Source organism: Pantherophis guttatus, chromosome 3, assembly GCF_059756535.1.
Source record: "Pantherophis guttatus breed Tessera chromosome 3, ASM5975653v1, whole genome shotgun sequence".
Lineage (NCBI taxonomy): Eukaryota > Metazoa > Chordata > Lepidosauria > Squamata > Colubridae > Pantherophis > Pantherophis guttatus.
In genome coordinates this window covers 162,650,516-162,938,873 of record NC_142065.1, presented here as the reverse complement: position 1 = coordinate 162,938,873, position 288,358 = coordinate 162,650,516, and the positions used below count along the sequence as shown (strand labels likewise).

General features: G+C 37.0%; 2 protein-coding genes, 1 long non-coding RNA gene and 1 pseudogene across 7 annotated transcripts; 2 read left to right on the top strand and 2 right to left on the bottom strand.

Annotated features, from left to right (window-relative positions):
• The first annotated feature begins 28,458 nt into the window (after window positions 1–28,458).
• On the top strand, window positions 28,459–31,444 carry LOC148114883 (uncharacterized). Its single transcript, XR_015733594.1, has 2 exons — window positions 28,459–28,879; window positions 30,212–31,444. It is a non-coding gene; the product is annotated as an uncharacterized LOC148114883 (long non-coding RNA).
• On the bottom strand, window positions 29,575–29,651 carry LOC117672928 (U2 spliceosomal RNA; annotated as a pseudogene).
• A 19,287-nt stretch (window positions 31,445–50,731) lies between the features above and the next one.
• NAPG (NSF attachment protein gamma) lies at window positions 50,732–64,742 on the top strand. Its single transcript, XM_034429449.3, has 12 exons — window positions 50,732–51,315; window positions 52,916–52,983; window positions 54,339–54,423; window positions 55,405–55,422; window positions 56,009–56,039; window positions 56,936–57,045; window positions 57,150–57,216; window positions 58,753–58,823; window positions 59,501–59,579; window positions 60,893–60,972; window positions 61,530–61,659; window positions 62,945–64,742. Exons 1-12 carry the CDS (start codon window positions 51,260–51,262, stop codon window positions 63,092–63,094), a joined length of 945 nt encoding a protein of 314 aa, XP_034285340.1. The 5' UTR covers window positions 50,732–51,259; the 3' UTR covers window positions 63,095–64,742.
• Window positions 64,743–71,611: 6,869 nt separating this feature from the next.
• PIEZO2 (piezo type mechanosensitive ion channel component 2) lies at window positions 71,612–277,264 on the bottom strand. Of its 5 annotated transcripts, XR_015733592.1 has the most exons (55): window positions 276,532–277,264; window positions 226,548–226,643; window positions 195,704–195,829; window positions 176,394–176,436; window positions 162,082–162,244; window positions 155,409–155,616; window positions 154,529–154,742; window positions 149,233–149,401; window positions 147,597–147,725; window positions 146,759–146,797; window positions 144,517–144,655; window positions 143,819–143,973; window positions 142,600–142,836; window positions 138,682–138,805; window positions 137,902–138,206; window positions 137,342–137,490; window positions 135,171–135,344; window positions 124,159–124,400; window positions 122,498–122,658; window positions 121,551–121,727; window positions 120,528–120,644; window positions 119,133–119,333; window positions 118,378–118,582; window positions 118,138–118,239; window positions 116,434–116,599; window positions 114,809–115,052; window positions 113,750–113,846; window positions 112,804–112,963; window positions 112,374–112,463; window positions 111,138–111,265; window positions 110,178–110,249; window positions 106,143–106,246; window positions 104,946–105,044; window positions 103,494–103,593; window positions 102,390–102,452; window positions 101,552–101,718; window positions 100,947–101,101; window positions 99,472–99,642; window positions 98,148–98,543; window positions 97,220–97,478; window positions 94,403–94,585; window positions 93,318–93,567; window positions 91,486–91,618; window positions 89,925–90,072; window positions 89,601–89,815; window positions 89,190–89,348; window positions 87,160–87,307; window positions 85,235–85,278; window positions 85,090–85,145; window positions 84,850–84,939; window positions 83,888–84,060; window positions 79,246–79,371; window positions 76,730–76,809; window positions 74,750–74,930; window positions 73,085–73,187 (listed from the first exon to the last, which is right to left on the bottom strand). XR_015733592.1 is itself a non-coding variant. In XM_034429440.3 (54 exons), the coding sequence occupies exons 1-54, from the start codon at window positions 276,593–276,595 to the stop codon at window positions 72,935–72,937; spliced, it is 8,538 nt and encodes a 2,845-aa protein (XP_034285331.2). In that variant the 5' UTR covers window positions 276,596–277,264; the 3' UTR covers window positions 71,612–72,934. The 5 variants fall into 5 exon arrangements, 4 of the variants coding, with proteins under 4 accessions (XP_034285331.2, XP_034285332.2, XP_034285335.2 ...); XM_034429440.3 differs by having other exon boundaries at window positions 71,612–73,187; window positions 85,090–85,278; XM_034429441.3 differs by having other exon boundaries at window positions 71,612–73,187; window positions 85,090–85,278; window positions 147,597–147,722.
• Between the last annotated feature and the right edge of the window lie 11,094 nt (window positions 277,265–288,358).

Genomic DNA, 288,358 nt, shown 5'->3' with positions numbered 1-288,358 from the left:
TGGGTAAGACTAGTGCCGCCACGTGTTTATTGGACCCGTGTCCCTCCTGGTTGGTGCTGGCCTCCCGGGAGGTTACACGAGGCTGGCTCCAGGGGATTATAAGTGCTTTTTTGAGTGAGGGTGCCTTTCCTGCCGCCTTGAAAGAGGCGGTAGTGAGGCCCCTCCTCAAGAAGCTTTCCCTGGACCCGGCTGAATTAGCCAACTATCGTCCAGTCTCCAACCTTTTGTGGCGAAGGTTGTTGAGAGCGTGGTGGCACGACAACTTCCCCGGCACCTGGATGAAGCTATCTATCTGGACCCGTACCAGTCGGGCTTCAGGCAGGGGTACAGCACAGAAACGGCATTGGTCGCGTTGGTGGATGATCTCTGGAGGGCTCGGGACAGGGGTTGCTCCTCTGTCCTAGTCCTATTAGACCTCTCAGCGGCTTTTGATACCATCGACCATGGTATCATGCTGCAGCGGTTGAGGGGGTTAGGAATAGGGGGCACCGTTTTGCGGTGGTTCTCCTCCTTCCTCTCCGACCGCTCGCAGTTTGTGTTGGCAGGAGGACAGAGGTCGACCTCGAGGCATCTCGCATGGGGAGTGCCGCAAGGGTCGGTCCTCTCGCCTCTCCTGTTCAACATTTATGTGAAGCCGCTGGGTGAGATCATCCGTGGTTTTGGGGTGAAGTGTCATCTGTACGCTGATGATACGCAGCTGTACATCTCCACTCCAGACCACCCCAACGATGCCCTTGATGTGATGTCCCGCTGCCTGGAGGCCGTGCGGGCCTGGATGGGGAGGAACAGGCTCAGACTCAACCCCTCCAAGATCGAGTGGCTGTGGCTTCCGGCGCCCCGATATAGTCAGCAGGTGCCATCGCTGACTATTGGGGGTGAATCTTTGCCCCCCACAGAGAGGGCTCGCAATCTGGGTGTCCTCCTGGATGCACGGCTGTCTTTAGAAGAGCACATGACGGCCGTGGCCAGGGGGGCCTTTTATCAGGTTCGCCTGATTCGCCAGTTGCAGCCCTTTCTGGATCGGGACGCCTTGCGCACGGTCACTCATGCCCTTGTCACCTCCCGGTTGGACTACTGTAATGCTCTCTACATGGGGCTCCCCTTGAAGAGCATTCGGAGGCTCCAACTGGTCCAGAATGCGGCCGCGCGGGTGGTTATGGGTGCAACTCGTTGCGCCCACGTGACACTCCTCCTGCGCGAGCTGCACTGGCTCCCAGTGGTCTTCCGGGTGCGATTCAAGGTGTTGGTTACCACCTTTAAAGCGCTCCATGGCATAGGACCCGGGTACCTTCGAGACCGACTTCTGCCACCAATAGCCTCCCACCGACCAGTCCACTCCCACAGAGAGGGTCTCCTCAGGGTGCCATCGGCCAAGTTATGTCGGCTGGCGACACCCAGGGGGAGGGCCTTCTCTGTGGGAGCCCCAGCCCTGTGGAATGAACTGCCCCCGGAAATACGTAAGATCTCCGACCTCCGGGTGTTTCGCTGTGCTCTGAAGACCCTGTTGTTCCGCTAGGCCGGGCTATTAACATAACGTTTTAAATTGGGGTATTTTTAAATTCCTGGGATTTTAATTGGAGCCTAATTATTTAATGATTTTAAATTTTAACTGTTGTTTCTGTTTTTGTGTTTTTAAATAGGCTGTACACCGCCCTGAGTCCTTCGGGAGAAGGGCGGTATAGAAATAGAAATAATAAATAAATAATAAATAAAATAAATACTAATGCATAATCAGAATTAGGAAACGTAGAGGCATCAGAAATGACGGTTTTGAGAGCTGTGTTTACCTGGGGAATCTAAGCACATACTAGAAAGCCAGAATAAATTGTGATTTTATGCAAGCCGTAAAGTATGTAATGATCTACCGCAGTAGTTGTAAAATAACAGAAGTACATTGAGGACAATTAACCAATGGAACAATTAACCAGATTTGTCTTCAGAAATCATGGGTGCTCCATCACTGGATGTTTTTATGAGGAGATTGGATGGTTACTTGTCTAAAGTAGGATAGGTTCTCCTGCTTGAGCAGGGGGCTGGACTAGAAAACCTCCAAAGTCCCTTCCAGCTCATTCTATTCTATTTACTATTACTACAAGCATTATTTGGCATTAATCTGGAAACCTGTTAACTTATTAATGGATTTAGTAACTAATAGGGAATGCTGCTAATCATAAGCACACCAATGAATGTTGACAAAGGGTTCTTAGTCAATCAGGTATTTGTGGCATGTTCTTTTTAGTTGTTTTTAAGGCATATCCAACTAATTTGGACTGGAAGCTGCCCAGCGTTACTTATATGAAGGTTGTCTATATCAATGTATGGCAGTCACCAAACAATGTCGACTGGCGGCCCCCAGGGGGAGAGCCTTCTCTGTGGGGGCACCTACTATCTGGAATGAGCTCCCCCCGGAGATATGGAGGATCCCAGATCTGTGCACCTTCCGTCGCGCTCTCAAGACATTTTTATTCCATCAATCCGGCCTGGCCTAAATCTTTCCCCTTTAAAATGTAGATTTTAATTTGTTTTTAAAATTATTGGGTGTTTTAAATTTGTCTCAGCCATATTGTTTAATTTGGTTTTATTCTGTTTTTAAATTTTGTATTTATGTGTTTTATTCTGTGGCTGTTCACCGCCCTGAGTCCTTCGGGAATAGGGCGGTATATAAATCCAATAAATCCAATAAATGAAATGAAATGAAATGTAATAAATAAATAATGTGTTATTTCTAATGTGCACTGTGGTAAGTGGAATCTGATTATGTCATCAGTATAATAGACGCATTGCTGCAGTTTTACAATTTGACTGAAAAATTAGTCCCTTTGATTTTAATAGCAGGGTTTCAGCTGACCCTGAAACATTTACACCATTATTTAAATAATAATAAGGTAACACAGTTAAATATGTCAACTATCTTATACATGGATTCAGTCTCTTATCCCAAGTTCTGTTTTGTTGGCGATTGGATGATCTCTCTGGATCTATGAGCGGTTTTGATCACTAGAGCAAAGGACAAGACACATATGAAGAGAAATGGCTTCACATGCTGTCTATCTATCTGATTTTCATTTGATCCATTGTTATTAATTGAATTTCTGTATTTAAGGGACAAAAGAGAACTGCCTGTTTCTCTCTTGCACCCATGTATTACTCTTGCCAAGATGTAGTTTTAGGAGGTGAAGCTTTCCTCTCTTCACCAATTTCTTCACCAGCTGTCTTTTACTTCAAACACAATGTATGTCTCTTAGCATTTCTCAATACTTGGGCTAAGCAATCAAAGCAGAGCCCTTATAATGACAGCATTAAGGATTAAAAAAAATTTTTTTTTGATTAAGCTGTAATATCTTAAAAATACAGCCAGTTTACGTCACAGATAGGAAGAAGTGCTGTTAGAAGTATGCCTGCTGCCTATGAAACCTTTCTGGTCCCTGAAGTTAAGTGCTTAGTGTATACTGAATTGCAGCCGTGAAATAGAGGCTTCCATGGCAAATGGTTGTAGCTCAGGAGCAGGTTTTAAAACCCGTTGTTACCGGTTCACTTGTGGGCGCGTGCGTGCTCGTGCATGCGCAGAAGCGGTTGGGTGGGTGGGCAGAGCCTTCTGCCACTGCCGCTACCGGTTCACCTGATCCGGGGTGAAACGGTAGCAACCCACCACTTTTGTAGCTGCTACAGATCAGTGATGGAGATACACAAACGGGGTTTTTTCTGTGCTTCCTGTTCTACTTGTCATAAGGACCATTGTACCATCTACCCAGTGAAAAGCTTGACATTTTTCCTCTTCATTTACCAGCAGGAATCTGTCTACATTCAGCCACACCTAAATAATGTAAGGATGGAAGACCAGAGGAAATGACTGACTTCACAACTGTGCAGAGTAGAGAGCTGTATCATACACAGAATAACTATATGTTTCTTTATGATCTGTATTTTAGATTCTAAAAAAGCTAAAAATAGCCATTTTGTTATGAAGGTTTTTTTTCTTTTAAAGAAAGCAAAATAAAACAAGTTTAGACTGGAATTGATATCTATAGGCAAGTGAGTGTCTGTAGTGGGAATTACCAATAACACAGTATGATAGTGTTTACTGGCCCTTGAGAACATATGGTAAGATTAAGCAAAGTGGTCCTTGATTCAAGACTCGTACTTTTAGCATGCAAACTCCTCTGTGCAGCCTTGAAAATATATCTCAGAGTCTGCCCTTCCCAAGGTAGGCTCTGGTTGTCCTAACCAAGGCTTTCAATTATCTGCAGATGCAATGTGCCTAATTTTTCGGAGTATAAGTCGCTCCGGACTATAAGACGCACCTACCTTTTTTGGGGAGGAAAACAAGAAAAAAAAATCTGCCTCTGCCTCCCAGCAATTTGCATCCTTGCAGCAAACAGCAAACAGCCTGCTTTAGTTTCATTTTCATTTTCAGCACAACCTGATTAGCACAAGACAAAAAAATCTGCCTCCCAGCAATTTGCCTCCTTGCAGCAAACAGTGGAGGCCCATGTGGCAATAGGCAATTGCAATCCCTGCAGCCTGAAACAGCTGAGGGTCAGGAGGCCGATCCAACCGACAATCAGCTGCTTGTGCTAATCAGGCTGTGCTGAAGCTGAAACAGGCTGTTTGCTGCAAGGTTGTAAATTGCTGGGAGGCAGAGGCCAAGGGGTGGGGACCGGTGGGTGGGTGTGGCTACATTCGGTGTATAAGCCCAAATTTTCACCCTCTTTTGGGGGGGGGGTACAGTAGGTGGAGAAGTACTGATGCTTCACTGCCCTTAGCGACACAAGGTAGGCCTTAATAGCAGCTCTACCCATGTTTGTTGAGAGCTCTTCTGTCAGTGATACCTTTGATGTCTCTTAATCAGTCTCTTCTTCCTCAAATCTTCCATAAACCACACAGAGAGATGGGATCCACGATAAGAGAGAGGCTGCCTGTTGTGAGCTGATCCAAGGTCTCAGTCATTATCTTCATGTGGACCATGCAGCAAATCCTCAGGAATATCCCCCAGCTCCCTTTGAAATCTCATGCACAAATACACATAAACACACCTTTAAACTGGTATTTGTAGAGTTTTGTTCATTTTATTGAACACAGTCTTAATACGTAGCATGAGAGATCCATTGCCGCTACCTCCTCTATCATGTTTTATCTTTCCTTCCTTATCTTTTCTTCCCTGAAAAGCCCTCAGCAACACTTTGATATTAATCTGTGGCCTTGTTCATGTAATTTGAACGGAATATTTTGAACATAATTTCCTTATGAAATTCCTATCCTTATGACTTTTTTTAATAAACTTGGCAGGTTGTCTAGGTAATAGGAAAGTGCCATTTCTCAAAAGGCTATTCTATGTGATTTCAAAACTTTTCTATATTGCATAGCATGAGAACAAACGCCTTTAAAAACCTGTTGATCAACTTCTGGTATTTAATTTCATCCAATGTGTAATAAGTTCTTCATTTTTTCTTTAATTAGCAATCTAGCAATTATAATCCTTGGCATGATTACCTTCGCCTGAACATCTGCCAAATAAATACTTTCAAAATTATCAGCTTTAATTTCAAAGTCCAAATTTAATGATTTAAGCCAATCAAATTATTTAAGAAAATTTAATAGCATAAATTCAACAGTAGCTTCCCACACAGGAGATTTCTAGCAGCCATCTTGAATGAAGACATTTCTTTATTAGAAGCAACCACATGAAATGTTCACTTTATTTTATTTTTGTTTATAAGAAAAAAGTCTGTAGAAATTCTCAGTCATCCAGGTCATGGTTGTCCCAAAGGTGCTTTTTCAGGAGGCAACTGGACTTTCTAGTTTTTTTCTTTTGAAGACATTTAACTTCTCATCCAAGAAGCTTCTTCAGCTCTGACAGGATAGTGGGGAATGGAAGGATTTATATTCCTTGCAGACAGCTGGTCATTTGCATCTTTTTAGAGAGTCATTGAATCACTTGGAGGTTTATTTGTGTCCTCAGGTTCACCTGAGTAGTGCTCCTGATTCCTGTGGTCTGCAATTTTTTTCTCTGGAAATTCATTCCTACTCCCACACCATTCAAAGGGTGCTCATCCCAAATTGTATAGCTAAAAGTCTGTAGAGATCCATGCCCTGAATGACTGAGAATCTCTACAAGGCTTTAGCTATACAATCCTTCCATTCTCCACTATCCTGTCAGAGCTGAAGAAACTTCTTGAATGAGAAGTGACATGTCTTCAAAAGAAAAAACAAGGAAGTCCAGTTGCCTCCTGAAAAAGCACCTTTGGGTTTAGAAGAAAAGATATCACATTTTTCTTCCAAAGGATTCTAAGTGGCTGTCCAGTTGTGGCTGTCCAGCTGTGTGTTAATATAGCAATTGATCAAATGTATCACTTCCTTTCTCTTTTGCCCTCTTCCTTCCATTTCTAAGCTCAGTGTTTCCTTTCACCATATGACGCTGCTTGATTTCACCTCAAGCAACTGTATTTTTGGGAATGCTTGTTTTTTAATGTAATTTTTTTTATTGGACAATTTTTTACAGAATTATTTCTGTCAAATACAACCAAAGATATTTTAATGGATATGTTGTACATTAGTCCATTAGTCCATGTTTGGACAGTAGTCCATGTTTGCGGAGGCTAAATCAAACCACTGACTGCCAAACTGCGCCATTTCCATCCTTGAAGTGTTTAACACTGAACACTATTCTGAAAATAGAACTCCCCAGAATTACATGAATGCTTGTTCAATAAATGAATAGTGTATAGTTACTCCTCGAGATACAAACACAATTGAGCCCAAAATTTCTAAGTGTTGCTAAGTGAGACAGTTGGATTCTGCCCCATTTTAGGACATTTCTTGCCACAGTTGATAAGTGAATCACAGCTGTTAAATCAGTAACAAGGTTGTTAAGTGAATCTCACTTCCCCATTGACTTTGCTTGTCAGAAGGTCAGAAAGGATGATCATGTGACCACAGGATACTGCGTCATAAATATGAATCAGTTGCCAAGTGGCTAAATTTTGATCATGTGACCATGGAGATGCTGCAATGGTCGTAAGTGTGAAAAACGATCGTGTCACTTTTTTCAAGGTTGTTGTAACTCTGAACAGTCACAAATTGTTGTAATTTGAGGACTACCTGTATTTGGTGGTAGTCCTCTTGCTCTCTTTCTCAGTTTTTTGATAGCTAACACTTCATCTGCTTTAAACTCAGTTTCTAAAACAAAAAAATCAGAATTTTTCTTGAAATCTGAATCATGGTTTGTATTATCTGGCACCTTTATATACTTAGCATAAACAGAAATGAATAGTTGGCTACAGAAGGGTAGTTTTTTAGGTGGAACAAAGTAGGAATGATTTAAAGTATATAAAGTAAATAAAGATATATGATCTAAACTGTTTAACATCAGGGAGAGAGAAAATGAAGTTTAGCCATATAGAGCTGTAATACCTATTAAAATTACATCAGATTTAGCAGCATAAATGACCAACGTTAAAATCCAGCAAGGACTAGCATTTTCTCCTTGGCATTGATTCAGAGGTTCCACATGGAGTGTTATGAATGCAAAACACAGAAGAAAGATGGTGTTTGATTATGGTGTGTTTGTTCAATGCTGGCTCTTAAAAGCTGACCTTCTCTTCAACTTATTATGTTTAAACATTTTTAACAGGACTAGCATTCTATTTGTAACTTTTAACTTATGGAGAATTTTGTAAGCCTTAAAAGAAGTAATGCACCCAGCTGTTCAAAATTGTATGTAAATAGTTGTCAGTTGAAGTACATCTCTTATTGCCTTTAGGCTCTTGGTCTTTGAGTAGTCAGTTGGATGATAACATTGTTTCATTTAAAGCATAATTGCTTTAAAATATTTTTTGCCCATATTATCCTGCACATTTTGAGGTATTTAAGGTTTCTATATTATTCTTAAACAAAGCAGTGCCAAAATATCTATGAAGGACTTCTTCCACATAGCTCTACAATTATTTTTACTGCCAGTAGCATTTTATACATTCTGGAATAGTCACCCAATGTAACCGAAGATATGGGCATCTATGAGAAACACAAAATGGGAAATAAATGATGAAATATGCATTGTGATGTGCATGCAATTTTGTGACACAGGTACAAAAGAGTACAGTTCGCATTCTAATTCAGGTTGACATTTTGGCATTACCATAATTAGTTATGGATAGAGGATATCCAGTTGAAGAATGCAATATATAATATTGGTCAAAATCTCCTTGGGAGCTGTTTTTATGCATTGTTCTTGGCAAAGGAACCTCAACCTATCTAATTTTTTCCAAACTGTTTTAGAATTTTTAGTATTTGTATTTAAAAATACTTCGCATTGTGATAGATTTAGTTAGCTATATACCAACTTTTATGTTTCCTCATATTAAATTGTTTTTACCAATTTCTATATATTCATTTTAGATTTATGTGTGGGTAGGTATGCATGTGTGTATACACATATACTATACATACGTGCCAGGGGTGGGTTCTAAATTTTTTTACTACCGGTTCTGTGGGCATGGCTTATTTTGTGGGTGTGGCTTGGAGGTCATGTGACTAGGTGGGCGTGGCTAGCTGGTCAGAGTCATTTCTGGAAGGTCCTCGCACTTACGACCAGTCCTCGCACTTACGACCCGACTCATTTGTTTGCTTTTAACACTGATCAGCTGTAGGATGGCCCTTTGAAGCCCCGCGGCAAGAGTTTAAACAGTTTTTTTCCCTCTAGTCATCAGCTGGGACTCAGGAGGCAGCAATAGATTGGGGGTGGGACCAAATAAAAGGTAAGAATAACGTGGGTGGGTGGGGGAGTGGGAGGGCGGGGAGGGAGAACCGGTTCGGTGACGTCATATCGTCACCGCTACCGGCTTGGCCGAACCGGACCGAACCGGGAGGAACCCACCACTGATACGTGCTGTAAAAATTTTTTTTAACCTTACGTATTTTATATTTTTTAGCTTTTAAAATTGTTTATATCCCACCATTAAGCTGATCTATGACTGTAATAAAGGTTTGATTGATGGTAGGTTGTAAGATATAATACATTTTGATTTCAGCAAAGATTTGACAAAATATTATTTGGCATAATATTGAACTGGATTTGTGGCTGGCTTGAAAATGATACTTAAACTCAAAAGGAATTGTGCTAAGAGCTTGGTATATCCTTGGTATATCCTTTATACAGTAACTGAGTAAGCAAACAAATTGACAGATCTTTTTATAAATATGTTGAGTATGATTCAAGAGCTGTGGTGGCACAGTGGTTGTAATGTAGTATTGCAAGCTAAGTCTGTCCACTGTGAGGAGTTCGATCCTGACCGGCTCAATGTTGACTCTGCCTTCCAACCTTCCAAGGTTGTAAAATGAGGACCCAGATTGTTGGAGACAATATGCTGACCCTGTAAATTACTTAGAGAGTGCTGTAAAGTACTACGAAATGGTATATAAGTCTAAGTGCTATTATTATTCACAGATAACCCTTCTGCATATAAGTCATTTGTGATCTTCTCCTTTCAGGCATTGCTGCATAGAAAAAAATGAAACCAAATCTGAAAATTAGTTATGTTAGTGGAAAATCCAGTGTATAAATTGCACAACAAATTGCCAAACAAAAGCACAAAAATAATTTAGATTAGAAGTTATCTGCTATATACTTCTGTACATTTAATCTTTGCTTATGGTCCAGAGTTCTACTGTATACAATATGTTCCTCAATGCAGATTTTTTACTGAAATGGGAAAATACAAAAACTATCTTACAATATAATCAATACTTAGATGTAATACCTGAGATCTGAAAATAGGTTTTGTTTTCACACAGGTTCTGATTTCAAGTATTTTAAATTATGTGTTAGCTATCTCTGCAAATGTTCTAAAATAAAAATGAGAATCTCAAGAATTTATCTCTGACAGCTTTCTAATTTGTTTTCTAAGCATGTTTCACCATCCACATATACATATCATAATGCTTGTTTGGCAGGCATACACTTGAAAAATAAACTGCATCTTTGCAAAATACAGCATTCTCCTCCCTCAGAAGGGAAATAAATACAAAATATAACTTGCATCAATAGAATTAATAACAGCCTCCCACACGATCTGGTGAATCTTTTTTTAGTTTCCAAAATTAACAATGGTTTCTTCTAGTGTGAAGTGTTAATGTGAGGAATGTCTATGGTGCCTTCTCAGAGGAAACTCAAAAGATATTCATAAGAAATGCTGACTTCATTGGGTCTCATTTGACATCCCTTTCATTGAAAAAAATATTTATGATACAGGTCTCCATTTATAATATAGGTGAGCATTGTATATTGGACAAATGTGTGTATTCAACAAATTGATTAATAGCTTTAGCATTATTTCCAGCTGTGGTCAAGATGGAATTCCTCTTTGCCTATGAATTAATCAACATGGTAGTCTTACATTCATCAGAAGAACATAGACTTGAAATTGCAGAAGACAAATATTAGTTTTCATGACTTTTTAAAATAAGAAAGGGATGCTTTTGCTCTCCACCTATTAAATATGGATGGACAGAAAAAAAGTAGGAAATGTGGTGCAGAGAATAGAATAGATGGGAAGATTATTGTTTGAAGGTGCTATGGCTAATATTTATTTTTTTGAACCTCCTTAACTGACTAAAGGTGCCAATTGCTAATTGTACTTGCTTTTTTCATGGTAAGGAAATTGATTGCTAAACTGCTTTCAATATGACAGAGAAATGTGATTATATTTTCATCTTCAATTTGATATAGTCATACAAATAGCTTCTATAACAACTAGTTACATAAGCACAATATGGTATGTTTCCAGTTGGTAATTTATAAATGAAACCCATATCTCTTTGATTTTTTTATTGTTTTGGAGTAATCTGAATGCTATTATACACATGCTATTAATGTGAAATGGTTTAGTTGATTAGTTTGCCCTAGCTACAATGTATCATGAAAGATCCCATCTTCTTGCAAAAAGTTGTCCAGCATTTTTTAGTTGCTGAGTTGATTTTGTGTTTACTATTTCCTCTTTCCAAGGTTAGCACTTAGATCTTTTGATACAGCTACAGTGCAAAATTATTTTTACTATTATTGATATTTAAATCAAATATACAAAGGACACTATTTAGCATCTTGATGATTTCATATACATACATACATACACACACACACACACACAATCTTGGTTTGAGGTGTGTCATTCATATGTTGATAATGTCCAATTATCTCTCACGATTCTGAGTTGGATTGGGAATGGGGAGGACACTGAGGAATGTCTGTTAGGGTCTGGGTAGGAAGAAACAACCTAGTGCTAATTCCCTACAAAATGAAAGTGATGGTCATCCTGAAATAACCCTGCACTTTGCCAGGGATAACTTTTTATGGGTAAGTGCTTCCTGAAGGAGCTGGTTTGTAACTTGTGGGTCTTCTTAGAATCACCGCTATTGCTAGAGGACATCTCACTAGCATCAAAATTTATTATAGTGTATAATCTTCCTCAAAGTCATAATCATAGCTGAATGCAATAGAACTGTAAATTGGATCTGAACAAATTCTCAAGTCTAATAATCTGATGGTTAATGGTTAAAAAGGTGAAAATAATTTGTGGTCTGAGAAACGAGCTGACTTGACATCACACTTTTGGTCTAGTTTTCTGGGAAAGGAAGTTGAATTTGGATAGAGCTGTTGGATAGAATCCATATAGCACTTTTCATATATGACTTTTGGAAATATCATCAGTGTTCCATGGATTATACTCAAGGAAAAAAAGAATTGTAGATTAAATCATAAGGGTCCGGGAAATATGGTATGTGTATATACCATTATCAGATACTGAATAATCTTATGATAGGAATGTTACTCCATTAAATGGCATTATAATATATGAGTGGGTAGATTATTCTTCAAAGTTTGGATAAAATGACTTTTGGGATTGTATCCAGTTCCGTGGCCTGTCTTTAATAGGCATTTACGTATAAGCTATTTAGATATTCACTTATAGTCCATCTAATGCCTAGTGCTGAAAGTAAATGCTGATTTTTTTTTCTCTAGCTATATCAACAGCAGAAGGATTACTGATGTTGCAGAGGCTGAGATAATGTTTGCTAGCCTTATCTCAAAAGTTCAACCTATATAATGCAAAATCCAATGTAGGTACATCTCAACCTTGTGATCTGAACATAATAGATGGAAGTGTTCAGAAGTTATGAATGAGTGTGTATGAGTGTGTATGAATATGTGTATGAATATGTATAAATGTCAAATACAACGAATACACATACACACTTTCTTTGGTTTCCTTTTATTAAAGTGGAATATGATTGATTACAATGGAAATTTATGTCCTATAATGCAAAACAAACAAACAATATTTTGAAATGCTCTTTTTACCATGCATAACTTTTTTCACCCTAGCTTTTGTCAGCTTAATTAAAATGGCTATAAACACTTTTTAAAAAATTCCCTGTTTTCTTCTGGTCTTGGACAACTTAAGCATGTCTTCTCCCCAACTGCTTGCCTTTATTGGTGTGTCTTGTCTAAGTTTGATCTATCTTTTTCATTTTCTCACTTTTGGGGAAAAAATTATCAGCCAAGTGGGGTAAAAATAAAGGCATTAGTAAAATAACAAACATGAAACTGCAAAAAGCTGTGTGTGTGTCGTTGTGTGTATCCACCCCCCCCCCCGCTTGCTCTGCCACTGTTGTTTTCCTACCAGCCATAAAAAAAGAAAAGGCCTTGGGAATGTGTCATATTTGAAGCAGCTCTCCATGTACTTTATCACCTGTCTTCCCCAGAGGGGAGAGATCAAAGAGCAACTGCCACAATCTGTATCCTTCCCTCAATTCTCCAGGGAATAAGCTACAAAATAGAGAAAGAGGCTATAATTTGCCAGCAACAACTCAAGCAAAGTTAGATACCAGAACGAGTTAATAAAAAAAAATTAAAAATAGCTGTAAAAAGATTAGTAGAGATCTTAACTGAGAGAGAATACAAATGAGAAGAGTAGTAAGCATCAAAGAAGACAGTTCAAAGGCATGAAAAGTCTGTGACTGAATTGGGGAAAAAAATGGCAGAAGGAAGTTGTGATTAACTATGCCTTTGTATTAGCCAAGCATTTGTAAAGTAGATAGGCTTAAAGTTAAGCATAATCATGGTACCAGAATCCAGAAACAATGAGACAGAAAGAGGGAGGGAAGAGAAAATAGCTTTAAGCTATCAGTTTGGTGAAGCTTGATAAAAAATTTTGGACTAAAGATATAGCTAGCACAACAAAAATACCCATACTTCCCATTGGCCAACACTGGGCAGGAAACATGAGTCACTGAACTAAATACAGTTACTAGAAGATGCATTGAAAATAATGTGCAACGCCCTGTAATTCAGCTGGGAACTCTTTTTTTAAAAACAACATGAATGTCTCTTCCTTTTATTTTGTAGTTTGCCAAAGTTTTGCTTTCCTTACTGGAGAAAATGCACCCTCTGTCTGGTAGGATGGGGGAGTCCTTCCTTTCATTTTGTCAGGATGGTGCCACAGATCTCAAGAACTAATCTTCACACAACAACTGTGATGACAAATGCCAAGAAACACCCCACTTGAAACAGATGGTAATAAAGATTTCTGAAATAAAGCAACATTAAGAGCTCAAGCTATAGACATCAACCATTAATTTTGTGACGTATAGTTTCTTAGATATAGATCCGTAAAATCTGGGTATTACTAATGTTGCCAATGCATAAACAAAGTCAACCCTTCTTGAGCTGCAGGTCATCCTTTATTTTTTTAAAAAAGCAATTGCATATATGGCTTGAATGGAGATTAGGAACTGAATTATTCTTACAAACGTCATTTCTTTTGGGTTTTTAAGCTACGTTGAAGGGACCATTCACCTCAGGCTAGAAGAATCACTCTAGGTATAGAATACCAAGTTTAGAGATTGAGCAAGGTAGGAGATTTATGAGTTGCAAAGGATGAATACAGTATGGGATTGGCATGAAGATAGAACTATTTGAGCTGCTGCCATGCTTCATTGTAAAGCATAGATCATTATTTGAAGCAGAGCAAATGCTTTACATGTAGAAAGTCTCAGATTTAAATGTGGCATCTAGCTAAAATGTGAATAACTCCATTTCAGATTCTCAAGATCAGTTGCCAGTCAATGGTCAGATTCAGTGGCCATAAAAATGCTTAAGTAGATTAATGGAGAAAAAACCCAAAAGATAATTAACCCAATCAACTAAATCCTAAAAAGAAAGAATAGTGAATCAACATGGCTCTTACTATTGTTATTGTGCTGCAGTTCAGATCCCATCTTCCAAACACTGATATTAGAGTAGCCAAAACACATATTGTTACCTGCATAAGTAATAGAGCAAGGGCTGGCATGAAGCCTTGAAAATATTCTTCTGGTTTAAGAGCTAATATTAAACATTTCTTGGAAGAACATTATATTCTCCAAATTGGTGCAGTCAATATAAAGATATTTCCCATGCTAAAGTAGGTTGCTTTTATTTCTTATTGAAAACATCTCCATTCTGTTCTGTGTTCTGTTATGATTTCAGACCACAATATTTAAATAATGCCTTAATTCAGACTATATATGAATATAAACATTGTTAGATATTGCTCATTGTATAATAGATGTGGGCTTTTAGCAACTTTTAAATTCAATATGCATAATGGGAAAGCAATGATCAGCCATAGTTTTTAAAGAATACACACTAAAAACTAAATGCGCGGACAATCCACTGTATATATAAAATTTTACATTTGAAATATGTCTCTGTCCTACTTTAGAAATAGCCTCTGCATAGGAATATTTAAGTTTGAGAAGGAGATGGGAGAAATAATTTAAAGTTAAATAATTTCATTATACATTTAGGCTGTAGCCTTTGGTACTTATGAAAATAAGTTTAATTCAAAAACTAAAATTTACTTCTGAGAAAATACATTTACTCAGACAGGAAAACTACACCTACCAGTAAGCCAGTCAACAGGTGTAAGCACTGATCTTGGGCCAAAACAAGGGGAAAGTTTATTAAATTAATCTATTTAAATTTTGATGAACAGTTAATATATAGCAAAGAAGGACAAGAGAGAAATGGGTAATAAATATTGTGAAATACATAATAACTTTTTAAACGTTAGCCTATCAGAATAACTCTAGATGTACTGTTATTACATTTAGCAACTGAAGAAGTAGAGTGAGAGGATCAAGAATTGTTTTTCCATTTTGTGTAGAGAAAACAATCTTGAAGGATCCTGTAATTTATGTATTTCCTATGTCTCTTCTAGGAATTATGAAGCTGAACAATAAAAACCAATTGTAACTAGCTAATCTGAACTCCTGCGTACTCAGCTTTCCAAGACTAAATGGAAGATTTGCATCCAAGATTTCTAAAAAAAGAAACTTTTGCTTCTGTGTAAACTCTGCTTTGGATTGCTACATTAATGGCTTTAGAACACTTTTTCTCAACCTCAATAGCTTGATGTGTGAAGTCCACACATCTTAAAGCTCTGTTGTTGAGAAATATTGCTTTAGAGCACAGGTGTCAAACTCGTGGCATCACGTTACTGTCACGTGAGGTATCACAGTGTTTTTTCACTGAGCTGGGGTGGGCATGGCCTGCATGGGACGCATCTGGCCCTCAGGCCACCATTTTGACACTCCTGTTAGAGTGTAAACCAAGTACTATTCACTCCAAATGAAGTGTTTCTTCTTCACGACATTCATTGATCTTTGATTTTTCTTTGTACTTTTGGCTTTTGGGGGTATCTACAGGAAGGTTTCAAAAAATCAAGATGGCATCTTTTTTGACACCTCCCTCTCCTCAAACATCCCTGGGCCTTTGCTCTACCCATTGCTCTACTATTGGTATAAGAGATTCATTCCCAATGAAACTCAGCACTCCAGAGCTTTATAAGGACAAAACTTAATTGCATTTGGAAATGTCTATGGATTAGGATTATTCCCATATTTAAATGAACATGAACCATCATTTGCATGGATTTTTGAATCATGCTTTTTGACTTTAATAGAAGCTGGATCGTGTTAATTAATCCAATCTTCTCAGATTTTAGTCACAATGGCAAATGTAACAAGTATTTCAGTACCTAGAGTCTGTTTATGAGAATATATGAGAATTAAAGTCTGTGGGATCAAGCATTTTATATATCAGACTGGCAACCTCCCCCCCCCTTTTTTAAAAAAAGTATGGTACTATGTAAGTGTGCAATATTCAACATATGCAATCAAGAAACAAGAAAGACCTGGGTGGGGAGATGAGGGAAATAATTCAGTATAGAACTAAATCTCCACCCCAGATTTCTGGCAGAAGAACAAGGGTGCTGTTATATTAGATGTGTTGGTTGGGAGAACAAATACCTTTTAGAGGATTAACATTAGGAAAAAGTCAGGATTAAAGTAGAATTAGCACAGTTGTGTAACTGAAACTCTGCCGCTCACCAGTTCAAAGGCAATAAACCTCTGGCCCACCACCGCTGCCAAATGACAAGAAGGTAGAATTCTTTATAATCATGAAAACATGGAGGGAGGGGAAGCGTTTCAGAGAAATGTTTGAGTATTTTATGACAACCTCTGAAAACCTCAGATGCAACACAACACAGACACCTATTAATTTATTCCTTTGCCTGGTCTGAGAGGGTGGACCTCCTGTCTAATCCTGCCCTTCAGGATTCTTAATTTTCAGGACTGCTCAACCCAGCCAGGCCTGTTTAACAATTCCTTTTCTGAATGAGACTCTTTGAAGAGGCCTCCTTTCTGTTCAGTGACATGAAAGAGATACTGAAGCTGATTATCAAAGGCATGCGCTCTAAACCACCAAGCGTCTAATGCCCCAGGGAAGTAATATTATCTCTGCCTTCAGATTTTACATCTCTCCCCCCCCAACAAAGACATCGGTGATTAACTTGAAAATCTTCTCCTCCATGCCTCCCTCATGATCAGTTTTTTTTTTCTTTTGCTCTCTCCTGTTCTCCGTCCTTTTTATTCATTTCTATTTGAGATATTAATCTGAAAGGAAATAAATTAATAGCTTAAGCTTGTAGGTCATGCTATGGGAGTATGTTGTTTTGAATTAGATACAACAGCAATTTCAAATGAGTTGTTCCAGAGCAATCTCCCCATCTACTTTTGACTCTTACGGCCTGCGACAGATTGCCCCTGAGTTGAATGGCAGTCTTAAGAGAAAAGACTTGCCTACTCAGGATTTTTTTGGGAATATCAGAAATATTAATATTTCTGTCAGTTTATGGGAAGGTTTGAGAGGTGAGTTATACTTTATAAATAGTCTGAGGTTGGCATGTTCAAGAGAGCAGCTGAGGGTGAGGTACTATAGTGCCCAGCCCTTTATGTTGAGTTGCACAAAGAATGGATAATAAAAATTCAACACAATAATAGAGTTGGAAGGGTCCTCAGCGATCTTCTAGTCCAACTGCCTACTCGAGCAGGAGATGTATACCATTTCAGACAAGTGGTTGTCCAATCTCTTCTTAAAAACCTCCAGTAATGGAGCACCCAATTCATGTTCTTTATAGGGAGAAGGGGATCCGTCTTGATTACTTTTTAAAGTCAATGTATTTCTTTTAATGGTGAAAGCATGCAAAAGGTACAGTTTGAAAAGGACATTCACTTTCCATGTGCAGAAGGGTGAAAACTCCAAGAGGTATCACACAAGCATGTTGTTGTTATTTCTCTCCTTATGGCCTATATGATTATTTAGCTGACATTCCCATCTTTTACCCACCAAGCCTCCGTTCTTCCGCCCCTCCCCAAAAAAAGAATATGCATTATTCACTTATTAAGATCATATAAAAGTTCAGATTAATGTTGGAATCTTGAATGCAGAATCATTCTGAAGCATTGATATAAATTGTAGTCCTTTGATATATATCAAATACGGTCTCTTTTTTATTGGTTAAAGTCAAGTCTAGGCCAGATGAAACATATCTGGTCACTGGTACCAAAAGAAACATATCTGGTCACTGGTTTTATTGTTATACTGAAAGTAGAGATTTAGCCAGGATGCTTAAACCATTCTGGGGAACAGAAAACTTTGAACTTCATTTATTTTTATTTCTTTGTAGGAATCCGGCACCCATTTATTATTGAGTACATAATTGTTATGGGAACTGAAGTATAATCTAATCTACAATTGAAATCCATGTACTGCACACCCCGACCAAAATGGTTTTGTCCCAAGGAGACAAATAAAAAACAACATGAGGACAATAATAAACGTTCTCGAATACTACGAGCAAAACATCAATAATCAGGTAGCGCTAATCTTTCTCGACGCGCAAAAGGCGTTCGACAATTTGAACTGGAAATTCCTTATAGCACAACTGCAGATTATGAATTTCGGCGACAAATTCCTGAAAATGATTAAGAAAATATATTCTTCCCAGACAGCAAGAATTATAATTAATGGAGATATGACCGAAAAAATAAGCATCCAAAAGGGGGTAAGACAAGGATGCCCGATATCGCCTCTACTGTTTATAATCTCACTGGAAGTCCTTCTAAAGGAAGTAAGAAAGGAAGAAGAAATAAAAGGACTGAAGATAAGGAATGAGGAGTATAAACTACAGGCTTTCGCGGATGATGTGGTCTTCATAGTGGAACAACCGGAAGTAGCGGGAGTCAAATTATTAGAGAAGATAGAGGAGTATGGCAAAGTGGCGGGACTTAAGATCAATAAACAAAAAACCAAAGTCTTGACCAAAAATATGACAATGACACAAGAGGAAAAATTAGAAGAAGAATTAGGAATGCAAATTGCGAAGAAAGTAAAATATTTGGGAATTTGGCTTACTACAAAAGCAACAACTATTAGAGAGGACAATTACATTAAATTGATGAAGCAAATTAGAAAAGACTTGGAAAGATGGAATAAGGTACAACTATCATTTCTTGGCAGAATAGCGTCTGTAAAGATGAACATATTACCAAGACTCCTATATCTCTTCCAAGTGATACCAATTGGTCCGGGAAAAGATTTCTTTAAGGATCTCAATAAGACAATAATGAAATACATCTGGCAAGGAAAGAAAGCTAGAATTAAAATAAGATGCTTACAGGACACAAAGGAGAAGGGAGGCCTAGGTCTACCAGACTGGGAGCTATATTACAAGGCGGCGGCGTTGAATTGGATCAGAGAATGGATAGATCTATCAAATAGGAGAACGCTATACTTGGAGGGATTTGATCTGAGTCGAGGTTGGCATGCCTTTCTGTGGGAAGGCACAGACAAGCAACATCCGTACTTCCAGAGACATGTAATAAGAGGTGCACTATATAAAACATGGCAAGATATCAGAAGGCAACACTATAGTAAAATCCCACGATGGTTGTCACCTATGGAGGTGCTAATTTATCCAAACACTATAGAAATAGGAAAGATGCGGAAATATCAAGAATTGTTGAGTAGTGAGGGAGACCTACTTACGAGACAAGAACTGGAAAGACGAGGCATTATGATTGATTGGTGGCCATACCTTCAAATTGAGTCAAAATATACAGCAGACCGGAGACATTATGATTTTCAAAGCCAACCAAGTGAACTAGATAAAATTTTAAAAGGCACAGATGAGAAAATAATATCTAAAATTTATGGATATTTAATAAGGTATAAATTAGAGGAGGAAACAGTGAAAGAAAACATGGTAAGCTGGGCAAGAAATATAGGTCACAATATAGAGTTGGATAGATGGGACAAGCTATGGGCAGAAAATTATAAGATGACACTGTCGATTCCATACAAAGAAAATTTATACAAGATATTTTATAGATGGCACCTTCCTCCGGCACGTTTGGCTAAAATGTTTCCAAACACATCACCAATCTGTTGGAAGTGCAAGACACAAATGGGGACATATTACCATCTCTGGTGGTCTTGCAGGAAGGCACAACGCTACTGGCAAGAGATTAAGAGAATAATCGAAGAAACAACGAGGCAAAGTGTAGAAATGAAACCAGAACTCTTTCTATTTGGAATGACTACACCACAGTGTACCAAGGAGATAAAATATCTTACCATCCACATATTGACAGCGGCACGTATAGTGTACGCTCAGAATTGGAAATCCGAGATAATACCAACAGAAGAAAAAATAATAACAAAAATAAATGAATGCGCAGAGATGGATAGGCTCACAAAAGAGCTCCAAGATAAAGAGAACACTGACTTTTATTTAGTTTGGCAAAAATGGTACACATGGTTAGAAAGAAGGATAGGGCCAACAACATAGGACATTAGGAGAACATAACTCAAGAATTGCAGAAATAGATACATGAGATGAGCCGTAGGATTGTATAAATAAATGGTTAATATGTTTGTAGAAAGATACTGCTGAACTTCAATGAATATATCAAGGTATAAGCAAGTGAATTTGTAAATAGTATGATTAAGGAAAATTGGTTAAATGGACATTAATCACCGATGCGAAGGTTTTCTAGAAGTTAGTCGATTGACTCTTTGTTAATGTATAAGTGTTTACATGTATTTGTGTTTTATGTTTGTTTATGTTAATAAAACTTAAAAAAAAAAAAAGAAATCCATGTACTGTTCGTACTATCTTTTAGATCAATAAAAATATACTCTAAATCTAAAAGATCAATTATAAATTTCAAAGATCAATAAATTTCAGCAATTTATCTGTTGAAATAAATAATTTATTTCTATTGACTTTAAAGTTTATCAGAAAAAATGGACATCCAAGAGTCATATATACAGAAAGTTGCAAAACAAACTCAGTTAACTTGTTTTTCTCACAAATTGTCACCTCTTTCAGATCTTTCTAATATGCTATATTTGTACCACAATTGCAATTTTCCATCTTCATTTGCAAATTTGATTTGAACTGATGATCTGTTTATGTGCTTATATTCATCTCTCTCTCTCTCTCTCTCTCTCTCTCTCTCTCTCTCTCTCTCTCTCTCTCACACACACACACACACACACACACACACACACACACACAAACACACACACAGAGAGAGTCACACACACACACACACACACACACACACACACAGAGAGAGAGAGAGAGAGAAAGAGAGAGAGAGAGAGAGAGAGGGAGGGAGAGAGCTTTCAGATTTAACATTTATCCACATTTTACCTAAACTACAGTAAATTTTGTAGGCATAAGTATAAAGCTAATACCTGATCTAGCAGTTTTGCTCCAATGGCTTTTTAAAATAAATAGGCTTTTGTTCTTCTGGAGATAATAAGCCATCATTTATTTGTGATTAGTTATATCCTGCCTGAAGCCATGCATTTCTTGTAAAAGCAATATAATGGAAGATATTATGAATAACAGAAGTCTTATAGCTATCTTGGTACATAGGCATTCTCAGCATGCCACAAAATATCCAAGGATTTAAATGAAATACATGGCTAGCTTACATTCTCTACCCTATACCCTATAAAAAGATAACAAGGCAAAGTTCTCCCAAAAGAAAGCAACATTTCCTTTGTAGAATGTACGTAATCCATTTATTGGATGAATGTGTGTCTACACAGTGGAAAGCATGTATAAAAGGAAAAGGATCACTAAACTAGATATATTTGGGGAAACTGTACCAAAAATGGGCAGAAAGCCCATATGCATTCCCATGGGGAATGCAAATTGGTGCAAATTGGTATAGAAACAAGATGGAACTTGCTGATATTTGGAAAAGTAATACAAGCAATTATAACAAGCAGATTAGCCCAGTTTTACATCTGACTTCCTCACATATATTTAAAAGTCTCAATAGTGGCCACACCTGCTTATCCACTTCGAACTGCAAACTCTGCAAAGTTCAGATCTCTCAGTGCTGTGTGCACAACATAGGCTCCTTTGATGAAGCCGTGGAGAATGGCAAAAGGTATTCCCATTCTTTGCTTGGTTTAGTAGCTGAAGATGCCTATTCATTTATCTATAATAAAAATAGTACAGTGAGAGTATAGCTGCACAACATCCATAAGCTGCTTCTGTCTTATGCTCTTGTCAGCTTGGCTGTGAATTAGCCTAAGAAAATCCTGTCAAGGCACTTTGACAACAGCTCACAAAGCAGTTCAGACTTCAAGCTACCATATCAGTGGTGGGTTGCCCCTGGTTCGGACCGGTTCTATAGAACCGGTAGTAAAACTGGCGGGAGGCTCTGCCCACTGACTCAGACGTCATCAGAAGCGATCTGCGCAGGTGCAGAAAAGTGTGTGCGCGAGAGCGAAGCGAGTGGGCACGATGCAAACTGGTAGTAAAGGTAAGTAGAACCCACCCCTGTTCCATATCCTCTAGTAGCCATCTCTCCTGCTGCTTTATCTTCTCAACTTTACATTCCAGTTTTTCTGTGAGTCTTTTTTTTGGGGGGAAGGGTACCTTCAAGTCTGTCTTGTCTATTGGCAACTGCCAGGACAAGTCCCTACAATTCTCTTGGCAAGTTTCAGGACTGGTTTGCAGGGAAACCTTCAGTGAAGAAAGGGTGAATTGAAGCCCCATGGATAGGCTGAAAATGGCAGCTGTATGCTAAATCTGGACTGCTGAAATCCCACCAAAAAAAGGGAAAGATCTTGAAATCACCCATTTATACACCAGACAGCTGTTTTTCTTTTTTCTTTTGGAGCAGATGGAAGAAACTATTAACAAACATAACATACTTTTGCAGTCACTTGCAAACTGCTGATACTCATGGGACTCCACCAAACTCATAACTGTCAATATAGCCTTTAAGGACTCAAGTTAGAGGAGTCCCTTGCTTCTTAATCACTTTGGATTTTAGTTTTTTTCCAGCTGCTTTTTAAAGGTTGATAACCTTCAGAACCCCAAGTGTGATTGTATTCACTGGGTGAGCTTTTCTTCAATCCTTTAAGAAAAAAGTTTGAATTGAATGTCTGCTGGTTTCTAGGATGGTGCCTCAATCACTACACCAAGAGAGAGGCAGGAAGTAGTAGTTGTTAAGAGAGAGGTAGGAAGAAGGGGGGGAGAAGGAGAGGGAGAGAGAGAGAGAGAGAGAGAGAGAGAGAGAGAGAGAGAGAGAGAGATTAAGTTAGATGTAGATGTACAAATTTAAAGCATTGAAATGAACATTCATACATGCAGACATTACAGGGATTGTTCTAGAAAAAAGTAAAGATCAGGTAGCAAAAAAAATGTGGTACTTGAAAGTCTAAAAAGAAAATGAAACTTGAGGATACATTGGTGATAGACGGGGTTAATAGATGGTGACATCATCTGTTCCTCACAAATGGTTACTCTCCTGTACTGATAATGTACAATTTGGATGTATGAACAAGTGGATCCCTTTAAAAGTTTTGAAATACCCTTGTTTTTGTTTCTTCTATGCAAAATAGCATTTTTCCCCTCCATCATTTATTGTCCGTTATGTGAGTGATCCAGTTAATGAGAGTCAGTGTAGAACCGAAAACAGTGAAATAATGGGGATTTTATTTATACTTATTTGTTTTATTGCTTTTATGATTTTATGTCTTGAATTAAAAATATTAATTCATCTAATCATTTTAAAAGGGAACCACATGTCAGATACAGTTCTTTCTATAAATGTGTTCTACATATGTGTTCCTCTTGTTTTTTCCCCATTAAAAAGATGGTTTGATATAATGGTTTAAAAATGTTTGAACTATATGAGTAAACAATTGCACATGTGATTAAACAATTTACAAATCATCTAACAGAGGTTTCAAATGTGTGGCTCCATATCCCCTTCTCAACTTTAATCTACAGATGTTGTGGACAAAACACTCTTTTAAACTCAATGGCTCAATTCTTTACATTGTTTTCATGCAAATTATCTTGGCAAATATCTTTGTAAGCTATTGTTAAAAGTCTGCCCTATAAATATGCTTTTTAGTTGGTTTATTGGATTTATTTGGAATGGAAAAAAAAGATTATTTCTCCATTCATACTGTTTTTACACTGAGAAGTGCATTTTTCTTTGCTTTATTTAAATCATAAGTTAACCAAGTTCCTTTCCTTTTGACCACAGTCTTCAACCATGCTTTAACCATTATCAAAGACATTCTGGTAGTCTTAAACTACCAGCATTTCTTTGATAAGAAATGACAGACACTAGAAATGGTGGGCTAAAGATAACTATGGCAGACTGAAGAGTTGGCCAATAGAGCAGCTCTTCAATGATTCCTCTCCAGAGGAGAGGACTTGAGATTGCCCACAAGTGCTCCAGACAGCTGCTCCTTGTGAGGAGACTACAAAACAGCATCTCCAGTGGGTTTAGAGCTCTGGGAGAAGAGGGAATGACATCTTGCTCAAACAGCAGATGGTGCTTTGAAAGAATACTAGGTTCGCATGCTTTCTTTTCTAATCACTTTCAGAAATTGCTTTTTAACAGCCGTTCAGCTATTAGGAACCTAAAGGGAAGTCATGTCCATTACTAATAAATGTTCCTTAAATCCAGAAGTACGTTATTCATCAGGATGCAAATGGTAAGCCAAAAATGCAAATTTCATCATTTACAATAATTTACATAATTTGTGAAATGCCATTTTACTAATAATAAACATTGGCACAAATAAAATAAATGTAAAATAATAATGTGGATTTAAGTGCAATTTGGCTGCAATCTATTATTTTGAGAGATTGTCTAAATTGATACTTTGTCCACTGCACTCATGAGCCATAAAATCAAGGTTTCATTGTAGTTTTGTTTACATCTGGGAAGTTTACTAGTTTCAAAGTTCTCCTGAACTACCATGATAAGCTTTTCCTGGGCACAGTAATTCCTGGTACAGCTGAGCATCTTGCATATGTCTGAAAAGAAGTTTACGGTAATTAGTTTTCTTCTGATTCATCATGTTTTTTTCCAGTAATAGGACATAAAAAATGGAGTAGCTGTTCACTTCCTGGAATACACCTATCAATCATATTTTCCTGTTAACATGTAAACACTGAGTATCACCCAATTGTTATGTGTTGCTGTTAGTGACAAGGGGCCCTCTCTTCCTGTAGAATGTCTCTACCTCATCAGATATCCTGGCTACTCAAATGTACCAATCAGGTGGAAAAATTCTGCTAATGCTGTAGTAGCTGCCTTTGAAGTCCAAGCACTGATTTCTTTTCCTGGCAACTGTAATGGTCAACTTTGCAAATTTACTACATTTATCTCGCTCGCTTTCGCTCTCCCCACCTCTTTCTCTCTCACACACAAACACACACACCACCTGAGCATTTCCGTACAAACTACTAATCCAGCCTGTGAGTATACATTGGAGACTCAAGCAATGTGTGATAAAGGTCACAGCTATCTATCATTTTCTCCTCTCCATACTTTTACATACTTGTTTCAGATTTTGGAAGTTGCACCCTTCCACCTCTGAGCTAAGAGAATTCAGCTATCAGGAAAAGTTGTTTTTTTGCTTATGTTGGGAGAACCTGGCTACTTTGTTTGTGATTGCCCTGCTAAGACACCAACACTTCTGAAACAACATACTTCTATGCCATAACAATAGCAATAGTATTTAAACTTATATACTGCTTCCTAGTTCTTTACAACCCTCTCTCAGCGGTTTACAGTGTCAGCATATTGCCCCCAACAATCTGAGTCCTCATTTTACCAACCTTGGAAGGATGGAAGGCTGATTCAACCTTGAGCCAGTGAAGATTGAATTTCTGGCAGTGGGCAGAGTTAGCCTGCAATACTGCATTCTAACCACTGCGCCACTATGGCACCTATTTAGAAGAGGAGAGCATTTTGCAAGCAAACTCCCTAAACTTTCCAGATATTACCTTCCTGAACTTCAGAGATTAGAGAGCACAGACATCAAGCAAAACCTAGACACAGAGAGCACTTAAACAAACCTGTTGCCCTACAGGATCAGAAATATGACTGTAGTCCCTAAAAGATTACATCACACCATCACAATCATCAGGTGTCTTATATTTTCCAGTAGACTTGGAAATGATTGGCCTCAGATTATAATTCAACATACTATTGGCATCAGGATAACATAATATACTGGTAATCTCAAAAAACAAAAACAAAATCCCACCCAATCCCCCAGCTATATATAGCATGATTCCTATATTCTGCAATAGGCAGATCTGTTCATGTATGTTTTGTGCAAGAAATCTACTTATCAAGCAGTGTCAAGCCTGTGAATTTTCTGCTGTTAGCTCTAATTAAAGAACTCTAAAGGCTCAGCTGAGTTTCCAGAGGATCATGATTTTTTGCAATGCTTAGGGTGAAGTTTGACAATGGCCTAGCATCTATGAATTGTTATTAGGAGCATTGGAGTAAGGTGCCACTGGCAGAAAGAACTGAACAAATCCTTGATATTCAACTCCAAAAAGAAATCCAAACTTAAATAATTCTACCATGCAGTCTGAGAGACTGTTATTGCAAAGTGTCCAGTAGCTTTAACCAGCTTTAACTGGTGCATGATCTAGGTATTTAAACCCATATTTTGCACAAGAAGAGTCCTCCACTCCTCTGCTCATAACAGAATACCTTATGCCACCAGACTTGAAATTCTGGATTTAGAAAATTTAGAACTACGCCGCCTTTGGTATGACCTAAGCATAGCTCATAAAATCATCTGCTACCTCCTACCTGTCAATGACTACTTCAGCTTCAACCACAACAATACACGAGCACACAATGGATACAAACTTAAAGTGAACCACTCCAAACTCGATTGCAGAAAATATGACTTCAGTAATAGAGTTGTTAATGCCTGGAATGCACTACCAGACTCTGTGGTCTTATCCCCAAATCCCCAAAATTTTAACCTAAAACTGTTTACCCCATTCCTAAGAGGTCTGTAAGGGGCGTGCATAAGAGCATCAGTGTGCTACCGTCCCTGTCCTAATGTTCCCTTTAATTGTATTCATTTTATGTATTCAATTCATGCTTATACTTATATATATTATCTAATATGTACTTGACAAAATAAATAAATTAAATTAAAAATAAATAAATAAATAAAATAAGTATTGTTTTTAATCTTAATCTTAAACCTTACGTGGCATAGATTCACTATCTTAAATGCTCCTCTTAGGCACAAAGTGTTTTGAATAACAACATTTTAAGAGAAATTCTTTTAAAGATGCCTGAATTTCTTGCAGCGTGTGGGAGAGGGTCTTCTCCAATATATGGGATGCACTCTCTAAGGAGATGCATTTAGTCCCAACTCTCTACTTTCAGGAAGGGAGTTAAGACCTTCCTCTTCAGAAAGACTTTCAAGTCGCCCGAAATAATCATGTTAATTATTTCCTTTCAGTTCTTTCTGGTTTCTATATTATTGTTTGAACTTTTTTAATTGAAAAGAGAAAATGTCCTTCCAGCAGAACTCAACTTTTGTGATGACTTCACAAATATACCAATGTAATTTTTGTGGCAGCAACACAGATGTAATTTGCATTTGCTTTCTTCTGGATTTTTTTCCTCACTTCCCAGCCAGCTTTCATCTCTTATATTCCCTGCTAATCCCTGTCCTACCAAAGTACTCAAGGCCAACCCTGTTTAATTTTTGTGCCACGTACATCTCAGTGCTGAGACATTTTAAAATTAGCATTAATAAACACAGTCAGGCAAGAATAGGGAGGTTTGAATTCAGTAAAATCTAATGTGACTTCAAAGGATACAGTGACAATATTTTCTTGGAAAAAGTAAAGGACAAACTTGAAAAGGGGGAAAATCTGAAAAAAAATCACAATGGTAAAAACATTCAATTGTTCGTATTTATAACTTCATTTTACAAAGGAAATTCAGGAGCAAAACCAAGAAAAGTTGTTCCAAAATGTATACTGTAATAAAAATAGTTAAAATCAAATAGTCTATATAAATTTATTTTTAAAAGACAATTTGGTTTTTTCACATGAATATGAAAAACTCTGCATTAAGTGGTACCATTTGTATGGTAATAGTTCAATAACCAAAATAAAAGACAAAAGCGATTTTGGGAAAAATCAGTCTAAAGGACAGCTTTTTGAAATAAAGAACTCTCCTTTGTAATGAAGGACATATGTTCACTGTACCAAAGAGGCAAACTGAGAGATGAGATAAGTTCTTCCTCTTCTAAACTGTCTTTAATGGGATGTGATGGCCCACAACCCATGCTGGGTTCATGCTCAGTGAAGCCCAATAACACACACACATACACACACACACACCAAAGAACAATTATTCGGCACAGAAGAAAAGACACAAGGGGATTTCTCGTAAAACTTGTGTGATCCCTCACATCCCCGCTTCTTTCTTTATGGGAACAAGGGGGTTTAAATAATGTTGTTGTGCCAGTAACAAATGAGTGATTTATGCTCCCCTTAACAATTTTGACATTTGCCACACATGCACTCTCTTTAAGAAAAGCATTCAAATCCCATTTCCCTCCCATCGTTTCCCTTTCCCCCCCACATCTTAGTTTTGTTTCCTTGTTTGTATTCGCCTTATCCCATGATACAATGGGGTTACATCTAGACAAGCATAATATATTTTTGGAAACCGACTTATTCAGCACTTGAATAGCCATCCAAAATCTGAGCAAAGTGGACTAAATAGTAGGAGTAGGATCTTAAGGCCTTTTTCCATCAGATGAATTATTAGAAAGATCTTTTGGCTTGGAGAATACAGAAGAGAACGAATCTTCGCAGATACACACTTCTGCCTTAAGCTTCGTTTAAACATCTGTCATTTGGAGACAGTTGCATAGTTGAGTTGCATTTATATGTCTGCAAATGTTAACATTCTGGCTAGGAGGTGCTCAAACAACAACGCGCCTTGTCTTCTGCCAAACAGGAAGTCGGACCAACCAATCAGCATGCAAAATGTGCATCTCCACAAAATGCACAGTTGAGATTCGAAAGATTCAAAAGGTGATTGGATTGACTAGTCTGCATCCATCTGCAACTTATGCTTATTCATCAACTCCTTCCCAACCTAGGTATGCATCAACGCCTATGCGCAGTTATGGGCAAGTCTAAATCAAGCTTTAGCCATTATGATCTGGCCAGGCTGTTTGGGATCCTGTGCTTTATGTGTCTGCCATTTTGTCTTAGACTGCTCTATCAGGAGCATAAATACTTTTACTGTTTTCTCAGGTTTTTCAATGGCGAAAGAAACTGACAAAGAGTATTCTCGGTTTTGGGAAGTCTTAAATGTGAGAGTTTGTGACTTGCAAGTTATTGCTGACTTTAACAATGGTAATCATTTCACTCTTGAGACATAAATGAGAACTGACAGAAAGGAAAACTCTGGCTGATCTTTTAATTTTTATAATTCCCAGATGGTTTTGCAATCTCATCTGTGGATGCATAATCACTCGTCTGGCTCTTACTTCAGTATTGTTTCATTGTTTACTCCGCTTTGTTTACACTGCTCAAAATCATTGCACCGAGCAGAACATCGACTCCTGTTGTGATGAAAGTTGAAAAGAGCAGAGTGGGTGGGGAGGGGGCTATAGTTTACTTGTTTGTAATGTCAAGATGATTCAGGATGAAAGATCATTTCAAACACTCAGGCTGACTGGGTGTTATTGCTTTTAATCAGTCTTTCTAAAGTATAACTGGGAGAAGATAGAAGCTGGACAGAGCATATTATCACAGTTCTTTCATTTATTTTTAAAGAATACTATGTACTTTTTAGTGAGCTTTTGAAATATTAGTAAAAGGAAATAGATACTACACTTGATCTTAGCCAAAAGGCCGAGAAGCCAAATAGGATGCACAATAATCCATGCCTTTAACCATAGGGGAAATCCTTCACTCAAAATAAGCTTTGCTTCATCTGTCCTACATTTTGTCTGGCCAAATGGAATTAAAGTGTTCCATTCTTTTTTGTTTCCTACTCACTACGATATTAGGCTTTATTTTATTTCCAGTTGGAAAAAGTCATTTTCAATATCCACTGAAATTGGTAAAACTAAAGCGTCTTTCTGTAGATCTTGTGAACCCAAAATTGATTGAGTTTATATTGTCTTAACTGCTAATATAGAACTGCAAGAATTTATAAGCAGCATTATAGACAAGGCAAATATATTCAGTGCTAAATGGTGAGAAAAGATGATGTAGGTTCAGAAGTATCTTTTATATATTTATTCTATACCCCATTGATCCTCTTAAAATATTTTTTTTTGCCCTTAAAGTTATTTTCGGTCACCATATAATAAACACTGTAATTATTATACTGCTGTTAATTGTGGTGAGTCTGCTACTTCTGGTTCTAGATTTTTGTCAGACATCAGGTCAGGAATGATGATAACTCTGTTTTCTTTCAGAAACCTGTCTCTGCATTCAGGAACCAGCTAACAATCATACTCAATATGTTACTTTATCACAGAGAAAAAAGAAATCATGATCACATATATGAAGAAACTGGTGTGTAGCAGAATTCAGAAATCATGCTCTCATATATCAGCCTGAGGGTTAAAATCTTTTCCCCTGTCTTTTTCCATTCCCTGTATCCATTCTTTTCCCAGCCTGGAAAAATTTCAGGATTGGAATGCACCTGCTCCATATTTACAGGATAGCTCTCTCTGGTTTAAGCAGCCTTGCCAACTTTAGTCATTGCTTTTTCTGATCTGATGAAAATACATCTTGATTCCTCTTTCTACTCCCTTCTTTGTTTTCTAAAACTTTTCTTTGTGGTTGTAATGGGCATTTTTGTTTGTGAGAAGATAAAATATGCCTAGCAGGTTGGAACATGTAGCTTCTTGGCATTTTTAAAAAAATATAATGACATAATTATTGCACAAATATATATATGATAGGAATACTAAGAGTACATTCCTAATAATCTAGCATGAATAAATGTAAAATCTATAAATATTCTAGGCAGGTTTTATCATCTGAGATGAAGCAAGGAATTATCTCTAGCTCTAAGAAAAATAGCAAAAGTACTTTTAATTAGTTGTCTAATTAACTCAGCTTTGAAAAATATTGGCTAATACTTATGAAAATATGGATTTTTAAAAAAGAATAATAAATTATGTCTTTAAAATTACTTTAATTTTTATTGCATTAAATTATCTAGTTGCAGACATATGAATACAACAAGATTCAAGACAAGATTTTGGAAGAATGTCTTTTTTTAATTTAAATACTGACCTATATTTTTCTGTAGCTGTGATTTTAATACACTCTTTTGCTTTTTCCCAATAGCATACTTCCCTGCTAAACCTATGGTTATTTACTAAAACTAATCTAGCAGTAATTCAATCTACCAATCTACTAATTTATCTATGAATCAATAAACCAAATTAAATTTGCTCATATTCTTATTCTTCTCTCTGTTCTTTTTGCAGAATGCATATTACTTCTGTGGATCCCTAATAGAAGTTTAGTTTATAGCTCAATGCTTAGATGAAACTGAGTGTGATCATTGTGGTTACTTATAGGAAAGTGTGTTTAGGACTGAAGCCTTGTATAATGTAGTGCTTTTATGTACATAGATTAACACCATCTGTTGTTTGGAGATAAAAGGGAATTAATATTAAATCTTTTAAGCCTGCCATTCTTTAAAGTAGTAGTTCTTTCCCATAAACAAAATCCTGCTCCCAGAGGCCCATGTTAAGATCTGAAGAAAGATTTCAACAGCAAAATAGCCATTTCGAAAGTATGCCCTGTCGTATTATAAGGTATTCATTCTAATTTAGCCCTCATTAGCAGCATTGATAGGCATTAGGGGCCCTGAGAGGATATTTGCAAGGTCCAAATTGGCCCTCTGTTCTTTTTATTAGTGACTTGGATGAAGAAAAGCGAATGCTTATCAAGTCTGCAGATGACGCAAGCAAAACAGCTAGGAGACAGAAATAAAATTCCAAATTCTGGGAGTTGAACTACATGTTTAAAAGTTTAAAAAACACAGCTGCAGGGCTATCTGAAATGAATCGAAGCAAAGAGAACATAATAATGTCTTTGTTGCCAAGCAGTGGTCATCAGGGGACTTGCAGACCATATATGGTAGCTCTAAATCACCTGGAGGTGATACTTCTCTACACTGGTCTGGATATATTCAAGCACACAGGCTGGACAGCCCTCAGTTAGTGATCCTTTCAATTGGAATCCTAAACAGAACTGGGGGGTGGGGTTCACTCAAGGACAGCAGTTTATTTTACCTGGAAAAAATAACCACCCAAGCTGTTACACTATTTTCAAATGCAAGAAAATATTTATGGTCTTTATTTTACATCACTAAAGTGAAACAGTTCAGTGGAAAAATTTATCCAAACATTACCAAAAGTTAGGGGCCCTGCCTTTTTAGATTTTAGAAGTAAGATTACATTATTGATTATAATTCGCATGTAGAATTACTTCCCTACAGAAAGCTTAGATACCAAGGAAGTTGTTGTCCTGATTTTTTCTTCCAAATTTATGCTGTTCTAAATTACTCATAATCATGCAATTTAGGAAAGTTGTACTAAAGCTCTCCATTGAAGCTCTCCACTCTGGTCACAGAATCTAAGACAGGGGTGTCAAACACAAGGCCTGGGGGCCAGATTTGGCCCATGGGGTGCTTAGATCTGGCCCGCGGAGCCACCAGGAAACAGTGAGAGACCAGTCTGCAGTGCCTCTGCCAGCGAAAACAGGCTTCTGAGCTCCATTTCCAGCTGTGGCGGCCTCCTGCAACCCTCTGCCAGCGAAAACGGAGCTTGGGATGGTCGTTGGCAGAGTGCTTGAGCTGCCACAGTCACCCCCGACATGAGTGACATAGAGCAGGCAATGCCCACTCTGGCCATACCCACCCCAGCCCCCCTGAGGTCAAACACAACCCTGATGCGGCCCTCAATGAAATCGAGTTTGACACCCCTGATCTAATATGCTAAAATCACACCTAAGGCAGAAATCTTTTATTTAATTGTATAACTCATAAAGATAGATGTAAGCTTCCTTGGCAATTAGCTATGATTGAAGTAAGGGTGATATTGTGGGGAAATAGTAAAGCATCTTTATGCTGCAGGACATAAAGATGAGCCCTAATCGTTTTTTAATGGTTCCTCCCAGTTTGTCCTCATTTATTCAAAGCATTGTTTTCTCACACATCATTAAAATGTTTCCAGATTTCTGTAAAAATCGATGAATTCTGTAAAACCTGCTAGAATGTCAGTTTCATCTCAGCAGCCTTGTATGGATTTTGGTATGTAAGATTATAGGAAGATACCACTAATTCTGAAAGCCTAAAATGGGATCTAAAGCCTATAATGAAGCCTAAAAAAACCTCATAGATAGCAGCACAGTGTTCTTCGTTTTTGCTTACTAAAGGAGAATGTTCTGTTGGTGTAAAGGGAAGTTTCATGCATATTATATTTTCCCTACTTTGACAAGCATTGACTTTCTAGAACTGCAAAACTGGAAGAATGCAAAGAATTGGTACATTCAGACTCCCATAATAAGCCTTTTGTGCTCTCTCTTTTGATTAATAGTTAGATAAAACTGACTTTGTTCCATACAAATATTGCTTGCTGAGAATAAGCCTTTTGACATTGTCCTAGGCTGATTTTATCACACCAGCGTGTCTTCATATAAATTTGGCAATTCTGAAAATTAAGAAGTATTGCCATGAATAGCATTCACCAGAGACATGATGTACTTTGCTGTATTCTCCCATTGGAAGAGATTTATTTTAATTCATCAAATGGGTTTTCAGAATCTTGACCGGTTTCACTTTTATTTACATTGACTGAGCAGTCTTTTTTCTCTACCCGAGATGTTGGGATTGTGAAACAAAGTTTGACAATGGCACAGGATTCTGAGCATGACTGAGCCCGATCGTGTCTTTCAAGAAAGTGAAATTCTGCCCTCAAGTGGAACCTTTGAAAAAGAAGAACTTTCTCTGAGCCTTGTGCCAATTTAGTTTTCTTATTGACTACCTCTTGAGATACAAAGCCCAGGCAGCATAGAATGAATAAAGGGAAATGCAATGTGCTGAGCAGCTGAAACAAAAGGAAGGAAAGTGATGACTTGTTGTTCAGTCCACAGTCCAAGTGAAGATTAATTTCAAATAATTATTTCTGTCCCCATCTGAAAACCTGCATTTGATTTTTTCCCCTCTGTTCTGATATTTTTTCAAGTGTCTTTCAGTTTTTCTAATTTAGTTGTGGTTCTAATTTAGAACTTTAATATTGCAATATTTAACTGAATCTGTATTTGATTAATTGAATTAACAGAATTTAACATAATTTAAATTGAAGTGAAAAAAAGTTTGATTCCCCCCCCTACCCCTTCTCAAATTGTCTTTCCTCAATAAAAACATCCACACCCTTGTCTACACCTCCAAAATATTGCTAGTTGTATGTCCCAAATTAAGGTAATTATCAATGTTGGCTAAGATTCTATAAACCCTAGCTTCAGTTCTGGAACATGGGAATAACAGTAATGACATATATGACTGTTGTATCAAAATAATGTATGATAAGCCTACTGATACCAAATGCTATAGAAAAGCTAGGTATGATATTTTATTTTAAAATTTTATTTTAGAAAGTTTTAAGGTTGATCAATTCTGTAACTCTGGGAGACATAAGGTAAAAAAAAAAATACAATTAAAGCAAGCAATAGAGTAGACCAAACACACTAAGAAAAGCAACCATTTAAATATAAACACAAAAGACTTGCCATTTAATCTAAGTCAAGACCTTGGGGGAAAATCAGGTTTTTAGAGCTATTTTGAATGTGTGTGTGTGTGTGTGTGTGTGTGTGTGTGTGTGTGTGTGTAGGGTGAGCTAGATATAACAAGGGGGGAGGGAGAACAGTTACAGAGAACAGATGCTGCAACAAAGGAGGCCAAAAACTCACAGCTACTCAATGTTGGCAGGGATGAGTTTAAGGTTGTTCCTCCCATTTTATAGCCTCCAAATGCTGGAATAAGATTTTGACAGTGTTGCTTGGTTGGCCTGGGATTTGAAATGTATTTCAATGTTTTGTAGCTATATATATCCTTAACTATGAAAATCGAGTAAGTGTCATTCAGTTCTGGAGATTGGATTAGGATTTGGGAGATACAAGCCTATTTTGGCTATGGAATGTACTAGTCCAGTTTATCCCAAAATGTTGGTCTGAGAAAAATTGAAGAAAAGTGGTAGTATGAATGCTGTATTTAGCTCCTAGAGGAAAAATAGCAAACAAACAAGTAACCAATCCTCTCATTTCTATTCCTGGAATATAATATCATGGCACCTGACTTATTACCCAGTGATATACTAAGCAGGTATATACAAAAGTATGAAGGCTATTGCTTAACACATCGTAAGCCGCCCTGAGTCTCCGGAGAAGGGCGGTATATAAATCGAACCAACCAACCAACCAACAACCAACCAACCAATAAATAAATAAATAAATAAATAAATAAATAAATAAATTCCATGCCATGTGTTCTTCCAACCATTATTTCTTTCTGTTTTTTCCTAATCCTTTTCCTCTTCAGTGATATATTGCATCCGATTTATCACAACAATTAACTTGCTAGTAGAAAACGGTTTGCTGTATGAACTTTTCTTACTTCTAAAAGTTTAGTTGTGATCTCTAATGGAGATTCTAAATCAGATTTGATGCACCTGTTCAGTTGGATAATATAATATCGTGGTAGGAGGAAATTCTTTTCTGAAGCTAACCAGAGCTAGCTTTGTGCCCTAAAGCAAAAGGATCATTAGCTGTTATCTTTTTCATTCAGCCTGATGTAGTTATAGATACTATTCCTGTTCCCTCTTACAGGATCCTATTTTTAAACTTACAGAGTTGTTTGCCTTTCCAATATCCTGTAGCAGGATATTAGCTTGATGTTATTGTCTCTTTGAGCCCTCATAAATTTGCCAAGCAGCCTGAAAAAAATCAGAGTGAACACAAGAGAGACTCCCTTCTTTACTGATGCCTTAATCACACTTTCATTTTGCAATGGCAAAAGAGGATATTGATTTTATCATTTAAAAAATCTGACCCTTTTTAAAAATTTACTTTTAGAGAAACAATCTGGTTTTGCAACTGTGTCAATAAAAAGGCATCAGTGCAAATGCTACTAATAATTGTAGTGGATATGTGGCAATATGTTTTGCATCAAAGTTGCAGCAAAATTATTTTGCATGGCTGTTATGTACATGTATACCTGGAAGAATTGCCTTGTCAACCTAAGACACTGAGCTTGTCAATTGAAAGGTCTGCAGTTCAGCAGTTCGAATCCCTAGTGCCAGGTAACAGGTGAGCTCCTGTTATTTGTCCCAGCTTCTGCCAACCTAGCAGTTCGAAAGCATGTAAAAAAAGCAAATAGAAAAATAGGGACCATCTTTGGTGGGAAGGTAATAGCATTCCGTGCGCCTTTAGCATTGAGTCATGCCAGCCACATGACCACGGAGACATCTTTGAACAGCGCTGGCTCTTCAGCTTTGAAACGGAGATGATCACCGGCCCCTAGAGTTGGGAACGACTAGCACATATGTGCGAGGGAACCTTTACCTTTACCTTTATTATTATATTGTACACACACACACACAACCTACAGTCATAAAGAATTTTCATCATTATTCCAAAATTATATTTCTGGTCAATAAAATTAGAACTTAAATAATTCTTATGGCATCGTTGCTTCCAACATATCTGTTTCTAAGTAGAGTTCAGCATTTTATTCAGGTACTGCAAATTCAAAGAAATGAAGACATTTTGCTTAATCTGTATGTGTTATGCTCTCAGCTGCCAACTTGTTCAAAGGGTGTCATTTGTAAAAGAAAAAAAATTGAGCTTAACTCTTTGGGTGAAATCTAAGCCAAGCTCAGCCAAATAAGTGGTTTTAGAGATGCCAACACTACTTACTGTCAATTCCCTCTGTATCATTTGGGAGTCTGGGATCATTAACCAAGCCACCACTGATGTCACAATCTATGTTGGTTGGGAATCAGATTCACAGGGATTGTTTGGTATAGTGTTTTAAATATATTGCTTCACATGACAATATTTTTTAAAGATATGAATATCTTTAAAGGATGCAAACTGAAGTATGCTGTGGTAAAACAGGTAAACAAAAGAAGACAGGAGGCTTACCTTGGTTCCACATCTGTGGAGAGATAATTTACTTGGGAAGGAATTCATTACAAATGTTTGATGTGTTGTAATATTTTATTTTGTTTGCAAATAAATACTATCTGAACGTAAATTGATGCATAGCTGCAACACTACCAGATCCTCAAATTCACTGCTTCAGGTCACTGCCTGGTTTTTTCAATATTGGCAACTTGAAGAAGTGTGGACTTCAGTTCCAAGAGCCAGCATGGGGAATTCTGGGAATTGAAGTCCATATATCTTTAAATTGCCACGGTTGAGAAATACTGCCCTAGAGTGTGGTAATCAGATTCCCAGAACACATGTTAAAATGGAAAGCACCAAATTCAAATGTCTTCTTGAGCCAGTCCACACCAGGTCACAAAACAATTATTTTTTGAACCCTTGGGTTCACTCTGAAATTCTTAACTTTTCCCCTGTTTTGTAATATGCAGAATTGTGATAATTACTCAAAATAGATACTTGTCTCCCAAATGATATATTTAACAGGAGGGTACTGATATGAAACTTAAATAGATTACTCCTGGAGAGTTCATGGAATTGGAATATCTGACCTCTTCCTAAAATTAGAAAGGATTGAGTGCCAGGTATGTATGTTCAAGGACATTCCACTTCACCTTTTCTACTGACCTTCTACTATCTTACAGGACAAGTCTTCCCATCATTTGGGTCCTTTAATAATTTCCATTCAGTGTTGGGCAATCTTTTTTGTTACTTTTTCCCTTATGCTTTTGGGGGCCAGTAAATCATTATAATGATACCTAAGACTATTAGAAACAAGAGAGGAGAGAAGAGAGGGAGAGAAAAAGAGATGCCATATTTTCCTGTCCCGGAAAACACATGCACAATGTAAGTGATTGTAGCAGATAGAAAAACAAGTTGTCCAGACTTGAAGTACTAAAGAAAATGAGTTCTGGGAGCCTAAACCTCTGCAACATTCCTTGCCAAGTATATCTAGTCATTGCTTACCTCCCACGCCTTATGTTCTGATTACCTGATAGAAAACTGCCTTTTGCCTAAACTCCTTTTTCCTGGCATTTGTCCAGTAAGGAAATGCCTCCTCTGCCAGATAATCAGACATTCCCAGACTTCATTTTAATCACGGACCAGTCACAGCAGTGGAGATAATATAAAATATAGCACGAACCATATAGATAAAACACTCTGCTATTGTATCAGCAGCACAGGAAAACTGATGCTTATAAGAGTTATTTTATTAGTTCCCCCACTGCACTTAGATGTTTGCAATTTTTTAAAACATATTTTTACTATATAAAAAATTGTGACCAGCACCTAACATGTGCCTATGGTGAGGTACCTAAAAAATATTACATAATGTCATAGCTTCTACGGTACCTATCTATCTACATAGGTAGATAAATTTATGTTCTTTATATCTATTGCGGCTAATTCTGCTGCCTGCTGGCTGCCTGCAATTTGGCAGTTCGAATCTCACCAGGCTCAAGGTTGACTCAGCTTTCCATCCTTCCGAGGTGGGTAAAATGAGGACCTAGATTGTTGGAGACAATAAGCTGACTCTGTAAACTGTTTAGAGAGGGCTGTAAAGCACTGTGAAGCAGTATGTAAGTCTAAGTGCTATTGCTATTGCTATCATTATTCATCATCCTCCTCCTCCACAAAGGGGATTGAATATATTTTCCAATAAAAAAACATATAAAATCCTTGCAGGTGTTATCATGCACATTGCTAGTGCAGTGTGTTCTGAAGAGATGTATGGGTGAAGTTCAATAAAAAATATTTCAGGTTGAATTCTCATTACAGCTTTCAAAGTGTGTTCCATTCTATTGTGGTGTAGGATTTTTTTTTTTTTACGAAGTTCACAATTAAAAGGAACAAATGTAGGAAATGGAAAATGGGCACAATCATTAGAGAACCATATTGACAAGAACCTATAACTGCAAAAAATAAAAGTTATGAAGACCAACTTTCAAATGGAACTTTGAAAGGGACTTTTCTGGTTATGTCAGTAGAAAGAAAAAGAAAGAGAGAGACTTTTGCTTGAAGAAAGTGTCAGAATGGCAGTAGAAGATGGGCAAAGATAAAGCTCTGCAACACCTACATTGGTCCAGACTTCTTCGAAAAGAGAACTAGAACATAGTTGGAGAGTTGAACTAGAACAAGGAGGAAGTTGCATCCTGAGGTAAGAAAGAGAGTTAGGGAGAATCCAGCTACTGTGAATTGATTTGGCACTCCAGGATCAACTCAGTTGCAGCCAAGAGCCTCAGAGAAGCATATAGATGTAATCTCAGAACCTTTTCTTGTGATCTTTGAAAAATAATGGAGGAAGGGAAGAGGACTGGAGAAATGCAAATGTTATCCCTATCTTCAAAATGGATGGATGAGTGTCCGAAATGCTGTAGTAGTTGATTCCTCAGCTGGCCAGCAGATTAAATTAATGATCTGCAAGGATACTTCCCATCCTTCCATTCCTTGATTTTATGACCTTTGGGAGAACCTGCAGAGATTATCTAAACTCCATATAAAGACAACAGGGAAGAAGAGTTGAAGGAAAACAACTGCTTAAACATTATTGATGAGAAAGATACAGTTTGCATGATGCAAGACACATTGTTAGGGATCTTTTCTTTGCTCTTCGTAGACCCAATAACTAGGCTAGGGAGGCATAGAATAACTTATATCTACAATTATTCTGTTGTAGAATAAAGAAGTTATGTAACAGAAGCAAGTGCTATGTATAGGATCAGTGGTGGGATTCAAATAATTTAACAACCGGTTCTCTGCCCTAATGATTTCTTCCAACAAACAGTTCACCAAACTGCTCAAAAAGTTAACAACCGGTTCTCCCGAAGTGGTGCGAACTGGCTGAATCCCACCACTGTGTAGGATACATTTCCAGGATTGAAGAAAAACTTTTTCCTCCCATGCTTGACAAGTCTTTTACCACCCCTGTGTGTATTGTTGACATATCACACCAGAGGAGAGGCTTGGGCTCAGAACTCATAATGAAAGAAAATACCATTCAGAAAATTTTCACTCGTAGAATTTTAGCACCTGGCGAAAACAATTATGGTAAGTCATATGTCAGGAGATATGGGTGGGGAAAGGACTAACAGATAGTATCAGAAATATATCCCGTGTGTTGCTTTTCTTAAATATAACGGAACAAAGGCATTTTCATCTGTGTGTGCAAATGAAAGCCTGTGTCCTTTAATTTGAAGCATAAATATAAGCATTTTTTCTAACCACCAAATGAAAAGCAAATGTATACTCTTTAGGGTTTTTGGGCTTTTTTGGCCATGTGGGCTGATCTTTATATATAAATCGTTGCCCGTGGCGTATAATCAAGCATATACAATGCTGAGAAACTTTCATTAATACCAGAAGGAAATAAATTAGCATAGGGGGCATTTTCAGTGATGACATCCTTTTTCTGTTCTGCTTTCACACAACTCATTCAGAAAATCTGCAACTCTCCTTCTCTTTCCCTTCCATTGATGAAACTGAAATTTATTAACACTAATTATTCCGAGTTGTTGAAAATATAGTAACTTGCAGTTAAAGAAAAGAAAAATCACAAACCGACAAGTAATATGCTATAAGACAAGTTCTTATTAACACATATTCATGAACAATCTGTGTAATAATTCAGTTATAGAACTTGTTTTCGTTATTTTTATTAGTTACTGTATTTGATCTCCAAATGCCTAAAGAAATTCTATTACAACTATGCATGTCTTCTTATATCCAAGAGCAATGTCCAAGCATTTTGTTTATAGGAATGTTCTTCTAGAACAGGGGTGTCAAACTCGCGGCCCGTGGGCCAGATGTATTGTGTGCTGGCCACCGGCACCCCCATTTTAGCGAAGGGGGAAAAAAATTCACAATATGTCACGTGACGATAACCCGTTCTAGAACTTTTGTTTTAGAAAATTACCAAAACATGAAGGCTATGAAGGGACAATTCTCTTTTTCATGTATGTTTTATGCATTTAATTATCCCTAGAGAACTTACAACTGAAATAAACATAATTGGAACTTTGGCGACAGTAGTGAAGGAAAGCAGAGGGAAAATAGTAGACTTTTTCTACACAAATGTATTTTGTCTGTTTCTGCTTCTTATCAAAATATTCACAATATCCATACACTTTTTAAAAACAGGCTTCCTGTTTCTTTCTAATTCTGTGGTTCCTACCCTACAAATTATAGAGTATTCTCTTATGCATTCAATCATATATAATGCTCTACAGCAGGGCTATCAAACTCATGGCCCGCGGGTTGGATGCGTCATGTGCTGGCCACGCCCACACCCAGTTTAGTGAAGGGGGAAAAAGTCACAATACATCACGTGATGATGCGAGTTTGACACCCCTGCTCTACAGCGTCCTCAATAGACTGCTATCCAGCCTCTGTTTAAACACTTAAGCAAAGGAAAATCCACTACTTTTTGAGGCAGTATATTCCAATGGTGAATAGTTCTTGCCTTTAGGAAACTGTTCCCGAGTTGAAATCTGCCCTCCTATAATATAAATACATTGTTTCTTATTCTATCTCCTGGAACATTTTTGAATAATCCTGACCCACCACAGACATACTTTATCATGAGGAAGGCTGTTGCTTTAATTGCTTTGATCTTTGTTGTCCTAGCAATATTCTTATCCTTCATGATCTTGCTTAATTTTACCATTGCCTTTCTTCCTAGAATTAATCACCTTATTTCTCCAATTTTTTGCCTATTCTTCACTATACTTGAGTGAGCCCAAGAAGAATAAACTATCTACTATCTTACTTTTTGTGCAATTGACCTTACTAGTTGACCTAGTAATTGACTTTTACTCTAAAGTTATTAAACATGCAAATGTTTACTTCCACTTCCTAATATTTAATCAAGATTTTCCATTTTTTTCTTTCACAATGAGCTTTGATAAGAATTTCTTACTTTGTCTAACAAAATGGTATAATTGGCATATCTCAAACTGTTAGCGTTTGAATTTCTTGATTGAATCCAGCTGCTGTCATATGTTCATACTTTTTGCTCTTGCCATTAAACAGATACAGGTAGTCCTTGACTTATGACAGGTTGTTTAGTGATTATTCAAAATTATGATGGAGCCCTTTAAAAGGGACCTACCAACTGGTTTTAAAGTTCCAATCTCAGCCACACACTCACCCCTTGCAGTCAAGTGACTGCATTTTGCATACTCGGCAACTGACCTGCATTTATGGCTGTCATACCCTTTAATTTTAATATATTCCACATTTTGGCATGATCTGTGCAATTAAAGACCTTGCTATGTTTAATAAAGTAAAATTAAATATTTGCTTATTCTAATGTGCTCTTATTGTCCATTTTTTGTTAAGATATTTGTTCTTGTCTCCCTTGGCTTATTATGAAACCTATTTGTCATGTGTGAATCTACTCTTTTTTGTAAGATATTAAATACTTTGTATGGAAAATCAGTGTAACGGATCAATAATTTACACATACTCTTGCATCTTCCTTTTCATATTTAACAGCTGGTCTATTTCTTACTCCATTCCTTTATTAGGTTTCATCCTCCAAATTTTATTGCATTACACCAACATACACACATATACTTATAACTTTTTCTGATTTAAAATGGTCTATAATAGTCTAACCAATATTCAATTAATTTTTTGTTTTCTTCTTTGACAATTTCAAGTTTTCTTTTGTTCATGTTTCTCACATTTCAATTGTATATCCTTATAAAACAAGAGACTCTCCTTTAACACTGGCACGAACTAGTACCATCAATAGCCAATATTAACCCAACCAGATGACTTCTGAAAATTCAAGTCTCTATGTTCCTTTAGTTGTGGTTTCGGGATGCCTTCTGTTGGATAAGTTGGCTTCTCTTATGTTTGCACAGCCCCACATGCTCTAATTCCTATGGTGGGTCATTCTTATGTCATCACTTCCCTTTTGAATTTTACCTGCAAAGGGGATCCTACCAGTAACTCCTATTACCATTGTTGTTACTATCAAGGTTAGTACAATTTCAGATCAATTACATTTACTAGAATTCTCTGCAAAACAGAATGAAAGATGATATTTTCATATTCTCCTCTTAAAAAATTAACTGTAGCTTCAATTATCTTACTTTGTTACATTCTTAACAGCATATGCCATTTTGACTGCTTTATTAGTAATTGTTCGATTGATCTGTTACAGACATTATCGGATTTCTTTTCACATCCAGCTCCAAATAACATTGATATTAATAGTTGATATCATGTTGCACATCTCTAGGGGATTAGACTGTTTGGAGAAAGAAAGAAAAACCCCTTCTGATCCAAATATTGTTTATACAGGATTGTGTAATTCTGAGCAGAATTAATGGGCTTTGTCCTGTTCTTTTGGCTCAAACAACACAAAATCTTAATGAAAGGAAATAGACACAGTTGTTTTAAGCATTTCTAAAGGATTCTGCAGGAAAGTGTGGAGGGTTCTGTATAAAAGCTACATGTATCATCGAGATGTTCTGATATTCCTTTTATTTGCCTGCTGTATGCAAAGTGGGAAATTATGCCCAGGGCCAAAGGTCTTCCATATCACGGCAACAGCAATCCAAAAGTTTTAAATATCTTGGCAGCAAAACTCACTGTACCTTCAATGCACTTGATTTTCTTAAACAAGCTGCATATAGTAAGAAAAACCCAAAAGCAAGCAGATAAGATTATTAAGCTCTGTTTACAGAGGGCTGTAATATTACAGAGATGTAATAATAATAATAGGCAGGGTTTTTTTGTTTTTGTTTTTTATTTGATTTATATGCCGCCCTTCTCCGAAGACTCAGGGTGGCTTACAATGCGTTAAACAATGCCTTCATACTTTTGTATATTTATACAAAGTCAGCTTATTGCCCCCACAGACTGGGTCCTCATTTTACCTACCTTAGAAAGGATGGAAGGCTGAGTCAACCTTGAGCCTGGGGAGATTCGAACTTGCAGTAATTGCACACAGCTATGTTAATAACAGTGCTTTAGTCTGCTGCGCTACCAGAGCTCCAGAGCTTTTAATAAGAGCACTATAGTATAATGACCAATAAGCAAGATATCATTCAGTGCTCCCTGTTGCAGATTTTCTGGCGTTATGACTCTTTAAGAAAGTCTCTATGCCAGGGGTGCGCATTGAGAACTGAGCTGTGCAAGTGATGGGTGAGTGTGCGAAATCGTCCCCTCTCCCCCCACCCCTCCAGTGTTGCTGGTCCACAGAGCTGGAAAGGTTGGGGACCACTGCTCTTTCCTACCCTTTTTTTTTTGCTGGAAATATAGACCAGAATATTTGATGCCACTTACAACTGAAGTCATAAAAATAGCCCTGTTGGAACAGGCCACACACAGACATCATTCCAACATTACCTCATTTTATCTAGCTTTGCTCAGAGCTGTTTTTTTGCAATTGCAAGGTTGTGTAGGCAGCAGTCTGATGTGGTTGGTTCCAGAATATTTCTTTACAGATGACGAAAAAAGGACTTGCAGACCTATGTTTTGAGACATATGAATTTTTTTTTGAGATATGAGTCGCTCTGGAATGTCATCTTGACAGGGTCCAGAAAACAAGCTTTTTTTGTCACCCATTTTCTGGAACATTTTTCCTCCAGAGATCAGGCTGGCCCCAACCCTCATTTCATTTCATTTCATTCTATGTTCAGGCCGAGTCCTGAATGTGTGAGAGGTCTGTCTCCTGTTTATATTAATGACAGTTGTGGTTTTCTTGGGTCTGTTTTAATTTTATATACATTTTTACTTTTTTAACACTGTTTGCCACCCAGAGCAATTTGTTGAGATGGATGGGTTATATCAATTGTGTCATGGTTCCGAGTAATGCTCCCAACTAGTTTAAGACTGTGAGACTGTTGCTTTGTCAAAGATCCTGTTTGTTGGGTACATCATATCAGCACGTTCAAATGTAAAGCCAACTCAGAATAATTCCCACACTTTGGCATAATTAAATGATAGATACTGGCCACCCCCCTTGTGTCACAGATCATATTAGTCAACCAAGCAGGTGATGGGCGTCTTAGTTCTCCCTCCTGCCATTGCTAGGGCAAGTTGGGTTAGCCTTGGTTCTCATGAGTCTTATTGTTATGTCTGGCAGTCTGGAGGAAAACATTCTACATTCCATAAGTCCCCCTCCATAAGTGAGGCAACTAAGAAATGAAGCAGAGAAAATTATGGCTTCAGCTAGAGTCATTTCAAGAATTGACAGACGGCTCCCCTTACATCAAAAAGAGCATTTATAAAATATGAATCACAGACAGAGGTTAGACCCTCTTTCAGCTGCCTCTCACCCCATCCCAACATTCTGGATTTTTGAGGGTTATCATGGAATTTCTTTATTAACTAGTCTGCTCTCACATTAGTGCTCTTAACCCAGGTGGCTTCTGACAAAGAGTACCCCTTCCATTGCACTAAGTGGACTTCCAGCGGCTCCACAGGATGTTGCGGACGCTCCTTTGTGGAGCGCTAGCCCCGCAACTTTGTTAGCTGCTAGAACAGCAAAAAAACAGCTGTCTAGCGGCGAAGAACCTCCCCCCCCCGGGGAAAAGAGGGGGAAGAGAGCAGCCAGGTGCAGGGTAGAGCTCCCTAAGAGCCCTAGAATTAATTCTGGGGCTCGAAAGATGAGAGCTCCCCAGGAGCCTGGGAAAGCTCCAAAGCCGGGACGCCTCACCAAAAGGCAGAGCAAAACGCCGTGACCGCCCCTGCTATGAAATTGAAACAAATTGAGAACTGAAGCAGGCAGAAGAGAGACAGGAGGCTACATAATTGCAAGTATTTATACGTCAATTCCATTGAACATTGTTTCTTTCCGAGCCTACAAGAGCGGGGCTGAAGCGGAAAGGGGGGGAAGACTGTGCTGGCTTGTTAACACAAAGAGACGAAAGTGAAAGTTAAGAAGAAAGTTTTTACTGACTCGTTAACTTATTAGCACCTTTCAGCTACCAGCCCCGCTCAAAAAAATTTTTAATAAAGAATTTCTTTATTAACTAGTATGCTTTCACATTAGTGCTCTTAACCCAGGTGGCCTCTGACAAAGGGTACCCCTTCCATTGCACTAAGTATTATAACTTCCCTTTGTAAAGCCTAGAATCCAGGATCCACTTTATTTCATAGTGGATTTCCCTTCCACCACTATGGGCTTTGGTGCCACTTGGGCTATCGGTCTCATCTCAAAACCGACTACCGGCTTTAACAGACTACTGTAGAAAACTGGATGTATTCTCCCCAACAGGCACGGAAGCTTCAGCTCCACAGTTACCAGATTGATGATCTTTACAATGGGGAATGGTCCCAAGAACTTAGGACTCAGTTTTTTGCATAGCGGCTTTAGCTTTAGTACTTTGTGGAGAGATAGACTTTCTCTCCCAACTGGAAGGCTCTCTGAAGGGCCCATTTCTTATCGGCCTGCTCTTTGTAAGCTTCTGTTGCATTAATTAGTGCTCGCTTTACATTCCTCCATGCAGTCTGTAAGGAGTAAACCCAATCTGTCAAACTAACAGAAGAGGGAGGTTCCTGGGGGTATTCTGGCATGGGAATGAAGTCTACTCCATTGACCACTTTGAAGGGGGTGAGCCCTGTGCTACTGTGCACTGCATTGTTGTACGCCACTTCAGCAAAAGGCAGTAGGTCTGTGCAAGTAGCTGCTGATAGTGGGCAGATGGTAATCTGGAACAGGTGATAAAATGAGCCTGTTTGGAAAACAGGGCAATCACTGTCCAAATCACTGTATTCCCACTGCTCTCTGGCAGTTCCATTATGAAGTCCATTGTAATCTTTTCCCAGGGCCGAGTAGTCTCAGCTACTCACTGCAGCAACCTGGACGTTTCCCCAGTCTCCTGTGAATGTTGCACAGCTCCTTACATAGCTTTCATTGTTCTTTTTCATCCCTGGCCACTAAAACTGCCTCCCGGCCACGTGCAAGGTTTTCGGGAACCCAAAGTGGCCAACCTGCTTGGCATCATGGCTCTGTTGTAGGACCTGCATCCTCAGACTGTTAGGGACATAGTTTAGTCCAGTGCTGGCTAACTTTTTTGCTGTCATGTGCCAAAAGCAGGGGGAGCGCAGGGGGGTCACACACACGCGTGCCCACACCCATAATTCAATGAGCCCCACTCTCACACATGGTACCCCCCATGCTCGCCTCCCCACTTTTGGCACGTGATGGCATGGTGGGCCCATTTTTCACCCTCCCCAAGCTCCAGAGGCTTTCTTGGAGCCTGGGGAGGGCAAAAATGGCCTTCTCCACACCCCGGAGGCCCTAGGAGGCTTTCTAGGAACCTGGGGAAGGTGAAAGCGGCTTTCCTTGGCGCACCCATGCATGCTGGAGCTGAGCTAGGGCAACGCCTGCGTGCCCACAGATATAGCTCCGCATGCCACCTGTGGCACGCCTGCCATAGGTTCACCATCATGGGTTTAGTCCCCTTCCAAGCCTGATGGTCAAGAGCTGCAAGTGTTCCTTGAGCCAGGGGTCTTTGTAACTCAGTTTTGAGCTTCTGGGTAAGCTTTCCCCCCAGTTTTGGTAAGTTGTCACGGGGTTCACTGTCGTGTGGTCACCTGGGTCACTTTTGGAGGGAGGGGGATAATTGCATTAACCACCTCTTCCTGACTACTCTTGTACTGGGGCATTTGTGAGAGGGCATCGGCCAGGAAGTTCTTTTCCTCTGGGAGCTACTTTAGGGTGAAGTTGAATTGGTTAAAGTATTGTGCCTACCTGACTTGCTTCGGAGAGAGCTTGCGGGGAGTCCTAAGCACCTCCAATTTTTTATGGTCAATGTATACTTTGAGTGTTTCTTTACTCCCTTCCAGGAGGTAGTGCCCACCAAACCTCAAAACCTCCTTCTTCCATACGGCCCAGCATCTTTCCATGTCAGTAAGTTTAAAATAAAATTTAAAATAACCTGGGTTTTAGAATTTTGGGATGAACATGAAAACAACAAATAAGAAGTCAGTGGTCCTCTTCCACAGCATAACGATAGGGAGAAGTAACCAAATTCTACTGAAACAGTAGAGACAAAAGATTATTTTCACCAATTTATGGTGAAAAGCTAAGTAATATTTTATGGAAGAAGAATCATGCTAGAATAAAACTTGGAAGATAGTTCACAATCATACATTTTCAACATGGGATAATACAGGTTCAAATATCTGTTGTTCCAGCAATCAAGTGCCTTGGCGTTCAGCAAGATCCAAACAGCCAGCCCCTCTCAAGTTTACCTGGTGTTTAACAAAATTCTGATCTGGAGGAAGCTGTTTCATCCAATCAGTCTGGTCCTGCAACCTGGCTTTCTTCCACCAGTCAGTCTTATTTTTCTCCACTTAGGAGTAGTTGAGACAGAGAGGCAGTGCATCACAAAATAGAGCTGCTGAACTGAAAGATGCCTGGACTGGATGTTTGGTTTCAACCTTAAATTTTCTGACATACAGCTCTAAGTCCCAACAGCTTAGCCTGGCTCCTTCTTCTGGCAGTCCCTTCCTTTATCTCAGCACATGTTGAGCAAAACCACAGCTTTCACTACTGAACAAGGCAAAGGCACTTCTCTCCAGCAGTCGAAGAGGTTGTATCCGTCCAAGGCACTTCTCTCCAGCAGCCGAAGACGTTGGCTACACAGCTACCAAGTCCTGTAGCCAGTGAAAAGGAATAGTTCTGCAGTGGGCTAGTTGGAGCCCTGTAGATCACTGCCTCTTTTAGTGTTTTCCTCCATGTGAGTCAGATTATTTGCATAGTGGTGGGCTCATCCTGTTTCCCTTCAGATTCTTGTTCTCCTGTGGAATTTGCCCAAAATAGAGGGAAATGTTGGTCAGAAAAAAATAGCAACCATAAGACCTAATGAATGTCATTGCATAAAAATATTCAAATATGATCCAGGTTTGCCATACATAATATGGATTTAGAGATCAAAGGACTGTACATGTAAGCAGCATCATATTTGAATCTTATCCAGTCAATTTTGCATGTTTCTCTTTGGAGTACATTTTTCTATTTTAACTGAAATGTTCCACATCACAACAGATAATGCTCTTAGCACGTAGTGTAACTGCGTAATGATTTTCATTTTTTTCACACACATATCAAACCTATACTTCTCCAGCAGTGTGTTTCACTTTTTCAGTCTTTCAAAGATGTTCTTGTTGACCTTTTTAATATTAGCTTTCCCCAATTAATTTCTATTTCTAAACTACATCTAGTGCTTAAAAGACAAAAGGCAGCCCCTCACTTCACAATCTTGCTGTTCAGGCTTCATCCACAAATGGACATTTTTATTGCCCTTCCAAGATCTTTTTCTTAAAATCCAACTTTTCCCCCACGCCTTGGGTTGAGTGCTGAGAATTCCTTTGTAGGAATGCCATATGGTTGAGTAGATGCTGGTTTTATTGTTTCCAGATGTTTTCTATTTTGCCTTATTGTTGTTAATTTGTTTTTATTATTGTATACCATTCAAGAGTCTCTATGGAGCAAGGTAGCCTTACAAATGTATTAAATGAATTGTACCTCTTCGCCATAGGTGCTGTTGTGGCCTGTCAGCAGCCTGTGCGGATTGTAGCTGATTCTGACAGCAAGGAGACTGGTGTGGTGCTGTGCTAGCAGCCTATGCAGCTGGCACTTGAGTCAGACAATTAGAAGGCTGGAGAAGATGTGGTGCCAGAGACAGGGATTCAGCCAGGGCCTTCAGAACCTCCAGAAGCTCCTTTAAGTGAAGAGGACGAAGAGGAGTCTCTTCTCGATGCACAGGCGTGCAGAGCTGCCAAAAGGCAGGAGTGGCTCCTCAGGAGGAGGTCTCCTCGAGAGTAAGGCTTGGGGCTAATTGGCCACTCCCTTAGCCTATTTAAGGAGGAACACCGACTGAAGCAATTTGTAGGGAACAACTTTAGTTCGCGTCTGGATTCTCTGCAAATTGTTTCTGGGCTTTCTGCCAACCTTAGTAAGATTGTGATTACTTTATCTTTAGTTTCTTATAGGCTGTTAAGAAAGTTTATTAACAGCCTTTGTTTTGAAACAGACTGAGTTATTTTAGTAAATTAAGTTTTGTACAAATTTTGTGTGTGCTGTGTTCTTTGGGGTCCGTAGCTGGGGCAGAACAGGTGCTTCTGTATGGGGGGGTGTGGGGTATCAGTGGCATGAAAAGGATGTATATAATCAGGTGACCAAATATAACTCAGCCCCTAGGGCAGAGTTCAAATGCCCAGTCATGCTCATCATTTGACACCATTGACCCCTCTGTGGATGCTCTTGGCCCCACAAATGTTTTCTGGCTTTCTGTAGTGCCAAGGAGGGCTTCACTTGTTGCACTTTGTTTCATTTCTACTCTGACTGGATACAGGTAGTCCTCAATTTACAACCACAGATGAGCCCAGAATTTATGTTGCTAAGTGACAAATTGGTTACGTGAGTTTTGTCCCATTTTACGACTTTTCTCGCCACATTAGTGAATCATTGCAGTTGTTAAGCTAATTGACCCACTTGTTAAGTGAATCTGGCTTCCCCATTGACTTTGTTAGGTCGCAAAAAGTGATCACATGAGCAGCGGTCATAAATATGAACCAGTTGCCAAGCATCCGATCATGGGAATGCCGCAAAGGTTGTAACTGTGAAAAGTCACTTTTTTCAGCGCCGTTAACGGAACGGTCACAAAAATTGAGGACTACCCACACTGTGCCCAGTGGCAAAAATACTCCCCTCTCTTCACTGATCTCTACAGTTCACTGACAGTTTTTGGAGTGGCTGTGGAAGATGGGGAATTCTGGGAGCTGCAGGACACACTTCTGGGAGGGGGGGCACCCACGTTAGGTGGGGCTGCAACATGCTGAAATATGTTCGGCTAGATTGTGTTGGTTTAATTCAATAAACCATATTTCAGTTCACCTTGAGTTTCCGTGCAAGAGCATGAAAGGATTTTGGATAGGATGGCTGGCTTCATTCGAATCTTAAAGCCCCTGGAATTCTAAGATTTTGAGGGTTCCAGTTCTTTCCGTGCAAAAAGAATGTAAACGCCCTTTTATCCGAGGAAGACAATATTACGATTTTTATGAGCCGCGAGATTGTTTACGCTGCCCATCCGTTGCCCTCTTCCTCTTCCTTCTCCGGGGAATTCCGCTTAAACGGATCGCTTCCAAGGAATTAAGCTACGGATCCGACAGCCTAAAAGGAAAGAAAACTCGTCTCGCTTGCGCAGGCGCACCTTTGAAGCCCGACTCCGCCTTTTGCATTGTTTGGACGGAGCGGCTTTCCTTATTCCGCTGACGTCGACTCTTTGAATCGCCGCGATTCCGGCTTGGGTGATATGGCTGCCCAGAAGATCAACGAAGGTTTGGAGCACATCGCCAAAGCGGAGAAATAGTGAGCGGAGCTGCAGGAACGGGCGGGCCGGCGGGAGGCAGAGCGGAAAGGCGGGGCCCCTCCCTCCCCACCGCGGCTGGGCAGGGCGATGAGTGGGCTCTTCCGCCTCTTTTTTTGGCCACCACCATGGCCAAAGGGGGCTCCCAAAGAGGGTCAAGGGGCGGCTGGTTTGGAGAAAAGACCCCGCTGGGTCAAAATCTGCAGCCTGGGAAGGAGTAGGGTGGTATCACGAGATGGGTTTGTGGATCCAGTGGATCCTCCTGTTTAAAGATGCACCAAGGAGTGGAGGTTCATCTTCAGGCTCCAGCTGTGCAGGCTGGAATTGGGCGTTTTGTGTCAAGGTCCCCTTTTCCCCTTGAGAAAAGAAGCTTCTGGTTTGGAGAAGCTCTGATCTTACTTATGTACAGGTGGTCCTCGACTTAAGACCACAACTGAGCCCAACATTTATGTTGTTCCAGTGAGACATTTGTTAAAGTGAGTTTTGCCCCGTTTTTTACGACATGTCTTGCCATGTGATATATATAGGATCTCCTGCTTGAGCAAGGGGGGCTGGACTAGAAGACCTCCAAGGTCCCTCTCAGCTCTGCTCTGATTCAAAAAAAAAATGTGTCACAGCGAATCACTGCGTTTGTTGAATTAGTAACACCGTTGTTAAGTGAATCTGGCTTTTCCATTGACTTTGCTTGTCAAGTCACAAAAGGTGATCACATGAAAAACCCACACCCCCCAACCATTATAATTATGAACCAGTTGTTAAGCATCTGAATGTAAATTACATGACCATGGGGATGCTGCAACGGTCATAATTGTGAAAAATGGACATGGGTCACTTTAGTGCCGTTGTAACTTCAAACGGTCACTAAGTGAACTGTTGTAAATCGAGCACTCCCTGTAGTACAAAACCCTATAGGTTTTACATTGATTAAGCAGACTGCTCAATGGTCTTACTGTTTTTCATGGACTGATTGTCTCTTGAGTTGGAAGCTCTGTAAATGATTGATTTTGATTATGTTCCTTCCTATTGGGGTTGATTTTTAGGGACTACATAAATGGCTTTTAGCCATGGTGGTCTGTCTCTAGCCTGATCCTTCAGGTCTTCCAACATCTTGCTGCTGGTCATCCTCTTCTTTTTTCTTTCTCTTTTTGCAACATCAGAGCCTTCTCCAGAGAGCTCCGTCTTTGCATAATGTGTCAGAAATCTTCTATAATTGAGTATCATTTATGTCATATTACAGCTGCCTATCCCTCTTTTTCTTCAAAGACATCTGCTGCCTGAAACAGTTATTATTAGCGCTTCATCTGGTCCTGGCCTTCCTTGGCTGAGATCCTTAAATTATGACAGACAGAGAAAGGGGTTGAAATGGGAAGCCATATCTGAGCACAGTGATAAAATATGGCCTCCAAAACATAGCATGAGACTTGACTATATATATTTTCTGTAGCTTGTCCATCAAAAAGGTGAACCTGATATTGGGACCAGGTTTCTGCTATAATGAACTGAAATTAATGGTATGAAAGATGGCATGAAAGCTGTGTCCATCCCTTCCCCTGTGTCCAGCCATTAACAATATTATTAATGGCTTCACATTTTGTTTTTCAGCTTGAAAACTGGATTATTAAAATGGAAACCAGACTATGACAGTGCAGCTACAGAATATTCCAAGGCAGGTATGTCTTGTAAAATAAGGGGGTTGTTTTTAAATCTTAATTTCTTCTGCAGAATAATGGTTAATTAAGCTCTAAGAATAGGACTTGATGTCCAGAAAAACTTCACATTTCAAAAGCAAATCTGACATTGAATTTAATTAAATTTGGAAATAACTTTTCAAATTATAACATGAAATATCAATTTTCTTGATATAAAACTGTAACTCCCAATCTCATTTTATTATACTGTACTGATGATTGTTTTTGATATATATCTCTGTGTGTGTGTGTGTGTGTGTGTGTATGTATGTATGTTAAATCTTAGAAATTATTTTTCCTTTTTCTTTTCTAAAAATGTTTAATAAAAAAAGTAAAAATTAAATGTATTTCATAGTCATTGTGGTGTATGCAATAAAAACAATTTCCCTAAACCCATTTTTATGAATATAATTTATTGATGAACCCTAATTCAAGTATTTACTGTATCATACTTATTCCACACATGGGCTATTGATAAAAATAGTATGCTTTGGTTTACTAACAAATTGTATTAATTTTATCCTGCACCGTTGGATGGCATTTACGAGTAGTCCATGTATTTTTTTTTAAATAATAGCAGTTGCTGCCCTTTTGAGACTTTACAAAGTTTTATCTACCTGTGTTATAATCTAGTAACTAAAGATCTGAATGTTATCTTGTCTCTTGCTTGCATCAAGTATATGTCTGTTGTATTTTGGATAACCCATTTCTCTTTTTAATCTGGAATTAAGTCCTATTGTATTCAATAGCACGTACTGGGATTATATCAAGTAGACTACATATATTTTGATTTTAAGCTTATAGGAAGTTTGTGAAAAGAGATAGGAGGCAACTACTGGATTGGTTAGCTTCCCTAAGAACCTATAGATCAGGAATCACCAATTCATTTGGAACAATGGACACATTTGAAAGCTCAAAAAATGCCTTTTAGTAATAGATATAGCTATTAACAATACATATCAAAAAAACCTCTTTAGACAATTATCTTTTTTAGAGCAAGTAGGCAAACTTTAATTTAACTATTTATTTACAGCACAGGGCTATAGGAATCTGTAATTTTCATTTTCTATGAATGTTTAAGGGATAGAAGAATACTTTCCTAAATAAAGATAATGCTTAAAGTTAAGGCTTTACTTTGAATATCTAAAAATGTATTCAGTTGGGGCAGCAACAGGAAAAGCACCCACACAAATGCCACATCGCCCCCCCCCCCCCAAAAAAAATCTTTGACTAAAATGCTGGATAAGAACAATTTTAAAACAATAAATTATGTCTTTTAAAAATTGCTAAAGTTATTTCCCAAAAGCAATAATGTTCTTTTTTATTATTTTTTGCAGCTGTTGCTTTTAAAAATGCCAAACAATTTGAACAAGCAAAAGAAGCTTATTATAAAGAAGCTCTATGCCATGAAAATAATAAAGCGTATCTTTTCATTATTTGCTGTTTCTACCTTAATTGGAGATCATGTTGGGTTTATATGAATTTATGCCTATTCCAAATATATAATTGTATTTTGTCATATTTAAGGGTGTTTTAACAGAAAACCAATAGAAGACTATTCCCTGCAATAGGAAAAAGTTATTGTACCTAGGTATATCCAGATCCAATTTTGTGATTAATTATGTAATTAAATAACAAACTGTTAAGTTATAGGACATGCTTGTCCTTTGTAATATTTCCAGACCTCCCAGTGACCCATTAATGTATATTCATTGAGATTTTTATTTCTATGGAAAAATTGTTTTGAGTAACAAACCGGCATTAGAATAGCAAATACATTTCTTGTATATCAAATCTGTGAGGAAGATTTCAGAGAATTCCTTCATTGGCCTCATTGCTTAGCCATTCATGCAAGAGATGCTTAAAATATGACTATTCTTAGGAGGATTACAGAGTGTTTTAAGAAGATCCTACATATTTTAAAATCTTGCCTAGTCATGATAAGACATGTCCCCTTTCCCCTGCAGTCTTTCTGTTTCCAAATATGTTCTGGAATGTTGAGAAGTCTTCAGGAGTAAATCAGAGGAACTTGGGATATTATGGAAAAAAGGGGAAGAAGAGGAAAATATGTTGCAGTGTGATATCCTCTTGCACAATTTTGGATATGACCAAACTTTGAAATCTCCGATGGTAGGAAATCCTAGTCATAGAATTGAAAGCTAAAGTACTTAAGAAAAATAATACATTGATTCTGAAGAAGGCGTGAGGGCTTACTGATACATTCTGTGCTTTATCAGATTTCTTTTCTCTTCGTCAGGCTTCTGTTTTAAAGAGAATGTTTAATTGATGTATGATTATGAATTTTTGAAATTCCTAAACCTAAATTGGAATTATCCAGAAATATTTTATATGTATAGTACATGCATATATATTTATCCTTGACTTGAAATAACATAAATCCAGCTTCTTCCATGCTGCAAAGTACGTATGAATATTTGTCAAATTTGATAATATATGTGAAATACAATTGATATCAACCAGAATTGATAGTCCGTTACATAGATACTGTACATATACATACATTACATATAACTTCATCAAAGTATAATCAAATATTGTTAGAAAGTTGAGCATTTTGGAAGGAGAAATGTATAACTATAATATATTCAAATATATTCATGTAGTTCTCCCTAGCTCTCCATTTTTTGTAGAAAAAAAATGGTCTTTTCAAGTGTGCTGATTTTCTATTGACATTAACAGTGTCATTTAGAAAAAGAATCCGCTTTTTATATATATTACCATTTTTCCTTGGTTGAGAAACCAGTTGTAGCCAGACTCAACTGAACACATAGGCAGAAGGCTGGAGGTCTCAGATCTCCTTTTCCAGGAATTGTTTTTATTTTAAAAAACATTTATATAGCTGTCCATCTTCTATCAAACTCTAGATGGGTCCAAATCAGCAGTTAAACAATACTAACAATAAAACAATACAGTACAATATTGAAACCATCCTATATAACCATGAGATGTTTACTTGCTCAGTTATACTTTTAATTTCTCTTTTCAGGGCTTATGAACAAGCGGGAATGATGTTAAAGGTATGACAGGGTTGTTTTTTTTAATGAAGTTAAAACTAAATATTAGAATGACCTGTGCAATATTCATGTATTGATAAACCTGTTTGGGGATCCATGATTCACCGTTCTGTATAGACTTACAACTTCTCCTTTGCATTGAATTCCATTTAAATGTGCACTTTCTTTATAGAATTGTTAACTCACATTTTTCTGGGATGTAACCTGTGTTGTCTGATCAGATATTTGGAACCCTCCCTACCTCCCCTCCATCCATCCATCCATCCATCCATCCATCCATCCATCCATCGATCTAGTTTTCTTAGAAAATGAATTCATAACTTTAGCTTTGGCACATGCTGTAGATAATGCATACTTGAAAAAGTTATTCTTGTAAAATGATGGGAATTTTCCTAGAACAATCCATTGTTAGAGCAAAAGAACAGTTTTCTGCTTTTCTCGCTCACTTACATGTACATCACTTGATATCAATGGCATTTGGAAAGCCTTCACAGATCAATCATGGATTTAAAAAATGTAGCCTTTCAAAGTTTTTTCAATCACATTGGAATTGTACTGCCCCAATCAATTGCCTCTGGGCAGTTAACAATCCAATATAAAAAACACAGTGTAATAAAATGTAACAACATTGTTTGTCTTCAGGAAATAAGTGAAACGATGCATATATAAAGCTGTTGTTTACACACACTGAATTCTGGGGATTTCTCCTGCTGTAATTTTTTAGTCTGTTGACTATTTCTATTTATCAGAAATTGCTCACTATTACCCAAAAGAGATTTAGCAAAATACTTTAAAGTGAATATTATTTTTTATTAGATTAAAACACTGATAGCAACTTATTTTATACTTCCTGAGAAATAGGAAGTTCTTCTTCCTGACTCTTTTTCTTTCATCTTCAGGAGATGCAAAAACATCACGATGCAGTGGAATTGATTCAGAAAGCCAGCATGATGTACCTGGAGAATGGAACCCCTGACACAGCTGCTATTGCACTCGATCGGGCTGGGAAGTAAGTCTGAAATCTCAAGCTATTAGTTTGTTATCTGGAATAGAAGGCAGATTTCTTTAGTTCTTTGAGTACCTGAGTAATAATGTTGAACCTTTTATTTTTAGGGTAATAGAAAACATAAATCCAGACAAAGCTATACAGCTCTATCAGCAAACGGCTTCAGTATTTGAAGTAAGTCTTCTGAAACTGTAAAATAAAATACTTTTTAACAAAGAATGCTGAAAGTGATCAGTCAGTCCACTGTTGCAAATTAAACTATTTACCAAAAGGTGAATATTAAGAGCTGTGGTGTTTTCAAAACACGTATTGTATATATTACTATTTTCTTGCCAGTTACTGCTACAGATTAGTGGACAAGCTGATGTGGTAGATGCCATCTTTGTATGACTTTTCCCGCTTCTATTTGAAAATGTCATTTGTTTATGTATAGTGCAAGTTAGCTGCAGGGAGGAATGGCAAACTCTAAACTGGCTAGGTCAGTGGAACCAAATCTGGCCATAAGCTATCTTTCTCCACCTCATCAACAGATTTCTCAGCAGTTTTTTAAAAATGCAGTATCTGGCTTAGTTACATTTTAACACTACATTGTCTTCTAAGCACATTGCATTAAACTATCCCTTGTTGCAAATAAGCAAGCCTCAATTTGATATAGTTCCCCACTGATGTTTTTGTAGCTAGAAAGGGGTAAGAAAGATTTGGGTTTTGTAAAATATTGTGCCATCAATGATGGCAAATCTATGACATGCATGTCAAAGATGACATACCATGACATTTTGGATGATATGCCACCAACACCCATCAACAACTATTCTCGAAAGCATGTCCTGTTCTTGTGAATTTTTTGGATGTTGTGGAAGCCACATGATAATAGGGTGTGCTCTGCATTGCCTCAAGCAAGAGGATTGTGTTCTCATGTGACCTCTGGAACCTCTAAAAATCACATTATAATGGGTTGTGCTTTTGTGTGGTTTCAGAAGCTGCAAAGTTTGTGGAAGTGAAGATCATTCTTCATGAACAAAGGGCTCAAGCAACTCAGAACAGCCTAGACTAGGCTGCAGGGCCTTGTCAACAGAAAGAGAACACTGCCTGAAAGAGGCGGGTGGCAGAGCCTGGGGAACACTGGGCCATGAGGGCAATCATACCATTTCCCAAGGCTTGCATGTATTGAGTGGCAATGATGGCACTAGGGCTAAAATCAAGGACTGGGCCTAGACTTCAGGTCCAGCTTTAGCACTGCCACTGATTACCACTGTTCAGATTGCCCTAAGTGTCTGGGGAGGAACATATAGAATTGTTTCGTTTTTCTGATTGTGTGTGACAGGCCAGCAAAGTCATTTTCTGAATTTTTCACATTGAGTTGACATTAGTGGTTTAGCTTCATGATTTCTCTACACTGACAAATGATCATTTGTCTGAGATATTTTTAAAAGAAGCCATTTTGAGAAATTGAAAAGTAATTTAGCCATATAGGATGGGGAAGTGTGGAGCAGATGTAGTATCACATATTAGCATGATGTGGTCATAGGTTATATCGTCTAATTCATAAAATTGTATTGTATCAAACTTTGTGTAATTCAAGAGAAATGCAATTGGGGAATGGTATGTATTTCAATCTGAGTTAGCTCATATAATTCAGAAAACTTTCATTAAAATCAGCCACTTAAACTTTGCTTATGCCTATACTTTTGTTTTTGTTTTTTTATTCAGAATGAAGAACGTTTACGGCAAGCAGTTGAAATGTATGGAAAGGCTTCAAGGCTTTTAGTTAGAGGCCGTAGGTGTGCATCATAAATGTTGTTGTTTTCAAAATCAGAAAAAGCAGTTCTAGCTTATTTGACAGATTCATTGTAATATAAATATTATTGGGTTATGACAGCGGCCACCAACCTTTTGGGCAACGGATCAGTTCCGTGGAGAGAGGTTTTTCCGTGGATCAAAGGGGGCATGGATTTGCATGCTGCTTTCATCCCATGGATGGGGCTTTGCTTGTTTGTACAGCCTAGTTTCTGGCATGCTTGGTCCATGGATTATGCAATATTATTCAAGTATCAGCTGTTCCACTGTGCAACATAATTCATATTTTAACAATTTTTTTTAAAAAAATAGCTCAACCAATGAATCTGGTTTCGAGAAGATCTTTTGCTTTTGTTTGTTCATTAAAAGCTTCATTAAAAGCTTTCTGTTTACGTAAACATAGAGGCACTCTTAATATATCTTGATACAATGTATCATCTTTGTGTATATAAATAAGGCCTGAATGTTCATTTCTGCAGGAGTTTGTATTGATAACTTTAACTGCAGTTTTAATATGGGCTCAGTTTTAATATGCTCACACAAGGAACATGTTCTTGTTTTTTCCATTGAAATAGTACATTTATTTGGGAAATTGGGTATTCTTGACCTTCTGATTCCTGCAGATTTAAATAAACATTTCTTGCTCATTTTTGTTTTGCAGACTAGATGAGGCTGCGCAATCTATTCAAAAAGAAAAGAGTATTTATAAAGATATTGAAAACTACCCAACGTGTTACAAAGTATACAACTATACATTTCTTGTGGTTTTTGCAGGGAAGTGGGGATTGTGTTTTTATCTTTTGAATTATTTTAACTTGGGGGTTTCACTTCTAATTGCACACCATTATTTGAATTCTTTCAGTTGATTTTAAAAGAGTTGCATGGAGAGGCCTTTATAAAATCTAGATCTTCAAGTATTTATTTAGTGTAATTTGATCACTGGGATTAATTTTCTCCCACGGTGCTGTAAAGATATGAATGCCACTCTTTCTTAATATGATTTTGGCACTCTTCAGTCATGATTAGGTTTGAGCCGCTATGAAATATTTTGGTTTCCTAGATTTTGTGGAAATTGTGTTGTCTGAGTTTTTGACATTAGCTGTCCTTCTGTTGTAATAACTAAAAACAGAAAATTGTGCAGATAATACACTAATACAAACTGATCTACACATGTTTTGGTTACTATTAATATCAGCAAGGGCTTAGCTCGCAATGCAATCTTTCCACTTCTTTTGAGTCAGCAGCCTGAGGATAAAAAACAATATTCTTTCTATTTTCATGGTAGACAAATTGTTCAGTTTATGTCACTGAAAACTACATGGGATCATTAATCGCACATAGATTTAAAACATGCATATTTAAAACACCCTTTTCTTCTCTGAGAAGAAACCTGGATTTCTCATTGTGGTTACATGAAAAGTTAATATTTAATCATTCATTTTGGGAGATTCTTTTGACCTCAGATTTAATCTCTGTTATGTGCCGTACTTTTAGCTGCATTCAATGAAAGAGATCATTAAGTGCCTAAAATTCTACTGTGATTTCATTCACAAACCCTTCCTACAAACTGTTCTGATCAGTAGATGCAAAACTCGTACCCTTTATTTGGAACACTTTTAACTGACAAAATGAGCTAGCAATCAAAGTACATCATATATTTACGTTCTTCTGTACTCTTCACATCCCAGATTTATTTTTCTAAAGGGATGATTATCCATAACCCTATAAAGCAGGGGTGTCAAACTCACGGCCTGCGGGCTGGATGTGTCATGCACTGGCCACGCCCACGCCCGGTTTAGCAAAGGGGAAAAAAGTGATATGTCATGTGATGCTGCTGTAGTGACGCGAGTTTGACACCCTTGCTATAAAGCCTCTCTACCAAGGATCTTGCAATCTTTTAGTAGAATCTCTGTTTGTAGAAGAAAATTGTCCTTGTTTTGCTACTATACTATATCCCTTCCTTTCAATAGAAATTATTTTTTTTGATATAGGTTGGTTAAAGTGTGAAAAATACTGTTTTTCTTTATAAATATCCATTATTATTATTTTTTAGAAAACTATTGCCCAGGTCTTAGTACATCTTCATAGAAATGACTATGTTGCTGCAGAAAAATGTGTCAGGGAGAGCTATAGGTAAGTTGCTTAATACATTGATTGAGTTTTAATTTAATTTGTGTTTGAGAGGACACCCGTTTACACACTTGTCATTTTATCTCATTAAGTTTTGAGAATTACAGACTTTCCCTATATATTGCCATTTAGGTATCTGATTTATTAACATTGTTTTCTGCCACAGAAATTAATCTGTACAATTTCTCATTTATTAACATGTACTTCTTTGAAGTGCTCAGGAAGCCAGCTGGCAATTAAACTATATCTAGATAGTGTATAGTAATTATGCTACAACCCTATCATAACTAACTGTATTGTAATTGTTGCTTGGAATAATTAACTTGGTGATAAAATCCAGCAGAGAAAGTAAAATTGGTTCTAAATGCAATTGGCAATTTGTGCTAGAAGGCCCACTGTGCATAGGAACAGTACAGGTAATAAAGAAGGCATTCCACAGACCAAAACGCATTCTGATCATTATCCAGAATATTTATTTAAGAAAATCTGTTCTTTTTTTCTTTGTATATAAGTTTTCTCAATTTTTAAAATAGCCTCAAATAAATGCTTAATTGCTTCAGCATACCAGGCTTCACAGAAAGTGAAGACTATGCAGCCCTGGAGCAGCTCCTAGAAGGGTATGATCAACAAGATCAAGACCAAGTATCAGATGTTTGCAATTCTCCACTCTTTAAGTATATGGACAATGATGTAAGTTGCTGCTTTTATTTACTGAACAGAGTAGCTATTAAAACAAGTGGGGTTTTTTAAATTGAAAAATACAGATGATATAAATCAGTTGGACCACTGATGAATGATGTGTGTTATTGATAAATTACTATAATATATCCAGTATTTAAAATTGAATATTTGTAAGCTACTACATTCTCTTTACATAGAATAGAATAGAATTGTTTATTGGCCAAGTGCGATTGGACACACAAGGAATTTGTCTTCAATGCATAAGCTCTCAGTGTACATAAAGCTATAAGTGATAAATCATGATCATAGTCATCATAAAAATATGTTCATCATAAATCATAAGATACAACACTTAGTGATAGTCATAGGATACTAAATAAGCAATCAACATAAATCATACTAGGAAACTAAAACAATATAAATTGTAAAGATACAAGCAACAAAGTTATAGTCATAAGTAGAAAAGGAGATAGGTAATAGGGAAGGTGAGAAGAAAAATAGTATTACAGCCTTACTAAATAGTTTGACAGTGTTGTGGGAATTAGTTGTTTAGCAGAGTGATGGCATTTGGGGAAAATTGTCCTTGTGTCTAGTTGTTCTGGTGTGCAGTGCTCTATAGCGCCATTTTGAGGGTAGCAGTTGAAACAATTTATGTCCAGGATTGAGGGGTCTATAAATATTTTCACAGCCCTCTTTTTGACTCGTGCAGTATACAGGTCCTCAATGGAAGGCAGATTGGTAGCAAATTGTTTTACTTCTGTGATATTATAATATCTAAACTACTGCCGTATCAGCACTTTAAATGAATGGTACAGAGCATGTAAAAACAGCATTAGAAGAAATCATTTATTTTCTTGTTTTCTTCTGATGTCTTATTCTGGATTTATAGTGTTTTTGGAGACATTTTCCTGTCTGGAAAAGAATGAAAATTGCTGTAATTTATTTGTTGTGGAGATCAACCTCTCCTGAGCATATGTATAAGTGTTTGATAGCTTTGCTTTCTTGGCTGCTTCATTTTATGTTTTTAGTAATAAATATTTTGTTTTCATGTAGCAATGAGATGCCTTTTAGCTTGCAGACTGTTTTCCTTAAGGTAGTTTATTTGTACAAGGTGGCATTTAATCATTGGGTGTTCTACTATTAAATTGATATTTTCCAGCTGTTTTCTTAGGAACAAAATACTCTTCATTGTATTAGATAGCGCTTACTACAACAAGGTTATCTAGTGCTTTGATAAATAATTGTGATGTGCTTTTAAAATGCAGGCATCTTATTATTATTTTACCTTTGCCAGTATGCAAAGCTTGGCCTTTCGCTTGGTGTCCCAGGAGGAGGTATGAAGAAGAAATCTCCAGATACACCACAAAGTAAAGGAAGTGGAGCAGTTGTATCAGCTTCTCGTGGAAATGAGGAAGATGATGAATATGCAGGTGGATTGTGCTAATTCTAACTCTGTTCTCAAATACTATGTTAGCTGTTTGCCCAGTGAACAAATTCCAGGGGCATTTAAAATGGCATCATTGCAATCATGAAATTGGAATGAAATAATCTTGGCTTTGGGATATTTGTATACAAAGCATGACTATGCACCTTGAAGTATTTCTGGATTACAATCATTAACCATAATTCTTTACAATGTGTTGTTTTTAATGCAGTACTTGAATATAGTTAGAACTTCCAAAAAGGGAGAGAGGAAGGAAAGGAAATACTTATATTGGATTTTTCTCCCTAAACATCTGTAAACTGGGAATCTCTTTCATGGCTCAGTATCAACAGTCCTGCTAGTCATACTATTTCTGTTTTTGAATAATACCATTAAATTATTTCAAAACATCTAAAAGCGTGATAGATTTCCTTTTGCCTCTTTGAATATAATATTTAATGACAAATTTGTCTATGATTTGAATAGGAATTCACTGGAGTTTCTTTGCCAGTAAAGTGCAGGTTATTAGAGACAGGAATTGTGACAACCATTGGGTTCTTTCTAAGTACGGCTGTCATGAGATAGAAAATTCAATTCTTCTTCTAGTCATTGAATCTAATGTGCAATGAACAAATAAGATGTACATGTACTTTGTAGATAAATAAAAAAAGAAAAATTCAGCTAAAAAAGATTATATAGTGTTCTGTTTGAAATCCCAGTGGACTAGAACCATTTGACATTTATATGCTTTATTTCTTGAATATTCTTTGGTATTGTAGAGCTCACATTTTCAGTTTTTGTACAATGAGATTTTGCTGGAAAAATTTAAAATAATTTTTCATAGACATGCAGACATTAGTTCTTGCTACCTTCTATTAAATTCAACAGTTCTATTTAAGGGAATTTAGGCAAATACCAACTAGATTGTGGCTAGCTGGAATAACTGTTCACAATAGTGTATTATATGACAAAGGAAAAATAACAATCAAATGCTCCTCTTTGTTTATTCAGAAAAGCTGTAGGCTTTTGATTTCCTGAATCCAGGAATCAGAGAGTTTTCAACAAATAGAGCATAGGAATGTTGAATCTAGAGCCAAATTAAAAAAAACCTGGTATATTGAAAATTTGACATAGAACATGGAATGACTGGCAATGGAAATAAAATTTTAATTCTAGATTATGCTTTTAAGATTGGAATTTGTGACAGTGGATCTATTTAATACATTCAATGTCTAGCTTTGAATATTTAACCTACTTTTCTATATTATACCAGATTAAAAAGTAATTGATTTGCTGTTTCCCTTGTGTAATGCAAATTATCTGTGCTTTCCAAATAATTAGTGCTTTGTTTTCCAAGGCATTATACACATTTCTTTTAATTGGATCAAAAATGTAGCAGGGAAGACAGTTTTGGAAGAAATTGCCAGCTTTTACTGAGCAAGATTGCAACAATTGGTTTGCACGAGTATGCTAAAATGTTACATCAAAGTGACTTGTTTGTATATCCAGATGCTGTGTAAAATGATTTTTGCCATGTGAACCTTGTATTTAATGGTGCCCAGCTTCTCTGTAAATGCAATAGAGTATGAAAGTTGTCATAATTGCCCTGCTGATCTAGCCTAAGGAACTCTGTAGTTCACCCGTACAAAATAAAAGCAGTAAACTCTAATGGTTGATTTGTGAACCTTATTACAATAAGGATCATCCTGTAGAAGCAATAAACTGTCAATCCCCAGAAAATGAGCATCGGGGTTCCTTAATTACATAGATACTTATCTCATAGCAGTTTAATTGTACATAGAGGTGAAACTCAGAATAATGGAAGACAGTAATGTGAGGTTGATGATTATAGTAATTGTAGACCATTTGAACTGGTCTCTGGTTTATGACCGTGCCTTTAAAAATAGTTTGGAATGTTTAATAGCTAAAAAGGATAGTATCTTTGGCAGAAGAAAGTAATGTCCCTCATCTGACATTTGTACAGCAATTCAGCAATTTTCCTTAGCTTTACCTTTTCAGTAAAATATATAACTATTGCCACAAGATGGTGCTGTGACTATTGTTCAGCCCCATTTTAGTCACTAAAAAGTAGTCTTGATATTTTTGGAATTTTCAAACCTCCAGGAGGCAGTATATGTATTTATATCTGACATAGCAAATAGATTGTGGTAAGACCAGCAACACATATCCAGCGGAATGACCTCCTGCTGGTATCAGTAGCAAAAGGTAACCCCCTTGTAATATGAAAAAAACCCACAACTACTAAATTATAGTAAATGAGTAGCAGAAAATGAGATAAGCCTCCCTTTTGAAGACTTAAGAGTGATCTGATTGCTGTTAAGTAAAGTCAGTCATGAACCATTAAAATACAATTACACTGTTCAGTCATATTGATTGTTGATATGACTTAATAGCATTCGTGTTCTGGGAATTTCACTTAACTGTATAATTCAGTAGTTTTCAAGGAACAGTAATAAGCAACACAATCATCTGATATGTCAACATTTTACAAATAATATTTTATTTATTTGATCAATATATTAACTGCTTCAATCAATGAAGCAACTATAGTAAGTGAACTATAAGGAACAGAAAGCAAAAGGAAAAAATGCAGTACAGTAATAGAAAGCAGCAGGAATGCCAGACTGGAGATATTGCTGTAAAAAGAGTTGCCAAGAATCAAATTGCCTCTGCAGCTCTTCCAGAGACCCGCATGGTCAGGCCCGTATGGACTACAGAGACTTGCATGGTCAGGCCCGTATGGACTACATAAACAATGCATAAGCATAAAGTAAAACAAAACCAGACAACCAACTGTAAAAAAAAGCTAACTCTGTAAATGTTACAAAAGACATCAAGCGTTTCTAGCTTTACGGATTCCTAACACCAATCTGAATCTCATCTTCATTCCAATAAGCGTCAGAGCAATTAATTAAAATCATAACATAAATCCCACTTATAAAAATTTTGGTCTGTGCACTCAGGTTCACTTCCAAGGGTAAGTTAGGATTTGACACTGATGATACGTGAAAGTTTCCACTCCCAAATCCATTGCACCTGCTTTGAGCTATAAATAGAGCTAATTTATCCTTGGAATGTCTGGAAAGCAGAACAAAAGTCAATTGTAAGCAGAGTTGGACTTGTTTTTATTGGTTCCTTGAATCTCTGGTACTATTTCACTTTTTTGACTGTATCCCATAAAGCCTTGATTTTGGCTGGTAGATAAATTTTATAAAGCTGTGAAAATCTAAACCAATATTGTATGAACTTCAATCATATTTGCTACTGATCTGGCACTAAGAATATATAATTGACATTTGAGAAAGGAATCCAAACTTCCCAGATCTGAGGAATGTCTGTACAGGAACAACAACAAAATAGCCTCAGTCCAATAATGAAACCTTCACGTATGTTTTACAAAACAAAACAACAAAACAAAACAAACAAGTTTTCTGTCACATATATGTGCTTGGTGCTGTTATTAGGTGGTTATTTCCTGCAGTTTCTAACAGTTTTCTGGGGTGCAAGATGCAGATGTTAAAGCCGCTGGTTCCGGAAGGCCTTTCAAGAATTTTGGGTAGCTTTACATTAATTCCATCTGCAAGTTCTGCCTCCTTCCTTCAGATCAGTACAAATTGCAATTATAGATGGTGCTCAAAATCTTCTCAAAAATACATCTTACAGCTACTGCAGAACTTGAAAGCTTCATAAGCATGTATGGCCAAGCCTAGAGAACATATATTTATTTCAGTGTTAAAAATAACAACACATCAGAGAATTCAAATGGATAGACATATTGTCTTCTCCATCATTTACAAAAGAAGAGAATCAGGTGGCTTCATTTTCCCTGTAATTATGTACATTTTAAACATTTTAAATATATTTCATGAATGATACTTATTTCATTTTCAACTATGATTGTTTCAATAAATTGAAATACAAAAATATTGACCTGTTTAACCATACAAAATTTAAGGGACAAACTAGGTCCTTGTGGTTTGAATTGTGGCATTTACATGTTTCAGCCTCCTTACCTAATTCTATATGTAAAAGGGAAAAGCTTGTGTCCATGAGCACAATCACTCTGAAAAGAAGATGCTGGCAGTGACTAGACTAGACTAGACTAGACTAGACTAGACTAGACTAGACTAGAATAGACTAGACTAGACTAGACTAGAATAGAATAGAATAGAATAGAATAGAATAGAATAGAATAGAATTCTTTATTGGCCAAGTGTGATTGAACACACAAGGAATTTGTCATTGGTGCATATGGAAGTTGCTAAGATAGCATCTCCCCCCTCCCACACACAAAATGCTATGGGAAAATTAAAAAACATACTTTGCAGAATAGAACAAACAAGTTAATTTTGAGGTTCATTTATGCTATTTAGTATATAGTATAAATACTAAATACTATAGAGTAAATAGACCAAAACTATCTCCATATGTATTTCAGAGCCTTGATGAGCTCAAGGGTGATGCATGATTAAGTGAGAAACGTGGAACTGATTGTTCATCCTGATGTCCATATAATATAGCATTATGGTGATCATCTGCTATAAAGGAATTGTACTAAGAACATTATGCATTTTTAAGTGGTCTGGAGTGGTCTCTGATCTATTTTCCGCAAATACACAGTATGGTTTTAATTAGGAAAGGGTGTGGAGTCCCTATTTGTATTGGAATTTGAGCTTCATGGATTCTCAGAAGACCCTCTCCTGCCCCTCCTTTCTAAAGACTGAAGCAGAATCATGATAAAAATAATTTTTGGTTGGTTACCAAAGCCAACCTAAATTTAAGGGAGCCCTAAACATTTCACTCCAAAGACATCAGAGCTACAGAACAGGAAAAAAACCAACAACATTAAAGTCTTGGCTGCGGTTAAACACACACAAAAAAATAAATCCTGATTCTGTCTAGGGAGGGAAGAAACTAATATGAAACAGTGGCTTTCAAACGTAAGTTTATAGGGCATAGAGGTGAGAGAAGAACTTAACAATGAAGAGAGAAAAAGAAAAAAATGTTCAGAAAGCCTGCGTTAGGCATAGTTTGGGATGAGTGGAAAAGAAAAAGGCAATTCTGCTTTTGGTATTAGTTCCCCAAAAGACAACCATGAGCACCAAAAGTGAGAACTCACCCTTGAAAACCCCTCCCCAGTATTATGTTCCAGCAACATCTGACTCCAACATAACTAGTTATAAATATAGACAAATATATAAACAAAGAGCCGTGACTGACGCAGTGGTTAGAATGCTTTATTGCAGGCTAATTCTGCTGACTGCTAGCAGTTCGATCCTCACCATCTCAAGATTGACTCAGTCTACAATCCTTCTGAGGTCAGTAAAATGAGGACCCAGACTGTTGGGAGCAATATGCTGACTATAAACCACTTAGAAAGGACTGTAAAGCACTGTGAAGTGGTATATAAGTCTAAGTACTACTGCTATTGCTACAAATCACTTCTGTTGCAGTTGGCCAATCATTTTACTATCCCATTCAGTTCTTTGGTTGTTTTTCACTCTATGGAGGTAAAAACATTCCTCCTTTTTTTCTCATTCTCACCCCCTTTGTGCTAAAAATCAATTTCTTTAGCTGCTATTTTGTATTGTAGGTATTATTTTGCTAGACAAGAGTCCTCTGAGCATTTCTTCTACCCCCAGTAAATGATCCTTGTGACAGTCACCCACAACACTTTCCTCTAAAAGGTATTATTATGAGGGTAGAAAAAGCAGAGAAGGACCATATTTTGCTCTAGTCAGAGGCCCAGATCAGCTCCTGGCTCTGCTGTTTCCAGAACAATCTATTACTGGGACATAATAAAATCATTAACTAAACAGCTAAAAATATTCTAATCCAGAGTTTAAAACATTGATGCCAACACTACATTGATTTTCATATACGCAGATCTTTGAAGCACACTCCAAAAATTAGCACTGAAGAGAAAAAAAAAACCCATTATCCAGAAGGCCAGCATGTACAGTCATGCATAATTCCTGCACTGAAGACATTTAGTGTGGAAGAATAGCAGCAGAGAAATTTTATTGTTAAAAGAAACTTTAATCAAGAAGAGATTTTTTTATAATAATTACAATGATTAAGAATATCAATAGCATATTTTTTGCATCACATTGCCACTGTGTTTTCCCGTTATTATCAAAACCAAAGACTAAATTGTAATTTTTCTTGAAACAGTGCATTTGTTGCTTTGAAATATATTTATAGAAAAGATACTGCAATCTGGAGGGGCCAATCACATTGATTTCTCTTTATGAAAAGCTTAGCTTGCATAAAGCTCTTTCTCATACAATGTGTACTTCAAGATTCATGGCAATACATGTATTCCACAATACGTAGCACTGCAGAAAAAATAAACACCATTACTTTTCCTTGCTGGTTCAAAAATACAATGCTTGGAGTTTCCCGTTGCCTCGGAGAAGAGGGGAGCCATACTTTTGGCCTCCATTTTACAAATTCCTTTTCTATGTAATCGTAATTGTTTAGAACGATTTTTAAAGCCCCACCAGAAATTTGGACACTGAACAATCTGCATTAGAATCATGCCTTTAAATTTAGCTGTGGCTGGGTAGGCTTCTTTATTCAGTGGCAAGAGGAATGCATTCTATCCATTTTTCCTGTTGAAGGCTATGGTTCTTGAACAAATTGAAGCTCATTTCTAAGTGAATTGCATCAACATGTATTTTAAAAAGATTCACACTTTTTTTTAAAGTATGATTTATACATATGCATTCAAAAAAAGTACTTAGAAGCATGTTATTCCTTCAATACACATGCAAGTGGGATTCCATGTAAGAATTGAATCTGCTTTGGTGGTGTAGCGGATAAATTGCTAACTGTGTGAATCAGAAAGAGTCGAAGATTTATGGTTGCACACCGCACTTTTACAGAATACATCACTTTGAAAGCATAAGGCATGCATGGAGGTTTTATACATTTTAGTAGACAGTATTTTATAAGCAACATGGATTTCTTGTTTTTGACTCACTGTTAAATATTGTCTTTTAATAAAAATGAGTACTAGTTGCAAAAAATAAAACAAATATTGTCAAAACAGTATTGAAGAATGTTTATCATTGATTAAGTTGATCAAGTTATGGACTGCATTAGTACACTCTTATTGCAACACCAAAACAAGTTCAGTGGCATGTTTTCATTAACTGGAACATGTTTTTTAAAGGTGTCATTGTCCAAGAAAAAGGAGGGGAAGTTGGAATAGCTTGCAAAACGTAGTACTGCACAGAGGAAAAAGTAGCAATAGAATGTGGGGAATGGGCATGGTGGTGATGATAATTAAGGTAGGTTGCATTACTAGTAAGTTCTGGCCAAAAAACCGCTTACAAAAGCTGCTTTGTAACGGCCCTGTTTCTAGATAATGTTAAAAGATTTAGTTTTAAATGGAGAAAATTTAAAAAGATTTTAAATCTTAAACGGAGAATTGCAGCTGCAGTTAAGTGGCACTTCCAAGAGCAGAACCACTGTGCTTCTGGTTATAGTTACTGGTGGGCAAATGAAAGAAGGTTGCCATAGCTATTTCGGAGATGTGGGCTTCCTAGCCACTATGAGGAAATTGGATACCAGGTGCAAATGTTTTTTTGTTTCAGGATTCACAGGAGATCCTTGTTTTAGTAGAAAAAATAAGAAAGAAAAATGCATATGATGTCTTACTATGGTAAGAATTTGTAATTGGTACCTGTTTAATGGACTCCATCTTATTTTGTAAGCTGGAATGACAGTTTTCTCAAATAACTGCACAGAATTATTTAAAAAAGACATTGAAATCCAAGGGTCAGTGGGTCACATTTCTCTAGAGCACGGGTGTCAAACTCGCCGTGTCACATTGCCATCATGTGATATATTGCAACAGTTTTTCTCTTCGCGGAGCTGGGATGGGTGTGGCCTGCACATGATGCATCCAGCCCGTGGGCCGCCAGTTTGACATTCCTGCCTAGAGAATTCATGTATGCAAGATAAACATCAGTTAATATTTCATCTATAAATTTGGTAGTCTTTAAGGTTCGGATTTGGTTAGTCATTGTAATTCTTTTCTTGTTATTGGAAAACAATAAAAGCCTATAAACAGGTAACATTTTTGTTAGGCCAACTGAAGATACACAAAATAGTTGCAAGCTGCTTTTTTTCCCCTCATGGTCAACATATCCATTATTGATTCTGTTCATTTTCATTATAGTTTTTTTGGAAATTAGAATATGTTTGAATGAGTGAGTGGCAGTCATGGTGCATTTTATTATCGGAGTATGCTAAAATGGTTTATTTCAGTATACCTTTCCCAGTGTCAAAATGTGCCATTTTTCACAGCAGAGTACCAGCAATATTTTCATGGAAGCAGTCAACTCTAAGCATCACCACCATATTACATTTAGTTCAACAAATGCATAAGTAATTTTACTCTCATGTTAGTTTGTGCCATTTACCACAATGTCATATATTTTTGAGACTTACTACATCATCATATATAGGAAATATTTAGATCATTTTTAATGATAATGGACACATTCACAAGTTTGACATATTTAATTTATACAAAGAGAATTTCATTCAGTGTAAACAAGCATAAGAAAAATACTTTTAAGATGGTCTTTGGAACAAGAACTTTGTTTGAAATTGGTATGGAATGAAAACTACAGTTATTCCATTCTTCCCCAACTTGGCTCCCTCCAGCTGTTTTGAGCCTACAGTTTTCCCAACATCTCTAGCTAACATGATGCTCTGGGAATAGCACTTCCATTACCTTTGAACGGCATTATATTTGGAAATGATGGCATAATCTCTTACCATATTAGAATTATAATTAATTCATGTTAAGAAACAGTGTGCTTTAAATCATCAAATGAAAACTATTTTTCAGCACTAAATATTCATGCTACAGTGTCTTTTGCTAAACAGCCTGTGTCACGTATAGCAATAATTTAGGAAGAGCCCATTTCTCAAGATCAATATATATATACTTTCTCATGACTGGGAATTTTAAAAAGACATCTTGGACATAAAAATGGGTAGGGGAATATGTAAACATTATGATATACCTGAAACACTGGAAGGAAATGCTAAATACAAGTCATATTACATTAAAATGTCAAAATAGGGGAAAGTACAATTTGTAGTGATCGAAGAAAAACATTAGCCCACAAAGGCTGCTCATGATTCAACCATCTTCTTTATTTTTCATTACTTTTTAATATCTATCTTGTCAGGTGGAGAAAATGGCCCCAGCAAAAACATCACAATATTTCTCTATAACTATCCATTAGTTGAAGATTGACAGTTTATTTTCCTGAGTAAAGTCACTGATGTTTTCAATATCTTCTTTAATTGTTCAAATAAAATAAGGCAGTTAATGATTATATCACTCGATCTTTTCCCCTCCAGAACTGTACAGCCATTTAGTCTTTAACAGATCTGTTTTCCTAGAAATGCAAATAATAAAATTGCCTTCAGCACCAACTGTGATCAATTGCCTTGGATTTCCTAGATGAGCAACTTGGATCATGGTAGATCCTTAAGAATCACTGATGTCAAACAGCAAATTGCACAGTTCAAGATTTCTTTTCAGACAAAAGAGCTCATATTCTGTTTTGATATCTTTTTTCTGCTTAGAATTAACTTAGATGTGGTTGCAGATAATGCTGTTCACTAAATTGGAAAGAAAATGTCTTTGATATTAATAATAGTTGCATCTGAAAAAAAGCTTTTTTTCCCCTAAGGAAGCAAGCAAATTCCATGAACAAAAAATTGCTTCCCAATTATAAAAGTGAATTTTGTGCTTCTTTTTTTTCAAAAAAAAAATTAATAATAATCCAAACTTTGTGAACTCCAATTAGATCACTTTGTTTTTTCTCTAGTCCATTTGATCATAGTCTCTGGTGAACGGTACAGGAATATTAGCTTAGCATATAAATCTTCCTCTAGTTCTAATTCACCAGTCTCCCGCACTAAGAAGATATCTGTACACAGCTTTAGGATACGATCCACGTTGGGAAGCTCTTCAAACATAATAGAATGGGAGATTCCGCTGAAGAATTCACGGACAAATTTTCCTATTACCAGCACAACTGAAGCATATAAACCCATGATTCTGCAAAACATGAAAGAAAAACATTAACATTTTAAAATGTGCAATAATTTGAAAAGAGACAGACAGACCTAGAGTAGAGATGTAGCATGGCTAGATAAGGGACATGGGATGCCTCAAGAAAGTGGTAAGGTATGGATGGGGTGCCTCAGTCCAGGCTGTGTGCAAGAGTCTCTCCCCTGAGCAGCTGAAAATCTTCCTTGGATTTCACCAGGGATTTTCAGCCCCAAAGCTGAAGGACTTGTCCATAGCAATCCCTCCCCCCAACTCACACCTGACCTTGGTCTCTCTCTCCACCCCAAGACATCTTGCATCTTTACCTGGGACTAAGTCCACTTAATAATCCACAAGATTGCTTAATAACTGCAACTGAGAATCTCATGATTGCAGCTGACAAGTGGTCATGTGATATCTTGCTTAAAGACTGCTTCACTGAATAACTGAGATTCCAGGTCCATTTATGTTTGTAAGTCGGGGACTATACGTAGAGCATAAAATCGGCAATTGCCAACTATAAGTCTCAAACAGTCCCTTGGTTAAAATTTTGCAACTCTTTTTTCCCATTTGAGTACTCCAATGGTCTGAATGATGTTTGTTTTTCTGATGGGGGTGGGGGCAGTATACTGTAATTGTCAACTGTCTGCTTTCAAGCTCTTCTAGCCTTCACCCTCATTAATGTTGAAAAAGGTGGGCTGGATTATATTCTGTTGCCTATATTTTAACCAATTGCACATTGGTGGGATAAATTAGCTATGGGAGCTTTCAGCCCCAATAAACTCTTCCATTAAAATGTAACTATCTGGATTCAATCCAATTTCTGATTCTGTTTTATTGATGGTAAAACTACCATTAATGTTCTCATCCAGTTACAGGATCTTCTACCTGGCTATAAGGATAAAAGTGATGTGATAAGAATTGATAACAATCACCTTTTAAAATTTACGAAAGCAGAGACACCCATGCCCAAACATGTTATCAGATATGAGAGCAGTTGCTATCAAAAACTAAATAAATATGCAGTTTGAACTGCAGTTTGGGGACCAGTTTTAACTGGTTTGGAGCTCTTTGGAGTATATATTCCAAAATGGATCCATAACGACTGAACAGTGCCAGGTCTGGTTGGAACCATGAAATCCGACGCACTGCAGTAATAAATCAAATAGTCAGAATCTAAACACTTTCTTTATTCCTTCAGAATCTACTGAAAGCAATGTAGGCTTGTGAGAGGACCTACTTTGTAACTGTATACGTCTGAATAGATGCCCATATTATATGTTTGGTAGTTGATGAGAATAGTTATGACAGACTCTTTTGGATATATTTTATCATCTAGGGGTTTCAGTTATCTTACAGCCTTTAGAACTTGATCTTTTTCAGCCATTCATAATAATTTGATAATTTGGACATGGTCTTAGGCGATAATGGCAATGAAACTAGTCTCCTTCAGATGATCACATGTAAGGAAAGTTTGCTTCAATACAATGTAAATATAAACAGTAATGCTCCCGAAACATAAGCAACGTTTCTTAATTACACAACAATGTTAACATGAAGTATTTGCTTACCCATAACCTGCCAAAAATCCAAGACTGGGAGGACTGACTTTGTCACTGAACACAATTAGTTCCAATCTAGTTTTATTTGACTCCATAAATTTGTTCTTCTGGTTTAAAACCCACCATTCATGAAGTTCACCGGACTTGTTATTATTGGATAGTGAAACAGTGATATCTTTAAACTTCCCACCTACAAAAAAGTAGAGAAGGAACAAAAAAAACCCATCCTCTTTATTAGCTATTCCAGAGGCATCCAGCCTGAAGCCTATGGGCCACATGCAGCCCTGGATAGCTAGTAATGTGGCCCCACAAGATCATAAACTTTAAACTTTATGTTTGTATGTTTATATACATTGTGTTTATATACAGTGATTATATTACATATTTTATATGCGGCCCAGGTCAATTCTTCTTCACTTGGTGCAGTCCAGGCAAGCCAAAAGGTTGGACACCCATGAGTTATTCAGAGAAGCAAGAAAATACTTTTTCAATTTCCCACAAAAAAAATATTGAATCAATGACCTCACACCACACAAATGTTTTATAATTGTAAAATAATTTATGTTAGAGATAAGTTTACCACTGCATCTGTTCTCAGTGAAGAATTAACTTAATATCAAAATATACTTCTCTATATCTCTGTAAATTAGTGTCTAGAAAAGAGAATACCTTCCGAAAACTTAGAACTAGCCATCCTTCTTTTAAGCCTTCAGATTGTCTGATCAAGGCCTGTATCAGTCTGAAAATAAAAGGAAGCAAATGAAATCCTTCTCCCTTCTCCTAACATGCTACCTTCCACTGCAGTAACAGGAGTGCTGTAGCTGAACAAGATCACTTCCTTGATTGTAAGCAATGCTGCATAAACAAAACTGTTTCAATCTACAAGGCCTTATAATCTATAGGTAGTCCTTGCATAATGACCATTTGTTTATAGAGACCATTTAAAGTTATGATGATATACTGTCAGCCAATCCTCCAAATTACAGCCATTGTAGCACCCCCGGTCATGTGACAAAATCTGAGCGCTTGGAAAGCTGCCTGTATTTACGACTGCCAGTATGCACTTTAACTTTCCTTACCTGCCTATCTCCTCCCTCCCTCTGCCCTTTTGGCTGTCCTTACCCTGCTGCTATTGCCTGCCCCTTCTGCCCTCTGCTGACTGTTGCTACCTTCTTCATGCTGCCAATGAAGTGTATCCAGCAGAAGCAGCTGCTAACACCTTTGGAATGCTGCACAAGACACTCACGTGATCTTGTGGCATCACAATGGGGAGGCATCACAAGGCCTCCCTATTGCTTTGCAAGGCCACATGAAAGTCTCACGAAGGGCCAGCAACTGCCTCAGCCAGGCACACCTTGTCAGCAGTGGAAGAAGATAGTGAAGGTCAGGTAGGGCTGAAGGGAGTAGACAGAGGTAGGTAGCGGTGATGAAGTGCAGGGATAGGCAGATGGGGGGAATTGAAGCAGAGTCCAGCACAATATGGCCAAAAAAACTGTGAAGTTCTGACTTAATAATCATAACTGGGAATCAGAAGTGCTGTCACTAAATGATGCAGTCATGTGGTAATTCACCTTATGACAATTTTGCTTAGTGATGGAAATTCTGGTCCCAATTAGTCCCAATTAAGTAGGGTCATTAAGCAAGAACTATCTGTAATGCAAGTTGTGATAAAATCAAGAGAGAAGAGGATACTTCCCCCTCTAAATATAAGGAAAACTTGGTTCCATGAAGGATGCATTTAATATTATCTCAAAGTCATGAAAATCTTATTATCCTTTAATCAAGCCAGTAGGAGATAAATTATTAAACGGTGGTAGATGCAAGAAGAAGCATTTCATCAGCACTTTCTATTAGCCTTTGAGACACCACAATATGAAACATTTGAATTTTTTTGTTTCTAAGAATGACCACCCCTTAATCTGCAACATGGGAGACTCAAAAATCACAAAACAATGTTTTATCACTTGAAATAATGCTGAAAATTCATACCGTCCAAAAGTTGTTTTACAGGTTTTGCAGCATTATCGCTAGGTGCCTTGATATAATGTGGATATACTCCAGCAAGCGTCCTAGGTAAGGAACAACATGATTTAAGGATATTTAATAGAAATGTATTTACAATATTTTGCGGTCATAACTGATCTTTCTTATCTCATACAGTGACTGGGTAAAGTCATTCCAGCACCATAAGTGACTCGCGATTTTAACATGTCTCCCTGGTTTCAGTCCAAAACTCTGTTTGATCCACTACATTGGTTCACTATTATAATTATAAATATTTATGTGTAATTCCCAGATGGCAAATTCCATGTTCATTTTCTTTTAAAATTTATTACTCTTCAATATAGTGAAAATTTGAAGACAGCTAGCCTATCATCAAAGTATTCTCAATTTTAGTATCAGAAGGGTAACATATTTTTATTAAAACAAACTCTAGAACTGTTAACTATTCATCTAATTCTTTAAATGATTTTCTATGAGCCAAGTACAGTAAAAACTATGCTGAAAGAGATTTTGACATATATACAAGTAGTCCTCGACTTACAATCACAGTTGAGTCCAAAATATCTGTCACTAAGCAAGACAGTTGTTAAATGAGTTTTGTCCCATTTTACGACTTTCTTGCCACAGTTGTTAAGCAAATTGCTGCAATTCTTAAATTAATATCATGGTTGTTAAATGAATCTGGCTTCCCCATGGACTTTGCTTGTCAGAAGATCGTAAAAGGTAATCACATGACCCTGGGACATTGCAACCATCATAAATCTGAGTCAGTTGCCAAGCATCTGAATTTTGATCACATGACTATGAGGATGCTGCATCGGTTATAAGTATGAAAAACGGTCATAAGCCATTTTTTTTCAGGGCTGTTGTAACTTCAAATGGCCAATAAATAAACCGTTGTAAGTTGAGGACTACCTGTACATGTTTCTGCTTCCTTGATAGTACTATACAATAAAAACAAACAAGCCTACATGTGAGTGTATTTGTTGAATACATGTAGCACATATTATCAATTCAAAAACACTGATGATTAACAAGTATGGAAAGACAATAGCAACAATATGCAATCTTTTCCCCATTCTTTATAGGTAGCTCCAGATGTGTTATATTTCTGTTTGAAACTGGCTGTTTGTTCCTCTTAAAGGCCCTTGCAGTTGATTGATATGGATCCAATGGTCGGATTCAACCCACTTAACGACTGGTTCGCCGAAAATGTGAGTGTGCACGTATGTGCACATGCAGCTTCTGTGTATGCGCATGGCTTCTGTGCATGTGAATGCACATTGTGCATGCGTGCGTGCGGCTTCTGCACATGGCTTCTGTGCATGCACATGTGCACAACTTTCGCACATGCGCGGCTTCCGCCATGCAGCAAGGGTCGACCGAGCAGCTTTTCAGGGCCTGTTCCACTCCATCTCTGCTCTCCAGGGCAGTGGCTGCTTCTCTCCACTGTTGGCAGCTGCTCTTGCTGGGAGAGAGAGCATCTCTTGTGCAATTTAGCAGCTGTGAGTTGCCGCTTGCCTCTAAGTCCTATCCGGAAAGCGCGCAGCAGAGAAGCAGCAGCCATGTTGAATTCTGCTTCTCTGTACTGTGTGTTTTCCGGATGGGACTTAGAGGAAAGTGGCAGCTCACAGCTGCTAAATTGCACAAGAGATGTTCTCTCTTCCAGCAAGAGCAGTAGTGGAGAGAAGCAGCTGCTGACCCAGAGACCACATGGAGGGTCTCCGTGAGCGAGCAAGCCTCGGCAAGGGACGGTTGCAAGATCTCCGCTACAGCCAGCTAAGAAGAACTGTCCAGTAGTTTGAGACCAGAGGGGGCTGATGGCAAGTGGGTGGTGGCTCCAGGGCAAGGCTGGAGCCGGGAAATGGCACATTTCCCGACCCGGCCAAGGCGAGCAGCGAGCGGGTGGCGCCTCAGGGCAAGGCTGTAGCCGGGGAATGCTGTGTTCCTGGGCCACAACCCGAGGCGAAGGGCTAGCAGGTGGCATGCTTACCTTTGGTGAGCAGAGCGGGCAAGGTGCAGAGGCAAGGTATGGACATTAGCTGGACCACGTGGTGAAGGGAAGATAATATATAGGACAGGGTGGGGCGGGCAGGGATAGCCGGTGATTGATTTTACCGGTTCTCCAAACTACCCAAAATCATAACAACTGGTTCACCTGAACCGGTCTGAACCGGCTGAATCCCACCTCTGTATGCATCCTATCCAGAAGACTGTAATTTAGTAATTAGTTCAATTTAGGGAACTTTTTAAAGGATTTAATACCAACATGAAGTAATATATTCTTTCTACTGAGGAAGGAAGGAAGGAAGGAAGGAAGGAAGGAAGGAAGGAAGGAAGGAAGGAAGGAAGGAAGGAAGGAAGGAAGGAAAAAAATAAATTATGGCATCTATATAATGTAAAACATTTACAAATGTAATACATGTAATCATGAGCTTTTTCTACTTTTCTATATAAGAAATAAAATATCTTGTATTTTAGAATATATCACAAGTACTTACACAAAGTGGTTTACTTGTTGATTTGGATTTTCCATCATTGCTGCAATACTTTTTCTTGTATCAGCTGGTAGATTGTGAGATATTTTATCTGATACTGTTTCTGCTTTTGCTCCAAGAGAGATATTTCTTTAATAAATATTTTATAAAAATGTATTATTTAATCATTCAGTAACATATATTACAAACTACTGTATTCCTCTAATTGTTATATTCGACATAATCACTAGATAGGAGACTTTGAAATACTAATTTGATTGACAACTCTATTCTATGAATGTTTGCTGTTGTTGTTATTATTATTTTTATTATTATCTTTATTCATTAAATATGAAACTCAGTCAACTGAACATTCAAAAATGCATCACAAATACCATTGACTGGTGCTAGTGGTTGATATGGGTTGCTTCCAGCGTCCTAGGTATCAACCAAGTACCTTCTTAAGATGTATGATTTTCCAAGTAGCACAGTTTTTTGCAGTTCCGCTGGTGTTATTGCAGGAAGCTGCAATTTGTTGATGTATCTTATAAAATTCTTGGACATGGTACTAAATGCCCCAATGACAATGGGTATCACTGTTACATGTTTCATCCATAAACGTGTAGTTTCAATGGCCAGGTTGCAATATTTCGTGATTTTTTCCAGTTCTTTCTCTTCGGGTCTGGCCTCTCCTGGTACCGCGATGTCAATAAATTGTACTTTTCGGTTTTCAACAACTGTGATATCTGGCATGTTGTGTTCCAAATGACGATCCATCTGTATTTGAAAGTCCCACAAGATCTTCACCTTCTCATTTTCTATAACTTTTTCCACTTTATGTTCCCATTATGTTTTGGATACAGGTAAGTCATATTTTTTACATAATGACCAGTGGATTAATTTAGCAACTTGGTCGTGTCTAGCTTTGTAATCAGTTTATGCGATTTTGCTGCATTCACATATTAAATGTGAAACAGTTTTGACTTTGTTGTTGCAGTTTGGATTGTCGGTGGATTTTTGTATCTTCGCTTTCATGGCATTAGTTTGTAGTGCTTGTTCTTGAGCAGTGAGTATTAAACCTTCCGTTTCTTTCTTGATGGTTCCCATCTTAAGCCATGCCCATGTAAAGTTCTCATCACATTTTCCTTCAATGTTTTTCAAGGGCTTTGTTTTTAATCTTCTTCTTCTTCTTCTTGTTGTTGTTATATTTATTTGACACTTATCTCATCATGGGGCTACTTTAGGCTGTGGCTTCTATTCTCACAAATAAAACTTCAGATTTATTTATTTTTATTTTTAACTTAGTTAGTCGAACATGTGCAAGATAACAGGTATAGGTATAAACATGGACATGAACAAGGAATGAGTACAAATAAATGGGGAGAGTAGGACAGGGACGGTAGGCACACTGATGCCCTTATGCATGCTCCCTTTACTCTTAGGAATGGGGTGAGGTCCACGGTAGACAGTTTAAAGTTGAAGCTGTGGGGATTAGAAGATGTAACAACAGTGTCAGGTAGAGCATTCTAGGCATTGACCACTCTGTTGCTGAAGTCGTATTTTCTGCAATCGAGTTTGGAGCAGTTTACTTTGAGTTTGTATCTATTGTTTGCCCGTGTATTGTTGAGGTTGAAGCTGAAGTAGTCATTGACAGGTAGGACATTGTAGCAGACAATTTTTTTTTTATTTGATTTATATGCCACCCTTCTCCAGAGACTCAGGGCGGCTTACAATGCATTAAGCAATAGCCTTCATACTTACAAAGTCAGTCTATTGCTCCCACAATCTGGGTCCTCATTTTACCTACCTTTGAAAGGATGGAAGGCTGAGTCAACCTTGAGCCTGGTGAGATTTGAACTTACAGTAATTGCAGGCAGCTGATGTTAATAACAGTGCTTTAGTCTGCTGTGCCACCAGGGCACAGCAGACTAAATGTACTATGCAGTACATAGTACTATGCTTAGGTCAGACCGTAGGCGGCGTAGTTCCAGGTTGTCCAAGCCCAAAATTTCAAGCCTGGTGGTGTAAGGGATTCTATTGTGAGCAGAGGAGTGGAATACTCTTCTCGTGAAATACCTCTGGATCCACTCAATTGTATTAATGTCAGATGTAGATTCGAAGCAGACAAGCTATATTCAATAATAGGTCTGGCAAAGGTTTTGTATGCCCTAGTTTGCAGTACAATGTTACCAGAGAAGAAGCTTCGCAAGATTAGGTTAACAACTCTTAATGCCTTTTTGGCAATGCTGTTACAGTGAGCTCTAGGGCTTAGATCATTTGAGATGAGTACTCCTAGGTCCTTGACAGAGTAAGGGTCTTCTACGAGGTCGTATCCTCCCAGCTTGTATTTGGTGTTCTGATTTTTGTTGCCAATGTGTAGGACAGAGCATTTGTTAGTTGAGATTTGGAGTTGTCAATTGTGTGACCATTCTGACACATAGTCAAGGTCGCTTTGTAGGGCAGCAGCATTGTAGGTGGTGTTAAACAGTTTTACGTCATCAGCGAAGAGGACGTAGCTGCTTATAATATGATTGCAAGGGTCATTTATGTAAAACAGAAAGAGTGCGGGTCCTAAAACGCTGACTTGGGGGACACTGCTATTAACTGATGCCGGGTTTGATAGGGCGCTCCCTATTTTGACTATTTGTTGCCTGTTTGACAGGAACACGGCTATCCACTTGTGCAGTGATCTGGAAATGCTGTAAGAGCTTAGTTTTAACAATAGTTTGTCGTGTACCACTGAATCAAAGGCTTTGCAGAAGTCTATGTAAATTGCATTTATTGCTTTACCCTGGTCAAGTTTTGTGGTCCAAATGTTTCTGCAGTGTAGGAGTTGCATGTTACAGGACAAATTTTTCCTGAAACCAAACTGTTTGTTAGAAAACAGGTTGTTTGTTTCTAAGTGGAGGGTGATGGATTGAATTATAATTGATTCCATGACTTTACAGGTGATGTAATACAATAAGATTGGTCTGTAATTTTCTACTAGGCTGGGGTCTCCCTTTTTGAAGATAGGTATGACTGTGGCTAATGACCATAGGTCATTAGGAGCTGGTTCTCAAAGATATGTCATAGATTGTGTTTAGAGCAGTGGTTCTCAACCTGTGGGTCAGGACCTCTTTGGGGGTCAAACAACCCTTTCACAGGGGTCGCCTAAGACCATCGGAAAACACATATTTTCAATGGTTTTAGGAATAATGTTATGGTTGGGGGTCATCACAACATGAGGAACTGTATTAAAGGGTCGCGGCATTAGGAAGGTTGAGACCCACTGGTTTAGAGGTTTGGCTATGGCAGTGGAAAGCTTTTTCAAGAGGTAGGCACATAATCCATCAGGGCCAATAGATAAAGATGGTTTTAGGCTGTGTAGTGCCGTTTCGACGTTATTTACTGTAAAATCAATATTATCAGATCATTGCAATTAGTTGTGGTATGACTAGGAAATGTGGGGCTGAAGCCATTGCTGTTGACAAAGACTGAAGTAAAGAATGTGTTGAAGAGGTTGGCCTTAACGACTTCATCGTTACAGTCTTCCCCGTTAGGTCCTTTTAGGGGTGTGATGGTTTTAGAGTCTATAAATTTGGCATTTACCAAATTATAGAAGGCTCAGGTAGATTTCAAGTGAAACAGCTCTTCCTCTTGTTTGCAGTGGTAATTGGTGCATTCTGCCTTTATCTGACGGCATAAGGCATTTTAGTGGTTTTTAAAGTTAGCTATGTAGTCAGTTTTGTTTTTTCGCCAAAGAGATTTTTTGGGGGATTGAAGCTTTCTTATTGTTATGGTAATTTGTTTTTTGTTTTTTTTTTGGCTTTAGTTGTTATTAATGGTACGTGTAGTTTAATGACTCTATTGACTTCGAGCAAAAAAGGGTTATAACGGTCTTCTGCAGTATTACAGTCAGTGAATAGAAGGTGCCAATCAAGAGATATGAGATCGGCAGCTATGAGATCATAGTTGTCTTTTTTAAAGTTATAATTTGGTGCCCCATCATTATGACCCTCTTTGAAATGATGTAAATTTGTTCCCTGCTACCACAGTACTGTCAGAAAATTGATGCTAATTGATAAATTGATACTAATAATTTTCCAGGAACTAAGATTCTGTGTTAAGGAGGCTGACTTTTCATATTTTTTACACAGATAACAGAGATGCATCGTAGCATATTCTTACTGGGAATGTAAAATATTTAAACTGGGCTCCTAGTTCAAATAACCTTTACACTAAGTGTTCCATAAACAATTATGACATCCATAAGAGTCTAAAAATCTTCACTAGCACTGAAACTAAGGTTAAATTGGTGGTTAAACAAGATAGCAGATTAACAGATAGGTAATAGAATGAATATTATAAATATTTAAGAATAATTTTTCATATCTCAGGATTGTGGCGTATGCAGTTATCATATGGAGTAAATAATAATACATCATGATCATGATCATGATCATCCTTATCTCACACAGCTGGTGGGTTCTACATTCTTTCAGTGCTAATTATTTTAATACTGAACTTTATCACTTTTACTATATGAGGTCCAGGCCTATGATTATTGCTATTCTTTATATAAAAGAGCTTATTCCAATCAATAATCTTTACCATATTTTACTTCTAACCATTTTCATATCCAGGTAAAAAAAAGTGATACGCTTATATACTATCAATGATATACCTTTGAATGTTCCATGAAATAACCAAAGAAAAATCAGGATTCTCTGCCTTGAGCTCCTTTATCATATTTTTTCTGCTAGGAGGGCTGATGGTCCATAACGAATTTGAACTGCCTTCTAGCTGAGCCACTGTTATATCTTCTATAGCATAGTTTTCTAGAAACTGTAAAGCACCCTTTAAAAAAAAAAGAAATTATCTCTATTTGTTGTCTGTAGAACTGTTCCATCGAAAGTTTCATTATTCAAAGAAGGAGAGAGAGACAAGCTATGGAAAAGATGTACAGCCAGTGGTGGGATTCAGCCAGTTTGCACCATTTCGGGAGAAGCGGTTGTTAACTTCCTGAGCAGTTTGGCAAACTGGTTGTTGGAAAAAATCATATGGGCAGAGAACCGGTTGTTAAACTACTTGAATCCTACTACTGTGTACAGCTATAACTAGTGGACAAATGAAAGAAAACAGGGAGACATAGCACATAGAATGGCAGAATGGACAAAATCAAGAAACATTGTTATGCTAATTAACTGAATGGTCAGAGCACTTCAAAGCACAATATTCTACATTCTGCGAGGGAAATCCATTACTAGAAAATCATGAAACCAGCTAGCTGAGCCAAATTTTCTTTTATTTTCTCATTTTCTCTCAAAAGCATGAGTACATCATACATGTAACTGATTAATTAGTTTGCAGAAAATAAGTGAAATATTCTTTAACCTATGAGAAATTCAGGATTCCCATTTTATAACAGACAAGCATTAATTACTAAATGACTGGTTTAAAATAGCCATTGCAGATATGCCTTTTACTGGATTTACAGATGAATTCATGGATACACTCAGAATGTCAGTACAAATGGAATATTAAATAAATAACAGTCACACTGCTATTTTGAAGAATATTTAATGCTTCCACAATTGCTTGCCATTAGTGATATTATTTTTATAGTACTATTAAAGAAATACTTACTGTATCCTTAAATGCTTTTTGGAAGTCTTTATATTGTTTATTTGTCATATTTTTTAGTTGACTTTGCTGGGCACTCATTGTAAAAATAGGCTGGAAAATAACATAAAAGTTGCTGTAGACATCTTTGGATGGATACCTTTCAGTAAATATACACCAATGCTTTCTTTTGCTGAAATTTAAGTCTATAATAAATGTTAGCATATGAAAGAAAACAACACATGACATTTTAACAAGTTGTACCTGGTAACCTCCTAAAGTTATTGTGATGGATACATCAAGAGGCTTATTTGTGACACCTGCAACAGATTTAATTAGAGACATGAAGAGCAGCGGGAACCACACTATGCATATCAGCAAGACAATAATCATGCCACCCATTCCATACTTCACAACTTTCTTTTTCTTCTGGCCCCTTGGTTGGGGATATCGCTGCAAAAAGAGAGAAAAAGCAAATAAGCAAATAAATGCATGTGTTTTTCTTTCCTCTGAAAAGAGATAAAACCCATTAATTAATTTAATTAATTGATTTATTAATTTATTGGTTTTATTTAATTGACCAAACTAAGTAATAATTTTAATTAGCAATTTTATGATGTTTGTGTGTCTATATTTTTCTTGACTGTACACCGCCTTGAGTCCTACGGGAGAAAGGCAGTATAGAAATATAATAAATAAATAAATAAAATAAATAATTGTTTAAATTACATTTTCCATGTATTTGAACTTTAATCTGTGTTCATATGTGGCATCCTTATTAGATTGGAAATCTGTAGTTTCTTGTCAGACCACACTAAATAATTAGTATTATCCAAATGACTATATCTGAGACACAGCGGACAAATAGTCCAGCATCTTGCACAGGAACAGTAAATTCAATAGTAAATGTCATTGTCTAAAACCACATGGTCTAATTTTTTTTCCCAATAAAACTTTAGAATCGCAAGCAGACACTGACAATGAAATCCGCATTCCCAGGTAGGCTGTAACTGATTTCATAAGCTAGAGGTAGCAAAGTATATTTCTTAATTCTTCATGCAAGATCTGCCATAACAGCAACGCTGCAATTCAAGCAGTGAATCTTAGTGTCTGGGGTCAGCTAACAAAGAGAGCTCAGACCCATAAAGCTTATATTGCAAAAGGCTGTTTTGTAGAAACTGCCAAAGGAGTCCTATATCAGAATTCTTATAAAGGTCTTGTAATTCAGGGGCTCAACATGTATATAACCTCTGGAATTTGATTGTATATGCTGTCCATCATCATCGTTAGCAGAGTTCGGAAGTGGATGAAAAAGCTTGTTTGAAACTTTGGAAAAGTAAATTAAACAAAGTATGAAAAATAATATTTTTTTCATACTATGGTGGTTAGAAAAATGTGAATTTAGACTAAATAGCTTTTCTAAACAACATTCCAATGAAAAGCATTATTTCATAGTAGCTACAGATTTCAGATCCATAGGAATGATAGAAAATTGTAGGAACTGAAAGATCTAATTCTTATTTTTCCTTCAAATAACTGATTGTATGTAGTTGTATTAATGGACAGTTACTGAGGAAAATTAAACTTCTGCTCAAATTAATGCTACAGGTTGTAGCAATAATAGGTGCACTTTTAATGTATCTATTCTGTAACCCATAGCCTAGCAGCCTGGATGTCATCCTAACCTACACTTATGCACTACAGTATATACTGCTTTCTTAATGGAAAAAAAAATTAAAATTGTTAATTAAAAAGCCCAACAGAATCGAAGTGCTACATACAAAGCCCTAGTAGTTTTAGCTCTGATTTTTATCCTGGTCTTCCAGGGGAATGTCTCACTTTCAAAGGTTCTAAAACACTCTTACTTGGTACCACAGTGGTGCATCCAGAAATTATTTCTGAGAAAGTTATGAAGTTATGTTGAATAGGCTTGATTTCAGTTATAAGCTCTTTTCTCATGGACTAAATAAAGCTGAAGTTTTCTTTGGACAATTACATATTAATTACATATTGATTGCATATAATAAATATTTTTGTATTCTATCAGTTCTGCTTTTTTAAAAGAATGATTTTTTTTCTACGCTCTTGAACCTGCATACAAGTATATAGAAATACACAGAAATAAACAGATACAGAAATACACAGAAACAAGTCCCTGTTAATGGAAGTAAAAAATGAGATTAATATTGCCCACCAATTCTAGAAAGTTTGAAATACTATTAATCTAATATGGAAATATGGGAAATATGATCACATTTCCCTTTGAGACTGTACAAGGTGAACTTTTTGCTGATTATAAGGTTGCAAAAAAAAATAAACGAAGAAATTTCTTACTTTTTCTGACTCTCGCCAGCACTTTAAAATGAATATATGAGCATAAATATCTTCAACACAGATCCAACTGGAAAGACTTAATGTGGTATCTGTCCAAACCCAGTCCATAACTGCCCTCAATTCAGTCAAGAAAGGGACTAGGCGGAACCTACCAAAGAAGAAAAATAAGTTTTAGCTTGGCATATTCTGTGGTTTTCATTGCATTAGTCAAATGCAGTCCATGCCTTCCATTTTGTGACTTTCTTGCAGTCCATGCCCTCCATTTTATGGCTTCCAGAAAACCTCCCGATTGCATTACTTTTAAAAGCATTATTTTCCTAATTTACTGCAATAAAAACATAATCCTCCAGAAAAAAAGGAGATAGATTTATTTAAACATTTAGAACTGTTTTATGTAGATATAGGATGACCTATGATTTAGTTCTAACATCATTTATGTTCCAGGATGAAGACTAGCTAAAATGTTCCATTTGTCTATGATAATTTTCTAAAACCTTCTGTACAAGAAGAGAATGATGCCCCTATTTTCTCTTCCCTCGTACAAGAAATGAGAAGATTTTATCCAAAAAAGTTTCCTTTTTTACTTCTGGGTAGATGTCAGGGGGGCAGAGGTCGACCTCGAGACGCCTCATATGTGGGGTGCCTCGGGTCGGTCCTCTCGCCCCTTTTGTTCAACATCTATGTGAAGCCCCTGGGTGAGATCATCCGTGGCTTCGGGGTGAAATACTACCAGTACGCTGATAACACCCAGCTGTACATCTCCACCCCGGGCCACCCCAATGATGCCCTTGAAATGATGTCCCGGTGCCTGGAGGCCGTGCGGATCTGGATGGGGAGGAACAGGCTCAGGCTCAACCCATCCAAGACTGAGTGGCTGTGGTTTCCGGCATCCCGATATAGTCAGTTGACACCATCACTGACTATTGGGGGTGACTCTTTGGCCCCCATGCTCGCAATTTGGGCGTCCTCCTGGATATGCAGCTGTCCTTGGAGGAACATCTGACGGCTGTAGCCAGGGGGACTTTTTATCAGGTTCGCCTGATCCACCAGTTGCGGCCCTTCCTAGATCGGGATTCCTTGTGCACAGCCACTCATGCCCTCGTCACCTCTAGCCTGGACTACGGCAATGCTCTCTTCATGGGGCTCCCCTTGAAGAGCACCCGGAGGCTCCAACTGGTCCAGAATGCGGCCACGCGGGTAGTTACAGGAGCAGCATGGTGCTCCCACATAACACCTCTCTTGCGTGAGCTGCACTGGCTTCCGGTGGTCTTCTGGGTGCGCTTCAAGGTGTTGGTTATCACCTTTAAAGCGCTCCATGGCATAGGACCTGGATATCTTCGAGACCACCTGCTGCTACCAATGGCCTCCCACCGACCTGTGCGCTCCCACAGAGAGGGCCTCCTCAGGGTGCCATTGGCCAAGCAATGTAGACTGGTGGCCCCCAGGGGGAGGGCCTTTTCTGTGGGGGCATGTGCCCTCTGGAATCAGCTGCCCCCAGAGATACGAAGAATCCAAGACCTCGGTACCTTCCGCCGTGCCCTTAAGACCTTTCTTTTTCAGCAAGCCGGGCTGGCTTAACACTTTTTAAAATGTTTTTAATAGGTTTGTTATTGTTTTTTTAACTATGGGGACAAACGCATATATATCTTTTTAACTGTATTTTAATGTTTGTATTTATGTTTTTACTTTGGCTGTGCACCGCCCTGAGTCCTTCGAGAGAAGGGCGGTATATAAATCTGATAATAAATAAATAATAAATAAAATGTATATAGACAAGGGTTATAATTGGTCCATTTATGAATTAAAATTGATTTCATGATCAAACGTAAATTTAATGGTATCCATCTAATTCATATTAACCAAATAATTTAGCATTTCCAAATTAAAGAAAACATTAAGGTGGCATGATAATATGACTTTATTATGAGTCAATCTTGGTGAAGTGCAATCTATAAATAGTAAGAAAGCATAAATAAAAAACCGGAACTGTAAAGATAAAAAGACATATTATACCAGACTCACAGACTTACCCTTGGAATAAAAACAGATTTACGTAATTATAACTTTTTGTGAGGAAATTGCCAAGTACACGGGTTGGATAGCCACAACGTATCTGATATGCCGATAATCCAAAATAAACACATTTCACAAAATACCAAAGCTGGGCAACTATGTTTTGACTGAATTTCCTATAACACAAAACACACATCAAGAAAACAAATGCATTTTTATATGCCTTCCATAGAATGAATACTTTTTATATTATTTAAATGTGGTAAAGCTAACTCATTTCTTTTCACATCTATTACCTTTTTCATTTGTTCAATTCAATCATTCATAAGAGATGAATTCTATCATTATGCAGATGAACAGGTCACTTTTTAAAAAAGTAATAAATAATCAAAGTAACAAATAAAATCATTTAAATGCAATGCGTTTACCTGTCTGTCACAATGGGCAAGATAAAGAACATCCAAAAGTGTATGCCGAAAACAAGGATAACCTGAAAGATGACTTTCCCCATGACTGTCTTTTTCAGGTACAGTGCCCGATCTACTACCATGGTTCCAAACTGAATTAGTACCATCACTAAGAAGGCCTCTGGGACTTGGTCTTCGGATAATGAAGAAGTAATATCTGCTGCTGCGGAATGTTTCTGCGAAGAAAATAGAAAGGAAACAGAGGAAGCAAAATTATTTCTTATAAAAATAATAGTTATAAAAATAACTACATTTACTCAAGCATATCAATTCTTATTAACATACCCCAAAAGCCCAGAATCCAAAGACAATGATAATGAAGTCCACAGTATCAGCTAGGAACATCAGGACATAAACATCTGTCACAGCACTGTATTCCGGGTGGATAAGATTGTAGAAAAATTGTCTGATGGGTAGATATATTTGAAGTGCCCTGAAATAATACAGAAGTCACTCTCATTGTTACAAAGTAGTTTTGTGGGAAAATGCACATGCTTAGAATTTCATTTGTTGCCCCACAGATACTATATGAAGCGCAATATGGCTTGATTGTCTTCACTCTTGATCTATTCCTGTCTCCAACAGTAGACGCAACTATATAACAGAATTCATTTTAGTAAAAACATGCAAAGATGGGCTTAAATATTTCTCTATTGACCTGATCCTAATCAATATACAGATAATCCTCACCTATTAACCATTCATTCAGCAACCGTTCAAAGTTTACAATCATTTACAATCTTCGGAGTCACATGATTACCGTTACAGTCAGTAAGTGTTGACTTGTTCCTGACTTTTTCCCTTGCAAAGCAGACATTGGAGAGGAAGTGATTACAAGAAAGTAAGCAGCCAAATAATGGGGAATTTACCAGGCTGCTTGTATAGTGTGCTGGTGGCTGCTGGAGCCCAGCACATTTTTTAAAAGCGTATTTCTCACTCTGTTCCTGCTTACCCTCTTGTAATCTCCTCTTCTCCAATTAATGTAAATGCAAACATTATTTCCCATTTTGTTAATTATACCTGTGCAGGAGTAGGCATTCCAAAGAATAGAGGAGGAGGAGGAAGCAAACAAAAGCAAAAAGTGTGAAATTGATTAGTTTCAAGTAAGAAAGCACAGTTGTAGTGGCATGATTTCCCACTAAGCTTCACTTAGCAATGGAATTGCCAATCCCAATTGTAGTCACTAAATGATAACTGCCTGTAACAAGAAAAAAGTAGGGCTCCTTTCAAAATGTTTCGGATTAAAATTGCCATGGGAGTTGTATCTTCAGATATCTAAATTATCAAGTAACAGATTAGCTGCCTTTGTTTTAAGATATTTCATTTTTTCCAGCACATATAATTTAAAGCAAGCAAAGAACTTCAAGTCTTGATATGGAAGAGGGATGTTAGAAGCTTGATATCCCTATGGATGCCTGATAGATTCTTCACATATGCAGAAAATGATTTATTAATGTTGTTAGAAACAAGATGACCTTAAAATAAACGTGGTGGACTGTTCGGTGGTGGACTGTTTGTATTTACTGCTGGAAGGAAAGAAGGGAGGGAGGAAAGAAGAAAAGAAGGAAGGAATTAAGGTAATTGAAGTCTTAAGTGATTTAGTATTGGAATGTGTCCCTAATACACTGAATGGAAAAATCTGTTTCCCATTTTCCTGAAAACTTTTCTTACTATATGGCAATCAAGCATATAGGTCTGGCTTAGCAATCAGTGATGGGCTGGAGTTCATTAGTGTCATAAAATGGATACAGATTTCTTTCTGGCCCTTTCCTCAATCCTAGAACATTTTAAACATGTTCTGGATTCAGCATTTATTTCAATAAATCTAATATGTGTAATTACTCACTTTTTAATTGTAAATGCCTTTGCGATGATAAATTGTTCTCTCAGTTTTTCCATCAGAAGCTCTTTCCTTGACTTCCTTTTTATGCTCGACACACTGCTTCCTTTTTGACTACTGTTGCGTGTGCTGGTACTTCCTGAAAATACAAGTGGAGAAAGAATTATTGCACTTCTAAGGGAAAGCTCAAAAGAAAAGGAAAAAAAATCTGGGTCTGCATATCCTTTTTCTTTTTTCACACTTGGAAAAAATAGATTCCTTTAAACTACAATTAATAAGAAAAAGCAAGAATCAAAATGTGAAACAAAAGATGAATTCCTTTTTATTGAACAAACCAAACAGAAAATCTCTCTCAGGTTATTACTTCTGTGCTTGGGATCATTTTAACTTGTAGTGAAAACCAAAAAGGCAAAAACATGCTGATGCATTCTTCTGTCTTGAAAATCCACCTTTCATTCACATTATTCAGCAACTAGGGAATGGAAAACTTTAAATTCTAAAATTAAACCACTGGTGGCGCAGTGATTAGAATGCAGTATTGCAGGCTAACTCTGCCCTAGTTTGGAATTTGAGCCAGATGGGGTTCAAGGTTGACTCAGTCTTCTGAGGTCAGTAAAATGAGGAGCCAGATTGTTGGGGGCAAGATGCTGACATTGTAAACTGTCCAGAGTGTGCTGTAAAACACTACGGAGCAATATTAAATGATGGTGAACCTATGGCACGCGTGCCAGAGGTGGCACAAAGCCCTCTCTGTGGGCACTCACACTATCGCCAGCTGCTGTTTTGATTTCCAGTGCGCGCATGCATGGTCTTCGTGCACGCCACAGCGCCGGAAACCTGAAGACGAACTGGCCGGAGTGCATGTGCGTGCCGGCAAGCTGGTCTTTGGGTTTCCGGTGCTCCGGCGTGTGCATGCATGCACATGTGCGCATTCCGGTTTGGGCACTCGGTGCCGAAAAGGTTCGCCATCACTGATATAAGTCTAAGTGCTATTGCTATTGCTATTAGATGTGACTTGATTGGATAATGAAATGTTGGCAAATAACAACCAAGCTCAGAGAGCACGAGGGCTTCACATTGTAGTTCTAAAGTTATTTCATGTTATTTCAAACTGACTTTTTTTAGATAACTCAAGGCGGCAAATATACCTAATATTCCTTCCTCCTCCTTTTACATCCCAACAACAACCCTGTGAGGCGGGTTAGGTTGAGAGACATACCCAAAGTCACCCACAGATTTTTTATGCCTAAAAGGGGACTAGAATTCACAGTCATCTGGATTCGTGTAGTGCTTTAATCACTATACCAAACTGGCTCTCTTCTATACATTTAGATTAATATATAAAACTTAAAACTGTAAATTTATATACATAATTTTATAGCATAATGTTCTTTAAAAACATTGTCAGGGAGATAAAACTTATTTTAAGGTAGGAAGTTCTGCATTAACGTTAAAATTCCTAGATTATCTTTTAAGATATAACTCAGGCATCTTATGAATTTTAAAACACAACAAATACCTGAAAAATAAAAATGCTACATCATAAATTAAAGCTAATAAAATATATTCTTAACAAGAAATATCCTTTTTGCCTTCTAACATTCCAATGTTTTTATTATTTGCCTATAATAATTTCAGGTTTCTAGGGAGAAAATAGTTCTTCAAAGAAAATAACAGGTCAACATATTGTAATAACTATCTAAGCTTAGCTTTCTTTAATATAAGGGCCATTGTTGCCTATGATTTAATGGTTATTCTTTGCTACTTTTTTTCGTGAAAGAAAAGCTTGCGCAAATACAAAACAGACCAGTTTAGAGTCCTGATGCCACCAGTCATACCTCGCTTTGAACGGTGAGAGGAGAAGCTGGATCTGTGTGATAAATGTGAGCCACTGCTTGAACTTTTCCTGCGGATGGCGGTTTGCTGTTCTGGGAAATGGACATGTATGGATTCAATAGATGCTGCCAAATTGACTGTCGTCAAAGAGTCAGCGGAACCTCTTCTGTATGATTCAGGCAACTCATCATCTGAGTCATCTTTACTACTCCCAGTGTCTCCTCCATCTTCCTCATCCCATAATCCATGACACTAAAAAGAACAACATGAAGGTATCTTCAGAGTTACTGGTATTATTTGTTATAGTTAGATATTGAGTGTTTTGGATATTGTTTCTCTTTATACAAATCTTTGGCTTTAGTCTTGTCATCTAACCTCTGATAACATTATTACAATATGAATTTTAATAACTTCTGTGCTATAATCAGTTTTTATTTTCAGAAATGCTGTTTAATTTTCCTGGATTTCAATGTATGTGGGATGATTATAGTTGAAATGGTGTGCCATGACCTTTAGAGAAGGGTTAGATGATTACTAGGTGACTGAAGTTTGACTTTTCCCTGGCCTCAAGGATCTGCTGTCCTCACACATTTCTGCACACTCATTCATATATGTACCATATGCACACAAAGACACATGTACAAATATTTTTCTCTGAAGGACACATTCTTCTTGCCCAACCTGATAGAGCTTCTTTTTACCACACTGGGAGAGAGTAAAATGCCTATCTTCAGAGATTTCTGTAGCAATTGAGAAAGGCAAAGGACTTAACTATGAAAATTAGAGAGAAAGAGTTTATATAGACCCTTTCCGTAGACTCAGCACTGAGACTGAGAGATTCAGATATAAACTGAGCATGAAACTTCTGAGTGATTCAAGAACTCTTGCATAGAGCAGCTTTCCAATAAAAGGAAATAGGTACCTTCATGCCTTTTTAATCAAGCATGAAGTAAGTTATTCTTTTTTGGTTTAGTGGAGCACTATTTTACTAAAAACAAAAAGAATGGAAGTCAAGTATGCTGGAAGATATACATGCTGACAGTTTTACTATTCTGTCTCCAAAACAAAATAACAAACAAAAATATACCTTTAAAATGGACCGATGGAAAAACAAAGCAAGTAGTTGAACAAGGTCGTAGTGCACATAACCCTCTTTCTTCTCAATGCCAATAATATTAGGAGCAAAATAAGGTCTATCTTTTTTTAGTTCTAACTGTTTATTCCAAGGGAAGAATCCAAACTGGAAAAAATACTTTATCACTATTGTAACCTATTGGGGAGAGAGAGGAAAAAAATTAATCATTTTCATATTAAACAGAAAAATTAACAAAATCCAGTTTCTTAACAATTGTTATGCTTGAGCATAATAAAGAATGGGATCAAGATCTAAAATAGATCTATAATACTTAAGGAAGTTAAAATCCAATATGCTTCCTAAAAATTCACAAGGAAAACTTGATTTCCTGCTTCGGTATTACTAGGCAATCTCTTCCATTGTTTTTTCATTGTTGCTGACATCACTGGATTTCTTAACAGATTTCTCAAAACAGACTGACAATATTAGTTTCTAGCCCTTATTAAAATCAGTCTAACATGTGGAACAAGATGCCACATGCAGTGGTGGATTCTCTTTGCTAGCGGGTTCGAAGAGAGAATGGATAGACACCTATCGGAGGCATTCCACCAGTGGATCTCATACTGAGTGGGTATGGGTGTGACTGGATGATCTCTGTGGTGTAAAGTAAAATTTGCACTTTCCATCTGCACTTCCAGTTTCAAAACTGTCTTTGGTTCAGTTTGGAACCGAAGAAGTTTCCACATTCTGAAGCATTGCTGTAAAACAAAATAATATAAATAAAAAAGGACCCAACATGTGCCTCTACAGGATTAGGAATTTCAGATGAGGGAAAAGAAAAAAGAGAAAGGAGAACGGGAAGCTGGGAAAATGGCCTGGCACAACTTTTTACCATTTTTATGACCCTAGGAAGAAAAGGGGTGCTGGACTGAAGGCAAAAATATGCATTTGCCATTCCCTTGTGCAGATGCGGAGCTTTGCTAGTATTTTTGTTTATACTGAATCTTTGTAAGGCTTTTAGTACATCCTCTCAATTTTTTTAGACTAGGTTTAAAATCATTGGCGCTGAGAATAACAGAAGCTCTTGCAATGGCAAAGGATTTAGCAGACTCCCTTAAAAAATTTGTGCCTACATATGTGTGTGTGTACACATATAGGTACACACACATACATACCCTCCCACACATACATTTTTAAGGAAAATGCTACATTCTTCGTCATTCTTTGGACATGCCCTTGTGTGTGTGTGTCCCTGCAGCAAGGAGGATGGACTTATTCTATCAGTGTGTAGGGGCCTAGTCGACTTGATAAGGGTTCTGGGGAGAGCTTGAGACTGTTCCAGAGAGTTTGGCACACAGCCTGGCTGAAGCCTTATTTGCCTGTTGGCAAGGCTTGTGTTTACCCAGCTTCTCTCTTCCTTCTTGGTTTAAAGAGGAGCTTAAGGAGATGAAATGAAGGAAGAGATGCCTAGAATGCTGCTAGGGGATAACATGAGGTGAATCCAGTTCAGCATGACTTAGAGCAGCTAATAAGGGCTATCTCATGGCAGTAAGGGTGGCAAAGCATAATTGCTTTTCTGTCATTAATACATTTGCAGATAGTGATCTTGTTTCGAGGATCATGGGCAACTATCTATTTTGAGGAAGTTGGGGCTGGACACCCATTTGCAAGGCGGCTTTGGTGGTAAATGTGTTCTTCAATAGCAATAGCATTTAGGCTTATATACTGCCCCATAGCACTTTACTCTCTGGGAAGTTTACAGTATAAAAGTATTATTTGCATATTGCCCCCAACCATCTGGGTACTCATTTTACCAATCTTGAAAGAATAGAAAGCTGAGTGAATCTTGAGCCCCATTAGGATTGGACTTCAGACTGTGGGCAGAGTTTTCCTGCAATACTGCATTCTAACCACTGTACCACCAGGGCTGAAGAAGAGAATGGTTTCACCAATATATACAGAGGTGATAGCCTGTCCATTTTCAAGAAGCCCTCATTAGACCCAACCATTTTGGACAATTTAAAGAAAATTGAGGCGGTCAGGTTACAATTTCAGAGGACCCTGGGAGAAGTGAAATATATGGATTCTCTTCGGTTGGGTTTAAGGTCTGAGTATGGCACTGAAACTGATTTAATGTTTTTTGCCTTATTGCTTTTATTAGTGCCCAGAATTACTTTTAGTGATATTTTATTGACATAAACTGATTTAAGTAAAATAATCATCCAGAAGTATCTGAGCACCTGAATGTGATAACTGCAACTATCCTAGGAATGCCCATCTCCGACTGGGTGGTATTCTTAAGAAAAATCCCTGGCTTGCATGAACTGGCTAGGTAACAGCCTGGTGAAAAGCCTTTAATACAGTATAAGAACGTGGGGAAATTAGACCTAACAACATGAACAGATAGATTGTAGCTCATGCAACTTCCATATTATGATTTTTTTTTGTGCATAAAGCAGTCCATTGTGGTTTAGACACTGTGGTAATTTAGCATTAAGCAAGATGATTCAAATTTGAGTACCCCCTTTTCCCCCCTCCTCCATCAGGGTTACAAGAAAGACTGCATCTGATTTCTAGAATAGTTACCCAAAGCATACTTTGCATTACATCTAATCATGAATTATATTAGGTGACACTACTGGTTAGAATCCAAAGCCATGAATTGATTGTAATTTAAATAAATTACAGCTTGCTCAGGCTTAAATGTAACAATTAAAGTTAATTTAAACCAGAAAGCAGATGTCACCAGTCTTTTTCTAAACCAGAAATGAAGACAAGGTTCTTGTAACATTGAAAAGGTTGTTCAACAGCTATTGACTAATGACATACCTCAGTATAGATTATAGCTGTCATCCAGAAACGTTTGCTAGGCCTTGGAACAGATAGCATTGCCCAAAGGAAGATGAGGATAGGAAGCACAAGGGTAATTGTGGAGGCAGAGATCATATGATTAAGAATGATCACAAAATAACACAACATTTCTGAGCGGGCTACAAGTGTATTATATAGAGCATAAATAAGAAGCAAATGTCGAGGTTGACCAGCGTAGAATTTCTCAGATTCATCTAGTTCCTCATCATGAAACATTCTGTAGGAAAAAAATTAGATCCCATGATTTTATATCTAATTATATGTAAATATTTTAAATTAGAATATAGAACATAGAATAATAGACTTGGAACGGAACTTGGAGGTTTTCTAGTCCAATCCCTATTTATGGCAGGAGATCTTATTCTAGAGAATAATCTGTAAGTAATAGCAAAAGCACTTAGATTTATAGTGGTTTACAATGTCAGCATGCCCCCAAAAATCTGGATCCTTATTTTACCAACCTAAGAAGGGTAGAAGGCTGATTCAACCTTGAGCTGGTCAGGATCGAACTCCAGGCTGTGGACAGAGTTAGCCTGCAATTCTGCATTCTAACCACTGCTCCACCACAGCTCTTGTTAAATAATAATAATGCTTCTACATAATAGAGTATTGCTCAAGAGCTATGCAACTAATTTCACAGATCAAGCTATAAACTATACCTTGGCTTACTTATTTTCCAAGTCAAGACAAAAGTTGGTACTACATAAATGAATTACATTTAAGGAAATCCAGTTAAATCAGTGCATTTGAAAAGATAAGTGAATATCAAAGTGAATTCAGCTTGTTAAAATAAACAGCAAAAATCCCCAACTGCCAAATATTTTCACAAACAATTTTCATCACCATTGTAACTAATTTGCATACTTAATTAATCATGGATACCTACTTGTTAATTAGTAATTCACTTGCAGTCAGTTCATGTGTCAAAGGAGGAAGAATAGAATCTTCTCGTTTTTCAGACTGATTTTCATCTGGGCTCACTAGCATTTGGTTTCTGCTAGATGAACCATCATGGGAACTATCTAAAGGAAAAAGTTCCAAGCTCACGGCTTTACTATATGACGGAGGGGGTTCAGCAATGCTATCCAAAGCAGAATAGGATGGCATGTCTGAATCAGAAATATATGCAGCTCCTTCAGAATCCATACAATAATCTTCCATTTCATGTTCCTCTATGGGTTCAGCTTCTGTCTCTTCTCCTTCATGGTCCTCCCCTTCGACCTCTTCAATAGTTTCTGCTGTCCCCTGACGGGAATACAGCATAGTGACTTGAGTAGCTTCACTGTCAAGAATAAGGAAGAATATTTTTGCCAATTTCTCACTTTACAAATAATGTTTATTCCCCTTTTTTAAAAATTAAAATTGAGTTGTTGATTCTACATTGGATTTCACTATTATATCAGGGTGGACTTGACAACATCAATTTTGGAAATATTCACATTCCCCAAATGTTTTCATGTTGAGAAAGTTTTGATTTGTTTCAGGATTTTAGAAGTTATTATGATTCTGTTCATTAATTAATAACCCCCACTGGGATTGTATAATTATCTTATATGCCATGAAATGTTTTATTTTAATGTACTTTAAGGTATTTTTCTAATTTATTGTTACATATTACCTGCGTATGAAGAACAGGTTCATGATATATGTTTTATAATGCATAAATGAATTGGGATCAACAATGAAGGGTCTATCTTCTCTGCTTTAAAAAGATCCCTTGTGTCTTGGGCACAGTTAAACATTTTTGTGAGCAATAATGTTAACTAAAGAGAACCAGAATCATAAATCAGCATCTGAATGCAGCATTCCAAGCTCTCAGTTTAATTAAAAAGTAAAACTATAAACAGGCATATAATTAAGAGTCCTGAAAGCAAAAAATATAAGGATTAAAGTGAAGGTATGAAAACGACACATACGACATATTACCAGTGGTGGGATTCAGCCAGTTCGCACCAGTTTGGGAGAACCGGTTGTTAACTTTCTGAGCAGTTTGGTAAACTGGTTGTTGGAAGAAATCATTAGGGCAGAGAACCGGTTGTTAAATTATTTGAATCCCATCACTGCATATTACTTATCAGTCAAAACAAAACAAAACTGCTTCAAATGAGTATGCCAATAGTTTTACTTTTAAAAACGCAAACATCATTTTACATTGCCAAAATATATAGTGGTTGGGATAATTGAGTGAAAAGCATGCAAGGATTAAGCACCTTGATACTATACTGCCACTGTCAGCGGATGAGGAGGACATATCCATGCTGTATGTTTTACGAAGCCTAGGTCGTGCACGTTCACTTGTTTTAGGAATAGGGTCTGGACCATCTAAATCATCAAGGGTAGATTGCCTGGACAACAACAGTGTAGTTGCTTCCGTGCAGCAGCTATCAGTGCAAACAATTACAAAGAAAATGTTATATACCAATGGCATCCTGATGTGGCTCAATAGTGAACGTGCAGATTGGCCAAGCAAAATACCAATAGAGACATAGTCAAGAAAGGATTTAATGGAACATAACAAGCTTTTTGGTGCCAAAGTAGACTATTCTTATTCTGATAACCACACAAAATTAGTAATAACAAAATATGAAGCAAGGAGAAATTAGGATGTAAGATTATTTATGGTGTAAGACTAATGGAATCCATGCATTCTAGTAAGACTGATAAAATGCATCATTTTTAGCTTTTTCAATCTATCAGTAAAATTTGATCAGCAGCTTGCAGTTGAGATACTTATAGGTACATTAAGCAAGCACTACAAATCGATATTTTAAAAAGATATAGCCAAATATTTTAAAGTTATTGTAAATAGCCTATACTAAAACTAAAAGGGTCCTATATTATTTTCCAAATATTGATCTTTTTAAAAAATACAATTGTCTTTATCCCAGTGTAGCCATAACCATTTCGGGAGGTTTTAATTCTATTTTTCTCCAGTTTAGAAATGAACATACCTGAGAACAATGAAACAAACCAGATATATATAATATTTAAGCAGCAACTTTTTTTTTGAATAGATAGTAGATACTCATTTTTCATGATACTAGTTGAGACAGTTTTTGAAGAAAAATGTTTTTCTCTAAAATGAATTAAGAAAATTTTGCACAAAATCTGATCATAGGACCCTGGGGTCATATGAACGTGTTTTGTTCACCTGCTCCAGCCTTAAAAAATTTAAGTTTTATGCACAGAATGACAATGCAGAAGTTCCTCAAAATGGGAAGTACTCAGTTCTCAAATGGAAAATATCTCTGCAGCAATAATCGTTTGTAATATTGCAAAAATAAATGATATGGGAATATGGTATAATATGGGAATCAGTTTTACTATAGATCACTGAGTTTAGGGATCTGCTATTTGAGAATAATTTGTGGACTCTCATGTTCTTTTAATACACAGGGATATTGTATATTAAAAATGTGAACTTTTTGGTACTACATTTATTAAAAGTCACACCAAAAATAATACTTGTTAGATAGAAACACTGCTGCTTTCATACACTCTTTAACATAAGAAAATTGAAGAAGTAATCATATGTTGGCTATCATCTTTTAAATAGTTTAGTACAAGATTCTATGCTACTTTAGCACCAACTACAAGCTAAGCTTCATTACTAGATGTTTATTATATATTTATGAAGTTCATCCTCCATATACTTAGAATTATTGTGCTCATTGTAAGAGAATACCTGGATTCACTGTCACGAGAAGCTGCTGATTCTAAACTTGCAGTCCTCTCAGCCTGTCCAGGCTCATAAATTTCATCCAATCCTGATTCCCTAGAAAGTTTCATTATATGGTTCTGGTAATACATATGGATACTCTCTCGAGTTGGAACATTTCCCTGAGAAGGAAAATGTAAAATTTAGGAAATTAAGCAGGCTAACATTTAGGAGACAAATCAGGGCAGTAGAAAAAAGACTTTATTCCCTTTGGTTTGTCAATTGTTTTGTGAGAACTTTTTTAAAAAGAGAAAAAAAAATAAGCCCAAAGTTAGAGTTGTAAAGTCAAATAAAAATCCACCAGTCTCATGACTCTTATGAATGCTGTAATATTGTTTTCTTTCTATGTCACTCATAAGACTTTCCTCCATACTCTATGACAGCACAAAAAACACAACACTAAATTAAACGAAAACCAAAACTGTTCATTTTAGCATGTCACAAAAGAAGAAAATACAATGCAGTACTAGTTACAAGATTCTAACAGCCCTCCAACAGGTAAATCAAATTAAACCTGAAATCACGTATCTGTTTTTCATCATCATGAAAAATAAATGAACATGTTGTAGTACCTTTTTTATTTCTCTAGTTAGCATGCATCTCTCCATTCTTAATACTGTGGAGATATCAATATGCTCTCTTGAAATTGAATTTAGCCAAGCTGTAAAACTGTCTATTGTTGCCAGAAAAAGAACCCAGGTAAACTTCAAAATGTTATATATTCTTTTAAAAATATTATCTGGGAAAGAAACAAGAAAACATGCTTTACAAAAAGATACTCAAAACAGTAAACAGTTGTGAATGTTATAACAAAATCAGATTCAAGAACCATTATCTAAGGGTAAGTTCTAACAAACTCAGGAAAACACTTTTCATTTGATGTACACAGGATGACACTGTTTTCTATGGAATTACTATCTCCAAGGATTAGTGATTATCAAAACTTCAGAATTAGACTGATTTCATTTTAATATCTATTGGTATAATTGTCAGATGATGCTGGGAACATTGCTCCACTTAAATGAAAATGTTTATTGCCAGAACGTTTCTTTAATTTTGCATTTGGCTTTAAAATAACTTTGTAGTCAATCAGCATATTCTATCCTATATACTACTTGCACTCTTAGCAGTATTTTTTCTGTTCAAAAAGTAGTGACTGGTATGAAAAATGATTATGACTGCAATACTTTTAGCTGAAAATGGTATCTGAACAACTTTCTAGACTCAAACTAATGTATGGAAGTTGGCTTGAATTATATAACATTTAGAATTTTAAGTGACTTTCAAGATAAAAATATCAGTAAATTCTGCAGTATATATACTGTATTCTACCTTTATTTTAGAAGTAATTGGGCTGTACCATCAGTTGCTATTATTTAAAATGAAAACTTAGCTTGCTTCTTTGCTTACCAGGGCCATCAGATTTACTTTTGACAGGTTCATCTCTTTCTGCACCCTCCATATCTATTTCAACTGAGAAATCAAAATGAAAGAAGTGATCAAAATTAGACTTAATTGACTTCAATTACCTTTTAATTTTTTTACCTGAACACATAATTAAATATATTGATTGAACACAATATGAAGCTTCTTTAATGATGCCACACTGCTGAATTAATACTTTCCACTGATTGCTTGACCAACACTACATTTTTTCCCAAACCAAAACTTAACACTCTAGTTGTCCCAAAGGTGCTTTTTCAAGAGGCAATTGGACTTTCTTGTTTGTCTTTTAAGATGTTTCGCTTCTCTTCGAAGAAGCTTGTCCAGCTTTGACTGGATTGCAAGGAATGGAAGGATTTATATCCTGTGCGGTCCCGTTGCGAACCGGTAGTAAAGGTTAAGTAGATACCACCCCTGTGCGCGCGCTCACATTTTTGGTGCTGGGCAAACCGGTAGGTAAATTATGTGAATCCCACCTCTGCTCCATTTACACTTCTCAGATGACCCTGAGGACATAGATAAACCTCCAAGTAGCCTCAACAACTCTCTAAAAGAATGCAAATGACCAGCTGTCTGCAAGGAATATAAATTCTTCCATTCCCCATCCATTTTTCAGAGCTGAAAAAGCTTCTTAGATGAAAAGCGAAACATCTTCAAAGAAAAAGCACCTTTGGGACAACCATGACCTGGATGACTGAAGATCTCCACAGACATTTAACCGTATTAGTCTATATACTCATCAGCTGAGTACTGATAAACCAGCAAACAATGATTAAATAGACAGTCAGTAAATCTTGAATTTCCTTATTCTGTTTTCTTTCTTTATTCCCTTGGGCTTTATTTCAATAATTTCTTAGCTGCCTAGACTCCATGTGACTAAACTGAAGAACCACATCCTGATTGGTAAGCTCCATGAAATCATAATTTCCTGAGAATCCCAACTAGAGATCTCAGCAAAACTATGGAAGCCACTTGTGATTTTCTGAATGCAAACTATGGCTCTTCTACAATCAGAGCAGAAAATGCTATTTGTATAGTTAACAGATAGCTGAGAATATTTCTGAAGCATACCATCATCAGATACTTTCTGCATTTTTTTATTCTTTTTCTTCTCTTTGCGCCTCTGTCGTAGGGCAGTTTTAGGATCAGTAATCCAGGCTTGATAAAGAAACTAGAAGAAAAAAAAATCAATTTATTCGTGTTCTCTAGTAAGTAAATGTTAAGCAGATAACAAAAAGCATAGATTTGGAAAATGTATTTAGAATTGGGAGATTATGGAAACATAAACCATTTAGGAAATGATTCATTCAAGTCTAAATATTTCAAATAATGTTTGTGGCTTTGATAAATCAAAACAATTGAGCAGAACTGTAGATTCTTATGAATTTGGTATCAATCTATAACAATTATGTTCAAAAATCTGAAAAAGAAACAATAATTTATATATAGACTACAATGTTCAAGTTAATTTTAACTTTAGTGTCAATACAAGTGCAAACCAGATCCAGTTAGGCAATATCTGGAATTATTTTTAAATGATTGACCAAATCTTTCAAAAAAGGAATATATTTTTATAGTTATTATTCCCTGGTATTAAACATTTATTTGTCCAATCCACAAGATTAATAAAAATATTTCTGTAACTGTTTGATTAAAAAAAAATAATCTGCAGACTGAAAACCTTTTGTTAGCTAACACTGTATTACTAATGACACTTATTAGCTGTTGCCAACACAAATATATAGATGCATGCAAAGGAAAGCATATGAGAAAATAAACAGAAGATTGTTTATTGGCAAGATAAGCATGCTTAGATAGAATATGCCATCATTATATAAATCACTAATGTTACCCTAGCCGTATTTAAAACTTCTGTTTTAATGTATAACACACACTTTGGTGTGTATTAATATATGTATTTTAAAAAATATTTAACTTCATACAAATAAAATAAGATGTGAGCTTGTGACTTATGTACATAGAAAAAGTATAATTAAAAAGAAAGGAGGGAGTTTCTGTCAATGTTCTGTCTTCCTTGAAATCCACAAGTCTTAAAGTTGCCAAGTCTGGAGATCCCTGGTCTATATTAATAACTTTTGACAGAACAAATTTAGAGGTGTTTTTATATACAGACTCCCAAATATTCCATAAGTCTACCTTCTATTTTGCATTCTCGTGTAATCTTTCTGACAAATATTATCAATAGACTAAAATCCCACTCGACTAAATTTATCCAGCACCTACAAATGCATGCAATTCGATGGAATCTGCTTAATACAGTTTAGACAAAAAGTCTAGGATTATGCCAAAGATTTGGCTCTGCATTTTCTTTCTGATATTTATCATTATAGCTAAATTGAGATATCTCATCCTCAAGTTGGTTAACTGAAAACATAGTCAAATCCTTGGTTGTCACAAAACCTCCTCAAACTCATATTAAGAGGAAAAATGCAGTAAAGGGATCCTCTGCCAGAATACAATGGGAACAAGATCTTATTCTACATGGTATAGAATATCAAATACCTTTGCAGCTCTGATTAAATACTGAAGAATAGTTTTGGGCAGTTTAATAATAGACTTTGGCAAGGCTAAAATGGCTGAAGCAAATTTCGCAATAGCTCTCTACAAAGAAGGATAAAGCAAGATAAATTAGTGGAATTGTAAAGGCTAATATTTTAAGAAACACACTGTACAATTCTATTAGCAGTAGGATTGATATTAAGTTAAAACAACATTAACTGAGCATTTAATTTTGCAGTGCATTAGATTTAGTTACAGGACAGTGCATAAAAGTGATTTAGTTACATGAGTAACAATTATATATTAGTAATCTGGATTAGGAAAGCACATCCTAAATGAATATTTAGTATTCCACAGATATAGTTACACATCCTTGTCTTTGCCTCTAATATTTTTATAAATAGATAGAAAATAGATAGAAAGTTCATGACAGACATATACATATACTGTACCATTCTATAATTTCTCAGATTAAAAAAAACCCTAATTCATCTGCTGCAAGATAAATATGAAGGGTACAATGAAAAACCGGTATACAACAGTTTGGGATAAAGCAATATAAACTCAGGATATTTATATAATAAATATTTCAACTCATGAACTTTAAACTAGTATCTCTGATAAAACTAGAAAATACTGCCAGGTTTCAAATGAATAATATGTCTTTTGTAATTTGTCATGTAAATTAATATAAATTAATAAATATATTTAATCATAAAAAAGTAAAATTAATGTGTCCTATAAAGGATAGCTTGAGAAGCTGGTATTACAGTTTCAGTTAAATTAACTACTAATGCAACACTCTCTGTATGAGCTGCAGCTGATACAAAATGCAGCAGCCAGACTACTTCTAACTTCTGATACATTAAAAAAATATAGATTTAAGGTCATTAAAAATTTAAAAATAATCACACTACATGCATAATTGAATGGAAATCCATCTCCAATAACTTTCTTGCATTGCAGAACTATGACAATTATGATGTACACAAAATCAGTTAAACAGAATCAATATATATCATCATTCCTTTATCGCAATTCAGACCAATCAAGCTGCCTTTGTAGGCATGGTATGGTCAATATAGCAATGCACATTAAAAAAATAGGCATAGATTTGATCACAAATGTTGTGGCCACCATTTTGAGCACATCCAGTAGCTACTCTTGTTTGAAGGAATACCATGCAAGTAAAAACAGTACCTGGAAAGCAGATCTTTTGGGAGGCTCTTCCTCTTCCTTTCCTTCCTCTTCCTCCTCTTCTTCACTGTCCGACTCAAACAAATAATAATCTCCACTTCTGACCACTAAGCAAAATAAAATATTCTTTTTATTTCTCGTAAGGAAACAATTCTCATAAGATCTATCCTGAGCCATGACTCAAAGACTCAGAGAAGTAGGTCTACGGTTATAGGAATCAGTGGCAGGATGTACAAAAATGGAGAAAAGGCAAGCAAGGCACATAGATCACTTGGGATGTCTGTCATCACAAAAAAGAAACCTCAATAATAGGAACATTACAGAATGATCAGAAGAAAAGTTGAGAAAAAAGTTGGAATATGTTAATGAAAGTTTGCAACATTCATAACTTCCAAAAATTGTTTCTTTATTTGTAAGAGGTTGAGAGTTTTCTAATTCCAGAGGAACAAATGAAATTAATATGTGCTCTCTTCCTCCACCAAAAGAACAGCTACAAAAAGTAATACTGCTAAAAGTCTGCTAGCATCTGGAACCATTCTTCTCTTTTGCTATAGTCTTTAAGCTTAATATTAAGAAAGCGATAAATACATTCTTGTAGATAACACTTTTTGCTTGTAAATTGTGAAACGGATGCCTCCATATCTTCAAGTTGTAAGAGAATATGAATGAACTGGGCCTTATATCCTTGAACAGAAGCTCATTTTTTGAAAGATTAAATAAGCTAATAAGTCCAAATGGATCAAAATAAATAAATAAATAAAAAATTAAATATTAAGCAAGAGATAAAATTAAAGTCACAGCATTACATTTGCCTATTAAGACAATGTTTGCAAGTAAACTAAAATATTAATATATTTATTATTATTATAAGAAACGCAGATAGAATGACTTTTGAGATTATATTTGACCCTCATTATATAGCTTTCTGAACCATAAAAATAAATTATTCAATCATACCTTATCCTCTATTTTATCTAAAGCATATATTAAATAATGTATCCTAGGTCAAAGATAAATTGATTAACTGTGCCCTAACTAGGCTATAGAAAATTTTTCTTTAGCTTGAAGATTAAAGAGAAATGGAAAGCAAATAAGGGAAGTATATGAATAATATAGAATAATGAAAAGCTAGAAAATTGAACAGTGAAGTAAATGTAGTCAGAGAATTATCTGAACGAGCTAAAAGGAAGAGCTTGGGTATCATAGAAAGAAGTATAGTGGTGTAGAGGTTAGAATGGAGTATTGCAGGCTAACTCTGCCCACAGGAGTTCGATCCTGACTGGCTCAAGCTTGACACAGCTTTCTATCCTTCCAAGGTCGGTAAAATAAGGACCTAGAGTGTTGGAGGAAGTATGCTGATATTGTAAACTGCTCAGAGAATACTGTAAAGCAGTATGGAGCAATACATAAATCTAAGTGTTATTGCTCTTGCTGTATACAATTATGATTTTGATTACATCTCCCTGATTTATGAAGTGCTGTACACAAAATTAATCCATAGCATAGATGTCATTTCACAGAAAACCGCTAATCTCTTTCTTATTGGAATTTTACTACTTTACAAATTTTATAATTAACTTTACTTAGCTGCATATTGGAGTTAATTTTAGACGCATTTATTCTGATGTCATATATATATATATATGTTTTCTCAGGTTTTCGCGGGTGTTTGTATGTAGGTCTTTGGTTATTCGGGTCTTCTCCCACGTAAAATTGGAAGTGTCTTGGCGACGTTTCAACGAAGTCTCATTCGTCATCTTCCAATTTTACGTGGGAGAAGACCCGAATAACCAAAGACATATATATATATATATATATATATATATATATATATATATATATATATATATACACATACATACATACATACATACATACATACATACATACATGCATCACTTTTCTAGCCAGGGTTTTTTTTCCTACGTAAATCAAGATGTTTGTATAGCCATAATTAAGTGATATCCCAAATCACTATTTTCTAGGCTTTATCAGACATTTAAGCAGCATTATGTTGTCTGCTGTAAAACTTTAAGTTTTACTACAGCAGACAACATAATGCTGCTTAAATGTCTGATAAAGCCTAGAAAATAGTGATTTGGGATATCACTTAACTATGGCTATACAAACATCTTGATTTACGTAGGAAAAAAAACCCTGGCTAGAAAAGTGATGGATGTATATGTAGTGGTATCTCCTAAAAGTATGAGTAGCTGTTTGCATAAATATGGCTATTAAACATGTAAATCTACTTGAAAAAGATCACATTGGTTGTAAAATATGTACAGTAATGGTTGCACAAAGAGTAGATCTATTCTAACTCAGGGGACATTATGAACCTCCTTGGTAACAATGTGTTACATCTATACAGTATGAATATATATGACATTTTATGTGAACAATAATTCTAAATTATCATTGAAAAGCTATCAGTTTCTTTCCTCAAAATGCATTTATCTAAACTTCTGTTCTTTTATGACTACAAGTATTAAAATAATTCATCCATTTCTTGCTAGCAAGTGAATTGACAAATAAATTATAATAATCTTTAATAATTTATTCTGTTATTATAATTATTGTCTCCTAGTGTTCTTAACAGAAGTCATTAGTAAGCCTTATATAATTCAACTGCACATTGCAGGGTCTATAACCCATTAATGCAAGTCGATATATCTGTAGAAGGATGGTATGATTAAACTGCAATAATGCACTCTTGCAGGCATTAATTAATTAGAGAAATACAATTCAATTGAAAATTGCAGCTTAATTTTCAATAAGATAGTATCTCTCTACTTACAAACCATTTCTTCACACATTGGTTGTAACTGATCATTGAAATGGAGGATGTACAGCGAGTAAACCAGTGAAACAATATTATTTTCTTCTCCAGAGACTGATTCTTGCAAAGGTTTTGGAGACTTCTAGAGAGCAACAGGTGTGTGAAAACATGTTTTTCATGCCATGCAGAAAAAAAGCCCTGAGAATTCTATGTCAGCACAGAAGGCATAAGATAATGGACACTTTCTGTTGAGATACAACCGTTCAAATATTATATTAAAATATTTAGAAATGAACTTGGCTCATCAAATATAGAATTACTGTTCTGACTTGTGGATAATTATTTTAAAAGGGCATGCAATACTGGTGGATAGTATTCATTTTCAGGGCTTGGCCACAGGTTGCTGTTCACAAGTATATGCATTATTGCAATAATATGGATTCTATAGTGGTTTCCTAAAACATGTAATGAGGGTAAAATGAATCAGAAAGAATGAAATGAACTGGAATAATTTAACAAGGTTTATGTATGGATGCAGGTCACTTTCACAGAATAGACTATAAGAGAAAGCAGGGTAAAGATACTAATTCACACCACTTTCTGCCTGGAATAAAATCCACTGCAAAAGATAACCATGGATCCCTAAAGCCTTTGAGTCATTCTTATTATCTGAATTTCAACCATTTTTCTGTAATAGCAAAACTAATGAGGATTAACAGAGACCATATCCTGGTCCATTTGGAAAAGCTATAGATTCAAAACACATTACTTGCAACGATTTATTTTTCTGAAAAGTAAAACAACACTGGGTCTTCAATAACCGTTTGAAAATAGGATAGGTCTCTATAAATTTTCATCATGCCCTTTAGAAACATAAATATATGTAAACATATATACACACACACACACACACACATATATATGCATAGGCACATTTTACTTGTGACTTGACAGAAACAAAAATCTGGAATATTTGTTAAACAATTGCATAGGTATTTTTGCTACAGCAGGAATAGTTGCAAAATATTTACTGTATTTTTCTTCCACATAGTGAATATTCGCTTAAGGAGCTAACTGAAACTTGCATCAACATATGGTCGCCTAAAAGAAACATAATTTTTCTCTGTGAAATCTTTTGGGTCTACATGATTATCAAGTCACAAGTATAAAACCATGCATAAAACAAATAGGTCTTGGGAATGCCTCCATTCTGGTCAAGGATATAAGGGCTGTACTTTAAAGATGATTGAGAAACCTACTGGAAGCATGATCAACCCAAGGCCGCCACCACTGCTTTTTTTTGCCCTTGGTTTTTTCTTTGTCTGCTTCTCCTAAAATGAAATATGTCCAAACATTAATTTTACAAAGTGAAAAACATATTATGTCTTATATTTTTTCCTCATTTTTGCATGAGCAGATCCAATTCTAATACTTTCAAGAGATAAAACACAAAAAGCATTTGCTTACTATTATTATAACTACTCTATTCATAGAACCTGGCTACTCTGACATAGAGACAAAATAGAATTTGACTTCAAATTTCCCTGTATTTAAGGAATTATTTTTAAAAAATGCTTTTGTTTATTATAAATTAAAACTAAGCTGCAGCAAATTAAAGTTCATTATATAAAAACTAAAACAGAACACTGAAACCCAAAGTATTAATTTGAATTCATAAAATACATATCTTGACTCAAATTTTGCTTCAAATGAAAAATCTGATAAGATAAAAACATCTTTGCTATTCTGAAATTGTTTAGGTATCATATAGAAAACCAGTTCAAATTCCAATCTGAACTGTGCTCTAAATACCAGCTTTTTAAAAGGCCTGAAAGCTTGTTATGTTCTACCATTTTATATTATACTTTAGCATCCCAGTCACAACCCCTGCTCTTCAGAGAAAGGGACAACATGTTTTTGTAGATAACCAAATGTTATTCTTCCACTGCAGTGAGAAGGAAGGGCAAGAGAGGGATACCATAGGAAGAGAGTTGGATTTATTCCCAAGTAATTTAATATAATTAATTTAATTTAATTAATTCAATTTATATGCCGTCCCTCTCCGAAGACTCAGGGCGGGGGAGAGGAGCAGATTGTGAAGCCCACCCAACAAATGTCTGGATGAGGCACTATACTTTCCTATATATTGTATATTCATGTTAATAATACTAAGGTCCAAACAATAAATACCAACGTCGGATATAGTGAAGGAATAGTACCATCATCATCATCTTCTTCTTCAGCAACCTTTTGAATTTCTTGCCCATCCGAGGCTTCTTGACTCATGCTCAGCACCCTTTCTTTACCCTTTTTGTATTTCTGCTGTCTGGCTTTGATATGATCCATCCTGTCAAAAGAGAGTTTGCACTCTCAGAATTAAATCATTATCTTTGTGGACCCAAAGAGGACAAGGATTTTAAAATATTATATGATATTCTTAATATATTATCAAATGACATTACTTATTACATTTATGCTTATATTACAATAAATATTAGCAAAGAAAGAAGTTACACAATTTTGTATAAAACTTTGATTGGGAATGCCTGATTCCCCCCCCCCAAAATTATAAATTGCAGAAGAACTGTAAATCTCCATTTGTGTTTTCTCATCATCTTTTTGATGTCAATAGAACCTCAGTACTCATAAGTATGTAAGCTGATATAAACTTATATATCCTGAATATAAACATTCAGGATTGTACATTGTCTTCTAAAGTACGGCTATAAGATACAGATGTTTCAGCTGGACTGTTATGTACAGTATATAGCATTGTAATCACTACTATGTTTCTCTACATGTTTTGGAGGTTCATATCTTACTTGACTTTCACTTATTTTGTTATTATTATTATTTTTTAAAATTTGATTTATATGCCGCCCTTCTCCGGAGACTCAGGGCGGCTTACAATGCACTAAGCAATAGCCTTCATACTTTTGTATATTTATACAAAGTCAGCTTATTGCCCCCACAAACTGGGTCCTCAATTTACCTACATTAGAAAGGATGGAAGGCTGAGTCAACCTTGAGCCTGGCGAGATTTGAACCTGCAGTAATTGCAGGCAGCTGGTTTTAATAACAGGGTGCTTTAGACCACTGAACTACCAAGGCTCTTTTGTTTTGTTATTAGCTATGTCTCAGATCAGGGGTGTCAAAGTAGCGGCCCAAGGGCTGGATGCGTCATGTGCAGGCCACGCCCACCCTAGCTCTGTAAAAAAACATTGCAAAATGTCACATGATGGCAATGTGACACCGCAAGTTTGACACCCATGTCTGAGATGGATGGGTAGATGGAACTATAATATTCATGAGTTGCTCTCAAAATTCCAAAGGTGCTCACTGACTTCTGTAGTAACATCGATAAGGTAATGGTTAAGTACTTTTTCTCTGATTAATGTAGTAGTGTTATATGCCAACATCCAGAAAGGAATTTTTAAGAGAAAAGAAAAGCATACTGTTTCTTCAGTTGATCCATTGATTTTTTCTCTTCCTCAAGTCTTGCTTTTACTGCTTTCACAATTGTGGCCTGGAAGAGTTCAGCACCTCTGAAAAATAAATACATATACACTTGATAAAAACAATGCAACACAAACAGATAGGATGACAGTCACAATTGTAGTTTTGCTACCAAGATGGAAACTGAAGGTGAAACTGATTCAACAGATTTGCTGAAACAGTGAGAGTAAAGAAAACATTCTGAAATGTATTTCATAAAGTTGACTTTCCTAATCAATATATGGATTTTCATTTCTTGATAAGAGCTTTCCTTGATTAATATATACAAATTATATACTTCATTTCACTTCTATAGTTTACAGAATATTTCATCAAAACACATATCTGCATGGATCTATACATTTATTAAAATACAACACTTCACTTTACCTGGATGCCAGAATCTGTGAAGCTTTAATATCAGCAACAACATGAAGGAAGTAGTAACTCATGAAAACTCTTCTTTGCAGCAATAGAAAAGCAAAGCAAATACTATCCCAGATTATTCCTGCTTCTCCACTTGGCAATTTACACTCTGGATCATCCAAAGCTGACAAGAACAAGCATCAAGGATAAGCATCAAAATATTGCAAGATTTTTTCTGAGCTTTCAATCCATGTCTGCAAGATTTAAATATCACACAGGTAGGGCAGGAGAATAATTATCTATTTGTGACTCTACATGTATGTACATTTCTCCTGTATCCTAACTCAAATTCTAATCTGGGTAACAGCTGGAAGACCATCTCCTTTAATGGAACATCTCAGAGAGCCATAGAATTTTTTAAAAAGTACAATAGTATTTATAGTGATTAGGTCCAAAGTCTATATGAATAACAAAATACAACCTACAAATAAAAACAAACTGATGAAATTATCAGATACAACATCTGGTTAGAGCAGGAGTGTCAAACTCACGGCCTGCAGGCTGGATGTGTCATGCAGTAGCCACGCCCACCCAGGTTAAGCAAAGGGGGAAAAAGTCATGATATGTCATGTGACGAGAACATGACGCCACGAGTTTGACACCCCTGGGTTAGCCTGTGCTTTGTTTATGCTATTACTTCAAAATAAAATGAAAAAAACTTCTGCCTATCTTGGACAAAATGTATAAAAATGGTGCTAAATTCTCAGAGAAAAATGTTTTTCCACCAACTATTTATTTTCCAATCTGAATTATTCATACTTTATTATAAAAATATATAAATATATAAAATGATTTTCAGTTTCAGAGAGAAGGAAAGTCTGCTTATTGTTTTTTTAATGATGGTTATCTGAAAGACTTTAATGGAATTTTAAAAAGAATTATACAAATAACTTTATAGGTCTATACTTACGAATGTCATATCCTTTAACTGTACAAGCCAGACTGAATGCTTGAATCACCCAACAGCTATTGTTGATCAAAGATTTGATGTAGCCGCATGCTCCTATCTGGAATAAATAGAGATTGATATGACAAAAGAAATTAAAATAAAAGCCTGTCAATACTACAATAGTACAAAGATCCAAAAAAAGGAGAAATTGAAATTTTGTTTTCTTTAGTGTTAGTAACTAAACTGAATATGCTCAGTGCAGCGATTTCTTCTATAATATTTAACTAGAAAAGCAAATAAATAAATATTATAATAAAATAAAAGCTTGTCAATACTACAAGGTATAGCTGTTTACACAAAGATAAAAAAAGAGAAATTCAATTATTCTTTTCTTTGGTGTTCATAACACTTCAACTGAATATGCTCAGTGCAGTACTTTCTTCCATAACTTTTAAAATAGTCTTATACCTCTTTCACTGTAATGTCATAAATACATTAAAACAAAAATTGTTTTGTAATTAGTCCATACTACAAAATACCCCTTCTTTTTTATTCCAATTTGTGACCATATCAGATACAAACAAGACCATCAACTGTATGGTAGATTTCTCAGTACAAAAAGGGAAATTGCAGTTAAAGCTCAATGATAAACATTAATTGATGTTTCTGTTTAGAGCTCCAAACAATCTGGAACAAGTAATACTGAATGGAGCTTGAAGGAGCCTGAAAGGCAATGAAAGAATGGAAATAAACACTTTCAATATTCAGCCACCTATCCCCAGTACTGTATATCAGTGTTTCTTGATCTTGGCAATTTTACAATGTGTGAATATCAACTCCCAGAACAGGAATATATCTTGCTAAGGTTGACGCTGTATATAACTAGTTATATATAGTTATATATAACACTGTTATATATAACCACAGCACTTTGATGTCAAGAGTTGAATGGTTTAGAAAGCAAGAAAAAGATGAACTAGTGTGGTGGGATTCTGCACTATTAAAAAAAAGTAAAATAACAACTATATATTGATTTTCAGAAACATTTAATAATCATTAAAAAAAAAAGAAGATACTTACAGATAATATATTTTTCATTATAATCACAAAGGCATTATAAGCAATCAGCCAATCCCAATATCGAAGGATGCTTCTGATTGGCTTCAGTAATAGATCTCCTCCAAAAAGTAGAAAATAAAAACAGGCTACCAAGTAACCCATGCAAAATATACTGATCCGAGTGGTTCCCGTTATAAAGATGATAGTGAGAACAAACCAGAAGAGATAACTGAACGTAACCACTTTACCCATGTCTAGATAAGATCTGTTACAAAACAAAGTAGGAATGAGAGAGATCACATTTACGTTCAAGTCATACACATTTTTATGTACAATAAAGTGATATAAGCACATTTATATAAACATATAATACATATTAACAAAATGATTATGTGTTTACAAGAAAACATTATCCGTTATACAGGGATTCAAACTCTGTGATGCAGAGGTTGTTGCATTGAGGTTATATTTGGCAAGAATACACATACACACATAACATTGGAATTTATGCACCACAAGGTTTCTCAAATCTTGTGACACAGCAATTGCTTGCTATCAGTTTATTCAGGAAAAATAAGGAATAAAATCCAAAAGATTTGACAGAATCCCCACTTTCCCCTCTGCATGTTTGATGAGGTTTTGTTTTAATTGCAAAGTGCAAGTTGCTTACTTTTGAGAGGAAAATGACTCAGGGCATTCATACTTTATGCTAAATTAACAAATTTAAAATCAATTTATATTTTTTATAATTATAGCTAACTATTGCAATGATTGTTTTGATAGCATTGTTTTCAACTGTTCACTTTTTTATTTTTCTCATTCATAATGTTTAGGTAATTTTACTTATGGTAAATTAAAGAGAATTTATCTAAACATTGGTGTGTAAATTCTAGAATTTGTAATAGAGGAATGGAAAAGTTGCACTATCTTTTTCAGGTGGCCAACAATTTCCTTCCTTCCATCCATGCAAAAGCGATGATTCTTTGAAAGTATAAAAGAAAGTTGAACTTTTTCACTGCTATAAACAGTAACATTTATAGTAACGTAATTTATCACCAAACTGATAAATTCAGAGATCTGACTGTAGGAAATTGGGCTCTTGCAATTTCTTTTCATTTGGGACCATGCAATGTACTTAAGAATTTAGCATGTAATCAATGCTACATAAATTTATCATGCAACAAAACTTCCCCTATCTTTCTCTTTGCCAGAAATTTGTTCCTAACTATCATAAACCCCTGGAGTAGATATTAAAGATAAAGAAGAGACAATGAGAAAAGGAGAATTTATTCTGTTACAGGCACTTGTTCTACTAGCAGGACAATCAGACAGAAATTATGTAACATCATATAATACTTTTACTGATTGATTTTATATATTATATAACTTGTATTTGATTGTCCTGCAATTTTATATATTTTATGTACTGTGTGAAGAATAAAATTCTGTTATTTGATAATCTTACCCCACTTACCCCAGAAAATAGCAACATCAGACAACGTGTGTGAGTGACAACTGCAGTAAAGTTGCAGAAATACAATTCTGAACCTTACCAGTTCAAAGTTCACAAAGAGTATATGATTTCTGTGAAGAAGTAATATAAGCAGATGTGTGACTTATGTCAATAGTCATTATCCAGATCTTACCGGCAATGAATAAAATCAGGTACAGGGTTGTGTTGACTAAATGAAGCTGCTTCAAGATTCATGCAGATTTCTACATTGTCTCCAGCCATGATGCGTACAGCAGCCTTGTTCTCATCTTCAAATGTCTGCCTTTGTAAGGATGCACATAGTAGTAACATGAAATCATCTGATGGAAGAAGATGTTGAATTGAATATAGATGTGATGGACATCTCACATGTTTTTCATATAAAGAGGATGACTAAAGGCCCAGTAAAATCCTAGTATCAGAATGGAGGCAGAACCAACTTGCTCCTTGTGAACTCTAATCCTAGTCCACAAATTCAACTAGGAATGTCCATGTTATGATACACAAAGAGGTAAATGAGCAACAATGTTCAGAAAATAATTTTCTCTGAAAGAATAGCTTACTTAAAAATAGGTCGCTATTAAGTCCAAGGTTTGACTTTGGACAAATTTAGAAGGCCATGAGGCTACAAGGCAGAAATATTTCCACTCTACATTTTTCTGGCTCTGATGATCCTTGGCTACTTTATCTTTTGAATTTTGACTATTTATTCAAAACTTTTGTTGTCTTCAATAACTGGACTGGACTGTGACTGCACTTTTGTCTAGCAATTTACCATATCATGAAAATTTGTAGGAATATCAACCTTGGACTGTTTGACTGCATGTAGTCATCGACTTATGACCACATTTGAAGCCAAAATGTATGTTGTTAAGTGAGAGATGTGTTAAGTGAGTTTTGCCCCATTTTACAACCTTTCTAGCCACAGTTAAGTGAATCATTGCAGTTGTTAAGTTAATTACATGGTTGTTAAGTGAATCTGACTTCCCCATTGACTTTGCTTGTCAGAAGGCCACAAAAGCTGTTTAATCCAGGACACTGCAACGGTCATAAATATGAATCAGTTGTGAAGCATCTGAATTTTGATCATGTGACCATAGGGATGCTGCAACGGTCATAAATGTGAAAAATGGTCATGTTACTTTTTTTAATGCCGTTGTAACTTTGAATGGTCACTAAACAAACTGTTGTAAATCGAGAACTACCTGTACTGTGTTAACTCTTTGAGACTGAATTATATTCTGTGATGACTGTTTTTAAAATCTAAAATTGGCATATACAAAATTAATGTTCGTATGTAAAATCTTAAACTAAAATAAGAAGTACAAGAATTGGACGGCCAAGCAATTTCACACAGAACCAGATAGCAAAAGGAAACGCATTAAACTAGAGAGGTCAGCCTAATGCCTTCCAAATTGCTAGGACTACTGCATTACACAATTTTCACTCAATATAACCATTGATAAGGGATAATGACAACTGTACTTGAAAACATCTAGAGGACACCACTTTGCCTATTCCTGATAAAAAGGACATGTATTGGTTTCCATGTCTTAACTTTTTAATTCAGGTTCCATATATGTTATTAAACAGCTGTAATTTTTCTTCTTTATTGCAATGGTGAGATAGGAAACACTGCTGTTTTTTTAAGAGCAAAACTTTTTACTGATGTTGTGATATATATATTGTAATTTTTAGCTTTACATATATATATATGTAAAGCTAAAAATTACAATCTAGCAATAGTATATTGCTAGATATTTGTTGCATGTCCAGAAATGTACTTTAGAAATTTATTACAATATCCTCTAGGAATTAAATAAATGGTAAGTTTGTTTAAGGGATGAAAATTACTTACACACAAGAAAGACTGGATTTGGTTTAACAATAAAATCTGGAAAGTATAACCATTTGATGATATTAGAGTTGAAGTTGGCATTTGGATTTCTCCATGGGTAATCTGTAATGACAGAGGCAAGAATGCTTATAACAAGCCATTAAGAGTACTTATTTAATTACTTCTCAGCAGGTATTAACATACAGTAATTATTGAAGTAAAAAACTGGAAGAACTGTTTGAGGCAAAAAAGGACGCTTACCCTTACAAGGTGCAGGTGGGATGCCAATACATACGAAGTACTGGAATGTAATAATGCATGACAGAAAACAGCAGTACTTTGGCCATATTTCTGCAATAGCTTTTCTTCTCCGCCGATACAAAACAACAATTAAAGCAAAGCCATGTATCATTGCATAGAAATCCATCCGTTGACCAATTACATTTACGGACAAGAGGAAACAACTCTGTGATAACAAGGCAAAGGTACAAAATGTATATATTATCTGGAGTGGTGCATGATAAATAGGATATTAGCTTCATCTTTGGAAACTTCATGAGACTTTACTTATCAGCTTGAAAGAAATCATTTTTTAAATTTTGTTTATAGGCCATCTTATTAATACTGACTAACTACCTTATCCGTAATGACTGGGTAAAACTTCTATTTGAAAAGTAAAGAGATATTGGAAAGAATGTTAAAATATTTGGCACAAATATCTTGATATATTATAAACATGTTTGCAAAATGAAGATTGCAATATCCTAAACCTCATCCAAGAACCTCAAATATGATTTTCTATGTTCCCCTTTAGTTATGAAATTCTCTCCCTAGGAAGAACACTGAAAACATTTCAAATTGTCTTTCTTTAAGTTGATTGTGGGTTAGAGTATGTTTCATTATACATTTAACCTATTTGGCTAGATTTTTCACTTGGTGACTGAGTTGCTAGTTCCAATTGTGGTCACTAATTAAGGACTATCAGTATTGCTTTAACCATACTGGTGTAAATTTACCTCCAAACCAAATTTGTAGAAGAAGTAGTTTATAAAATACTTAAGGCAATTGACTATACCATCATCCAAATGTAATCTGGTAATATCATGAAAAATAGTTTTGGTTTCTGGGGCAGTGAGATTATTATGACATCGGTAGTATTCTTGGTGTCGGTAAACAGTAACTTCAAAGGCCAGAATTGCCAGCATCAGCAAATTATTCTGTAAGAGAAGGAAATTGTAAATACTTTAGATCCAAGAAAAGCCTTGATTCTACTACTTACAGCAAAACTCCTGAACTATTGGCACTCAATGTGCATTTTGACATAATAATTTATGTCAATTTATGTCAATTTATGTGAAACACTTTTGCTATGTGTTTATATTAATTATAAAGATAATGGATTTAAAATGTATAAAATCGCTACATCTAGGTCTTTGTTTATTAACATTTATTAACATTTTCCCAACCTTAGGATTTTTCTATACAAAACTGAAAAGCTGCAACTGAGATTTGTTTTCCTGTGCTACTAGTTAAGCACTGGAGGAAAAAAATGCTAATTGATAACACATTTATTCTAAAAATACCCAATCCCATTTGTGGTTATACTGTATATGGGTTATTTTACAGCATATGAATATCAAAGCCACAAATAGGGGAGTGGATCATAGTCAGACAGGCAAATAAACTTTGTTCTGATAGGTTATGAGGCAGAAGTAAATAGCCTGTGGTGGAAGCTGTGTAGCTCTAAGGGTGACTTAATGTTATGTTAAAGTTTACAGAATGAGGCAGTGATATTTTCATGAAAGGAACCATGATTGCCCACTCATCTCTAGCTCTGGCTTAGTTTTGATACAGAAATAACAAAATATAACAAAGATGTAGAACCAGTTTGCAGCTCCTGTTTTTTTTTAAAAAAAAACCTATAAGAATCTTGCATATATTATATTATATTATTAGTAACTGGAAAGAGACATACATTATTCACATAAACTAATTCTAAAAATTAGTGTATTACAATTTAAATTAAATTACTGTTTATTAGGTATACTGTTTATTAACAAAAAATGAAATTACAGTTAATTCTAAGTGTATTATTTCTTTAAACAGGCTGTGCAAATACATTTTAAAAAGCAGTTATTTTGCTACAAGAACTGAAAATTAAGGAATGGATTGGAAATGCTTAAAATAGATCACTACTTTTTCGTTTCATGAACCAAGGCTATCAGAACTGTAATGAAGTACACTTCATTATTGTAATTTCCTTTCTCATCCCAAAACTTCATAATCTTTGAGGAAAGATTCCAAAGAGAACAGTTCTACTTCCAAGATTATATAATACTGAGCTATCTTTTCATCTCTACTAGAAGAATGCAAGAACTGAAAATGCTGAATAGAAAACAGATTATAATTACCCTCAAGTACACAAGCAATGGATAGGACTTTCTTAATCCAACCCACTCAGTTGGATCAATGGGTTTTTTGTAGAGAAGTGATTCATTCAGGTTTTCCTGATTTTCAGTAGTATTAGGCTAAAATAACAAAAACATTAGTTCTGATTTATTCAGGTGGTATGTGTAATAATAATGCATGTATAGCTAAATAATTCAACAGTTTCTCATTAACTTTATAAATGCTTTATAAATTCTCTTTCAGGGAGCTATTATTAAGACTAAAGATAAAGAAAAATCTTAAAAACTTGCTATGAAAAAAATATATAAACGTACAAACTTTGTCATTTTTTATCCCATACATAGTAACCCAAACCTCATATCCAGCCTAAAGAGACAATTTGACAAGCTAAGGAGGACAGGATGAAGACCTAATCAAATTAAGAAGGCAAAATTATGGGAGAAAACTGAAAACATGGACACTGGCCTAACCTCTTTTAAATTGTTTTAAATTTTAAATTGGGTTTTATTATTGTGATTTTAAATTGTTTTTTGGGCCATAGTATTTAATATATTTTAAAATATTTTTAATGTTTGTATTACATGTATTTTATCTTGGCTGTTCACCGCCCTGAGTCTTTCGGGAGTAGGGCGGTATATAAATTTAATAAATAATAATAATAAATAATTCCACACTTATAGACTTATTTTAAGGTGTTTTCTGAAAGAGATCAAGCAGCAGAGAATTCCTCCTTAATTTGGTGCAAGGCAGATCAAAAAGATAAATAGATCCCTTTCTAGAAAAAAAAATACCCTACCCGCTATTTACTTATTTTTTTAAAAAACATAAAATAACTAACATCTCAACAGGGTTGGAAAAACAAAAACAAAAGATGTATACTACCAGAATATTTTCCTGATTTTGGGGAAAACTGCTTGGATAATTTCTGAGTCATTTTGTCATCTCTCTAATTCATAAGTCCCTCCAGTTAAAAAATATTTAGATATAGCATGAATGATTAATTTTAAAAACTAAATGAAATATACCATTGGACAACTGATAGAAAATGATGCAACATTAATAGATTCAAGCTGGTATAACATTTTACAGATAATAATCACACAGGTCCAAACTGTGCAGACACCGGATGCCAATGGACGCAACTGAGAATATGGTAAAGCAAAAGCCCAGGCAATCACAAACACATAGTTAATGAGAGAAACCTAGAAGGACAAAACAGAAAAGATAACATTTAGATTAAATGACAAATTGGAGAATTCTTTACTGTACTACCTCATGTATTTATTTATTACTGAAAAAAATGAAAAACATGGAAAGATTTATTTCCTTGGTTTCATTTGGAATTAAACTCAACCAGTGGTGGGTTGCCCCCGGTTCAGACCGATTTGCAATAACCGGTAGTAAAACTGGCGGGAGGTTCCGCCCATTGACCCTGACATCATCAGGAACGTGCGCAGCCCCATTGCGAACTGGTAGTAAAGGTAAGTAGAACCCACCCCTGAACTCAACCAAATGGAAAGAAAGATGTGGGGTGCACTAAAACACTTCAATGGATGGACAGTTACTAAACAAAACTTTGTTTTTCAATGTGCAACCAAATCTTCAAAATATACAGTACAAATTTTACAATGCAGACCGTTTACATTTTGAGATCTGATATCATTTACAAGGGCTCGTCTTATGGACAAGCGTTGTGTTTTATACATTTGATAGCCAGGAAGGATTCAAATTGAAAAATAAAATGCATAAAGAAATATATTGTTAAACGATGAAAGCCTAACAGAGTTCATTTTCAGTTACATATTTTTCAAGGGTACTCCTTTACGCTGGCAGCTTGATATTAGCAGGAAGCTTCAATCCCACATAGGTCATGCAAAACCTCAGATTCATATATTCAAGGAGATAAAGTGATTTGCATTCTACTGTAATACTGATACTGCAAGAGAAAGTGGGCTACCCATTATATACTTGCCTCTTTTACCGTTACCCATATAATATATGATGACACAATTTTGATTATGTGTAGTTCCAAAAGCCACCATACAAAAACTTGAAGCTTATGAAAGCATTCGAGAAACTTCAGGAAAAGTACAGTTAGACGGTCAATTACCAAATGCCATTTGTTCCTTAAATCTAAAAGACAAATAAGATGCAGTGAAACACTTTTCCACTGCTGTGAAAAAACAACTACTGTTATTTTCAGTGGAAATACACTTTTTTATATATACATATACACACACAGACACATTTGTCCTTAAAGTAAAAAAAAAAAAAAAGTATTAGATCAACTAAGCTTTTTTATTTTTAAATTTTATTTTTATGCGTATCCAATTAATAAGACAATCTTTATCTTAAAGTAAAAGTTTAACAATTAAAAAAAACTAAAATACAAGCTAATAAAAGAAATCTATCTTATGTCTATGGAGATTGTCAATCTTTCAAGTCATGGTTGTCCCAAAAGTTCTGTTCTAAAAGGCAATGGGACTTCCTTGGTTTTTTTTCTTGAAAACATTTCGTTTTTCATCCAAAAAGCTTCTTCAGTTCTAACTGAATGATGGGGAATGGAAGGATTTATACACTTCGCAGTCACCTAGTCGTTTTCAAGGAAAAAAACAAGAAAGTCCAGTTTCCTTTTGGAAAAGCATCTTTGGGACAAACCTATCTTATATTTTGCATATGAAATAGAAATTGTAAAATAACCTACATTTACCAATGACTATACTACTATAATATTAACTGTACAAAATATTATTGTAAGGTATCAGAAAATCTTTGCCATAGTGACAAATATTGTTGCCTTTTTTGATTAGTAGAAACAGATAAACTTTTTTTATTTTGGTTTGGCATTACAGGGGATCATGATTCAACTGAAACCAGGCCACCACTTCTATCATCAAACATGTTTATTCCCCCCAAAATGTAGGGGGGGGAAAACAATGTAGGCTGGTGACCCCCAGGGGGAGAGCCTTCTCTGTGGGGGCACCTACCCTCTGGAATCAGTTGCCCCCTGAGATAAGGAGAATCCAAGACCTCAGTGCCTTCCGCCGTGCCCTTAAAACCCACTTTTTCCAGCAAGCCGGGCTGGTTTAGGAAGAAATTTTTAAATTTTTTAAATGTTTTAATTGGTTTGTGATTTTTAAATTTTTGGGCCAAATTTATATATATTTTAATTGTTTTTAATATTTGTATTTCATGTTTTTAATTCTGGCTGTGCACCGCCCTGAGTCCTCAGGGAGAAGGGCGGTATATAAATTGAAAAAAAAAAAATAAATAAAATGAAGAGCTAATCAATGCAACATCTCTCCCCCCCCCTCTCTCTCTTACACCCCCCCAAATAAGCAAACCACTTATTTAATTGAGTCACTGTTAACAATATAATTGTGCTGCATTTTATAATTTCTGTAACATTTACCACATTGTTACACTCCAACATCATATAATCCCAATCCAATATGCACTTCATTACCTGTATTAATTCATTACTGAATATATATTTAATATATTTTATGTATATATTTATTTCTTTTTAGAGAAAATTTGATAAGATACAAAATGCTGTCAAAATTTTTTAATTTATTCCATGCTAATCATCCAAATAGTAAAATAAAATTGATCATCCATCCACAACTCTACCTAATATTTCTTCTGTCTCCGATTCATCCTCATCTTCATCTTCACCTTCACCTTCTTCATCCAATTCTTCTTCCTTTTTTTCATTATCATCTACTTCATTTTCACTTTTTCTTCTTTCCACTATATTTTCTTCCTGCAACATTTTTTCTTGATCTTGCAACAACTTTTCCTCTTCCTGTTCAATATTGGCATTCAAATTCATCATTGTGAGATCAGGCAAGCTTTCATCTTGATGCACCAATCTAGTGGTACAGAAATGGTCATGTCAACAAACTGAACAGCTTTAAGTCTGAAAACACTAAATTTGGTTATTTTATAAATTAAAATGAACTGGAAATGCATTTTATAAATTAAAACGAACTGGAATACATGAGTCACACACTGTTCAAAAAATGAAAACGCCACATGGATTGCACCACAGTAGCAATCATTTGTTATTTTGATGCTAATATTCACATCAGTAATCAGTGATATTGTCACCTAAACTTGACATTTCCCCACAAAGGGGAAAAAATGGTCAAAGTTTAAGTTGTAGAAGCATGAAATGACATGTAATAGCAAGCATTTCATGACTTCACATGGGGACTTACTCATTTTGATGGATTGGTAATTTTTTCTTGATGCTGCTCAAATAATTGAAACAGAAAGAAAAAAGGAAACGAGAAGAGGAAGATCAGAGATAAGACATGATGCTATACGACTCATTAGCATTACCCATCTGTGGCAGCTTTCAAAAACATATTGTCTTAGTCTTAACAGAATGGATTTGCAAAAGCAAAAAGTACAGTTCCAGGATTTTGAATTACTCTTTCTAGGTATGAATATGAAAGTATGAATCCTCCCAATTTAAATAAATCATATCCTAAATATATATTTATATTTCTAAAAATATGAGCTGATTCTTCTTTAGATTCCTTGGCATATTTTCCCAATTGAGGATAAGCACAGAAAAGCAAAAATTCTATGAACACTTTTGGAAGAGGTTAATATATGACATGCTATGAATTATCCATATTGTTCCAGTTATGCTTTCAAGAATTATGTAGGTAAGTTCAGTGTAAAGTACACAGTACATTGTTTATATCAATGTAAAAAATTGAAGCGATTAAAATATGTATTCTAGAATTTTGATATTATTTTATTAAGTTACATTATTTGCCTTGTCTCCTTTCAAAGATCATACAGTAGCAAGGTTATATGAAACTCAGAAAAACATTTCACTTTTGTTTATCTGTGATAAGCAAAACTCTCAAGATGCAGCATTAGTTTCTTTTTGTAAAACATTGGCACTGGAGAGTGAAACTTCAGATTCAGCACTAATATAAATCTGTCTAACATTAAATATGTTTGCCTAGACTTAAAGACTTCATTCCATGTCTACAATTACAAGACTTACTAGACGTTGTCCAGTAGAAAACTAAGTGCTACAAATTCTTGAAAGGACTGGACTGCATCAAAGGAATAAATATGCCATTACATTATAGCGCATGCAGATTCAAGCAAATAATTGGATAACATATTAATAGATATGCAGGGATAAATTGCTGGCCATCCCAAATTCTCAAAACGGTTTTCAGTGAAAACAGTGCTAAAGCCTGGAAGCTTATGTGTAATTGATAGGAATGGAGATATTGAAAATCAATCAATTATTGGCTGGCAAATAAATAAACAAACAAACAATAATGGTTCTTGCCTCAAAATATTATCTAAATGAATATCCAGAGGGAATGGATACTCTACATGGATGTTTTGGTGATAAAAATGGGCCATCTGTTGTAGTTATTTAAAGGTGTTATAAAAAAACAAGAATCAGATAATTATGAACTAGAACATAATTTTACAAAGGATCCTCAGTCACTAACTTGATCGGCTGCCCCCCGCACCTTCCACTATTGATACTGTTAAGGTCCCTGAAGGTTATACTTTGACGATCCTACCAGGGGTGAAATCAAAAATTTTTGCTACCAGTTCTGTGGGCGTGGCTTAATTAGTGAGCGGGGCTTGGTGGTAAGGTGACTGGGAGGGCGTGGCCTGTTGGTCAGGTGGACGTGGCCAAGTCAATGTCACTTCTTTGCCCTTTTTTAACCTACAAAACACAACACAACACAACTGGCTCACCCACAATATAAAAGCAGCTGTGCTAGACCCAAAATGGCCCCACAACAAGCAGGAACCTCACACAGCCACAAAAAGCCCAAAAAAACAACTTTCACATTTTACACACACACACAACACAACACAACTGGCTCATCCACAATGTAAAAGCAGCTGTGCTAGACCCAAAATGGCCCCTGCAACAAGCAGGAACCTCACACAGCCACAAAAAGCCCAAAAAACCAACTTTCACACTTTACACACACAACATTCCACATACAGCTTTGTGAGATTTTGTGTGTTTGTGTAGTTAGAGTGAAACACTACAGAAACACACTAAATCTCAGAAAGCTGCACAAATATTATTTTATTTTATTTTATTTTTATTTTTATATAAAAGCAGCTAAATTTAAAACTTCCTAAACTTTAAATGGCTAGGTCTAAAAAAAGAAAAAAACCCAATTAACTATTTTTTTAAAGCTCCCAAAGGGGGGAAAAAACTTACCCAATAGAACAGGGGTTTCCAACCTTGGCAACTTTAAGACTTGTAGACTTCAACTCCCAGAATTCCTCAGCCAGCTTTGCTTTGCTGGCTGAGGAATTCTGGGAGTTGAAGTCCACAACTCCCTGCCTGCTTGATTGCAGGCAGGGAGATCCAGTTGCTTGCTGATGCAATGGATTTGCAATGGGATTACAGCAAGGCGTTACGACCAGCAGCTAAGGTAAGCAAGCTGAGGGGGGGAAGGGGAGGGATTTTTCCTTCCGATTAGCAGGCAACAGCTGAGATCGTCAGAGCTTGGCTGGTCAGAGCCATTTAAAAGAAAAAAAAAGCCTCTGATGATCGCGCGGCTCAGCTGGGCATGGGGGGAGGGGGCAGGGATTTTTGCTACCGGTTCTCCGAACTGCCCATCGCCATCGCTACCTACTCACTCGAGCCGGTCCGAACCAAGAGCATTTCACCCCTGGATCCTACCGTGTTTCCCCCAAAATAAGGCCCTGTCTTATATTTTTTTGCACCCCGAAATAAGCGCTTGGGCTTATTTTCAGGGAGGTCTTATTATTCTGGGGCACGTGGAGCAAGACAGGGCTCCTCTTGCCATGTTACCTGATTTCCATCTCTGTCTCCCTAATCCTAACCAGAGGAAATGGCAGGGACCAGCTGCACATGCATTTTTGGGGAAGACTTATTTTCAGGGGGGGCTTATTTTAGTGCATGTACTCAAAAGCCCAGTTGGGCTTATTATCAGGGGATGTCTTATTTTCGGGGAAATAGGGTATTATACTGAAATAAGTTAACTGATTTCATTGTTATTTCTTTCTATGTATGAAGAATCATAGCCATAAAGTGATGAATAAAATATGATGCAAATGTCTTATTTTAAGAGGTATCATTCATACATATATAACCCAAAATATAGTCACATAAGTATTATTCTAAGGCAGGGGTGTCAAACTCAATTTCATTGAGGGCTGCATCAGGGTTGTGTTTGACTTTGGGGGGGCTGGGGTGGGCATAGCCGGGGTGAGTGTGGCCAGATCGATATCACTCATGTTGGGGGTGCCTAATCAGTGTTTATGATGCTCATTTTTAATTATTGCTATATTGTCAATGTTGACTTGGATGAGTCAAAGTAAAATAGTCGCACTAACCACGGAATTTCACATCAGTTTGTACTCTGAGCCTAATGATAGCAACCAATCCTCCTCCCAAAGCCCAAATTTTGAAATCCTAAAAGTCTTAAAGTCAGTCTACCTCATGGGTCAGCAACCTGTGGCTCTGGGGCCACATGTGGCTCTTTCATCCCTCTGCTGCGGCTCCTTGTCACCAGTCGGCTTCATAATTGATAGGGCTTTTGGTTAAGACAGGTAGAGGAAAAAGGACGCCTCGCTAGGAGGAGACTCTATGGTGGGGGAACAGACTTCCGGTTGGCAGAGGAAAAAGGATGCCGCACTAGGAGGAGACTCTATGGTGGGGGAACTGTCCAGAATTGAACGGGGGGACTTCTTATTAGGACCTTTGTGGCTCTTTGAGTGTTTAAGGTTGCCGACCCCTAGTCTACCTAGTGGTTGATGTTTAAACTGATGTTTAAACAGTATTCTTTTTTCAGTGTCATATCTGCTCAACACAGCTGATGGTATTCCCGTATAAAGACAATGAACAAACAATACAGGAGATGGTATTAAGCCAGAATTATGCCTTTGAAGAATTTCTCTTTTCTATTTTAACTCAGTTAACAATCAATCCTTTACGAACCAGTTGTTTCTTCTCTTGCCTATCTCAGAATTTGGCTGTTCTTACTTTATGAGCAGGAACAAACTCCTTATCTGTGAGCCATAGGCTTCATCTATCTGCCTGACTTCTACCTCCAGACTCTATGTTACATATGCTTGTCTAGGTTAGATAGTTTTATTTGCCAATTTTTCATTTTTAAAACCATGCGTTGAACTGAAAGATACATTTTTGCCAGTATAAACATGTCTTCATATGTCTTCCTAACTGGCAAGCTACTTTAGGAAAACAGTAAGTGAAACTTAATTTAGGAGTATTGAAACAATGAATTTCTGATGTGATTGATTAAATGAATGTACAATGTACATCATTTGTGTGATCATTTGATATGACAACAACAATTGATTGAAATTATATACTGGTAATTTATAAAAATTACACAAATAACTACTGCCATAAAATAGTTTCTTATTTAATTTATAAAATTTATTCAGTATGAAGTGGGAAACACTACAAAGAAATACTTTGCCTTAATTTGAGAACATTTTTTAAAAAAAATCCTGTTGATCATAAGTGAAGAAGAAAACAGCAACTGCAACACACCTTGTCTTTTCAAAAACTTATATAAGAAAAAGTATCTTAGAAATTTTATTAGTAAATTCTTCAAAGAGCAAAAAACAGAAAAGGGGAAAGAAGGAGACTACAGATGACCAACAGGCAACTTTTACAAACCAAGATAACATTCAGAAGGATATGCTTAACTGAACAGTCCTCCTAAAAGTGTTCTCCATTCCTAGGGTAAGTTTGACTTACTGCAGTTTTGTTGTACAGGTAGTCCTCAACTTACAACCACAATGAGCCTTTATTGACAAGCAAACGGGAAAACCAAATTTATAGTTAAGTGAATCTGGCTTCCCCATTTTCTTTGCTTGTCAGAAAGTCGTAAATATGAACCAGCTGCTAAGCGTCTAAATTTTGATCATGTAACCATGGGTATGCTGCAACAGTCATAAGTGTGAAAAACAATCGTGTCACTTTTTTCAGTACTGTTGTAACTTCGAACTATCACTAAATGAATGGTTGTAAGTCAAGCCAACAAGTCAACTTGTTAGTCCAAGTTAGTTATATTTTGAATATAACAAATGCAACATTTGAACAAGAATAAAAATAATTTATGAAAACAAACATTTTACAAACATTTTTTCCCCTCTAGGTTTATATTTGCATTTTACCAATAAGCAATGTAAATTACATTGCCCATCAACTATTCCTGAATCCTGGAATATAAACCAAGATTATCAAGAAAAAATATGTTTTTAAAAAAATGGCTAGCAGTGCCTAGCATGATGCAAAAAATTAGCAAAGAATGTGTGTGAAAAACCAAAAGGTTCCAACATGAGCAAGATGCATCAAGATGCATCAGAACTGAACCAGACCATGAATATTTGTCTTGCACGCCTCTATTTCTTAGCCATATTTTCCACTAGAATCCAGCCAGATTGTAATGCATTCTTACTATACTATGAAGATGCACAGCCTCAATCACATTGAATATAAACAGGTATCATAATAAGCCAGCCATAAGAGTGCTTCGGTAAAGACCCAAACGGAACAGTCATTAGTAAGAAGCCACAGTCATCATTGCCAACTTTAGAGTTACAGCAGCCAGCCACCCATGATCAATATTATGCTGTGCAGAACCCCTTAGAATGCAGATATAGAAAATTGTGATACAGAAGCAAAAAAACGGAAAGAGAAATGTTCAATTACAGGGAGGCACTAAAGAGTATCAAGTCTATTCAGGAATAAATATTTGAGTCTAGCCCCTAATGAACAGTCACTGCAACAGATGGAACTGAAGCTATCAAGACTTTATAAAGAGCAGAACAGTATTACAATAATAGCTGATAATAGAGAATAGATAGATTAATACATAGATAGCTCAACATTGAACTGTAGGCGTTTAGTATTCTCTGATCTTAGTTATTTACCTACAGATATTTCATTACCAGGTTAAGCAACATTTAAAGTGCCTGGAGAAGTGGAATTCTCTGGCTATTTATATGTGTCTTGCCTTGTCAGACTTGATTGACATGTGGTTTCTTCCTTGATGGTTGCTTGATTAGCATATTGTTTCTTCCTTGGTCATTATCTGATCCTGTTTTCTGCCTAATTGGTTTGTTGCTGGCCAGGGAGGATATGCTATGGGCTATTTGTTTCATTCCTTGACTTTTGGTTGTATCTTTTAAATAATATTAGATGAGATTTATCCGTATGTGTCTGTGGATGACTGATTTGTGTGAATACCAAAATTCCAGGATTTTCCTAAGAGTTTTGGATTTGACTTGGTCAAGAACAAGGGTGTTAAACTGGATTTTTCGAGGGTTGGACCAGCATTGTAGTTCTCCGTGGGCTAGCCGGGGGGGGGAGAGATGGGGCGGATGCCTCCTGCAACACCTTGCTGACAAAATGGGAATGGGGGGCCCACGCGTGGCCCCCTCATGTCCCATTTTGGCTGCCAGAGGCACCATGGGCCAGTCCTTTACTATTTCCAGGCTGGCCCTGTAGGCTAGATTTAAGCCTTGAGTGACACCCCTGGGCTAGAATGTCAATAATTTTCCTGGTAGGGCAAGACATTCCACCAAACTTGACTCTCGTATGCACCAATAATGCTATATAGCCTGAGAACAAAACATCTGAAGGAAAATAACCAAACTCAGAGAACACCAAGAACCCAATAACTGATCATTTGGCATTAGGCTCAGCCATTCTGCTACCTCAGTTGTTCCTGGATACATTTTTGTGTTACCTTCTAGATCAGGGGTGTCAAACTTGCGTCATCACGGCGGCGTCACATGACGTATTGGGACTTTTTCCCCCTTCATTAAGCCGGACAGGGGCGGAGCCAGCATGTGATGCATCTGGCCCACGGGCCACAAGTTTGACACCCCTGTTCTAGATGCTCTCAACTGTAGCTTTTTAGAATACATGGGATTACTTACTTCAGTTCAACTTTTTTCTACTTACTAACTTTTAGATACTTGCATAATCTATCATTATAGTCACACTATGGTTATGTAACATGGTAAATTATAAGGCATTCATAATATAGCTTTCATCTTTCTATATTCTGGAATAGAAGTGTCAAAAACTTTAAATTTCTTTAAACTTCTGCTTTCTTGTGTATCAGAATAATTAATCAGTGGAATCACTTGACTCCAGAAGTTGTGAGTGCTCCAACATTGGAGGCTTTTAAAAAGAGATTGGACAAGCATTTGTCTGAAATGTTATAGAGTTTCCTGCTTGAGCAGGGTTTTGAACTAGAAGACCTCCAAGGTCCCTTATTCTCTCTTATTCTGTGTACATTGGGTGTGCACCGTGGCCACAATCTTGATTTTTTTTATCACAGCTTGCAGATATCCCTGCTGTGGTTTCCTTTGCTACTTTATGTATCTCAACTTACTATTTACTTGATAAAACAATGGCTTAACATCCAGCAGAAAATAAAATAAAACTGAATGTATCAATTGCAAGTCATTTTTTTTTTTTAAAAAAGAGCTTCAATTAAAGCAAGGGGAATATTATAAACATACACTGAGGCCCAAATACCTGAACTCCAAACACTTAGAATGTAGTTGATTTAAATATTAAAACCTAACTAATTTACATACACAAATGTATGCACATGCATGATAGTATATTGGTACCAGCATGTTTCCAGAGGAAACCTTTATGTCTAATTAATTTAAAGTGGCTGAACATTTACTGAATTCTGCTCAGCCTTAAAATGAACCGATACTCTTAGCTTTTAAAAAGAGGCTATTAAGATTGCACAAAAAAATTGTAATACTGGGAAGTTGTGTTATTTGAATAGCATTATGTTCTCTGAGGATCATGAATAGCCTTATTGTTTTTATTTTAAAGATTGAATGTACAACTACATAAACACTAAATTTTTAGGTTAAAAAAAGAAATAATTAAAATACCCACCTATTTATTATAAGATAAACACGACCATTGACTTTGGCATGGCTTTGGTAACAGATGAAAGTGTGAGAATGCATAAGGTGGCAGCAGAAAAATTAGAGAAAGAGAAAAGAAGAATACTGTTAAACAGGATTAAAGATAGATATTTTTCTCAGGAAGCACACAAGGAAAAAAGCTGCAATGATGTAGTATGCATATTGGAAAAACATCACAACCCCTGCAGAAAGAAGAACATGTAAACTTCTATTTGCCCATGACTTTGTATACACTGCCAGGAGCTAGAAGGAGGAAAGTAGATGAATTGTTCCATTTTGTGTCTCTCTTATATGGCTTGTTTTTCTGTTCCCATTTATTTATTAATAAAGTATAAGATGCACCTTTCCCCCCCCTAAACGGGGGTGAAAATTTAGGTGCGTCTTATACACTGAATGTAGCCCCGTCCACCCACTGGCCCCCACTCTTTGGCCTCTGCCTCGCAGCAGTTACCTCCTTGCAAGCAAACAGCAAGAAAAAACAGCTCCTTTCAGCTTCAGCACAGCCTAATTAGCACAAGTTGGTGGGATCAGCCTCCCGACTCTCAGCTGATTTACTCTCAGCTGTTTTGCGCAGGGCTCTGCTGCTTGCTGCAAAGAGATAAATTGCTGGAGCAATTTTTTTTTTCCTTGTGCTAATCAAGCTATGCTGAAAACGAAAATGAAAGTAAAGCAGGCTGTTTGCTGTAACGAGGCAAAATTGCTCAGAGGCAGAGGCAGAAGGAGATTTCTTTTTCTTCTTTTCTCACCAAAAAAGATAGGTGTGTCTTATACTCCGGTGTGTCTTATACTCCGAAAAATATGGTAAATGTGGAAGTTAGTAAATAAAATGAAATAATATACGTACATACACAACTATACATATATGAGAGCCAGTGTGGTGTGGTGCTTAAAATGTTGGGTTAGAAACCAGGAAATTGTGGGTTCTAGTCCTACTTTAGGCATAGAAGCCAACTGGGTGACTTTAGGCCGATAATACTCCATCAGCCCAACTCACCTAAGAGGTTTGTTGTTATGGGGAAATAGAAGGATAAAGGAGTATTAGGCATGGTTGCCACCTTAAGTTGCCCAAGATATACAGTACAATAAAGATGCAATAAATATCTACATTTATATATCTATATCATCTATATCTGTTTAACAATAGTTACAGATATTCTCCATAGAGAGAGAAGTCAATTATACTTTCAGTTGTTCATCCACTAAAGATGAAAAGCTTATCAGAAGAGAGAGCTTCCTCAATTCAGTTCAATAAATATAGTTGCAAAACATATAGTGATTACTCATTTGAAAAGTTAAGCACTCCAAGCTATTTTCTTGGGTGATCAGTTTTGATTTTTTTCACATTTGAATGTTTAAAAATTCAAATAATTTCCTATACCATTTGTGAAGAAAAGAAAAATTAATGAAAACACACCAACCATACCACCCGTCTCTCCCTAACTACACTGACACCAACATTATATATTCATCATGATGTCATGCTGAGAGGTATATTCTTTTGTTCTTGCATCACAATGTCATTTCCAAGTACTTAAGGGGTAGAGTTTATATTATGATGTATTGTCACTTACAATCTACTTGTAGACACCTGTATAGGAGACTGGAGATGCAAATAATTTACGTAATTGATCCATATTTGCTAATTTTTCATATAGATTTTTGTTTGTGATTTTAATTCCCAAAACATAGTGGTCTCCTATAAATTACATCATTTTTGTGTATGAGAAGGCATATAGTCTCATCAATCCTTCATTAAGTTTTGATGCAGTTATTCTTAATTCTTTTGGGTAACAAATCTGAACAATATATTATTCTGCCTTTATTTCACTTCTATGAAAGCAGTTATTTTTTAATTTTCTTAGTCGGCTTTTGTCCTTAAAGAGCTTTCCTACATAGAATCAGATAAGAATACAGAAGTGACTCTTTTGTTATGCAATATCATTATCCCTGATAGTTTAGTTTTACAAAGGTTTCCAAATTTGAGTCTTATGACATTTTCTTCTCTCTGTAGGAGAACCATAATAAGCATCAACATGATCTATTTTGACTGTAGGGAAGAAGCTGCATTTCTTTGTCTCTTGCGTTTGCATTTTTAATTTTATTTCTGTAAAACTTGTTAAGATAAAATATTTAACTAAAATAATAAAATGTTAAATCATTGAAGGTTTTCAAAAATAGATTGAACAACCATTTGACCAGGATGTTATAAGATAACTAGAAGACCCCCGCCCCCCAATTCTTTGATTCTATATTAAAAGAATTTTAATGGTCAATAGATACAACCGAGTTCCTACAGTTCCTTCTCAAATTATAAGTAATGCAGCAACCCAGAATATATTTGGTAGGGAATAAATCTCATTAAATTCTGTCTGCTGCTGGAAAAACCACATATAAAGAATTCAGACCAAAATAGCATTTTTGTGGTTGAAGTGAAGGTTTGTAGATCATGAGATTTCTATTTATTATTCAGTCACAGAGACCAGGCCATCTTTCTCTAATTATACCCTTTTTCCTCAAAATCCAGAGTTACTTGACTATAAGGTGATAAGGAGACAATTTAACCAACCAACCAACCAACCAACCAACCAACCAACCAACCAACCAACCCTACAATTCAAACCTTGGGGGGGGCAATAAAATAAAGGAAAATTTTCTGTTTTGTTTACCTGTAAATGGCATTGTCTTGTTTGCTGACTATGGCTTTTAAATCTGTGAGTTGGAGGAATCGGTCATGGAAGTAATGCAAGTGCAATATGCATACCAATAGAAAGGAGGTTGGGATAAAAATGCGAGTGAATAATTCTGCTGTAGAATACTGTTCTAAGCCAAGATCCTTTAGCCTGAAATATAAAATAATTCAAGTTACAGCTATATTTCATAACTCGTAAATAACCTTCACAATCTTTTAGACTTGTCAGAAAGCACAAGGAAAAGTTAAAACGTTTTTATTTTTACAAACAATAAGCAGTTTTGAAAATTATAAAAAACAACAAAATAGTAATAGCTATCCCGATGGGATCCAGATCCAGATCCAGATCCAGAAAAGACTTGCAAAAAATGCTTCTAAAAATAGTTGTGATAGTTTCTTTATCTATTCCTTAACCTAAAAATCTAAATTTAGCTGTATTCCATGGCAGAACATTACCCAATATTGACCTGGTACAGCACCAAGATTTTACCTCGGTGCTTACAATGTAAAAAAACAACGAATTCAGAATTATAATACAAAATAACATGTAAAAAACAGAAACAAATGGACATAACTGAAATAATGTTGAAAAGACAGCATATGAATTAAATTCAAAGACCTAAAAATATTAGATTCATAACATATTAAAAGTCTTAGGAAAAATAAAAAGATGGTTGCCTATTGTTTCAAGCTCATAAAAATAAGCTTGTGCATTCTGCCAATCTAAAACTGCAACTGTCTTGTTCAGTACAATGGATAGGCTGCATATTGAATGATACCTTCACTGCAGATACAACCTCAGCAGAACTCTCTGAATTCAGCAACACCATGAAACTTTGGAATTAGTTCTCGTCTTTTAGTTTATAAGGCTGAAAAATTTCTTGTTCATCATTTTCTTTTGTGATTATACCAAAATTCACTTACAAGTGAACAAAGGCTGACTGAAAAATATTCTTTCACTAAACAGCTTTATTTTTAAAAAAAATCCTGTGATTTCTGGTCCCAAAACAGAAATTAGTGGAAAAAATCTTTTTTTTTTTTCACAAAACTATAGTGGGAATTTTTTTCACCCAACATGTTTGACTACAGAATGAGAGATACGGAAGACTGGTCAACTGCAGAAGTAAAAACATGAACTCTGATCAAAGTTATACAGATAGGCATCAACTTACAATTGGGCCTGGAATTTTCGTTGCTAAGTGAGTCATCATATGATTAGACCTTAATTTACAACCAGTTTTACCATGGTTGTTGAGTGAATCAGGCAGTTTTTAAGTAAATCATTTGGTCATTAAGTGAATATGGCTTCCCCCATTGACTTTGTTTATCAGAAGATGTCTGAGAAAGTAGCAAATTGACTAGAAGACACTGCAACCATCATGAATGTAAGCCAGTTGCCAAGAGCCCAAATTGTGATCATGTGACTGTGGGGCATGGATGTGTGTGTGACAGTCATAACTTTGAGGATGATCACTTTTTTTACTACTGCCATAACATGGAATCGTTAAACAAATGGACATAAACCAAGGATTACTCATACTGGAATAGATATTTTTTAATGTGTGAATTCAGCAACATCTGAAGGGAAAGTTAAGGGCGAAAATTTTAAAAGAATGTATCACATTATTATGGCACAAACCTTTCTGATTTTGAATTTATACTGTGACATAAAATTTAAGGGTAGATCTTGTGGCATTTATTATTTTGATGAAAGCATGAAGAACATGCCATGTGTTTGAACTAACAAAAATAAATGCTAAGTCAGAAGCTTTGACGCTTGAAAACTATGCATATAGTGCACACACCATGCACAATTAATTTTTTTAATTTAGCTTGGAATGCTGTCTAGAATGAAAACAACTTCTTCAAGTATTGGCCTCTCAATGGTCTCATATTTGATTTCTGAAGGGATTGAGTTAAAATTGAAGGTACATGAAAAAATAAATCTTTTGGTTAAAAGTTGAAGAGATAGGATTGATTTTGGACTGATTTACAAAAGAGAAGCTGAATATTTGTTTCTTCTAAAGAAAGGTATTTCCTAAATATGGTCACTTATAAAACATCAGGTATCTAAAGTAATATTAGTGTTTCATAATTCACCATCCAAATGAATTGCATTTTAAAAATGGAGTAACAAATAATACTTACTGATCATCATTCATGTTTGTCATGTTTTTCCACAAGTCAGGGAATGCTTTAAACTGATATGTGTAAATGAAAACAAGCACTAACATAGTGTAAACCACAACTGACATCCAAAAGTATTTCAGAATTCGTCGCCACCATTCATAGTGGACCTACCAAATAAGAAATTAAGTCTCACATAATATTCATCATTTGCAGTCATTTATCATAATTCAGTGATCACAATTTCAGAAATTCTTCTAAGATCATTTGATACATTTAAATGCCAAGCTACATTAAGCTGAACTTAATGATTGTTGGTAGTCTTGTTCTCTTTCTGTTCTCCCCTTCCTCTTGCTCTGTCAAAAACCTATGTTGATTTTGATTTGACTCACACTTGTTTTATTTTTTTATGGTTTTATATGTTTACAAGATAGATTAATTTTGTCCTTCAAGTAATTTTTAATTAAATTACTCCTTATACTTTGTAAAAACAGCATACTTAATAAAAAATAAAAAAGAGAAAGAAACAGAAACAGAATGGCAATGTTCTTTTAAAAAAAACTAGGATTTTTACTACTTACCTGATAAAGGACTACACAAAACAAGAAGAGCATCATATAGATGATTTTGTACATGACAATTTTTCCCTCAAAGCTGACAAAGAAGAACATTCCTCCGCAGACATAAATCCAGTACTTAACAAACATCGCCATCACCATGTTTCCTAGAACTTTCATTACATCTTCTTCCTCTTCTTCTTCTTCCTCTTCTTCCTCCTTCTCCTTCTCCTCCTCCTCCTCCTCCTTCTCCTCTAATTCCCCCACTTCTTCTTCCTCTTCCTCTTCCTCTTTGGAGGATTCTTCTTCTTCTTTTTGGGATTCATTCTCTGTAAATGTAATATTAGAATACATGTCATTAATTGCATTATTTTACAATGTTATAATTATTGATAAAAAGTTGAACTGCGCTGGTCACATTGGCTGATACACAATACTGTCTTACAGTAAAACATAGACATATCACATTAGTCAACAATGTAGTACATTTAATTAAAAAATACACAATTTAATAGGAAAAGATGAAATAAGGAAAGGGAACTGAGGCAGATTCTTTGTGTCACATCTTGAGAATTTGGGTACAAATTTTAATGCCACCTTTTTATGGCAAGTTAATACAAAACTTAAATTGATTGGAAAAAATCAGAAGCAAAACCAATCCTTAATTTAGTTAATTCTTAATTCTTCCCCACTAGATTTATAAATACACAGTAGTTGAATCCTAAGTATTTCCTAGGTAATTGTGTACTTCTCTATTGACAACAATATCACAAAACTACCTTCTATATTGAAATGTGTATTCACCTTTTTCTTCACTCTCTTCCTCTCCAATTTTGACCTCTGACAAAACAGTTTCATTTAATTGCAAAGACTTCCGCTCAGTGAGGTGTTGTCTCAACAGCAGCCAAAAAGTAAGTCCAAAAAGTATCTATCAGCAGAAATTGAAACCAAAGAGGAGACACACTATTGAATAAGTTATTGAATTTCCATGATCCATAGTATGGTGATAGCACATTTAAGATAAACTGAATGATATTGCCAAACTTCTTCCATATATCAGCAATAATCTTGAGCCCGAATTAAGTCATGTTGTAGAAACATTATTAATGTCCTCAAGGAGTATCCCTGCTTTTCATCATAGCTATACATGAATATATATCACAGTATATGACATAACTTGTTGCTTTCCAAATATATATTGGATTACAAATGTTGAAAACATTTTAGCCAGTGCTAATGTATCTGGAAGGCCAAAATTTTGGAAATGTTGTAATACACAATGGAGAGGCCTAAATGATCATTAGAACCAAAGAGGCTTATCTTATTCCTATTTTGCTTTGGCTTGCAGCCCAATTTATAAATTAATAAATTATAAATTAAGCTTATAATATATAAATTAATAAATTATAAATTAAGCTATAATATAAATTATATTCATCATTAGAGATTGGCTAAATACTCATCTTAATACATGTGATTTTTTTGGCTTTCTTTCCTCAATTTTATTTATGTATTATTTATTAAATTTATTTGCTGCCCATCTTGTTTTGAAGCAAATCTAGGCAGCTTACAGCATTACAAGCATTAAAATCATAAACATTAAATATTTCTAAAACAATAAAAACAGAAATTACAATCAAAAATAGAAGTATTGTTAAAAGATGGGGAGGAAGGGAGCAGAATGCAGAGGGGGAGGTGGGATTGCCTATTAATTTCTCAATCACCTCTAGTGTGATTCTCCCCATTGGGGCCCCAAGCCATCTGGCAGAGCCAAGTCTTCAGGGCCTTCAGGGAAGTCAGAAGGGTGGGAGTAAGATCTTCGAAAGGTCAGGAGCCACAGTAGAGAGGGCCCTTCTCCTGTACCCCACCAGTCACAGTTCCTTGATTAACGGGCTTTACAACTTGTCTCCTTGGCTGGGGTGGGTGGGGTGGGCCAATCCCAGTGTTGAGATGTTTTCTCAAGTAACCTGGACCCATGCCATGCTACGCCATGCTCTGGTAAAGGTAATAATAAACACCTTGAATTGCACCTGGAAGCAAACCAACAGCCAACGCAGCTTATGGATCAGTGGTGTAGCATGGGCCACCCAGGGAATCCCAATAATTGCCCACAATGCTGTACTCTGTATCAGTTGAAACTTCCAAATATAGTTCCAGGATAGCCCTATGTAGAGCTCACATTGAAGTAATCTAGATCACTGGGGCTGAAATGAGTGAGCACAGGGACACCCGATCCATGAAAGGCCACAACTGGCACACAATATACAAAAAACTGTGCAAAGGCTCTCCTAGCCGCAACTGCCACCTGCTCTTTGAGAACCTCCAAGTAATAGACAGGGTCTATCTGGAGTAGTGCAATCCCATCCAGAACTAAGTTAGTTAAAGTCCCAGATCTTGAAGCTCCATGTACTCAAAGCCATTTGGTCTTGCCAGGGTTCAGCTAAAGACTGTTGTCCCTCATCCAGGCCCCACAGTCTCTCGGCAGTCCAAGGGGGCAGCAAAAGTGTCACTTGGATCACCAGGGTGGTTATATAAAATTGTGTATCATCAGCATACTAATACCTCAATCCCTGATAGCAAATGATCTCACCCAGTGACTTCATGTAGATGTTAAAAAGGAGTGAATAAAGTAATATGTATAGTTCTAAAATATTATTAAATCTTTTATTTTAAAATCTCACTGGATTTTAAATTGGATTCCATGGAGATTTTATGTGCAGAGCATCAAAATGCCTTGACAATGAATTATAGAAATAAGTTTTATAAAGAAGAGTTGAACAGGCTATTTCTTCCAAAGTAACTTTGCAGGATAGAAATATTTGCTTTATAAATAAACTAATTACAGATGTCAATCCATTCCCTTTTAATTAACATTCAGGATCTTGTAGATTTAAGTAACAGTCAGTGATGGTGGAAAATCTATATACTACTAAAATTCTCATATCTGTCTGTCTGTAACCTTCAACTGGCCAAAATGGGCAACAATTTTTGAACAAAGAGCAAGTTTTTGAACGAAGGGACCTCAAATGATCTAACTGATAGAATGTGTCCAAAATCTAGGACCCCTTACTCCCATGGAATTAAAATTTGGAAAACCTGTGGCCACTTCATGGCCACCATGCTGCCCCACTGCCATTGTCAACTGCAGTCACATAGCTGTTATTTCCAATGCTTTCCTGACAACTTCCTACAAGCAAAGTCAATGGGGGAAGTGAGCAGAAAGTTGCAAATATGTAACATGTTCACACTGCTGCAATAGGACTGGGTGTTTTATTAATATGATTTATTGGGTTAGGGATTTTCTGTCTTCACTGTGAGTTGTATTGTGTTGGGGGGGGTGCACTGAGGGAGCTCAACCAATCTCATTGTACATATATTGTGCATTGACAATAAAGATTTGAATTTGAATTTGAAATCCAGGGCCAGAAGGCAAGTCAGTGGCTGCTGTCAGGTGGGAAAAGGACTGAAATGATGATGCAAATGAAACAATGGTCCATGGGCTGTCTAGTACTCCTTAAAAGAATCACCTGGTTTCTTCAAGGATAAAGCAATTCTTTCTTTGCCAAGATATACACTCATCGAGGTAATTATTATGACTGGCTTTGATTTCTCATTGTTGCTTCCTTTTCTATTTTAATGCTTTACTTGACTTCTGCTTTTTTTTTTTTAATTTGATTTATATGCCGCCCTTCTCTGGAGACTCAGGGCAGCTTACAATGCGCTAAGCAATAGCCTTCATACTTTTGTATATTTATACAAAGTCAGCTTATTGCCCCCACAACTGGGTCCTCAATTTACCTACTTAGAAAGGATGGAAGGCTGAGTCAACCTTGAGCCTTGGTGAGATTTGAACCTGCTGTAATTGCAGGCAGCTGGATGTTAATAACAGGATGCTTTAGACCACTGTACTATCAAGGCTCTGTACTATCTCTGCTTCAAAAATCTCCGAGGGAACAAACTTTTCTACCAAGCAGCTCATGCTTATATATATATTTTAAAGTAAGCACATTTTGAAAAACATAGTAGGCAGAATTATGGTCCAGAATTATATTCAATTTATAAGCCTGTTTCTAATGAAGGAAAGACTGTATTTAAATATAGAATATAATTTATCCTGTTTATAGTATCCAGAAATCGTTCCTATATTATTAAGGTTTAGGATTGTTTCTTTTTTATTCACAATATGATCTTTTATGATAGCCACAAAAATCAGACAGGGCATTTTATAAAATACCTAATTAATGATAAAATTGATAGTTAGATTCTAAAACATTTAATTCTTTGATAGAAATTCATTTCAGGCATATCCAACAGAATATCTGGGTCACCTGTAATATGTTTTTATTCATTTTAATTTTAATTATTAATTAAGGAGTGTCAAGCAGAGAATAAAAGGACTAGAATTACCTAGCAGGGGAAATAGCAACAATAAGTATAAATTATTTTAGGAAACTATGAAGAAAGTTCTTTTCATCCAGGAAAAAATAATTAATGGACCCAAATAACTTGTGTTCCTAAAGCTGTTCCTTAAATACCAAAAGACATTTGTTACAGTCAAAATAAAATATAAATAGTATTTTAGGTATATATTTTCAGATACTAATCACAGTTATCATGTTGTACTTTTGAAAAATCTAGAGGTTATTCACTACTCATATAAATTCATTAACCTTATAAAATAAGTATATGTGCTGACTATATAGGTATGTGTGAAATTATTACCTTTGATCCTAATTCAGGAGGTGCTTTCCGTTCTAGAAATCCAGAAACTTGAGGAAGTTCATTATCATTCATCTCAAAACTCCATATATATTGAAATGTTAATAATAAGTTTCCATAAACCACCATAAAAGGTGAACTTATCATTGCATATTTCCTTCGGTCACGAAGCATCCAAAGTATGCAAGACCATATCAATAATACAAATGTTAACCAACTGTGGTAAGTAATACTCCAGGCCTTGAAAGAAAGTAAAAGAAATGAATACTGTATAATCTCATCAGTTCAACATTCAATGTATTTGAACTTTAGAATCACAGAATTGGAAGGGGCACTTCAGGCCATAAATTCAGAACTTTGCTCAGGGCAGGAATATAAATTAAAGAGTTCAAAACAGATGGACTCCTACTCTCTGTGAAACTACTTCCAATGAATGGAAGCCAACCACATTTGTAGGCCATTGATTCTGCCACTTTGATTGCTAAGAATGGTCTACATTCGGCATGTTTCAGGAAACACTCTTCCTGAAATTGTCCTGCAATCTGAAACAAGATAGAACAGTTTTTGACCTTTATCTAGGTGACATCATTTCAGGTATTGCAACAGTACAGTGGAATTCATAGTGACGGCTACCCAAATTCAGCTCTTTCAGCCTCTCGGGACTGAACTTAGTTTACTGATTCATTAATTTAGTGGATTGTCCTAAAGTGGCAATTTTCTGAATTTGTTCCAGTTGATCAACTTTATATCTTTATTCTGACCAAAACAAAATATAGTGGATAATTTGGAAATAATGATCTTGTTGCATTTGCCTTACTTTTTGTAAGTAAGTGGAAAGAAACTATATAAATGAGATCAGAACTCTCTGTCTGCCTCTCCCCTGTATCAGCAAAATAATGCTCCAAAAATTGAAGAGAACAGGATCAAGCAATTTTTAAATGCATTTTTACTACCTGCGCACTAAGCAGAACTGAATATAATAACAATTGTAAACTACAAAAAATACAATATATTATCCCAGGCTCAAGTCCACGATCCTATGCTTTAAAAATTTCAAGCTTCAAGATCAGAATGTAATGTGAAGATGCTCTTTCATTAATTCAAGCAGACTTGCAGTGATAAAGATCAGAAAGAACAAATGTAAACAACATCACTAATCATAAAATGTTTCCTGGATCACAGCATTGTCTTGATTTCAAGGTGGACCAAGAATACAACCTACCATCATGGCAATCAAAGCACAGACATAACTCTGTTTCATGATAAAATGGAAAACTGAGACCATTGCATGAACTTTGGAGTTTTTTTCTTCCTCTGAATTTTCTTCTTCTTCTTCCTCCTCCTCCTCCCCTTCCTCTTCCTCCTCTTCTTTCTTTTCTGAGAAATAAAAAGAACTGTATGAATTGCAAATAATGTGTATGTGATTATAGGTTCAGAAACTAATTTAGGTAATCTGATAATTGAAAGCTATAAACAAAATGACAGAATATGGCAGGAACCCACAAATATTTTGCACAATGATGAGGGGTGTGTGTGGATATATAATCAGATCTGTATAGCCTAGGCAAGGTTGTTGAACACCAGGAAAGCCAAAGGACCTAACCTCCTAGGAAATTTAGATCACTATTAAACAAAGGTCCACTACTTTTTTGCTGTGCTAGCAGTATTCTGCCAATCCACTTAAAGATGGAAAGCACACATTATCATTATAGTAACTTCTCCAGCAAGATACACACCCCAACAGCCCCCACGTTAATTGCAGACACCATAGGAAGGTATGGATTGGGATGCCAAAATGGATGATATAGGTGATTTATAGGATGGCACCCTGTCCTCCCTTGGTAAAATGAAAACAGTAGATGAATATACATTTAAACAATTAAAACATACAACCATTTATTCTCACATTTTGATGACTACCTAGATCGTTAGCTGAGGGATCCCACTTGTATTGTGGTCTTGAGTACATATCTGTCTTGGCAGGCCCATTTTCTATAGGGCGCAAAGGGTGTATGCTTTGATAATCAACAGGTGTACCATTCAGTGTCACAAGCAGGACCTGTTGAATGAGGATCAGAGGAATCTTTTGAAAACAGGCAACAAGTAGAAGTGAAAGCAATCACTTCTACTACTTTTCTTGATATAAATTCAGTGCTGCTTTCATTTTCTTTCTCAACCATATAGATTAAATACAAAATGGGACACACTCAGACATTCAGAAGATTGAATAATGCTTGCTTATTGGTACACATACAAACCTCTAATACCCAAATCACTTGCTTCTTAAAGAACACTTATATAGAGGTATATTCAACTTAATTTAATGAACTCTATTTTCAAATAATTTTGCTCACGAACTGTCCATAATGTCAATAGCAATTTTGTATGCAACAGTAAAATATTTTTCTGTGTTTCTTACATGGTATATAATAATAGTTATAGTATACCTATCAGCTTTAGAAACTAGACCAGACTTAGAAACCAATGACATAAAGATCCAAAGTTACTTTTATTAGAACAGCTTTACATTGTGTGAATTAGGGAGGATCAATCTGAAGCATTTTCTCAAGTTAGTTTCTTGGAATGGACAAGATACACTTATCTGATCATCGCCTCTGTAATGGCACTGTCTTTCAAGGCCATTCTTTAGGCCTTCTGCATCATTCCAGAATCACAATAGTTCCAAATGCGGGTCATTATTACCATAATGTCCTGCCTGTAGTTTTCCATACACATCTGTCTACTTTAAGGAAACAGGATGCTGGAATATATATATATATATTAATCTATTCCAAAAGGGCTGTATTTGCATTTTCATAAGACTGCAATTATTACATAAAATATTACATAAAATAATAAAACAAAATATGGGATTATGTAAAACTACTTTTATATTAGAACTATGCTTTGATAAATTGCAGAATATTGCAGAATAAGACAATCAGTTTTTTTTAATGTATTGAGGTGATTGTTTAATTATGAAAGGCCCTAACACTCTTAATTAGCAAATACTGGATAATATGTAGCAAAAGACTCAGTCCCGATGCAATGCAAATTAGGAAATCCATGTTCTTAAGAAAGACTCCAAATGGCCATGATCTGAGGGGTTCTTGGTGCTCTCTGAGCTTGATTGTTTTCTTGCAGATACTTCATTACCCAAACTAGGTAACGTCATCTGTGTTAATAGGGAGTAGGGTTTGCTCTCAGTTTATATTCTAGTGACTTGTCCTGTCAGTATTGATGGGAGTGGACTTGATAGTTCCTTAATTGGGCTGTTTACTGTTAATTTGTTTGGAAAGTTTGGTTGGGCCATCATTTACTTCTTAATTGTTGCTCAAGTAAACAATCCCCTAACCGAGGAACTGTCGAAGAAGCTAATAATAAACAGCCAAAGAAATGTCTGCAAGAAAACAACCAAGCTCAAAGAAAACCAAGAAACCCACATTTCAACCTTGAGCTATAAACATTTTCTTTTATCTTGACCATGATCTGTTTTATAGCTCTCCATTTTAATACTCAGACAAAAGCAGATCCTACCAGCCATGTCCATTCACTATGCATGCTTAGGGATAAATGAAATGTCTATGTAGTCTATGCAGAAACTATAAAGGTAGTCCTTATTTAGTGACCACAGTTGGGGCTGGAAACTTGATTGTCAAATGAAGCAGTTGCTAAGTGAAACTGCAACTGTGCGTAAAACCTTATTTCAGCTTTCCTTTGCTTTGCAGTCCTGCAAAGGTTGCAAAAGTGAGGATTGGTAATAAAGTTATTTTTTCATCATCATCATAAATGTGAATAGTCACTAAATGAGGCAGTCGCTAAATCAGGACTACATATATATTCTTTGGTATTAGAAATGTTATTGAAAAGCAAGGTGACTGCTGGCTGGACAGATGTGATTTTGTTAGACTTGGGCAGGCAGAAACTGCTACCAAAAGGAGGCACTGAAACTGTGACAGTTTGACTTGGTTGTATGATTGTAAAGAAATCCTAGATGCAGGAGACAACAGCAGGAAGTCCGATGCCTAAGCTGACTGTCTGACAGATAATTTGGATCAACTTCTACTCAACCAAATCCTTGAATCCCTACATTAAAAAATTGACAGAAACAGAAACAAATTTATTGTGCAAATTGACTGCAATTTTGAAACCATGTACTAACATCAGATGGCTTGTGTTCATCCTGAGTCATTGATAAAAGCTGCAAAAGCAAAGCAAGAATAATTTGTTAGTTCAGAAGATGCAATAATAGTAATAACAATAAAATAAATCTTAAGAATGACAGATCTTAGTATCAAAATGACTGCATGCTGAAAATCTATATTAAACTATATAAGGTAGAGTGAATTTTATTCCAAATAGTGTACAACAGCAACATACAGGTAATTCTTGATTTACGACCACAATTGGGACCAGAATTTTGGTTGCTAAGCAATGCTGTCATTAAGTGAATCATCACATTACCAAGGACTCGGTTTTACAGCCATTTTTATTACAGTCATAAAGTGAATTACCCTGTTCATTAAGCAAATCATATGGTTGTAATTTGTGGAAGTGAATCTGGCTTCCACAATTGTCTTTCTTTGTTGGAAGCTGGCTGGAAACTTTGCAAATTGTGATTGAGTGGCTGCAAAACCCACAACCATTGTAAATATGAACTGGTTGCCAAGCGTTCAAATGGTAACCACTTGACTGCAGGAATGTTGAGGATAGGTCATAAATCATTTTGTCTCAGCCTGTTGTAGCTTTGAACCATTGTTAAACGGTTATAAGCCAAGGATTATCTGTAACTACTCAATGATGGTTAAATGCATGGTTAAAGTTATTGCTGATAATCACAAAATAAATTAGAATTGTAAAACCTTGTATCTGGCCTCTTGGAGATCTACCAGAATAGTTTAGCAATTGTCTCCAGACCAGAAGTGAACACTTGCACACTCAGTTCTTGCTAAAAGATCTAAGGAGTACAAATTAGATTAACTGATTCCTTTAAACTTTACTTTTCTTTCATCAGTTGTGTAGTGACTTGTATACCACAAGCTGCGTCTTCTGTCTGCAGTTATTTGAATTGGGGTGCCCTCTATTTCATCTTCCTTATTTATATCTGATTTATCATCATCAGGCATCTGCTAAATGAGAAAAGAAAAAAGAAAAAGAAAGAAAGATTAACTCTGGAATAATTTTGAAAATGAGAGTTAATCTATGTAAAAAGATTATTAACTTTTGAAACAAAAAAAGTCATTGCCCACTGTCTGAAAATCTAAGAAATAAATCTATATAGTTTACTGTATATACAATCCAAATTGCTTTTCACTCTAGTCCTCATAAATTAAGAATTTCACCAAATCAGGTGCAGTATCTTCTCCATGAACAGTTTAAATAATGGACAAACATCAACGGGCAACAGTAACCGCATTTTGCCAAACAGGAGCCATATTTCACAGATCTTCCTGCCTAGTGTATGATTATAAGCAGTTGGGAATATAGTCATAGTAAAATAAGAAGCATTTTGCCTAGTCATCTTCTACCATGTCAGCTTTCATGCTATCATAAGCTGTGTCCAATAAAACAATATAATTTTTTCATCAATATATATAAATATTAGCTTGTATATAATTTAAATGTTAATACAAATATATTTAATTATTTTATGTAGGACTATATACAGTATTTGTGCATTTAACCACAGATAAAAACATCATCCCAGCTTAAACATTTACTATGACTTTTTATTCAATTCCTCCAAAATATTTGGAAAGAAACTTGTGCCAGCCACTATGCTTGCAATAAAATAAATAAATAAAATATTGTAATCAATATTTTTATGGAATTTCTGAAATTATTTTCATAAATGTCAATGAAAACTATATACTGTATATATGATAGGAAGCCATTATAAAACATGTTTCTAAGTACTACAGAGCTTTAGTTTAATTTAGTTTAAATTAAATAAATCACCTTATGTCAAGGATGACAAACAACTTCAGGCAGCTCTGTTTTGTGGTTCTTGAAATTGTGTCAGACTGCAATTGTTCAATGCTGGCAGTACAATTTTGAGATAGGAAACATGAGAAAAACTGAAAACTCTGTTGTGGCATATCGCAGATGAATGTTACATATTAGTAATATTTTGGAGGAGAACGGGAAAAGTTTCATTTATAATTTATTTATTTATTTATTTATTGGTTCGATTTATATGCCGCCCTTTTTCGGAGACTCAGGGCAGCTTACAATGAGTCAAGCAATAGCCTTCATACTTTTTTGTATATACCTGCTTAGTAGGGCTTTCGGGGCCCCCTAAGCAGTGTTCTTTTTTATACAAAGTCAGCGTATTGCCCCCGCAAACCGGGTCCTCATTTTACCTACCTCGAAAGGATGGAAGGCTGAATCAACCTTGAGCCTGGTGATATATAAATCTAATAAATAAATAAATAATAATATTTGAACTTGCAGTAATTGCAAGCAGCTGGTGTTACTTAACAGTGCTTTAGTCTGCTAGGCCACCAAGGCTCCTTACCATAATCCAATGGTAGTCCTTTTTTATGCACCAGGGTCAAAAGCAATTTGAACAGATTTGTAGGCATTTGTTATAAAGATTTTTTTTTTAAAAAAAAAAAATTAAGGTAATTATTTCACCTGTACAATAGGTTCATTTAACCAAAGTCGAATCAGAGTTGCTAGGGTATAATATAAGAGTAGCAGCAAGATAGGGTTGGTATGGTGGTACCAATTCAAATTTTGGTTGGTTATTAGTTTCCAGGTGCTTGAGCAGTTGGACTGAATAACTGGAGTGATACCAAACAACCTGTAAAAATAGGGCATTACATAAATACAACATTTCATCCAAGCCATCCTTCCACAATCTTTTGCATTTAATACAGGCTTCAACTTCCATAATTCCCAACAATCGTAATAAGATGTATGGTTTTCATCATAGAAAACTGAAAGTTGCTACAAAATTCAAATTGTTTCAGTTTGTTTCTTTAATATTCAGATTAATCAAAGTTATGCCACAGGTTACTGATTCTGTTTTCAAAATCTTCATAAGTATTAAGAAGCATCACAGCAAAATTAAGAGCAGAATTAAACAGTGATATTTTCCTGTGCATGAAAGCCAAGCAGAAAATAAATATTTTAACAATTTGTTAAAAACTGAAGAAACAGTTAACACCAAGTGCTTTGACATAATTGCTATAATGAAGGACCTGATCTACCTTCTCACTCTCATTGATGCTGAAACACATTGAGAGCCTCTAAAGCAAATTTGTAACTATAGGAAGAAATTTAAATAGGAAGCAGCAGATTTTTGGATAACTTTGGAGTTATTCCATGCTTCTGAAGTATAGGATTATGTCAGTCAAAAACATTTATTCATTCATTAAATTTATATGCCACCAATCTCACTGTCAAAGACTTTGGGCAGCTGACATCATCATAAAACACAGATAAAACATTAAAACATTATTTAATTATTTATTTTATTTTATTTTATTCGGCTTATATGCCGCCCTATCTCACAATGGACTCAGGGCAGCTCACAACAATAAAACACAAGCCACAATAAAAATAAAAACTAAAATCTAAAAAATTTAAAATTAACCCTTAAAACCCTTAAAACCCCGTCATCAGTCCAGGTCAAGGGATTTGAAAAGCCAAGTTTTTAATTCCCGGCGGAAGGTGCGAAGGTCAGGCGCTAGTCGGAGCTCCAAGGGGAGTTGATTCCAGAGGGTGGGCGCACCAACCGAGAAGGCTCTACCCCTGGGGGCCACCAGCCGCTACTGTCTAGCCGACGGCACCCTGAGTAGGCCCTGACTATGGGCGCGAACCGGGCAATGGGATGTTGTTGCTGGCTGTAGGTGGTCCGCCAAATATCCTGGTCCTAAGCCATGTAGGGCTTTATAGGTCAACACCAGCACCTTGAATCTCACCCGGAGGGCAACCGGTAGCCAATGCAAACCACGCAGGAGGGGTGTAACATGGGAGTATCGGGATTCTCCCATCACAACCCGTGCGGCTGCATTCTGCACCAGCTGAAGCCTCCGAGTGGTCCTCAAGGGCAGCCCCATGTAGAGAGCATTGCAGTAGTCAATCCGTGAGGTGACCAGCGCATGCGTAACTGTGCGTAGGGCATCTCGGTCCAAGTAGGGACGCAACTGGCGCACCAGACGTATCTGGGCGAATGCCCCCCTGGTCACGGTCGTTATCTGGTCTTCTAAGCTCAACCGTGAATCCAGAACAGTTTAAACACTTTAATCTAGCAAACTCATGTTTATAAGAAATAGGGGGCAAGTGAAGGGCTATCATATATCCAGGGATTTCTGAAGCCTGCAGAAACAAGATTATGGGGAAAATGTGGATTTGCAGAATCTGATTAGAATAAGTGCCTGAGCAAACACTCTATACTGTTTGGATACATAATTCGTGGTATTTTAATTGCTGCGTCCCATTGCTTGTTCATACCTGAGCAAGTGATCCTCTAAATTAGAATTTATAGATTACTCTCACACTCACTACAACCAAGCTACTGTAAGTTTTCAACTGTGCACCTATACATTTGATTATTCCTATCAACATGCATAAAATACATTGTATTTTACCAACATTGTGCTAAAATAATATGTATATAAAATACTTCATATAAAATATGAAGTCCAATGCAGTTTTGACCTGCATTAACATACAGATATGCATGACAACATGTTTCAAGTATTGTGTCCAGTTCTGGAACAGATTCAGAGGAAAGTTACTACGATTATACAGCACTGGAAATCAAGCCTCATGAGAATGGTAGAAGAAGCCGGGCATGTTTTCTTTGCAAAAGAAGACAGGGGAGATAAGACAGCAATTTACAAACATCTGAAAAATTAACATGGAAAAGGAACCAGACCTCTTCTCTGTTAAAACTGAGAGCAGGTCCGACAGATTGACATTAAAAAGAAGACCCAGTTTAAATATTAGAATGAATTTCTGGATAGTAATAATTATTTAACAAGGGCAGAATCTACCAAGAAAAGTTTGGAGCTTTTCACATAAAGTTTGAATGGCCACCTGTTGTGGACAGTTTTTACCGAGATAGGGTTGAATTGGATGGCCTCTAAGGTCATGTAATTTACGTTCTATATTTCTAGGAATTTTATATATAAGCCTTTCATTCCTTGTTTTCATGAGAAATCTTAAGGAGTTTTATTTGAATGTACATTCATAAAACATCCTGCTTTTACAGTTCTTTTTCCTTGATTCATACTGATTTTTAATTTGATTTTTTTTATTGTCTTTGAAAAATTGCTTTGCATATCGTACTGTAAAAATAATATCCTTTGAAAGAAATGTGTAAATCTTTTTAATCAAATTGTCTACAAACAGAGAAAAGGAAATATGAATTTAAATTTTCTAATGACAATTTTGATGAAGTATATTTCATTAAAATGGGCAATTTAGAAAAGAACATTAACATGATTATGGATGCCAAAAAGAATGTTACGACTTTTTAAAATAACATTACACAATATACTGTAAAAGTAAATGTAGCAGATGGTTGTAACACTATTCCTCTGTAAATGTATTTTCCCAGCAAAAGCTTAGTAAATTAATATAAGGATATCTCTATGTATATGCACTTTGATCTGCTTTTCCTGACACATTCGCAACCTGTGACCTTAATACAAATGCAAGATACTGATGTAGCATTAAGGTTTGTGATGATGTCAAGGGAGAACTATTGCTGCTTTCCAAAAACAGGAAAACAGTGGTTATTCTTGTTCCACTATGCAGAATAGTTGATTACAAAAAAAAAAAAAATTACACACACACACACCGATTTATTACCGACACTTGCTTGATGCATTTATCTTCCTAACATTTTTCCTCCCTTGTTTGAAAGGAATATCTGTATACCTGGTTGCTGCTGAGTATCTTGCTGCTTAGCAAAGAAAGGGAAACTAAACACAGGCATATCCTCCTCTTGTGGCAGGTTCAGTGCAGTTCAATTGAATTCAATAATTTTGACAATTTCTAGGTACTGATGAGTGCCTCATAATTATTAATTTCTCTTTTGTGATTGAAATATTGCTGCTGCTGCTGCTGCTGCTGCTCCTCTTCCTCCTCCCCTCCCCTCCCCTCCCCCTCCTTTTTCTTCTTCTCCTCCTCTTCCTCCTCTCTCTCTCTCCCCCCCACACACACATACACAGTCAAATATGTACACAAATAAAAAACACAGAGTGGATTGTGTGTACTTGAACAAGATACAAAAGGCCTAGTAATATTATTTTTGTGCCAAACTACTGGTCTATTTTAAATGTAGTGTTTAGAATCATAAACTGCATTATAATTTTTTTAAAAAATACTGTAATGCATCCCATGTTAAAAGATTTGAAAATATTACCTAAAAAATCAGAAAATTAGCAATAATGAGAATCTGCTGCTTCCTAGCTTCAGCACAAATTCTGCAAGTTTAAACCATACAATTTTGCACTTTTGAATAATGAAATATAAATGATTGTTTAAGGATTTCCATTTATCTTTTTTTTCTACACTGGCCTGGCCTGGCCTGACCTGGTCTGGCCTGTAGATGGCAGACAAAAGCTTGCATTTTCACACACATTCAGTCATAGAGCAAAGCAGGTAGCATTGTTATGCAGACTATAATAACAATAATTAGTTAAAACTTGTGCCTTTTAGAAGTTCAACCTGTAACAGATTTCTGTCTTGTCACTCCAACCCCCCCTCCTCCCCAGTAACAGGTATTAATACTTTATCTTTATCCCCAAACTCAATAGGAATAGATTTAGGCCAGGGGTGTAGAACTCATGGCGCCACGTTGTCACATGATGTATCCCCCCTTCGTTAAACCAGGGGTGGGCATGGCCAGCACATGACATATCTGGCCCGCAAATTTGACACCCCTGATTTAGGCACTCTGAACAGATTTTTTCCTAAAATAAATCTTTATATAATAATACATTTACAAGATTGCTTCCTATATAAAAAAAAATCAAGCAAATTCGCTTAGCAAAGTAAACAAAAATGTTATCCATCTAAATAACTAATTTTGGTGTGTTACTTTTTCTGGACTTACTGGGAGATAATAGATCTCCTATTCCAATAGACAAGGTAGATATCTTGTCAACTTCCTAGTCTTCGTCTCTACATTTGAAATTCATTGTATTATTTTATTCTGTGAGTAACATTTTTTTATCCTAAAATTTCAATTTTTAAAAAATGGATGTCCCCCAATTGGCATTTTTTAAACCTACAGAATGGATCAGTTCAGTATCAATCCTACAGAGAAGTTCCATAAGTTCGGCAGCCAATATACGTAATATCTGCCACACCTATTATTTTGCCATTCTAACCTTTTTTTCCTTAAATAACATACCTCTTTTTTCTCCAAATCAACACGTATCCACCAGCAGAAGGGGCCTGCTGTAGAGCCTGTTAGTCAAGGAATTTCAGCCAGCACAGAGCCTTCTGTGTTCTGTCCTCTGAGAACATCTTGTTGCTAGAGGTGAGATCTGCCCCCATCTTTCTGGCCTTCCAGAAGGATCTTAAAATATGGCTGTGCCATTTGGCATAGGGCCCTGATGGGGATGTGCTATAGTGGTTGGTTGAATGAAAGATAAATGCCTATGCCCACATCATCTTGTTTTCTTGGTTTTTAGCTTTTACTTAATTCTTGTTAATTGCAATGTTTTCATATTTTTGTTTTTAAGGCATTGTAAGCTGACCAAAGTCACTATGGGTAGTGATGTAGGTGGCATATAAATTTAATAAATAAACAAAATTCCTTAAAAATGTATTGATTTTACACTGTAACGTATATTTTACATTTCTCTCAATGCATTCCATCTTTATCTTTTACCATCTATTCCAATAGCCAGCAGTTCTATTTTGCTATAATCCCATTTATTTAAAAAATGCTGATAAAACCTCTTACCGGGCATAATAGTCACCAGGTGGAATGATTTCCTGAAAAAATTGTAATTGGTACAGATAAAGTGCAATTAAATGGCCTCCACTGAATATTGTCATTAACACACAAAGGCAGCTGAAGATCAGAGGATCAAATGCTCGACAACAGGACCACCATGTGCACAAGCCCAAGAATAAAAAAAAATATACAGCTGAAGTCAGGGAAGGCAACATCATTCCTATAAAAAATTAATGGAAGGTAAATGTTCTATACTCATTATATATGGATTAAGCATGATGTTTAAAAGTATTGCAATAGAAATTATTAACCATGATAGCATTTTAATATTCTGTATTGCACAAAGTTGAATTTATTTATGAACCAACCTGAGTGGCTTGATATAATTCTCAACACATAAAATACCATCAAAATATACTTTTAGAAAGAAGCATCGGTAAATGAACTTTAAAAAACAGTGTATTCTAGAATGCACATTTAAATGCAAAAACTTTTCTTTAGAACATATCAGTACTGTATAAAACTGAAAGTGATACATTTATATATGTGTGATTCGAAATTAACACAAAGCAGAAATACATGTATTCATCTATAAATTTGATAATCTACATTATTTGAACCAGTGTAACACAGCTATTCATTTGTTCTTATGATAATATAGTTATCCGTTTATGTATCTTGCCATTTATAGGCTGGATGCCTGATGGGGCTAGTTTTCATAACACATTTTAGGAATAATAAATATATGCAAAAGCAATGAAATTTGATATAAATGAGGTCGCTATATTTTTATTTATCAAAAAGTCTATTCAAGTGTACTAAAAGTATTAAAGGCAATCATAATTGCAACCATTATTGAGGAACTTAGCGAAGGAAGAGAGCCCACCTGTTGTACCAAGTAAAATTGTAACAACAACTTTTCCAGCTATGGTTATAAGGTTACCAATAATTTCCTTCACTTTGGAAGCTATGGAGGCAATTCTCCGGAGTATTTTTAATTTTGTGGTTTCTTCAAATTCTTCCTCTCCACATTCTGCATCATCTAGATCTTCACATATTAATGCATCTTCTGCCTCTATTCTCTCAATTTCATTCTACAAATAGAAAATTGCAAAAATATATAATGAATCTACTTAACACAAATCACCCAAAATACAGAGATTGATTATGAGTCCAAAGGCAAGTGTTTCCTAAATTAATGCTAACTATTCTGGCTTTCTTTGTAGACAGTTTCTTCTTACTTTTTTCTTCTATATGTTGCCTAAACAATTACTGTCTCCTGATTCTATCCTGTAATTGGATACCCATAATCTTAGTTATTTGATCATCTGTTGTTCCAATAATTGTAAACACTTCCTATCTTTTTTTCCCCATCCATGACATTCTCTTCTCCCTAATCATCTCAATCCAATAACTTTCCCTATAAAATCTTCTCTACTGTTATTTCCATTGCTTATCCACATTGCTCATCCACAAGAGATGGGAGCAAAATCTAGATCTGTCTGCACAGTCTTTTATTGTTGCTGCCCCTATGGAATGGAACATGACTTGCTTTTATTGCAACACACATGGTGAATTTCCAGCTGTTCTTTCTTCCACTCAGTGTTATCTACTAGTGGGAACCCCAAACACAACCATTGTCCTGAAAGTGTGGTAGGGAGAGGTTCAGAGCTTTAGTATTCTCTTCCCCTATATCATTTTGCAGGTGGTTTATTTCAGTGCTACCGGGACCAATATATCTGGCACATTTCTGTAGCTCTCTGTTAAATGTAAAAAGGAACTGCTTATTTCCTTTTCCCCTTCTCTTCTTTCTGAAGCATTTCTCTTTCAAAATTGTTTCCCTTCAAACTATTGTTCCTCTTGTAAAGAGGGGAAACACACACATGCATACACAGACACACATAGCCTTTTAAATAGAGCTTTGCTTGTTTATTCAGGAGTGATAAATTACTCCAGGCAATACCTGGTCCTTTATCCATCATACCACTTATGCTCTAGAGTCTAGAAGGTCACTTGTAACATTTCCCAGTTTATTAGGCTTTTTGTTTGTCATTTGTACTTCTATAACTGTCTGGTTTGGCACAGAAACCAAACAGGACAGGTACAGACTTCAACAGATAGTTAGGACTGCAGAAAAAACAATTGCAACCAGCCTGTCTTCCACTGAGGACCTGTATATGAGCCAGAAAGAGGGCTAAGAAAATATCTACAGACCCCTCACATCCTGGACATAAAACGTTTCAACTCTTCCCCTCAGGATGCCACTATACGGCATTGCATACCAAAACAACTAGACCATGTTGTCAAGCTTGTGGTGTCACGTTGCCATCATGTGATGTTTTGCAACATTTCTCCCATTTGCAGAGCTGGCGTGGGCATGACCTGTGCATGATGCATCCGGCCCATGGGCGCCAGTTTGACACCCCTGAACTAGACACAAAGACAGCTTTTTCTCTCACACCATCACTCTGCTGAACACCTAATTCCCACAGCACTGTCTTATGCCTCTTGCCTAAGGACATTTACCACCTGTAGAAGGGCAGTATTGCTATTATCTTTCTCATATTTCCTATTACCTTCTCCTGTTGATATCTTACAAACTTTGTTGCTTGTATCTTTGATTTATGATAGTATAGTATAGTATAGTATAGTATAGTATAGTATAGTATAGTATAGTATAGTACAGTACAGTACAGTACAGTACAGTACAGAACAGAACAGAACAGAACAGAATTCTTTATTGGCCAAGTGTGATTGGACACACAAGGAATTTGTCTTTGGTGCATATGCTCTCAGTGTACATAAAGAAAAATAGAATACATTCATCAAGAATCATAAGATACAACGCAACAGATAGTCATAGGTTACTAATAAGCAATCATCCTACTAGGAAACAATTAAAACAATATATAAATTGTAAAGATACAAGCAACATGGTTATAGTCATAAGTGGGAAGAGATAGGTACTAGGAAGGATGAGAAGAATAATAGCAAATTAGTAAAAAAATTTGACAGTATCTTATCATTTACATTTTATGATTTATCACTATGTAGTTTGTAGAGCTTACGCGCCAGAGACAAATTCCATGTGTGTCCAATCACATTTGGCCAATAAAATATATTCTATATTCTATTCAAGCATTCAGCATTTGACAATTTATTTGTTTGAATTCTTTTTCACTACACGTTATGATACAAAATGTGTATTGAGCAACTTATTTGAAGAATTCTATTTTTTGTAGTTACCTCACAAGATCCCCCCAAATTTCTCAATGTTCATGCTATATAACACATAACAAACAGGTCAGGGAAATTTTAAAGATGCTGACATTGGGCACCCTTTAAAAAATGACTATTTGAAAAGAAATCTCACTGAGGAATTTGGGTCATGGAAAAGGTTTTGTTTTGTTTTTACTTATAAAAAGCTTATTATAAATGTAAACAACTTTGTGGAAGTTTATTCAATCATATACACACATTTCAAAGGCTATAATATTTGCTGAGTAATAACAATGCAGAACCGGGGCATGTGATAAATATCTAATTTGATCCACATCTACTCAGAAGTCCAAAAGGATTTCAGGCTTTAAAACTGCCATTTTAATGCTTTTTTTTTTTTACTAGGCTCATTTAGGTTAAGTCTCAAAGCCCATCACTCAACATCATTTTTTAAAAACTGTCAAATTCAGATAAAGTCCAGGCCGGAAGATCACAGCTACCACAGCAGCTGTAACTGCTACTACTATATTTTGAGCCAGAATGTCCATTAGTTACATTTTAGTATGATTTATTAACATCCAGCTTTTAAATGTTTCCTCTGTGAGAAATAAATACACACACACACAAATGCACCATTGTCCTAAAATATTGTACTGTAGAACTTATTGACACATACACCAACAGGGGGTCCCCAGTCAAAATCAAAATCCATTCTTGTAATTTGTAAAGTATTACAAATTGTTCATGTACAAACATATTCCAAAATAATGCCTGGAATTATAAGTCTTGCTGTTATAGTGTATTATATAGTGTACTGTAATTATTAACCGTTTTTGCTTTTATATCTTAAATGCTTTAAAAATTTTGTTCTTAATTAATAACACATAAATAATAATTATACTATCATATGTTATATTAATGTCACAATACTGGTAAGCTTCTATACAATGTCTTTATGAGGATGCAAGACAAATTGTCTGCTTTAAAAAATATAAATTAGTTTCTTTCCAGGAGGAATATGAACTGAATCTTTAAAAGCCTTTATTTATAATAATTTGCTTTAGATATTAGGTGTAAACTTATTATCTATCTAACAAGAATACACAAAGTCTGTGAACACAACGCTGTATACATCCAAACTATCAGGTTGTTTCACTGAAAATTTAATATATTGATGGATTTTTTTCCATAAATGAAATCTATGTTGGTCAATGCACCCTCAGCTTTGAGAGTTTGTTGGGTGATTTTGGATCACCAAGTCTTTTCAGTCCAACTCCTGGATAGAATTCTGCAGTGCAGCAATGACATTCAGGCTCTACAATGATATTCTGTGATGACATTTTTCAACACTTTACCAACTCTGTTACATCAGTTACATCAATTTCTTACATAGCTAGAAGATTAACTGAAAATATTTGAAAAGCATGGAAAATATGTTATATGGACACTTATTAATTAGGAATTTAAGCTGAGTGTATCATTTTGAGAATTTGGAAGTCTCTCTCTTCCCATGTGAGTTTTGAGCAAAGCACATTGTTTTTCAGTATATGTTCCCTCTCTATGGAATAACCTACCCCCAGATATATAGATGACATTTAGGAAGGCAGCCATAACGGAGCTCTTCAGCAGAATGGCCAATTTTGTTTTTCGGGGTCTTTATGTTATTTTGCTCATTGGTACACCAGGATAGGTTAGATCTGCACTGCTTTTAGATATGTTGTGTGTATACTTGTAAACTGCTGAAAGTCCATGCTGAGTCAGCAATAGATAAATAATGAAAATGTCATTCATTGTTCAATAGTTTTTTTTTAACATTCAGAATTGTCAGTTGATGTTGGGTTTTTTACAGAATTAGATGGGCATTGCCCTTAGGGTGCATGAATACAGAGAAGTGATTATCAACTTCTTCCTGAAAAAGGATCTTTGTCTCTGTAAATATCTCCCAGAGGAGCCTGACACAAGTGCTGGAGTGTTTCACTTCCCCTCACATTGTGTTCTGAAATAATACAGAAAGAAACTGAATATGATGTTTATGAAACTGCTTAAAGACACCTACTACCTCCAGCTCTGTTTGCAGATTCCCACCTGCCTTCCCAAATTTAGCAGCAGCGTTGTAAATCAGAAATGAAGGAAGAGTCTCCCAAATAGTACTGCATTAGCAGCCTTTAATGCATGTTCATTTCAGAACCCAAAATCAATTAAGGCCAACCATAGGATGCAGGGCATACATTAATGCCAAACCAAAATGCAATATTTATCAGTTCTACATCCTTACCTAGTGGAACAGCTTTTGAAGGACAAACTGAAACAAAACACTCCTTTGTGATTCTTTAACAAGCTTTTTAGAAATAACGAAATTCCATTATGGAATTATATAATTCAGCATTTGAACTAAGTGCGTTTTTCCTACAATATTGTATAGGGCTATACTACGAAGACACCTGTACTAGTCAGATAATTGAATAGTTTTGTGCTCAGAAAAGAACAATGTCTACACATGTTCATCATTTGCTCTGTAACAGAGAGCAGAAGCAAATGAATGAAAAGTATGAAGGCTTTATTCCCTGTACATATGTTATTTCATTACTGCTGTCTAACTTCATTTCTTAGGCAAATTGCATCCCAAAAGGAAAAGGGACTGGGGTGGTAAAGTACTTTAAAGTGTAGTATGAATACATTGCAAAAGGCACTAGAGATATTCTCTCTGGCCTTGCTTTGCTCATGGAATTTGCTTCTCACCTATTGTCCCCTTGTTGGGAATCTCAGAATCTGAGGCATGAAATAACCCTTGACAGAATAAGCAAATAAACACACCAGGAAAATAATTTACATATTTACTTTTTTAACTGAAGAAACATTAATATCCTTCTGACAATATAAATAGGGCATTTTAAACTGAGCGTGTGCCAGATTATTGGACTGGTATTTATAATACTTTTGAAATCCATGTGAGTAAAAGAATGTAGATATGGGAAATGTTAATGTTTTTATAGTTTCTCCATGTATTTCTTCATAGAAACAATTCCACTGAATCCTGTATTTCTATGTAAATACATGTACGACTATAGTATGAATTTCTATGAAGACAATGGGTAAACTAATTTGCATGATTTTATAGTCCACCTTTACCAGGTTCTGATGTGTCTCAGCAACATCTGTCTCAACAACACTTTTGTAACTGACCCAGGGGTAAAATCCAGCAGGTTCTGACAGATTCTGGAGAACCGGTAGCAGAAATTTTGAGCAGTTCGGAGAACTGGCAAATACCACCTCTACCTGGCCCAAGAGTAGGGTGGGAATGGAGATTTTGCAATATCCTTCTCCTGGAGTGGGGTGGGAATGGAGATTTTGCAGTACCCTTCCCCTGCCATGCCCACCAAGCCATGCCCACCAAGCCACAACACTCCCACCAAGCCATGCCTACAGAACCAGTAGTAAAAAAATTTGGATTTCACCACTGAACTGACCTGTTACAAAATTTGGATAAGACCAAATTTCAAGTTAGCAGATTGTTTGGAAATTCTGAAAACTTGGAGATTCTGCAAATACAAGTAGTCCTTGCTTACTGACAGACTCTCATGCTAAAGTTATGATGGTGTAAAAAAACAGCATTGCAAGCAGTCCTGACATTTATGACTGTCACAGTGTCCTGAAGTCACAAAATCCCCATTTGGATGCTTTGTAACTAGTGTAAATTGATGTCCATCACAGTGTCCAACGGTCATATGGTAGCTATTTGCATGCTTTCCAAATGGCTTGTAAAAAGCAGAGAATGGGGCCATGGCTTCCTTCTTGGGGCTGAGAGAATAAGAGCGAGTGGCCGCAGGTCTCCCTTCTGGCTTTGTATCCAAGGCAGGACTAGAACTCAGTTTCCTGGTTTCTAACCTGGTGCTTTAATCACTACACAAACTGATCCATTTGACATGGTTTACATACTTGCATCACATGTTATAATGTGACTTACATAAAATATATAATCATACCATTTGCACAATAATAGGTTGACTGCACTGTGATATTTTTTTTTACATAACTGTGACTCCTGTGTAACAGACTCCTATGGTTGACATTTCTAAATAGGATAAGATGCCCTGTTTTTAAAGGAATTTCCTTTGAGAAATGCTAAAGAGATAGTAAAAAATGAAAACTATCTGCAGCAAAACCTATTCCCATATACGTGGGAAAGTACATAATTGGGAATTGTAATACTTCAATTAGTATAATATTAATAATAAAGCATTTCCCCTTCAGCTGGAAAAGAAAATTACAAAGCCCATCCATAGTATCAGGCACACTAGGAAAATAAAAATAAAAATTAAAGAGTAATTATACACACATACCATGTCTTCATTTTCAAACTGTGCATTGTATTCTCCCAAATTTTCTTGTTCTGGCTTTTGAACAATGTTTCTGCACACAAGCCATGTGACCAGGCTAGCAATAAACATGAGAATATCAGGAACAAAAATCCGGATCCCATTGCCAGCATCTGCCCCTTTGACACTGTATGAAATTGAAGGAGAAAAAGAAAATTGGTTCTTATTTAATTATTCAAACTAGTTTGACAACAACTAAAGGAAAAATATTTTGTATTTTGCAGCTATATCTTGGATTTCATTGTTTTTTTTAAAGACCATAAATACAGCTGAAAACTAAACTTCTGGAGAAAGGAATAGCAGGCCACATCATAGCTAAAGGAGAGGAGATGGCACTGTGATGAAGACTGATGGACCAATGATAAGTCTGATCCAACAGAGAATTCCCAGATAAAGAGAGGATGAGAGAATTTCCATCTGGGCTCTGGACAGGTGCTCCTCACAAGCAGACTGTAGAAAAGTAATCAACTCATGAATTGGAGCACCAGTTGAGGAGGGAGCAACATCAAATTCATAGCCACAATGGAGCCCATATCAATACTGAGTTTGTCAAACCTCACTTTCTAAAATCTCTTAAAAACATAATTAACTATGAGCTAACAGAGATCATCTGATCTTAATTAATTATCACACTAATTTAATAATTTAAGTTAAACTATCTTAAATGTCACTTATCATAATATGGATATGCAATAGGTCTATATTTAATAATAATAAGTACAAATGCATGCAAAGTCAGACATTGAGAAGATAGATAGCAAGTGCTGCTTCTGCAAAGAAGCTGAAGAAACAGTGGACCATCTGTTTAGCTGCTTCGAAACGATTGCACAGACTGACTTCAAACAATCGTATGGTAGAGTAGCAACAATGGTGCATTGGAAGAACTGCAAGAAATACCATTTGCCTGCAAGCAAGAACTTGGAGAGAAAGTTATAGAAAATGAAGAAGCTAAAGTATTTTGGGATTTTAGATTTCAAACAAGCAGGCATTACAAACACGCCAGACTTAAAAATTATTGATAAGAAAGACAAAAAAAATCTGGATAGTGGATGTGGCAGTACCTGGAGAAAGCAGACTAGAAGAGAATGAAGATTAACAAAATACCAAATACAAAGACCTGTAAATAGAAATAGAATGACTTGGCAAAAGAAAGCAAAGGTAGTACCAATAGTAATAGGCACCTTGGGTGCAATCACAAAATAATTAGGGCAGCACCCTCCACAACCTTTGCAGCCTGGCAAAGGGGAGGGAAAGGAGAACTGGGCCGTGCAAGCGGCAGGTCAGCACACACACACACGTGTCAGGCCGGCATGCATGTGTCCAGCTCACATATCCATACAACTGCCCACCGGCCCACCACTTGCACAAGTTGAGCTGTGCATCCATTCTCTGGCCAGCCACTCGTGTGACCCAATTCTTAATAGGCCATAGCTTGGCAGTGGGCCATAGCCCAGGGATTGGGGACCCCTGAACTAGAGCACTACTTGAACACCATCGGCACTGACAAATTCATTATTAGTCAATTGCAAAAAGCATCTTTAGTCAGAACAGCTTACCTCCTGTGACGGTATCTGTAGCACCATTAAACATACATGTCTGCCTATCCCAGGACCTTGGGAATGGCTTGGTAGGTGAACAAAAATGCCAAATCTAGTCTGAATATCTTGCTGACTATGCAATGATTAATAATAATAGTATTTCCAGGCTTCCTGAATGTCTTTTGGGCTTCTGGCCTGATCCAGCAGACATTTTACAATATTATATCTTATATTATATCTTTTGATGCCAGCATCTGATTGTGTATAATTTCTGCTTTACTTGATGGTATGTATGGAAAGCCTAATTTTCAACATCTAACCTACACTTTCCAGTAAATGTCTGCTTTTCTCCCTTGATGGTATGTATGGAAAGCCTAATTTTCAGCATCTAACCTACACTTTCCAGTATATGTCTGCATTTCTCCCTTATTAATTTTCAAATACAGCATGTTATTTATTCTTCTCAAGGAATGTAAGATAACCAGCTGTCTCCACAACATTCCTTGTTAATTATCCGGAGGGAAAAACGATTTCTTCCTAGCAAAATAAATATAGTAGATTCCTGATATTTCAATATAGAAAATTTCATCAGCTGAAGCAAAATGTAGAAAAATATCATCATAGGATAAGAGGCATAACATAAAAACCACTTGGCATAGACTTTAGCAAACATAAAATTTCCAAGTCTCTTGAAGAGTATATAAAGCCTTAATAATCACATATCTTATTTTTTTTTGGCAGTTACACTGTACAGAAGAAAAAGCAGTTTGGCAAAGTGTTCACCAACATATCAACAACAGATTTGCCAAATATTTGCTTTCCAAATAGCATCATGAAGAATGCTGCTATTTAACCACATGCCAAAGTTAGTAGGCTCATTACCGATATAAAGCATGCAATATTTATGGGCCAATGCTGCAAATGAAAACCAAACTTGGGTCAAATATAAAAGTAGACCCTCCCCTCCATGCTGTTTCTTATGCCTCATTTATTTTCTATACAAGCCAAATTATGTTTTCAATGCATTGCCCAGGAATTAAAAAAAATATGTGAACTTCATGCTGAGCATCGATTGCTCTACAAGCAACATCCAAGAAGAGTTAGTATCAATCTTATTTTCAGTGGACCATCTCTAGCTATGCGCATAATTCTGTGTTTATTTAATTTTAATATGTCAGTAGAATGGCTGGAATAGTAAAAAAAACAATCAGAAATAAAAACAAACCTTGTTGAATAATGTTTCATAAACTCAGGAAAAAGATCAGAAAAAGATCCAAAGAAATGCACTACCATTACTATTCCCTAAAAAGGTTTCCGAATGAGAGGGACAGCAGGTATGGTTAAGTCATAGAGGAGATCATTTAAACAGGCAACTCTTTCAGCTAAAACAGCTCCTATCAACCTAATGCCATCCAGATATGTTAGAGTACAATTCTCATTCTCAGCCAACATGACTAATGCGTATATTAGAAAGAATTTAAAGAATGCAAATATATTTTGCCTTTATACATGCTAATTAAAGCCCGAGGGTTGCATGTAATGAGCCACATAAAAATTATGGCAGATTAGATATTCCTAATCTGCAGATTATGGCAGATTAGACATTCCTATTTATGGTGTATTATAAAACTTCACTGCTGAAAAATATTATGGATATAGGATGTCATATATTTGAAATGACATCGAAACCTGACACTTGCATCATGAATTTCCATGGAATTTCATGGCAATTTTAAGAAAAGAATTAAAAGCTAAGATTCCTGTACTGATTACATAAAAACAGCTCTACTTCTAAACAATTGTGAAGATAACTTTGGAAACTTGGAATCCTCATGCGTATCCTATCACCACTTTTATTAGCTGTAGACTGTTTTTTTGTATTGAAATATTTGGAAAGTATGAAAAGACAAAGGACAATTGAATTAAAATGTGTATGTATGTACCATACCATAACTGGATATGTACCATAACTATTGCAGTTCCCATTGAGCAAATAAAATTGTTCAGAAGTCAATCCTATTTAATTTAATTTTCTACAAATGACTTTCCTTTTTCCCTCTCAATACAATATCCAAGCTATTAAAGTCAACTTATTAAACTTGGAACATTAATTCAAGCTATCAAAAGGTCAACAAAAGATTAACATCTAAACTATGCTATTTTGTTAGAACATAAATTCTGTCCTTCAGGATAGGAAAATCACCTACACACTATTATTGAGTAAGGTGATTAGAATACGTTTTAGATTTCTAGACTTATATTCTTTGCCAAAATTAGATAAAATCATATAAAAATAATGTATAGATAGTACATGACTCCGGTGAGGGTGACTCCAGGAGGGAAGGAAGGAGGGAGGGAGAGAGGGAGAGAGAGAAGGAGGTAAGGGGGAAGGAGGAAAGGAAGGAAGGACTGCATTAATGAAGTCATATATTTTCAGCTATAATGGATGTCCAAGGATTCAAAAGCTCTAGAATTTAATGTTTATAAAAATGAGCAAAGAAACTATTATAAAATCAAAGTGGGCCACAGTTATGTTTGTTGGGTATTTTCACTGAAGATAACAATTACATAAAACTTAATAACTAATGATTTATATGCTGATCCTGGCAAATAATGTGATACCTTAGAGGAGGCAATTTATTCTCAGATGAATGGAATAATACCTTTTGGGGTTCAGAGACAGCAGGAAAAAAATCCCTTTGTTACATTTTCAAACAGGTTCATCCAAACCATATTTTTTTGAAGCATGACAAGATTTTATATTTTTCATCAATCAAATAAAATATGGTAAATAACTGCCTACTTGTTACACTCAGATATGGTAGGATGTGTATTATTTATAAACATTTTTAGAGTTGATAAATTACAGTTGAGATAAATGTTTAAGTAGTTCTTGAAATTGACTTTTTTGTATGATGCAAAATCATTTCATATTATGTTTTATACTATTTTAAAAAGAAGGAATAATGAAAAAGTACAGTTAGTTGATGTATAAATGTAATTACCAGCTTCCTCTAATATATAAGTTTTCAAAAGGGAAAGAGGAACACAGGAATTCACATCTGTGTAAGGCTACTAATATCTGGGTCAGCAGTTTTTAAAATTCAAGTACTAAGTACTGGAATCAGATACTTCTGTTCTTCCTCTTTTGTGGACATAACAGCAATTTTTAAAAAAATGCCCAGGAGCAGCCACAGTACTGAGTGCATCATCTATACACAGGAGCACTTTGATCCTGGGATGAAATAGAGGCGTAGAGGCAGTGGCAGCTCAGCTGAGCTGGCTGAAGCTTGAAAAGGATCATACCTGCTTGGAGAATGGCAAGGTAACCTTGGTAAGAAAGCCTGATAGGGTAATTGAGACTTTGAGAAATGGGTCTGGCATGGTAGGGTCTCCTTACCAGAATTGTGTCTATTTAATGACCCATGATTCAAATTTAATGACCGCAACTGGGAAGGCCAGGATTGCAGTTATTGAGTGAAACAATCATGTGATGTCTCATTTAACAAAGGCTTCACTCAACAACCAAGATTCCCATCTCAATTATGGTTGCAAATTAAGAACTACTTGTACATCTCTGCAGAACACAATCATACACTTGTTGCAAAAGATTTTTGAAGTTAAACTGCATGGGAGAAATTACATTCTCTTATTTCTGGAATTTAGCAGAAAAATATAAGCAAAGATCTGAAGTTAAAAAGCCTTTTAATTCAGCCATTTAGTAATTATAAGACCTTATTTGATACCAGGCCTAGATGGGAATTAGAAAGCAATTTGTCAGGAGTGAAAGAGTAGGATTACACGTTAAATTACAATTAAACTGATTTAATACTCATGCCTATGTACCAGGGGTGAAATCTACTTAGCTTCCTTACCGGTTCGGAAGCACACACACATGTCACATGTGTGCGCAGATCTTCTGTGCATGCGCAAACCTTCTGCACATGCACAGAAAGTAAAAACCACATCACTTCCTGGTTAAAACTAGGAAGTAATGACACCTGGGCGGGTGGACAGAGCTTCGCTCCACCTTCGCTACCGGATCACCGAACCAACAGCCAAGATTGCTACCAGACTGGGCGATCCGGTCTGATTCGGGAGCATTTCCCCTGCTATGCACAGGAATCTAATCAACAAATGGTTAGCACTATTTAATGGAATTCAAGAGGGGTTGGACTCTAGGTTGTACAGATTCTAGGCTGAATCCTCTTTTGACTCCATCCCCAGACTCTGCCACTCCTAGTCCTACAAAACTGGGTACACAACCTAATTTCCGTTGAGTAACATTATTAAATGTTTGGAGAGAATCATAGACAGATGAATCCATCGTAAATCCGTCATAAATGTAGTAATTGGATTTTTAATCTGCAAAAATGTATTTAATACATTGTTGTTGCACAAAATTCATTTTTCTAAATGTATACTAAGTGCATTTTTAAGCTATTTTGAGCCAAGCACTGCATTAAATCATTTACAATGTATAGCAAATAATTTCTGATTGGTATATTCATCATAGAAGTGCAAAAAAGATCAGTTTTTTTTTTATCAGAATTCAGAAGATTTATTAAATTCATTAGATTATTTTGCTGGCCCCCAAATATCAGACAAAAACCTCAACCTCAAGCCCAAATATGGGTATGCTGTTACCATTTTTTTCTAGGGAAGCAAAGACAGGAATCTGTTAGCGTACAATTAATGTAAAGGGAATGAGGTTCAGAGATAATCGACTACGGTTATATTTATAAGGCATAAATGTAATATGAATTATTTCAAGAGCATTATACCATACTTGTCTAATAATAATGCTGCCAAGCATTATATATCTTTTCATCACAAGCCTTGGGTATATTGTGTAATAATCTCAGTATACAAATATATATTATCACTGTTTATTTTTTATGCTCTGTTGTCTCTTTATGATTTATTAATTAACTAAAGTATTTACAGTTTTTAAAATTCCGTCCCAATCTGGAGATTCTGGGTAATATGCAAAACAGTAAAGATATCAAATAATATTAAGAAAAAACTATCAAACCTCTTCATAAATAAGATGCCACTTACTTAAGTTTAAATTATTTATCTCTGGTTTTTAAACTGCAGCAAACAAACATTTTAATCATGTTCAACGGAGCACAAAAAATTCCTCAATGCCAAATTATAGTAATACAAATACAGAATCTCTTTAAATTTTAATTCTTGTATTAAACTACAAACTCTCTGAACCATTTCCTCTATGCTAAGAAATTAAATTGTAAATAAAAAAATACCACTATAGTTTTTATATATAAAAATACTATAGCTGCTGTCCTTGGCCAATACTGATATGAGAAGACTGTCAAGCCCCGAAATGACAAGCCTCCGGTATTATGAATTCAGATGCATGATGATGTGGAAAAGAAAAGATAAGCAATATCCAATTAAGAAACGATCAACTTGTGGACAGTAATATTTCATTGAACTTTGATGAAAGACTCTATTTTTTTCAATCATAACTTCTTAACATGAGTTGCAACTGAGATGACAGATTGTTCTGACACATATAGTTGTTATGGAACCAGGACAGAGAACTTTTTTTTGAGTCATTAGGTTTACAGGCATATTAGATGCTTCAACATTCTGTACTTGCTTCTAATGGTATTGAAGTGCTTCATTCATTCTTTGTACAAAAATATACTAATTTTGCAAAACTACAGAAAAAGAAAGTAAGCTGAGCATCATTTTCTGCTTTGCTGAAATGACTTCATTTTTTGCCTTGAAAAGTGTTTTATACAAGCTTTGATGAACTTCCTGTTTATATTCCTATAATCCCACTTGCTGTATTCATTTTCCCATGCAGGAATCTTTTCTGGTTGCTTCTGAATACATTCTGTCTCCATAGTTGCTTCACATGTCTTTTTAAATTATCGTATGATTGTACAGCATCTTTAATACTAAAGTCTCCTGACTCATTTAGACATAAACTTTCCAGCATACTACAAAATCAGTTTTCTACAAAGGAAAGTTGAATTCAAATGTACATTGCATAGGCTATGGACTCAACTCTTAAAAGTGGAGAGTTGCTGAAGTCCTTAAAATAGAAAGAGATTCATTTATTACTCATATTTCATTCAGCATATGATACCATATGCCTCTGGTGATCTCCTTTTGCTTAAATTAAGCCCAGTATTATATTATGCTTCTGCCATAAGTAGTTTACTTTAGATGGATATAATATGCTTTCAAGAAACATAGAAGTCCTGGTGAGATAATTACTTTTAATCTATAAAAAATGGTTATATTATGTATAAATGTAACATTAGATGCACAACTAATTTATACCACAGATGTTTCAGAAAAATGTACATTAATGGAATTTTGGTACAAAAAAGCATAATATATAGGATATCTGAATTCTGAAGCATTAACCTATATGGTCTAGTCTTGAAAAGGTATATTGGGAACTCATTAAATAGGTTATAAATGATGTTGTTAATCTCAAGAATGTGTCTTTCAGAGAACTGATTACTAAAAGGAAGATTGAAGTATTAAAAAGATTAAAGTAACATTATCAACAACAGCAAATAATTTACTTTTAGAAATTACAATAACAAAATGGAATAAAGGAAAAACATTGGAAAACAAAATGAAAATGGCCACTGAGAATAAACCAGTTAGCAACTAATTGCTTCAGTTATTGGGTTCAATCTGTTCTGATTCCCCTGCCTCAAAGAGGGCTCTACAAAAGGCCAGCAGAGTTAATCTGATTTGGGAGGGATGCTGTTCCAAACAGCAGGCATTGCCACAGAAAATAAATACTTCCTGGGTCTCTTCAAGTGGTACTCTTTAATTGATGAGACCGGGACCAATGTGGTGGGTAGAGACAATCAGATAAAAGCAGTCCGTGAAAAAGCATGGCCTCATGCCATGACAACCAGTACCTTGAATTGTACCCAGAAACTTATTAGAAACCAGTTCAGTAAAGAAAACAAAAGGTAACATAGGTGTACTGAAGCGTGATCATAACTGCTTCCACAGCCACATTCTACAACTTCTGAATGTTCTTCAAGGGCACTCCAATGTAGAATGCATTGCAGCTATCCACTTAGGAGGTTACCAAAGCATGAGTGATTATGGACAGCTTTTCCTGATCAAGGAAAGGGCATGATTGGTACACAACATAAAGTTGTGCAAACAAATCCTCTAGCCAGGACCTCCGCTCCTCAAAGGGTGAGGATGAGTCTGATTTGCTCTCCTTGTACTGTATACTTGTTGTGGCCCGCCAGTGGCCTGCGCGGATTGTTGTTGATCCCGACGATGAGGAGGCTGGTGTGGTGCTGGGCCAGCAGCCTGTGCAGCCGGCGCTCGAGTCGGACAGCGAGGAGGCTGAAGAAGATGTGGTGCCAGAGGCAGGGATTCAGTCAGGGGCTTCAGAACCTCCAGAGGCTCCTTTAAGTACAGAGGATGAAGAGGAGGAGCCTCTTCTCAATTCACGGGCGTGCAGAGCTGCCAAAAGGCAGGAGTGGTTGCTCAGGAGGAGGTCTCCTCGAGAGTAAGGCTTGGGGCTAATTGGCCACTCCCTTAGCCTATTTAAGAAAGGACGCAGCTTGCAACAAGCTGCAGGAAACAACTTTAGTTCGCTAATCATCATGTTTGGGATTTCTCTGCAACCTGGTTTCTGGGCTTTCTGCCAACTCCAGTAAGACTCTGACTATTTTATCTGTGGAATTCTGGCAGGCTTTTAAGAATGCTTATTAACAGCCGGTATTTGCTAAAACTGCGTTATTTGAGTAAACTAAGTTTTGTTCAGAGTTTGTGTGTGCTGTGTTCTTTGGGATCCATAGCTGGGGCAGAACAATACTCGTTTAATATGTAAATAGTAAGTGTGCCTCTTTTGTAATGGATTGATTGCTTTGGAAGAGGACACTAGACATATCAGTCGAGAACCAACTCTTATACACCCCATTGTAATTCAAGAATTATGGTCTTAATATTTTTTACTGAGATGGCAATTTATAAGCAAGGTTTCTGTTGACTCAAGTTGAACTCCTGGTAAATTCATGAACATGTCCACAGTTTTCTTGGCTACAATGTAGTAGTAGTTTATATCTTCCCTTCCTCCCTTACAAGACCCGTGTGGAGTATACAGATATAATTGAAGAAATTTTATGTTTTCCTCATTCAATGCATATTATCACAGATTGAATTTCTCTCACTGCAGGAAATCCGACATTATTGTAACAACAGAGTTAGCATCAGAAACAGCTCTCTCCCCAAGGAAATTCACTTAAATTTCACTTAAAAATGTAGGTATCATATAACGTGTTGTTATAGAAACTAAATGTATATACAATGTTTTGAAAGAAATAGAAAAATAAGTTACTAAAAAAATGAATTTTGGTTTAGTTCCAAACTGAGGTTACTTGACATTCCTCTTATTTATTATTTAGTTATAGATTTGATTCCCATTCCCTTTTATTATGCCCATAATCCTGAAACAACCTGATAGTATTAACATAATTTTTTTGCCTAAGGGGGAAAAAAAATAGAATTTTAAATGTATATTCCAGCTCTCTAAATTAATCTGAAGCCATATTTATGTTCTCAATGAACAGATTGATATAGATTTAACAACAATGGGATATTCATTGAATCCAAATAACCAGAGACTTTAATGTTAAGATTAATAGTAAAATGATTTAACAGATTAACGAAGTTGGAAGGGACCTTGTAGGTCTTCTAATCCAACCCCCCGCCCAAGCAGGAGACCCTACACCAAATGGCAGTCCAGTCTCTTCTTGAAAGCTTCCAGTGATGAAGCTCCCACAACTTCTGAAGGCAAGATTTCTGGATGATTAATTTGAGAACAGCTGTAGAAGTGCTTTTATAAAATTCTATATCCTCTCAATAACTTAGAATAAATACTGAAAGAAATTTGAGTATTCCTGCCAATTGTAAAATGCTACCAATAACTCTATATCCAAGTTATGATAATAGCAATGATAATGACCAGCATCCCAGCATCAATAAATACAAATTAGAATATAAAAATATTAATTTTATAAATACTAAAAATTGCATACTTAAACGATTTTTACAAGTGATAATTAACACATGAGGATTGCTGGAATGACGATTAAAAGAGAAACGTCTATAAATTATAGACATTTGCTGTCGACCTGGTGATAATTTTGAGAGATCCTTTGAAAGGAAAATGGCAAAATTAAAGGATTTGGGGGGTGTTAGCTGGTTTTAAAACAAATAAAGATGAAGATGTTAAGAAAGGATATGAAAATGGGAAAAAAAACCAACTGAAATTGATGGAAAATGCTTTTCAGATTGACAAAAAAGTTAAAACACTTGGTTATTGCTATGACTAACATGACTTGTATATCATAGTGGAATAATTCTGCTAAACCATGAGTGTAAATTAAGAAGGACATGTTAAGATGGGAAAAATTGTAATTTATTTATTTATTATTTATTTATTAATTTAATTTGTATACCGCCCTTCTCCCAGAGGGGACTCAGGGCAGTGAACAGCCAAAATTAAAAAACATACAAATACAAACGTTAAGATAATTAAAAAAGAATTAAATCATTAGCTTCCCAATTTAAAACCCCCAAATCCATAAAATTTAAAATCCCAATTAAAAACCCTTCAGGCTAGGCCGGCTTGGTGGAATAAAAACGTCTTCAGGGCTTTACGGAAGGTACGGAATAATTGCCATTATTGGGGAGAATGTGATAAAAATGGATGTTTTGTCAAGAATGATGCTTTTGTTTCAAACAGTTATGACAAGTGATGTAACATTTAAACATGGCGGAAAAAAATATTTAGGTTTGTATCAGGGAATTGCGCAGGAGGTATCCAAATGAAATCAGAGATGCTGACATGAATTTGTAGTTTTATATAAATAAATATATTTTACATCTATATTTATAGCAGACAAGATTGTCAGGAAAACAGGAGCATCATGACGTATATCACAGAGCGCACAGGGCACCCAAAAGAAAAAGGTGGGAGAAAGGGAAATTTACAGGAGCCAGCACTCTCCAACCAATCAATTAAAACTGTGTGTTCTGGCTCACTGTACAACCCCACTGTTCCAGCTACTACATTTAAATATCTTAATGGTTTGTATGGCAAGAGAAGGAAATAGGGTTAAACATAAAAAAATACTTCAAGATACAAAGAAATGAAAAGGACTAGGTCTACCTGATTGGAAATTCTATTTTGCAGCTTATTGCTTAGTCTGGATAAGTGAATTTGACTCAGAAGCAAGAGAGTTTTAGAGCATAACCTGGGGTTTGGATGGCCTATTTTCTATGGTATGATAGTATAATTTTAAGAATCATTATATTAGAAGTGCCATATGGGGGAAAAAATGGAACAAACTGTGTCTAAAAATTTCTCTGGGTGTCTCAGCCCAAGAACCCATGTTATCAAGCTATTTCCAGATATCCAAATGCATAAACTAGAAACAATTAATCCTTGGTGCCGTTGCTACAAAGGCTTCCTTTCTTTAAAAATGTGTATTAAGCACACATATTAAATTAAATGTGTAAGTGCACAGGGAATAATGCTATTTGTAGGAACAGGAACCTGTGTAAATCAATGGAGGATAGTAATAGCAAATATAGCAAGAAGTAAAAGAGGACCAATCAATGTTGAGAGTAAATATAGAGGCTTATAAACAAAATTTGATTTCCCTTTAATTATTTCTTTTAAACCCATTTGTGAAACATTTACAAAGAGATCTGAATTATTGGGATCTGGATCTGAATGAATTCTCATTTGCAAGATCTCTTTAAGCAGGGGATTATCATGCAAGTCTGCTGAAATGGAGAATAATTCCTACAGTATTTTTTTGCCCTGTCTTTTCAAAATATATTGTCATCATATACACACATATCCCACCACTATATGTGAAAAAATTCCACATATAGGCAATGTTTACCTACTTCTTTTTAAGAATGTCTTTGTTTTACTCTATTTGACTTTTGCTTACAAACTGAAGAAAAAAGCTCTGGTTTCAACATATTTAGCATTCAGCTATTTCTGTTCTGCCGTGCCATTTACTTGACCATAACAGTCTTAACCTTGTATTTTGATTTTGGACTGACTCTTAAAAGTTGAATCCTAGCAACGCTCCCTAGTTTTACAATATTTACATATTTGTTTTCATGGTAATTGAAAAATGGTTCAGTCATCTAAATGAAGCAAATAAATGTGTAAATAATCACTATTTAAATGATAGCATCGTATGATCAGGACATTTGGTAACATATGTAAGTAGTCGAAGGAGAATCAAAATAGTCTTAAAAAGTGCAAACTGAAAAAAAGATAAATTGAAGCTGAAATGTTGCTTAGTTGCAAAGAAGATTCATTAAACAAAATGGAATTTGCTCCTAATATAGTTGTATTAAATAGTGCTCCATTTTATTTTGTAAAAAATATTCTGGGAATGAACACACACACACACACACACACACACACAAAATCTAGCATTTGGCCTTCACTTTATTTCTAGGCTATGGAAATTTTTTCAAAGTCCTCCCCCCCCCATTATTTTTGTTATAAATAACTCAAGGCAGCGAACATATTTAATAGATCTTGCTCCTCCTATTTTCTCCACAACAACCCTGTGAGTGATTGGCCCAGTCACCCAACCCAACTTTCACACCTAAGTAAGGACTAGAATTCTTCAGTTAAACATATTGGTCACCTATTATATTATGATAAATTACAACCACTCCTCTAGGATTATAAAAAAAGGAATTCTATCATACGGTAGATCTTTTGAAGGTATTTTCAAATATATACCATGCTTACAAAACTGCATCCTTTACATTATACACTAGCAATCATAAATTTGGCTCTACAGATATAACATATATTTTTGTTTTTTATATTCCATCAGAAAATGGACTGAAATGTGAATAATAATTAATGATGCTTTTTTCGGAACAGCTTACGTCCTATGACCATGCATTTAACACCATCAAATATCAACACATGTCTATCCCAGGCCCTTGGAAAGGTCTCAATAGGTGGAAAAAATGCCAAATCCAGTGTAGACATCAGGTTGACTGTGCAACAAACCATAATAAGCATAATTTCAAATTCTACTTTATGTTCATGCTGGTATAGGAGAAGAACAAAGGATGAAGAATATATTGTTCTAGAATGAGGACAACCATGCCTACATGATGTTACATCATGGTTTAGTATGATGCCTAAAATCAACCATTCAGCCAAATTCAACCATCCAACCATATTTTGAGAAGGCTATACATATTTTTAAAGATTCAAGCCTAAAGTTTTTGATTATATTTAAGATATAACTCTCCTAATATTTTTCCTCTGTGTAATTCTCATCACTTCCAGCATGTTTTTGAAAAATCATTCAGCAGTGAGCAACTGCAGATGGCAAGATTAAAAAGGGATGGTACTTCAACCATGCAGTGAGATACAGTACACTATCTTGACTATTTTGAGCTTCCATGCTCTCCCCTGTTGAAAAACATATTCTTCAGAAGTTATATAGAACCATTTAGAAGTAACATTGATTCTCCATTGTTTTCCTTATTTATTTTCTTTCCTTCTTGCTTTAAAGTGTTAATTTATAGCATTTTTAAAATTTAAATATATATGTCATATTATTTAAGTAGCAAAATATATAGTGCGGTAATAAAAATCAATATGAGTTGCAAAATTCAATTTCCTCCTTAGTAAAACATAAACCATATGGTGCTCACCTTTCAAATCCAATCTGCCTTAGTGTTTTTTCCCATGTCAAACCTGCAGAAAGAAAAACATATTAAGTTTCTTTTAGGTAGTTTTCATTTTTCAGTGAAGTCAAGAGACCAACTGATTGCACAAGAACATAGTTTTCAATGGATTTCATATACTTATTTAAAAGAAAGGTTTAATATGGGTAAAAATAATTGGAATTTAAAAGCACAAAATGGAAGTTTACATTTAATTATGTACAAACAGTGAGCACATAATAGCAAAAATGTATAGACTTCTGTTAAGATTCAAAACAAAGAACAAGTTAAAGGTGGCAGGACAAAATGGGCTATTAAATTTTTAATGTAATATATAGATGGACACATGTGAGATGGTGTGGGAAACTGGTATGAAATTCAGATTGTCCCATAACTAAAGTGAAAACTTTTATAAAATTATTTATTGGTGGTATATGAGACCAAACAAATTATCAGAAGCGTAGAAAACTATTTCAGAACAATTTTAGAAATGATGGGACATTTTATCAGGCCCGGTAGACTTGTGACAAAAGCCAAGAAATTTTGGACACAAATTCATATGATAATGCAAAAGAACTTTTTTACTGGAATTTATGGGCAATGAATTAGAAAAAACTCATGGCAAACTGATTATATATATGGTAACTGCAGCAAAATTATTATATGCTCAACATTGGAAGAACAATGAAATTCCCACAGTGGGAGAATTTCCTGAGATGACAAAGCTGAACTGTTTTATCAGAGGTAAAAAAGAACAAAAACTTTTCCGAAAGACTGAAAACTTTATATGGACTTTTTGCTGAATGAAGAAAAGGAGAAAAAATAAAATAAAATAAATGATACAATGATTTATTTACAGGTTCAAAGATTTAAAAAGATGTGAATTAAATGAGATGCTGAAGGAATTTGCATAACAAGAGGGAAAGATTGCAATTTGTTGAAGGGAAGTTTGGAAGTCATACTTCATAAATTTTCTTGTACCTTTTCTTTTTTTTCTTGTACATTTTTCTTTCTACCATCTTTCTTTTTTTCTTTTTCTTTAGATTTGTCTTTTACTTTAAGAAAAATCTTCAATAAATATAAAAAATATTGTTTTCATTTTTTTTATACATCTGGCAACCTGTGTTAGCTGCTACTTAAATTCATTATTGTAGCACAGTGGTTAGAGTGCAGTACTGCAGGCTACTTCTGCTGACTGCCGGTTGCCTGCAGTTTGGCAGTTCAAATCTCACCAGGCTCTGTTGACTCAACCTTCCATCCTTCTGAGGTGGGTAAAATGAGGACCAAAATTGTTGGTGGCAATAGGCTGATTCTGTAAACTGCTTAGAGAGGGCTTTAAAGCACTGTAAAACAGTATAAAAGTCTAAGTGCTATTGCTATTATTTTCACAGCATACAAATCCTGATTTTTCTTATATTGCTTAGCAATAAGACAGGCAGGAGGACCAGTTGCTATGATGGAACGATGCAATGGTGAATTCATACCAATATTCAACCAATATAACCAATATCAACGTTTGAAGTGAATCACAACAGTGATTTGCTTTGGAGCACAGGAAGGACAGCCACGTAAAAACATCAACAGCATTGGAGCAGTATAAATGGGTTCTTTCAGCAATTGCTGGAAATATATTTTCAGGATGCCAGTTTATAACTCTAGAAAAAATACCTGGATGCTACACCATTTAAACGAATCTTCTTTGCCAACCTACGTAGAAATCAGAATACTTTTTAAAATTTTAGATTTGTTGTTTTTAGTTGTCATAATAGCAAGCCACTGAAATCCAGATGTCCTCTTTTGTTCCAGGCTACTATTTATTTTTTTAAAATCTATCCATGTTCATGTCTAGTTTCAAAATCTATATATTACTAAAACTGATTCCTGTAACTTTTAATTGGGCAAAACAGTGCATTTGGGGAACAATTTCTGAACAATTTCTATTTCAAATGGGCTAACTTACAGAATATGTCCAAAATCTGGGACCCATGTTTCCTATGAAAATGAAAGGAGAAAGGGGAGGGGGGGTAAAAAGGAAAAAAGTGAGAGATTATAAAAATGTACGCAAATGATGAAATAAAAATAAATAATAATTGAATAAGACATTGAAATGAGAATAAAGATAATTAGAAAATTGGGGCTGCTCGAATACCACTTTAGATTGAATTGAAAAGGGAAACAACAGGAGAGAGGGGAAGGGAGATGAGAGGAGAGGAGAAAGAAGAAAGGGAAAAGGAGAGGAAGAAAAGGGAGAGGAAAGAGGAGCAGAGGAGAAGGTTAGAAGAGGGGAAGAAGAGAGGAGTGGGGGAAGAGAAAGGGAAGTAGGAAAGAGAAGGAGAGGAAGAATGAAGGAAGTAGGAGGAGAAACAGGAAGGAAGAGAAGGGGAGGAGAAGAAGAAAGGTTGGAGTAAAGAGTAAAAAAGCAGCTCCAAAAAAGTAAAAATGAAAAATGAAAGTTAAAAGATAAGATGAATGAAAAATGATGGAAATGACTGTATACAGGTATGTAAATGTGTTTATGAGAAATAAAAATAAAAAACTATAAAAAAATAAAAAAATAAAATAAAATGAAAGTGGCAAATTTTATAAATCATTTTATGACATAAAAATGATCATAAAACAGTTTATGGTGTAATACAAAATGTCATAAAACATTTCCTGTGGTGATGTTTGATTGTCCCATACAATTCAACATGGGCTATTTAAGGCAGGTACATTTCTGAATGTATCCCAACCTTTCCAGGTAAACCTTTCCATTTCAAAGTATTGTTGAAAGACACTGAGGAATCTGGTAAGGAAATATCTCTGATAAGGAGGACCAAATAGTTCACGAGTTGTCTAGCTGTTCACTAAAAGCCTAGGAATTTCTAGTATAGATCCAGAAGATGTTTGACTTTCTTTATTAATCTGAAAGTGGTGAAGCCAGACACAATAAAGACAAACCTCAGTATAATTTTATAAAATAAAATAAAATTTTATTTCAGGAAAAGTTTAATGTTATTTTGAAACATCCTTGTTTAGTACTAAAACAAACTATATGTTTAAATTTAATTTTTCCTTTATATTGGCAATGCTCTCAGAAAGAAAAAGCCTTGATAGTACCGGGGTTTAGTGCACCCTGTTATTAACACAGCTGCCTGCAATTTCTGCTGGTTCGAATCTCTCCAAGGCTCAAGGTTGACTCAGCCTTCCATCCTTTCTAAGGTAGGTGAAATGAGGACCCAGTTTGTGGGGGCAATAAGCTGACTTTGTATAAAAATATACAAAAGAATGAAGGCTATTGCTTAACGCATTGTAAGCCGCCCTGAGTCTCCGGAGAAGGGCGGCATATAAATCAAATTAAAAAAAAAAAAATTGACTACAAAAAAATAGAAAGACATTCCAATGTCCAAAATAGCAACCCTATTTTATTGTTTGTTTGTGAAGTATCTGTTTATCCCTTAAGTTTATTTCTCTTCTATCTCTTCTCCCACTTTCCCCCTTTTTAATATCTTTTTGTTTGCTTACTTACTTTGGCTATTATAAAAAAGGGGTATTTTCCCAAAATATAGGAAAACTTTGATCAGGTTCATCCATAGCATTAAAAATCGTTTCCTAATCATGGTTAAATAATGCACAATCAGCTGCATTCATAAGTTATATTAAGCCAAAATTAAGTACGCTAATAATTTTCTGTGCTATCTGATTCCAATCTTTGAATTAAAATGGGAAAGTTTAAAAAGTCTAGGTAAATTAAATATCTGCAAAATTGCTTAATGACTGCCACAATGTATTACCATAATTCCGGGCTCAATTACAGTCATTGGTCAAGGACTATCTATACATTATGATTTGTTAAATTGTAGCTAGTTATGATGTTAAAGAAAGACCCAGAACTTACCAAAGCAACATGTGTTTATATAAAAATTAAAGGAAAAGTTTGTGCACTCTACTTTGGCCATATGGGAAGGAAGCATGGTAGCCAAAGGCTCACTAAGGATAATGCATACTAAATTATGATTTGGCATAGCATATAAATGGAGTCACAAGATCATGGGTAAGTATGCTGCAGCATTATTGTGCTATGCATAGGAACTCTACACACAATGTTTTTATATACATCTAGTCCTTACTTAACTATCATTTGAAGTTATTATGATAGACTGAGAAAAAATTCTTATGACCCATCCTCAAAGTTATGATTGTTGCGCAAACATCCATAGTCATGAGATCACATTCCAGATAGACAACCTGATCATATTTGCAACCAGTTGCAGTGTCCATCATCACGTGACCACAATTTGCAATATTTTTTTGGTATTTTTTAGAGGAAAACTGCAAGAAAAATACCCACTGAATATGCTGGATTCATTTTCCATGTGGTTTGTTTAATGACCATTTAATTTACTTAACTGCCATGGACTTGCTTAAGACTATCATAAAAATGGCTGTAAAGTTGAGTCAGGTCACATGATTAACCTGCTTAACAACCACAATGACTTATGATCAAAATCCTAGGCCTAATTGTTAAGGGAAACTATCTGTAATACAGAAAGACACACATTTACACATATACACATTTTTTCCTCAGAGAAACAAGTGTAGTAAAATAGAAAATCAACTGCAGAGTTCTTTTCCTAGCACTGGCAGCAACACTTTCTATAATTCTATAAGCTAACCAGACTCATATTCCACCATAAATAACTAAGTTACTGTATATTATAATAATTTCTGCTATAGTAGTAAATCTATAAACTGTAACCTAGAAAATAAACTGCTTATTTGTTACTGTATTGTCTAATGACAGCCCCCAGCCCTTCCTGCATCCTATTCTATTTTCCTGACAAGCATTGTGATAAGTGGATACCACATTACATTTTCATTAACTTTCATGTGTAAGAAAAATTTGCTAAACCTCTAATCTCTGAAAGATATCTAAGTAAGGAAGTAAATCAGATTTACACATATATAAAACAAAGCCAATATACCAAATTAGTTCTTCCACCACCTGGTAAATGTCAAAGATATATCTGCAGACATATTATGTGTCATTGTAGATAACAATACAATGACATCACATATCCTCTTCACAACTTCCTTCTGTTCCTGCTATATTGATATTTGTACGTTTTCTTTTTTAAAAAATAAAACAAACATGAAACAGGTAACATACACACACGCACACACACACACACACACACACACGAAGGTATTATACAGTATGAAACATTGTAAATGCACGTTGCAAAAATTCATAATTAATTAAACGATCCAAATAATACTAGAATATGCAACTTTATATATGTGTGTGAGGAAATGAAATGTTAAGCATCAATTATATTATTTTAAGATGTAATATCAGAAACACTGATTTTTTTATGCCATGTTACTTTTTTAATATTCAAAACAGAAAATATATCAATTAAAGAACACAAGGAAAACTTAAAAGACATCAATGAGGATTACATTGATCTGATCCAATATGGAACATCAGAAAAATAAAACATCCTCCCTACCCCAATATCCTCCCTGCTCCCATCCCAAAACACAGTATACTATAGTAGATTCAGGAGAAAGAAATCTCCATTCAACAAAGTTGACTATTATTTATCTATATGAATTGTTTAACAAATTTTTTTCTACCTTGGGACTACTTCTTCAATTTTATTCCCCCCTCCCCCTTTTCCTTTTTTCACTTAGGGAAAGTTCAGAACTGTGCCATACTTCAAAACATGCTCTTCTTATTGTAACAACCAACACCATTTCAGTCAGCACTCTCTCCTTGTAACATCTTGGTCTCATATCTGTCCAGTTACTGAAAAATATTATAGGCGTGGATTGTGTAACAGACCTATCTATAAATTCAGCGTGTTCCAAAGGTGTGGGTGGAGTCAGATATCTAATGATATCTGACAGGTTTGAAAGCAACTGTAGTAGGTCTTGAAAAGGAGGTTCTAGAAAGTGCAGTCTTTTTTTAAAAAAATGATACAAAAAAAATGGAGAGTGCAATTGGAAGTCCTTTCACAGTTTTATGTTTGGAACACCTGAACCTGTGGTATTCGTGGGTTAGATAAAACAGGTAAAATGGCAGTCAATCTAAGTCCTCCTCTTTTGAATATTTGCCAGTAAAGAATTGGCCCTAATCTTTCCGGCTTCCAAAAAGGCAGTCAAGACCCAGCTCTTTCCCCAGGCCTTTGGGTTGGGATGAGCAGAGTTCCTAAACAGATGACTTATGGCACATTTTAGTTCTGGCTTATCATGTCATTGTTTCAGTTGATTTTTAATGCTGTGATTTTGGGGTGGGTGGGGGGATTTTGCATTTGTTATTTATTATTTTGGTACACTGCCCTGATGAACTTGTCTGAGTTGAATGATCATATAAAAACCTTACCTAAATAAATAAACATGTTATATACTGTGGGAATAGTTGTATAGAAATATACTTGCATATCAGAATTACCCGTGGACCTTGCCACAGCGCGTACAGGGAAATAGGATGTCGAAATACATTACGTCATCTGGAAAGTCCCAACGGCTCAGGCAAGAAATACCTACATGATTATTCTCGTACCAGCCTGGGAAGGGTCGTACCAGCCAGGGAAGGGTCTACGTAACTACTATGAGTGTATGCAACCCGATCATGTAACCACCCCCAATCCCACCTTGCTATGATGCTGTATAATGAACTTGATGAATTTTTAATAAAAGAGGGTCACGGAGTCAGCTCTGGGCTCTCATTCCGAGATACCTGCTTGTGTGTCTCATTTCTCTCATGGGAAACCACCACATCTGGTGACCCCGATGTGATCTCGTGAAACGGATACGTCTCGATGTGATTCCGCAAGGGAATACATCCCTGCCGACCCTCTGCTTATCACCTGGAATAGGCACGGTGCACCCGACGACGTCGCTGACGACTGACTCTTCTTTTTCGTAAGTATGGGGGGTGGAATGTCTGCAGCTCAGAAAGCTCATGTAGAAGAGTTGAGACAATTGGGCAGGAAAAAATACCTGTCTCCTCAAGAACAAAATTTTACCAAATCTCTTTCTAAAAGTGAGGCTGTTAAATTACTTGCTTATGTGTGGGCACAATGTCCGTCCTATCCTGAGGGCGGATCTCTAAAAATGGAGACGTGGAAGAAGATTGGCGCCGTCTTCCACCAACCTCCTCAGGCGCCGCCCGACATTCTGTGCCTTTGGAAAAAAGCCTATACCTTGATTAAAAACCACGCTGATTCGCCTCACCAGCCTTTATTAGATCCACCGCCATACCGGACTCCTTCGGTCATGGTGACTATTCCGCTGCCCTCGGTTGTGAGCCCCCTTTCACCCACGGCCCCCGAAGCCCCGGTTCCCCTTGCCGCTGCCCCCGCTCCTGTTTCTCAACCTGGTCTTATTCACGGGGCATACCAAAAAGCCTTAAAATCCGGCACTTTAGATGCTGCCGATCTAGCCGACACTGAGTTGTTCCCGGTCATTTTTCAACAAGCACCCACCGGCGGCATTCTCGTTGACTGGGAACCCTTGCCTCTGCAGATGATTAAAGAATTAAAAAAGGCAACTACGGATTATGGCATAGCCAGCCCCTATATCAGGGATTTGTTGAATGCCATTGCTGGTAACTATCAAATGTTGCCTCAAGACTGGAAAGACTTGCTTAGAATGCTATTGACCGGCACACAATATGTTGTTTTTGAATCAGAATTCAAAAGGGAAATCCAAACCAGAGTCCTCTGCCCAGGTATTCAATGGACTGTTGATCAACTCTTTGGGGAAGGTGCTTTTGCTACAATTAACGCCCAGGCTCACAATCTACCCCCCCCCCCACGCGTTTCCTTTCATTAGCTCTGCTGTTCTTTCTGCCTTAACTCGTGTCGATGATCGAGGCACCCCAACCCAATCCTTCTCTGCTATTCGCCAGGGGGCGACAGAGTCATACGCCGACTTCGTTAACCGCTTACAACTCGCGGTAACCTGCCAAATTTCCAACCAAGAAGCGGCAAAAGAAATTTTGATGAAACTTGCTTTTGAACATGCAAATGGATTGTCAATCTGTTCTCAAGCCATTAGTCTCTAACCCGGCCTCCACTCTGGCGGATTTTCTTAAAGCTTGCCGCGTTATCGGCACCCAAACCTACCAGATGGATGCATTGGCCGCAGCCATACGAAAGGGGAACCAACCTCAAGGCACTTGTTTCAATTGTGGAAAACCTGGCCATTTCAAAAAACAGTGCCGAGCCCCGGGTGGTGGTGCTGCCCGCCCCCTACCTAACTCCAGTGCCGAACCTTGGTAGTACAGGGGTTTAAGGCACCCTGTTATTAAGCTGGTTATTAAGACCAGCTGCCTGCAATTACTGCAGGGTTCGAATCTCGCCAAGGCTCAAGGTTGACTCAGCCTTCCATCCTTTCTAAGGTAGGTAAATTGAGGACCCAGTTGTGGGGGCAATAAGCTGACTTTGTATAAATATACAAAAGGATGAAGGCTATTGCTGAGCACATTGTAAGCCGCCCTGAGTCTTCGGAGAAGGGCGGCATATAAATCAAATTTAAAAAAAAAAACGAAGACGGTATGCCCTAAATGTAAAAAGGGCTACCATTGGGCCAATCAATGTCGAGCTTTCCCTCAGAATCAGGGAAACTAATAACGGGGCTTGCAGCTAGCCCCCCTCCAAAGGCTGCACCCTCTCTTTCCTGTGGCGACATTTCCTTCTCTCCTGTCGCTTCCTCTCCACTTTCCGCTCCGCCCTGCTGCCAAGGCACAGATCTGAAACTTCTTGCTGACACTTCTGTTGACTTTCCTAATCTCCTTGTTGTCGCAGACGCCCAGTTGCCCGGCCCGCTCCCACCGGATGTTACTGCAACTGTTCTCCCGGTGGCGGTGGCCCGTCAACGAGGCATCTTTGTCCTTCCTTCCGTGATTGATCCTCCACCCCAAAATTGTGTTCAGATTCAATTCTATACCAATGTCCCCATATTGGCAAAAAAAGGGGATATTGTTGCTTGGTTGGTACTGTTACCTAAGGATGTGTCGGCTTCCTCTGTGGAACCCCCTCCCCAGAAACCGATTATGCCATTTCTAATTAACGGCATTGTCTTTTCTGGCCTTCTAGACTCTGGCGCTGATGTTTCAGTCATAAGAACAGCGGAATGGCCCTCTCAATGGTCCCTTGAACCATCTCCAGCAGTACGGGGAGTGGGCGGCACACAACAGGCAAGTTCCAGTAAAAATTGGCTCACAGTACTACGTGTTACAAAAGGAATTACGGCACAAATCAAGCCAGTTGTCCTGCCCCTTCATATTAATTTATGGGGCAGAGATCTTATTTCACAATTTGATGCAAATTTTATTTTAGAGGACTAGCAATGTCTCCAACTCCCCTGAAACTTACTTTGCTCTCCCCTAATGCCTCCCCATTGGTTAGACCAATGGCCACTTATGATTTAGTGGTCATTGATCTCAAGGATGCCTTTTTTACTATCCCGTTGCACAATAATGATAAGGAACTTTTTGCTTTTTCAATCCCTCAAACTAATATGTCTCGCCCTACCCCGCGCTATCAATGGACTGTCTTGCCTCAAGGCATGCTCAACAATCCCACAATGTGTCAATTTTATGTCGATGCAGTTCTTTCACCTTTTCGTACTTCTCACCCTCATTTGCTGCTTTATCACTACATGGATGATATCCTTATGGCCGCCCCGGGTCCTCCCGGCACGGTCCGACCTTTTCTCCCTAAACGGATTCAGCACCTGTCCTCTCATGGGTTTCAGGTGGCTCCAGAAAAAATTCAGACCCATCCACCTTTTTCATATCTGGGTCATAAAGTCTTAACCTCCTCCTCTTCACCCACCCTGCCTCATATTGTTCTTCCGAATCCTCTTCCTCTTGTGGCCCTCCAGCAGATATTGGGCGCGATAAATTTTGTCCGCCCGTTTCTTGCACTCACCACGGCCCAACTTTCCCCCCTTTTCCTGGCCCTCAAAGGCCCTTCATTTCCCTCATCAGTCGTTGTTTTGACTGATCCTCAAAAGCATGTGCTCATCGACTCTGCGATGGCCACTCGTTGGGTGGATCGAGCCATCCCTAATGAACCTGTGTCCCTTGTACTTTTTAACACCCCCTCCATCCCAACCGCTGCCCTGATTCAATATACAAAGGGCACTGTTGCCGTCCTGGAATGGATTCATCTTCCTAATACTCCGCGCAAATCTATTAACCCCTTGCATTATATGTTCGCCTTGCTCATCACCAAAGGCCGGTTTCGAGCAAAGTGTCTCATTGGCTTTGATGTTATTTCCTTGTTTGTCCCTATGTCCCTCACCACTTAGGAACCCCTTTATGCTACCTCTGATCCCCTGCAACTTTCTTTGGCAGAATGGGCGGGCAGTGTCTCCTGTCATGTCCCGTCTGACCCTCGCTTTCAACTCCTCCACAAGGTTCCAATGTTTTTCCATTCCACTCTTTCTTCATCCCCAATCTCTAACGCTGTCACTGTGTATGTAGACGGCAGCAAATCTTATGGAGCGTGTGTGTGGAAAGAGGGGGCCCAGTGGCAGACCAAAATTACCCCTCCTCAAACTTCTGCTCAGCGGGCCGAATTAGCCGCTACCATCTTGGCTTTTCAAACTTTCCCCACCTCTCCCTTCAATCTTATCCTTGACAGCCTCTATGTTTACAAGGTTCTCACATCCTTGTCGGACTCCTATATCTCCCCATCTCTTGATGATAATCTTTTTAAGTTTATTTATAACCCTACAATCCCTTCTTCATGCTAGGACTGAACCTTTTTTTCCAGCCCATATCAGAAGTCACCAACCATTTCCTGGTATTATACAAGAGGGGAACTCTCGGGCTGATGCTGCAGCAGCCGCTGCCCTTACTGCCCCTCTTGATCTCTATTCTCTCCTTGTCCCCTATCACCCTGTGGGCTAGCCACTCTTACTTTCACCAAAATCGTAAGGTCTTAATGAACCAATTCTCTCTCTCTGCAATGGAGGCCTCTGCTATTATTCAGCAATGCCCCACTTGCAGCTTACAAGCGCACTCTGTCCCCCTGGGGGTCAATCCCGGGGCACGGAGAGTTGTCAATTATGGCAAATGGATGTCACGATGTATCCATCATTTGCCCCCTGGAAGTATGTTCATGTTTCTATTGATACATACTCAGGGTTTATTATGGCCTCCGCGCAGAGGGGTGAAGCCACCAAACATGTTATTAATCATTGTATTCAGACTTTTAGTATTTATTTATTATTTATTTATTAATTAAATTTCTATACCGCCCTTCTCCAAATAGGACTCAGGGCGGTGCACAGCCTAAGTAAAAACAGAGCATACAAAATTTAAAAAACAGTATTAAAATAATTAAATATTTTGGCCGTAAATTAAAACAACCCAATTTAAAATCAATTTAAAATTTAGCTCAAGCCAGCCCAGCTAGTTGAAATAAATAGGTTTTCAGGGCCCGACGAAAAATCCGGAGGTCTGTTATTATACGTAACTCTGGGGGAAGGTTATTCCAGAGGGTGGGCGCCGTCACAGAGAAGGCTCTCTCCCTGGGGGTCGCCAGCCGACATTGTCTGGCGGACGGCACCCTGAGGAGGCCCACTCTGTGCGAGCGTACTGGCCGGTGGGAGGCTATTGGTGGCAGAAGGCGGTCTCGTAAGTACCCTGGCCCTAAGCCATGGAGCGCTTTAAAGGTGGTCACCAACACCTTGAAGCGCACCCGGAAGACCACCGGGAGCCAGTGCAGCTCGCGCAGGAGAGGTGTCACATGGGAGCGCCTCGTCACCCCCATAATCCCCCGCGCGGCCGCGTTCTGGACCAGCTGGAGCCTCCGGGTGCACCCCAGGGGAGCCCCATGTAGAGAGCATTGCAGTAGTCCAGGCGGGAAGTGACTAGTGCCTGAGTGACTGTGCGTAGAGAGTCCCGATCTAGAAAGGGGCGCAACTGGCGTATCAGGCGAACCTGATAAAAAGCCCCCCTGGCCACGGCCGTCAAATGATCTTCTAGAGACAGCCGTGCGTCCAGGAGGATGCCCAAGTTGCGAGCCCTCTCCGTGGGGGCGAGTGATTCACCCCCAATAGCCAGCGATGGCGTCAGCTGGCTATATCGGGACGCTGGAAGCCACAGCCACTCGGTCTTGGAGGGGTTGAGTCGGAGCCTGTTTCTCCCCATCCAGGCCCGCACGGCCTCCAGGCACTGGGACATCACTTCAAGGGCATCGTTGGGGTGGCCTGGGGTGGAGATGTACAGCTGGGTGTCATCAGCGTACTGATGGAACTCCACCCCGAAGCCACGGATGATCTCACCCAGCGGCTTTACATAAATGTTGAACAGAAGGGGCGAGAGGACCGACCCTTGTGGCACCCCACAAGCAAGGTGCCTCGGGGTCGACCGCTGCCCCCCCGTCAACACAGATTGCGACCAGTCAGAGAGGTAGGAGGAGAACCACCGCAGAATGGTGCCCCCCAACCCCAACCCTGCCAACCGGTGCAACATGATACCATGGTCGATGGTATCAAAAGCTGCTGAGAGGTCTAACAGGACCAGGATAGAGGAGCAACCCCTATCCAGAGCCCTCCAGAGATCATCCACCAACGCGACCAATGCCGTTTCCGTGCTGTGCCCAGGCCGGAAGCCGGACTGGAGCGGGTCTAGATAGACAGTTTCATCCAGGTACCGGGGAAGCTGTTGCGCTACCACACTCTCAACAACCTTCGCAACGAAGTGAAGGTTGGAGACTGGACGATAGTTAGCCAAAACAGCTGGATCCAGAGAGGGCTTCTTGAGGAGGGGCCTCACAACCGCTTCTTTCAAAGCGGCCGGCAGGACCCCCTCACTCAAAGAAGCGTTAACAATCTTCTGGAGCCAGCCTCGTGTCACCTCCCGGGAAGCCAGTACCAACCAGGAGGGACACGGGTCCAATAAACATGTGGTCGCGTTCAGCCGTCCCAGGACCCTGTCCATGTCCTCGGGAGCCACAGGATCGAACTCCCCCCAGATAACACTCTCAAGACCTGCCTCAGTCATCGCGTCCGGACATACCCAGTCAGAGGCCAGCCCTTCCTGAATCTGAGCGATTTTGTCATACAGATACTGCACAAAGTCCTCAGCTCGGCCCTGCAAGGGGTCATCCCACGCTTCCAGATGGAGGAGGGAGCGGGTCACCCTAAACAGGGCGGCCAGGCGATTATCTGATGACGCGATGAGCGGCAAAATAGCTAGATTTCGCCGCTTTTATCACCACTAGGTAGGTCTTAATATGAGACCTCGCCAGTGTTCGGTCGGATTCGGAGCGGCTGGTCCTCCAACTACTCTCCAGGCGTCTTTTCCGGCGCTTTATCTCCCTAAGCTCCTCAGAGAACCAAGGAGCTAGGTGAGTTCGGTGCCGGGTCAGAGGCCGCAAAGGCACGACACGGTCCAAGGCCCCGGCAGCCGCACTATCCCAGACTTTTAGTATTCTGGGCAACCCCAAACAGATAAAAACGGACAATGGCCCTGCATATACTAGTGCTGCCTTTGCACAGGTTTGCCATGCTGGTCCATCTTACACAAGTTTGGAATCCCATACAACCCTAAAAAAGGCCCTTGATGCTCATATAAAACAGAAAGGGGAAAATACCCCCGGCTTGCCTGGAATACAAAATACCTTGAACCTTGTCTTGTTTACCCTCAACTTCTCAATGTTTCCGGCACTCCCGGGTCAACCGCCGCAAGTTGGCATTTTACTGCTTCTCCTATAGACTCTCCACGACCACAAGTTTATTACCGCCGTCTTCCAGATCCTACATGGAAAGGCCCGGCCTCTCTTGTCACCTGGGGTTGGGGCTACGCTGCAGTCGACGACAATGGCAAAATTATATGGACTCCTGCTCGCTGTGTTCGTCCATATATGGTCACTTAACCATGTCATTGTGACCAGTGATCCAGAGATATGGGCCAGCAACGCATTTGTGAGAGATTTGAATAAAGTTGCTTTACTTCTCAGTAAAACTAACTGTTGGATTTGCATGCACATCCTCTCTGATGGGAAAACAGGCTTGGCGCTTCATAGTGTGCTTTTCAATGAGACCGGATGGACGTTCCTGTGGCCCCACACAACAGCCCTGCTTAAGCACACATATGCTGTCCCTACCCGGATTTTAGAGCCACCCTGTTTTTGTTTCAGCAGCGCCGGCCTGTCCACTAATGCCACGTACATGGGGACTTATACCAATTGTTATCGGACCATTACATGGAACTCGGCGGTCACTAAAAACTCAGATATCCAGAGGCATCTTGCCCAATCTCGGGTGGCAATGAACTATCGGGATCTTCATTTACTAAATAACTGGACAGTACATATGTTCAACGAGACTATCAAGGTGCTGAAGCTGATGAACAAAGAACTGGTTGAAATTAGGGAGGTAGTCTTACAAAACCGATATGCCTTAGATATTATGTTAGCAGCTAAAGGAGGCGTTTCTGCCCTCATACACTCACATTATTGTGCCTATGTATCTGATTATCAGTATAACATCACTCATACCATAGAACATATGGAAAACATGATCAAAAACAATCCCTTATCATCCGATGGACCTGGCGCTATTGACATCTGGGCTGCCCTATGATCATGGCTCCCGGATGGTTCTTGGTTAAAATCAATTATGCCAACTATTGTATCTATAATCGTATTGCTTGTTTTGCTTTGTTGTTGTGTCCAATGTCTCCCCTCCCTTCTGCAAGTGTGCAAAGGTTTTATTCCCTCCAATAGGAAGGACGTCCTGATAAGTGAAACCAAAACCCTTCTGGAACTGGAGGAAGCCAAACTCAACAAAACAGAAAAGGAGGAGATGTGGGAATAGTTGTATAGAAATATACTTGCATATCAGAATTACCCGTGGACCTTGCCACAGCGCGTACAGGGAAATAGGATGTCAAAATACATTACGTCATCTGGAAAGTCCCAACGGCTCAGGCCAAGAAATACCTACATGATTATTCTCGTACCAGCCTGGGAAGGGTCGTACCAGCCAGGGAAGGGTCTACGTAACTACTATAATATGAGTGTATGCAACCCGATCATGTAACCACCCCCAATCCCACCTTGCTATGCTGCTGTATAATGAACTTGATGAATTTTTAATAAAAGAGGGTCACGGAGTCAGCTCTGGGCTCTCATCCCGAGATATCTGCTTGTGTGTCTCATTTCTCTCATGGGAGACCACCACAATATACATGTACCACAAATCAGTTTTTTAAAAAATATTATGTATCCCATAGGAAAGAGGGACGCGGTGGCTCAGTGGCTAAGACACTGAGCTTGTCAATCGAAAGGTCGGCATTTCAGCGGTTCAAATCCCTAGTGCCGCAGAACGGGGTGAGTTCCCATTACTTGTCCCTGCTTCTGCCAACCTAGCAGTTCAAAAGCACATAAAAAATGCAAGTAGAAAAATAGAGACCATCTTTGGTTGGAAGGTAACAGTGTTCTATGCACCTTTGGCATTTAGTCATGCTGGCCACATGACCATGGAGACATCTTCAGACAGCGCTGGCTCTTTGGCTTTGAAATGGCGATGAGCACCGCCCCCTAGTCAGGAACGACTAGCACATATATGCGAGGGGAACCTTTACCTTTACCTTTATCCCATAGGAAAAAAATGGAAGAAACAGAGACTGCTGCTCATATGGTTCTTCTGAATAGCTTATATTATATGTGGAAATGGAAATGCTTTTAAAACAGGGATAATATTTTATAATATAAAATATGCCTATAAACAACTACAGATGGCAGAAGATAATGCAACTCAACCCACAAAAAAATCCTGTTTCCCCCAAAATAAGACATCCCCTGATAATAAGCCCAATCGGGCTTTTGAACACATGGCAATAAGGCCAAGCGCTTATTTCAGGGTTCAAAAAAATATAAGACAGGGTCTTATATTTTCGGGGAAACACAGAAGTAAAATATTTTCTAGAGAAAGAAAGTAAAATGTTAGCAACATGGACAGTGCAATAGTTAACAGAAAAAAATCCTACACACTACTAATGGCTCATGAAAAAAGGCCATTATTATTTCAAGAACAGAAATATAATGAATACTCCTTCTGAACTATTATGAAGTTATAGTTGGCATGAAATTAAACAGAACCTTTGATTCATACTTAAAAAGCACTTTTAGAAGTGTCTGTTTCCTCACATAGTTTTAACTGCTTGCTATAGTGATATCATGATGCAACTTAATTTGAAACAAAAGGAATTTTTGATCAAGGTATTTGCTGCCAAAGTTGCTGTAATTAGCATATCTAGAAAGACTTCCACAAGTTTCAAGAAAACCTAAAACTTTATGCATTCAGAGACATTCTAGTTTCCACTGGAAATAAACGAACAGACTTAAAAATAAGATGTCAATGCCTTACATCAACTAATAAAAATACCACTTTGATAAAAAATCTGCCTTTAGTATGCTACAATAAAATTCTGGAGTACATACTTATTGTCAAAATTTATTCAATCTCCCTGGTTATCTCAAAACTGTCACAATTAGATATGGAAATAACACACAGGTCTAACTGGGCTACTTGCATAAAACAATTCTCATGCTTAACAAATTTTGAATAATTTAACAGTCTCTTTTAACTTTAAATTTTCACATTGATTATTCAGCTTTCAAATTATATAAATTTGCAGAGAACATTGTGCCCCTTTTCAATTTAACATTCCGAAAAAAGTCCTCATTACACTTCGACAAGCCTATCAATTCAAATTCTACAATCATATCATCATAATTGAACTACATCCCAGAATAAATTCCAAACTAATTGTAAACATCTAATGCTCTAAATCCAGAGAGGGGGGGATCTGTCTTCTGCTGCTTTAGGCTTCTGAATTAAGATGCAACTGAAATCATTTTCATCTTCAACAGCATTACATGAGAACTAGAATTGTAAAGTGAGAAGGAACCGTTTAGGCCAGGGGGGTGGGGAACCATGGTCCTTTTATGACTTGTGGACTTCAACTCCTAGAATTTCTGAGCCAGCATGGTCATAAAGTCCACAAGTCATAAAAGGACCATGGTTCCACTCACTCCCCTGGTTTAGGCTATTCTAAATGTCCAGTAACATTTCAAGAGCTTAAATTAAAACATTCTAAATAAACAACTGCTTGAATATAGTACATTCAGTGAAGGAAAGACTGTTCATTAAGATCATGTTCCTAAAGTTAAGTGATTTTTCCTAATACATATCCTTCCTATAAGTTAAATATATTGTTCTGTATCATGTCCTCTGAAGTGATAGATAACAAGTCTTATATGCAGATATAACAAAGCATATTGAATATAATAATAAATTGATTTTTGTATTTGTCTTATACTTCTCATTTGATTGTTATTATCATCAGTTTCTTTGGAATAATTGGTAACAGGAATCTACCTATTTACCTACTCAAATTTGCATGCTTTCAAATTGCTAAGTTGGCAGGAGCTGGGCAAGGACAGGAGCTTACCTCGTCGCATGGCACTCGGGTCTCAAACCTGGGCTGCCGGCTTTCCAGCCAACAAGCCCAGCGTCTTAACCGCTGAGCCACCATGCTGTCCTCTATGTTGCCTTGACTTGCTTGAATTTTGCAGCTTATCAATTGAATACATTTTTTTTGCTTTAATTTAATTAAATTAAATTAAATACTTTTAATGTAATACTTTAATACATTTAAAAAGTTTTTATCTTTGCAAATAGATCCATATGGAGAAGACAGTTCTAGAAATGAAAAACTGACAGGAATCAGAACATCTTTTTTAAAAAAAAAAATATTTATTCACCCCACCCCACCCCGTTCCTTTATTTTAAAACAGCTTTTCTTCTATAGGCAAGTTTTGGGCATTACATAGGTTCTTCATAAATTACTGTAGGGCTCAGGAATGAATAAACCCTGGATGAGCAAAGGTTGCACTTAGACTATGAACTAAGTAAAGCTATTTTACATATATAGGTGGGGTTGTGGTTTCAGTGGTAACTTGGTTGAAATTTATTTATTATTCTAATTGCAGTATGTCTATTGTTAGGACTTGAAATACAGCATAGTATTTCTATTTCTTACTTCAAATTGGTTTGTTGATTGAGGACCAGATGGGATCCAAGAGTGATAAAAAGGGCCAATTTTGAAGACTGTATATTGCCCACTGCTGGAAAATCAATATTTTAAAAATATTACTATGACTGGAAGAATCACAATAGGAAGATAATTTTGTGAATTGTAGTACACAAAATTATTTTCACATTGTGAATGGTACTTGTTGATTAACTGGATAACACAATCTATATATGAGGAAATATAATGATCCATCTAATGTTTATTTTGAATTCATGAAATTCCTAAAGGTGGTTCAAAGCCCCACAACAACAAAAGCCATTCATTTCCAAAGCATACTTTATTAACAAAATATCTGAAATTTCTTGTTTCAGCATTCTGCCCTTTCTCCATGATTAATTTTGAGACTTAGTCCTTTTGTAAGCCAGACACTTACTGAAATTGCTCTTCTCTTAACTTTTTTCTCCTCTGACTTTCTGGTTGTCATCTTTGTAAATTCTGGATTAATAAGCAAAGTATTACACAAGTATAAGATTTCTAGCATCATCAATACTTGTTTCATTCTAAACATTAAGAAGAGACCTGCATATACAGAAAATAATTGTGCATATTTTATTTGGTACAAGAAATTGCTACCAAAATTTAGCCCTATTGCCACAACTGAAATTAAATAAAACTCAGGTTATGTATAATTTTAGCTAGGAGTTGTTGCACTAATTTTCCACAATGCAACATTTACAACAGTTCGTACTAAGAAAACTAGATGGGCTTAGTCAGAGGCTGGTAACACATTTTCATTGTCCAAAACTTATTAATATCTGCAGGATATGGTTAAAATAAGTCATGGCAGCCACAACTGTCTGCCTGGTTTTTATATGCATGTCTATCTTGATTTTCATAAAAATATCCTATGACACATGTGCTAAAATACCTCCAGACTTGTAGGATCCCTCAAATAAAATATACGTATCAGGATTACATGAAGGAAAAGTTGCATTATTGTTTTATTAGCACAGGTTTACATTCAAAATTAGGTTAGAGGACATTGTATAGAAAAACTTTATAAAGTAGGAAGAGACTCTTTTAAAAAAAAGAAATATAATTTAAAAATTATGACAAACCAAAATACTATTTACTAAATTGGAAAGTAAAACTATCAATTTTTAAATTGATTCACACATTCATATTTCAGTATGCTTCCCACATAAGGTATGCAAAATACTAGAAGATTAAAAAGAATTATACTCACAGTTATAATTACGTGGAATAGTTTTTGCAGCTTCAAGGCTGGCTATTGTGATTTGAAAGATGATGTGCACAAGCAGAAATGTTAAACTCATGAAACACAAGGATTTTAATAACCGCCCTGTATGCCCTGAAAGATATAAAACACAATTCAAAATAATTTAACATGATAAAAGGCCTGGTGTAGACAAGATAGCAGTTTATGTGTGAGATTCTCTTGCAGGTAGTTTTGTTTTTAATCTATATTTACTATTATAATTGTTTTTGTAATTTGTTTTATTTCCAGATGTTATTATATGTTGCCCAGAATCAATTTGTTTGAAATGGGCAACCATATTAGTTGGCAAATAGATTTGACAAATAAATAAACTGAATTAAAAAGCACACAATAAAATCATAGCTATTACAATACATGCTATCACAATGTATTGTGCCAAACTTCATGAAATAATAATTTAGACATAAAGAGGAAAAAAGTTCACAACCACATATCAACTTCCAAATAAAAATATATTAAAAACTAGAATACAATTTAAAATGACTTAGGAAACTATTTTGCTAACACGAAGCAAATATTAGCTTCTACTTATTGCTCACACTATTCAAAATACATTCAAACAATTTATCACTTATCTACATATTTCACTGGAAATCAACCAAGCATATAAATTAAATATTCAGTAGGACTGGTGATCTCTAGATGACATTGTTCAATAAACTCACATATATCTGAATACTATAGGTGACATATGGATACATTTTTATAAACATTATAAATATTATAATGATGACTATATAAATACATTTTAAAACAAAGAAATACTTTGACTACTGCCACTGTCCACCGTATTATTCATAAATATGCTTCCTGAACAGATTCTAGCAATGTCATATACAGATAGTTCTTGCTTAATAATTGTCTCATTTGTTAACCATTTGAACTTACAATGGTATAAAAACACTTTTGCAATCTATCCTTACATTAACTACCATAACAGCATCCCAAAGTCATGTGATTGTCATTTGGGTGCTTCTCAGCCAGCCCATATGTGATCCCAATTTGCATGCTTCCCAAGTAGATTCCGACAACAGAGGAAATTGTAAGACATGGCCACATGATGTCTTGCTTAACAACCCAGTGATTCATTTAACAAATAAGGAAGAGACATAATACGTCCATTGCAGTTACACTATTTTTTTTGCTTAGCAATCATGGAGCTTAGTGACAGAGTTGCTGATCTCTGTGGTTGCTACGCGAGAACTATCGGTGCCACTTACAACTACCCTAGCAAAGTAAATGCAAAATATTTAGGTGCATTAAATGAGGAATTGTATATGAATTATATACTATAGACAACAACAACAGCCACTGTTAATAACACACAATGAAGCAATAACTGTTGCACTGTTTGGGGACTGGCCACGGGTGTTTTGATTTTTTTTGTAACCAAGCTGCATTTTTATAAAGTGATATTTACAAAATCCCCACATATTCAAAACAATGTCTGTTAACTAGAGTTTCTGAGATGCATAATTTTTTTCTCCACATGTGTGAAATAAGTAGAGGTAGGTAAATGGCATAAAAATGTAATAAATAAATAAATGAAAGAAAGAAAGAGAAGGTCCTCTGATCTACATTGGGACCAGAGCAGACAGAAATCTTTTAAGTTCACAGTAGAAACCCAGACAGACCAGCATGCTAAATAACAAAATAATATACCAGATCGCTACTTTACAAGCATGAAAATCCATCATGCTATGAAAATGGTCTAATTTGAAACAGCGTACTCTTTTTGAAAAATTGTTATGCATCCAGTTACACCAGGTGTAACTTAAAAGTAACTTAACAGTAACTTACAACATGAAGTCAGATACAACATGATTATATAATGTGTGGAAGGAATATACAGTCTACATGAATTAATATAATGACTTATAAAGTTAGCACCAATATTTTTTTTTACTTAAATACTAGTCAGCATTATGTATAGGAAATGAAAGGTCAAAGGAAAGAGTCTGTTCAGTCAAACAAATAAGCAAAAAAGTAACGAATTTTTACAAGCTGCAGCCCTACACAAACAGAAATGAACATTCAGTATTTGATTTATTTCTAAGTTAACTTGAATATGATCCAATTGCAGTTTACCACAAAATTGGGAGATTCGCTATGTCAAATAGCCCAGCATCTCCAATTTAGGTAGCATAAATCAGTTTCAACACAATTTTGTGTGCTAATTTTTAAATCTTGTGAATGAATGAGTTTATAATTGAACACATGAAAAATTGCCAAGCTGCTGTCCATTTCTAAGAGGAAATATAACAGGGGTGGGAAGTAGGATTAAGAGGACTGGAATAAACAGAATCCTTACTTGGGTAGATAGAAGGGAGAGCTGTATCTTCCCCTGAGGCAACTAAAATTGAGTCTTCACAGTTGGCAAAATGGCATAAAAAAACTAGCTTCCTCCCACTGAAAATCCTTAGTAACGCCACCTGTCATTCTTTGGGATTAATGTTTCTGGAAGTTCAAGGATGAGCATGTGGTGGCTTTGATTTATACTGCCTGGTGTTGAGTAGGATAAGAATACCTTAATCAATCAATGGAGCATTCTCCTTGACTACATCAGACTGGCTATACCGTATTTTCCGGCGTATAAGACGACTTTTTAACACATGAAAATCTTCTCAAAAGTCGGGGGTCGTCTTATACGCCGGGTGTAGTTCTCCTGTAACCAGGCAGACCAGCCCGAAAGGCTCTGATGAGCCTTAAATGGCTCTGGCGATCCCAGCTCTGGCGATCCCAGCTCTGACAATCCCAGCTGAGTTCCCTGCAACTCAGCTGGGATCGCCAGAAACCACGTAAAAGGGAAAAAGTTTTTTCCCTTTTACTCTGTGGATCCCAGCTCTGACGATCCCAGCTGAGTTCCCTGCAACTCAGCTGGGATCGCCAGAAACCACGTAAAAGGGAAAAAGTTTTTTCCCTTTTACTCTGTGGATCCCAGCTCTGACGATCCCAGATGAGTTCCCTGCAACTCAGCTGGGATCGCCAGAAACCACGTGAAAGGAAAAAAGTTTTTTCCCTTTTACTCTGTGGATCCCAGCTCTGACGATCCCAGCTGAGTTCCCTGCAACTCAGCTGGGATCGCCAGAAACCACATAAAAGGGAAAAAGTTTTTTCCCTTTTACTCTGAGGATCCCAGCTCTGAGGATCCCAGCTGAGTTCCCTGCAACTCAGCTGGGATCGCCAGAAACCACGTAAAAGGGAAAAAGTTTTTTACCTTTTACTCTGAGGATCCCAGCTCTGACGATCCCAGCTGAGTTCCCTGCAACTCAGCTGGGATCGCCAGAAACCACGTAAAAGGGAAAAAGTTTTTTACCTTTTACTCTGAGGATCCCAGCTCTGAGGATCCCAGCTGAGTTCCCTGCAACTCAGCTGGGATCGCCAGAAACCACGTAAAAGGAAAAAAGTTTTTTCCCTTTTACTGTGAGGATCCCAGCTCTGACGATCCCAGCTGAGTTCCCTGCAACTCAGCTGGGATCGCCAGAACCATGGCTCTGACGGTCCCAGTTCTGACGGTAGATCCCATCCCAGCTGAGTTCCCTGCAACTCAGCTGGGATGGCCAGAGCCATGTAAAAGGGAAAAAGTTTTCCCCCTCCAGCTTGCTTACCTCAGCTGCTAGTCGCAACGCTTGCCTTGCTTTGCTTGCCTGAATCTATTCAGGCAAGCAAGCAACTCCCTGCCTGCAATCAAGCAAGGAGTTAGTTGTGGACTTCAACTCCCAGAATTCCTCAGCCAGCAAAGCAAAGCTGGCTGAGGAATTCTGGGAGTTGAAGTCTACAAGTCTTAAAGTTGCCAAAGTTGGAGACCCCTGTTCTATTGGGTAAGTTTTTTTCCTCTTTGGGAGCTTTAAAAAAAATAGTCAATTGGGGTTTTTTTAGTTGTTCTTTTCTAGACCTAGCCATTTAAAGTTTAGGAAGTTTTAAATTTAGCTTTCATATAAAAATAAAAATAAAATAAAATAAAATAATATTTGTGCAGCTTTCTGAGATTTAGTGTGTTTTTGTAGTGTTTCACTCCAACTACACAAACACACAAAATCTCACAAAGCTGTATGTGGAATTTTGTGTGTGTAAAGTGTGAAAGTTGGTTTTTTGGACTTTTTGTGGCTGTGTGAGGTTCCTGCTTGTTGCAGGGGCCATTTTGGGTCTAGCACAGCTGCTTTTACATTGTGGGTGAGCCAGTTGTGTTGTGTTGTGTGTGTTTAGAGTGTGAAAGTTTTTTGGGGGGGCTTTTTGTGGCTGTGTGAGGTTCCTGCTTGTTACAGGGGCCATTTTGGGTCTAGCACAGCTGCTTTTACATTGTAGGTGAGCCAGTTGATGTTTTTTAATTTTTATTTGGTGTGCATTGGAAGAGGGGCAGTCTTATATGGCGAGTATAGCCCAAACCCTATATTTTAACAGGAAAAGTTGGGGGTCGTCTTATACGCCCAGTCGTCTTATACGCCGGAAAATACGGTACTAATTATTTGAGCATTGCAGACAGGCAATAGGAGAAGCAGTGGCCACTGTTTTTGAGAAAAGAAATGTGTGGCTGCACATCAAGGATGAAGTAGATAATGATGTTGTAGCTAGGGATACTCCACTTTCCTCAAACCTTTGAGAAATGCCACAAAACAATTAAAGGGTGTGAATGATCTATATGGGAGATAGGCAGAAGCTGGGGGCATGAAAAGTAACAGGATTTGCAGATGTAATAGGTTAATAGGGATCTCAAAGAAGCATTTCCCATGAAATATTTTCTGCATCTTCCCAAGAACACCAAACATAAATCACTGAACAATGATTACACTGGAATCAAACAGGAACCAAACCAAGTAAGAGGGTGATATAGGCAAAATATAGTATGCAGAAGTGCAAGTATATTTAAAAAATAAAAAAGCTCTTTTCCCATCTAAAAAATTGAAACCCCCAAATTCTATCAAAGAGCAAATCCAGAATAAAGAAGAATAGAAAAATAAATTTACTTATTTGGCTCTTCACAGTTCAGAGCATACTGCAAAGGCCAGAGTTGCACACATAAATTGACAACTACATAAACTAGTGGGGGATGAAGTAACTTTGCAAAGATTTTATTGTAAATGCCTCTTGTATGTTAAATCAGAACAATGTATTAATTAAAAAAGGATTTGAATGACAATCTGTAGTCAGTGCACGGCTATAATTATTCACTATACCTGACATACATTTTTAAAATCTTATTAAGAAATCATATTTAATGCTTTTGGGTTATATGTATTAAATACGATGTCTGAAGATCGACATAAAACTTAACTAAACATATTCAGTTAATTGCAATCTGAATAATTCTGTTTCATAGATAAAATGAGGCAATCAAATATTACATTAAAAGCTAACAAGGAAGTAGCACATGAAGGAATAAACAAAACTTGCATTTCAGTTTCAAAAAAAGAAGTTATACATTTTTTGTGCTTGTTTCTTCCGAATATAAATAAATTGGCAAAGAAGCATCCACTAATTATATGAAATATATCATGGGGGCTTTGGAAAATTCTGGCACTGCCACAATTTTAGCTATTATATGGATTAGTTCAATTCAGTATGACTACTCTCATTCAAGAATCAGTTCCCTGAAGACAGTTTGCTCTTCAGAAGCACAAGAGGTCTCCCATTCAAAAAATGGGAGTGACATATCCTGTCCCCAGGGAAGATGAGATTCTAAAGAATTATACAGTCAACAGAATGACAAAACCCAATACTTTCAGCATTTATGCTACCAAAAAAGTTCAAGATTTAGGTAGCATACCACTTAAAATGCAGGCCAGAATAGTTGTAAAGACTATAGGAAAGGACTCTATTACTATGAAGGAAAGAATCTGTCAGAGCACAAAATGTAAAACATTCTGATGTATTTCACAACAACAAATAATTACATGTGACCATCTCGCTATGTGGCAATCCAGAAATATACACAATATTTTCCATTTATTCAAATAAAACTAAGGTAAGTATTGTTTGAAGCAATTATTTTCTCTACATGTATGAAGTGAGGTTCTATGGCTTCTAGCCTCTTGGACAGAAACAGAAACCGTCAAAAGTACTATATAATGACAAATTATGCTAGTAATATCCCTGGATATCTTTGGAAATCATTGCCACATATTCATGCCCAAATTCATGGGGCAAATAAAGAAATGTTCACAATTTGCTTAGCAATCCCTTGCTATATTATCTTAATGCTAGGAAGTTTCAATTTTGATTTGATAATAAACTTAGTTTTCGATATAAACTTGGTCAGAAATAAATGTATTAAGTATACCGATGTCATATTTGTGTACTTACGTGAAACACAGCCAAGCAATTTTTATGTGGGTAAGGAAAGCCCTTTGGTTATTTCAGAATGCCAAGTGAACAAGTCATATCCAATTAATTACTTTCTACAATGTGGCCTTTATAGTCACAGCAGTCTTCTTGTAGGTCAGAAAATTGCAGTATTTATAGCAGTTTGCTTGCTAGAAGATTACCATTTTTGTCAAAAGTATGTAAAAATGATTCAGCGAACCTCTCCTTCACCAGGCAACTGCATAGAACTCTGCAACCTGACTAGCTTTGGTGATGCTTTCAACTTGAGATTGAATTTTCATTTTCATGGTTAGATAATACGCACACAATTATCAACATTTTGAATCACCAAATATTTATTTAAGTAATTCTGTGCTACTTGTTAGATTATTTATGGAGTACAGTTTAAGATACACTCTCTTGAAAGAATAAAATATTTGGACACATAATACATTTGGACACATAATACATTGTTACAAATCTTATACAGTATACATTCTATGTAATCTGTGCAGAAAATAAGTAAGAAGTTACCATTTTACCATACAGGTACAGAAGTTTGCATTTTACCATACAGGTACACCAAGAGGCCTTCCAAGTACTCTACCTATATTATGTTAAAACTGAAACTGTAAGGCATCCAGTTAGCCTCCCATCAACAGAATAAGCAGAGATAAGGAATTGCAGATTTCATCACTGTGGTTCAGTGGCTAAGGTGCCAGACTAGGAGTAAGGAGACCAAGATTTTATATTTACTTTACCCTTAGCCACAAAAAAATGTGTAATCATTCTATAGGAGCAAGGCTTGCCAATCTGGCAGACTTCGTGCTTATTTTCCATTTGTCTCTCAGTTTTAACTGATAAGGGAACTCAAAGTTTTGTGTTTTTCTCCCATGTGATTTTATCTCTGATTCCTCAAATATTTTAAATTGCCTTTGAGCGATTATTAAAAGAAGGTCAGAAAGTGAAATGTTGAAAACTAATTTTCTGAAGGAATTCCAAAACTCCTTAAGGATGAAGGTATTAAAAAAAGCAACCCTATTCCATAGATTAAAAATATAAAAAGAAATCTACTTGGATTTATGCAATGAATTACTGCAGAAAGTTGAAATTTAGTTAGTTGGTTTGCAAACTGAAAGAATGCAATATGCTAAGCTAATAATTAAAACTCACTAAATTGTACAGTCTCTGTGTTCTTTGAGTCACAATGCCTGAAATGTTTTCTTATTTACCACATATGTTTTGAGAAAAAAATATTAGAAATTCTTCTTGCACTTCGACCTCATTATTCTTAATGTAGCATTCTATGATATTTGCAAGTTTTGAATTGAGTATTTGCATGGTGCTCTTCAAAAAAGACATCCCTTATATTAACAAAGCAAAGCAACAAAATGATACTATGTTAAACATGATATTGTATTACCACTCTCAAAATTCCAAATTAGAAATCATAATTTCCAAAAGGGATGAAGTTGGCCAAGATTTTAAAAATTCTGAAAATAAATTTTGAGGATCTTGAACCAAGACAGACATCTGACTTTACTATGATAAGAAGCCAATATGTATCATGTATAGATCTCAAGAAATTTTATTTGTTTTGCTGCCTCTGTCAATATGGCATTATGCCAGTTAACAGATTATTTATTTAACAATGTATTTATCTGAAGATGAGATCAGTTCTTTTCAGACTGAATTATCATGTGAACACAATAAAACATATATAATTTTTTTAAAGCAAGAAAAAATGCCAGTAAAAAAAGAATCGCTGGAATCATTGAATGCCTGGTAAGGACTGGCTGAAACTTTCACAGTAATTTATTTATGCTTGTGAAATATCAGTAAAACCGTAAACTATTTACAAAGAGTAATATTTCAGCATATTCCTAGCATATTCATTGTCATTCAAAAGAGAAAATCCAATTCTCATAATATTTCCTTAAAAATTGTCTTGCAGAAAACTGAAGATGTAACCCATAGTTTTAAAATAATGCCTTGTTTACTTATAAAGTAGTCCTCACTTAACGACAATAATTGAGAGCAGAATTTCCATAGATAAGCAACATGGCTATAAAGCGTGATATCATATGACCTTGCTGCTTAGCCACAAAAGTCCCGGCATTTCCTCTTGCTGTTGTTAAATCTCGCTCTATTGTTAAGCATAATGTCATGCTCACCATTCACAACTGCCTGCTGGCTTCCCCCCTAGGCTTTTCTTGTCAAAAGCCAGATAGATCACAAATGGTGATCAGGTGACCACAGGACACTGTAATGTTGTGATCATGAGCCAAGCGCCAGAATTGTGATCACATGATTATGGGGCTCTGCGTTTATTGCAATAGGACCTGCATAAGTCCCTCTTATTCAGCACTGTCATAAATTTGAATGGTTGTTCAACAAGTGATTATTAAGTATGGACCACTACTGAAATAGGTCTTTTGTCATTTATTTTCTCACAATTCCTATAACCTTACCATTCCTATAACCTTATCAAGGAGCTGTGGTGGCACAGTGGTTAAAATGCAGTATTGCAGGCTAATTCTGCTGACTGCCAGGAGTTCTATCCTCACCGACTTGAGGTCAACTCAGCCTTCCATCCTTCCGAGGTCAGTAAAATGAGGACTCAGATTGTTGGGGGCAATATGCTGACTCGGTAAACAGCTTAGAGAGGGCTGTAAAGCACTATGAAGCAGTATATAAGTCTAAGTGCTATTGCTATTGCTATTTTTCCATGAAACTTGGGACTATGTAATTATTTTCATCTTTGCTATATAAAGAAGATATACATACAACTTCCTCTACTTCAGACTATTTCAGATTTCATTCTAAAGTGGTTCTAAATCATCTTTGGGCTTTGAATGGTTTAACAGGATTAGGAAATTGAATTTTGATGTCTTCTCTAGCAATCTTATATGAATGGAAGTTCTTGATTTGTTAATCATCTTCTTTATTACCCTGTACATCCAGTTATATTTGATATACTTTACTCAATAACATAACCTAGAAGACTGAAGTCAATGCACTAGGAATATACTTCAAATTGTGCTGCTGAACATGTTAGTAATATATACTTGCACTATATTAAAACCTATTAAAATAATAGCTGAAAGTATCTCTTCAGAGATACTTATGGGTAGGCTTCAGACTTCCACAAATTGTTCAGTCCTGAAAGATGATACAGGTAGTCCTTGTTTAGCAACTACAATTGGGACTGGTAAGTCATTTAGTAAGCAAAGCAGTCACTAAGTGAAATTGCAAGTGTGCTTTTAATCTTACTTCTGCTTTCCTTGGCTTTACAGCCCTACAAAGATCTTAAATGCAAAGATTTGTCATAAAGTTTTTTCCCCCCATCACTGTCATAACTGCAAATGATTGCTGTCTGAGGCAGTTGCCAAACGAGGACAATCTGTATGTCAATTTTTCCATGGAAAGATGTGTATGCTAGTATCTCTGATTCTTTTAGCATGGATTTTGTTCAACCACAATGGAAGAAGTGTGTGTGTGTGTGTGTGTGTGTGTGTGTGTGTGCGCACATGCAAAGGAGGAAAGGAAGGCATTCATATATTATAAGAAATTATACAACTCCACCCAAAAAGAATAGAGAGGCATAGCCAGTAATACCAGACAAAGCCAGACTTCCATATCATTATAATAAAAATTAAGTTATAAGAATAAATGATTGCAGAAAATGCACTATTTATTAAGCTTTAACAATAAGGAAGTTTTACAAAGCTCACATTCCCCCCCAACAGTTAAAATTCACATTTAACTCATTGAAGGAAGCCAAAAGTGACAAAAACCAATAAATACTTTGATAAAACAAAATGTCTTAGCTTTAGCTACATCCAAAATAAACTTCTGCCTGCACAGAGCATTCTTTTACAAAATAAATCCAAGTCTTTTGCCAGCAATAATTTATATACTGATGTGGCATTAAAAGAAATTTGGATGCTTAAGTTAGGAGGCAAACTGTCAAACAACCACTAATTGGATTCTGATATGAGTCACAGTTTAGCAATTTCTTAGGAATTAATCGCACTGTACCCCCCAAAAACAATTAATTAAAAAGCAACCCAATTTTTTTGTTTGGTGTTCTGTTGAACAGGCCAAAATCATCATGGAATATGCTGCAAATATACTGCTTTTTATAATATTATAGAATAATATAACATATCTCTTCATTTCACTTCCCTCTCAACACACACTCCTTTATTGCTCAGACTAGCAGTATGCCCCTCCCCCAGCAACTAAGGTGGCAAGTTTCCCTCAGGGCTTTATTCCCCAATACCTATAGGTGGTCCTCGACTTACAACAGTTCATTTAGTGACCGTTCAAACTTAAAACGGCACTGAAAAAAAGTGACAGGACCATTTTTCACACTTACAACTTTTGTAGCATCCCCATGATCATGTGATCAAAATTCAGATGCTTGGCAACTGGTTCATACTTATGACCCTTTCAGTGTCCCACGGTCACCTTTTGCAACCTTCTGACAAACAAAGTCAATGAGGAAGCCAGATTCACTTAATAGCCATGTTACTAACTTATCAATTGCGGTGATTCACTTAACAACCGTGGCAAGAAAGGTCATAAAATGGGGCAAACTCACTTAATAAATGTCTCACTTAGCAACCCAAATTTTGGGCTCAATTGTGGTCATGAGTCGAGGACTACCTGTATATACAAAGCTTGACCAATGGGAATGCTGCTTGCATCTGCCCCACAACAGTTCTGGCTGGCTGTCAGCTTAATTCATCGGTCCTTGTGACAGCACAGCTGTGCTCTAAGGTCCTACTGGAGCTTCTTCTCCCCATTATTCTCACTTCTATTGACTCACACCCATACCACAATGGCCATGCCAGGTCACTAAAATCCATATGTCACAGTGACAAGATAAGGCAAAAACATCATAGCTTTTATTTATGACTCTGAAAGTCCTGGATTTGTGGCACTCACAGGAACCAGTCCAAGGATTGAAAGCCAGAGATCAGTTCACAAAAGGATGCAGCTCACAAGAGAGTTATTTCCAAGAAGGAGGCCAGAGGATGCTGTAATATAGCAAGAGCCTTTGACGTTGATTAATTAGTCAAGTTGATGTTCTTTCTTTTAAAAATTAAAAAGGGCTGACATCTGCTACTGAGCTCTTTTTAACTGTCCTCTTGTCTCAGACTTTGGCACTTGGCCAAGCCCTTGTTTTAGGTCTTGGCATGGATCTAATTTTCCGTTATCAGAGTCTGCACCCACATGTGCCAAGCCTCATTTATTAATCATGGGACCTCCCTCAGGTGGTTGTAGCCCACAAACCAACACAGATATTACTCTTGAGTTTCAGAATCCAAGAAGTCCATAAGGCCATGTTAGCTCTAAACAGGGTCACACTTTCCCTGGAGGAGCAAGTCCTGTTGTTTCCAGGTCAGGAAGCAATTGAAACCCATGACTATTCAAGTCTAAATTTGTTTACTGTACTAGCTGTAGTCTTTTTGAAGTGAGAAACCTTGTGACAGTGATAGTAGTCTGATCACCTCTAAATTATACTGCAGCATGCTTTATCTGAAACTGTCCTTGAAGATTCCACAAAAGTACATTTGGCACGATTTTCCAAGAAGAAATGGTAACCAAAGACAGTTCCACAAAAAGTGGAGGTGACTACCGTAATGGAATAAGGAGCTGGAGAGTAGACAGGTTCATTGTAATTCCTCTCTGAACAAGAAGAGGACTTGAGATTGCCCACAAATGCTCCAGATAGCTGCTGGACAAAGCACAGCAGACAGCAATTTAGCAGTTAACAAGAAAAATCATGCTAAAGAGTAGAAGAGTAGAAATTTCCCAGACATCCAATATAGCAAAGCTAGATAAGCATTTTTATTATATGCGAGGAGGAAACAACTGTATATATTATGCTGTAGTTTAAATCCAGTGTTTTTTTTTCCTACCTTCCCCATAGCTAAAATAATTTCTTATACTATGTTGTTTAGCCATGGAGCTATGGAATTGTTGGCATAGCTGATAATTCTACTCCACAAAACTCTGGCTGTCAACAAAGGGGAAGAGGTATGAAATGACAAGGTGAATTAGTGATATGTCAAGGGTTTATGTGACTATGCTTCACTGTTTTGAGGGGGAAAGAGAGAAGTTCAGCAGAGAAACTGGAAAGCTGATAGAACAAGAGGCAAACAGTGAGCATTTTTTTTCAATAAGTAAATTTTTGGGGATATCTTGACTTTGCTTTAATGTCAAGATAGACTTAAAAAATGGTAACCTTGCTTCAGCCATGGTAAAACTTTAATAGGTGAAATTCACTGCATACAAGAGCTTCCTGTATTTTTTAAGAAGAATACAGAGATTTAGAGACACAAATCAAGGGAATGGGTACAGTGATGGAATCCAAATAGGATCATTTTCTTGACTGAACTGCCAATCTTTTTTGCAAGAAAGCAAAATAATACTTGAGTTCCAGCTCCTTCAGAAAATGCAAGTCAGATTAATCCATATTTTAATGCAAAATAATGTTCCAATTCTATGCTCAATATACATGGAGAGATGTAACCAAATAATCTGGAAGCTTTGATCCACAATGTAATTATATTACAAATACGTAAACAATGTCATTAGCCCCAAGCCAAACAACTGCTACATATAGCTACTGGCTTTTATATACAGTTAAGACAAACTATTTCCAGACCAACTTCCATACAACCTGTGATTTTTTTTTACTTTTTAAGAAAAAAAAATCATGATATAAATATAGATAAAGCACCACATTGCAAACTTTGAAAGGGTATGTATTTTTTTAATTCATGAAATTGCATACTTGGAGTATCCATGTTGACTTGAACCATCTTTATGTCTGATATTAAGAATGTATATTCAAAATAAAAAATAACCACACAGGAAGCCACTGTCTCAGGGTCCAAACAGTGACCTTTGTGATCTAATGCAACTTCCTCAAACAAGTGAAGGAAGGAAATCATGCTAGGCGGGAAGAAAAACATAATTTTGAATTCCGTAGTGAAATCACAGCAGAGGAAACAGATTATTTAACCTTCAAAGAGTTCTGCAACAGAACAATGACTTCTATTTTCAAAGAGTGTTCAGGTGGTTTCAGATCTGAGACCCAATCATGTTACAAATGCAATACAAGTTTATGTATCAACATTTAGTTTGAATTCCAAATATCTATTTAAGTGAGCCTTGTTTAGTTGACTGATAGTTCTAAACAAGAGTGGCACCCCCTCCCTCCCTAAGATTCTAGCTTCTCTCTGGTAATAGGGATAATTCTCCTAATTAGGAATCATTTAAGAGAGGTTATTTTGTTACCAATCAATTATTCACTTTCTACTATCTTAAAATTCAATATGTCATTCAAAAACAGAGGAACATCAAACTATCGGCAATGGTTGAAGTTCCGTGAAAGGTGTTCCAGTAAAATTGACAGCTTAAAATAGCTACCCAGAAACACCGTATGTTTAAAACTAATTCAGGACAACTCAATTATTTCATTACTTCTTTTCCAAAAGCAAAAAATAAACATTGTGCCAAAGTAAAAGGTTAGTAATTCTAATTATAATAACCTACATCTTAAGTATAGAGAATGAAAGAAACATTTGAGAATTATAAAAGTGTGGTGGTCATCCTTTTTCTCCATTGACCTTTTATGATGTGGAATAGAATTAAGAGCAGTCCAAACAACAGAAACAAGATGAGAATAAATACTGTATATATTTATTTAATTAAAAGCAATATGTCTACCGCATCCCTGAAATTTTTGTCTGTATCAAGTAGACACTCTAACAGTAAACTGATTTATGATACTGACAGCATTGCAACTATCAGGGGCACATTTACATTTAATCTGCTTGCCAGCAATATACTGATCCATTTTTAAGAGCTCACTAAGACATGTTTCTGACTAGTTAAAATACTGTCAACACAACAAATTCTTTTTTGGAGGAAAAGAAAGCAGTCACACACTAACAGACCCTTACCCTTGATATAATTTGTATACATTGGAATGGATCTGCCCTTTATACATTCAGCCAAGCTAATTAAAACACATGGGATCTGCTCTTTATATATTATACTGTTGCAATATTTTTAGGATCAGACTCAATAATAATAATGAGAGTTAGAGGTTTTAATATATTTCTCTTTAATTATAGTAGGCATTCTATATTCACTGAATATTCACAGATAGAAGCGAAGAAAATGGTGAAGGTGGCTCCTTTTATATACAAAGGGTGGAGCCAAGAGTGGGAGTGGTGAATTATGAATACATTAAGAAACAAAGAATAAGTTAACCCCTGATATCCCATATATACATTATTTACACATTAGGGAATAAGGCATTTACATCTGACAAATCCCCCTCTAAATGCCGGTTCGCTATACAACACCAATTACATTCAGATTCAGGACAATATAAGACATACAATTTGGAAGTTAAGTATTTGTGCTGTTTAGAAGGTAAAGGCTTCGTCAATATGTCAGCTAATTGTTCAGAGGTATCACAATGCACTGCTTTGATAAATCCATCTTGAGACAATTGTCTCACATGCTTAAATTTTATATCTATATGCCTGGATCTTTGTCCAATGGCATCGGATCTAGATATTTCAATGGCTGCTTTATTGTCTTCATGCATAACAAAAGGCAAAGCAGGTTTTTTCCAAACATCTGAAATTAAATCATTAAACCATACAAGGTTATTTGCAGCTTTGGATAAACAAACATATTCCGCTTCTGTGGTTGAAGTGGCTACCAGTTCTTGTTTACCAGTGTACCAGTAAACTGGACAGTCATTTAACAGAAAAATATAACCAGAAGTACTTTTTCTGCATGATATATCTCCAGCCCAATCCGCATCTGCGTAACATGTAAGTCTTGGTTCTTTATTATCACTAGGTTCTAATACTAGGCAAAAGTCTAATGTACTTTTCAGATATCTTAAAATTCTTTTGACAGCTTCCCAGTGATACATTGTTGGTTTGCTAACGTGCCTTGATAATAAATTGAGTGGTAATGCAATATCTGGCCTGGTCCAATTAGATATATAAAGAAGTGAACCTATGACTGATCTATAAAATGTATTATCCCTGAATTCAGGGGAAGATTCATCAGTATTTCTAAGGAAATCAGTTTGCATAGGAGTGTCACAGGGTTTGGCATTGTTTAAATTGCATTTGTTTAGAAGTTCAATAATCTTATCTTTCTGAGTAAGTTTGAATCCCCTTCTAGTTTTGTTAATTTGTACACCAAGGTATTTGTTTACTTTACCTAGAGATTTCAACGAGAAATGTTCATTTAACTTGTTTACAAAGATTTCTCTTCTCTCTTTGTGTTTTCCTATATATAAAATATCATCTACATAAATCAATACAAATTCAATGTGATCATCACTCTTTTTGACAAAGAAACAGTTATCAGCAGTGGTAGCGTTGAAATCCATGGTCTTAAGTACTTTTACCAAGCAATCGTACCATCTTTTGCCAGATTGCTTTAATCCGTATAAACTCTTGTTCAATAGCCAAATTTCATTTTTATTAGTGTATTGACTGTGAGGTGCTCTTACATATATTTCCTTATCTAGTTTTGCGTGTAGGTACGCAGTCTGTATGTCATATTGAAATACATCAAGATTGAGTGCGGATGCTACTACTAGAGCTGTTTTAACACTCTCTGTTCTTACTGTGGGGGAGTATGTGTCAGTATAGTCCTCCGGATATTTTTGTGCATAACCTTGTGCAACCAATCTAGCTTTGTATAAGGTATTGCCTCCTTCTAGGTTCTTAATTTTATAAATCCACCTGGTACCAATAATTGTTTTATCTTTAGGTGCAATCGCAGGTGTGAATACATTTAATCCTTGCAAACTTTCCATCTCTTTTTTCATAGCTAGTTCCCATTTTTCCTTTTCTTCACGAGGTAGTTTTAATACTTCCTCATATGTATTAGGTGTTATTTGTTCACCATCCATATGCATTATGTAATCTCTGTATTTATTTGGTATTTGATTTCTGTTGTTCCTAATAGCTCTTTCTGGTTTGCTATGGTAGTCATGCAAATATCTTGCTTCCTTTTTTGTTAATGTGTCTGTCTTTATTTTGTGTTGACTATTTGTCCATGTTTTGGTTTTGTTTTTATTTTTGTTGACATTTTGATTTTCTATTGTCCCTTCCTCACGAGATTTGGTATCTTTGCATTTATTCGGAAATATTTCATTAAGATGTAATTTAGACCAGTTGGCCTGTTCATGGAACACAGCTGTTCTGGAAACTATAAATTTATTATTATTATCAATGAATCTGTACCCTTTGGTGCCAGTTTCATATCCCATAAATCTTAGTCTTCTGGATACGTTTTCTCCCTTTCTTCTCAACTGTTTGGATATGTGTACGTCTGCAGTGACCCCAAATATGTGCATGTGTGCTAATTTTGGTTTCCTATTATACATCACCTCATATGGTGTCTTATTCACAATACTGGACCAGGTTCTATTTTGAGTGTAATTTGAATAATGTAGGGCTTCTGACCAAAATTGTTTGCCTAAACCAGCATCCTCTAATGTGCATCTAATCATGGTTTGTAATGTGGAATTCTTTCTCTCTGCAATCCCGTTCTGGAACGCAGAAAATGGACTAGACGTGTAATGTAGCATTCCTCTATCCTTTAACCATTGGGAGAATTCTTTAGACATGAATTCACATCCCCTATCTGTCATAATTTGTTTTATTCTGATATTATGTTGTGTTTCTATGCGTTTGTAAAATTCCTTAAATTTTTGAAAGGTTTCATCCTTGTGTTTTAATGTGTAAACAAAACCATAGCGACTGTAATCGTCTACTATTGTTAGGAAGTAACGTTTTCTATAAGTGATTGATGGAGTTAATGGGCCAACTAAGTCCATGTGTACTAAGTCAAAAATTTTGTTAGTTGATCTGGTGGATTTTTTTGGCCTGGGACTAGTTTTTAATTTAGTAGATTTACATACTGAGCATTCCAAATAATTTTCACAATTTTTTATTTTGACACCTTCTGCGTGTTCAGTCATTTTTTGTACTACAGGAAAACTTGCATGTCCTAACTTCCTATGTAAGATATGAGCACACTCGTCATGAATTGGTTTACCTATTTTTGGTTTCTTCTCATTGTGTGTATCTGTGTGATCATGAGATATTTTACATTCATCATTGTCACTGTTACTAATATTTTCATCATCTGCCTCAATACAATCTTCCATATTTGAATCAATGTTATGTAACCATCTTTCTTTTGTTATCAGATAGGGTAGGCCTCCTTTAATCATCACAGTGCCTACATTTGTTTTATTCTTCTCTAAAGTTGCTTTTCCCTTTGAGAAAACTATATTGATGTCAGAATCTCTGCTTAGTTTTATGACACTTAGTATGTTATGAGGTATTTCTGGTATTAACAATACCCCCTCTATTTTTCCTAGACCAGGCAAGGTCACATTCCCTCTGCCTAATACTTGAACTTTTTCTTGATTAGCTACCTTTATTACAAACTTATCTTCTGTAAATGAAGACAATATATTCTCGTTATTAGTGGTGTGATTAGTTGCTCCAGAATCAATAAGCCAATTATTGTTCTCATTTTGTTGCGTTTTAGTGCTGTCTTGTTTATTTAGTCCATTCAGTGAACCAGATTTTCTCTCTTTTGAATTTTCTCTGCCCCCTCTACTTTCTCTGTAATTTGGTGGGCTTCTATATTTATGTCTATCTGTGGAAGACTGTCTATAATTGTATTTGTTCCTATATTCTGACCTATGTCTTTCCTTTGAAATTTTGGGACAATCTCTTCTATTGTGTTCTCTGGACCCACAATTGTGGCATTTAAAAGTTTCATTATATTTTTCTTGGAAAGCTACCTTCCTAAAAGATTTGTGTTCTGTGTGATTGCTATAACGATTTTTTCTTGAATTGTCTTCTGCTATCAATTTGTTAGACAGACTTTCTATTGACAAATATCCTAGATTGATGGTGTCTAAGTGTGACATAAAACTATCCCATGATGAATCAAGTGAGTTGATAATAACACTTTTCATTGTTTGATCTGAAATCACTTCCCCCCTCAAATGCAGCTCAGCTCTTATTTTGTTTAAAGATATTAAATGCTCACTTATGGAAACCCCTGGTTTTACTCTGGAAGAAAAGAAGTCCTTAGACATTCTTGTGGTGGTAGCTACACTATCGGTGTGAAACAAATTAAACATGCATTGAATTATTTCTGAAACAGTTAGATTTGGTTTGATGCTATGATACATTGCAGGAGACACGCTAGATATTATTAAGAAAAATGCCTTATGGTGTAAACAATCTATTTTTAAAGTCCAAGGTCTTCTTGGGGGACTAGTGATAAAAAATAGTAAATTTTCTTTCATAAAGACAACCTGGAGCTGTTGATACCATTCTTGTAAATTAATGCCATCAACCCTAAGTTTTGGGAAGTCACTGGGTAAGTTACCCACATTATTTTGTCCATTACTTACAACCTGAGGTAGTCCGTGGTCTCGCAAGTGTAGGAAATTGCAAAACGGCATGGGGATGCTCGCAACGAGTCTGCGCGGTTCTCTGGCCAGTTCAAGTCTTTCCGGACCGTCTACGTAGTTTCGCACATGCGCGTTGTTCATTTCTTCTTTGACGTCGTCGTGGAAGGTTCTCTCCATTGTAGCTTGCTCGCTCCGCTCCTCTTCAGACGAGTCGGTCTCTGGCTCGGTCTTAGGAGTTCTGATGGCGGCGACTGTTCTTCTCTTTCTTTTGGGTGCATTGGCACTTGCTTCGGTCTGCGGTGTAGGGCGGAATCGACATGGCTCTCTGGGCTCGGGCGTCGTCGTTCTCGAAGTCAGGATGGGAGCGTGCAGGTCTTGAAGTGTCGGCTTGTTCGCTTGCTTCTTCGTTGGCGCTTTGGAAATTTTTAATTTTGGCCCAAATGCAGCAAAAAGCGTCTTCATTGCTGACTTTACTTGGGATTTCGTTAAGTCGTCTTCATTTTCTGATTCTGGCTCTTCCGAAGAGTTTGAATCCTCCTTTTCACTTTCGTTGTCTGATAACGTTTTTCGCGCCAGAAATTTTGAACTGAGCATTTTGATTGGCTCTGCTTCGCTCACTTTGGAGGCTTGTTGAAACCAAGATGGCTGCCATTCAAAATTTCGCGCGGGATCACATCTTTTCTTTTTCATAACGACTTTCTCTGTAGTCATATCACTCACAGTTTTTTGGTCTTTGGGTTTCTCTTTAGCGATGTTTTTCTCTCTCGCTGCTCCGCTGTTCTTCAGCATTTCTTGGAGGTTCGCGATGAGGCTTTCATCATTCTTCTGGCTTTTTAATAACTTCAGTATCTCTGACCTGAGTTCGTTATTTTCTATTTCGATTTTCTCCTGGCCATCATTTTCATTTATTAATTCTTCTTCTTCAGTGGTGTATTCTTCGGATTCTCTCGAAATCGCGTTTGTGGATTCGTTGATTATTTCTTGTTCAGTTTCTATTTCTTTGCTGTAGGCCCTGGTGTTGGGCCTATCTTTCTTAGACATTTTTAGGTATTTATTGAGTCAATTAACCATCCTCTGCTACCAGTTTGTTGCAATATTTTTAGGATCAGACTCAATAATAATAATGAGAGTTAGAGGTTTTAATATATTTCTCTTTAATTATAGTAGGCATTCTATATTCACTGAATATTCACAGATAGAAGCGAAGAAAATGGTGAAGGTGGCTCCTTTTATATACAAAGGGTGGAGCCAAGAGTGGGAGTGGTGAATTATGAATACATTAAGAAACAAAGAATAAGTTAACCCCTGATATCCCATATATACATTATTTACACATTAGGGTATAAGGCATTTACATCTGACATATACATTCAGCCAAACTAATAAAAACACTCTGGTGGATTCCCTCCCAATTTTTACGGTGGCCTAATAAATCACCTAGCACACAAGTGTCAAACTTGCCGCATCATGTTGCCGTCATGTGATGTTTTGTGACGTTTTTCCCATTCAAGGAGTTGGGGTGGGGATGGCCTGCATATGACGCATCCGGCCCATGGGTCGCCAGTTTGACACCCCTGATCCTAGTATGAGTCCTGCTTTCTCTTTTTCTCCACCTTCATTTATTTCATTTTTATTTATTTTATTTATTTATTTTGTCAAGCATGTAATAGGTCAGTGATGGCTAACCTTTTTGCCATCGCGTGCCAGGAGAGGGGGGGCAGGGGAGGGTCACGCGCGCATGTGCCCACACGCATGTGTGCGCAACCCCCTCCCCCCCCGCTCCTGGCACATGATGGCCTGGTAGGCCCGTTTTTCTTTCTTACCTTGTTCCAGATCCTCTCTGTGTATCTGGGAACGGCGAAAACAGCCTTTCCCACTCCCTTGGAGGCCCTATGGAGGCTGAAAAGGCCCATTTCCCAACTCCCGGTGGGACAGGAAGTGACATTTTTTGCTGTCCCCCAGCCTCCAGAACCTCTCTAGGAGTCTGTAGGAGCCTCTCTAGGAGTCTCTGGAGGCTGGGGACAGGAAAAAACGTCACTTCCTGTCCCACCGGGAGTGGGGAAATGGGCCCTTTTAGCCTCTGTAGGGCCTCCAAGGGAGTGGGAAAGGCTGTTTTTGCCCTTCCCAGATACACAGAGAGGATCTGGAGCCAGGTAAGAAAGAAAAACGGGCCTTCCCCATCCCGCCCCCAGGCCCTCCAGAGGCAGGAAACAGCCTGTTTCCCTACTTCTGGTGGGCCCAGAAGGCCCGAAAATCAGCTGGCCGGTGCGTGCATGGGCCCCAGAGCTGAGCTGGCGTGCCCACTAATATGGCTCCGCGTGCCACTTGTGGCACGCGTGCCATAGGTTCGCCATCACAGTAATAGGTAACAGATATAAGTATAAACATAATTATGAATACATGAAATTGATACATATAAAAGGGAACATTAGGACAGGGACAGTAGGCACTTTGGTGCGCTTATGCACGCCCCTTACAGACCTCTTAGGAATGGGGTGAGGTCAACAGTAGACAGTCTAAGGTTAAAGTTTTGGGGGTTTTGGGAAGAAACCAGAGTCAGGTAGTGCATTCCAGGCATTTATCCACTCTGTTGCTGAAGTCATATTTTCTGCAATTTTGGAGAAATTTTGGAGAGTTTGGAGCGGTTTACCTTAAGTTTGTATCTATTGTGTGCTCGTGTATTGTTGTGGTTGAAGCTGAAGTAGTCATTGACAGGTAGGACATTGTAGCAGATAATTTTATATACTACGCTTAGGTCAGACCGAAGGCAGCATAGTTCTAAGTTGTCTAAGCCCAAAATTTCAAGTCTGGTGGCATAAGGTATTTGTTATGACCTAGGCTCCCTGAGAAAGCTTAAATCACACACTTAGTCCCATAAAAACCTCTTTTATTTAAACAGCTTTGAATTATTGTCATTCATAGCCAGTAATAATTCACAAACATTCTGTGAAGAGTCCGACAGATGTCTGCCACAGTCTTTCAAAGTAATGCTGATAAGCACCCACCTTTATCTCCCTTGAAATGCTGCCAGAGACCTAATTGCCAATTAGATTTGCAAGGCCAAATGGAGCACAGAGTCAAACGGAGCTTCTCATAGTTTGAACCGACCAGAATGAACAAATTGCTTCCTGAAAAGGCTCATGTCCATTCGCTCCTCTCTTATGTCTTTTGGGAGGGGCCAATCATCTCCAAGCCTTACTCCCGAGTTGCCCCTTTTGTCTTAACTGTTCTTGCCTCCTGGTGTTGTGGCCCGCCAGTGGCCTGTGCGGATTGTGGCTGATCCCGATGAGGAGGAGGCTGGTGTGGTGTCACGCCAGCAGTCTGTGCAGCCAGCGTTTTCGAGTCGGACAGCGAGGAGGCTGAAGAGGATGTGGTGCCAGAGGCAAAGACTCAGCCAGGTCCTTCAGAACCTCCAGAGGCTCCTTTAAGTGAAGAGAGTGAAGTGAGCATTGAGAGCCTCGAGCATTGAGAGCCTCTTCTCAATGCTCGAGCACGCAGGGCTGCCAAAAGGCAGGAATGGCTACTCAGAAGGAGGTCTCCTCGAGAGTAAGGCTTGAGGTTAATTGGCCACTCCCTTAGCCCATTTAAATTCGCACACAGATAGCAAATGTTGCTGGAAACAATGTTTTGGTCCTACACAGAGCAATTTGAGGGTGAGTTTTTTGTTACAACTTGGTTTCTGGGATGATTGCCAACCCTTGTCGGACTTTGTTTAACCTCTGTAATTCATAGCAGGCTGATAAGGACATTTAATTTGATTTTAATTCTACTTTTAAATTTTGTATGTATGTGTTTTATTGTTTGGCTGTGCACCGCCCTGAGTCCTTCGGGAGTAGGGCGGTATAGAAATCAAATCAAATCAAATAAATAAATAAAATAAATTTGTGGTTAAAGCCTGCATTTTGAAAGGGGTCTGTTTGTATTAAACGGAGTTTTTGGAGCTGTGTGTGTGTGCTACATTTCTTGGGACCCATAGCTGGGGCAGAACACCTGGCAGCTCTGTGCATGCGTACACTGGGAACAGGTTCCCCCTGTTCTTCTGCCTCGTTGATGTCAGATTCCGGAGGCTCTGGAGGCAGCACATACCAGATGGCCCTGGCCCCCTCTCTGCTTCCGAAGCAGAACCCTCATCCGAGCCTACCCCAGACTCCAGGACTGGCCCACGTTCCTCCCCAACCTCCTCACTGTCCGAATCTGCTGCCAGCTCTGCTGGCTGCTGGTGGACCACAACAGTATTCTATTGCGAGCAGAGGAGTGGAGGACTATTCACATGAAATACCCCTGGACTCTCTCAATTGTATTAATGTCCGATATGCAGTGTGGATTCCAGACAGATGAGCTGTATTCAAGAATTGGTCTAGCAAATGTTTTGTATGCTCTAGTTAGTAGTACAATATTACCAGAGAAGAAGCTACGCAAGATTAGATTAACAACTCTTAATGCCTTTTTGGCAATGTTGTTACAGTGGGCTCTGGCACTTAGATCTTTAGAAATGAGTACTCCAAGGTCCTTGACAGAGTGAGGGTCATATAATAACCAATAAGGTCATATCCATCTAGCTTGTATTTTATGTTCTGATTTTTTTTGCCAATGTGTAAGACAGCATTTGTTGGTTGAGATTTGAAGTTGCCACTTGTTTGACCAATCTGATACATAGTCAAGGTCTTTTTGAAGGGTAGCAGCATTGTCGGCGGTGTTGAATACTTTTACATCATCAGCGAAGAGAACTCAGTTAATTTTAATATGATTGCAAAGGTCATTTTTGTAAAGTATATGGAGTGTTGGTCCTAAAACGCTGCCTTGGGGAACACCACTGTTAATAGATACAGGATTTGATAGAGTCCTTCCTATTTTGACCACTTGTTGCCTGTTTGACAGGAAAGCCGTTATCCATTTATGCAGGAGTCAAGAAATGCCATAAGATTTTAGTTTTAGAAGTAGTTTGTCATGTACCACTGAATCAAAGGCTTTACAGAAGTCTATGTAAATTGCATCTATTGCTTTGGCCTGATTGAGATGTGTAATCCATATGTTTTTGCAGTGAAGTAGTTGCAGATCACAGGATAATTTTTTTCTGAAACCAGATTGTTTGTTGGAGACTAGGTTATTTGTCTCTAGGTGGAGGGTAATGGATTGGTTAATGATTGATTCCATGACTTTGCAGGTGACGCAACATAAAGAGATTGGTCTGTAATTTTCAACTAGGCTGGGGTCTCCCTTTTTGAAGATAGGGATGACCGTGGCTAGTGACCATTGGATGGGCAAGGAGCTGGTCCTGAAAGTTTTTTCAAAGATTATGCTTAGAGGTTTTGCTATTGCAGTGGAAAGCTTTTTTAAGAAGTAGGCACATAGTCCATCAGGTCCAAAGATAGAGATCCTCCCATACTTTAATGCAATATGAATTACCAAATCACACCTGTGCTCCATTGGAGGCTGTGGCACTTTGGTGTTCTATATTGGGAGGGGAGATGGCAATTGTGTGGGGAGCAGGAGAAGATAAAATTGCAGATGGGAAAAGAAAAAATGGCAGGACAAGTTGGCTAACTACAACCCTTTAATAAGAGAAGATTGTAACAGAATCTGTTTTGTAATGTTCAAATATGTTGCAGATGAATGAAAGACAAGGGAGGATCGCACATCTAATTATATGTTTAACTAGAAACACTCTAAGAGTACATACAGAGCTTCCTATTCAAAGTGTCGGACTATAACTGAGTTAAGGATGCTATGTTGTATCAGCATAACTAGATATTCCTACCAATAAAAGTTTAAGCGATATCTTTATGACCGAAAGAAAAAATGAGAGAGTTGTAGGGAGATTTAGGAAAAAATGTGATTAAAACCAGAAATACAAGGAAAATATGTTGGATGAAATCATGCTAGAAATATTTGTCTAAATGATTTATGAGGTTATAGATCCAAGATCATCACACAGAAATAGGGCTAAAGGTATATCCCTTACATAGGAATTACCTGGCCACAAATAGAAGAGGTTATAGAAAAGGCAAAAGCTGGGAAAGAAACCTAGAATGGCAAAATCAACACTAATGGGTGATAAGAAAGCAGAAATTACAAAAATAAAGAGACATGAGATCTTCCTCAACAAGGAAAAAATAAGAAATAAATTATCAAGTGTCATAACTGTGGTTGTTAGGGCATGTAGCCAAGGATTGTCAACATCTTCAAAAGATCATAGTACAATAGTTCCTAAAAGCCCTATAGAAAAAGAAATAAGAATATCTAAAAAAGGTGACAAGTATATGGCCTAAACATGGGACCAGGAGGATGCTTGTACACCTGCAAACCACGGAAGTTCAAATGACTTTGGTTTTGACTTTAGTTGATTCATTTTTTTCATGTAAGGTCTATAAAACCTGGTTCTAGGTGGCACTCTCATACAATGTTGTTCAAAATTTAGCAATTATTTTATATGCGTCTTTGTTGGAAGTCTTACAGTGCTGTCACCATTTGTTTGGTTGACTTCACTTCTTGTTCCCAATTACATATTCTTGACAGACAATTTCTTTATATCTTGACACTTTTTTGATTAACAGCCAAGGCAGCTTCTTCTAGACTGGTCCAAACTTTTCCTACATGTTTTAAATATTCCCGTCAACTCCCATTTAAAACATCTAGGAGAAAGTTATGATACACTGAGCCACTTCATACAATTTGCCCGACCTCAGGAGAATCAGCTTCATTAACCTTTGAAAGGTTGCTCCAAGCAATCCAAAAAGTATTTGGGTGAACTAGTTCAACTCTTATGGGATAACAAATGTGGTTTTGTCTCTAGATTCCATCTCAAGTAGCATTTCAAGTGCTGAGAAATATTTGGCATTATTTGACTCATCTATGAGAAGCCTTGGATAACTATCAAATTTAGCTATCTTATTCACCCACCATATATCAATACAAAATTTATCTTCCTCATTTGGTTTAGGCAGTAAGACTACTGGGAAGGTACAGGATGGCTTTATCACCCAGATAAACGGGTGATAAAGCCCTTTAACATTTTATCTGTTTCTTCCTGAAAAACAGTTGTGAACTTTTCAGGGGAAGGAGGAGGGTTTGAGGGTTTTGTATGAGGGTTTTGCTTCTATAAGCTGCCTAGAGTCACTGTGAGTGAGTTGGGTAGCCATATACATTTTCTAAATAATAATTTTTAAAAACTCAATAAGCAAGCAAGTTCTCATAGCATCAGCTGAAAAAAAGAGAGAAGATTCAGTATGAGCTATCCTAGTAATGGATTGAATGCAGAGAAGTCAGAAGTCCCTGCAAGAATTCTGCAAGTGCTGAAGGCTCTAAAAGTTTAATCAATGCTACGCTCATATGTATGTGAACCGGAGACCAAGATAAAACACCTATGTCATCATATTCAAATATAAAAGGGTGATATCAGATATATATGATTTATAAGATTTATAACTTTATTACAGCAGGACAAAATAAAACCAAACATTTTTAAAAAATTTAACAGCACTTCTGCAAAGAGAAAGGCACAGGCATGCAGGCATGGCCTACTATTGCTCTGCTTGCGCCCTGGAATAATAATCGGCATAAATCAAAGAAACAAATAAATTAAAACTGCAAAGCCATGTGAAAAATACCACCATCCCTATTAAAATAATACTTTTTTTCACAAAATAACTTGCAAATATTTTAGTCCTTTAGAGCTTTTAATTAGATTAAATAGCAAACCAAAATGGTTGTTTTATCATGATCCCATTGGGAGAGAATGCAAACAACAACAACAACAAATGGTATATACCGTAACTGAGCCCAAATTGTCAAAGAGCTGAGGGATGAGGTCCTTAAATCTGTAAAATATGAGAATAGTAAGAGAATGCTAGTGATCTGACCTAAACTTAATTTGATTTTCCATATTTAACCTTACCAAAGAAAGGCCTTGCCTTCCAAATTCTGTGCCTATGCCAGAACATTTTGCAATGCTAGAAAATTTTGTAATGCTACAAAGTAAACATTGTGGAAAATACTTTGACTCATCAAAATGAATTTTCCCTAATGGTAATTTGTATTCTTTAGTAAATTAGCTATGATATTATATTAAAAAAAACCCTAAATGTCAATATAATCAGTTACAACAATTTTGGCCACAAGACATTTAGGTGCCTTGGAATCTCCAAAAACAGTTGATTATCTTAGGTAAAGAGAAGCTGCAACAGTACAACAATATAGTTTAATTATTATTATTATTTTTTGACTGCCATGGATTATTTGAAAAGTGAGTAGATTTTAGATTCAAGGCAAAACTTTATAAAACCTCCTGGAAACTTGCCCTTAAAACAATTATCTCAACAATTTAAGCTTATTTAGCATTTTTTTTTACAGAGATTGGTCATCCTCCCCCAAAGATGCATTTTAAGGATATTTGACAGGAGTGAAAAACACGTAGCACTGCAGTGTCATATGCAGACAATTAGTTTCACGCATCAGCCAGGGAGGCAATACAAAGTATATCAACATGATTCACTCTGCCCCTACAGCCAATCCCTATTTGTCTTAGTAACAGGGCCAATAAGTCAGGCTGCCCAGACAGGTTTTGCAGGGAAAATTAAAATGCAGTAATTGGTGAAATTTTTGCTGGTGGGAAGATATCCACCATTCACTCTTCCAGTAAGAAGTGAAGGTCAGGGAGAAGGCAAATATTGACATATGACCTACTTGGTTTAGCTATCTGTGATGTCACACAGTGGATTGAAGTTTGGACCCTTTTTCCTTCCATCAGGAAGCTCTCACTCACCACATGGACCATGTACAGCAGCAATGCTCTCCTGCTTCCCCCCCACAGAAAGTTCTTATTCTCTCTGCAAATAGTCCCTGGATTATCACTCATTCACACCTTTGTATTTGTATTTGTCTTCATTCTATCCTTATTCTACCATTTGCTCTCCCAATACTGCTTGTGTGTATTTCTCCCTCATTTGTTTGACTCTCTTACTTAGACAGTCAAGCAAGAGAGTCAAACAAATGAGGGAGAAATACACACAAGCAGTATTGGGAGAAAGTGACTGTCTTTCTCACTTTGCGAAGCTCCAGTGACACATTATATTCACAGTTGTACAAGGAACCTGATCATCCGTTCCGCCCAATCAAATGGTCATTGGGGGGGGTGCATACTCACAGCAGCAAAAATGGCCAAAAGAAGCTGAATAGATGCCAGCCATATCATACACTGTGGATATAAGCATCATGTACATCTGAAGTTAAGCAGATGCAGGGAGTGAAAGAAGGGCTGCAATTTGAAGAAATGTCCTTAAAGGCTGATTAGCAAGATATGTTCAAGGTAAAGTAAGGGACAGATGGAAATATATTGTAAATGTAAGTTCCAATAGCTAAATTCACAGATATTTAGCCTGGGAAAGTACTATATTATGGATAAATGGAATAGTGTTTTACATAAAGGAATATTTTTCATTTCATCTGACTGAAATGTAATTTAGTTTTATATAACTTTTTTTTAATTAAAACATTTTTCTTTTTAACAGAACTTAAAAATTAAGCCAGGTCTATTGTTTTTAAATAAACTAACTATTGAAGACTAAATGCCATTACTATTAAAAGTATTATTTCAATTAAGAGACAAGGAATGCAAGAAAATATCCAGATAGCATGGAAAATAGCTGAAGCATCTCTTGCCAATAGAACAAATAGAACTGGAAGGGAGGGAAAGAAAGAAAAAGATCCAGAATCTGCATACCTAATAAAAGAGGTCAAATGAAGCAAATTATCTGGAGGCTCGTTATACTATTAAGCCAATCATACAAATAGCATTGTCCAAAAATAAAACAGAAGTATACAGTAAAGGAAAAGAATGTAAGAATGCCCAAAATAATAGAAGGAAAAACTTGTGCTGTTCCACACCTTCTTCCAAAACGTCATTTAATAAATACTAGATAATCTGTGATCTGTTGGGTCATCATTTCAATTGTGTCATTATTTCAAAAATATTTATTTACCTAAAGAGAGCAATAAGATGACCGCAGGTGGTCAAAAAAATAGTGGGATCTGGAGCTATTTCCCATTTCCTGTCAACTTCTCACTGACTTTGCCTGTAAGAAGCTTGCAGGGAGAAAGCCAATGGAAAAGCTGGCAGGGAAAGTTGCAAGCTGCTAGGGTAAGTCTCCCCAACCCCGTGCACTCTTCCCCAGTCCCTCTGTGCACGTACTGTGCTGGCTACACACACACATATGCACATGCTTCGTGACCTGAAGTGCACCCTCATGCACTCTCCCTGACCCTCGCCACATCTCTCACACATCCCCTCGCTCTTTCCCCACTTGGCAGCTGGCCTTGGACTTGCAACTTCCTGTCAGCTTTCTCACTGACTTTGCTTGTGAGATGCTGCAGTGAGTGTCAGCAATCATAATTGAGTTCAGACTTCCTGCTGACTTCTCCATTGATTTGTGGGAAATTATCAGGGAGCATTGTAAATCACAATCACATGACCATGGCTGTATGATGGCACTGAAGCAGCCATATTTTTTTCAAATTTCAACCTCATGGAAGTATTGGGTTTTGGGCACATCCCTTTAGTTTGTCCATTTAAGGTACCGTGGTTTAAAAATTGTTGCCTAATAGGCTACAAACAGACAAACAGTTATGAGAGTTTTAGTAGTATATAGATTTCTACATATAACTGCCCATGCTGTTACATTTTGCAACAGTGAAAGCTTCTGGATATTATTCAAGGGTAGCCTCATGTAGAGCATATTACAGTAACCCAGTCAGAGATGACTGGAGAATGAGTGACCATGGGTATAACCTCTCAATCCACAGATGGGCACAACTGGGGCATAACATGAAGCTATCCCATAACATGAAGCTATTGAACCCCATCTAATGCCAAAGATAGTATAGTCCTGGAACCGGCAAGACCCAAAATCCAAAGCCACTCAGTTTTGCCAGGGTTCAGCTGAAGCCTGTTGCTCCATATCCAGATCCTCACAGCCTCAGACATCTATTATCTACCATTCATTCATTCATTCATTCATTCATTCATTCATTCATTCATTCATTCATTCAATTTTTATAATGCCCATCTCCCTACAAGGTGATTCTAGGCAGCTATTACTCACGCCTTACAACAACTGTCCTAAAAAATATTAAGTTTTCTCAAAGATCCTGATAGTCTTTGTTTAATATAATGCAGGGGTTCCCAACTGGGCGTGCTTGCACCCCTTGGGAATGTAAGATGATATTCCAGGGGGTGCGAAAACTTCGGTTTAGAAGTTTCAAAATTATAGTGTATATGCAGAATTATATGCATATAATTAGAATAGAATAGAATAGAATAGAATAGAATAGAATAGAATAGAATAGAATAGAATAGAATAGAATAGAATAGAATAGAATAAGTGTGATTGGACACACAAGGAATTTGTCTTGATGCATATGCTCTCAGTGTACATAAAAGATACGTTCATCAAGAATCATAAGGTACAGCACTTAATGATAGTCATAGGGTACAAATAAACAATCAGGAAACAATATCAATATAAATTGTAAGGATACAAGCAACAAAATTACAGTCCATTAGAGATTATTTACTTTTGTAAGAGGTGCGAGAATATATCAGAAGCATTCTAGGGGTGCAGGGTATAAAAAAGGTTGGGAACCCCTCATATAATGCATAAAACAGGAAGTGCAGGTAAATGAACTATATACTTCAATAAACTATGAAGCTCTTACCCGTTTTGAGGAATTGATTGTCAAGTGATAGTTACAAATGCTGGTATTATTTATTTATTTATTACATTTCTAAGCCGCCCATCTCCCCCATAAGACAATCCTGTATACATTATAAATATATATGTACAGTTTTCTTTCTTACTGTGGAATCTTTCTGAGACAGAGTTTGACTTATTTAAAAAAGAACAACTTCATTGTAACAGTGATTATATCTATCTTCCTATATAATCACTGTTACAATCTTCCTTTAAATACATCTGCCAGGAATATGAGGCTTACCTTGCATTGTTATTTTTGTAGGTTCAGAAAACAGCGGAATGAGTAAGAGGTAGATGAGGTAGACAAATGAGAGCCCATTGTAGCGGAATGCACATGCTGCAGAGAAAAGGGAGAAACACAGATAAGTATAGGTAACATTAGGTTAATAATGATGGCACACTGTCTAGATCAAGGTACTGTATATGTAATGCATAGTTGCTACCAAATCGTCGGGAGCTGGTGAACATATTTGCAATTCTGAAAATGTTTCAGAGCCCATTGTAGAGCATTTGATTTATATAAAGGTTATCATAGGAAACATAGCCTCTGAGAGAATATCCACCACAAGAAGGCAAATTATCAAGGTTGCATCCTGTCATCGCTCCACCTTCTGAAGATTCAATCTATCAGCCTAGTCAAGTGCACAAGTGGAGCTGCACATGAGAGCACAAATGCCCACCACTTGTGCAACCCGGTTCTAAGCGGACCATGGCCCAGTAGAGGGCCAGGGCCCAGGGTTTGGGAACCCCGGCCTTAAAGAATAAAAGTAGGGTGGCTTTATGATTCAGCCAAAAGATGATTTAGCTCATCTCTTGGTTTTATGACAGACTTCTTGTTTGATGCTAGAAGTCTTCTATTATAGTTCTAGATTTTGCTTATCAAAAAACCTGAAGAAATAATTGAAATTAATTAATTAGTTCAATTTCTATAGCCATCCATCTCAGTCAATGACTCTGGGTGGCTTACAATTCAAGAAACATATTCAATATTACAATTGAGACACCAAAATCATTTTAAAACAATAAAAATAATAAAAACCAATACAAACATCCAAAATAAATATGCACAGAAGCTAAGATATTTGACAAGTTAACAATATATCCAGGAAGTGGGGTCCTTGACATATTCAGCACCCCAAGCTCAGGAACATAATCAGGGTTTAAGGCAGTGGTGGGTTTCAAAATATTTTACTACCGGTTCTGTGGGTGTGGTTTGGTGGGCGTGGCATGGCTTGGTGGGTGTGGCTTGGTGGGCATGGCAGGGGAAGGATACTGTAAAATCTCCATTCCCACCCCACTCCAGGGGAAGGGTATTGCAAAATCTCCATTTCCTCCCGATCAGCTGGGACTTGGGAGGCAGAGAATAGATGGGGACGGGGCCAGTCAGAATTTTTACTACCAGTTCTCTGAACTACTCAAAATTTCCGCTATTGGTTCTCCAGAACTGGTCAGAACCTGCTGAAACCCACCTCTGGTTTAAGGCCTTACAAAAGGCTAATAGGGTTGGCGCCATTCTAATCTCCGAGGGGAGGATGTTCCATAGAGCAGGGGCCATCTTCTAGTCCCTGCCAGCTGATACTCTTTGGCTGATAGGATCTGCAGCATGCCCATTCTGTTAGATTAAATTGGACTCTTGGATTAAGGTAGAAACTCTTGGGAAAAGGTGATCCCTCAGGTAACCCAAATCTCAAGCCATGTAGGACTTTAAAGGTGATACCCTGAATTGTACCCAGAAACCAATACAGCTCATACAGAAGTGGTGTTATGTGTGACATATATCTGGCACCATTTATTACCTGCACAGCCACATTCTGCACCAGTTGAAATTTCTGAATGGTCTTCAGGGGCAACCTGAAGCATCAAAATTGTGTGCCTAAAGGAAGAACCAGGAATTACAGTGTGGTCTTTTTAAATATTATCTAATTATACTGGAGCTATTTATATGGGTTCCTCTCATGCAGCTGGGATTCCATTCCAATTAGACATGGATGGGAACTAACACATATATTCCTGAAGCAGAATGACTCCTTATCAAAGGGATACTCAATTCCATTAAAAGAGTGCACATAATTTGGTCACACTAACATTTGTAACATTTCAATTAGGACCACACAATTGGAATATCTCCCCACCCCAAACCTTAACAAAAATCCCAGGGCATCTTCAAAGGTTACATTAAACCTTTGTAATTTTTAATATGAGGGAAGGGAAAAATATAACATACAGTATATCCCATGAGATAATATTTATTGGAAGAATAACAATATGATTTACATTAACTCAAATTTAGTTCTTGTTCTAGTCATGTCCATATGCTTATCCTGGGGCCATCTAGTTTTGGAGATGGAGTTGTTGGCATCAGTTCAAAAGCCCTAAGGCAGCCATCAACCTAAAAAAATGTACCCCTCCAATTTGAATGAATATTTGAGCCAGGCAGAAGTCATTCACAGTATTTTTAAAAAATCTTTGTAACAAAGACAGATGGCAATTTAGCTCTCCATTTGTTTAGCCTAAGCAGCCAAGAGAGCCCATTTGTACCTGATCAAATGTCTATTTTCCCATCTCATGGGAACTTTCCTTAAATTGTCCAACTAAAACACAGCGATAGACCCTATGTTCTTCTAGGAAACCTTGTAAGAAGCAAGAACTTCAATTGTATAACTTTAGCTATATATAAGCTAAACTATTCTCCTTGTTCATAAAAAGATTTTATCCAACAAGTCTAACAACTATTGCAGACTTTTTATACAGGTAGTCCTCAACTGAGAACTATTTGTTCAGTGACCATTTGAATCTACGATGGCTCTGAATGAAGGCGCTTGAGACCCCTGCCTGAAATTCTGACCATTGCAATGCCCTCACAGTCATGTGATCAAAAATTTGGGAACTTGGCAGTATGCCCACCTTTATGACTGGGAGCGCCGCAATTCCTCCCGCCATGGGCTGAGAGGCCTTAGCCAGCTAGGCCCACTGGTGTGAAAATCTCCTGGGGGCTGGGAGTCCTCTGCCAGCTAGTCCCAGTTAGTCCCAGAAGTGTTCAGGCTTTCTCCCTCCCTGTCTGAGAGCCCTGGCCTTCTCCCTGCCCCAGATGAAACAAACAAAACATTATGATATTTATGTAGTTACTTACCAAGCACATCTAAATTATATTAAAGTAAGCAAAATATATTTACAATCTCTAAAGCATGTCACAATTTGCTAGTCCCATTTTTTTTCTACTGTGCTCCTTGACTCAGCAATCCTAGGAATTTTCAGCTATCAGAATATTGTATCTTCATAATGCAGGTTATTGATGTTCCTTGTTCCAATTATAAAACCACACTCCTTTTCTTCCTATTCTGATTCCCTTAATATACAGTATATTCAGCATATACAGTAGGTTGAATAAATAATAAGGGAGGTGCATACTGCCTTGTCTCACTTGTTTCCAATCTGGGCCAGTCTATTTCATCATATTCTGTACTGTAGCTTCCTGACTTGTATCTAAGTTTCACATAAGGACAATGACACGAGATGCCCATGAAGCACATAACAGTTTCTTTTTTATGTTCTTTATGTTCTAGCTTGATTACCTGGCATCACTTTTTCCATGTATTATAGGACTCTAATCTGCATTGAGTGATTCTAAGCATTATTTTGCTAGCCTATGAAAAGAAAGGTACTATCAAGTGCAGAAAAGCAGAAGTTCAGGCAGTTCAAAAATATATAGGTTTATTGCAAGCTGAAATTCTTTACTAGAATCTGAACTACTAATGCTCAAAGAAAACTGGTGGTTGATAAGAGTCAACAGAATTCAAGGTGGACTGGTCTTAGATCTCTTGTGGACTTGAGACTGATGATGCATTTGACACACACACCCCTTGGGCTCAGCTTGGTCATCTCCTACAGGTACTGTAGGATAGTGTTGTAGCTAACACTAAAGCAACCAAATCACTTTGAAGATTCAGCATAATTTTGTTTGTATGCATACAAGCAATAATACTGGTATATACTGGTTTCCCAGCAAAACACCAATGAGCAACAGCAGAACTTACCGGTATATACCATAGGCCACTACACTGCAAAGACAAAGCAAAGAAAAAGACCTACAGAATGAAAATTACAGCATGGAATATTTCAAATAAATTCATCTCCACAACCTTATTATATTTTATTCTGTCCTGCAAGCTTAGCATGCCAGCCATATTATCTTTGAGATATGGTCGGTAGTAGAAACAATTTGGTTTACTAGGCCATAGGTCCTTGACTGAGTATTGTTCCTGTCATTACTCAAGGGCAATTCAGTTTACTATGAAGGTTTCCTTACAAGTGCACTTTAAGCAGTTAATATGTATGGAGAGTGGGCGGGAGAGAGGAGGAATATCAATGAATTGGTAGTAAATGCAGCTTGCATGTGTATGGGTGAGGGGTACTTTTTACCACTACAATAATTTGCACATTCTATTGTCTCCTCTTTTTTTTTTTTTGTATGTATTGGGACATACAGTCGTTAGATTCTGCCAATGCGTTTGCCACTATGTTGTTCTCTAGATCTGCTGGCATAGCTTGATTAGAACTTAACGGATTCTTCAACTACTGCTGCCATATTTCTGTGGGTATGCCATCAGTTCCTGTAAGCTACAAATGTAATAATGACTGGAGTTCTGATCTAACTTCATCTTCTAGTATTAAGAGATTCTTGTAAATATGGGATATTTTCTAAAAATATAAGATGCTGACATCTCTACTGTGTAGTACTCCAATGTATTCTTTCTGTCTTTGGCATTCCAGTCTCCAATCACAAGCAGCAAATCTTGCTAGCATGTTCTATCAATTTCAAATTGAACTTGATCGTAAAACTCATCAACATCCTCTGGCTGTGGTTGCAGCATAAACGTGTATGGTCATCATATTAAAGGGCTGTCCATAAAATCAAATCGTTATTATCTGGACACTGACTGCATTGTAATCAAATATTATTTTTGCTATACCCTTCATAATTTTTATAACATACAACACCCAATCCTTCTTTGTTTTCTATATTCTGAGTGATCTTCTGAGTGAAAGTATCTAATCCTAGTTCATCTCAAATTTAATGATGTCTAAGGTGTCAATTCAGTTGTTTCATCTTTCACTGTGTTTAGTTTTCCCATTTTCATGCATGTTCCCAATGTAATTCAGCCTTTACAGCTTCAGCTTTCTTTTTTCTATATGACAACATCAAGAATTAGATGTCTCAAAGGCTTTCATCTAGACATTAATACTCCAAAAATAATTCCTCAGGATTCATCTTCTTTGGGAGGATTCTGAGTATATCAATGATTATTTTATATTTTCTATCAATGTGGTTCTTTCTGTAAAAATATAGGAATGGTTTACCATTGCCTTCTCTTGCACAATCTAAATTGATGCCTTTGCCTGTATTAAAATGAACACCTGCCTCCAGCATCTTCCAATATCACTGTTGCCCAGTACAGGAGCCTGTTTGCATTAGTTTGGTGGCTGGTATGATCTTCACATCTTGGATGACCCTGCTGTAAATATATGGTATTGGCATACATTCCAATATTCTTTGCTCACCTAACCCAGGAACACTTCTCACATAATGAAGTAGCACAGCGGGCTTGGGGACACTCTTTTGATACCAAATAACAATTCTTCTCCTTGATGCTCATTCTCTTATCCTATTTCATGCTATCGAATTTAGGGTGGGGTAGCGACAATTATGCCCTGGAAATAAACTTGGAAATAAAATGCAAAACAATATTCATGAATTCCAGAAAAGGACTGAAAATAATAGATTAAAATTTAATAGAGTAAATCCTGACACTTTCTACTTACAAAAAAAAAAAAAAAGGCTAAATGCACAGGAATAGAATGGGGTAATACTTGGCTTGGCAATAACATATATAAAAGATCATGGCATAGAAATTAGTTACAAACTAAATATGAGTCAGCAGTATGATGAAACTTGAAAACTGGAATCAAGAAAACTTGGGGGCAAACGACAGCACTCTTCAAATATTTGAAAGGATGTGTCACACAGAAGGCTGAGACTTGTTCTTCATCATCCCAAAGGGCAGAAGAGAGAATCATGGATTTAAACTACAAAAGGCAGGCTCTATTTGAATGTTAGGAAAACTTCCTATACACTGAAGGCTATTTGACTGTGGAATCAATTGTTCACCCTTTGCTAAATGTATTCAAGTCAACTGTCTGTGCAGGGTGCTTTAACTGAGTGCTACATTGGGCAGGAATCTTTTTCAACTGTTATGGTATTTTAGCTATTGGCACAGAACCTTTCTTCATCTTTTCCCCTATGTATCCACTTTCCCACTGCTTCCTAAAATATTTTAAAATTTTTGAAGTGGAGAAAAAGATATAAAGATAAATTATATACACACAGATGGGGGAGGGGGGGCATAATATGGCCTGTAGAAAGACTTCTGTATTGTTCCTTATATATTTTATTTGATTTTTGTTGTTGAGTAATTTGGTTGCTTCTGAATTTTTGGGACTTGAGAAACTTTTTTTGGCCAAGATTATATGTTATAATTGCTTGAGTTCTTGGAACTTACACATTATACTTTAAATCATCTGAATGATTTCTGTCGAATGTGTTTGTAGACTTAATCACAAAAACTACTGATTACCTGTAACTATCTATTAATAAAATCTAGAATGTGGGTCCAAATAGCTGGAATGGTTTAATATCGTTTAATACTTTCTAGTTTCTAGTTTATCCATGCAGCTTCTAAGACAAATGATACAGTGAAATATCCACATAGAATAGTTAATAGATATAGGGAAAAAATTACATATTACATTATTATATAACCATGGGAATTAAACTGATGTGCACTTTAAATGGAGGGAACATATTAGGGGTGGGGGAGTGGAACGCTTTTTAAATAGATTTTTATTCTGCCTTTCTCTTTCTAAAGAGGTTTCCCCACACACAAAGTCCCAACACATCTTGAAAGGCATCAGGCTAGTGGAGCCTGATTCGGTCTACTACGCCACAGGGAGCAAATCTATTGCCAAGCTGTTTGTCTGCCAAAATAATAACAGTTCAGGTAGTCCTCAACTTACAATCAGTTGCTTTGTGATCATTCAAGCTTATGATGTACCCAGAAAAAAGGAACATATGACCAGGATTCAAAGTTCTGACAGCTGCCCCAATTCGCAGTCAAGTCAAAGAGCCTTGGTAGTACAGTGGTCTAAAGCACCCTGTTATTAAGAACAGCTGCCTGCAATTACTGCAGGGTTCGAATCTCACCAGGCTCAAGGTTGACTCAGCCTTCCATCCTTTCTAAGGTAGGTAAATTGAGGACCCAGATTGTGGGGGCAATAAGCTGACTTTGTATAAATATACAAAAGGATGAAGGCTATTGCTTAGCGCTTTGTAAGCCGCCCTGAGTCTCCGGAGAAGGGCGGCATATAAATCAATTTTTTTTAAAAAAAGTGATCAGATTTACTGTGATTGGCAACTGGCCTGAGTTTCTGAGTGTTTGCAGCATCCCACGGTCATATGTTGCATTTTATGACTTTTTTGCCAGAAACCATAGTGGTGCAGCCTGTAGTTCGATTCTGATGGGGTTTGAGGTTGACTCAGCTTTCCATCCTTCTGAGATTGATAAAATGAGGACCCAAAGTGTTGGGGGCAATATGCTGACATTGTAAACCACTCAGAGAGTGCTGTAAAGCACTCTGGAGCGGTATGTAAGTCTAAGAGCTATTGCTATTGCCTTCTAGCTTCCTGCAAAAGATGTCCATTGCAGACAATGGGTTCATTTGACGACTACCTCAAAAAAAAAAAAGATATGAATTCATGCAGGAAAAATAGAAGAATGTTCCTCTTTCTCAAGATGATTGAATCCAATAACAAAATAAATACCACCCCTGGTGGTAATACTCCAGCTATACAAGCAAATATTATTTTGCAGATACTCATATTTATATTGTAAAAAGACTCCAATTATAGTTAAGATTAATTTGGGATGTTTAGTCAAGACATGTTCATTCTCAGTTTAGCACTCTGGTGCAAAATCTCAGAAACTCTAGGTGGCAGTGTTTAACTACATCAGGATATATGGGCTTGTCCCAGAGAAATGAAGCTGGCTGATTACTTGCTATTTTAGAAAAGATTTCCACTTCTAAAAATTGTTATGAACTATTTCTTCATACAATGCACAAGTTATTGAATTTTCCAACAGAGTTGTGATTGCCTCCAACTTAGATAGCTTTAAAAAATGAGATGGATCTGCCATGATGACTATCTAGGTTCACAGGCTGGATGCCAGTTTGCTAGAGAGCAGAAGCAACAGGAGTTTTGTTCTTTGGCTGCCTTGTTTATGGATTTCCAATAGACATGTGATTGGTTCTGGTGTGAAACAGAATCCTAAGCTATACCAAACTTCAATAGGATCCAACAGTAATATTCTTATAAACAGAATTTTCAGCATGGAACAGTATATATTTATAATTAAATTTACAGATAATTTTACATTTATTATTAAAACTGTTTGGTAAACTCAGATGAATGAAAAATGCCAGTGAGGTATTCTGGGCAAGCATAACTCAACTTGAATTCATAAAATTGGATAACCAGGTTATGTGCAGTACATTAAAGCTGGCTTCTGGGCATCAGCAGCAGTATAAATCAGATTCCTCAGTGCCAAGATAAATGTACAAATATACAGATTTATAAATCTAGAGATATCAGCCAATCCTGAACTTCTGACATTTTCAGTTTTCTGGACTTGCTTAGTTCACTTCACTATGAAGAATTCCATTGGTTGATCCAAATCTACAATTCCAAAACCAGCTTTTGAGCAGATTTTTTTCAACATAGTTCACTCTAATAATTTACACTTAAAAGTGTCCAAAATTCAGTGGGAAAAATTCCTGAGAATTTAAAACGTTCTTCTACTAATGTACTCCATTAATCTAGGAGGAATTCAGAGATGCAGTAATTGTAGATTGTTTAATTATAATTGCTATTATAAGGCAGTAATTTTAGGCAAGAAAGTTTAATCTATGTTTATTGTGTTAAATTTAATTTAATTTGTGTATAATCTCACTAATGATGCAATATTTATGCCATTTTTTCCCTTCTGTTCAATCATTCCAATTCTCAGGAACTGCCTGGGCATATAGTTTAATTGACAAGATTTTTCATTAGTGGTTTGCCATTGCTTCTCTCCTAGGACTGAGAGAAAGTTACTAGCTCAAGATCACCCAGCTGGTTTTGTGTTTACAGCAAAACTAAAACACATAGTCTCTGGGTTTGTAGCCTGATGCCTACACCAAATTGACTCTCCATTTATGTCAGATATTAAAGAATCTTACTGTAAGACAATGAAAATGTATATAAAAGAAAGAAAAATGTGAAGAAATAATTTTTTAATTCTTGTTACTGTAATTAATGTGGCTCAAGTTAGCCTATATTTTGAAACTATTGCTGATTGATATCAGTGATGCTAAATTGCAACTCTTAATATACTACACTATCAAACACCATTATAAAAATAACCCACCCTCATGTGTGACAAAATTAGAGCCTATAGGTCACAACACAACCTATCACAATGAGGTCCTCACATAATAACTGCATTTGCATGTAACTATAAACTATAATTTGTGAACATTTTTGCTTATTGTTTGTAACCTACAATTGAATAAGGTTCCTTTGAAAGAACCCTCTACTTTTTTCTGTATTATTATTCTCTGACAATTTGCTATGTTTCAAAACAAACTGTCAAATTATCACTCAACTAAAATATTTATGAGACAATTTATATTTGCACTCACAAGTAAAATAACAGAATATAATTGCAGTAAATGAGTTTATCGATTCAAGGAACAAGAGAAATACAACAACAATATCTCAATAACACCTATTAATCATAAAAGCCAAGTAATAAACAAAGCAGTAAAAGTTATTACAAATGATAGCAGTTCTTGGTTAATTAATTTCCACTAAGTAGGCTTTCTCTCAAAGCATTTGTCTTTTTAGTAATATTAAAAAATAAAAAGAAGAAAGATTTCAAAGGTTTCCTTTGCTAAATTGTTAATATAAGTAACTCAAAATGAACTAAAACAAAACAAAACGGGAACCTTATCTAGAACCTAAAATACAGAAACGAACCAAATCCCCACTACTTCTGCAAGTCAATTCCAAACTCATTCCTCCAACACTAAATTATAGCAACACAAAGAATAATAGGAGAATATTGAATTGGTTCATTTGTTGAATTATAGTTTATATGTTCACACTGACTCTGCATTTGTCTCTTCCAAACACATAGCAAAATTTGAGCTCCTGATGTCTGAGTAAAAAAGCTGCTATCATGAAAAATATTCAATTCAACTTTGATTTAAAAAAAGAAATAAAGCCAATGAAAACAAGGTCAACTTTACTACAGCTCTAATGATGTTCACATGAAAGCTTGAGTGTATTTACAAGTAGTATGCCAACCAAGTTTACTGAATAGTGGAAACTGTACCGAGAAGAGTCAATAGCCGTAGCAACTACAAAGCAAACCATATCTGCTGTACAGGTAGTCCTTGATTTATGACCACAATTGAGCCCTAAATTTATGTTGTTAAATGAAGCATTTGTTAAGTGAGTTTTGCCCCATTTGACAACTTTTCTTGCCACAGTTGTTAAGTGAATCACTGCAGTTGTTAAGTTAGTAACACAGTTAAGTGAATGTGGCTTCCCCATAGACTTTGCTTGTCAAAAGGTCACAAAAGGTGATCACATGACCCTAGGACGCAGCAAAGGTCATAAATATCAACCAGTAGTGGAGCACCTGAATTTTGATCACATGATCATGGGGATGCTGCAAAGGTTGTAACTATGAAAAGCGGTCATAAGTCTCATTTTTCAGTGCCTTTGTAACTTTGAACGGTCACTAAACAAACTGTTGTAAGTCGAGGACTATCTGTATCTAAATCAAGATATTTCAATTAGGAAACACTAGTTTTACATCTTTTGTTTTCTTTTTCTTAATAACAGCATAGAGATGCACAGACATATTACAATAATTTGATACTGCTAGCATGATTATTTTTATGCAGAGCAAAAATGTATTTTCCTAAATAGTTCACTAAACTAAATCTACTGAAATGCAAATATTTATTATTTACTAAAATCAATATGTGAATCATTCTCCATGAACTAGCAATAGATGATTCTATACTTTATATATTTACACAGGTAGTTCTCAACTAACGACCACAATTTATGTTGAGTAAGAAACTTGTGAAGTGCGTTTTGCCTCATTTTATGACATTTCTTGCCACATTTGTTAAATGAATCACTGCAGTGGTTAAATTAGTAACTCAGTTGTTAAGTGAATCTGGTTTCCCCATTGACTTAGCTTGGGGGGGGGTCACATGACTCAGGGACACTGCAACTGTCATAAATGTGAGTCAGTTGTCAAACATCTGAATGTAAATCACATGATCATGAGAGTGCTACAATGGTCATAACTGTGAAAAATGGTCATAAGTCACTTTTTTCAGTGCACTTGTAACTTCAAGCGGTCACTAAATGAACTGTTATAAGTGGAGGATTACCTGTATTAAGTGGAGGATTACCCAAAATTTATTGGCATATATTGTTTATTTATTTCATTTATACTTTGATATAATCCCAAAGACTCTTGATAAGAATAAGAAGAATAAAGCATTAAAACTGCAATAGTACAATAAGATCCCCAAGCCCTTAAATATACAATCCAGAAAACTCAGATATCCAATTCAGAAAAACAGATCTTCCTGCTGACTTCCAAATGTCTTCCGGAAAAGTCCATCTTCAATTTATTCTGGGAGGCAGCTAAAGGCAGTAATTTGATTTCCAATGGGAGGCCATTCCAGATGGCCTGGGCTGGTACAGAAAACAATACCTCCATGCTTTGTCTCTCCAAACTTACACCAAGTGGGAAGCCACCACTTCCTTTTTCTGGCTGTGCCAAGCAGTAAAAACTAACATTAGCACTGTAAATTGCACACAGAAGCCTCTAGGAAGCCAATGCAGGGTCTGCAGCACAGGATAAAGTTCACTTAAAAAAAAAAAGAACATTGAAGACCAGATGACAGTTATCTAAAATCTTTAGATATGGCTTCTTGAGAAGGAGTACTAAAAACTCCTTCAAAACTGTCAGCAACATTTTCTTCCACAAAGAGCTATTGACAGTCTCTAAAATTCAGAGAATAATCCCATCCTACGGAGAATAATCCCATCCTACTGTATGAGAATCCATAAGACATATGGATATATAGATTATACAGATCCACAAGTTGCAAAGGACAGCACTGATTCCACTTCCTTAATGCTTAAAGGCCAAAAAACAAAAATTCCAGATTGCCTGGCAAGATATTGTCCTAGCAGTTGCTCTAAACCCATGATGGCGAACCTATGGCACACGTGCCGGAAGTGGCACACAGAGCCATCTCTCTGGACACGACAGCAGTCGCCCGTTGCTCTTCCAGGTTCCGACATGCACATGCGCACCGGCCAGCTGGTCTTCATGTGTGCATGCACACCAGAAACCGGAAGACAAGGTGACTAAGCTAAGCTTCCTGTTTCTGGCGCTCCCCCGGGTACGCACCGTGGAGCTGGTCTTCTGGTTTCCAATGCTCCCCGGCAGGCATGCCAGTTGGTTTTTGTATGCGTGGGAGTGCTGGAAAAAAGGAAGAGTAGCTCCCTGTCACGCATGCACACATCAGGAAGCTAAGCTTCTGTTTTCTGGTGCACACACGTGGGCCGGCCAGGTAGCCGTCGTGTGCATGCATGCCAAAAACCAGAAGACAAGGTGACCGGCATGCATGCGCATGCCGGAAATCAGAAGCTTAGCTTCCCAGCGCACGCATGCGTGCTGGCCAGCTAGTCTTTGTGTGTGCATGCACGCCAGAAACCGGAAGACAAGGTGACCGGCACGCATGTGCAAGCTAGAAACTGGAAGTTCAGCTTCCTGGCATGCAGCAACTGGAACTGCTCTTCCAGTTTCTGGCGCTCTCCCGCGTGCGCATCAGGGAGCTGTTCTTCTGGTTTCTGGTGCTCCCCCGCATGCGCGTACTTGCTCCCATTTTGGCACTCAGTGCCAAAATGGTTTGCCAACACTGCTCTAGACCCTGCCAAAGTTGAATCAAGACTCCTTCTCAAAAGGAAATTAGCCACCCACAATAGAGCCATTAGAAGGCAGTTCACCAAATACAATGAGAGAATTAGGAATGTTTTGTCTCTCTTATCAATTCCTACTCTACAGGACAGTCATCCTTCACCCAACTTATACAATGCATTAGTGAACTGCTCAGCTGACCCCTTAATCAAAAATTACCCACACCCCACTGAACGAATTCCAACTTCTAACAATCTTCAACAAATTCTACTCCCTGCTAGAGAGCTGGATAAAGTGCGCAAAGTCTCTTCCCACTGGAGCTAGGCAATATGTCTCTTTCTGCCCTCTACTCTCTCACTGGGCAATCAGCAATAGAAGATATCTGCTACGAACTCCATGTAGGCATCAGGAAGGACATCTGACCAGTAAATGCTCAACTCCATCCAGTCAACTACCCCAAATTAAGGGACTACAGGGTTGGAAAAAGAAAAAAAAATTGCACTGTACTTACTTTGGGGGTTTATAGGATGTTGTCAAGCATGGGAAATCAAGAGCGACACCTGTAAATGCTCAAAGCAACATCCGTATTGCTGTTCACCTAAATAGACAGAATCTTGGCAGACTGAAATGAACTGAATAAGCTTCTTGGATGGGTAGTGAAACATTTTCAAGGGGGAAAAAAACTAAGAAAGACCAATGGCCTTTTTGAAAAGCCCCTTTGGGACAGCCATGACCTGGATGATTGGGAATCTTCATAGACATTTTGCCAGACTAAAGTACACTCTGCATAACTATCTGATAAATGCTGTGAAGAATTAGAGAGCATAACGATGATTCAAGACTGATATTTTTGTTTACTTTTCTCTCCCCTAACTCAGTGCCAGATTCTACCACAAATGTGTCTTCTAGGCTATGTGTAGATAAATTCAAAATGCATTACAGGTAGTCCTTTATTTATGATCGTAATTGAGCCTGGAATTATAGTTGTAGGTCATGTCACTTGTTAAGGGAGTCATCACATGACTGACCTGATTTTACAATTTTGTTTGCATAGTTGTTAAACGAACACATTGTCTGCAATGGACATCTTTTGCAGGAAGCTAGAAGTAAATAGCAATAGCACTAAGTCTTACATACCGCTCCATAGTACTTTACTATGTAATTCAGGGTCTTTTTATGTGGTTCTGACCTGGGGTCTGCTTCAGCCTCCTGGTACGGGACTTTGGACGAAGGCTGGAGGGAAGTGCCACTGGTGGCGAAGAGCCGGAAGGCTTTGTTCCAGTTGTACTGCGTCATTCCCCAGAACTGGCTGACCATCTCAGCCCGCTGAGCCTCCAGGCGCTGCTACCTGGCCTTGCACTCCTGCAGGTCTCCCCTCTGCTTGGAAAGCCTATGCTCGTAGTCTTCAGTGAGGTGCTTCTGCTGAGTCTCCTTCTTGGCCAGATCCAATTTGAACTGAGCTAGCTCTTTTGCCAACTGTTTCTTGTGGTGGCTGGGGCCCTAAGGAGCCCGGGCAGGCAGGCAAGGAGTGGCTGGGAGGGGAGGGGCAAGTAGAGACCGGCAAAGCGCCTCTCGACATGAATGACAATTGAGTTGTCAGGGTGGATGATAACTAGTGCAATATGGTTAATAACTTACATCACAGGCACCCATTGTAAATTGTGAAACTCAGCATTCTTTGTGTCCAATTCGATTTATCTACTTGCCAGTTCAATTCTTATTGATTCGGCTTGCACGATACCTAAGAATCATAACACATTAGTTTCCTATCTATTATCCATCAGACAACTGATATTTACTGTGTTAGCAAATGGATAGCTTGTTACCATTTATTATCAGAATATTGGTATTTTTCTTTGTGGCAAAATGTTCTTATTTTGCAAGGTAGCTTTTTTTGAATTGTTTAAAGCTATTTAAAAGGATTCTAAGAGCTTGCTGCACTATTAACATTTAGTCAAAGAATACTGACAGAAAGGTCATAGAAAATCGTAGCTTCTAGACTTCTATTTTCATTCTCTTGAATATAAATGCCAAATGCCACAGCATTCTATTTAATAGTCTTCATGCCTACAAAAGAAACCAAACCATTGTTGTATGGTTCCATTTTTGTTGCTGAATTAGCTATTCTGCTACTAAACAGCACAGATAAATAAATATATGTTGAGGTGGGACTCGATCAAGTACATTGATTTCCAATCAGTATACCCTTACTCAAACACATTTCTTGTTCATAGAACAGAATAAAACAATGTGCTTTTTAAGTGTCTTTTTTTAATGTGAAAAGCACACCATCAAGTCTATAAATAGAGAAAAATCAATTTTGTCACTTCAATATTTCCAGGAATGTGCTGTAAGAACAATCCTTTCTAAAGTCATAAATTCTGGGACAGTAATTTTGAAAACATTAATAGATAAGACAGAGGCTGCAGTCTTATCAGCAGTTATTTGGCAATCTCACTAGATTTTTGTGAAATATTAATATTCAGTTACACTCTTTTCTTTCAAACTAAGGGTCTTTTTCTTTTTTTGCAAAAACAAACTTGGCCATAAAAATTATCATAACCTACTGCCAAATTATATTTTGACCTTAATGAACAAATTCTTCTTTTACAAATAGGAAGTACAGAAGTTAACTGGAACTATGCCATGAAGGGAAGAGGGCTTTAGTGCTTTTCCCCTGCTGTGGACCATGTCAGATTTGAAAAGAAAGCAATTTCTCAGTGGAAATGATGGGATATTCTCCCCCCATGAAAATTTCATGTACTCTGTGGACTCCAGAAGCAGAAAGAGATTAAATCTATGCCCCTATACCAAATTCTCACGCATATGGTGTCATATTACTTTGGGCCCAAGAAGCAATTAGAATAGCTGAGTTTATTAAAGTCAACATCAGCATCCAACATGCCAATATCCAAGTGTATCAAGAGAATTAAACACTAAGCAAGGTCCAAGCATTTTAGGACTCGGTTTAAACACATCAGCCAACACAGAATGTTATTTTAATGAACCAGTCCAAGGCAAAATGAAGAAAGCCCTTATTTGTTTTGAACAAAAAATAAAGCAATAGTTTTAACTTATTTTAGTTCCCTTTCATTACATTTCCAGTTGCCTTAATATGTACTGTATATATTTAAAATAAGAATGGCACTCTTCTATGTACCTATGTGGTAAATATTAACTAACATATTTTGGACTCCTAAATCATACTAGGAAGTCCTACTATACCAGGGATAATGTTGCTACTTGGATTATAGTTCTCCCCTCCCGCCAACAGCCTTTTCCTCACCCATGAACTTTGGGATACAATATATAATTTTTGGAAAAATGTCACATAGACAAAATTATCTGTCTTGTGACTCCTAACATTTTTTAATCTACAGAAAGACCTAGTCTCACTATCTACAACTGGCCACTTAGGAACCATTCAAAGTTATGACTGACTAACCCCCCCACACACACACACACACAAAGCTACCTATGACCCAATTTCAAAGTTTCTAATATTGCTATTATTATTTCCAGCAAACCTACCCAGAATCTAGACAACAAATACATGGATCATTTTCTGTGAATCTCTACATTCTGCCTTAATTGCGCCTACCACTGAGATGAATTTGCATGTCTCATAGGAACTTCAAGTCCAGCACTTCAAGTGTGTTGTGTAGTACTAATTCTAGGGGATTGTATTAAAATAGACAAGGAATAGGTCCGACTCCTCAAGTAGGTCTAGGACAACTCGATGCAGCCAGTTTGACATAGCCTGCTCACTGCCGCCACCTTACCACTGCCAAGTCACTTCTGCCAACTCACTGCCACCAAGTAGCTACAGGACAATTCACATGGCCAACTTGCTGTGGGAACAACTCCCATGCGTGGGCAGAGGGAGAGTCAGATAGTGGGGTAAGCAGATGGGCAAAATGCAGAATGGTGGTGGCAGCCAGCGTCATTCCATTGTCACACACAACTCACCGCCACAATGCCGCACCAAGCTCCAAGCTGAAGAGGCCAGGGATACAGTGGGGACCAGGAGTGTGTGAAAATGGGATGCCCCTGGATGCCACCATCTCCCCGCCACCTGCCCTGGCTACTGCCTTTGCTGTCCTCTGCCTCTTTGGCCCAGAGATCAGCAACAATGGTGGTGAGTGTGAAAATGAGAAGACTCCGGACACCGCCCTACTCTATGCTCTGCCCATCTGCTCACCCACGGATGCCTGGCTTTCTCTCCATTGCCTGAGGCAAGTTGTCCCTGGCCCGTTCTGTCCTCCTGCTGCTACAGGATAACAGAAAAACAGCCTTTGACAACTGTATAGTCCAAAAGGAATTTTTTTCCAATATCTTCTAAAAATCAAGAGTTGGCTCATAGCAAGAAAAGAAGTATTGGACCCATTAATTAAAAATTTGTTTATTGTTGAAAAAACATTTTCAACTGAAAAGATTTTACAAAAACATAATATAATTATAGCATATGAATACATATGTACACTTGAATGCACAACTATTTCTGCCTGATCTGCCTTGAAGCTTAAATATGTAACAGTTTAAATCTACTATAGTGCTTTCAATCAATCCTTATTTACTTACAGAGTCTATATACTGCATTAATCAACTGACTTCTCAATCCAGAAATTGGACTAAATACATCCTAATCAAAAACTAACACAAATATCATGCATTATAACCACCATATATAATCTGGGAGTCAATATTCCAAAACATACTGTAATTAAAAATAAATAAATAAATAAATAGGGGGATAGTCATAACAAGTCTGTTTTCAAATTTTATTGAAATAGTCATGTCTTTTATAGACTTTCTGAAAACCAGAAGAAAAGGGGCTATCCAAATGTCTACTATTCCAAAGGATGGGGCAGTGATTGAAAATACATACTTGAATGAACCCTGTAGGAAACAAACTCTGATCAAAAGAACACCTAAAGAGCCCAGGATCCTACATCTTACAAAGTAGACAGACGGTACTAAAGAAGGAAATCTTGCAAATATCCTGGCCCTGCAATGTTACTGCTATTCATAATAGAATCGGTGTGAATACTATTTTAATGAATGAAGTTTCTCAAACAAAAATAAGACTAATTACATCAAATTTTGTGCATTGCATTCTATCTTGTATTTTCTCAGAGAATGCAACATTTATATATACATATACATATACATATACATATACATATACATATACATATACATATACATATACATATACATACATATACATATACATATACATATACATATACATATACATATACATATACATATACATACATATACATATACATATACATATACATATACATATACATATACATATACATATACATATACATATACATATACATATACATATATATATATATATATATATATATATATATATATATAAACAACAAAAACCTGTGAGGTACATTGGGCTATAAGAGAGACCAGCCCAAATCATCTAGGAAACACCTTGGTTAAGTGGATTCCAACTTTAATGTCCCTAAGCTAGATCTAGCACCCTAGCTACTATACTACACAAGTAGTATAAAAAAATTAAACTAGATAAATAATAACAGCTACATATTCAAATACAGAGTCATCAGGATGTGAACTGTTTTATCCCGGACCAATTCTTCATGTATGTAGAATATGCACAATATATGGCTATAGGGAGAGGAAGCAACCTGCAAAGGCAGTTATATCCTTGCTTATTGAAAAGAAAAAGAAAAATACATTAAAGAAAATACAACTGACTCCAGTCAAATGGCAATCTTGCCACATACCTTCAGTATTTTGAGAGACCAAATAGATCTAGGTTTCAAGCTTCTAGCTGTGAAGGTGAAAGGCTTCATATGTTCTTGCAGAATAACAAAAAAGCATTTTAATGTACCACAGTCAACTCTCTCTACCATTTCCCCATTTTTTGCATTCATTTTTTAAATAGATTTTCCTTTGGGTAAAAAGAACCCTATTTATTCAAGAATAAATACATTCAGCATACAAAACAGCAGGAAATCAAAACACACAATGGATATTACAGAGCCAATAAGCACTGAGGTGAAATAAGAGACACAAAATATAGATTACAGCTAACAACATCCTGACAGCTAGATCGACATCCCATTCCCCAAGGCTTTTATACTAAGACACAGAAAATGTACACAGAAAATGTACACTAGAGAAACAAATAAAACTTTCATCAGCAGAAAAGACAGGCTGAATTATTTGAGACTTTTGCCTATTATTTGACTGCTTTACATCTACTATATGTTCTAAAAGAAAAATTATGGTCTGACATGGATTCAGAGACTGAAATGTCAGCAAGTCATTTTGATGAATATGGTAAATTCTATCAGCCAATCAATAATGTTTCAGTGGCAGCTACTGAAATCTAGAAATCATATGCCCTAAATAATTTATCATTGGTTTAGCTGATCTATCCTAAATGATGGTTCAGTAAGTTACATCAAAAGAAACAGCCTAACCTCTTAATGGAATTTAAGCAGTTTTCACTGAATTACTACAGCCAGCAACACAGTACAGAGATTTTGTGAGGAAGATTCCAGATAGAACAATGAGAATATCAGAATATCAGAATTGGAAGGAACTTTGGAGATCTTCTAGTTCAATCCTCTGCTCTGGCAGGAAACCCTACACCTGTGATGGTGAACCTATGGCAAGCGTGCCACAAGTGGCACATGTAGCCATATCAGTGTGCATGTGAGTTCAAGCTCCGGTGCGCATGCACGCACCAGCCAGCTGATTTTCAGGCTTTCTGGGCCCACCAGAAGTAGGGAAACAGGTTGTTTCCTGCCTCCTGAGGGCCTCAGGGGATGGTGGGGAAGACCCATATTTCTCTCACCCTGGCTCCAGAGCCTCTCTAGAAGTCTGGAGAGGGCGAAAATGGCCTTCCCCACCCCCAGAAGCCCTCCAGAGGCCAGAAACGGCCCATTTGCCAACTTCTGGTGGGACCAGAAGACCCGTTTTTTGCTGTCCCCAGTCTCCAGAGCCTCTCTAGGGGTCTGGGGAGGATGAAAACGACTCCCCCCCCGAGGTCCTCCAGAGGCCGAAAACGGCCCATTTGCCAACTTCCGGTCCTACTGGAAGTTGGCAAATGGGCTGTTTCCGGCCTTTGGAGGGCCTCTGGGGGGTGGGGAAGGCCATTTTCGCCTTCCCCAGACTCCTAGAGAGGCTCTGGAGCCACGGTGAGAGAGAAAAATGGGCCTACCGGGCCATTGCGTACCAGGAGCGGGGGGAGCCACATGTGTGGGGGTGGGGCGCTTATGGGTGTGGCCATGCATGCATGTGAACCCCCCCACCCCGTTCTGGCACGCGATGGCAAAAAGGTTAGCCATCACTGCCCTATACCATTTCAGACAAATGGTTGTCCAATCTCTTCTTAAAAACCTCCAGTGCTGGAGCACTCACAACTTCTGGAGGCAAGTCGTTCCACTGATTAATTGTTCTGTCAGGAAATTTCTCTTTAGTTCTAGGTTGGTTCTCTCCTAGATTAGTTTCCATCCATTACTTCTTGTCCTGCTTTCAGCTGCTTTGGAGAATAGAAATACAAAACAACCACAGTATGGCCTAACATGACTAGAAAACATTGATTAAGATTATGTGTTTGAAAGGCTAAGATCAGTTTGGATTCTGTGGGTGTTCAAGAGACTGAAATCACTCAGTATAGAAAGTTCTTGGACAGATAACATAATAAAATGGATACAACTGTCCCCATATTAACTCAACAGAAAAAAAGGTTTACTGCATATTTGGTGATATGATCCATTGCCCTAGAGAGATATAATAACACACCATATGAAAGCATTTATAGTAGTCTCCAAGATGGGGTGTATTATGTAAATCATTGCATATTAAATTCATATCTCAAATTCCTAATGCAGGGAATCATCAGCTCCAAGAAATGTTTTCATGCTTGCCCTTGTCCTCTAACTCTCCAGGACAGTTTCCTCAACATGGTGCCCTCCAAAAATGCTGGGATTACCCATATTTTTCAGACTATAAGACGCTCCAAAGTAGAAGATGCACCTAGCTTTTGGGGAGGAAAACAAGGGGGGGAAATCTGCCTCTGTCTCCCAGCAATTTGCCTCCTTGCAGAAAACAACAAACAGTGTAGTCAGCTTCAGCACAGCCTGATTTAGAATGAGTAGCTGATTGGCGGTTGGATCTGCATCCCGGAATACCTCCTATCAGCTGTTCCAAGCTGTGGGGATCGCTGCTGCCCATCGGCATTGGCGGTGCCCATTGCTGCTGCCACCTATCGCCACCTCCATGCGTCCCATTTTTGGCCCGTTCCAGGCTGTGGGGATAGGCGGTGGTGGCAATCCCTGCTACCTGGAATGGGCCGAAAATGGGACACATGGAGGCCAAAAATGGGGCGTGCAGAGGCTGAAAACGGAATGTGTGGAAGCCGAAAATGGGGCATGCAGAGGCAGCTATAGGTGGCAGCAGCGATGAGTGGTGATGGCACCGATGGGTAGTGGTGATCCCCACAGCCTGGAACAGCTGATAGGAGGTATTCCAGGATGTAGATCCAACCACCAATCAGCTGCTCATGCTAAATCAGGCTGTGCTGAAGCTGACCACGCTGTTTGCTGTTTGCTACAAGGAGGCAAATTGCTGGGAGGCAGAGGCCGAAGGATCAGGGCCAGTGGGTGGGTGGGGCTTCGGCAACATTCGCTGTATAAGACGCACAGCCATTTCCACCCACTTTTTTGGAGGGGGGAAGTGCGTCTTATACTCTGAAAAATATGGGTATATATTTCAAATTTCCAGGTAAGGAAATCAAGAAATTGTAGTTGAACCAAACAAACACAAAGCTAAGAGAGGATGGTCCAATCAGTATCTCTTCAGTGACCATTAATAATTTATTGATTTGATACTGAGAATTTTTTCAAGATCTTAAACCAGGAGTGAGTTCTAAATTTTTTTACTACTGGTTCTGTGGGCATGGCTTATTTTGTGAGTGTGGCTTGATGGTCATGTGACAATTATTTAGGATTTAGCAGAGGTACTGATCTACCAGGCTGTACCGATCTACCCATTTATTTTTTCAGGCACCGGTCTACTCATTTGTTTTCTTTTAACACTGATCAGCTGTAGGGCGGCCCTTTGAAGCCCCGCAGCAAGAGTTTAAACAGTTTTTTTCCCTCTAGCCATCAGCTGGGACTCAGGAGGCAGCAATAGATTGGGGATGGGGCCAAATAAAAGGTAAGAATAACGGGGGGGGCGGGAGGGGGCAGAACCGGTTTGGTGACATCATATTGTCACTGCTACCGGCTCGGTGGAACCGGGCAGAACCGGGAGGAACCCACCACTGTCTTAAACCATAGCAAAATATTGTCTATGGCTACTAAAAGGAGAATGCTATACTTTCTATAAACAGAATCTCTGTAATCAGAAAACAAATGCATGTTCAGATAAATACAAAACATATCAGATGTTTCTACAGAAAATACATCGAAGGGCTCTAATAGTCAGATACTGTTACTTTAGTAATTGTTCAATTGTACAGAGAAAAGCCCAGATGAAGAGCATAATAAAAAGGAAGCATCATTTAAAAAGTAACTAAGCTAACATAAACATGTTAATGAATTACCATTTGTTGTCACATTTTAATTTGACCATGGTAAGATTTATTACAGTAAAAATCTATAACTGTAAAATGTATGACTTGTAGTCAAGAATATATGCAATATCTCAGCTTTGTAAAATCAGATGTAGCCTTTTCATTTTGTACATTGTTTTATGAGAGCTTATTATGTACATAGAAGTATTATTTTAATTACCAAGAATCAAATATACCAAATGCAATGCAAACAAGAGAAAGCAGCTCTGAAGAACTACAGTGACAACCATCTGCATTTATGGAATTCACACCATATAATAGTGATTTTCCTGGCCCAAGTGCAAAAAAGAAGCTTCACTTCCCCTTATAGTTCTATAAATATAAAAATTATCTGAATACTAAAAATTGTTTTAAAACAAAATAGATTTCATATGTATTATAAAAGGTATCCCTTGTTAAACTATTCTTCTCCATACATTTCAATAGCAATTGCTTTCACCATAGGTTTGATCTGGATATAGAAGTGCAGGTTCAAAGTTTAACTGCAATGCTCACTACATGACCTTGGAAGCCCTGGATAACTGAACCAATTCACAAAGCAACTGATTGTAAGTCAGTTCTGAATATTAATTGATAAGATAGGAGACAAGCTGATGAAACGTATCTCTTATATTCAAAGGCAGCAAGAATCTACAGCTTAAGAATGTAGAGCAGCATGGAGCTAATTTTGAAGAAGAAATGCTAGAACAGGAGTGTCAAACTCGATTTCATTGAGGGCCACATCAGGGTTGTGTTTGACCTTGGGGGGATGGGGTGGTTGTGGCCAGAGTGGTTGTGGTCTGCTCACAACCTGTCAGGGGCGCCTATGGCAGCCCAAGCACTCTGCCAGTGAAAATGGGCTCCTGAGCTCCATTTCCAGCTGCATGCGGCCCTCCCGAGCTCCATTTTTACTGGCAGAGGATTGCAAGAGGCTGTTGCATCCAAAAACAGAGCTCGGGAGTCCATTTTCGCTGGCAGAGGCACCATGGGCCAGTCCCTCACTGTTTCCAGGGTGGCCCCAAGGGCCAGATCTAAGCACCCCACAGGCCAGATCTGGCCCTCGGGCTTTGAGTTTAACACCTCTGTGCTAGAACAATTAGATAAATATCCACCTAGCCCGGAAAGGAAGAGAAGATGAGAAAGAAATTCAAGAGACCCCTTCTTTGAGTCTCCTTAATATAAGATGGGTCATATGGAAATTCTGTCAAGCTTTCAAGATTCTGTTATTATATCCTACAACAATAGAGTTCCAGTAGTTCTTGTGATGTCTTTTTCCTGACCTGACCTGAACAGCTGCTTGGCTTCACTGGACATCTCATAAAAAGCAAAGTCAAATTCAGCTCCTTTAAATTAACCTCAGTCCATGGTAACTTCATAAATATATCCATATGTTTTTTTATGATTATATTCTATTTCACAAAACTTTAAATTATTTAATCTGCAATAGTAAGATATTGTTCATAAAACATTCAGCATTGTCCTTGTATCTTGTGCCAAATGACTTCCTATAATATCAAGTCATGAACCATAAATGAAAAGGGATTATCAAATCCAGATTACTTTTGTCACATCTCTGCTTCTATAGAAAACAAAAGATACAGCCTCAGGACTGGGGCTAGGTAGTATACATTTTCATGTTATGTTGGTTATAACATCTATCCAGCAATAATTAGTTAGTTTCCATTAAGAGGCAGATGATAGCATCTGGTTGAATTTGGTTTATCTTTTTAAAAAAAAGGCTTTGCAAGTGCAGTTCTCATTTGTACTTAGATTGGATCATCTAAGAATTACAGGCCGTAAAATATCTCAAAAGTTGGTAATGGCAAATGAGTTCTTTACTGTTGTTTTAAAAAAAAGCGTATGGATATATTTATGAAGTTACCAGGGGACTGAGGTTAATTTAAAGGAGCTGAATTTGACTTTGCTTTTTATGAGATGTCCAGTGAAGCCAAGCAGCTGTTCAGGTCAGGTCAGGAAAAAGACATCACAAGAACTACTGGAACTCTATTGTTGTAGGATATAATAACAGAATCTGGAAAGCTTGGCAGAATTTCCATATGACCCATCTTATATTAAGGAGACTCAAAGAAGGGGTCTCTTGAATTTCTTTCTCATCTTCTCTTCCTTTCCGGGCTAGGTGGATATTTATCTAATTGTTCTAGCACAGAGGTGTTAAACTCAAAGCCAGATCTGGCCTGTGGGGTGCTTAGATCTGGCCCTTGGGGCCACCTTCAGTCACAAATTACAGACCTTATAAAATGTTGCTATTTTAAAAAATGTCAATATGCTCTTAAGTATTATATTTGGGGTCCAATACCCCCCCCCCAAATGCTGGTCTTTCTGGATGCCAGATGTTTGTTCACTGTACAAAATTGTTTCAAATAACCTGCGGTTTAATCTTTGTGGTATTTATTACATCTCTTATTTGAAGAAATTTAAGAAAGTTTTTCAAGACATTTATTTTATTGAGACAGAGAATTTCTTTAAAGCACTAATTCTGTTAATTCCCACAATTGTTTTATCCTTCACATTGTTTTCTAACTTCATAAATATGATTTTATCCTGCAGTTGCCAATAGGGTTGCCAAGTCTGCTTCCAAAAAATAACGGACAAGCGGGGGGGGGGGGTTTAAGTAGTAAAAAAATAAAAAAAAATTACAATTAAATTATATATTTTCTTACAAACATTTTAACACGTATTAAAATAATCACTTCAAAACTTTACTTAAAATTCAAAACATCAAATATATTATAATAATATGTAAAATATTAAATTACATTTTACTTTGTTGTCGTGTGTATTTTTTATTTGACTGCGCAGCTTTGATCAATTCTTTGTGTTTAAGGAATAATTCTTTAATTTCAGTACAACATTGAGAAATATTAAAAAATATACAAAGTTCACTTCGAACTGATGGTGCAAGCAGTCGGTTACGTTCGTCAGTCCACAAATTTCCCATGATGCTGAAAATTCGTTCAGTGTTTGCATTTGATACCGGAATTGATGCACAATACTGGAACAGTAAACTCGGAGCTGGCTCTTACTTGTAAAAGTACATCCACTTATCAAGGGATGAATCACCCTGCAGGTGAACATAAACTTCTTCTAAGGCAGAAATTTCATCGAAGAGAGTGTTGGGTGGAAGTTCTTCTCGCCATGGTGATAATAACCAGATGTTCGTCATTTCTTCTAAAGTTGGAGGATTATTGCGATCAATTAGATTGAAACAACTTAGCGTCTCATATACTGAATCGGTGAAATTATACCACTTTTCTAGGTATGCAATGGCTCTTTGATGCACGTTGATGGCTTCTTTTTTGAACTTTTGCACGGCATTCTCAGGCAAATGTTTTTTACATAAGGCAAATAAAACTTTCATTCAAAAAAACTGCTCATCGTATTTTTTTTTGCAAAGAATGACGCAACTTACACATGATAATGTGAAGATCACATGCAAGAATTTTCTTGCTTTCCAGCTTCAATAGGGTGTCTTGCATTATTGACATGAAGAAGTGCGTGAAATATAAATACAATTCTGAAATTGTTGGTTCATTATCCTTTGCGAGTTCATTTTCTTGATCCGAAATAAGGTTCCAGATAACCTTATGGCACTCATCAGATCCAAGAGAAATAAAATACGATTTATTTAAAGAAGTCTTTCGACCGCTTTAAACAAACTTAAACAACGTGTTGGAACATGGCGCAAAACTTCATGGAATTCTGACTCGCAAAACTCAAAAAATGATTTCAACTCTTCTCGTTTCTTCGCAGAATTCGAAAATTTGGCAAAAACCTTCAGCACTACATTTTCGATATCAAAAGATAACTGCTTTAATGCATTTTTTGCGCTGTTGTGTAAAATATGATTATTGCAATGAGCATTCAATCTTTGTCTCATTCTAACTTATGAAAAAAAGACAAAACGCGATTCTCCTATCCTTGTTCTCTTACACTGTACAGCTTTAGATTACATACCATTTCATCATAAAGCTTTTGAATAAAAAAAAATGTCCACTATTTTGTGAAAAAAAATAGTGAACATAATGTGAGAAAAGTGGACTGTCCGCTCAAATAGTGGACACCTGGCAACCCTAGGTCACTTGCCAACCAGACATGCATTTATATACAATGAAAGAAACAGAAGTCTTTTGCTGCTAATAATAGTAATGCAATATCAACAATCAGTATGACAGTTTAAAGGTTTGACTTTACAGATTTGAATTACTGAATTATTCAAATAATTTTATTTTCAGTAGTTACATCTATATATGAGGTACATATTAAAGTAAAGAGAAGTTTGGCAAAGTTCCCCAGTATTGAACAATGTATTCCAATAATGGAACAGTCCTTTGTGCTGTAGTTGAAAGAGTCTGCACTTGATTATATTTTCATATTTGAAGCAAAATATGAACATCCCGGCTTGTACAGGTGCAAGATCTGTCTTTGTTTTATTCTTTGACAATCTGTCAGCCAAGCAATGCTTCAAATGACTGTGGTTGAAAAATAAATATGCTGCATTATTAGAAACTGTACACTTCACAGTTCTGCTGATGACTGTTACTCAGCAGATATGCAACCATGTATTTTATCGTAATATTTAGTGACACTATGATAAATTTAAGCAGAGAGGGAGAAGGAGAGGGAGAGAGGGAGGGAGGGGGAGACAGAGAGAGAGAGAAGTTTCTCTGGTGAAAAGACCACAGAGAGAGAACTAAATAGGCCATGGCTTAGAAAATGAAGAGAGGATAAAAATCGCTTGGAGGCACTTTAAAGCACTTACATCTTTACTCCATCAATAGAGCAATCTCTCAGCTTTCAAAACAAAAACAAAACCAACCTTAAAAAGCCATCTATAGCCAGATATGAAATCATAGCTGTTCCTGAGTTTGTCCGTTTGTCCTTGTCCTTAAAAAGATTATATAGCACGAGATCAGCACGTAACATAAGGATCCAGATAGGGAGAGACAAACTCCCTTTGAAGTAAATACTCATTTACTGGACATAGCTACTATATTGCTAGATTACATGTTTTGAGTTTTAGGTCTATTCCATACATTGGGGGGGGGTGTCAAAAAAAACCCCACATCTTAAATTAAGCAAAATGTTCCATGTTTCCCCGAAAATAACACATCCCCTTGATAATAAGCCCAATCGGGCTTTTGAGCGCATGCGCTAAAATAAGCCTCCCCCGAAAATAAGCCTTCCCCAAAAATATTTAAATGCAGAGCTGGAAATCAGATAAGATGGCAAGAGGAGCCCCGTCTTGCTCCACGTGCCCCAAAATAATAAGACCTCCCCAAAAATAAGGCCAAGTGCTTATTTCGGGGTTCAAAAAAATATAAGACAGGGTCTTATTTTCGGGGAAACACGGTATGCATTCATAAAACCTACAATTTACCTTTTGCATACCTGTTTTTCAGTGGTGGGTTGTTCCCGGTTCACCCCATTTTGGGCAAACCAGTAGTGGCGGCAGCAGGAGGCTCCAGCCACCCGCCCAGATGTCATCAAAAATGCTCTGCTGACCTAACATATCCAAAGATAAACTAGTGGAATTGTATCTATTCTGTCCATTCCTGGACTACAGAATCTCTTGTGTATTATAGAGAGAGGATTCCAAGCCAGAAGTTCTTCCTTTTAGAATGGCAAATCACAAGAAGTTTTAGGGGGAAAATCACCTCAGCTAAAATAAAGTGATATGCACCATGAACTCAATTTTGCCTCTTGGTGCCCAAATAGGTATTTTCTAAAATAATCTTTCCTCAACCTGATTCTTCAGTCTTCCAACATTGCACCAGGGGTGAAATGCTCCCGGTTCGGACCGGATCACCCGATCTGGTAGCGATGGAGGCGGGTGGTTCGGAGAACCAGTAGCAAAAATCCCTGACCCCCTCTTGCCCAGCTGAGCCGCGCAATCATCAGAGGCTTTTTGTTTAATTTTTAAAAGCATTTTTTCTACAACCTCTTTGGCCGAAAAAATGCTTTTAAAAGTTAAAAAAAAAGCCTTTGATGATCGTGTGGCTCAGCTGGGATCATCAGAGGCTTTTAAAAGCATTTTTTCTACAACCTCTTCGGTCGAAGAAGTTATAGAAAAAATGTTTTTAAAAGGAAAAAAAGCCTCTGCCGATCAGGCAAGTCAGCTGGGATCGTCAGAGGCTTTAAAATCATTTTTTTTACAACCTCTTCAGCCGAAGAGGTTATAGAAAAAATGGTTTTAAAAGAAAAAAAAAAGTTGGCCACGCCCACTCAGTCATATTACCACCACCACCAAGCCACGCTCACAAAACCGGTAATAACAAATTTTACATTTCACCACTGCATTACACCCACTGCCAATTGAATCTATACATCTTACTGGCCATCCTCTTCTCTTTCTTTATACCAACACATGTGCATGTAAGGTGCTGTTATGGCTCCGTCCTCTGAGCCTATCTTATCGGAGGAAGAAGGCTCCGAACATGAAGGAGAGGAGACGGCCAGGCCTCCCTCTCCAGGACCCTCCTCTCTGGCAATGCCTCAGGTGTCTCCCGAAGGAGAAGAGATTGGCCAGGAGCCAGGTGTTTCCGAGCCGTCGGATAGTGACGAAGAAACATTGTGGTTGGACCCACGCCAGCGTCGGAGAGACAAGCGGGCGCAGCAGAAAAGGAGGCGTGCCAGAGATTAAGCTGAGTCACTGGACCACACCCCACAGGCTATAAAAGGGAGTGTGGTGGCCATTCGGACTCTGTGACGGACAAAGCTAATCTCTGGCGAGGCACTTTGCACCTTCGGACACAACACCTATTTGCTGTGGATTTAATTATAAACTGGACTATTCAAACTGTGTGTATTTTTTCTGTGTTATCGGAGTAAAAGTTCTTGGCAGGCAGCCACGGAGTTGCTGCCAAGTTCCTTATCACTGACGTTGAGTGTTTGAAGAGTTTATTTAACCCTCGGCTGGCTGGTTGGGTGTGTGCGTGGTACGGGGACAGAACAGGTGCATTCCATCTCCATTCAATCACATGTGAAATTTTCCCACTCATTCCTGAATACTCAATTTATAATATTAACTACCATTCTAAAATCAATTTATAATAGACACTTCTTTTATTTACTAAATTTTGATGGTAATAGTGATATTCTTGCCGATTCCAATAGGATAACTACTGTGGAATCCAAAGTACTGTCACAAAAACAGACCCACCTTTCCCTTTCTAAAATACAAAATACACAAAACACAATGATATTCACTTAACGACCACTAGCTCAATGACCATTCAAAACTGCATGGTGCTGAATAAATGGTATTTATGACTGGTCCTTGTAGCTTTGGCCATCACAGCCTCCTTGTCAGGTGTGCTTCCTTCAAAGTCCAGGAAAGAATGAGCCAAACTCCATATTTTATAGAGTAATGTACTTTTACTGGAAAATGAAATGAACGCAACCAAGGAAAAGCTGAAACTAAAGCAATAGGCGCAAAAGTTGCATATAGAAAGCATCCCCTCCCACTGTCCATCATCAATCACCCAATCCAAAGGTCTCCCAGAGGTCAGGGGGAAGCACGTCTGGCATCGACATCAATCAGGAACGCGATGACGGTTGACCCGAAAGCCACTTCGGAGATTAGGTTTTGTTTCTTCAAAATCCTCCAGCTCACTTCCCTCCCCCACGCTCTCCCACCCGTTTCTTATGGCAGCCAAAGCAGAAAGTCGGAGGCTGACACTCCTGGTGGTTGCCCTTTCTGATCTTCTTCGCTGGTTCTGACAAGCAAAGCCAGTAGGGAAACCAGGAAGAGGTTGCACAAGGTGACCACATGGCACTCTTGCTTAATAACCCATGGTGATTTCCTTAATGATGGCAACCAGGAATTACCATTGCTAAGCGGTGTGATCACATGACATTGTGTCACTCAGTGATGGCAATCCTGGTCAATTGCTGTTATTAACCAATGGCAACGTTCTTCCTGTTAGTTAGAGCAAATTCCAGCAAATCCACACAAAACTCATGTTAGCTTAAAATGTAACAATTTTTTTTTACAAAACAATGTGACAATACATTCTGTTATGGTTTAAAATCCAGTAAAATATTTATACTTCTTCCTTGAAATAGTTGTCACCTTTCTCTTGGATCAAACAAAAATTGGAAAGCAGAAAACTGAAGACCTTATTCTGTAGGTTGTGCTCAGTTAGAACAGTTTAATAGTTAAGGTGTGAAAAGACAAGCCATTGGGCTAAATAGAGAAGCATATTATTAGATCCTAGTGATTGGAACTTTTACAAACATATCCCCAACACCACCAATTGAATCTTTTTATTTGAAATGTTATCTGTAGCTTCTGGCTATTTTCATATTATGAATTAATTCCATCAATCAGTAAAGCCCTGATTTAGGAAGAGCAACTCTTCCAAGAGAAAATGGTGGCTAAAAATAAATAAAGCTCTTTGATTTCCACTTGGAAAAATATAAATAATTTATTATTTGCTATTTAAAATGTTATATTTCACAGAAGCATTTAATACATGAATGGAAGAGACCTGAAACTATTAGCATTTCCCCAATATTCAATATATCATATGCAAAGCAGATCTATTATAAGTGTACTGTGCAAAGGATTCTCAAAATAAAACAACCTGAATATTTCTATTTGGAAAGTCTATATTTAGAAAGTAGTATACACATAATGTTTTTCGTACACTGAACACAAAGATATCAAAAATGAGACAAATAATATTGATTAGAAAGGGTTATGTGAACATTATCGTATGTAAGAGATGCCTTTCATATGCTCTGATTATCTCACACATACATATTGGCAAGGACTAATGATATATACAATCCAGATTGCCTGTCTCTACACAGTTGTATTCCATGAGACATGGATATGGCCAACAGTTTTAATCAATCCATTCATTTCTAAATATATATATTATCCTTTCTTAAAGTCTACTTCATCAAGAGAGCTGTTACCAAGCTATCAAAAATGTGTTTATTTATTCAGGAAAATGTGTGTTTACTTCTACAATAGGAACAACACTATGTTTAGAATTTTAAATTCCATAAAACAGCATAAAGCCGTCTTGTTATTGCAGAATGTTATCAATATTTTTGATTGCAGAGTTTCCTGGCAGTTCATTCATTTTTCATGATTGTTTGTTAATATATGTTCTGTTTCCAAGAGACCTTGTAGAAGTGATGCACTTAGCCATAAACAATCTTTTTAGTCTTAATTTTAAATATGATTTAAAAATTGCAACATTTAGCATTATTTTTAACAAGATGCCTAACTACATTTATAATTTTAAAAAAACAGTTAACAATGTCTTTTATAAAGTACAGAACATCTTCCACTATATCTTTTCAGTGGTTATACTGTAATTATACTGTAATACTTATGCATCTTTTAATACCTATAAATCCAAAAGCATAATGTATGTTAGAATTGTAACAAAGGACACATAAAAAGAATAACAAATCTTAACACAATGCAATGGTCAAAGCTTTTAAAAGTACATGTTAACAAATACATTTTCATATGCCAGAGACCAATTTTAACAAGATATTAGACAACCTGTTCCCCATTGGATCTTTAGTTTAGAGTTATTTCTTTTGCTGAAACAGAGAAACAGAATGACCACAGGTGAGCAAAAAAGTAATGGGAGCGGGAGTGACTTCTGACTTCCCGCCAACTTCCCCATTGAGTTTGTTTGTGGGAAATTGGTAGGTAGCATCAGAAATCTCCCTTCCCTTCCCCTTCCCTTTCCCCTCTCTCACACTTTCTTTCCTTTCTTCCCTCTTCCCTCCCACACTTCCTTTCTTCCTTCCTCCATCCCTGTCTAAAATCCCTGACAGCTTCCCCATTCACTTGTGGTAAATGTTCAGGGAGAAAGTCAGTGGGAAAGCCAACAAGAAGTTGCAGGTTCAAGGCCAGCAGGAAGGTAAGCGGTTGCTGTCAGGTATGAGAGGGAGCAAGGGGGTGCGCTGAGGTGTGGGGGTCAGGAATTGTGCAAGGGGGTGCACAAGAGGTGCTGAACAGATCAGGAAGCGTGCGTGGATGTACACAATTAACAACTTCAACGTGATGTATATATTGTCTGTTTCAAGTGAGTTAACCTTTACTCATCAATATGTTAACCCTTTTTTAAAGCTATTAAACTAATGACTATCAGTACATACAATTCAGTTTGTAAGAATAATACCGTAATTCCATGATTATACAACTGAGAATGTCACTGCCTACAAACATTTATGTCACTTGTGTTCTTCCAAATACATTGCAAATCTAATAGGCAAGTCACATTATTGTCACTTTCAAAACCATTTATTTTCCCCTCAATTTATGACAGAAACTGAGCCTGGAATTAGGATTACACATCATTGCAGCCGTTAAGCGGTCACCAAGTGACTAGATCAATTTTGCTAGATTTTTTGCAGTGGTCGCTAAGTGAATACCACAGTTGTTAAACCAATCCATTAACAAACAAAAACATCAAAAACCTTGGTCATAGGACTGCAGGATGATGCAAGCTGCCATAAGGTAAACTGATTGCCAAGCGCCCAAAATGAGATGATGTGACCATGAGGTGCGTGTACAGCCATCATAACTTCGAAATTGGATTGTAAGACCTTTGGAAGGGGTCTGTTGTAACCTTGAAAAGTCACTTTGTAATCACTCGCAAGTGGTTATCTACAGGTTTTTAGAAGAAAAATATCAAATATCTTTAACTGACACAACTTTTTGGTGCATTCTTTTCTTTTCTAAAAAAACCAATGTAATTATGGCTCAAACTTTGAGTAAAAAAATAGAATACCATGTTCCCATATTCAAACATTATAAAATAATATTGGGAAATTATTCTTTTATTATCGTACTATTTTACATCCCATTTACACGTTATATGATCCAAATTTATTTTAAATATTTGCTAAAGTAATTAGTTAAAGGAATATAAAGAAGTATAAAGAGGTATTTAGCATTAAATACCTCTTTATGCTGTAAATCCTGTTAAGGTAAGAGAAAAGAACTTCTACTGCACATGAATATTTTATTTATTTTACTTACTTGTATCCCTTTATTATTTTTCAAATAACTTAAGGTGACGAACATATTCAACATACTTTCCTCCTCCTATTTTCCCCACAACAAGAACCCTGTGAGGGGAGTTGGGCTGAGAGAGATTGACCGGCCCAAAGTCACCTAGTAGGCTTCAAGTCAAGACTAGGAGTCATGATCTCTCAGTTTTTATCCTGGTGCCTTAATCACCACACTAAACTGACACACCTACAAGCGAAAAGCTTCTCTTTTAAGATTGAAAATCCTTGGCAGGCTGATATAACTGAAAATCATGATAACCTAAATTTAATCTGTTGAGAATTTTGTATAATTTTATGGCGTAATTTTGTATAATTATGCCATATGAATTCACTCAAGGATGGTGACCAAACAGATGTTTCACCCACCCAAAATGTGATCACAGTGACACATGACTTGTGCACTGATGCATGAAATAGTGTAACTTGTTATGTTATCATAACTACCACCCACAGGAGATTTCTTGACAATTTCCAAAGAGAATGTGGTAACTGGATCACCTAATCAGGAAGCATGTACACTGCATACCCTCAGTGCATCCTTATCAGAGTTATGGAAGAATTTCCAGAACTTCAGCCATTCGTGGAAAAATCATATATGAGACTTCAACGAAGTTTTTCAACCAGCCATGTCTCGTTCCAGGTTAAATCTTTCCATTCACCCTTCAACTTGGTTCTCTGTTCCTCCTCTTGTTCAGACAGTCAACATCTTGACTGAATGAGTACACTTCTGGAATTCCCACTGTGTAACACACAATTCCCATTCTCTAATTTTTCATTCGCCTGTTTGGAGCAAACGTGAGCACTGTTTTCCCTTTTGCTAACATCCAAGCACAATGGACAGGGAATATGATGAGCCTAAGACAGGGGTCAGCAACCTGCAGCTCCGGAGCCACAAGGGGGTCTTTGGACCCTCTGCTATTCTTCCTGTCAGGTGATCCCACCACTGGCTGGCCCCAGCCCTCGCCCTCCCCTCCCAGTCACTCCTTGCCTGGCCTGAGAAGGTAAGGGCGACAGTGGGGGATGGAGAAGCGGCCAGGGCAGAGACAGGGAGATACAAAGAGAGGGGAAGAGAGAGAGACATAGAGAGATACAGAGAGAGAGGGAGGGGGGGAGAGAGAGGGAGGGAGGGGAGAGAGAGAGATGTCAAAAGGATTTTGTGGTTCCCGGTGTTTTTTAACAACTGGTTCTCTGCCCTAATGTCCGGCTGGTAGGCATGGCTGGGGGAGGTCATGTGACTGGTGGAAGTGAGTGACATTGAGCTGGCCAGGCCAACCCAGGTTTTGTGGCTCCCGGTGTTTTCTTTTCTGTGGGAAACGGGTCCAAATGGCTCTTTGAATATTTAAGCTTGCAGACCCCTGGCCTAAGACAAGCACTGGGTGCAAGACGTTAAAGGTTGCTGGCAGTGCAATTGGGAAAATAACCTCTAATATCTGCTGACCCATGCCTCACAAAAAAAGGAGTGGAGGAATGCCTGTACCTTCAACAGGGAGCAACTGTTGGTTGTTGTTTTTTTAAGTTTAAACAGGACTTCTTGAATTCTTTCTTTCTTTTGCTTTTAACAGCAAAAGAACATAGGATGTAGGAGGCATCTTATTTTTTATGTGTAATGAAGTAATGTGTTGCATTTCTATACATGTGGGGATTTATGCTGTCACTCAATGTCACAACTGTGTGTCTTTGCATGTATGTTTATACTGAGAAGCCCAGGATTGGCTGCATACACAGGTCTAAGAAGGAGGAGAAAGAGAGCTTAGAAAGGAGCAGTCCCCAACATTTCAAGCCAATTGCCTCTCCCAATGGGGAGATACTTTGGGACACTTTTGTCTATGCTGTTCCTGGCCAGCTCATGGCCATTTTCAAACCTGATCTTCCTTTTTCTCCCCACACACCAAATCTAAATGTGTTCTATTCAGATTTCAGAGAATTACCCTGTTAACAGGCAGACAGATGGGCAAAGACCCAAGGCCTTTTGCACTATTTTTTTTTCTAACATTCCACTGAGTTGGAAAGAATTAAAAAAAAAAAAAAACCCAAGCCACTTGGTATCCCCTGCTAAGGGAAGGAGAAAACAAAACCCTTGTTGGTTTCACTCCAGCTCCCTCTGAGTGCCAAATCATTGCAAGGATCTGCAAAAAGTCAAAACAGTGAAATCAGCAGGGTGCTCTGCATTTGTCTGACCATGAGGTTGGCAGGGGAGAAAAGCAACCTGTTCTTTTTTCTCTCTCTCTCCTTTTCCGGTGGAGGCCAGTGGAGCTTTCCTTTTAAGGACCGTAAACACAATTTATTAAGGTCAGATGAGAGAAGATTGTCCCCAATGGAAAAAAACAGAAGCCCAAAAGACCTTCAGAACCACAAAGAAACAAAAAGTAACCTTGGGAAATATTGGATATACCATAACTGAAATAGAAATAAATCAGTTTGGCTGCTGATCAGAGAGGAATATGTGCAAAGACAGAGCTATGGAATAGTACAAAGACCCCATGTAGAAGTACTATATATCCTTATGCTATTCTGGTTTATTTTGCCCTTAGAATACTCATACACAGCTGAAAACTCAGTATCTACCCCAGTGTACCACTATTTCTTGCTTGTGATTTATACCATTTCTACATGCTAGCCATGCCACATGGTACAAATATATCCTGTAATAGAATAGTCATATCACATACTGCGTAAATATTTTATTTAACCCTAAAGTTACTACCTAGACTAGAGTGTTCCAATCTTGAAACTTCTAGGCATATTCATCAACAGGATTCTAAGCAACAGCGATGATTTCAGGAATGGAAGCCCTCAAATTATGCAAACGCCTGTTTGTTTATATCTGTCAATGGTCCAACCATCTGTTCAAAATCGTGCAACTTTTTTCTATCTATAAGCTTTTACAAAAATATTTAACTTCCAGAATGGAATGAATTTCTTCAAAAGTGTAGAAACCTTATGTGCTGTACAAGCAGTTCACAAATAATTCTGAAGTTTCCTACCATGGTTAAAAAAATAGCATTCTCTGGAGATGGACTGCTTTTGTGCTTTAATCCATATAGCTGACTACATCTCGCATGTGGTCTCCAAGAGAGCAGACAAATAGATTGAAGCCATGAATTATTCATACTCAATCATCAAGACAAGAGGTACATTGAACAACATATCAGCATGAGAGGGTTATTTTTTTAAAAAAAACAACACAGTATAAAGGTCAACGAGAAGATGTGGAAAACATAAAATTGATTATCAAAAGTACCCGTCAGCAAATGTGTATCTCACAAACCATATAGTTATATTTACTATGTAAAATTATAAAAACTCACTAACCTTTGTGACTGTTTCCTGCATTTAATCAACTGAAACCAAACACAAAGCTAAAAGCTATTTACACTGCTCCTTTCAATAATAACCCAAACCTCCAATTTTTTTAACAAAGCACCGGGTTTTCTTTCCAACAGCTTCATCTATGGTACCTTATTATTCATGTGTATTTTTTCCTCTCCCACTCAACTACCAAACATTTATTCTGAGATCATTCCAGACAGCCTAAAACAGTACAAATCTGTTAGAGAATGTCACCCATTATCCTGATGGAAGTTAGGAATTGTGTATTATTGCAACATGTCCTATATGGAGCTGCCCTTGAAGACTATCTTGAAGCCATGTTAGTCCAAAAACAATGGTGTAAGCAGTTAAAGGTGTAACTTAAATACACCCATGTTACAATTTTTCCATGGGCTGCACTGGCTTCCATTGGACTTCCAGGTGGAATTCAAGATACTGGTTCTCATCTATAAAGGTCTTCAAGGAATGGACCCTTGTTATCTGGGCCACATCTTTCCTATCTATCTACTAGGTCCATAATTCTTCATTCATTCAATTAAATAATGTCATCTTATAGAGTCAAAGAAATGTACCTTTTCTGTCACAGAACTTGCCTTCTGGAACACCATGTCATCTAAGAATGGATTGGTCTTAACTATGCCAATCTTTCACAGAGCATTGAAGTCCTCAATGTGCTCCAGGACTTGGGGGTCAGGACTTAGATGAGCCAGCAGATGTTGGTTGTTTTGTTTGGGTTTAACGTCATTGACTGTTATAGGTTTTTATCCTTTGTCAATATTTTTATTGTTTTAATCAGTTGGTAGCCAGCCAAAGTCACACTCATGAGATAGGCAGCCATATTAATCCATTAAATAAAAATAAATAAATAAACAAATAAGCTTTATTTATTTACATATAATCTAACTTTATTAAATAAAAAACAAGAATAAAAGATAAACAAGTAAGAAGAAAAAGATTTTTTTAAAAGGAAAAGTCAAGGAAAGAAGCAAGATGAAAGCACAGAAAGAAAGAATGAGAAAAAGTAAAGGAATTTTCTTTCTTTCATACAGATATAGACAAAAAATACATCGATCTTTTATTCTAAAGTTGTACATTATTTTTATAATGCCATATCATTCTAGTCGTCAAATCCCAAAATCAAAGTTTTATTTCTTTCAGTTTCTTGCAAAGGTCAATTGTTTCCAAGTAAAAATAAAATCATTTCTTTAATCAAAGTTGTCGATTTCATCATTTCATCATTTCCTCCAATTACATCAACTTCATCAACCATTCTTCCATTGTAAGTCCTTCCACCTTTGTGCATATAGAAGTCTCACTGTCTTACATGCCCATCAAAAATGAAAACAATATGGACTCAGCTTGGTTATATTTCCAACAAATATCTGAAATTCCATTATACGTTTTTGACAATTTGTCTGGTAACAGATACCAGCTGCACATCATTTTATAGAAGTTTTCCTCAAGCTTATAATTTAGTGTAAATTTAATTATTTTGTCCACATAGTCTCCCATTGATCCATCTGTATGTTATATCCATTTTTTTGCCCTTTGTATCTTACATTTATTTATCTATATATAAAGTGATTAGTGCAGGTACAATAATGAAAGCACAACTGTTCAGCAATGATTGTGATGAAGTCATTTCTTAAGACTTTCTGAGACTGATGTAGATCAACAATTTGTAAAATGTACAATTTAGAGCAAAAAAAATTGAACATGTATTAGTGGCTCAAATTTGGAGAAGCCTGTATTGTACATATTAAGTCTGTTTTTAATCCAGTTTGCTAAAAGGCCTCAGAATTACAGTGTTCATTAATTAACTTATTTTTTTTTATTGCAAAAGTTTTACAATTACATTTTCACCCCTTTTTCCCCCCCACCTCCCCCCCCAAACTTCCCAACCTCCCTAACCCTCCCTAACCCTCCCCTCCCCCCAGACTTCCCTATAATATACTCATAACTGGTAAAAAAAATTAATTAACTTATTAAGAACAAGAACTGGACTGGACTGGACAGTGGGACTGTATTATCAGAAGGACTGTATCTCTTGGTGCAAGGTTGTCAAACTGGCAGCCAGATGCATCAAGTGCAGGTCACACCCACCCCAGGTCCGCGAAGGGGGAAAATGTCACAATACATCATGTGACGGCAACGTGACACCACAAGTTTTATACCCGAGTCTTAGTGGCTTTCAGTTTTGCTCATAATTTGAGGTATGGGGCTAGAATGATCATTTTATAGTTCCAAAAATGATTCTGTTCTGTTAACTACTGTTTAGGCCCTAAATTATTTAATAGCTGCAAGAATATTTGATGACCAGCTTCTTCTTTTACACACGCGCACGCGGGCACACACACACACACACACACATATACTGATGATCAGTGGTGGGATTCAGCCAGTTCGCACCACTTCAAGAGTGTAAGGGAGTGTAAGAGGCGTGCATAAGTGCAACAGTGTGCCTACCGTCCCTGTCCTAATATTCCTTTTTACTTACTCTTTTCATGTATTCAAATTATGTTTATACTTTTACCTGTTATCTTATATATGCTTGACAAAATAAAATAAAATAAACTTATGAAACAGGTTGTTAACTTTCTGAGCAGTTTGGTGAACTGGTTGTTGGAAGAAATCACTAGGGCAGAGAACCAGTTGTTAAATTATTTGAATCCCACCACTGCTGATGATGCATTGAGTGATGAAGGGACTTTTAAAAAAAAAAAAATCTCTTTTGTTGCCTTTACTTTGTCCTTCCTCAGGAAAGTCTCTCTTTGGGAGTACATCTAATCTACTCTGTTGTACTACAGAACTGCAATTTACAGAGTTAGGCACTAAGACACTTTGAATGCAACTAATAATGTCTTTTAGTTTTATATTTTAAAACATAAATCTATCTAAGACAAAATCCTGAAAGCTGGATGGCAGTTACAGAACAGAAAACTGAACCATATTGGAAACAGATTGAGAGACAGAAAAAAAAGCGAAAAGCAAAGATGTCGAGGTAGAGACATCCCTCTTAACATTACACTGATAGATAAAGTAAGTCTCCTGGTTATATTTTTATCACACTGTAATAAAGTCCTTAAATATAGCATTTTTAAAAATTACATGAAAAAGACTGTGAAAAAGTAGACGAGTACTTATAGATGTCTGCCTTTCATTTTGTTATAAACTGTCATTAAAAGCACCTTACAGAGTAACTAATTCTATCAATGTATCTGTGCTCATTAAGTTTTAACCAAAACATGAGGAGAGATTGCTTCCACTTCAAATGATAGCCTTTCTGGCATGGAGCCTAGATAGAAAACACAATAGGTTTGTCATGTCCCTATTTGTTTGACATTATTAGGCAATCACACAGTATAATAGGAGAAAACAAGTGATGACTGATGTAAGATTGCAAATTCACACATTCAAATTAATGAACTTTGATGTATAATGCCCAGCAGTTTTCTTACTGCTTCAGGTACGAAATGGAAAATAACTGTATATAACTTAACCTTCCAAATCTAGTGCCATTCTCAAATTTCAACTATGCTGTCTGAAAATTCAACGCATCACAGGAGGTACCAGGTTGAAGAAGCTTGAAGTAATCAGCCATTTGTATTGTATGTATCTTGTGTGTGATTAAATTTAAAAAGAACAACACTGAAGTCAACTTGTACAATACTCCTACAGGTTCAATTTTTGATAATCTTCTAGTCCAGGGATCTGCAACCTTAAACACTCAAAGAGCCATTTGGACCCATTTCCCACAGAAAAAAAAAACACTGGGAGCCACAAAACCCTTCCCGTGCCTGACTATTTCTTGAGTGACCACAAAACTAGCATATATAGTTGAAGTAAACGTTCAATTTTATTCTGAAACTTTTCGTTTCTTGGATTTATCCATGGTTGGCCTACTGGGGGTTGAAAAGTTCAATAAATAGCGTGCCAGCAGGGGTCTCACATTGGTGGTTGTGACGCATATTTTGAGTGACATGGAGCCGCAGCAGAGGGATGAAAGAGCCCCATGTGGCTCCAGAGCCACAGGTTGCTGACCTCTGTTCTAGCCAATACAGTCATGGATATTTCTGTTATGCAGAAATACCTGCATTTACACTTCCATGCAGACAAGATAAAGCATCCAATCCCCAGAGATTTAAATCATTTGAAACAGTTTTAAAAGGCTTTTTAATACCCAAAGGAGTTTATATATTTTGTTGATGAAACAGATCCTCATCTTTTAAACAATAAAATAAAGAGCGATACTTCCAACAATAATAGAATGTATTCATTAACATAAAAGACAAATTAAAAAGCAGCATAGCACTATAATTTTGAAAAACAACTAATGAGTTTCACATATCAAAACATTTCAGGACAAATGTTTTCTTCTTGATGCACTGTAAGTAGTTTAGACCTCAGTAACAGCTTAATACATTTATTTGCTACTAAAAGTTAAGCCTTAAACTAGAGTTCCTCTCTCACCTTCCATTTGTTTGCATTTCCAAATATCATTCTATATTTATAGGCTATGCTATATCACTACAGACAGCCCTTGATTTATGAGTATAATTGAGGCCGTATCGTATCATAAATCATGCTGATCATTAAGTGATTCACCTTATGACCACATCTGATTTTATGACCTTTTTAGCAGCAGTGGTTTAAGCAAATGCAGTGGTCATAAAGTAAATGCTGCAGTCATTAAGCAAACACCACAGTTATTTGCTTCACAATGTGTTCACAATGGGTATTTTTTGCTGGAAACCAGAATTAAAACCTGGTTTCCAGCAAAACAGTCATAAATTGTGGTCATGTGAACATTGCATGAAAATTGCCATAAATGTGCGCTAGTTGCCAAGGAGCCAAATGCAATTTTGTGAGTGCGGGGTCTGCCAGCTATCATAACTTCAAATTCAGTCTCAAGTTGAAGATTATCTATAATGCTAAGAAAGGTTAGGTTGGCTATTAATTGCACATAAAGCAGTGCTTCCCAAACTTTTTCCTTCATTTACCCAAAACCACTTATCCAAAAGTCCTTTTTACCTAATATAGGTAAAACACCTTAAGTTAATTTAAATGTCCCAGTTATGATTGGGTAATGACACACACAGCCATTACCCGAAGAAAAAAAACTTATACTCAATTTTAGATAATTTCCCCTGGTCTTCAACAATATGTATTTCTGTAGATCAGTTTTCTTAAGAATGAAGGCATATAAATCAAATTAAATAAATAAATAAATAAATAAATTCTTGAAGGCAGTGCTTCCTAGACTGGGATAAATTATCTAAAATTGGGTATTCTTCATGCTGGCTGGGGAATCCTGGGAGTTGCACACATTCTTAAAATTGTCAAGGTTAAGAAACACTACTGTACAGTAAAGCAATTTTTCTAACTTGGTCCCCATGTACATGAAATTAAAGCTACACACAACAAATAAACTACCTACTAAACTAATTGTGGGTTCTCAAAAGTAACATACCTAACATTCTACTTTCTTGACCATGATACCTATATCAAAGAAACATGCTTTTTTGCTTCTTGGAAATTGGTAAAACACTTTTTCATTTAAAATAGACTCTCCCCTCTTCATCTTCCCCATCAGTCATACTGACTGATTTGTCTGATTAATTATGTGCCATCAAGTAATTTGAATTCTTAGCAACCGTGGAGACAAATTTTATCTCTGATGATCTCTCCTAACCCAATAATTTGGTCTTCGAATTGTGCATCCATCACTACTATAACTAAATCCATTTGCTTGGATGCTGGCTGTCCTCTTCTCTTTCCTTTTCCCAGTATTAATGCCTTCTCCAGAGAGCTAGATTTTGGCATAATATGTCCAAAGTACAATAATTTGAATCCAGTCATTTGTATGTTGTGAGAATTGGGGTTGATTTTCTTCAATGTTCTATTCATTTGTTTTCTTGTCTGCCTGTGGTATTCTCAGTTTTCTTCAACACGACATTTCAAAGGCGTCAATACTCTTTCTGTTCTGTTTCTTCAAAGTCCAGGGAGCATTAAGGCATTCCCCAATTATAAGTCTAAGAAAACATTATCTGAACAAGCTCTCTACCTCTGAAAGACACGCAATGCAAATACGATGCCACATAATTTATTCTCAGATTTGCCCAAATAATAAATAAGCGCAGATCTATATGTATAACACCTCTGAACTCTGAAGTGCTAGATTTCAAAGAAATCCAGACTAAATAAGAATCCGATATTACATCAGAGCTTTCAGCAAATTTGAAGAAACAATTTCAGGATTGTGGAACAAACAAGTACCCCATTTACCTGCTAGCTATTTCTGCAATTTTCTTAAATTAAGGGTTAGGAGGAATTTATTTAATTTACATCCCTGCCACCCAAGAATGGCACTACAGGAAGTTTGTGTTCTTTCCTTATGGTGAACTAAGTTGTAAAATTAAGAAGAGATATTGCCTTGAACAGAAATTACATCCAGCAGATTTTTCAGGATACAATACTGAAACTACCCAACAACTCAAAATATAAGATATTCAAACATACATTTGTCTTTAATGCTAATTTGCAAGCATAGTATCTTGCTCAAGATTGTCTCATTATTTGTTGCCATCCAAAGAAACATCAATAAAAACAGGATAGTTCTGAAGCTTATGCTTACTGGGTTTTGTAATCTTTTTGAGGTGCTAGTTTTAACAAAAAGAGGAGTTATAATTAAAATCAATACTTAGACCCCTTTTTTCTTTTAGTTTAAAAATCTAAATCTTCAGAAATTTTCTGGAAGCCTGAAAAGAAAAAACTCTGCAAATTTCTAATAATAGAATTCCACACTGTCATTCAAACCAAATTATTTGTTTACACAAATATGCCATGTTATGTTTAATTACCTTAATATTTTATTTTTAAAATTAATATAAATTATTTTGATTATCTTAATTAATATGTGACTATCTTCACACTGCGCTAGGATAAAAGCATATGCTATTTTCCTCTCAAAATGTCCTCAATATTCATAATTTGCCATAATGACAGACAATACAAATTGTCTGTCATTTGGATGGATATTTGGCTCATCATCCAGTTAAAGTTTATTCATTTTAAATCCCTTTGGGATTTCATCCCAAGCAAAGATATTAGGCTTTTTTTTCTCCTTATATAGAAACCAAACAATGTGTGTAACTTTGGCTGCCTGCATACCAGCTACCATTCTCATTAGCAATTTCCAATTTCTACTTTTATTAAGTTCCGCACACATAGAGCCAAACTATAATTCAGTAAATCTTTCTCCCATGAAGATTTTCCTGAAATTTATTGACGAAGACATCTGCCATTTTATTTTACGTCGGAAGCAAGAAGTTAAATCAGCTAGTATTTCTTCAACATAAAGCGGATGCCAAAATGGCATGTTGTTATGTACTGAATAAGAGTGTGCCAAACATATCTGAAAGAGAACCAGCTGGAGAAAGGCTGATCTAAGCAAATCATTTTGAGGCTCAAAAGTATGTTGACTACATCCAAACATTGTGTCTTTGCTTCTAAAATGTTCTCTTTATTTGTGCCATAAGATGATACAACCAATAATTAGTATGCTTAAGATAATACATAAATTAAACAAAAGGTTGACAAGATTTATGTTGTTCCTGTTGGGTTGTTTAAAAGACTAGTTCAGATCAGTTCATCATGGATCAAATACACAGATAGCATAAGCAAAATATTTAAACACTGGTTTAAACTTGATATACACATTTGGTATTGATATGGAACTGGCTTCTATCACTAGATTTTTAGTGTTGAGGATTTTTTTTGTCATGATATTCGTAATCTCATTCTGTGATCCACATCTGAAAAAAATGAGTCTTTAACTAAGTTTATTTTCTAAGCCAAACTAATTTATATATTCAAAACTATCATAGACACGCTCTGCACTACAAAATCACTACAAAATTAATAATTTTAAGCTGATGGAAAGAAATATCAAATATGTAGAGAACAGTAAATAAATGAGTTAACATTCCATTTTTACCAGACCCACCGCCTCAACAGGGATGTTGCAATCCTGCAGTAGAACAAGCCATACAAAATTGTTCCAAGTATTATGGAACAGATCAAAAGAAGACATCATTCTGAAAAAAAAAACCCTGAAATAATTCAAACAGCAATATCTTATCTGTTATGGCAAAAGAGGTTATTCTTATTGTTGTTCCTTTCTTCAAGGAACTGAAGAGAACTTGATATTCCCTTTAAACTTTAGTGTCCCTCTAATTAATATTGTTCGCTGCAAATTTCAGGATCTCCAGAATTCCTCTCATAAATTTTCAAACAAGCCAGATCTTTTAATCTTTTTTTAAAATCCAATGATTCCAATATAAGATATGCCTAACAAAATTCTGTTCAAGTTTTTCTCAGACCAAAGTCAACCACAAGGGAAAACATTTTCTTCTTACACCTGACAAAGCTCAAAATAACAGAAAACTGGCTATTCTCCTGTCATCTTGTTATCCATTTCTTGGCTTGCAAGCACATTTTTTTCATGGTCAATGTCATAGCTATAATAGAAATTTGCATCGATTCGTTAACCAACAATGCTAAACTGAAGTAATAAATCAGTAACCTTTATCACAGCATATATCCAGGGTTGATCTTTAAATGTTACTTCCTAATGTAACATTTTCAACTTCTTACACCAGATCAAAAGGAGGGTTTTTTTGTTTTTTGTGCCATCCAGTTAGCATGACTGCCAGGACTAGTTCCTGCAGTTTTCTTGGCAAGATTTGGTTTTGCCATTGGCTTCTTTTTACAGCTGAGAGACAATGACTGGCCCAAGGTCACCCAGCTGGCTCTGTACCTAAAGCAGGACTAGAACTCATAGTTTCTGGTTTCTAGCCTGATGCCTTAACCACTACACCAAACTGGCTCTCAGGTCAGTTGTAAAATGGTCATTAGAATGAAACTGCATTTATAGGAAGAAAATATCAATTCACTTTTTAAAAAAAAAAAAGAAGCAGCAGCAGCAACAATTAGGCCTCCAGAGGAAACCTTTACAAACACACAATATCTTAGAAGCTCAATTCCAAATCTTATGGAGCAACTTAAGTCTTTTTTATAGTGTAACAAGCCTTAATATATGTCAGTTTCCATAATGATAGTTGGATTAAATTATTATAATATATAATGTTGGCCTGATCTATGATACAGATTGAATTGCCATATATTTGACATGCAGCTGTAAAACTAAACATCATTTACAATTTGATGCATAAATACAACTTGAAGTTTAAATGTTGTGATGCATCTGTCATTGTGCAGAATAGTCAGCTGCCTCTGATTATCATGTGAAAAAGCTACTCATCTCTTTCTTATTAAGGTAAAAGTGCAATATGTAATAACGTATCAAAGTTGTACGCATTAAGAAAAAGCAATGGTAATCAACAGGATTCTTATGAGAACAGATTTAGAGACTCCCAGGAACCTTTTGAGAAGAAATTTTCACAATGAAAGTCTGCATCAACAATCTGAACATATTTATCACTGTGCAGAAGTCCAGTAATAAATTTGCATTTACAAATATTCTTGCATTTTCTATTTATCCCTCTTGAACTACTCAAAAAGCCTGAGCAGACAAGTAGATGTAAATCATATCTTGAAATATCCTGCAGGCTGAATTACACGGTAGAAAATGACAATATATTCACCTGAAAAGAATTATTATTTCCCATCTTCCCACTCCACCCTCAAGAATGTGTAACTACAGGGCTAAGTTAAGAATTAGATACATAGTCATGACAGCATCAATAAGTTACACAAAGGGAAAACACTTCCTGGACTGCCCAAAGTTTATAGACTCAGGTGTTATACAATAACCTGTATATCTATCTATAAAATTCACAAGGTGCTACATTTCATAGTAGCCAGGTAGTAGGGAAACAAAAACTTTTATCACTGGCATAGTTCAAAGATACCAACAATTGTACTGATTTATTTGTAAGTAAAACATAACAATTCAGTATTTTCAAAAAACGATGGGAAAGTGTCAAAAAGGAAGAGGAAAGGGTCATTTTGAGGTTATTCAAAATGTTACAATGCTACAAATCCTCTATTATAAAAGAAAGGACATGGGAGGTAAACTGCTTTTTTCAAGGTGAATGAATTCTGTGGTGCTTCAGCTACAATATTTCCCAGATAATAAATAAAGCAACCATCATAATTAAGACCAATCCTATGAGTGGGCAGCTCTGGACAGCTTCCGATTCTTATGAGTTACAAGAAAATCAGAGATATGTTGATTTAGAGGTACTTGTAGAGCATAAAAGCACTGGAACCTGGGCATCAGCCTTGACAAGCTCATCAGGCTGCTTAAAATGCTGAAAGCCCTTAATATATGGGATGAGTTCCATAAGTGAACAGAATTAAGAAAGCTGTAATGAAATTCAGAATATTAAGGTTTGCAAACTCTTAATCTGAAGCAGAAGAGGATGTAGGCAGAGATTACGGAAGATGCTCGGCTTTAAGGATATGCTAAATCATTCTTAAGCATACTTTTGTCTCAAATGATTCTTCATGCTTGAACCATGAAGTACTTGTGTTGCCCACAGAGTCCCTTCCATTTAAGAAAGAGGAAAAAGCTTTTGTATCCTAACGATGCTGCACAGGCAGATTACTGTTAGACAGAGATCCTGAGCTCTCTGAAGATCAGACTACACACTAGTTCATTTTCTTACTGCACAGAAGGCTGAGAGACAAAGATCTTGCATTCATCATGTCCAACTGCTTAATTACTACCGTGCCTGGGTAATATTGAAGGTGGATAAGAACAAAGTTGCCCTCTTAACTGGTGTTTCACTCACTGTACTATGATTTGTTTAATCATAATTAGTTCAACAATCTACAGAAACCCAGTTTATGCATAATTGCTATTTGTGATTCTAAAATCTTAATAGCTGGCTTCATAAAATAAGCAAAGCTGAAACTATCAAGCACAACACTGTGGCTTAAAGTGATGTAGAAACTCAGCTACTGACCAAACTATGCTAGGAAAGTAGATGACTGAGGTTTGAGTTGTTTAGTCATCTTTGCACTAAAGTTGTTGTTATTCTTATGAAAAGGAGGAACCGTGTGATTTTCAGTATAGTTCTCACTGTCCTGTCCTATTTTAAGATTCTCAAATAATGAAAAGTCGATGATATGTGGTGACATTTCCAAATTCTACCCTTGTCTAGAGCACGGAGATTACTATATTAATCTTATCTGCTCAGGAAGTTTAACCTCCACTTTGTGACCCTGTGTGGAATAAAACCATTGTATGACACCCAGAGTCACTTGCTTGTGAGAGGTGTGGCTACACAAATTAGATACATACATACATACATAATAAAATAAAATAAAATTTTTTGAGAATGTTGAACTGAAAAGGCTAGAATTATATATCTTGATACATAACTTTAGATCATCCACTAGAAAAAAATACCATTATGTTCAATGGTAGTCCCACAATTGTTACATGTTTTTGTATGTATGAAATATATTTCTTCAGCTCGCAGAAGACAACTTTCAGAGATTTCCCAACCAACATTTCTTAGTGTTGCTTCTTAATCATCTGGTCCATCTACCTAGTACAGTAGTATTTTGTTGGCAGAGAAACTTGTGCCAAAACGTTTTCTGAAAAGGTTTAAGTACTCTGTTTTGTTTCAAAGTAATTTAGTACTGTCTCCAAATCATGTAGGCAATTTATCTAAGACACCAACACTTCGAAACAGAACAGAGAACCTAAACTGGATTTATAATTACAAGTTCCAGTTTGTGGAATGTACCCACACAACTTTTAAGCCAAGCGACTAATAAGCCTACAAATATCTTGAGACATAAACTATAAATAAAAACCAAACATAAGAAACCGATTTCAACCTAATTTCTAATAAACAAAAGCATTCCACATGTGAAGCTGTAGCTGAATGTGAAGCTATACCTAAAAGGGATGGCTTTTCAATTTAACTTAACAATTAGTCCAAATCAACTAGATGAAATAAACACTTCCAGTTATTTAATAAATTAATCTAATAGCTGGATCCAACAGACTGATTTATTTGCCTGAACAGAGTTTATAGTTTGGCATACATTTTATAGTAATCCTAAAAATATTTACTGCAAAGGATTGAATTGAATAGGATTACTGCATAGCAAGTGTGCTGCAACCTAAAAATCTAAAACTATTCATTCATTCATTCCATTTCCTGTTTCTCCAAAGTTCAGACACAAATTACTGTCATCCACAATTAATGACCTATTGGCTAAAATAATTGTAATTATCATACAAATTAACGGAGATAGGAAAAACATATTTCATTCTTTAGTATATGTCTAGTTTTTTTTTTAAAAAAAAAAGTGCAGTAAATTTTCAATTAAACAAAATAAAACTTTTAAATATGTATTCCATGTAAGAATATTTTCTCAGTTGCAATCATTAAACAATTATGTTCTGTTTGAATCAATGGGGGATATTGTCCTACAAATGCATTTACAGGCTTCTTCCATGCCTGCTTCATTAGAAACTGCCTAGATCTACATACACTGCAACAGAAGTCAACAAATAATGTGAAATCTTTATTCAGATTTAGGTTGCAATCCTCTCTACTCATCTGGGCTAATACACAGTTAATGGATTTATCTCTGAAAAAATATGTACGTGACTTATTGTCAATGCCTGCTTATAGATACAGTGCCCACAACCCCAATAGAATCTTTACCCATTTGCCTGAAAGCATGTATATTTACTTAATATTTTACTTTTCAACAGAGGAACCTAAAACTAATATGGTTTCTGAACGTGAATTAAATGTCCATTTAATTCCATGTACATCAGATAAGTCAAGATCATTTGGAAAGTTTAAAAAAAAAAAAGAACTAAGGCTACATATGAAGCTATTCCCTCCGTATACCCACAATCTCTTGAGAGGGAAATACAGTAGATCCCATTCTTCAGCGTAAAAGCAAAAGGTGCCCTAATTTTACAGAAAACCAATTCCAAAGTGCAGGACGTGTCCTAGTTATACCAAGGAAACGCAAGACCTACTTCTAGAAAGAAGAAAAGTCCAGCCACACTATTCATACCACGCAAGTCAAACTTCACCTACCAGTGACTAGACAGATGGGAAGGAGCAATCTGAAGATTAGTCCACACACCACTTCCGTGGCCATCGCTAGGAGATCGGACCAAGAGGAGCCTTAGAGAAACAAAGGACAGCCGTCCGCTTGCAAATGTCAATAGGCACCGGCAACTTTCTTGGGTCCGCTCTCCTTCAGGGCTAGAGCAAAGAAGCCTGACCCTCGGGCTTCGGCTTAAAAACCCCTCAGACGAAGAGAGAGTCAAACCCCCAACAACTGCCGAAGTCAATCGAAGTTTCAATCAAGGCGCTTCGCTTCTGCCGCAAAGCGAGTCTTTCTTTCTTTTTTTTGAAAAAAGAAGTTTTTTCACTTGACAACCATTTTGCCCTGCCCGGCATTGGGAGCGGGGAGGCGGGGTGCCGACGGCTGCCTTTCGCTATTCAAGCCGTCTGAAGGAGCGCATGGTAATAGCCGGCCGCGTCGACCCGGGATGGATCCTGAGAGATTCCCGGCCGTAACAAGATCCGCCTCGTCGGGGAACAGAACTCGGGACGGCAGCCGCGCGCTCCAGGCGAGGAGTCACCAAGTCTTCCCAAGAACTAGGGAGGAGGCATCGCGGGAAGCGTCCGAAGGTGCCGAGCGGCGAGCGCACCCTGAGCCACCGGGGCCAGAAGAGCGGCGCGCGGAGAGCTCGCCTTCCTCGCTGCGAAGCTCCCGCCCGACGCCGCGGCTACTTTTCCCCACCTCAATGAAATTGAGCGTGGCCCCGCCTCGCTCGAGTGGGCGGCTCGCCGGACTGGGCTGTCTGGCTTATCCTGACCAATAGCAAGATAAGGAGGAAAAAGTCTGGGATTCCTCCTGCTACGGAGGCAAGCGGAGTTCACCTCCCGCCTGAGCCAGTTCCGTCCTGGTGCTGTTGAGGGACTTAAGTCGAGGCTCGGGCTAGGACCAAAAGACTTGGTTATATTCTGGCGGGAACCAGCCGCAAGTCAAGTGCTGCTGTTACGTTAGCGAAGTTCTCTGTTCAATCCTTGAACCGTCTACGTTCTCCCGTCGGGATCATTTCCCTCCTCCATATGGCCACTAAAAGGAAAAGTGGGGGGGAAACCGGCGGCAGAAGTGTGGAAGAAGGACTGGCCCCAGGGCCGGATTTTCCTATAGGCTAACTAGGCTTCAGCCTAGGGCCTCAAGATCAAGAGGGGCCTACATTCAAATTGTTAGCAAAATTAAAATTACACTTTCACTATAGGTGAAAGGGCCTCATAAGTGGAATAGCCTAGGGCCTCTTTTCATCTAAATCCGGCCCTGACTGGCCCAATGGCCTATCAGGGACACCGCGCAAGTGTGCAAGGGAGCAGCAGCCGAAGCTTGCCACATTGTCTCCGGTTCTTGCCTCCTGCTGTCAAGGAAGGGCGCCGCCCCGAACATCCAACTCCGGGATCGTGTGTTTTCCTCTTGCGCCTTCCTGGGAGAGGTAGAACCGGAGGTAGCTGCCTGGGGCCGTGATAAAGCTCCCTAGACTAGATAAATCCTTCCATTTCCCCTCCCCCCCCATCCAGTCAGAGATGAAGAAGTTTCTTGGATGAGAAGTGAAACGTCTTCAAAGAAAAACCAGAAAGTCCAGTCGTCTCTTGAAAAAGCACCTTTGGGACAACCATGACCTGGATGACTGAGAATCTCCATAGATGTCCCTAGACTAGAGTTGGAGTTCAGATGACAGTCCTTCCTTGCCCACAGTTCTGACTTAGATTGCCTTTAGCTTTCTTCTAGCTTTCTTCCAGGAAATTTTTCCAAGTTTCCAGCCCAGGCTAAGATCCTGATCTTTTTTCAGAAGAATTCCATCCAATTATTATCCAAGCTTGACTCTGCTTAGCCAGAGGAGAGTCCCCCAAGCCTCTTGGAGAGATGGTAGTAACTTAAACTGAGCCAGGACCCTCCTTCTCAGGAAAAGCAGGGAAAGCACAGGTAAATTAGCCATCCCAAGGCCTCAAATGCAGAGGCAAGTTGGCGACGTTTTGAATGGTAGAACCAAGAAAAGCCAAACAATGTTTTAAAAACGTAAGAAAAAGCAAATAAATCAATTAAACACCAAAGCCAGCATTTCCCGCTCCTTCTCAATTCACAGTAAATTTCTCAAGGAAGAAAAAGATGGCAAATATGAAGATGAAAGCATCTGAGGGAGCTGGGAGGATCTTTGTCAGATGAAAGAGCCACACAGAGAACAGCATTCATTAAATGAACTAATTATTTGGGCGTTTGTGTATTTATATACATGAACAATGTTTTCTTCTAAACTGCTCCCAGAAATCATTGCAGCATACACTTGGAGTCATGTTTTTAAAAAAATTTGGTCTGAACAGGCCCTACATTTGTTTGTTGGTTTGTGTAGTTATCTGCACAAAGGAGACTCTTACACTGACTAATAAAGAACTTGGGCTGAATCAGCAAACAAGTGGTTTGATTATTGCCTGTAATGCTTTAGTTAGCCCTCAAATTAGTAAATTATCAAGAATTAACATTAATCCATATACCTCTTATACTGAATTTATTGGATGAGTTCTTATGCTGATTCTTCAAAACAGAATACAGGTAGTCCTCAACTTATTACCAACTTCAAAGTTATGATGGAATTTCCCAGGGTTCATATGACTTGGTTCTGAAGTTTTGATGGCCTGCCTGCAGTCACATGACATTACAGGCGCTAGGTAACCAGCCCACACTTACAGCTATTTGCAATGTCCACATTTTATGACATGTTTGCCAAAACCCAATATTCCAGTTTTTGGCAAAGCCAGCCAATACTGAACAGTGGGTTTACTTACAACCATAGCAGTCACTTTATGGTTGCTACAAAAATGGTTGTAAAACTGGGTCGGTCATGTGGATGATCCATTTTATGACTGTCACAACTTATGACCTTAATGGGCAGGCTCCATTACAACTGTAAGTCAAGGATGACTTGTAAACAACCTTACTGTAAAAGTATTCTTACTCTCAAAGAAGAACCCGAGGCTTGGCAGTTAGGCGATCATAATAGAATCAGAGTTTTGGAAAGGAGGGTGGAGATAATCTAATCCAATCCTCTGCCCACTGCAGGAAGGCCCATAACATCCCAGACAAATGGCTGCTCAAATTATCCTTGAAAACGTTCTTGTGGCTTCAGACTATTTAGCAATGTTCACAATGATAAAATTCCTCATTTCAAGTTTGGATCATACTCTATTAAGCTTCCACCCACTGGTTCTTGACTTATCCTCAGGTGTTTTAGAAAATAAATCCATATCCTCTGCTCTTTGACATTCTTTCATATATTGGAAGACTCTTATAATATCTCCTTTAGGTTAAAGATAACAAGTTCCATCAATAGCTCTTCATAGGATTTGGTTCCAACTGCTTACCATCCTTATCTCTCTTCTCGGCAGTATTTTGTTTTCCTCAGTGTGTATTTTCTGTATTGTAATAGCCAGAACTGGACACAGTACTCTGGATGAGATTGAGAGCAGCAAAGAAGTATAGTATCACTTCCAATAACATTTACACTATACTCTGCATTGTCTCTCTAGGCAGTCATGGCTCATTGCTGGCTCATATTTAATCTGTGGCTCAACAAGTCTCCCAGATCCTTTTTACTGATAAGGTAGGTGCCACCTACAGTACTTTGTACCTGTGCATCTTGTTCTTCCTGCCTAAATGCATGACCTTAATGTTTCTCACCATTGAACAACATTCTGTTGTTTAAGATTGTTAAGATCCTTTTGAAACTTGAGCCTTTTTCTGGGACACTAGCAGTCTCCCCCTTCCCCCCAGCTTTCTGTCATCTGCAAATTTTATGAGCATCCTTTCTATTCTCTCATCTAAATCATTTATTTAGAAAGCATTGAAGAATACTAGGTCGTGTGAAGAACTGTGAGGTGTTACATGCCTCCCTTCAGTAGACATAGACCCACCTGGTAACAGTACCATCCATCCCAATTATTCTAGTTTATCAAGATGGAGAATATCTACTTTATCAAATGCCTTAATAATGTCTGAGTACATTATAGCTGTAGAATTCTTTTGGTCCACTAACCTAGTCACATTGCCTAAAAAGATATTAGATTTGTTTGGCATAACTTTTTTAAAAAATAAATAAATGCTAGCTTCTGGAAATAAACCTTTTTATTATTACATGCTCACATACCAACTGCTTATGTTTTTTAGCATTTTCTGTTCAATTCAAGTTTATTGGTCTACAGTTTCCTTGATCCACATTTCCTCCTTTTTAAGTATTGGAATATCATTGGTTTTTCTCCATCTTCTGGCATATCTCCGGCGCTTCAGGATTTCTCAAAAAAGTTTTAATTGGAAGATTTAGGGAAAACCTAAATTGTTTATCCCTGCATTTTTGAAGATACTTAATAAAATAGATACTCAGAGGAAATTGGTATTCATTTAATGTTCTGATACAAATGAACATTTTATAACAGGTCATTGTTTTACCAATTTAGGTGGCAGGATTTGGGAACTACTGGGGCCAAATCAGTGTCCATGATGGTGGTTGTGGTGTGTCAAAATAGCTGAGATGGCAAGCCTATCATACTTCTATGTGCAATGTCATATGAATGTTCAAAAAGGTGAAATTCAGTCATGATCACTGTTTCTTAACTTTGAACTCTGAACCACTCATGTTGGCAATAACTATCTTCCATAATTCTCCAGTGAAGCATGGCAACAATATATTAAACCTGGTTTACTCCTATTACTTCAGATCCAATTAATATCACAACTGTATGTTTATTTACTTAAATATATGTTCTGTTATTTTTTATCTTCAGTATATTGGATTATTCCCAAATAAAGAAAATGAAAAATAGACTTGGATCAAAACATGGCTTCTATGTAGCAGGAATGCAAAAAGTGAGTTTTGCTGGAATATTTTTTATGGCCTCCAGGGTAGATGGGGCCATTTTTTTTCAGCCTTTTATTTTTTGTGTATATTTATTGGGATAGTTTGGGAAAGATTAAATGTTGAAGGTATATAATTGATTCTCTAGAACAGAGGTCCCCAATCCCCTGTCCGAGGACTGGTGGCCTCAGCATGCCAGAAACAGGGCCGTGCAAGCAAGTGAAGCCCCAACTGTAGGATGCAGACAGCATGTGAAACCACGCCCCTTCTGGTCCGCAGAAAACCTCTTTCCTCAAAACCAATCCCTGGTGCACTAAAGGTTGGGGGCTTCTGCTTTAGAAGTTCCATAATATCCCTAAAACAGAGTCCTGACTCCGCTCCTTTGTGAAGTATAGTCCTCAACATACACTAGATTGGTGCACTAATTAAGTTGTCACTAAAAGAACTTCCAAAACTGTAGTGCGTGAGAAAACAGACTTCAAATCTTGAAAGGTTCTGTACATAGCAAATATATACATCTCAGGCTTGTGTACCATGTTTCTTGTTATACTACTTACTGTCTTAAGAAAACCTCTGCTGTTTTGCCTAGGGTTTCCCAGAACACTTTACCTTCTCATTCATAATGTTTGGAGCCAAGCTATTATTTCTTTGGCAGCACAGACCAATCTCCTTATCTTGTGTAAAGAACAACAGACTACCCTTAACCCAAACAGGATTTCTTGTCTCTTAATATTTTTCAAAATCAACCAGCATCAAAAATACATCAGTTTGGATCTGGACTAATCATATTCAGGGCAGACCTATTGGAACTAATGGAACCTTAGTCATGACTCATGTAACTCATTGATTTTAATAAGTATGGCTAACTTTAGAACCAATCCATTATATTTATGGATTGCATCCAACAATGTCAATATCTCTCTGAAAGAACATCTGATAGCAGAATGGATTCCCTCCCTTCTCTGCTATCCTCTCTCTCTGCTCATATATGCTCTGAAAGACTCTCTATAACAAAGTTCATGGGCATAGGAGTTGTATGTTGAAGAAGGAGAAAGACAGGTTCTGTTGGGAGGATGGAAACCTGCTTGCTCAATGGGGTTAGGAGAAAACATAATCCCTGTTTTAATAATGTAAATGCATCTAAGAACCCAAGAATAAACTTCAAATCCAAGTGCAGTCCAAACCTTAGTCCAAAACATATACCTGGACATTTCTCCTGTTATCACTGATCTTCACAAAACACTGTTCTTTGAATCATTATAGTATCAGAGCATTGATTAATTTTGTATCAAGAAAGTGAGGTTTTATATTCATCATAAATGTATATTACCATAGCACCCCTGGAGAAAGAGGGGGTGCGGAAGGTAATGATTAAACATGTTCCAAATACAAACCATGCGACTTACAGAATTGCACCATGTCAGATTGTAAGTATAAAAGGTTGCAGGTTGTATCATGACCTCATAATGTACATTCTATCATTTTCACATCATTGCCAGAGGTGTTATGGTGGAGAAAAAGCAGGTTATTGTGCTTATATAATAGAAGCATGTGCCAAATAAAAATACTACTACTAATACCTCAGGTTATATCAGGCACCTATGGATAACATTCACATATGTAATTCAATTATGTAATGGATCCAGGCTATCTGAAGAACTGTCTCATCCCACCCATGTTAGCAGAAGGGGCACAAATAGAGATCCACACACATCCCTTTAACCTTCAGTAAGGGCCTGAAGACCTGGCTCTTCCAGCTGGCTTGAGGCCGCCACATGGGTGGACCATTCTGGAGCATTGGATTAAGAAAAGACTCCACATCTCCCCATGTACTTCGTGCTCCCCTCCTCCCCATCTTTTAACTGTGCTTATTATTATTTTTGTTGTTGTTGTTATTTATTGCCTTATTATTTTAATGTCTATCAGGCACCGAAGGTGCTTTTTTCAAGAGGCAACTGGACTTTCTGGTTTTTCTTTGAAGACCTTTCGCTTCTCATCCAAGAAGCTTTTTCAGCTCTTTGAATCGCTAAATGTCTATGAAGATTCTCAAGTCATACATCATGGTTGTTCTAAAAAATGCTTTTTCATGTTTTTTCTCTTTTTTTTTTCTTTTTCCAAGAGCTGAAGAAGCTTCTTGGATGAGAAGTGAAACGTCTTCAAAGAAAAACCAGAAAGTCCAGTTGCCTCTTGAAAAAGCACCTTTGAGACAACCATGACCTGGATGACTGAGAATCTCCATAGATATCAATATTAATGTTTTAAGCTGCCCAGGGATGCCTTTAGATGAGATGGGTGGTACATAAATCAAACAAACAACAAACAAATGAATGAATGAATAAATTTCACCAATCTATTTCTGACTCTAGTTTGATCATTTTCTCTGACACAGCCATTCTTATGATAGCTGCCTTTACTGAGCTAAACTAGTCTTTTCTGGATGGGTGACCAAGTGTACAAATACAAATTATAGTCACATGCCGACCCATTGATACCTTAATATTTGTTAAATATTCCACATTTGGGTAGGTTAGTACTTCATATTATGAAAAGAAGAAGATAAGTGGATGATGGATGGATTCAATTACACCAGTGATGGGTACCCTATTGGGAGACCTACAGGGTCAGATTAGGGACAGATCATCCTGAAAGAAGACTAAGTCGTTGCTAAGAACTGACAGTGATTTCATGGCAAATCAATCAGTCAACAAGCACAAGTAATAAACCATGGTTTGCAAAACAAAGTGGCTGTAATCAGACAACCCAAAACAACATAGATATTATGGATTATAACAATAGTAGATGAACACAGCTGGTATGTCTTAGACTTTCAAAGAAAGTTTCGAAGACTTTTTCAAAGAAAAAGTAGAATAAGGAATTTGTTGCTCTAAATGACATGGAATTACTTAGCCAAATGCACTATATACTTCTTATTCATTCCTATGAATGTTTATTTGGTTTTTGACTTACTGACTAAAGGTTTAGCTGAAATATCCAGAATAGGCACTTAACGTCTTATGAAATTTTAAAGTGTTGCTTCCACAATTTTTAATCATTGGACAAGTTATTTGGAAGTTTATGGGCAATGTTGTCTAAAACCTCTGTAGGTTATCAGGTTGTCTAATACTGATCTAGAAAAACAGGCCAAACAGACAAAGTGGAATTAAGTTCCACATAAGTTCAGGTCATCTCAGAACAAAATTATAAGTCATAAAATGAACGAACTCATAATTAACACTTAAATTAGTGTCTGCAGATGTATTTTAAAATTTAAATTAAAACTGAGTAGCTTACACCATATGCATAAGCATTATATGATTTTTTGCCAATCATATTAAATGGATACTCTTCTATTTACAAATGAAGAATTTGGAATGTTTGGTTATCCAAAATTGCTGGGCTATTGGGCAGTGGCCTTCACTTATTTTATTTTATAAATTATTTTATCATTACACATGCACCAAAGATGAAGCTTCAATAAATTAATTCTTATTAGAGATTTCCCAGTACTAAAAATAAATTGAGCTTTTAACAGACCGCAAGTCCATACATCTTAAAATTGATAAGGTTGATAAATACTGATCTAGGCATTTCTTTTAATTACTCTACTTCCTGGAAATTTCAGTTTTCAGTTGAATGCTGTATGCAACAAAATTTCATTTTAATGTATGCCAATTAGTGTACATTCAAAGTGACAATAAAGTTATTCTAAGTCTAAGTCTTTAAGTTTTAGGCACAAAACGTTGCTAATTCAATAATCAGATACAAGGGAATAATTATACAGTCTTAGCAATCAAATTGTTAAAAGCCAAAGTTTTATTTTTTGCTGTATGGTGAACAGCATTGTTTGAGGGAATCAGTACCCAATCTACATTTCTAAGTTCAACACTCAGTTGCAAATCTTGTTCAGTTAGCACTTGCATACTTCTTTGTTGAGGCCTATTTGAGGTTTTACCTCAAATAAATATATGGGGGTAGGCATTTTGCCCAGCTGAAAGAAAAAAAAAATCTTCTCTGACTCACTGTGGGTTTATCCAATCTATATCTATGTTGAATCTAGAAAAAGGCTGGGAATGAGGTCAAGCAGAGAATCTTAGATCTGAATGTGCAGATGGATAAGGCAGATATCTCAGCCTTCTGATATAATAAACTAGTATACCTGCCACTGACTACTTCAATAATCTTCTCCCACATTCTTGTTCTATGACACTGTTGGAAGAAACATCCTTTTAGGTTCTGCTCCAAGTGGGGAAAACAGACACTGGAAACATGGAGACTGCTTGGAAAGATGGTTTAATGGTGGACAGGATCACATGGCTTGAGTTCCTGAACAGAAAAAAGGGCTGATACAGTAAAATCCTCGGGTTTTTATGCTCTCTCTGGCTCTGCATTCCTTGGGGCCCCAAAAGAGTATCCTGATTGGTTGTCAGACTCCCAGGGGGTGGGGGCCTTGCTGGCTGATGGTCACATGTGCTTCCCAGGTCACATGTGGTGAGTTTCTGCTGCTATTGTGTAGAGGGCTAATCCTATCTTTCGCAATTCCTACTATGGCTCTGCCTGAAGGAGGTAGATCTTTGTTATGTAGAATAGACTGGCCCAAGCCTTAATGGCCCATTGACAAAGGGTGGGGGGCAGGAAGATGGGAGCTGCTTCAAAACATGCTTATCCCAGGGAAATATAATATTCTGCCTTTTTCATATTTCCTAAAATATTTCACTCTTCCAGGAGAGGGGTGGGTGCTAACTTCCTACAACACTTCAGAATAGGCTTACATCGCCCTTCCTTAAAAGGTGTTGATGGGGAGATTCAGTGACAAAGTTCAAATTTGAGTGTGGAACTACCACTTAAATTCTTCCTCTCTGGTATTTTCAGAACATAGTGGTGAGTAGTAATCTGCAGACACCCATACTGTCAACTGTTGGCTAAAACCTAGATTTGGAATCAGACTTTACTGGAGGAAAGATGGTTACCTGATCACATAGCCAGAGGAAATTCCCCCAACTCTTCCCATTTTGGAGAGAAGACTGGCTTTGGCTTTTGAAACTGAGGGAAGAAATAATAAACTAAGTCTAGGAAAAGCAGCAAGGGACGTTGCCCTTAAGCTTTTATCTGTTTTTATTTATTTAAGCATTAAGCAAAGCTGTTTTAAAAGCTGATAGCTGGAGGCAGTGGTAACTCCCAAACAAATATGTACCTATATACCAAGACAAGAATATGGAACAGGCCTAGGAAAGAAAGGTTAAGATCTCCATCTTTCATATTAGGGCTTTAGCCCTGTTGCTACAAATATTATTACATATTTCCTATAAATTAGGAAAATAAACTGGATGAATATGCACAAAGACAAAAGACAATACAGAAATTCATCAGAAAATTCAGCTTTTAAATAGGAATAATTATAACCTCAAAAATACACAATTCTCTACATAAGGCATAAAGTACAGGTCACCATGCAGTTAAGTTTATTGATGCTATGGACATTCACTTCCATTGAAATTGTCTTCGAATGTGGAACCTCTCATATGTGGGTTAAGTCTGATTTTTGTTTATTATCATTTGCTTAAGAATTCACAGCACAATATATTATATGGGGGGGGGATAACACAGGTAACGTACACACGGTTCATTTGAAAGGTTAAAAAAAGCTAAGTTCCAGCCTTAGTTGCACATAAACAAACTGAATAATACATCTGTGAGTAGGTGGTTGGGAATGTGCAATTCATATCTCAGAGAGAACAACACATTCAAAACAACAGTGTGCGGAGAAGCTATAATCTCAAACGACAGCTCATATAATTAAATAGTTCTCTTTATAGCTAGATTTTCCTGAATGTGATATCAACCATTACTTATGTTTCTCCATTCTAGAAACCAACAGGTAAGTCCCCAGGTATAACCTGAAAACATTTCAACACTCATCAGAGTCTGATCCTATATTTCATTCAACCTGGATTTAAATGTAGACACATGGTTTAAATATGAAGTTTACCTACTAAAGATGGTGCTTCAATATGAGTTTTGCAATAGTTGGATAAGTTTCCTCTTGCATACAAATTCTTTTAAGTAGGTCATTGTAAAAGGCTTAAAGTATTTTGCTTTCTCTTTTTTTGGAAAACTTTGAAATTAGAAAGTTCATATAATTAAAAAAAACCTTCTAGAATAGTTTACATGACTTAGGATAAAGCTAGCTAGAATACAATATCTATAAAAATGCAAAAATGCTAAAGTCTAAAATACAAAAAAGCAATCATATTAGTGATTGCAAATCTGCTATCTTTATGAAATATGAAATAATGCATAGGATATTAAATTCTAGATTTAAATTCAAATATTATTAAAATACTAAAGGTCTAAAATGCTAAAAAGCTAAATTATTGCTAAATCTGATATGTATATAAGAAATTACAGTAAAGAAAACTAGAAATATTGAACTGCAAAATTGCAAACCTTTAATTAGTAAACTAATAAATGACAATTTAAATTAAGTTTACTCAAAAGTTTCTAATGGTTGACTAAGAAAAGGGAAAAAAAGAAAAAGAGAAATAATGATAAAATGTATAGACATGCATATTTTATACATATTTTATACATTTGGAATACTGGCATGCTAAATTTGGGGTATTAGTGTCCTTCCATGTTGGAGCTATGGATATGCTAGCTGCTATAAACACATTTCTTTATATTTTCATTTTCTCCACTTGAACATTTATAAGAAGCATAATCCTGTAGTTGCTAGAGAACAGGATATACAGGGTTATTTAGCTCTCCAAAGACTATTTCCTAAAACTGCTGGATTTTTGGACAATTCCACTAAATGTCCTGATAAGTTCCAATATTTCCACATCCAGTAGATCTTAGATATAGACTTTAAAGTTTTGCTTAAAAAATAGGAAGTATAGTATCATTGGTGTATTAGTTTCAGTGAGCCAAACTAATCCTTCTAGGGACAGGTCTTAAAGATTTCCACCTCCTTA

Coding starts and splice junctions, on each gene's coding strand:
- NAPG (XM_034429449.3), top strand. CDS start 51,260: ATGGCTGCCCAGAAGATCAACGAAGGTTTGGAGCACATCGCCAAAGCG. Junction 59,580..60,892: donor ACTACCCAACGTGTTACAAA/GTATACAACTAT, acceptor ATTATTTTTTAG/AAAACTATTGCCCAGGTCTT. Junction 60,973..61,529: donor TGTGTCAGGGAGAGCTATAG/GTAAGTTGCTTA, acceptor TAATTGCTTCAG/CATACCAGGCTTCACAGAAA.
- PIEZO2 (XM_034429440.3), bottom strand. CDS start 276,595: ATGGCCACGGAAGTGGTGTGTGGACTAATCTTCAGATTGCTCCTTCCC. Junction 143,974..144,516: donor TCCCTCAGCTAACGATCTAG/GTAGTCATCAAA, acceptor TTTATTTCTCAG/AAAAGAAAGAAGAGGAGGAA. Junction 137,491..137,901: donor TTTGTGTAGTCCTTTATCAG/GTAAGTAGTAAA, acceptor CTTATTTGGTAG/GTCCACTATGAATGGTGGCG.